The sequence below is a fragment of the Mchenga conophoros genome, linkage group LG1 (assembly GCF_057382185.1).
Source record: "Mchenga conophoros isolate Kocher_MC1m ecotype Shallow Benthic linkage group LG1, M_conophoros_male_GT1.1, whole genome shotgun sequence".
NCBI lineage: Eukaryota > Metazoa > Chordata > Actinopteri > Cichliformes > Cichlidae > Mchenga > Mchenga conophoros.
The window spans coordinates 31,928,279-32,216,636 of record NC_140526.1 but is presented as its reverse complement, the minus strand read 5'-3'; the positions used below and the strand labels follow the sequence as shown (position 1 = coordinate 32,216,636).

At 40.3% G+C, this 288,358-nt stretch overlaps 8 protein-coding genes across 37 annotated transcripts; 4 read left to right on the top strand and 4 right to left on the bottom strand.

Annotated features, from left to right (window-relative positions):
* Window positions 1-40,541: 40,541 nt before the first annotated feature.
* LOC146583648 (uncharacterized) lies at window positions 40,542-52,072 on the bottom strand. Of its 2 annotated transcripts, none has more exons than XM_085275660.1 (4): window positions 51,957-52,072; window positions 47,115-47,839; window positions 44,809-44,985; window positions 40,542-42,301 (listed from the first exon to the last, which is right to left on the bottom strand). In XM_085275660.1, exons 2-4 carry the CDS (start codon window positions 47,818-47,820, stop codon window positions 42,192-42,194), a joined length of 993 nt encoding a protein of 330 aa, XP_085131786.1. In that variant the 5' UTR covers window positions 47,821-47,839; window positions 51,957-52,072; the 3' UTR covers window positions 40,542-42,191. The 2 variants fall into 2 exon arrangements, with proteins under 2 accessions (XP_085131786.1, XP_085131793.1); XM_085275667.1 differs by having other exon boundaries at window positions 47,115-47,825; window positions 51,957-52,020.
* A 42,153-nt stretch (window positions 52,073-94,225) lies between these two features.
* fibinb (fin bud initiation factor b) lies at window positions 94,226-97,153 on the top strand. The gene has a single exon (XM_085275654.1). The coding sequence runs from the start codon at window positions 94,638-94,640 to the stop codon at window positions 95,256-95,258; it is 621 nt and encodes a 206-aa protein (XP_085131780.1). The 5' UTR covers window positions 94,226-94,637; the 3' UTR covers window positions 95,259-97,153.
* Window positions 97,154-100,190: 3,037 nt separating this feature from the next.
* On the top strand, window positions 100,191-120,037 carry bbox1 (butyrobetaine (gamma), 2-oxoglutarate dioxygenase (gamma-butyrobetaine hydroxylase) 1). Of its 3 annotated transcripts, none has more exons than XM_085275642.1 (8): window positions 100,191-100,279; window positions 103,845-104,302; window positions 105,881-105,995; window positions 115,885-116,083; window positions 117,612-117,717; window positions 117,880-118,076; window positions 118,735-118,901; window positions 119,712-120,037. In XM_085275642.1, exons 2-8 carry the CDS (start codon window positions 103,901-103,903, stop codon window positions 119,870-119,872), a joined length of 1,347 nt encoding a protein of 448 aa, XP_085131768.1. In that variant the 5' UTR covers window positions 100,191-100,279; window positions 103,845-103,900; the 3' UTR covers window positions 119,873-120,037. The 3 variants fall into 3 exon arrangements, with proteins under 3 accessions (XP_085131768.1, XP_085131753.1, XP_085131760.1); XM_085275627.1 differs by lacking the exon at window positions 100,191-100,279 and adding an exon at window positions 102,286-102,386; XM_085275634.1 differs by lacking the exon at window positions 100,191-100,279 and adding an exon at window positions 102,353-102,473.
* Window positions 120,038-122,696: 2,659 nt separating this feature from the next.
* Window positions 122,697-177,842, bottom strand: madd (MAP-kinase activating death domain). Of its 24 annotated transcripts, none has more exons than XM_085275471.1 (38): window positions 177,499-177,841; window positions 169,237-169,483; window positions 167,464-168,108; window positions 159,766-160,069; window positions 158,635-158,766; window positions 158,379-158,492; window positions 158,147-158,227; window positions 155,887-155,943; window positions 154,994-155,166; window positions 154,635-154,870; window positions 154,387-154,543; window positions 154,152-154,255; window positions 153,862-154,067; window positions 153,380-153,633; window positions 153,000-153,139; window positions 151,022-151,123; window positions 150,635-150,676; window positions 149,232-149,291; window positions 145,781-145,889; window positions 145,459-145,645; window positions 144,458-144,608; window positions 143,940-144,143; window positions 142,509-142,559; window positions 141,105-141,208; window positions 140,799-140,882; window positions 139,745-139,903; window positions 139,273-139,393; window positions 136,950-137,012; window positions 135,932-136,052; window positions 135,646-135,751; window positions 135,412-135,522; window positions 135,220-135,327; window positions 134,058-134,222; window positions 133,861-133,933; window positions 133,430-133,536; window positions 128,647-128,716; window positions 126,102-126,148; window positions 122,697-125,010 (listed from the first exon to the last, which is right to left on the bottom strand). In XM_085275471.1, exons 2-38 carry the CDS (start codon window positions 169,293-169,295, stop codon window positions 124,897-124,899), a joined length of 5,121 nt encoding a protein of 1,706 aa, XP_085131597.1. In that variant the 5' UTR covers window positions 169,296-169,483; window positions 177,499-177,841; the 3' UTR covers window positions 122,697-124,896. The 24 variants fall into 24 exon arrangements, with proteins under 24 accessions (XP_085131597.1, XP_085131606.1, XP_085131670.1 ...); XM_085275480.1 differs by having other exon boundaries at window positions 140,802-140,882; XM_085275544.1 differs by having other exon boundaries at window positions 153,497-153,633.
* Window positions 177,843-180,970: 3,128 nt separating this feature from the next.
* Window positions 180,971-192,251, bottom strand: nr1h3 (nuclear receptor subfamily 1, group H, member 3). Of its 4 annotated transcripts, XM_085275450.1 has the most exons (12): window positions 192,075-192,250; window positions 191,246-191,345; window positions 189,536-189,752; window positions 187,473-187,555; window positions 186,347-186,589; window positions 185,565-185,831; window positions 185,198-185,403; window positions 184,887-185,066; window positions 183,912-184,011; window positions 183,369-183,482; window positions 183,027-183,121; window positions 180,971-182,675 (listed from the first exon to the last, which is right to left on the bottom strand). In XM_085275450.1, exons 4-12 carry the CDS (start codon window positions 187,513-187,515, stop codon window positions 182,529-182,531), a joined length of 1,395 nt encoding a protein of 464 aa, XP_085131576.1. In that variant the 5' UTR covers window positions 187,516-187,555; window positions 189,536-189,752; window positions 191,246-191,345; window positions 192,075-192,250; the 3' UTR covers window positions 180,971-182,528. The 4 variants fall into 4 exon arrangements, with proteins under 4 accessions (XP_085131576.1, XP_085131586.1, XP_085131581.1 ...); XM_085275460.1 differs by lacking the exon at window positions 189,536-189,752 and having other exon boundaries at window positions 192,075-192,251; XM_085275455.1 differs by lacking the exon at window positions 191,246-191,345.
* Window positions 192,252-194,408: 2,157 nt separating this feature from the next.
* Window positions 194,409-198,123, top strand: arl14ep (ADP-ribosylation factor-like 14 effector protein). The gene is made up of 5 exons (XM_085275442.1): window positions 194,409-194,602; window positions 195,928-196,123; window positions 196,210-196,335; window positions 196,687-196,727; window positions 197,708-198,123. Exons 1-5 carry the CDS (start codon window positions 194,532-194,534, stop codon window positions 197,934-197,936), a joined length of 663 nt encoding a protein of 220 aa, XP_085131568.1. The 5' UTR covers window positions 194,409-194,531; the 3' UTR covers window positions 197,937-198,123.
* An 8,639-nt stretch (window positions 198,124-206,762) lies between these two features.
* LOC146583642 (gonadotropin subunit beta-1-like) lies at window positions 206,763-209,650 on the bottom strand. Its single transcript, XM_085275431.1, has 3 exons — window positions 209,467-209,650; window positions 207,991-208,174; window positions 206,763-207,042 (listed from the first exon to the last, which is right to left on the bottom strand). Exons 2-3 carry the CDS (start codon window positions 208,147-208,149, stop codon window positions 206,851-206,853), a joined length of 351 nt encoding a protein of 116 aa, XP_085131557.1. The 5' UTR covers window positions 208,150-208,174; window positions 209,467-209,650; the 3' UTR covers window positions 206,763-206,850.
* Window positions 209,651-224,448: 14,798 nt separating this feature from the next.
* kcna4 (potassium voltage-gated channel, shaker-related subfamily, member 4) lies at window positions 224,449-279,600 on the top strand. Its single transcript, XM_085275408.1, has 3 exons — window positions 224,449-224,484; window positions 224,718-228,697; window positions 273,193-279,600. The coding sequence occupies exon 2, from the start codon at window positions 225,379-225,381 to the stop codon at window positions 227,467-227,469; it is 2,091 nt and encodes a 696-aa protein (XP_085131534.1). The 5' UTR covers window positions 224,449-224,484; window positions 224,718-225,378; the 3' UTR covers window positions 227,470-228,697; window positions 273,193-279,600.
* Window positions 279,601-288,358: the final 8,758 nt, after the last annotated feature.

Here is a 288,358-nt window from a genome sequence, read left to right as displayed (position 1 = left end):
TTCCTTTACTCCTGCTGGACTCTGTTCCCTCACCCCCAACGTATTACAGGATAACTGAAGTTTAGGGAATGTGAAAGTGAGAAAATTGCATGTGAAAGAGATTTGCAATAGATAACGTGTTTATAATATTATCAAAGAGCCCCGCTGCCACTGAAAAAGGAGCTGCAGGAGCTTCGAATGCTGATAATTTCAAAGTGAAGCAAAGAGAGGAGATTGGGGAAAGAATAGCTACTCTGGTTCAAACTGAGTCGACAAAGTCGATAATGCTTTACTGGGGTAGGGCACCAAAGAGGAAAAGAAGGTAACTACAGTGAAGTGAACTTTCTTCTTTGAGATCTGGGCGAAGTTGTTAAATCTATAGCTGTCACACTTGATGTCCGTATTGATTTATGAAGTTGGCACACGGAAAGGACTGGCAGCTTCAAGGGATCTCACTGTTTAGCTATGCAAAGCTTGCTTTTAATCCCACAGCAGGCGCTTCCTGCTTTGTGTGCAGTCCTGGCTCTGCACACTAGAGTAGCATAATGTCTAATGATTGGAATATTGAACTACACATAACTAGAAATAACAAGAAAGTTTCCAGCTCTAAAGGAACCTCTCTAGGGTTGGCTTTTCTCACACAGGGGGAACGGAATATGTCTGGGCAAGTAGTAAATCACAGCCATATTTGTTGTTCAGATGAGCTGCTTTTGAAGGAGTGTTTTTGTGATGCACCGAGATGAAAAATAAATACAGTTAGTACCTTCAAGCCACAACTGGGCAGACCAAAGATAATACAAATTTCAGGAAAATAAAGACATAATAAGACCTTGTGCAAAATACAAATGAAAATCCAGGTGCGAAATTGACATGAAACTGCTTCAAGGTCATTTCTCCCCATTTTGCCAAACATTGTTTCAAACTCCCAATCATCTCTAAACTTGCCACAAGCACTCTTTTTTTCCTGATGTACTTCCATTAATATTTTTACCCTGTCCGGGCTAGTATAACAGTTTTATTATCTGCCTCAATTTCAGTTTTCCCATTCCTGTTAGTCCTTGAGTTAAAAGGCGCGTTGGGGAGATGGACCTTCAGGCCAACATTATGTGCAGCAGTGTGTGATAAACACCCACTTCTGCCTAGCAGCATAATTTTACCTTCAAAATAGAATACACACATCTCCTGTTGTCACTGTTGCCAGATAAGGGCTCTACATATTAACACTCACTGGTATAGATATGACAGCTTTGTGTGCTCACACGGACACGTTGGCACCATGATGGCTACCCTGGAGGGTTCATTATGACTTTCTGTACATTATGTATATTATTCATGTTTCAGGGATACTTTAATCTCTCTGAGCAACGGCGAATCCTGTCACTTCTCTCCTGAGTTCAGTTCTGTGTAGGACTCTGAAGTCAGTGAACGTTTCATATTAAAATTATATTAAATTTAGCATGAGACTAACTTACTGTAGCTTTGGGCAGAGTTGTCAGGTTCATCCAACTAAGAGAAATGCAGTCTAATGCAAAGTCTCAAATAGATCTTAATATTATGGAGGGAAAATATTCTGTATTCGTTTGTTTAATGTGATCATGTGATCATCTGAAGTATAAAGTTTGTGGTGCTGTTGAGTTGTAGTGTGTTACACTGACAACTCAACAGCTCAACACTGACTTGGTCATATACACAATGGTGGACAAAAGATTACACCCACTTCTCTGTTAAATGCAACACTGTGGCCATAAAAGAGAATCTGCACCTCAGTCCATTCAGTTATGTCTGTAATATTAGACTGCACTCACTTTGACCATATAAATTTGCAAGTGTGTGTTTGTATATGAACAGTACTGTGTGAAGGTCTTTAGCTACCCCTCATTACTTCATACTTTGCCAGGAAAATGGGATATAGATTTACTGATTTTGTCATGGACTGGGTCTGAAGACCCGGGGCTCATGTATTTTTTGTATGTGTTTATTTTTCCGTATGTTGTGTTTTAGGTGGTTTTCTTTCCTTTTTGTCCTCCTTCTCCCTGTGTGCTCCCGGTTGTTTTGGGTCGCTGAGGGGACTGAGACCCGGAAGTGTCCCCGCACTGGAGGCTGCCGCGCCTGCCGCTCGTTATCCTTCACCAGCTGCAGCTGATGGCCTCATCAAGAGCGTCCTATTTAGGAAGGTGGCGGAGCTCCAGTCAGCGTGGGATTATACTATAACAAACCTGTAAAGCACCGCCGTTGATGAGTATTTATGTGAACGACATCGCTACTGTGGGTTTCCTGCTGAGCTGTGTGTGTTTTATGTCACCAGGAGTCGGGAGCGAGGAGTTTTGGAGTCGTCACTCTTTCACTGTTTATGGACACGTGCACTGTGTGGGATTCACAGCAGAATCGCCACGAGAGCCACAGTGCTGGATTTGTGCATAGTTGTTGTTGTTGTCCACTCACTATAAATAAATGCACTGTCCTTCACTATAAGAGTCTAGCGTTTGGGCCCTACTTTCCTCAACTCCACGGTCTGCCATCGCTGACCGCGACAGCATACTTGCAATGTATATAAGGCAAAAACAGAGTTTGTTCAATTCTAAGAATGTTTAAAGTTAATTGGTATGACTGCCTTTATTCATCAACACAGTCGGAACTCTTTTAGGCAAGCTCTATTGTTATTTCTTTAAGTAGTTCTCCAGGCTTCCTGCAGTATTGCAAGATATTATCACAATATTATTGATACTTTGTTTCTATCATCTAAGTTGAGAAAAATGTCTGAACCTTTTTGCGTTGACTGTCAGGTCTATTTTATTTGTAGCTTATAGAACATTTAAACAACAGAAGCTGACCCTGAGTCCTTGCAGGTCTCCAAGAAAAAGCCCTGTTTCAAAATACAAAGGAAGATGAAAGATGTTTTTGCTGTGTTAACACATTATTGTGGAAAGCAAAAATCTCAGTGATTTAGTTGTCATTGAAATATATTCAAAGTCGTCTCAGAAATCATGACACACTGTTCTCCACTACATAAGCTGCCTTTATAAGTTAAAAATATTGGTGCTGATATCAGAAGTATCAGAGTTCTTCTGATATCAGCACCGATACAAAAGTTCTTCTTTTGTTGCCTTTTGTTTGGGTCTTTGTCAAGTTGATCCCATACTGGTCCGGGCTTTGGGACCACTCCATGACTGATAGTGTTCTATTGTGTGTTTTCCTATGCCGGTATGCTTCTGCTGCACTGGCAGGGTGTGTGGCAGATAGTTGTAGACACTCATTGTTGTATCGCTCTCCTGACCTCCTCTGTACATACAGTCTTAAATAAAAACATTCAGATTTGGATTTATCACACTGGACAGAAAATCACGCTCTGCCACTGATTTTCTGTCCAGTTCATATGTAATTTGTTTGTTTCACGTCCTTAATAATGGCTTCTAGACAGTCACCCTTCCACTAGGACCATTTCTGATTAGGCTTCAGTGAATGCAGATGGATTGACTGAATTAGCAGATTCATCTCTTGATGTCCCGTGTCAGGTCTCTGCTGGATCTCCTAAGGACATGACTTTCAGATACTGTTCATCTGCTGTAGATAGTTTTTAGGTTTGCCACTTCTTCATTTGTCCTGCACTTGTCCAGTTTTCTCAGAATTTTTAAGGACAAACTGCACACCATGGTGACCTTGTTGGTGCAAAAATACTATTTTATGTCCATCAACTTGCATTATCTTTGGCATTTTTCATAGATACAACTAGAGAAATGGGAAGAAAAGATGTGCTTTTGGATGCTAGCAACTAAGTGCCTAAAAAAAAGCTGTACGACTCACTGGCTCATTCCTTGAGTTTGTTGGATTATTTCCTCCTTGAATGATTTATAGGTCAGTATTAAGTTTGTAACAAAAAAAACTACACAATCAGTACTGTAGTTGTAGTTGTAATGTATTCCTATGTTTTTTTTTACATCACACAGTCCATAAAAAAACAATCAAATGATTTGACAAAGGCATACATTGCAGAGGATGCTGACCTGAGCTACAGTTTTGAAGGTTACAGGAAAAAAATAATTTCCCATTGAAGTTTGGTGTGTCATTTTGAGAATGTAACAATATCTGGAGGACTATAACACAAACAACCTAAAAGGTAGAAAGTTACTCTTTTTGGTTTCTGAATATATTTTCCCACATATTCCACCCACGTAGCTGGCTCCTTATACAGTACAACCAAGCTGCTAAGAGCATTTTCACAGAGCGGCCTATCATAAAATGGAGATGTGCAAATAATTGAGGATGATGAGGGACCGAGACTACTTACAGACTGCAAGATTAACAATGTGGTGCATGCAGGCAGCACTATCGAATATTTCACAGCCTTTACCAACAAGGTAAAAACAATCAATAAATCATATCCAGCAATACATGATTTGTTGTTTGTACCAATTGTGTTTACCCTGTGGATGTGTTTATGTGGACAACATTAACTAAAACCTATTGGAGAAAAATGCTGAATCTGAAGCTGTCAGGATTGTAAATTCCTCAGAAAAGCATTTTTATATTGGATTATTTTAAAGTAGTTTGCATTTATTACAGCAGGAGAAACTCAAATAACTAAACAAATAAACAGCTGTATATATACATACAAAGGGTGGCTATTTTGAAGAATCTAAAAACATTTTATGTTTTATAATATGTTTTGAGTTATTTCACACTTTTTTGTTTACTACATAATGGCATGTGTGCTCATTCATAGTTCTAATGCCTTCAGTAAGAATCTACAATGTAAATAGTCACAATAATAAAGAAAAATCATTAAATGAGAAGTTATGTCCAAAACTTCTGCCTCTATATATTTTTTTCTCCCTTTTCCCCCTTTTTTTTCCCACACATGTGGCAATCCATAGTATATTCTGTTGAGTACTTGTGCTTTGCTTCCTAGTCTATATCAGGCAGGTTTTCTAAAGCTATGCTCCACACAGGTAAAGCTGGAAGGAAAATGCTGCTTGAAGGTCAGTGTAGTTGCACCCACAGACACCTACTTCATTATGACAGCCTTACCGGTTAGTGATGCAGGATGCAGACATCCTGAATCCTAAGTTCAGATTTATGAAACAAATCACAATGCCGTGCCGTCTCATCAAAGCCAAAATGCCTTCTCTTTGATTGCCTGAGTGATTTCTGTTACACCTTCCTCCATAAACACTTGTAACTCATGTGTTGTGTTGTGTGCTATCTAAGTGTCTGTATTTTTATTCCAGTGCTGCGATGAAGGCTAAACATTATTAAATGTTCAGTGTGCATAGGCTTTTTTCTCATTTGCAGTTGTCATTGCCCTTGACTCCAAAGAGCCCCGCTGCGCACAGAGTATGAAAAAACGCAAGCCTTTGTTTATAAAGTACTCTTATTTCCTTCATGTCTTCCCACCCCAAAAGCATCTATCAACATTCATTTATTTCTTTATAGCTAAAACGACTCCCAATGATTCTTTGAGATAGGTAATCAGTTGGTTAAAAAAAAGAAAAAAATGAAAAGATTTTCTCCTACTATTGGCGTTAGGTTATCATTGTGTGGCCGTGTATCAGTGAGTGCAAATAGATTTGAAAACCTCTGCCCGGTTACAACACAAAAGTAAGTTGTAAAATTGCAAAAGCAGACATGACTTGAACTAGAATGGATTATGCACAGGTCTTCCAGCAAGTTTGGAGGTTCTGGAAGCTGATTTTCACACCCCAGAATAAATGCAAATGAAGTGCAAACCACTGGCTGCCTTGAAGCTGTGGTTTAAAAAAAACATCTCAAATCTATACATGATGGATTGTTATGCAAAGAGGTGAACAGTAAGGTAAAGTACATCTGACTTGTAGCAGATAGGTTCTATAGTTCTTCTACTCTGCAATAAAATCATCAGTCATCAGTTTTTACTGAGCACCGTTGTTCCTGGTAAATTGCAAAATACAAAATAAAATAAAATAAATGGCAAACTCATGATCTCATGATCACATTATTTGTTACATCATACCCAGCAGTTATGAAATTAATGATTCATGCAGTTCAGTTAAAGTACTTTGAAACTGATAAATTATGAACATAAAATAACACTGTAAAGGTAAAATCCAAGAGACAAACACTAAAGCCATTCAAAAAGAACAAAGAAAACTATCTAAGCAAAGTCAACTTCCAGTTTGTTAGATGAGCAAGAGTAAAGAAAGGAATAATATCACTGTTGAAATAATAAAGTGTGAAAAAAGTGCATTACCTCAGATGATACACCATGAATCCTTTGTTTCATTACCTTCGCAGACTGTTGGTTGGCTGCAATGTGTACAGATTAAACACACAGTCATTACTTCAGCTGTTTTATTCTGGCGTCCTGGTTGACACCTGTTAGCACGTCTCTGTTTGTCCTCTCATACCTGACTGTGAGATATGCCGTGTAGTGCTCGGTATTATATATATTAAACTGATGTACAAAGGCAGAGCTGTGTAATAACTTTGCCACCTTATCTCACTGTAGGAGCCTATAAACCAAACTGAAGAAGAATGTTTATAGGAAACACTGAAAGGATGGAACCTTTTTGTTTTGCAATTTACTTCAGCAAATGAACTTTACATGCTCACAAACGTTTTCTCCACAAGAACAAGAACAACATTTCCACTATGAAGTTTGAGTTAGACAAAAGTATTGGATAAAATTCATATGCATGGAGATTCATATAAAATTGTAACTAGTCACTGTGTCAATCTTGTGTAGAAAAAAAGACTATATGCATGCTTGAGGGCCCTCAGATACCACCAGTGTTTCTCCAAACTTGTCAACAGAATTCTGGATAAAAACATGACCTTTTGTCCCTTCTGGAGTTTCATCCAACTCATCCAAGACGGACCCATTTAAATCAGTAAATGCAGAGCATGTTTGCTGGTGCTGACATGACCACAATTTAGCTTACAGCGTTTATGAAATGATTTGTTGTCAAGGATGCAATAGCGAGCGCTAGCCAAAGGCTGGGATATGCTGAAGTCACAATAAAATGTCATTTTTTTTAGACAGTTGGGCTCCCTTGCTGTTTGATGTATTGGCTGTAAAAGGTAAACTAATGGGATATCTGTTAGGGGAGCCCAGAATCTATTTATGTACGTGCGCTGCCAATGTTCAGTGCCAATGCTGCGTGTGGGTCCTAGCAAAGCAAAAAATAATGGGGCAGAGGCTGGGTGGATGACTGGGTGCTTTATATCAACAAGGGAGACTACAGTTTGCATTCTGTAATGGGCCTGGTTGCATGTGATCTGTAACCTTAGTTTCCTTAACAACAGCATTACATGAGCATATTTTACTAACTTAAATCACATATGAGTTGCAATTTGCAGACTCTGTTGAAATAAAATTAGAATGCATGAATGGCAGGTGCGTAAATGGTACCATGCAGAGCTTTTGATTTTCACTAGCACTCACAGGAAATTTTGTTTCCCTTTACAATAGAGTGCCATGTTCTGTTTGGTTTGGTTTTTTTAATATAACACATGATCTAACACATTGCAATACATTTTTATGGCAGTGCTTTCATGCGCCAACAAGCCAAGTTAGAGGGAAGAAAAGCATGTTCCTACAAAAGTGAAAGTGAAAAATACAACATTCAGTGTTTTACAAAGAAAAATCACAGCCTCAAGAATGTATATAGACACAAGAAAACAACCAGATTCCAGTTATTAAAAGTTTTAACTGATTCAGTTTACATCTCACTTAAAAAGTTGATGTTTCTTCAATGAACAAGCAATTAAATTTCATCCACAGTGTGTGCTGCAGCTATTATGAAAAATAAACTCACAGTTCTCCAAAATCTTTGTTTAAAAGGCCGTGAGGCAACAACGGTCTCGCGGAGGCATGTTACTTTAATCTTTTCTTGCTGTAAGCCCAGCTGACAAATACTGTAGTACATATGTTTTGTTTTTTACTTTGATTCATGGTTGCTATGGAAATAAAGGTTCTTGGATCTCGGAGAAAGTGAGCACAATCTAGTGGGAGCAGGTTGCATGTTGACAGCAGAGTACCACTGGCTGATTTAGAATAGCACACAAAGAGCTGGATACAGATTCAGAATGGTAAGCATGCGTTGCTGCTATGCTGGCATACACAAGGTGCACAAGAGATGTTGTCTTCTCTGGTCCTCTGAGACAAACACAGACTAGCAGAATGCATCTTTGGCAAAAGGCAGCATATAAGACACATGAGGATCATGAGCGCATACAGAATGTATATGTGGAGAATCACCCTATCGAATATTCTACAATACTCTATACACGTTTCTGTAAAGCCTGGTATACTGAAAACTTGGGAACGGAAACTCAGGTTCAAACTACTTGTGTTGGTTCGTTGTTTGTGCAGCTGTGTGATCCCTGACTCCTGCAGTACACATGCCTGAAATGTCCTTGGCCAAAATACTGAGCTCCAAAACTGCACCCCAAAATATAAGTGTGGTATGTCTATTTCAGTGTGTCTACATATATATTACAAGCTCAGATCCAGAAAATCAAAATTAAATTTCATGTTTTTCCTCTTCTGGTGTGTAACGGCCTTACTAAACTTTGTTAATACACTTCATCAGAATAGTTGTACTCTACTTGTATTGTTATTAACCTGTCAATAGGAAAGTGCAGGTTTTATTTTCTGTATTAGCGTTTTAGTCTTCCTGGACTTTTGGAGAGGTCATAGGAGTCTGACCATCCAGTCAGCAGGAGTTTTATGGACTTTCAAAAGACTTGCTGCCTGTTTCCCTGTGGGATCATGTGCATGTTAGTGTAGGAAAACTGGGGGTTCTTGTATAACCAAAGTGAGAGCTTTTATACTTGTGTAGGTGTATTTTGACATTTGTTGCCATGATACCAGGTCTCTCTTGGAAATGAGATTTTTAAATCTCAATGAGATTTTACCTGGATAAATAAAGGACTGAAAACTAAAAGAGCAGAGTGTTCACAGTAGTGATGTGCAATTGCACTAAAGCTAGTGCACCTGAATGTCATACTAGGGAGGTAAATACAAGTGGGGAGCAAGCAAATCAGAAACCCAGGGCACTGCAACACTACAAGTCTTAATTAGAAAGAGTTTATTTCCAGGCCAGAAAGGAAGAATAACAAATGTATGTATGAAATGTTCTTTGTGCACTGAAATCCCCCACAGCCCAGCAATGCCATTTTCCTTAAAAAAAAAAAAAAAAAAAAAAAAAAAAGGCAGGACAAATGTTCCTAGTGTTTGACAACAGGGGTCCAATTTCTCTTTGGAGCAGGGACTAGACTTGTAGTCAAGACCGCCTAAACCAAGACAATACCAAAGACTAGAGGGTATCAAGACCAGGACCAAGACAGATCGAGTGAAGACCAAGACAAAGTCAGGACAAGACTAAGACAAAAAAAGCCTTTCAGCTGCAGCCGGATGCTGCTTCGTTTACGGGTGTCAGGCATATTTATGTGTTTGTGATGCACTCGCACAGCCCTCCTCACCGCTGTCTACGTCTCACTCACTGAGATGACAGACGCAGCGCTCCACTTGACTGTCGCGTCTCTCACCCTCTGTTTTTCACATAATGATATTATCCTATATCCTCGCATGTGATTAGCCACAATATGGAGGGATTGGAGCATAGCTGAGCCACTGTGTGAGAGCTGAGCAGCAAAAAGAAATTAAGGGGGGAGCTGGCTCTCGCTCAATGGGAGTCGACTCTGATTCATTACAAAGCACGGCTCTTAGAGCTGATGCTTTTGCGCATGAAAACGTTACATTGTGTGTCGTGGATACTGTTTACTCCAAATCTCCCAAATACCATGTCGATCTGAGACAGCAAGACCACGTAAAAGTGGTCTTGAGACATCCAACTCTAGCGGGGACCACACCAGCCTAGTACCAGGAGGACAAGGGGGACGCCTCCCATCACAGCCCAGCTTACACTCTGCACTTTAGTCTGTCGCTTGCTACCACAGCGTCTTCCCTCGTGGCATCGCCCTGCAAGCAGATAAATACTGGCCAGAACCATCATCCGGGAAGCTGGCCTGGCTAATTGCTATGAAGACCCTCCAACATAGTTGCACCTGGTAAACAACAGTTGAGACACTACTAACAAATGCACCTCTGCCCTGCTGTCAATCACGCGCATTGTCTCTTGCCATTACCGTTCCTACTGTCCAAACTGGGTCGCCGCATTACGCCTCTGACGATCGGGCAGCACAATCGCGCCAGCGCCTGGCTTCTCTGCATTTCTCTTTATATCTGGGCCTCCTGCAATGCTCAGCCAGCTTCCTTTTAAATGGGCCCTTTCACCAGCTGATAGGCCACCTCAGGACACACCCACACCTCAGCAGGTGATTACTATCAGCCAATTTGTCCCATGGCCAGCCAGTCCACAGTGGATTAAAACAATGTCATATGAAAACACTTAAAAAAAAAAAAACAAAAAAAACATGCAATAAACATCAGAATAAAATCATGCAAATAAAACAAACACAAATCAGAATAAAACCAATTATAAAAGAAATAAAAATTTCCACTATGTGTCACAACACAGATTTCCTTTTTGATCTGATACCCAGTAAAATTCAGGCTGGTATCTGATACTTAAGAATTATCATACAAGGAGAGGAAAAAAAAAAAAACAAAAAAAACAAAAACAAAACACCCTGGAGTCCATGCCTGTATTTCAAAAAGTTCAATTAACAAGCATTCAAAACAATGTGACTGAAAATGGAGCTTAAACATTTTACACATACATGTTATCCAACTTCCTGTTATCTAAAGCTTGTGTAAAATATTTGAGTTGCATTTTTATTTTCTACAGCCTACAATATTTGTTTTACAGCAAGTATGCTGTATACAGTATTTTAAAGATACCTAACCGATATAATCCACTTTAAATACTTACCCTACAACATTGTTACATCCCCACGAAGAGGTCTAGGGGTGTGAGTGGGATCGGTAACAGAACAGAATGAGAAGGAAAGCAGACCGAGTTGTTTAGCATATAATGTTTTTATTGCAAATAATCCTAACACAAAGAGTTGGCAACACCTCTTTATCAATAAGGCCAAAAAGAAAAGAAGAGGTTGAAAACAACAAAGGAAACAACTACCAAACAAACAAAAAACTCCACACCACAAAAAGGCACTTTCAAAGGCTCACCGGCCCAACTACTCACTTAACACCACGGGAAGGACAAACACACACCGAGACCATTCCACCACCTACAAAGACAGAGTAGAGTCACAGGAACAAACCACCCACATCACACAGTCTTCCCCAGCCTATATAATCTCAGAGAGGTGATTGCTGACTGGGTCAAGATGCCAAACAAGGGTAATGAACAACAGGTGCGTCCTGGAGAGAGGGCAAACAGGGGTGGGAGGGGCAAGAGAGGAGGAGGCAGAGAGAGAATGACACCACACCCACACGAGTAATTTCAAGAGGAGGCCCTGCTAGGGCCATAACACCTTACCTGAGTAAATCTAGGCCAATTAAATTGATATGAGGTGATTTTAGGGACACACATCTCACAGGGACACACTCAGCAGCTGCGGAGCAGAAGCCAGGGGGGGTTGCAGTGACGCGCCCGTGAGCTCCGCCGGCAGCCAGCTGTGCCAGAGTGACCGAGCCCCAGGCCACCCCATCCCCGAAGTGGCCCGAACGAGCCCCAGGCTCCAGGCCCCGATAAGCAGCCACCAAGGAGTGAGCCGGTGTGTACCTGGACGCCCATCCCCGGACACAAAGAACCACCAACGCACCGATGTCTGAGGGCTTCTGCCACTGGCAGGGGGAGTGGTGGGGGGAAATAGGCCTCCATACCTTGAATATCAAATCTTGTTGTCTTTGTTTGGCCCTGTCTGCTTTTTTCCTGTGGCTGGTAACAGAGTTGTGGCTTTGTCAACCTACACTTTCCCATTGCTTCAGTGATCAGGGTTTGTAGTTGGGGTCAACCTTCTCATATGTGGTTTAGCAAACTCCTTTGAGAGCATAGTGACAATGACCAGTCATACAGTGGTGATACCGTTGTTAAATTCAGGGTGCCGAGCAGTGAAAAAGGTGTATTCAGGGTGGCAATGTCAAATACAGCACCATGGGCCACCTTTATGTTTTACACTTTGAGGTGTAGTAGAGTAGGTCCCCACAATCTGATTCATAGTATCTACATCTTCTTTGGTCTTGTCGTAGAATCTGATAAATTATGTTTATCCACTTTCTGTTTTTTTCATCAACAGCCACCGATTCTTTCTGACATAGCTGCCATATTTGATGGGCTTGTTTAACATGTGATGTAGAAATTTGAACCTACCACTAAATGGCACAAGCTGTTCGTTTATTGTAAAACTATCACTGGTCCATAAAATTCCTTACAGTTACAGTTGATGAGAATCAAAAGTTCCCATGAAATGCCATAGTAAATGAATGTGGGTAATTTTTGACCCATTTATGGAAGTTTGAGGTAGTATTACAAAAATGACATTTTGCAAAATGTATAAAGTGTAACTTAAGAATTTAAACTGCATGATTTTAAAAACAGATATTTTTAAGGAATAGCTGGAACATGAAATTATAACAACTCCATTAATTAGATATTGCAAGCAGTGGCGGTCCTAGCCTGTTTGGCACCCTGGATGAATACTCCCTCTGGCGCCACCCTCACCCCCCCACCCCGCCCCCCACACACACATAAAACATATTAAGGACTGTACATTGACATAAAAATGTTCAATTCAATTTTATTTATATAGCGCCAAATCACAACAAAGGTCGCCTCAAGGTGCTTCATAGATACAGAGAAAAACCCAACAATCATATGACCCCCTATGAGAAAGCACTTTGGCGATAGTGGGAAGGAAAAACTCCCTTATAACAGGAAGAAACCTCCGGCATAACCAGGTTCAGGGAGGGGCGGCCATCTGCTGCGACCGGTTGGGGTGAGAGAAGGAAGAAGTTGTCGGAACAATACTGAATTTCACCAGAGAAACACACACACACACATATATGAAGAGAGAGAGAGTATGTAAACGGCTACCAAACAGCCATCATAATTTGTCATACAATGAGAACAGGAAGAAGCAACAATTGACAATGACTAATTAATATTAAAATCTGTAACACAATGAATTGTTTGGAGTTTAGTCTGTTACTGTTACTATTTCTTCTTGGAGCAACTGTAACCCACATAATTTCCTTAGGGATTAATAAAGTATTCTGATTTTGATTGTTTCAGGATGACCTGCCATTATCCAATGACACATCTGCTTACCTGTATCATTTGTTCGTTTCTCTTACTCTTCTTTTCTATTTTTTCTAAACTGAGCACCTGATGGCTTTGAACTTTCTTGTCCATCTTACATTGGTTTTAATTTTGCACTCCAGTATGAACACCCATCCCCCAACCCAAGGATCACCACAACATAACCTAATAGACCTACACCTTACTTCACAGATTCACTTTGTCTAGGATTTATTTCTGGGATTAAGCACAACCCAGGATTCAAATCATGAATAGATAATGGGCTTGGATTTACAACATTATGAATGAAATGTGCTCTATTTGGAAGCAGCCGGTCCCCCTCCCCCATCGACGGGTTGTGTGTGAGACTTTAAATCATCAAACTGTAAAATATACATTTTAAATTGTTATTGATGCCTTTACCCCGAATCCTAAAGCGTATATTTATTTTCTTACTGTTCTTATATTTATTGTTTGTTTACTTGCACTGCTGTAACTGGAGCCTCGTCGTCTCATCTCTCTATATACTGGACTGTATGTAGCGGAGATAACAATAAAGTTTACTTTGACTTCAGCAGTGAGCAGGCGCACCGAGGGCTCTTGCTCTCAATTTATAGAATTTCGAAAAAACATCAGTGCATAAGTCTGTATCATAATGGGTTGATCTGATATCCTCGTGTTGGTGTTGTTCCCAGATCATCATACTAAATGTTGTTCCAGGATCAACATTGCAAGTGACCAATCAGAATGTTGTGACGTCATACTTTTGCAACTTCGGGAAAAACCGGCATAAAACAAAAAACTGTACTTAAGCTGCATGAAACCGCCTCTGTCCGCCGATCAACGGACCCTGACCCTAACCCTAACCGTAACCCTTTAATAAACAGTAAGCAGAATTGATATTGTCCTTGCAACATTGGAATTTCATAAATGCACGAATGGCTTGGTCCGCAAAGGAATAACGTCACAACAATGTGATTGGTCACTTGCAATGTTGAACCTGGAACAACATTTTCATGATTTCATGATCATGCCATTCCCAATATGCTCTGGCATGATGTCGGAGCAGCATGAGTACGAGTAATTTTTATTTTTATTTTTTTCCGATGCCCGTGATGCCGCCCCCACCACGATGCTGCCCCGGGCAACCGCGCGTGTCGCCCGTATCAAAAACCGCTACTGATTGCAAGAAAACAACCCCACTGGGTCATTTTTGACCCACTTATGCATCTAAGGGTTAATCCGCTGCCACTGCACTGAATAAGTGGAAGCAAATGGGTGGATAGACTGATGAAAATGAAGGCAATACACTGTAAAATGTCCATTCCCTTTTGGAAATTACCCTGAACTTCATTATATACTTGTGTGGACTTTCACCCAGAAAAGAGTGGAAACCACTGATGCAGAAGAACAGTTCCTGTTACTCTGGTTTGGCAAAAAATGATCTTTATCTTCTGCACTTCATCAAACCCACTACATTTACAGCCTGAGTTTTTAATCATTTATTTAAAACTGAGGCAATCGTGCTTAACTGTGGGCCTTTTAGGATATTTTAGTTCAGTGTTTGAATTCAGCATGAAAAATCTTGTCTTATCAAGCTAATTTCTAGTTGCAGCAGGCAGCATGAAAAAGCATCTAACTATAGTGAACGTACGTTAGCATTTAGCAGATAATGAGCCAAAAAAATGAATCGCTAAACAAAGACTGAATTAGCATTAGATCCTGCAGAGTGTAGATATAGATGTAGAGTTGTGTGACATTTACCCAACATATAATGTTTTACAGTTTATAACAGATACGTATTGCCTATTTACCATTACTAATGCCGTTCTTATTTCAAATTAGAAACTAGCTAAGATACTAAGCTAACATTTTTAGCAGCTAATCAGACCAAAGAATACTGAACTTACGTCATTTAGCTGCTTGCTAAATGACTCCAAATGACTGCTAATGTTGCTCCATGTGTTTAGAGTTTGTTTTGAGCTTCTTATGTTTGCAAAGGGCAGCAGGTCAGAAGAAAGCTGCTTAAAGAGAGAGCAAAGGGAGCTACAATTGCCTGTTTCAGACAGTCTAAAAATTGAGGGACTGCAGCAAAGCTCACTAAAGTCTTGTTTTTGGCAGCAACTTTCTCAAAGATGTGTAGCAAATGCACTTTTTGTGAGTTTCTATCGCTCCCTTTGGCTTTTCTACAAGCCTTTAGTTTTCACACAATGAACAATCAAATATAGCCTTGTTTATCAGTCTTCCTGTTGAATATCACAGCCAACCAGGTTTTAATTTAGTTCAGCTGAGAGGCATGTAATTAATTCGCCATAAGCAGTAATGAGCTGCATTGTAATGTACCATGTAATCACATCCTGTCTAAAGAAAAACGGCTTTGGTATTTGCCTGTGTCTCCAGATATACCTGACTTAAGTATTCTTCACACCCGAATAGCACCAAAGCTCCCACTTGTAAGTCCATGAAAGACACTGCTCTGTCTCCTCCTTTTATTACCTGCACAGAGTGGGAAGAAAAAAGAAGCAAAAAACTGGCAAAGGACTATCATACTCTGCATTGCAGGCCCCAAATAACTTTCATAGTCTTCGGTGCATTAGGCTGTGGCAGATTTTAATCAGCTTTTCACCTCAGCTATAGCATGATATGCACCGCGGGAGCAGTGGGACCTAGAGACACACAGTGACACAGAGGATCTTCGATTGGCAGTGAAAGGGGCTAATAATGCACGACATCAATTATCAATGGAGGCATGAGCACTGTTAACTATGCGTCACAGAAAAACCACAAGAGCACTTCAAAGTGCGTATTTATTTCGCCACATGCGGGGCAGAGGGTTTTAAAGGACACCAAATCATGCTCGTCACACGATTTGTCTTTGAAACCTGAGCTCTGCAGCCTGGATACAACAGTGTGATTTTCAAAATAAAACAATCAAACACTAATTACCTGCAACAGCTCATGTGAAATTCCCACTGCTGGTGATATGCGGCCACACTAGGGGCCATCATGCTCATCTCATGGTGTCAGCAATTGCTGCAGTGGCTGCTTTGCAATCAGCTCAGACTGTCGCGTGTACAGTACAGGCATTTCCCGCACAGCGCCGGCTTTCAGCACTCACATGATAAATGCTGGCACGAGTCTGCTTGTCTCACAAAGAACAATCACAAAGCATTTTGAGCCACAGTAAAAGCTGTGCAAGTTCTGCAGGAGTGAGAAAAGGCAGCTTCTGCTTGGTGTTGCTCTGACTTTGAGGAAATCGGCCCTTTCCAATTTCATAGATATATTAATCTGTGGTTGTGTTTTGTTTTTTTAACTAAAAGATGCAACACCACCCTTCTTGATTCTTTAACCTCTGGTTTTGTCTTGCTTTCCTCATCCTCATACTGTACGTTACATTTACAGTGGGGCAAAAAAGTATTTAGTCAGCCACCGATTGTGCAAGTTCCCCACTTAAAATGATGACAGAGGTCAGTAATTTGCACCAGAGGTACACTTCAACTGTGAGAGACAGAATGTGAAAAAAAAATCCATGAATTCACATGGTAGGATTTGTAAAGAATTTATTCGTAAATCAGGGTGGAAAATAAGTATTTGGTCACCTCAAACAAGGAAAATCTCTGGCTCTCACAGACCTGTAACATCTTCTGTAAGAAGCTTTTCTGTCCCCCACTCGTTACCTGTATGAATGGCACCTGTTTGAACTCATCATCTGTATAAAAGACACCTGTCCACAGCCTCAAACAGTCAGACTCCAAACTCCGCCATGGCCAAGACCAAAGAGCTTTCGAAGGACACCAGGAAAAGTATTGTAGACCTGCACCAGACTGGGAAGAGTGAATCTACAATAGGCAAGCAGCTTGGTGTGAAAAAATCAACTGTGGGAGCAATCATCAGAAAATGGAAGACATACAAGACCACTGATAATCTCCCTCGATCTGGGGCTCCACGCAAGATCTCATCCCGTGGGGTCAAAATGATCATGAGAACGGTGAGCAAAGATCCCAGAACCACACGGGGGGACCTGGTGAATGACCTGCAGAGAGCTGGGACCAAAGTAACAAAGGTCACCATCAGTAACACACTACAACGGCAGGGAATCAAATCCCGCAGTGCCAGACGTGTTCCGCTGCTGAAGCCAGTGCATGTCCAGGCCCGTCTGAAGTTTGCCAGAGAGCACATGGATGATACAGCAGAGGATTGGGAGAATGTCATGTGGTCAGATGAAACCAAAGTAGAACATTTTGGTATAAACTCAACTCGTCGTGTTTGGAGGAAGAAGAATACTGAGTTGCATCCCAAGAACACCATACCTACTGTGAAGCATGGGGGTGGAAACATCATGCTATGGGGCTGTTTTTCTGCCAAGGGGACAGGACGACTGATCCGTGTTAAGGACAGAATGAATGGGGCCATGTATCGTGAGATTTTGAGCCAAAACCTCCTTCCATCAGTGAGAACTTTGAAGATGAAACGAGGCTGGGTCTTCCAACATGACAATGATCCAAAACACACCGCCCGGGCAACAAAGGAGTGGCTCCGTAAGAAGCATTTGAAAGTCCTGGAGTGGCCTAGCCAGTCTCCAGACCTCAACCCCATAGAAAATCTGTGGCGGGAGTTGAAAGTCCGTGTTGCTCGGCGACAGCCCCAAAACATCACTGCTCTCGAGAAGATCTGCATGGAGGAATGGGCCAAAATACCAGCTACTGTGTGTGCAAACCTGGTAAAGACCTATAGTAAACGTTTGACCTCTGTTATTGCCAACAAAGGGTATGTTACAAAGTATTGAGTTGTATTTTTGTTATTGACCAAATACTTATTTTCCACCCTGATTAACGAATAAATTCTTTACAAATCCTACCATGTGGATTCATGGATCTTTTTTTCACATTCTGTCTCTCACAGTTGAAGTGTACCTCTGGTGCAAATTACTGACCTCTGTCATCATTTTAGGTGGGGGAACTTGCACAATCGGTGGCTGACTAAATACTTTTTTGCCCCACTGTATATTAACATTGCTGCAGATTCTCTGGGCTCAGTTACTCCAGTTATTTTATCCAGTGGAATATGGGACAAAAATCACTGCTTTTTGCTAGAACTGCCACTATCAGTTCATTTGCTGAAAGGTATTCACACAGTGTTGATCTTTGACACACAAATCCAGTTTGCAGGGGGATCCACAGAAAACTGTCTTAGAAGTGCTGACCTTTGAGGGGAAAGAGAATATAAAATTAAGGACTTTAAATTAGCTGTGTATACTAAATATTTACGGACCTATCTGCCAGACTTTAAGCTTCCACGCAAAAGAGATGTAGGATGGGGACATATGAGGAATGATGCTAATGGTATCCATGCAGTAGATATATTCCCCTGTATTAACTTACTGTCGTGTTGATGACTGGATAATTAGTCGGTATGTGACCTTCAGTTTCCAGAAGCTCTTACTTCACAAGATTGAAAAAAATGCATCCCTCTCTCCTGGGATGAAAATATATTTGAAACCAAAGCACCAAATTAACTCATTCACTGCCATTGACGTCTATAGCCGTCAATGGCAGTGAATGAGTCAATGGGTTTAACTCATTCACTGCCAATGGCTGGCAGTGAATGAGTTAATAATATACAAAAGGAAAAGTTAGAAAGGTCCCTGATGCTTTAAAAGTGGGTATTTGGTATTTATTCACAGTAGCTTCCACGCAGTCAATGACCTGCTTTAATTATATGTTTTCATTTGGAGCAGTCTCAAAGTGAAAACAGACTGATTGATGCAGTTTTGACTGTAATTTTTTATTATTTTTTTTGTGAAATCACATTAGAGCCGAAAGCACCGAAGTCTCAATGTCATAAAGTTTCCGAGCACAACTAATTAAAACTAAAAAATGTTTGCAACAGTCAGAAAAGTGTGTCAGCTGAAAGTTATTTGCATTAAAATATATTTATACCTTTTCCCATACATGTCCTACTTAGGCACAGGATCATGTACTTCATGATTAACAAAGTTACGCTCCCAAAAATATCAGTGACTAATATGGTCTCCTCCGCATATTGTTTTTACCAAGTTTCACTGTAAACACATTCCATTTCATCTTCCCTGCCTTTGTTATAATAATATTATTTATTTATTTTTGTGAATTTTTATACTCATGACTAAAAAACAGCAAACCAGAGATGCTGTGAGATTTTATCCACACGGCTCAAACTGGCAGCAGCTCGGCTGGACACAACACTTGTGTAAAGCACAATGTATCCTTTTAATAACTAAACTCCATGGCTGGCTGCTCTGGCGTGAATGTAGACATCCTGCATGATAATGGTGATAATGAACTGGGAGCATGCGGAGACTCGGCTCGGCATACACTTCGCTGCAGCAGTCTGGCATATGGCTTGAGATTTCCATACCTCCTTAACATTTGTTGACCTTGATTTGAGCTAGCCTGACTCCCATACATAATTAGTACCTGTTAATTTCTACATTCCTCCCCAGCCATCTAAAGTCAGATGCCAAGTGGGAAGTGGCAAGTGCCTAACCAGGCTCCCTCTGCTTCAGCTGTCTGAAGAGTAGCGGAGGGGTGTAGTCGCCAGCCTTGTTGCTGACCGGCGAGACAGCTGGTGGCTTTCCCGCTGACTCACTTAGCTGATCGATAGCTAATTCCCTTAAATAATCAAGGGACCCCTGCAATGGGAATGGGAGGTGCGATAATTGATTACTTTTGCTCTACATTTTCCCCAATGAGTTCGCTCTCTACGATACGTTGCCACATTTTTCATTGAGCTGTTCAGCGGGATGCTGAGGTATGCGCCTTCCATGCATCACATTTGATTAGGGCAAATTCAAAGATATACTTCCACTTTGCAACGAAATTTACTTTGGTGCAAATCTGACCCGGCAACTGCTTGGTTTGCTCTATTTGAGTTTGTTTTTAAGACACAATAGAAATATAGTAAAGGCACCAGGCTTCAGATCAGTGTGTGTGGTCTCTTATTCTGAACAAATCTACAGATTGAATTTGAAGGTACCACACAAACAACCTGGATTCAATTTAGAATATTTTGCAAATAATGTACTTAAAGTTTGTTAAAAGGTTTTGTGTATACATTACAGTAGCTCAGATGTGGGATTCAGCTGTGCTGCTGAGTAGAGGACTTGAAGATGAAGAGGACTGGGGGTGAATTTTTTTTGCTTGCCTTGCAGTTCTTATGCCTCAGATCTTCTGTCAGCCTGTTTGTGTGTGTGTGTGTGTGTGTGTGTGTGTGTGTGTGTGTGTGTGTGTGTGTGTGTGTGTGTGTGTGTGTGTGTGCAAGCATGTGTGATCTATGCTGGGAGGGCTAGAATAGAGGGTGAAGCAGAGAAATAACATTTTACTGTTGAAGAGGTACTTTGAGTGGCACAAAGCATCTGTTGTTTTATTCTGTATTCTGCTGGCTGCTTATCTGCCGAAACCACAAACATTGTCAGGAGGACCAGGCATAAAAGAAGAAAAGTGCATAAGCACAGAGCCAGCAGCGAGTCAACACAATGAAGAGCTACAATCTCACAAGTGAACTTACATTGATTAATTTCAAGGTGCAAATTAGTTGGTTCAACACATTTTCAGTGGCAGGGGATGCCTGCAGCCTCTGTCTTGCACCCCGTTTGGAAAAAGAAAGGTTGCTTTTATCTCCTGTTTAAAATGTATTTGGACTCAATGATGTGTCATCAAAAATGTACATGTATCAACGGATTTTGACACAAGAAAAAAAAAAGAAAAAATAAGCCCGACCTCACTGGGAAACAACAAACGCAGCTTAAACAGTGTTAAAACGCTTGCTGTTTATATCAGTGACTTCTCATAGACGTGTGAATGCAAGTGAATGTAAAATGTAAAATACTGGTGATCACCACTGCCATGAGTGCAAGAGTTTTACCTCCTGTGAGTTTACTAATGCAAATAAGCTTGATAAACAAGATGATATTCTTGCATGTGATGGTACATCCGTAGAGTCATGACTGTATGCAGGCCTGTGAAAAAGTACATCCTGTGATTTAAGTGGGTACATCAAGTTGTTGTTCAGAGCAATAACCTGAAGTAATTGTTCTCTGTGTGACTTTATCAGACTCTCACATTGTTGTGGAGGAATTTTGATGCACTCCTCTTTACAATATTGCTTCAGTTCATTGTGGTTTGAAGGCATTAATTTATGCACAGCTCTCTTAAGGTTCAGGTTAAGGTCTAGGTCATTGCAACACCTTGATTCTTGTCTTTTTCAGTCATTCTGTTGTACATATGTTGCCGTGCATGGTATCTTTGTCCTGCCATGTCCATCTTAAGCCACAGTTTAGCTGTCAAAAAGGCTAAAAATCTTTAGTGTACAGAGCAGTCGATGGCTGACTCAATGACGTCAACGTGTTGAAGAGGTATGGTCCCAAACTATTTCCAAAACAAGCTCAAATCATCACCATCAACCAGCTGGTACATGGTTTGCATGAAGCATGGTTCTGTTCATTGTGGCCAGACATCTCCACTTTGTCTGTCCAAGGGACATTGTACCAAAAGTTTTGCTCAGATGCAACCTTCCAATACTAAGCCATATTTGCATGTTCTTTTTAGAGAGTGTTCTGCCCTCCCAGAGAGAATAGGCTTTTTTTTCTTGGCAACCCTTCCAAAAAAGTCATGCCTGTCCAGTCTTTTTCTAATGGTACTGTCATGAGCTTTCACGTTTAACATGTTAACTGAGGCCTGAGATGTCGCTCCTGTGGTGGGTTGGGGGGTGTGCAATTTCACTGAGCATTACTTGGTCTGACCTTGAGGTGAATTTACTGGGATAGCCACTCCTGGAACAACTGTGTGAACACATATCTGAATGCTCCAGATTAGCAAATTTCCAAAACTCCTGTTTTTGTAGAGGTGCTCACACTTGCTGATGATCAGTTAGACCTGTACATTTGATTAACAGCACCTGGCTGCTAATGTGGAAAAATATATGTTATGTGATGTATTTTAGACTGACAATCTGTTTATTCTTGTTTAGATGTGTGGATGTGTAATGCAAACAATTCCTTTGGGAAAAAAAAGTCCTATATTGCAGTAGATCTTGGACACTTTACGATATCACAGAATTTTCATTTTAAGAAGATGGAGCTTGTGCAGTTGTCTTTTGTACCTTTTTACCTTTCAGAAATTGTCAGATGTTCAAATGGTTCATGGTTATCAGAGACCTGTTTTCACATTAGATTACATTCTCTTAGTTAAATGTCCTATTATTGCTCACTGTTGTATGATAACTGTATAGATAATGTAGATGTAATAGTAAAATCTATGCACTTTAAATAGCCTGTTTTTTTAATCTGAATGAATCTATGAATCCCAATAAGTTCAAACAAATGGGGAAATTGTTTCATTTTATTACATTTGTATCTTTTTTTAATCTTTTTATTGTTGTTGTTTATGAGGTTAAAACAACATTTAAATCTATCCATCCATCCATCTTCATCCGCTTTATCCGAGGCCGGGTCGCGGGGGCAGCAGCCTAAGCAAAGAGGCCCAGACCTCCCTCTCCCCAGCCACCTCCTCCAGCTTATCCGGGGGAACACCAAGGCGTTCCCAGACCATCCGAGAGATATAATCTCTCCAGCGGGTCTGCCCCGGGGCCTCCTCCCGGTGGGACATACCCGGAACACCTCACCAAGGAGGCGCCCAGGAGGCATCCTTGTCAGATGCCCGAACCACCTCAGCTGGCTCCTTTCGATGTGGAGCAGCAGCGGCTCTACTCTGAGCCCCTCCCGGATGGCCGAACTTCTCACCCTATCTCTAAGGGAGAGGCCAGCCACCCTCCGGAGGAAGCTCATTTCTGCCGCTTGTATCCTCGATCTCGTTCTTTCCGTCACTACCCACAGCTCGTGGCCATAGGTGAGGGTAGGGACGTAGATCGACCGGTAAATTGAGAGCTTCGCTTTTACACTCAGTTCCCTCTTCACCACGACGAACCGGTACAGTGTCTGCATCACTGCAGCTGCAGCCCGAATCCATCTGTCAATCTCCAGCTCCCTTCTCCCATCACTCGCGAACAAGACCCCGAGATACTTGAACTCCTCCACTTGGGGCAGGAACTCATCCCCGACCTGGAGTGGGCACTCCACCCTTTTCCGGCTGAGAATCATGGCCTCAGATTTGGAGGTGCTGATCCTCATTTCCGCTGCTTCACACTCGGCTGCGAACCGTTCCAGTGCGAGCTGGAGGCCCTCACCCGATGAAGCCAACAGAGATGAGATTCTGAGGCCACCAAAATGAAAGCCCTCCACCACTTGGCTGCGCCTAGAAATCCTGTCCATAAAAATTATGAACAGAACCGGTGACAAAGCGCCCGGTAACCCCATCCCGGGCAGGGTAAACTGTTCCCTCGATGTTCTCTTCATAAGGGTCTTCTGAATCGCTCTTTGTCTGGTCCCTCACCCAGGACCATTTTGCCATGGGAGACCCTACCAGGGGGCTAAAGCCCCCAGACAACATAGCCCCTGGGATCCCTGGGACACACAAACCCCTCCACCACGATAAGGTAGCAATTCACGGAGAATCTACTTATTAAAAAATTTTTAGAAATGAGAAATAATAACAATAACTATTCACGTTCTTTAAAAAAATAACAGACAGCTGTTACAGCTCAATAAATGGACTGGACATTTTCTCATAACTGAGATTGTAATGAAATAAGGTTATCTGTGGTCATATCCTTCCAGAAAGGCTGATCGCATACAACAAACTAAACATGGTGGATGATAATTATTCATCTATTTTTTATTATCTATAAAATTTGATTTTAAACCCTTTTAAATTAATTCTGTAGCTGGATTTCATTTAATGTGTTGCAAATTGGTATTTTTTCAATGTTTATATTTCCGAAATGCACCTTTTCCAGTTGATTTGAGAATAACTCAGACAGCTAGAAAAGAATTAGTCTTGATTGGCTCTCCTAGCAGTAGAATTACTTTCTCTAATCTGCACGTTTTGCAGCATTTGAGCTGGAATGCCTCAAAAACAGCAGGTTTGCCCCAATTTAAATACACCGAGCTGCTGCTGTCGACCTGTGACCACTCTGCCTGTGAATATGCTGCCTTAAAATCCATCCAATTAAATGCTGTATTAATTCACTTGTCTTTGTTCATTAGCAGTTTACTTGCTGACATCCTGACTCTACATATCACCATATCTCTAATATCCTTATTTCTCTCTTGCAAAGTAAATATGCAGTAATAGACATAGAGTCAAAGAGGTTATTTTGTGTCAAGTGCATTTTTTATATATATATTTAAACCAATATAAAGGTGGCTATTTGTTTTCTTCCTTATTTTAAAAAGCACATAAAGTGACTGTGATGAGACACCACCATGACCACTGTGCTGTTTTATGTGAGATTACCACCTGTTTTCTCAAGCCTCCCTGAAATGATCTTCTGTAAACAATCCTACGATTTCTTCCAGATTGTTGTTGGCAGTTGAGTTAAAGATCTTTAGCGAGTAAAATCCAAGCAATAATGATGCAAATATTGGACATTTAAGTCCACGGCGCAAACATCTGCCCACAAAAAAAACACAAGCTGCTCGGAAGAACATCGTAGTCTAAAATTTGCCATTTTTCAAGTTATTCTGAAAAAGCACAAGAGACTGCAGTGAAACTGCAAGCTTACTTTGTTTTATGGGCAAGCTTTACTCAGATTGTTTAAAACATGTGGACACATCGTTTGGGATGATCATTTTAGGATGACGCGGCAAACTAATCAGTAACTATTTAACTATGCAAAGGGCCATCATTATAATATACCCATCGTTCTTTGGCCTGTCAAACTATACTATACCTAATATTGTGCCTCTCTTTTTTAGCTGTCTTTCTGTTTAGATCAGTTCCAAAGGGACATAAAAACAATGATCCACTTATTTAGTATAAAAGATAGAAAGCGTAGTGACCCGTGCCAAGTTATCCTTTTTAAGAGATCAAACTCTTACTTAAAGTACCTGCTGAAACCTCTTTCAGCTAGCCATTGACCCCATTAATATTCCATTCTGTGAAATCTGACCCAACCTTTTGCTGAAAGCAGGTAATAACTAGCATAATGATGCACTGACAGCCTGGAAACGAGAAGCCTTTCCCAACATCACCTATTTTTATAAGCGACAGACTGTTAGGGCTTGATATCTTTGGCTTAGCGATGCTATGATAATGGGGCCTTACAGCTTTTAACTAGAGTTTAACACATTTATTGCTGTACCTTTAATGACAGTGTTGGCTAGCTCTTCCTGTAGAACAGTCATCCATGCATATCTCAACCAATATAACCCCCCCCAATAAAATTATGAATTATCTTACATAAATAGGCTGTTGGTTTTCTTATTCATTTCCAGTATTACCAGCAATATAATCATCTGGGAATTTACCCAGGTTTATTTATTTAGACAGAGATCTTGACCCCTCCCCCAATGTTCAGCACAAAGTCACGCCGATGTTTGCATGTCTTAGTTCTGTCAGTGTTAGTTACGTTTCCTGTTTTGCTGTGATAGCCTCTTGTCTCGTGCATGTTTTTTTGAGTTTAACTCCTCTTGTCTTATTATTCCTGATTTGCAACTACTGTGTTTTCCACCTCTTTCCTCTTTCCTCACTCATTACCTGGATGTAAATATTGTTTCAGTCTCTCTTTGGCCCTTATTCCCACTTGTGTGTCTTGAAAGTTCCATTCAGTAATTTCTTAGTTAGCAAATTCCTGGTATCTTCCTAGTTTAAGTTCTTTTATATTTTCGATCCCTCCCCCGAGTCTCGGAATAAAGCTGTATTTTGAGTTCAGTGCCAGTTTGCAGTCCTGCATATTGGGTCCTAATCTTTCCAGCCACATCATAACATATGTCAGGATGATGGTTCAACAAAAAGTCAGTTACTCTTTTGGTCACCACCTTTCAAAAATAATTTCTTTTAACTTGTAGACCCTGAGCACATCGATATATATTGAGTTACAGTATGTTTTTTGAGTTGATATTTTCTCTTTTATTTATTGTTTTTTGTCATTTATACCAGTTCCCACACTCACATAATCCCCAGCACAACCACACCCGTATGTAGCCTCAGAAGGTCAATTCACCCTGAATAATGTGTATCTTCCTAAGCCTCTTTGCTCCATGAGGGCCATAAGCCATTGATGATTCCCCACGAGCGCACATGGCTCTGGGCAATCTTTTCCATGCATGTCAGTTTCTCTACGTTTCTGTGTCACTCTACCTGTGCCATGTGTTCTTGCGGTCCTCTCTTTGTCTTTCCCAATGGATTCCAGGTCAGAGCTTGTCTAGTGATGTTATTTGTAGGCTTCCTTAGAAACCCCATTTCCTACTCAGGGACTGTACTGGTTCCTTTATTCTTGTGTAGAGTTGTAAAGAGTCTTGGACATTGTTTTGGGGGGTTTTCTGGCTGGGAAGTGTTAGCTCTATCCCAACCCCTTAACCTGTATAGCTTGGATGTCTCAACCAGGGGCTTATGCACTCGCTGTCATAGCTTTCTGGATCATTAGAGCAATTAGGCCACCACACCACAACAAGGGGTGGACTGAGGGGTAGGCATAATATGTTTATGTCTAACATGAGTGTTAGGTCAGAGGTAGTCATTTATATAAGATTTATGACATAAACAGATGTATTAATCAACGTATTTCTAAAAATAACTCATTCCTGGAGCTTTATTATTATTCATTATGTTATTGTTACAGCAATAACTGGCAACAGAGCAGAAAACACTACATTGCTGTACAGATATACTTTTGGTACTCTGTTGTATTACGTCAGCCACAATTCTTACTCCAGCTGTTCTACGGATGCTGTCAATGAAATTCAACTTCTCCTCTGTATTGGATTGTACTGACCCTCATTTTATTTATATTTACCATTTTTTTGTGTGATAAATTTGCAGGAAGTGTTTGGTTTTATTAAAAAAAATGCAGAAAGGCAGTTCACTGGTGACAGACAATAACAGAAAACTTCTCATGCAAAGGCTTTATTGCCAAGATTTAGCATCTGAAATGATTAAATTAGGTACCTTATGAGCAGTCACAGTGAGCTGCTTGTTGTTCCTTCGCCCTTGATGTTTATCTGAGACTCCACTACAATTTTAATCTTGCATTCACAGGAGGAAAAATACTGTCTCTGCGATATAGGCTTATTTGTTGTGTGCTTGCCTACTCACAGTAAATGTAAGTTTAATGTCAGTAAGGCTCAGTGAAGTGAAGGCTAAGTGAAAGTCAAGCGTTTCTGTACCTAGCGGCAGTGCCTGTATATTGTCCAAAAATGTATTGGCTTTGAATACCACCGCACTGTTCCAACAATTCCCAGGCGTCTTAGTTTGCATAAGTGAAATAAAAATCCTTCTTGTTTTTCACGGTGCTCCTCAATATTCATTGCCTGTATGGGCAAATATCACTCCCCTGTCTCATCTCTATATTTGGAAACGCTCTCGTATTTGTTTAAAGGCAGAGGCTGACCTTTCAGATCCACCCCAGTGACCCAACAGCAGTGGCAACCGGTGTGGAAAGATCACTGACAGACAGTACCCTGTTAGACACATGGGTAATGTATAAGCTACAGAGAGCAACCGACCTGTGCAGGAAGACAGCGACAGAGGCAGAATGTTAACCTGCTGTTTGGCCTCATTTCTCTCTGTGTGTCATAAGCTGTTGAGTTAGTTTTCATATACACCCCAGGAATCTCTTTCATAGCTCAACATTGTGAGGAGTAGATGTACCTTTAAAATGCAAAACAACGCTTTCACATACGCACATGCATGCATACAGTATGTCGTTGTAACATACATCTGGGGATATTATACTAACAATGATAATTCCCCATTGATTTGCCTTAAACATGGTTTGCCAGAATAGACACAAGTACTTTTTTTTTTTTACTCATAATCAGATATTTTTCATAATAACAGCAGTTTGCTCATCAGCATGCTCACCGTATTATCATCAGTGATTGTACATAACATCAGGTCTGAGGTCTGCACTATTAAGGAAGATTTTTTTCTTATCCAGCTAATTTCAGGGCTGACGATAGGTTTTCGGATATGTCGCCTGGTAACTTATTCTGCAAAGCTCACCTGCTCTGTAGCAGGAAATAACACCTGCTTTGAAATAATGATCTACCGATCAATCACTTAATCAAAATAGCATCACCATTAATGAAAAATCTCTGTGACCTCTGTGCAACCTGGGTTGAAAAGGTTTTAAATAATGCGAAAAGAAAGGAAAAGAAGATAGATAGATAGATAGATAGATAGATAGATAGATAGATAGATAGATAGATAGATAGATAGATAGATAGATAGATAGATAGATAGATAGATAGATAGATAGATAGATACTGTACTTGTTGACCTCATCCTTTCTGTTTTTATATTTAATGCTTACCCTTGAACACTTTTTCCCTGTGCCTGTTAAACATCACTGATTCTGAAGCTCAGGAAATAAAAAAAGTCCTTTAAACAATAATTTTATGAAATACTCGATTATAATCCATCCTCTGTCTTAATGACAGAGTTGTGATATTGATTCAAGTCTGTTAACTCATACAGTCTGCATTTTACCTGCATTTTGCTGGCTTTCTTTCTTTCTTAGTTTCAAATGTATTAATACATCATCTCTTACTGACGAAAGCCTCTAGAGCATAGGTGTCAAACTCTGGCCCGCGGGCCAAATTTGGCCCGCAGCCTAATTACATTTGGCCCACGAAGCCATACCAAATTACTATTAGAGCTGGCCTACTGGTATTATACAGCTAATATATATATTGTTTAGTATTAAGCTTTGCTTGTTCCATATTCAGTTTTCCAGCAAAACTTATTTGAGTCCATAAGAAAAGATTCATTCTTATATCTGGAGGAAGATTTTTTTTTTTCAATAAATATTAATGTTAGCCCGCGACTTTGTTCCAGTTTTGAATTTTGGCCCACTGTGTATTTGAGTTTGACACCCCTGCTCTAGAGTGTGTGTTTTTAATACTATATTACTGTACGGTGCTTTTCCTCTGACACACTCACACTGCTGCTTTGCCCTTTGCAGCTGTGTTGCTTTCAGTCTGTATTCTGTGTTTAATGTTTTCATATTTTTCCTATAACATTGTTTCATCTTTCTTTGAAGCTGCTCTGCTGCAAGTACACTTATCAATAATTCTTTCATGTGAACATGCTCATACCAAGATCGGGAATGCTGATTACCAGCTTTATGTGACCAGTTATCCTGATTGCCAAAGTTAGGGTAAGTGAATCTTGATCTGCTAGTAAATAATAGATCAAAATTCCCATTAGCTTGTTCAAATAAGTGTTGCATAATGTTTGTGTGCTTTGCTTGTTGCTAAATAACAGATTTGCGGGGACTTGTGTTAAAGAGCAAAACCTTTTATGGCGGATACATGTACTGCTCTCAACTCACACATATCGTTTCTGCACCACATGAATGCCAACATATAAAATATTCCCATTGCTATGCCAGGTTTGCGGGAGGATTTTTGGCACAACAACTGAAAACACACCAACACCACCAGGATTGGCTCCCTACGACTTTGTCCTCTTCTCCCAAATAAAACTCAAGTTGGAAGGTTGATGCTTTGATGAAAGGGAAGGAAATTCAGCAAAATTGCATAAGTGCAGTCACAAGGAACATAGAACACAGGAAGCAGTTATAAGGAGACAGTGATCAAAATATAATCGGGCAAGATTGTTGCTTTTTATGAGTTTTTCTGATTTTTTTATGATTGCAGCTCAGCTCTAAACACAGAAGATGGAATCAGCATTGCAGTGACTTTACTTAAGTAAAATTTTATTTGTATAGCACCTTTCAAGATAAAAATCACAAAGTGCTTCACAGAAGCTAAAACATAAAAACAAACTTAGTGTACAGTCTGTGTCAAAAAGAATCCCATTTCAAAAGGCTGTTTTTAAAGTCCCGTATTTTTTTGGACTATAATGCGCATTAAGACAAGTCAAAGTTCAACTCATTCACAATAACTTTCAACATTGTTCTGTTGTAACGCATAAAATACGGAACAATACACTCACTTTTTCAGTTCATTCCTCTCCCACAAATCCATCAAATTCTGATTTTGAATTCTCTTGCAACTGCTCCATCCCCATGTTCTACTGCGTGACTGATAGCCTCGAGTTTGAAATCCGCTTTGTAAGCATGTCTCTTAACAGGTGCCATTTTGGGGTCCTTATACACACACCATAATATTATGTTGAAGCACAGTATGTATTACTCCCCAAGACTCCTGACTGCGGTAGCCGTAAAGCTCCGACAATCCATCAAGCGATGCGGCTTCGTAGCTTACCAAAGTTGTACTAAAACATTTTGATAGATTTCTGAGCGCTGTGTAACACATGAAATCGGTTCGAGGTCAGTGAGCACAACTAGAATTCATACATAAGGTGCACCAGATTATAAGGCACACTGTTGATTTTTGAGAAAATTAAAGGATTTTAAGTGCGCCTTATAGTCTAAAAAATACGGTAATGGACAGAATCTTGCAACAAATTTTAAAATACATGGCTGAATATAAAGATTTATATACCAAACTTGATGATCACAAGTGCTCAATGTGTCCCCCTCTGGATGCACAGCATATATGCACAGGTTAGCCAAATGTCCTATAGTTTTGCAAGCATGTCTGGAGTCACTGAAGTTGTTATGCTACCAACCAGGGACCACATGAAAGTCACAAATCTGCTCCCTCTCTTGTTTGGATTGTTACTGGCGAATGGGTACAGAATTAAAGCACTTTGAAATCGGAGGATTCTTTTTGATACACCCTTTATTTCATATTGTCAACCTTATGGGGTAAAGGCATTTTCACCCCTCCCAGTTTACTTTTTGTTTTGTTTTTGTGACATGGACATATTAATGCTCATAGCATGTAGTGGTAAAACATATAGGAAGAAAAGGATAAATTATCAATTAATAAATGAAGTAGTGCAACATGATTATAAGTGCAAAGAACAAAACTGAAGCTGGAAGCACACATTTGTTTATTTCAATGAAAGTATTTCAAGGGCTAAGAATGAATTCATTTTTTTTAATCTTGCTCTCAAATCTTCCAAATGAAGATAACACTATATCCTGAGAGTGGCAGGTACTGTAGCTTCAGGTGTTTGAATATTTTGTCAGACTACAGTTTCAGCTGTTCCTTCTTTCTCCAGGATTTGTCTCTGAGGATTCATGAGGCAAGTTTGGCAACTCAGACGGAAACAACAGCTGCACATCAGTCTCCATATGCCACCTCTCCCTGCCATTCTTTCGAGCTACTAAATAAAACTGGGAATACGAAATCTGTTTGGATATGCTGATGCTCCAAATAATGGCATGCCTTCACCATCATGTGTGGTACACACGGATCTGTGTGGCTTATTATAAAGAAAGAAATAATAAACCTGTAATAGTTTCTTGCATATATGACATAAAAGTAAAACTAAAATTCAGATCCTGCTTACCTTTTCTGTGAGGACATGAAAAGTGAGTCAGTTTACTGTTTATGTAAGCATAAACAGTAAACTGACTCACTTTTCAAAGTAAATAACACACTTCCTGAATAGTGGTGAAACCAATGTCACTGCTGGAAGTGAGTAATTTCACATTGGCAGCAACTTACTGAAGTGGTGCATGTAAAGTTGCAAGGATGGTACAACAAGTCCTTTTGGAACATGTTTATGCTTCTCTCGCAAAGCGGGTAGGTTTTGAAAAGGCCACTGAATTATAGAGCCAGATATTTCCGTAATTTTCTGATCCATCTTTTCAAAAGCATCTTGCATCTCAAGCTATCAGAATATACAAGCCTTAGCTCATCTGTCCCCTCAGTGTTTAAATTTCAGCGGTGAATGTTTAAAAAATATCAAACATCACTATTTCAAGTCTTTTCACCTAAGAGTGGGAGGTAGTTAGACTTACTTAGGCTTACAAATATTACACTTGTTTCTCAACACAATTTTAAATGTATATTAATATTACTTAAACACATTGTTGGGTATTGTTTCTCGGACTTACGCAGCTTTGCACCCAACATGCCTGTCCATTTGTTTGCTATATGATCAGTGTGACCAAAACTTGGGGCAACAGCAGTTAGTCTGGGTACTCTTTATGTTACCCCATCATTTGAATCACAACATAGAGTACATATAGAAGTGCCTAAGCCACCGTTTGGACTGATCCTTCATTGGGGTTAGTGTAAATAATTAACAGGGTTCACCTCAGAAACATGACTTTTTATGAGAGGCAGACTTTTCAGTGTCAGCAGAAAAGCAGTGTAACAGGATAAATCCAAGAAACAGGAGAAGATAGAATATGATTATGCTAACTTCAGATAATCTATTTTGTATTCTCACTTCTGTGGATCAAAGCCACACTGAATGACTTCAGAGCTTGTTTGTTTTCCTGGCTTCAGGAACAGAGGTTTCATCCGCCTGTGCCAATGTTGGAATGTACACTATATAAGCAAAAGTGATAGGCCACACAGTCTCTTAATCTTTGAATTCGGGTGTTTTCGGTCCCATTGCCACAAGTGCCACGCTCCTAGTCATGCAGTCTGCCTTTACAAACATTTGTTTGCTGTAAAGAACTCAAAAATCTCTTCCCTCAAAGACATTCTACAATGAGCTGTCAGTGGTGATATTGTAAAGTGGAGGCATTTAGGAACCACAGGAAGTGGTTTCATGTGAGATACTTGAAAGTGGCCAATGTTCTGATGACTCAGTAACTGCAAACCTCCTCCAGCATTGCAACATCAGCACCACATCTGTATGCCAGGAGCTTCATGGCATGGGTATCCCTGGCCGAGCTGCTCCTACAGGTGTAATGAATAATGTAGCCTAGTATATGAAATAATTATTTAAAAGTAAGGTCATGAAATAAGTACAGTAATATCTCTTGTAAAATACTGTAGAAGTATTAGAACATAGAAATACTTGGTAAAGGTACATCAAAACTGTACTTCAGTACAGGATTTCAATTCAATTTTATTTATACAGTGCCAAATCACAACATAAATCACCTCAAGGTGCTTATATTCTAAGGTAGACCCTACAATAATACATACAGAAGAAAACCCAACAATTATATAAACCCTTTTGAGCAAGCACTTTGGTGACAGTGGGAAGCAAAAACTCCCTTTTAACAGGAAGAGACCTCTGGCAGAACCAGGCTCGGGGAGGGGCGGCCATCTGCTGTGACCAGTTGGGGTGATAAAGGGAAGACAGGATAAAGACATGCTGTGGAAGAGAGTCAGAGATTAATAACAAGTATGATTCAATGCAGAGAGGTCTATTAACACATAGTGAGTGAGAAAGGTGATGAAAGAAGAATGCATCATGGCAATCCCCCAGCAGCCTATGCCTATTGCAGCATAACTAAGGGAGGATTCAGGGTCACCAGCCCTAACTATATGCTTTAGCAAAAAGGAAAGGTTTAAGCCTAATCTTAAAAGTAGAGATAGTGTCTGTCTCCCGAATCCAAACTGGAAGCTGGTTCCATAGAAGAGGGGCCTGAAAACTGTGTGCAATAACCTCAGTTTTATCTGAATTAAGAAGCAGAAAATTAGAGGCCATCCAGGTTTATGTCTTTAAGACATTCCTGCAGTTTAACTAATTGGTGTGTGTTATCTGGCTTCATGGATAGATAGAGTTGGGTGTCATCAGCATAGCAGTGAAAATGTATGCTATGCTTTCTGGTGATACTGCCTAAGGGAAGCGTGTATGATGTAAACAGAATTGGTCCTAGCACTGAACCCTGTGGAACACCATAATTAAACTTAGTGTGTGAAGAGTACTCTCCATTTACACAAACAAACTAGAGTCTATTAGATAGATATGATACAAACCACTGCAGTGCAGTACCTGTAACACCTACAGAATGCTCTAATCGCTCTAATGGGATATTATGGTCAACAGTATTGAACGCTGCACTAACCTAAAACTGGTTAGGTTGCAGGATAAGCACAGAGATGAGTCCACTGTCAGAGGCCATAAGAAGATCATTTGTAACCTTCACTAAAGCTGTTTCTGTGCTGTGATGAGCTCTGAAACCTGACTGAAACGCTTCAAATAAGCCATTCCTCTGCAGATGATCTGTTAGCTGTTTTAAAACTACTGCTTCAAGAATTTTTGATATGAAAGGAAGGTTGGAGATTGGCCTATAATTAGCTAAGAGTGCTGGGTCTAGAGATGGCTTTTTAAGTAAAGGTTTAACTACTGCCGGCTTGAAAGCCTGTTGTGCATAGTCAATTATTAGAGATAGGTTCATCATATTTAAGATTGAAGCACTAATTAATGGTAGGACTTCTTTGAGCAGTCTTGTAGGAACTGAGTCCAAAAGACACGTTGATGATTTGGAGGAAGCAATTACTGAAGTTATCGCAGAAAGATCGGTTGGAAAAAAAGACTCTAAATGAATATCAATGGTACTGAAAGTAGCTCTAGATAATGTTACATCTGTGAGATGATTATGAGTATTGAAGTTGTCTCCCGTCTTAAGCCTTCTATGTGTCATCTTGACATTATCGCTTCTCATCTTTTTAAAGAAGTCTTTGAGACCATTGGCCCTTATGTTTTAACTATCAATAAGACCTCCTTCTTAGCTGGAAGTGTTCCACTTGATGTTAAACATGCTATTGTCCATCCACTTCTCAAAAAAAGTAACCTTGACGAACCGGTTCTTTCAAATTTTAGACCATTCCCACATAGCAAGCAGGGCTGGCCCAGATCTGGTATCAAGCCTGCACTGCTGGTTGACTTCTGGCATGATAAGACTTATGTCATCCAGATGTGCGCCAGGTCTGGCAATGACACCACTGTTTATGTCATGGCATGCCATATCTGGCCTGATTGTGGTTTGGTGTACACAGAAAACAGGTCTTCCCTGGCTCCGGGATCAAGCTGGCATTTCTGACTGATCGGAGTCATGGCAGGGTGTCTGTCAACCAGATGTGTACCAGGTCTGGCAATGATGGCACTATTTATCTTCCTATTTTCCTATTTTACTTAGAAGACCCAAATGCCATGTTGCAATACTATACTGCTATGGTAGCCAACGTTTCAAATGCAGGTTTGACAGGTTTGTGAGTGTACACTTTATCCAAAACCTATTGACAGTTTACTCATCTTTGCCAGTGGGTGGCTGTAGCTCAGGCAGTAGAGCAGGTCACCTACTGATCGGAAGTTTAGTAGTTCGATTCCTGGCTCCTCCAGTCTGAAAGTCTGTGTATGAATGTAGTTAGGAAGCACTCGGTATAGAGAAAGTGTGTGATTAGGTGAATGGTGGCCCAGATCAGGTTGGCCAGAGGTAATCCACACATGGGCCAGCAGAGGACCACCAGTGTGTCTTCAACTGGCCTTGTGCTGGCCCATGTGCTGGCCCATGTGTGGGACACCACTGGCAAACCAGATCTGGGCCACCAAAGGGCCGTCATTCTTTGCGGTATGTGGGCCATGTGTAAGCACATTGTGTGGGCCTGATCGGGGCCACACCAATTTTGCTATGTGGGTTATTAATTAATTAATTATTGTAAATTTAAATGTTATTAGGAAATGATCAGACAAGAGAGGACTTTCAGGAAACATTGTTGGATGTTCAGTTTCTATTCCATATGTTGAAGATCAAGATCTTCAACATATGTCCACAAAGTCAGTCCACAAAGTCTTGAGTCAGTCCTCTGTACTCCTTGTCGTCCCCATCAGTGATGAGGCCGACTATTGCAGAGTCATCAGAGAACTTCTGCAGGAAGCACTGGGTGGAATTGTGGGAGAAGTCTGCAGTGTAGATGGTGAAGAGGAACGGAGCCAGAACCGTTCCCTGTGGGGCCCCCGTACTGCAGACGACCCTGTCCGACACACAGCCCTGAGTCCTCACATACTGTGGTCGGTCGGTGAGGTAGTCCACTTCCGCAGGCACAAGCATTCTCCACTGCAACCACTGAACATCCAGGGTATGGACATTGAGGCTGTGGACAGCTACAGGTACCTTGGTGTTCATCTGAACAACAGACTGGACTGGACTCATAACTCAGACGCCCTCTACAGGAAAGGGCAGAGCAGGCTGTACCTGCTGCGGAGACTCAGGTCGTTTGGGGTGGAGGGCCCACTCCTGAAGACCTTCTATGACTCTGTGGTGGCTTCTGCTATCTTTTATGGTGTGGTCTGCTGGGGCGGCAGCATCTCTGCTGGGGACAGGAAGAGACTGAACAGGGTGATCCGAAGGGCCAGCTCTGTTCTAGGATGCCCTCTGGACCCAGTGGAGGTGGTGAGTGACAGGAGAATGGCGGCTAAGCTGTCATCCCTGTTGGACAACGTCTCCCACCCCATGCAGCAGACTGTGACAGCACTGAGCAGCTCCTTCAGTGGGAGACTGCGGCACCCACGGTGTGGGACGGAGAGATTTCGCAGGTCTTTCCTCCCCACTGCTGTCAGACTCCACAACAAAGACTTTAACTGAACAAACACACACATCCACACATGTGCAATAACACTAAGTGCAATAATCTTTTCTGGCATCGTTGTATCTTTACTCAGTTGTATATAGCATTCGTATTCTATTTTTATCTTATTGTATATTTTTATTCTATTTTATTCTACTGTATATAGTATATTATTTTATTCTATTCTGTACAGCTGTGTACTGTATTTATTCTTATTGTATTCTAATTTTTGCGTCATAACTTTTGCACTGTCCACTTCCTGCTGTGACAAAACAAATTTCCCACGTGTGGGACTAATAAAGGTTATCTTATCTTATCTTATCTTTAGCATCTACATGGATGTTAAAATCACCCACAATAATTATTTTATCTGAGCTGAACTCCTGGTCTGATTGGGGAGGGGACCAAAGAAAACTACATATACCGTATTTTCACGACCATAAGGCGCACTTAAAAGTCTTAGATTTTCTTCAAAAAGTACGCGCCCTATAGCGCAGTGCGCCCTGTGTGTTGTAAGGAGGACGTAGTAGAGAACACCATGAGAACGCTAAAGGGTGAAGTGTGGGCGTTGATCGTATATACCGGACAATCGCACATACCTGTCTAAAAGGACAGGTATGTGCATTATGTGGAACATCGTTGTTTTAACAACCCTGAAAATGGCAAAGAGACACGCTTATGAAGCACAGTTTAAACTGAAGGCCATCAGCTATGCGGAGGAACATGGAAATCGAGCAGCGGCGAGAGAATTTAAGATTAACGAATCGATGGTTCGCGAATGGAGGAAGCTAGAAAACAAGCTCCGGCAGGTCAAGAAAACGCAGCTGAGTTTCCGCGGACATAAGGCGAGGTGGCCCGAGTTGGAGGAAAGACTCGAGCGGTGGATCATCGAGCAAAGAACGAGCGGGAGAAGCATTTCGACGGTCACCATTCGGCTAAAAGCAGTTTTACTAGCTGAAGAGATGAACATTGAACATTTCCAAGGAGGTCCGTCTTGGTGCTTTCATTTTATGAAATGGTGCCATTTTTCCATCCGGACCAGGACTACGGTAGCGCAGCAACTTCCAGCGGATTATAAGGAAAAGCTGGCCATCTTCCGCTCCTACTGCAGCAAACACATCGGCGACAAAAACATCCAGCCCAGCCACATCACAAACATGGACGAGGTCCCGCTCACTTTTGACATCCCGGTGAGTCACACTGTGGAGAAGAAGGGGACCAGCACGGTAGCGATACGCACAACGGGGTATGAAAAGTCTTCTTTTACTGTTGTGCTTGGCTGCCATGCTAATGGACAGAAACTGCCGCCTATGGTGATTTTTAAGCGAAAGATTTTGCCTAAAGAGAAGTTTCCAGCAGGAATCATCATTAAGGCAAATGAAAAGGGCTGGATGGATGAGGAAATGATGAAAGAGTGGCTGAGGGAGGTGTATGTAAGGAGACCAGGTGGTTTTTTCCACGCATCACCATCGCTCTTAATCTGTGACTCTATGCGTGCCCATCTCACAGCCGATGTGAAAAAACTAGTGAAACAAATGAACTGTGAGCTTGCTGTCATTCCGGGAGGCCTGACAAAGGAACTCCAACCGCTGGACATCGGTGTGAACCGCCCGTTCAAAGTAAGGCTGCGAGCGGCCTGGGAGCGATGGATGACCGATGGAGACCACAGTTTCACCAAGAGTGGAAGGCAGCGCCGGGCGAGTTACGCCACAATTTGCCAATGGATTGTAGATGCTTGGGCTAACATGTCTGCTGGCACTGTTGTTCGAACTTTCGCAAAAGCCGGCATCATTTCCGAGGAGCCGCACGGCACGGAAAGTGACTCTGACAGTGAAGAAAGTGAACCTGGCATGTTTGATGGAGATTTAGCGCAGCTGTTCAATTCAGACACAGAGGATGAGGACTTCGATGGGTTTGATTGATGATAAAAATGTGAGTACCAAACTTTGTTTTGCTCCTGCTTTATTTTTAAATACGCACACTTGTATGCTTGTGTGTTGTTGATGATGACGATTACCGGTAATAGAAATGTGAGTAAGGTACCGAACTTAGGTTTGCTCCCGCTTTATTTTTAAATACGCATATGGTACTTGTATGCGCCCTATAATCCAGTGCGCCTTATGTGTGTGTTAAATACAGTAATGGCACACATAACTGAGACTGCGCCTTTTAGTACAGTGCGCCTTATGGTCGTGAAAATACGGTAAAACGACACTGTTTTGGCAAAGTTGCACGCCGATTCAATATTTATTTTAGTGACCTCTGATTGAAGTAGCTGGGTGTCATTACTGCCGACATGAATTATAATTTTACTCAGTTTACGTTTACCCTTAGCCAGCAGTTTTAAATTTCCCTCAGTGTCACCTGCTCTGGTCCCTGGAAGACAATTGATGGTTGCTGGTGTCTCTAGCTTCACGTCTCAGAACAGAATCACCAATTCCCAGAGTGTGATCCCCAGCAGGTGTGTCGCTGAGTGGGGAAAAGTGGTTAGACACATGAACAGGTTGGTGGTGTACCAGGGGCTTCTGTTTAGGACTATGCTTCCTCCTCACGGTCACCCAGCCATCCTGTTTTCCCGGCTTCTCAAGACAGTCTAGTGCAGCGGTCTCCAACCTTTTTTGCGCCACGGACCGGTTTATTCCCGACAATATTTTCACGGACCGGCCTTTAATGTGTCACGGATAAATACAACAAAATAAAACTAGTACCGGTACCGAAAAAAAAAAATTTATTCATAACGCACGTGAAAAGACCCAGGAAAACCGAGTAAACGATCAAAACGATAACAAAATAATGCTGAAAACCGATAAAAACCCTGAAAACCATACATTTCACACCTGAGCCTCAACTCTCCCCAAACAACTCACGGACCGGTACCGGTCCGAGGCCCGGGGGTTGGGGACCGCTGGTCTAGTGTACCACTACACTGCCTTCGGCTGCACCGGCAACAGGGGCCTGGCTAGCTAAGGGTTTTTCAAGGATGCAAAGCTGAGTGTCCAATTCAGAAGTGAAATTAATTAAATACTGAAAAGTCCCAGATCAAGACCTCAAGTGGTAGAGTGTATTGTTCACTAATCAGAGGGTAGTTCAATCACCCTACGCCTCCTGTCAACACTGAAGTGCTCTTGGACAAGATGCTGAACTGCAAATTGCTCCTGATAGAAGACAAGCACCTCACATGTCCTTGAATGCGGTCCATTAACCATTTACCACTAGAAATAAATATGATGTCTTTGTGAAATACAGAAGGAGTGAACACATATTTTCACCTTGGAAGTATGTAAATATTTGTATTTGGTCCTGACACATCTGCTCTGATTTTGTCTTTCCAACCCTGTGGTCAATGACTGTGCTAAATAACAATAACAGGACTTTAGCGTAATTCACCACTGGCGATTAACCTGTTGTAGAAGGCTCATCTGATAAGAAGGCACTGATTTGAGTTATTACAACAGGCCTGGCTTGTAGGTTAAACTCATTTCCTGCAAGTTAACTTGGAAAAAAAAAATTTCAGTTTAGCCACTAAAAAAAAATGGCCTCAATTTAGATAGCAATCATTTCATTTCATTTGAATTAATTTGGCTCAGCTGGAAGTAAAATTAACCTGTCTATACCACCCAAAGAAATGTGTACACATTCTTTATCAAGGACTTAGCCTCAGTTAATTGATTTGAGCACCCTGCCAAACAATCACATCCTAAACTGTTGCTATTAATTAAAAGAGACCGAGCAAGTTTTGTGATGAAAGAAGGATGCCCTTGTTGTCCAACATTCTTAATACTGACTCTTATGTCTGTGCGTGCATGGAATGACTTGTTTTATAATGAAAGCAAACACAATTTGTATGTCTTTTACACACATTTGAAGGCAATTATGCAAACTCATGAAACAGAGACAGTTTTGGGAAGGCTGTTTATTTAGTAAAGCATCATCCAGTTACGTATAATTTACAAGCAATCACAACCCATGTAGAATTCTCCAATAATCCAACTGCATTGCCTTGTTTAATACTGCAATGCTAAACTCGCTTCTCTGACTCAGGAAAAATGCTTCATGCACTGATTGATGTGTAAAATTAGAGAGGAAGGAAGCAGACCCAACATGTCTGCTGAACTAACCACAGTATATATGTATATATTTACATGTGTGTGTGTGTGTGTGTGTGTGTGTGTGTGTGTGTGTGTGTGTGTGTGTGACAGTTGTCTATTCACTATTAGGGCAAAGCTGAGGTACATATCAATCATAGAAAGGAAGCATATTGATTGAGTGTTGGTGTCACTCAGGTAATGATGAGTGAAAGGACTGAGTGAGCTGAAAGATATGTATATATCTGGATTTATTTTCTTTAAAAAAGCATGTGTGTTAACAGAACCAGTGTAGAAATAAGCAATATTGTTAGATTTTCTTGTACAGTTGCATTCAATACATACAGAATGGAGTTAATAGCTACCTATTGTCCAGCCACAGTGGAGCAGTTAAATAAGAGATGCTTTTTTCTGAAGCAAAATTATAGAAGAATAAAAATAATAATAATAATGACGCTAGCCTTTTTTCTAAATTTGCTGTGGTTATGCTGCAGGTAAACAGTATGTACCGATGTGCACACAGTCACTACGAGAAAGTCAAATCTGTGTTTGGACACCTGGAGGTCAGAAGATTTAAACGGTATATTATGTTGATATAGTTGTTGCTTCTGAGTAGTGCGTAGACCAAATACACAGCTCCCTTCCAGAATACCAAAATCTCAGCCTATGAATAACAACGCAGCACCCAGCCTCCCTCCCTCTCAGTCACTAGTGTGTAGAAAACAAACTGAAGTCTTTGGCTTTGACGCTTCAATTCTCTGACTCTGACTGCCAGTTGTGGAATATCTGAAAAGCACAGTTTGAATTTAACTGCTTATTGCCTACCTTATGCTGTAACAGCATGTGATTGGTGATATGGATAATGTTATTGTTCACCACGGCTTCTGAATTTTGTTGCAAAGGCCTCGATAGGCCAGCTGTGTCGTCTGCTATTTAGACGGCAGGACATCAGTGCTATTTTTTTTTTCAAACATTTTGCATCAGCTGGAACCTCGTTGTGCTTTGATGTGCTTTTATGCTAATGTTTCTGTTTTGCTGGTCATTAACTGAATTCTGTTGGTGCCATTCACACAAATATGTTTAAAAGTAGGGCAAAAACTTTTGATTTTGACATTGTTCACTGACTGCAAAGCAAATTCTTCATTAGGAAAGACTGTCTTTGATTCCCTTTGGCAACACACATAAATGGCTAACAGCTCATTTTGGCTTTCTCGGTGTACTCAGATGGATTGCCTTCAGTGATTCCTAGTTAAATACAGCAAATCTGATTAACGTAATACATAATCTGACATAAGTATCATCTGTGGCTGACAAGAGACCTACATAATTCACTTTGTAATTCCCATCCATAAATGCCACTCTCAGACCATCTTATTTACAAAAATCCACACATTAGACAGTAAGCTGTCTACTGAATGCCAATAATCATAGCTGGCAAACATTTTTTGAAAGGGAGTTCATGACTTTGTAGTTTCAACGGCGTCCTGGAAGGTTGGACATTTGGATGGTGTCCCCTTGTACTCCTGGGTTGTAGTAGGCACCAAACTTCAAGTCCATAGGCTCACTGCTGTCTAATCTGAGAACTGGAAAGTAGACAATATTAAATATTTATAGCATACACCTTGTCTTTTGCAAAAAGAAAAGTACTCTAATAAACTTGTTGAGGTGGAAGATTAAAGAGTAGACCACTGTCAGTGGTCCAATCCTATGTCTTTGACTCCTAGGTTTTCTGTTGTAATGCTTTTATTTCCAGCATAAGGTAACCAAGTACACAAAAAGGAGCAGTCTACTGATTTATTAACACACTACCATTACACAGTGGCTTTGACAGCAAAAACATACCCTAAAAGCAAAGAGCAAGAGCTCTCTTCTTGAGGCTCCATTTTGAAATAACCTTAACAAAAATCAATAACACAAAGCTCTTTTCCTGAATGTGCTGCTATTGTCCCTGCTGAATAATTGTTTTCCTCTGCACCTATAGGAAATCACTACACCTAACTCCGATTAATAAATAAGATAGATCGAAGGTAAGTGGACACACCTAAGACATAAATTACACTTAACCTGAAAATAACTGCATCACAGAGATAATGTCGCAAGCCCTTAAGGATCTGCTGTGAAAATATACTCAGTGTAGCAAGAAGGACAGGTAATAAATCCTAAACAATCTTATGTTGGGTTTATATTACTTGTGTTGTTTTCTGGAGTTGCTTTGCTTGTGCAAACGAAGAGTCTAAGAAGAGAAGGAGCGATTGTAAAGGCCAGGGCTAAAGTGACACTTGGGGCTATACCGCTTACTCAACTTGTGTTGTGTAAGCGATTCTAAAAGTCACCAGTTCCATTTTTTTTTAATCTCATGTACCCCCACAGACCTGTCAGACTGACTTGAAAACCCTTTCATCAATAACACATATAATGGTCAACTTTTGTTTTTTGGTGGACGGGTTGTTGCAATTTTGCTTTTGCTGGGGATTAAATGGTCTGACCTTGAGATGAGTTTGCTGGTCTGTCCACTCCTGGGTAGAATGTGGCAATGTGTTAACACATAAATTATCCACGTTTTTGTAGGTAAGACTACTTCGGTATTAAAAATGTCCCCTAGCTTTTGTTCAGTTATAGTTAGCTCTTTTAACCATTAGCTTGCTATTTTAAATCTGCTGTGTCATAAAACAGACGCTTGTTGTTATTAAAAACATTCCGATATTTGATACCTGTATGAGGCAATGTCACTGACATCAATGACAACACTGAGATCAGTTGAGCACTTGATGTTTCTATCACTGAAATAAATCCCGGGGAAGAAAAACACTGTGTTTGCAAGTTCAAAAACGCTTCTTCAGCCTGAGACTCTCTGGCTCACATGTACAATTGATGACAGTTTACCACACACAGATACAAACACTACATGCAGAACACAACTCTTGCTCCTCGCTTCCAGCGAGGGGTAGCAGTACTAGCAAGGTTATTGGATGATAACAGCCATAGAGGAACAACCACACAGACCCACAGTGTCTGGCTACCTCTTGCCTCTCGCGAGCTCTTTTAATCATTCATTTCTGCACATGAAGCTTGTGGGCTTGTTTGCATTAAGCGCATAATTTACATACATGGGCTGCAAGTAGGCAGTCATATCACGTCACTTTACTGGTGAACTGCCAAGCAGTTTATCAAGTGCTCTACACTCTTCGAGTTATACTGCGCAATACTGAGCGACTGCATTACCAAAGAGGTTTTCTTCCTTTCCATTTTGTAACTCTGCCTTTGTTACCAGGGGAGTTTCTTTTAACAATGTTGGGTGTTGTCAAGAGTATATGTTTTTCAGTTGCCACCCTGTTTCTCTTACATTGTCGTGGGTGTATGGCTTAAGATGGAATGTGACTCATCTGGAAAGTGCAGGTACATTTTCAAGCCGGCCTTCACTAGATGCACTTTGCCAGCTAATCGCCCGTGTAGTCATGAGTCCCACGTGCATATCTGTGTGCACTTTAATGAATTTAACTGGAGATGAAGGAAGGTTATGTACGAGGGCGTGTAGGGGAACTGTGACAACAAAGTGCTGTTTCCCTCTAAGTTCATGGCAGGAAAGCAACAGATTAGAAACTATCATAGTACATGATCCTATTTTGCATGGTGAGGTTACCTTATTATGGGAGGGTTGCCTTATTAAAACAGGATTAGTTATGCACTTGTGTGTGTGTGTGTGTGTGTGTGTGTGTGTGTGTGTGTGTGTGTGTGTGTGTGTGTGTGTGTGTGTGAAAGGGAGAGAGAGTAAGAGAGAGCAGCACCTCTCTCTTTTGTCACTATGTTAAACAGCCAACTTTTTTTTCTTTTTGTAAAGGGGACTGCGGCACTATCCAGCAGCCAGTTACCTTAAATACGAGGGGATAAGTGAGTTATAGTGGCTCATTATGAAGCACTGACAAAGGCATATTTAGCACAGTTTTATCTCAGCACTACATTTCTCGGCATAATTTAATAGTCTGCTGCCAGACGTTTTATTAAATATGAGAGTCTTTCGATAGCTATCAAGTCGGCAGCCCTGATTAAAGCGAACGATCTGTTACTTTATAGCGCGAAGGAACACACATACCTGGCTCGGAAGGATACTCCTCAACCAGCTTCCTGTGAGAGAAGGCCTTCTGTTGTTTCTTCTTCAGGATTACAAAGGCCACCAGTCCCACAAATGTCACAGCCACGGCTGTTCCCAGCACTGCTCCCCAGGCGTTGTGTCGTTTACTGATCTGGGGATCTGTTGCGAAACCTTCGTCTGAGGAGTGAAGGGTTGTGGGGGTGGGAGAGAGTCACAGATAATTTGTCAACAAGAAATTATTTACATCGTTTGGCATCATAATTGTCGACTAATTATGGCTAAAATGTGTTTTTCAAATTGCGTTCAGAGCCGTAACGCATTGCATGGTGATACATCACAATTATTCAGAATTGTATAATTTACGCTGTGATAATTAATGCAATTAACATGCCAAATTCATGATCATTTCTGGAATACATTTGAATATTTTAAGGCAGCAGGTTGTGATCGTAATCTAAATGTGGTGAAATTTGGCTGAATACTTCATGAATAGCATTCAAGTTGTCATTAAATTATATATAACAACTGTTTAAATGGAAACTGTGAAACAATAACTAGCCTATTGACTTTTTGTTGTTGTTGTTGTTTTTTCAAAAAAAATTGGGTTTTATTTGTATATGACATAAATGTTTGCTGCTCTTCTATTTTAATGTATGTGTCCAAGGCAACAGCAGTGGAAAATAATTGTTTTTGAAAGTGATAGAGTCGTCTTCAACATCCTTTGACAGAGAAATACTCGAGTGGTATTTTGTCAGGGCTCACACATAAATAATTCAGTGACTTCGTTCATCTAGAAACGGCTCAATTGACAGACTTGCTAGGATCAATTTACCCGTAATCCAAGGCAGGCTGAACCACAAGACTTGTTTCATTAAGTGTTTTTCTATTCTTGTCATCTTTAGCAGCAAGTTTTTTTGTTTTTTTTTTTACTTTAAAGTAAACATAATGAAACGTATGTGGAAATAAAGATTTTAGCAATTGTTGCTCCTGCTGGGAAATTATTTTTAAGTTAGCTCGCAACCTTTTAAGGTTGGCAAACAAATTGAACTGCAAGTTATCAGTTTTTTCTTAAATTTTCTCTCATGTCATCTCATGATGACAAAAATGTACAAACACAGGCAAATAAAGTTAGTCTAAAATTGTGTAGAGAGTTGTTCACAGTTTTACTGAATGGACGGTATCGTAGATCAACGACTACGAACTGGACTGCTCTGAAATTTGGCACAGATACACGTCGTGTTCTCTTTAGGATGAATCTGGAAACCTTGAAAAAGCTCAGTATTTTTCTAGGATATCCTTAAAAGCTACCCATGTCATCCACCCCATTATTAGGTAATTCCCACAGGCATTTCCCACACAGAGTTACTAACAGGTCTGTATGGATTGTAGCTGAGTAAGTGAGGTGATTAGCTAATTGTCAGTTAGTGTCAGAGAAAGCTAAGGTGCCTTGTGGGATCTTACATATAGACTGTTTATCTGTACTCTGTGCTTTTCTACAGTTTCTGTGCACATGCTGTTCCTGTCATGATAACTATGGAGCTTTTTTTTATCATTTTGTGCTGCCCACAATTTCACATCTGTTTTCCTGCTGCCTATTGCCATCATCTGTTAGTGTTATGTCCTACTGTCCCATCTGTCCACGAGCTGTGTCATTTTAATCCCCACTGCACCAGCTCTGCAAAGGTTTTGTTTTTTGTACTGTGGTCTTCTATTAGCTTACGCACTGATTAAGAAATATAAATTTCCTTTCCAGTCTTATCTTCCTGATCTGGTGGTCAACACCAAAGTCCAGTCTCACGCCCTTGCACAAGTATCTCTGACCTCAGTCCCTCGCTTTCTCTTTCAAGTTTTTTCCCCCCTAAAACAGGGTTTCATTGTTCGGCTGAGAAGGTGGTTGTAATAGACTCCTTTGCTCATAGCAGCCACCTCGATAGGACTTGAAACCCAATCCAACCTTTGCTTTTAAAAAAAAGGTGTATTTGTCCTCTTCCAGTGGGAAAATAGATGCTGGCAAATATGGCCCAGGAAAGGGATGTAAAAAAGCAATTTGTTAAACATATGACATGATAATATTTTCCTCATGAGCACCGAGCATATATAGAGGTCATCGCTAAGTAGTTTTAAATCCTCCTTTGCCGCCTCATGGATCTTATTCTGATGCCTCAACCCGCATTAATTAAGTCAAGTCAAAATCTTCTAAAACTTTCACACAGACAGCATATTCTCCGACTGTCCATCTGCCTTTTGCCTTCAGGATCAGACACACAAATGTGGACCAGATTCTGTTACGCAGACTGCACCAGTACCTGTATCGGAGCTGCCCGCTAAGCCCGCGCTTTTGTCAGTCTTGTTGACCTTCTCAGGCGTGTTTGGAGCAGCAGCAGTTGTAGTCTCCGGGACATCGGGAAGAAACACCGTTGTAGGTGAAGATGTGGTGGTTGTCGCGTTCATCCCTGGCACCGCTTTTGTGGTCAGAGTTGTTGTGCTGGTTGTTGTGTGCTCTTCTGTAGTGTTGGTCTCTGGAACTGAGGTTTGTGACTCTAAATCTGTGCGATTAGAGTAATCTGGGAAGCTGGTGGAGTTTCGCGGGGTCAGCGTTTTATTAAATTCCCCTTCAGTTTCCGTCATGTTGATCTGGCTTGTGTTTGTGGGATCTGTGGTTGTGGTCGGCGGCAGCTCGGTTAGCTCGATCGTACCGTTTTGAACTTCAGGACTCAGGGTCGTGGTGGTAACATTCTGATCCTCCCATTTCTCATTTCCACTGTTTTCCTCTTCTCCTGAATATGGTACCATTGAGCCAGATGCTGTCCCACTGTAGTCATTATTTGACTCTGTAACATCAGCTCCCTCATCATTTCCTTTAGTAACCGTAGCATTCTCACTTCCTTGTGGAATTTTGCCTCGTGCACGCAACCAACTCTTATCAATCGTTCTCCCTGGAGAGTCTGTTGTATATTGGAGTGATGCCAGGTGGAATGCTTGGACAAGCAGGAGAAGGAGCAGAAGTCTCATTTTCCCTTTTGTTGTTACTCTGAAACACATGAAAAAACATACGCATTATTTGACTTCTTTAAATACAAATTGTTAATTTAAAAACATAAATGATAAAATAATAATAATAATCGTCTGTAACGATTGTAGCATATGTATGTATATATGTCTGTACAAGAAAGCTAATCAGAGATTATTCTTAACAGGATGTTAAGGGCCTTTGGAGTTAGCCACAACTAACTATGTCAGCTTAATTGAAAGTATCCTTAGTAACTACTCAGTAACTCAAATACCATATGATATGACAACCTGCCCGTGGCAATAAGGAGGAGGCTGAACAGAATTTGTTAGTGTCTGGAAAAAGTATTAGTCAATAAGAAATGTCATTGGATGAGCTGTATTGACAGGCTGTCTTAAGGAAAGCCCAGTCTGCTGTTGTTGTCCAAAAACAATGAAGACAACTTCAATATTTCTACATTTGGTTGAGAGTATACCTTAATACTGACACTAACTTCAGCTCACTCCATCATGTGATGTCACTGCCAAGCTCAGTGGTTTGTTTGTTTGTTTGGTTGGTTGTTTGTTTGGTTGGTTGTTTGTTTGGTTGTTTGTTTGGTTGGTTGTTTGGTTGTTTGTTTGGTTGGTTGTTTGGTTGTTTGGTTGTTTTTTGAGGGCTGCATAACTTCTTTTAGAAGACTCATTTTGTTCATCTATTTTTGGAATTTTTATTTTCATTTTGTCGCAGATTTATTCATCGAGGTCACCTTCGTGCGAGTTGCTTCTTTAAGGTCATCTTCCTCACTTCTTTGAAAGCTGCTGATTGCACCACGTGCCCGTGACCACCTCCAGCAGATAAATATCCATCGTCAAGAAACATTGAAACCCGACTTTTAAAGTTAAAGTTACTTTGCAATCTGCTTTTTACACGATCAAAACTCAGCTGCAACATTTATCCATTTTGCATTGTAAAATTTCCCAAAAGGGCATCAAAGCTAACGATAGCCGAGCAAACCTGCCCCTCTAAAAAGAGTGTGGATGTGATATTAACATTAATATACCATGGGCTATTTTTATAATTAGAAAAAGATGCATGACATTTACATTGCATTGTTCCTAACCTAACCAGTGATAATTTTAATTAATATTGTGGATTATAACAATTACAAGTCCTCGTTTTCCCAGTTCTACACTTGTACTTTACCAGAGTTTTGTTAAATTGCACATTGACAGACATGTTCCCGACGGGCTGTTTATTTTTGTTGCTTTAATGTGGTTTTTTTTTTTTTTCTTCAAAACATAGGGAGATTGGAGGTTAGGCACAAAATGAATTTTTGATTCAAATAAAAGCTAAAGGATGAAAAACAGCTTTTCTGTTATTTCCTTCCCCCCCTGTTTTCTTTGAGCGTCTGAAAAGTCTGTTTACCACCTGCTGAGTATAAGCACCATCAGGAAGGACCCACAGGTGCTAAATGTGTGTTCATCACAGCCTTCAAAGTCCGCCTGGCCACACTGGAAGACTCAAAAACAACAAAACATCTCCAGCCTGATTTTTTTTCTTCCCCGCATTTTCCAAAATGCAACCAAAACACCTGCTTGAGGGGTGAAGGTCAGCTTCACTGACATGAGTCATAATAAAAATCCTTGAATTCCACGCCACCACCTGACTTTCAGAGAGCTGCTCAACGGACACATTCGGGAGCTTGTTGGCAAATTTCTAAGCAGTCATCCCCTACGATGTCTGCATAGCCCCGACACAATCTCTGGTGAGATCTGTGGCTTTTTGACAGTGTGAATTGTGCGAGTGCCCTGTGAGCTATGTGTTCTCCCCTCGGCTTCACTCCAGTACACAAATGACTGCAAATCCCTACAGGGCACTCTTGCTGTGAGTCACTTTGTTGATCAGTTGCTTTGTTCTAAATTCATGCTTGTTATAATCAGCACGAGAGGCTCAGTGTACAGTGTGTAACATTGGCGCCTGGAGCAACAGAGGCTTCACTTGCAAATCTGGGAATTTCACATTTCCGGTTTTACCTGTTTTGACATGTTCAACAAAGGTGCTAAAAACATCAAGGAAGTACTTTGTTTTTAGCTCATCGGGATTGATAATCTGGCAAAAAGGAAAACCCAAGCGTGTATATTCGTTATGTTTTGAATACAGTTTGTATTTCCTTGAAACTGCTGATGTTAGCTTTAAAATAGCACTGCTCAGTTGTTTTGACTGACAACTCACAATCAGCCAGGGATTGTTCAATCGCTGGTTAGCTTTTCGACAAGCTTGTTATCATCCGACGACTTTGTTTTCGTGCTGGTCTTTTTTTGTTTTCCGAGAAACAAATGGGCGGGGGGGGGGACGTGTGTGTTTTGCTTTTTCAGCCTGCCGCAGGATCAATCGGGCTCGTTCGTGTTCGCCGATCGTGCAACACACACAAAAAAATGTTTCAGTCCAGCAGCAGAATGGCGGGAACAAGTTCGAGCTCATAACACTGCAGCGGTGGAAAATAACAAAGTGGCGCTTTTAAGTGACACACTAATGCACCTCCTGCCTCTCCCGTCGCTTGATGGATTTTGGAATACTGTGTGAACTTTTCATCCTTCCTCTTTCTCCCCACATTTCCCGTCTCGCGTCTTCACAGTACACCATCAATTTTAAGACAACAGCTCTCAACTGAGCACTCTGTGGAGGATAAAAGTCTAATTACGCTGCAGGCATCTTGAGAAGCTCGTGTAAAGGAAACCAGTTAATCTGGAACCAGTTTTACAAGCAGCTCAGCAGCGTCACTGTTGTGTTTTGTTGTTTGATTGTTCAATGTTCAAATGAGCACACAATCAGCATGGAAGTAGTTTCTCTATAATGCAAAGACCAGAGTATTATTGGTGATTGTCAACTCGCTTTAAAAACACATAGAAAAACATTGTGCAGCTGACCTGTTCAGACACAGACTCTACCACCATCTTTGGATGGCACATGTGGGCTGTGCAATTTCAAACCAGCTATGCCCACTTTGATCCTGTGACACAGTGCATAGCTATGAACAACAACTACTCTGAACCATTAAGAAAAAAAGAAATTACAGCAGCGAGCTGCGCCCAGAGAATATTTTGACCCGCCAACTAGTCTTCGCGCAGCAGCAAGTTCACGGCAACGGGGAGAGAATTTTGCTTCTGACCCTTCGCACTCAGAGAAGCCATCTGTTGAAAAGAGCTCCCACTATGCCAGTCTGTCAGAGCGCAAGCTATCATCTCAACAGCTCAGTCAGCCGTGCCTTCATCAACATCACACAGACACACTCACGCAGGCTGAAAGGGACGCTAATGTGATTCCTGTAAACACCTGGCGACAGCGTATCCTTCTTAATTATCTGACATTTTAGCTGTCTGAAGTTATTATCACCCCTCAATATACTGTAATTTATTTTACATTCATGTGGAACGCAACCTCTGCGTACAGCAGAAGTTTCAAGCTGTGTTTCTACTCCTGGTTAAGAGCAGTTGAACTCTTAACCAACTCTCAGCCCTACCCAACAGTGTATGAAGAAAAGAAAATTCTCTTTGTTGACTCTGCTTATTAATGCATTTGTGTGGTTAGGCCATATTTTGATTGATTTTTTTTAATCTTAAAGTGTGCGTACTGTGGATTAAAAGATCTCAATAGTTCATCCATCCCAGTTTTTAAATGTACAAAACATCGCTCTAAGGCTCTTAACTGTAAAAACTGGCAACCACTTATTCCCCTGCCTAGGTTATATAAAGTCTTAAAGTATGTATGTCACTCGTTGTGACGTTGTGGCACCTAGCAACCAACTTGTTTTCTTACTTTCATGTTGAAAACAAAAGCTCTTCAGTTTTTGAATCTTCTATTTTTACACTTTCAAAATAAGAAGCAGTGACAAAACCTGCGGGGTACGGCCAATTGTTAAGTGTAACTGTAAATGTTACAGCTACCAAATCAAATATCATCAAACACAATGCCGCTGTGAAAACAAAAAGTGGAATGAAGATAGGGGGTTTGTGAATATTCATAAAAAAATAACAGTAAATATGGTCCTGAAAAGCATATTCCCGACAGCTTTTAGCCTCACACGTTTGCTGTGAATTGGAAAGACAAAAATATAAAAAAATAAATAAATAAATAAAACCCTCCCTCAGTAAATCCTTACCTTATTCTTAGGCTATATCAGATGAGAACAGGTGCACAGGCAACAAAATCTCTTCACTCAGCTGCCAACATGTGAGAGTGAATCAGCAGTCGGCTTGGAGAGAGAAGGAAGAGAAGGAGGGAGGGAGGAGGGCCCGACAGAGTGGCATTCAGGGAAGAACCTGTTCAACCTGCTTCTTCACCTGCCAGCAGCAGAAACACGCCCTGAACCGCATCCAGTTGCATGCCGTGAAAAGGCCATGAAGGACGGGGATGAAAATGAATTGGTGTACGAGTAAAGAGGGTTGGGGGAATGTCAATTTGCTACCACCTCATTATTTCATGTTGCCATCTAAATAAGTTGATTATATTAATTTTTGGTTGCCAGGTTTCCAGGTTGCCAGGTTAGATCTGTGAATTCCCCCCCAGTGGGCGGAGCATTTTGCCAAAGGTCCTCGGAGCCTTTTTTTTTTCCTCCTGCTGCGGTCGTCATGGTAACAGAAAAGAGGCTGGTAAGCTCGGGTTTCATCCATGCTTTTGTCTCTGGTCTATATCAGGCTACCAGGTGACGTGTGACTTTGTGAACTCGCAGGTACCGTGCGTCAAATGAGCCAGGATTGCTTTTTTGTCTCGTTCCTCGATTAAGTGAGTCATGCAGAGGCTGAATTCATTTAGTGCGAACGAGCGAGGCTGGTGAAGTGGCACTCAAAGCTGGCGTGTTTTGGTGAGTTAAGAAGAGGGAGTGGCTGTGCTTGCTTTGCTAATGAAATTGAAAACTACAGGTTTCCATCAAATAGTCTGAAAGCCCATCCAGTTCTCCAAAAGAGTACGCCCAATCAGCATGAGCATTATACAGAATACCTGGCAGCCATTAATAGTCCAAAATCAAGTGCTTTAAGGTGGTTATTTTTACAGCTTCAGCCACTGCAGACTCGCCTCAGTCAAGCAGCTACACAACACAACTAACCTTCAACAGGTCATGTCAAAAATCTCTTTGAAATATGAATAAAACGAGATGAAAAAAGCAGCAGAGCTGTCTGTTCAGGTCTCGGTTATTACTTCCTGCCTGTTTTACATGTTATAAGCCGGTAATCAAACACATTAACTTTCGTAAAAAGTACTCATGTGTTTTGCTATCATAACCACGTGGGTTTATTTATCATCTTGCACTGAAGATGCCATTGTTTAGCTGCTGATATACTGCCATAGATGAGGTTTAACAGTGGCCCACTGTTCCGAGCACACAGAGTTCCTCACAGACAGCTTGTCGCTGCCACCTCATGTGGCCTGCCAGTGTTTGAAGCTAATGGGATCATGTAGCCTCATCAGGGATGTGAATAATAGAAATGCCTAAATCTTGAACGGAGGATAAACAGCCTTCAAACTTGAGTGCAAAACAAAAGTGTGCAAAAGTCATGAAAGGTTAAAGGAAAAGCAAGTTAGGGTGCTATGAAACCTGGAGAATGCATTATGAAGAAGGGTGCATTTGTGACTACTGACGTTTAATGCCAAGTTTCACCCACTGCCCAAAAGATCTGTAGCTTTATGGATAGATAAAAGCACTGTAGCAAAGTCTCTGTTTCTTTGATCTTAGGCAGTAGAATTTAGACAATAAGAACAGCAAACAGTCATACCAGTTTTCAGAATTACAATAAGGGAGGAATGCAAATAATCATACATGCAATTCTTCCTGTGAAAGCTCATAACTGGAGCTGCTTGGAGAGAAATGCCCTCAGTATCTAGCTCTCAGACATTTGCATCGCAAATAGATAAGCCTGTATGTGCAGGATTGGGCCATTTGACTCACGTGACTGTGCTATCGCATAGACAAACCTTGGCACAGAGAGGCAACACATAGAAAACAAAAATAATATCTAATGTGTTTTAACATCGAGTTAAAAACACAATCTGAAGAAAAAAAGAGGCATTGGCATTAACTAGATTCAAATGTAGCATAGATTCACACATTTTTTCACTCATTTCTGTGATATGTGACATACAGTCAGCCGACACTTTGTCAGTACCGGGTTGGACCCTCCTGTGCCCTCAGACCTGCCTTAATTCTTCATGGCACAGGTTCAACAGGGTGCTGGAAACATTCCTCTGAGATTTCGCTCCATGTTGGCATGATAGCATCACACAGTTGCTCCAGATTTGTCAACTGCACATCCATGATGGAAATATCCTGTTCCATCGCATCCCAAAGATGCTCTATTGGATTGAGATCAGGTGACTGTACACTGAATACACTGAACTCACTGGCACATTCAAGAAACCATGACTCGAGCTTTGTGACATGGCATGTAGCCTGCTAGAAGCAGCCATCAGAAGAAGGGTACACTGTGGGATGATAAAGGGATGGACAGAGTCCACAGCAATACTCGGGTAGGCTGTAGCATTTAAATGATGCTCAAGTGAGCCAAAGTGGGCCTCCACACCATTATGGCACATCCACAAGCCTGAAGCACTGATAGAGGGCTTAGATTTGACCCTACCATTTTAATATTCCAGCAAAAATTCGGCAGACCAAACAGCATTCATCCAATCTGCTACAGCAGTGATGTTCTGGTGCTGTAACCCATCTGTGCATTTTTCTCCTATTTTGAATATTAACAAGTGGTCATTTGGGTTACTGTTGCTTTACTATTTGCCCAAAGCAATCTGACCATTCTCCATTGACCTCTTAATTAAACCACGAAGGCATTTTCTGTAACCCTAGAAAGTCCTGGTAGATCATCAGTTTTAGAAATAGAAATGTGCATTTGGCATAAAAAAAAGTACCAATGCCACATTCAACGTCACTTAAATCACCTTTCTTCCCTATTTTGATGCTCAGTTTGAACATCAGCAGGTTGTTTTGACCATGTCTGCATGTACCTAATGAAGTGGTGAGTCTGTATCTGATGGATAATATAATTTGGAGTCACTTGCAAGTTCCAAAAATAGCATGTTAAAGTTCAAGCTGATTCTTGAAATTGAGTCTCAACTGGATGAAGAAGTAACTGTATTACTCTGGCTCGCACATGGACAAACACTAACACAATCCTGCTCGGTGTGATAATAGCAGAAGCATAAAAAACTACTCCCAGGGCTGTGCAGGAGAGCTGATCTAATTAGCATTGCTTTGTAAATATTGCTTCATGTCTGTTGGTGCTCCACACTGTCTATCAAATTATAATTGATCAGATATGTGCAAAAAACGGAGGGAAGGGCGATCGCAAGCAGCAGATGTCAGTGTGACACATTCTTTCCTCAGGTGTCAAGGGAAGTTCTTCGCTTTGGCATAAAAAAAAATACTATCAAATGTTGTGACACCACATAAAATAGTCTTAAATGTTGAATCAATGTGATTTAGCTTGTTATTTGTTCTTTTTATTAAAATCTGATAAACTTCAACACTGCATCACAACACTCACCTCAAGGCTCTTTATATTATAAAGTAAAGAATCTACAATAATACAGAGAAAACCCCAACAATCCTTTTAGTAAGTACTTGGCGACAGCGGGAAGGAAAAACTCCCATTTAACAGGAAGAAGCCTCCAGTAGCACCAGGCTCAGGGATGGGGCAGCCATCTCCCATGACTGGTTGGGAGTGAGTAGACAGATGTCAAAGAGAGGTAGAGATGAATAATAACTAAAGATTAAATGAAGAGTGGTGTACAAGCACATATAAATACATTTATACATTGGACTGTACCATGTCTCTTATCCCAAAGGATGGAGTGCCTGCCTGGATAAGTGAAACAGAGTATAGGGGCTCCTATTTCTGGATGATTCAGCCAGCTCTTATCTCGCTGTAGATACATCTAGTTATATAAATTAAGCTAGAATTCTTCTTCATTAAAAGTCTTGTCAAATACCTCCATAGCAGAATGAGTAATGAGGGCGGCGAAAGGATTTTCAACTTTAATTCGAATAAATCTGGCACTTTCATGTATTCATTCATATGTATGGCTCATTCATGTACCAGATTCTCCTAACATAGACCACTGAATATATTCATTCAACCAGGCTTCAGTGCAGGCCCCACATGTTTCTGCATACGTTCCGGTCCGTATTGAATAGGGAAATGTGTTGCCATTTGTCATCGTAATATATGCTGCAGAGCACACATCGTTTGATGGCAAAAAAATCAAAGACTGAATGTAAATTTACAGTTATGTACAGCACACTGACAGCCCAAGTACCCAGAAATTCATAAATGTGGAAATTTAGATGAGGCTCCCTGAAATATATCTCCCAGACTCAAGATAGACAAAAGCGCTGCAGACATAAAAACAGTGAAATCGCCCAACAACAGCAACATGCTCACTTTGAGAATCCAGAGATATAATTTCCCAGTGTCGGATTAATAATTTAGTTACATAAAGATGTGCTCGCAGCGGTATCGTGTGAATTATCTATCAGCAGTATTAGGACGTAGGAAAATAAGCCTTAATATGTGAACACGGACGAGCTTGTTCAGAGATCTGAGGCTGCTTTTGCTGTACTGGAGAGACTCATTCAGGGAAATGGCTGCAAGAGGGGTATAACAGCCAAACTACCATAATGGGTCTGCACTTATCTGAGTCTTTGAAGCATCCTTCGAGCTATTATTGCATTTGAGGTTAATTCGCTTTGATTAGGCAGGCAGAAAAACAGATCAAACCCTGGGTGTTTGTCAGTGTCTAGTTTCAGATTAGCTTTGCTGAAAAGATGTGTTCATTTTTTTCACTTTTACGATTCATTGCTGTTTATTTTCACACGTGTGCTTCTGAGTTAAAGTTTCACGCGTGTAGTTTAAACGATAGTCTTGTTTCCAGTAAGTTCTCCGAAATGGCGCTCTCAGATCCGCCTGTTAAGCATTAGATTTGATGAGTGTTTTCCCTGTGTGCTAAAGATTCTGTGGCTCAGTCTGAACAAAAACACTTTGCAACTCTTTGGAGAGGCATAATGAAAAAGCCAAACTGTGCACGCTCTCACTTATTTCCTCAGTTGATTATAAAAAGCGCATAATTTCCACCAAGTCGAATTCTGCGCGGCTTCCTCATGAGGATTTTATGGTTTTCGACTCTGTCTTCATGAAAATGAAATTTTTACAGTAAATTGCCTTCTATGTGAGCTAAACAAAGGACATGTAATCACAATATATGTTTGTGGTGTTGCAGTAACTGCTGCCTGGCACCTTCCTGCTACATCGATGAGTCCTCACATTGCTTCTGGTTTTGGTTAGCCTTTAAAACAAATGCCGGAAAGCTGTTTTTTCCAGACGGATCCGGAGTCTATGCCCAACTATTATATTGCAGTGAACTCACAAAAGGCATTAATGATACCCTCTTAAAACCCACAACCAGCAAGTGATTTGTGTTGTGCGAGTGTGAGTGCAGGGCTGCATTTGTGCAGCACTGGGGATACCTCGCTGTCAGACTTGAATTATCTCCTTCAGGTTTGTGTCTGGCAGAAAACAGTAAGACCCAGAAGGCAAGGAGGGAAAGCTGAATGGCTCTGCCTTGACATCTTTTAGGTTTACACCTAGATATACACCATGCACAGTCTAACGTTTCCTATTTTTATACCACCTCAGGAATAGCTGTATTCCACTATATTGTGAATTCAACACATGTGAGCCTCGCGGCCTTCATTAGGGAGTCGGGCCCAAAATACACTGGCTGAATAATGAACAGCCAATAAAGGCTTTATGGGCCTATTTTGGAGTTTTCTGGATCTCTTTTCTTCCTCGCAACTATCTTTAACAACAGAAAAGCAGCTCACAAGCTTTCTGTGATTGTCAGGATGTCAATAAAAAGTGCATTTTAATAGTGCCAGTGAAATGCGGTGAGGAGGCAGAAGAGTACAGCATGTGCTGTAATCCTTCATGCAAAAATCTGGTAATATAAAACAAGGTCACTGCGACATACAGACATTCTCGACTCCTCAAATATAATTTCCTTAATGTGTGCAAAATGTCTCCTAAGATAAATTACCATGTTGGATAATATAATTTTTTCTTCAAATTGCAGAGCTGGCTGCGTGTTCTTCTCCCTTGTTTTCTGTTGAAGTGCTGTGTTTGTGGGCAAGTGCACACCTCAGGTGGCACAAGAATAATCTGGTTTATTAATGGACGTTGAGAGACTCAGTTACAGGGTGTCGAAGGTACATGTAAACAGCCAAGCTGGAATGCAGCCAATTGCAAGGTTATTCTCTGCGTGGAGCCAAAGGACAGCTTTGTATAAGCATCAATTATTCAAGCTAAAAAATACAAATGAAACGATTGCTTAAACACCTCAGCCCAATCTTATTTTCAAACCGGAACTGAATCTACAGCTTCATTTACGTTTTTTTGTTACTAAACATGCTTCATACATATTATATAATGGCAATTTAAAGGTTCTGTTGTATATCAATAAGTCTTGCAAACACATGTTTACAGCTCAGTTGTTGATTCTGTTCTGCGTTTCTCTCTTGTCGTTTTAGATCAGTCACTCCCACCTCCCCTTCTGCACCAGACACATCTTCTGATCTTCTCCGCCTCTCCACTCACCTGCTTCCACTTCACTAATTAGTCACCTCAGTAAATAAAGCTGGCTCACAATACTTCCTCTGTCAGTTCGGATTTTTTTGCACTGTAACTTCGCAGCACTCCATCGCCTGTTTTATCGCTGCCTAGCTTTTGCTTTCTACCTGTAAACCTGAAACCCTGCCCTGACCGGCTGTCTTGTAAGTGAACCCAGTAAACTACTGGTCCAGTCTTACTTTTCTCTGTGTGTCAGGCAGTTAGGTTATTTTGTCCATAGCCAGTAGGTGTCGTCCTAAATGGCAGTTTTTAACCAAGAGTTTATTTATAATATGATAATAGTAAGAAGCTAGATATTCCTAACACTAAAAACAAATCGTGGCAAGGAAGATTCCCTTGTAAGAAAAGGAACCCTTGCGATTGCTTTGTGTATTGCTTTGAAGTCTTGATTTTATATTTATTTAGTTGTTTAGCATTTTAGCATTACCATCTTTACTTTTTGATCCCAGAAGTAACCTTGTTTGCGTGAGCACTTGGAGTGTTAAGTTATGAGCTAATGTTAGCAAAACTGGTTAGCATGCACAAACTGTATAAGTGTGATGCACAGACACAGATCTTATCTTATCTACTGATAAGTGCTGTGTAACGAACTACAACAGAGACTTCTTCAACAGGTTGTACCACACAGCAAGTTGTATTACTTGTAGCCTAACTTGATTAAAAATGTTCCCCAAAAAAGTACTGACTTGAAGTAGCTTAGCCTAGCAAACAGCTAGTGCAAGGGTAGCCATTTAATTTCCCCAAGGCGCCATATGAGAAACTGGGACTGTTATGGAGGGCTAAACCAATGAACTCTATAGTGTTCAATATTAATTCTATCTCTTTGTTGCAGCCGTCCGCAATAGTCCCAGTTTTTCATGTGGTTCCCTGGGAAAATTAAGTGCCCACCCCCAGGGGGAGGCTCAGCCTCAAATCATAATGTCATGCATACAGTGCCTTGCAATTAACATTAATGGAATATGCTTTTAAATGTAGTCAACGCTTCTCACATTTTCATACCTCATTTCTATGGGCTCAAAATGTGGTCATAAATATTTTGTACTTGTAAATCAGGATTTGTATGTGTAAAAAAGATTTGTATGTGTAAAAAAAAAAATTGTGTGTGCGTAAAAAAGATTTGTACTTGTTCTCTGATTGGATTGTTACATTTGTGATTGACATGACATTGACCGATCAGATGAAAGGAAGAAAAATAGGGTCAAAATTCGTACTTGTAACTTGCAGGGGGGTTTTTTTTGGCTAAGTCCACACACAAAGCTTTTTTACTCACGCACAAATCTTTTTTACACATACAAATCTTTTTTACGCACACACAAAAAAATTTTACCTTCAAAAGCAAACTAATTAGTTGGATGACCTATTGTAGTGAATAATTTATACTGAATAGCCAATGATTCCAATATAAAAGACCAGTTTTAGGTGTATTAAGTTTGAGTTTAAGTTTTAGTTATCTAATCCGAAGCAAAGGCTTGGTCAAGATGACCAGAATTTAGCAAAAATAAATTAACGAACAATTTTCAGCCAAGCAGACAAAAGGACAAACATGCCCGACATTGTTTCCATTTCTTAACCACACAAAGGCAGTCCACCAACTCATCAAGCACTATTCAGTACAGATATGGAAAATCACCCTGTCACTCCACTTTACAAGACCTAAGCTGGTAAGAGTTTTTTTGGCCACCTGGTTTTTCCTGCTCTTGTATCGCTCTCCATGTTCCTCACTTCTTCTTTGCCCCAACAATCACACACAAATATAAAAATGTAATTTTATAAAAAAAAAATATTATAAGAGCAGGTTAAGGATCTACATTTAATAACAGTAGAAAACAATGCTTAGTTATGTGACGTTATCATCAGTGAATGTAGGCAAAACAAAAGCAGTCTTGACTTCATAGCTTTTTTTTGACTACGCGTCCACTCTGAGCTTTTTCTTTTTGCTCCCTCTCGATTTGCTGTCTAACAAACGAAAATAATAAAGTACATCAGCTCATTGCCAAAACACATGGTGTTTTTTTTTAATTTTATTTCAATGAAGTAACCTGCTTTGACAGGTTAACTCATTGATTTTTCAATGAGTCAGTTCAATATTTAGTTTAAAATGCGATCAGTGTCTTACCAGTTTGTCAGACATAAGTTTTTAAGTAAATCAATTTCAATTTTCCTAAATTAGTGTAGTGAAGAATTTTAAACCTTTTTATGGAACGTGTAATTTGCAAAAAATACCACCCTCACTTCCTAAGAGGTAAATTACTTGTTGTACAAGGCTACTTGCTGTAAACATATTATTTTATTTTAATATCCTTAGCCGAAAGCAGTGAGTTTTGGCTATGGAACTATAGTCTTTGGCACTTCTGCAGTGGCAACCTTTTATTTTATTTATTTATTTATTTATTTTTTGTATGTTTGTTTTTCATCAGCCTTGAAGATTTCTGCTTGAGGCAAACCCAGCTCATGCAGATAGAACAAAAAAAGAGGGGTTGGGCAGAAAAAAAAGGAAAGAGGAAAGCTGACATATATATGAAGGTATATATACCTTTCAGTACTAATTATAAAACAGATTTCTCAGTATACGTTGTGCTGATCTGGTTAGTACTGCAAAGGCAACGCTAAGTGAGCACTGAGGGCTCAATAATAATTTTTGTTTAAATTACGAGTGAGCGGCAGGCGTCGTGTTTAACCCTCTCCAGGCAGACGTTGCATATTTGCAACAGTTAAGAACAAACAACCTGATTACCCCACATACATATTTTATGAGTTTCTTTACTCAGAAGTACCACTGCAGGACTTGGTTGTGCATTAGCAACAAAAAACTTAATTTGGGCCTGAGAGGGTTAAATATATGACATCATATAAGCAGAGTAGATTAGCGTGAGGGCAATCAGTGCAGGGCAGCAACCACAAAGAAGAGCACAAACCACAGGCGAGAGTTAATAACCTACAAAGGGAATGCAATAAGCAACAGCCACATATAGTAAAAATATATGACATAATCAGTAAAAAAAAAAGCAGGTTTTAAAATAGATTTTAAGATAAAGATGTGCATTTCTCTGATCTCCAACAGGTTATTCCACACCTAATGGGCTTGCTTATAGCAAAGGCAATTTAGTTTTAAGGTTTATGACCAAGATCTGAGACCTGTTGAGAGCAACTGTTTTCTATACATTTAGAGAAAGGAAGTACTGCTATGGATGACAGCATTTATAATGAAAGAACTTACTCATTGATTGGTTATCAGGTGACTGCACCAGGTCACTGATTTGTCATTAATACACCTACACCTGCCATTTTGTGATGGACACTAATAAACCTTTTTTTTCTTGCTGTTTGATACAATTGTGTTTCATGGCAACAGTAAAATGTCACAATCTGCTCACAGTCCAGTTTTTTTTCCTCTGCTTCTTCCACCCACCAGAGTCCTTCAGCCTTTTCATCTCATTCTCATCCCAGGATGTCAAACACTGTCGGTTTGTCAGATTCCGTTGGCATCGCCTGATACGTACAAGATGTCATTTGCCATCAGTGCCTTGACGCAGCGGACACAGCGGTGTTGGGTGCCTAGAGATAATAGTCCTGTTTAAAAGGGTAACAATGAGGCAGTATGGGTGGTGGTTGCGTTCCCCGTTTGTCTGCAGTATGCGTCACCATTTTGGAGCGCTGGATTTAGCATCTACTTCACCGACACATTCTCATCCCCGGCCATAAAATGATTCTATTTTGTCATATACCGTCTGCATCTCGTGTAGCTCACAGCGTGTTAGTTGGCACTGGTCTCTTAATGCATTCACTTTGCTCCCACTCCAAGTGACACTATATAGGGCACATTTCTGAGGAGCCAGTGGCTTGGACAAAATGACAATATTTGATGGCTCAAGAATGAAAACAGACTCATTCTGCACCCACTCAACTTTCTGCCACTCCTTATCCGGGCCATCCTGTCTGTTTGAGTCACTCTTGCGCAAGTCCTTTATATGTTATTGTCTGACAACCAGCAGGGTAAGCTAATTTGCAATAACAACAATAATAATAAGACTTCAGCACTCCTTATATTTCCCTGATCTTGTCTGCATTTGCGTCCTTTATGCTTTACTGTCACCGATTTAGAGTCCACTGATCCAAGTGTTTAGTGAGACTTTTAAAAGCAATTCTCACATGGGCACTAAGGAATAGATGAATGCCTTTTAATAATTCAGGAAAGATATTATGAAAAAGGTCAAGTAAGCAACTCTAATTCTCATGTGTGTTGCCTTAAATACTGTTTTACGTACTACATGAAACGTGCACTGTTCATGTTTATTTATAGGCATGTCCTGTGACAGGTGCCGGTATTGGTTCCTTCCAGCTGATGACTTAATACAAAATGAGCTACAATGGTAAAGCTTACATCTCTTTCTTCCAGTAAAACACGTTGTTGTTGAGTCTGTAGGGATTGTTGGCTGCAGGTCTTATTCAGTGTGATTTGTTTTGTTTTGTTTGGGTTTTTTGGCATGGAAGGAAAGGTCGTGAATAGATTTAATTTAGCGCCATAACTGCATTAACCCGCCAAATCTCCGTTAGCGAGTTAGCGCCGTTAGCACGTTAACGTGTTAGCACTGTCCAGCCCCACACGCACGCGATCCACGCTAACTCACTAACGTTAATGCGGTTATGCTGTTAACATCATTTTAACGAGATTAACGCTGACAGCACTAATTTAATTATATACGCAGCTTGGATTTTGGGGTTGTTTTAAACTGGAAACATAGCAAAATTGTCTTAGTTTGTATACTGAAAGCAGACAAGTACTTGTGGAAAATGTAGTTCGGGGGGCAGTCAGACTTAACTGCAATTTTAATGGGCTGTAAAAATGCAACAATGAGGTAAGAGAGTCTAAATAGCTAGAAAAGCATGATAATTCTCAGTGGGCACGTTACAAGTAATATCTCTATAGTAATCCAGTGCTGATGTGATGTTTGTGTTTCTTTTTGCACTTTTAGTCCACTTAAAGAACGAAATTCCAACTTAACATACGTGGCTGAGTGTGAGAGGAAGCAGGACTAATGGGAAACAAATAGCACACGATGACATGCTTTCCTTCATGCTCTTTGGGTCAGATCAGTGCATTGTAGATGAGTAGAGATACTGGATACCAAAACAATGACTAAGTAATTCCATATTTTGATATGCTAAAAAATAAAGCAACCCTCTCAGCCAAACATGACACACCTTTATGAAGTCATGATATTTATACTGAAATTCATCATAAAAGCACCCGTATTATAATCAGATGTGTTTGTTTATCATTTCTTTTTTAGGACACTGATAAATTTGAATAAGCAAACTATTGTTGAATTGTTTTTCTTAGCACTATTTTTAAAGGACACTCTTCTCAAGCATCCTTTATTGAACCATCATTCACAAGATAAGGTATCAGGAAGACATCCAAGGCAGTTAAAAGATACTTTTTAAAAAAATCCATCCTGAAAACAATCTGATGTTCAAAAGCAAAGAACTGAAATGATTTCTGTCATGTTTATGGGCTTCATGTGACATAAGAGAGCCTGAAATATCAGATTAAAGCAGCATAACACAGAATCCAGCAGCTTCCAGATTATTTACACATGAAAAAGAGAGTGTTGAGCCAAGAATGGAAAGTCTTTAGGTACTATGATAATATTATCCAGTTATTACTTCTGTATATCCTCTACTACCTCGTGCTTTTGTTTGATCCAATGTATGGGCTGTTGTGCTCACAGTACAAACTTGAATCCATCTTCAAGGTTACCACTTTATTCTGGTTTGTTTTGGCATGCCACTTAATTAAATCATTAGTGCACTACACTGAAGTGCTACATTTAACCCCTGTTTGTAAGACTGTAATGAAATGACCCTAAAACTGCAAACTTAACCAAGGTTACTGAACACCCATCATAAGAGATGAGCCTCCATGAAACCTTTAGTCCTTCTATTCTTGGTTTGCAGATAATAAATAACTGCTGTAAAAAGAATGGGGGAAACAAAGAGCAGCCCAAACTTTTGTTATATCTGGTGTTTTTATGCATGTAATTAATTCCTGCTACCGTCTTCCTGCAGCAGTGATAAGATATTGATGATGTGTTGTCGACCACTAGATGTCAGCATCAACCAGCAACTTCACCTGTGATCACATGCAGTAGATCCCCGACAGTGACAGACTGACCTCTCCTCTTGCCCAGTGCTTTGCTCGGGCTGTCGTCTTGACAGTAACCTAGAACAGTTTGAAACACTGCTTGAAGCAGCACCTTGAAATATTACTAGCCTTTAGATGAGTCCAGAAAGGGATTCAATTTCCCAAGATAGGCAGGTGTAGAAAGCAGCCAAGAGAAGTAGTAAAGCCAAATACACAAAGAACACATTACCAAAGTATCGTGAACCATTGACGAGTGTTTGTATAATGTCAGAAAGTGTTTTGCTCCCATAATGTGTGTTGGTGCAGCTAAGCTAAACAAACTTTCATCAAATGTTGAATCCTTTGACTTTTTTACTGGAGGCATTTATGAAACTGCAACAATCAGATCAAACAATGGTAGCAACATTTTTCACGCAACATCAGCATGGAAAAAAATGGCGTTAATAAAAATGTTCCTTGAAAAGATAAGATTAAAATTCTTGATTTTAATCTTATCGAGTCAGACTGTCAGTGAACCGATGCAGCCGGAGTTTACGCAACCAGAGGAGCGGCTCTCCTGGAGCTTTCAGTTCACGGCCTGGTGTGAGGAGTGGCTGTGTTCACAAACCTGCAACTAGAGCACTGACCGCAAAACAAAGGGTCAGACTAACCTTTATATGCTGTTCTAGAAGGAAGGCAAGAAATGCTAACGTGTTGCATAAGTTTACTTTTATACCGATATTTTTTTGTATTGTTTTTCTGGCATTTCATTTTCTTATTTATTTTACTGTCTACTTACCATTTGTATACAGCACTTTGTGACCGCTCGTCTGTGAAAGGCGCTTCATAAATAACCATTACTTACTAACTGTCAATCAGTTCAAAGTTTAGAAATTAAGTAAACACTTCTGAAATAACATGTGTTGAACAAGTCAGATCACTTTTATACAGATTTGTTGTATTTTTTATTTGTGACCACTTCTCTGTTAAAGGTGCTTATAAATAGACGTACGTACTTACATTCGGTTTAAAGTGAAAGTTCAAAGTTTAAAATTAAGTGAACTCTCATGCCACTTATATCCACTCTTGATGAATGAATTATTCAATTTGAAAACCTTTTGAGGGCCTAATGCAGAGAGAGGCACAAAGAGAGAAATGCATTATAGCACGAAACCGAAATATCACTAGGGCTGCAATTCATGTTTAAACCTTAAATAGGCTTAAATACAACAACTGTAGCATTGTTAAAATGTTTGCTTCAAACACATTGAAATACATTTATAATCAAATATTTCTGCAGCCGCTTCATAAGTATATCAAATAACGTCTACGGTCAACAATCCCACTGCTGTGTGATAAGAAAGGCTCTGTTTGTTGGGGTTGGAGACAACAGAGCTCAGTGTAGAAATTCCATGAATGACTCCAAGAAAATTACAATGTGTTCATTTTACCCCAATGACCTGCAAAGTCCCACTTCCCCATTTAATAAAACACATTTGACATACTGTAAGGTGGGACAGGATGCCTGCAGCGTGAGGTTTTGAAATATCACTGCTTTGTGTGTTTCTGCAGCTAAAACTGATCTAAATCGGTTTTGAAGGTTCTTAAACTCTTATAATCTATTTTCAAGCTGACTGTTCTCCGGTTATTTATACCTCAAAATAGCTCTTATGGTATATCTTGTCATTTTTTTTCAAATGTTAATCATTTTAATGCTACATCTTGCATCCATCAGATCCATTTCATATGCTTTTACAATGTTTCACTGACAAATTAGGAATAAAGCATCACTGTGTTGCTTAAATGGAAGATTAACTACAACTTAAAATACATCTGGCATCTTCAGTGTTGCTGCTCAGTCCTCCTCGGACCAAAACAGAAGAATTAAGTTCTTCACCAGCAATGACATCACCATCCAGTCATGAGCTAAAACATCTGCCGCCCTAAAATCCAGACTCGCAGAGACAGTGAGACAGATAGGGGAAGCAGGCACAGAAAATGGGATAATACATCACAGGCGAGCTCCTTTTGACCTATGAGAAAATATCTTGAAAGACGCACTAAGAAAAATTCATTCGGCTGAATTCCATTGTTCCTTTGACATTTTGTGGACGTTCAGTGTGTCCAATCTGTGCTGGAAATGGTTTACTTGGATGAAGTCCTTGATGTAATCCGTGAGATTTTTCACTCTTTTCACACACGTCACTGTCTGTTCTTCTCTGTGCAATAAAGCATTTAAAGTCAAGCAGAATAAACCATTTTTCTTCCCTGTAGGTGTCAAATAAGTATAAACAACTTGCAATCCATTATTGTGACTTTTTTCTTTTGCTTTTATCGTCTTAAGAACTCCTGCTTTTTCTTCTTCTTTTTTGTGGTCAGTATGTGTGCACTGTTTTCTATGAGATGAGACTGTTTGTCTTGGCTACACAACTCCTTGGAAAGCCTGACTTCTTTATTCTCACATTTGTTTGGCTCACAAAAAGGGAAAACTCTGATGCAACGTTATATTGTAACACATCAGGTATGTGATAATTGCTGTTTGTTTGTTCGCCTTCTTGTCTCTCAACAAGATTATAGGCCAAAACTCGCGCTCTGAATTTCACTACACTTGGCTTAGATGTGCGGCATACATGGGCAACACACAGGAAGCCATTAAATGTTGAGATGGTGCTGCTGGATCGCATTCGTTTAAACTACCTTGGCACTGGCCCATGGCAGAGGAAGCGCTCTCCAAGTGCCCTTTGATTTCAGCACATGCGACGCAGAGAAAAGTGCCAAATGCGATCTCTATTAGAGTGTCTGTGTGGACCAAAGCACGTTTCCTACTAATAAGAAGAAACGAGCTTGTCACCAGTTGAAAAACACTGCACCAACTTAAAACGTAAGAGGTATAAAAGCACTTACGCAGGTGGAAACAACGAATCACAGTTGAATTCATTTGTGGTGAAACAAAGTTACATATGAAACCTAACATTATGAAAATGCTACGAGCAGTGAAATCAGTAATATCTAGCAACGTCAGGATTCGGCCAAATGCAGATGAAGCTGGCACGACCTGTTTTTAATGAAAATTTTAATCCAAAAAATATACATGCAACCCAAAGTAGACCTTGAAGGAAAATGGATAAAATACATATAGTGTGTGACAGCTAAAAAGAATCTAGTTTTAGCTCTTTTTTTAAATGTAATAATCAGTTGAATGTGTTTTTAAAATAAAATAAAAACACTTTAATATTTAACCAGACTGTTAAAGCATTCTGTGGTTCAGGATGTTTGCCCACATTAAAATTGACTTCTCTGGGTAATGGGAAAATCTTCTACTTGCCTCCCAGCAGCATTAGAGATGTTCATGATTTTTTTTTTTTTTAAACCTACATCAGCATGTTAATAAGTGTTATAAGCCAGAGAGGATTAACTCTTTTGCCAGTTTTTTGGAGATTTACAGTGATGTGGAACAAAAAAGGCCACTGGCTAACCTCCTTGCAGTCTTTGATCTTCTTCTACAAAACCTCAGTGTTCATGTCAAGGGATATTTGCACACTGATTAGCTCATTCTCCATAAATGTTCTTTTGACTGGCCAGGTTATAACCTAATGTGCCTAGGAAATGTCTCAGCGGCTCAGTTTCATTTGAGAATCTGGAGTCACTCTGACTTACGGTGACAAATGGAAAGAGTTGCATATGCGGCACCTCTTCATTGTGGTAGAACAGAACTGGAAAAGCTTTGTTTCATGACACCAAAACCACACGCATACTTACCTCATACGCTCCTTTTTATTCTTGCATTGGAAACTATGGTCTCTGCTGTGTGTCACCAAAATATATCAAGGTTAAAAAGGTGTTTTTCTTTTATATATTTATTTTTTCAATATCATAGAAATAACCACCTCTGGCAAAACAGACATAGGAAAAAGAACTAAATCCATGACCAAAGTCAGAAACCACAATATCAATAAAGTAAAACATACTATATAAAATGGTAACTTCCAAAGTATATAAAAGAACCGTTAAAATAAAAAAAATAAGATTGCTCGAATGACCGTTCCATATAACTTGCTTCATTAAGCTGTGGGCACAGTGTGAACGTTCTGACAAAACTCTGGGGAGCTGCAACACAGATGTTAAAGTCAGAGTTTAACACTAAATGGCCAAAAGCCCAGGTGGAACTAAAATATAGGAAATAATATTAATGTATGAGGTAGGTTTTTTTTCATCCCATACCAATCTTATGTAACTAGATTAAACAATAGTCAGCACTTAGGATGTAATAATTCATGTATAAGCTGTAGCTTAGTGCTGAGAGTAATAGCCATTACCTACGATGGAACCTGATCATTTGGCTTGTTTTTTTTGTTCTAATAGACTTTTAGCTCACAGAAAAGCTTCAGTTCCAATATGTTGGTGCATTTCCTTACACGACATTTCTACTGAATTAAGCTCAGAATTTTGACTTTGCCATTAAGATCCTTATTTCTCCCACCATTCTTTTGTTGATGGACTTTTCTCTGATTGTTTTTTTTCCTCCAGAATTTGCTGGTTTAATTGAAAATTCATTGATATTTTTAGTAATAGCAAACATTCTAACCCGGATGCAGAAAAACTGCCCCAAGCCATGACATAACCACCACCGTGTTTTGCAAATAGGATCAGATTCATATGCTTAAATGCAGCTTCCTCTTTTCTCTCCACATCATGCTTCTCTTTTAACAAAGATAACATTGTTTTTTTTTTTTCATCAATCGTTTGTTCAGAAGCTTGTCCACATGATCTTTGGCAAACTGCAGCACAGTTGTTTTTGGAGAGCAGAGCAATGGGTTGCAACGATGAAAATTACATTTGCCAATGTGAACGAGCCTTTAGTTGTCCAGAGGTTTCACAGCGCCTTTGTGACCTCACAGATTATTACATTTGTTGATCTTGAAGCAATATTTATTGGGTGATCTGTCCTTGGGGAGAGAAACAATTTTCTTGAGTTTCTTCCATTTGTACACAGTTTTCCTGACTGTGGATTGGCAAAGTCCAAAGAAAAGATTGTTGTCTAAACTCTGTCAGCCTGATGAGGATCAGCAACTCTTTTGTTTTTGTCAAAGTCCTAACAGATAAAGAGAGTACATATTGTGATACACTTTCTAAATCATGGGTTGTGAAGATCATACTTGTTTTTAAATAAAAAACACATCTCATTGTTGGTGGGATAAAAACCCAAATCTGTTTTTACCTTCATATTTTTTGCTAACCCTAGAGACTTATATTTTCCCTCACTGGATCATTAACTGAGTTCTCTTTATCTACTTTTAGTCATCTTAAGGGTTTTTTTACGGCATATTCAGGCTGGAATATGGCAGGAGAAAAAGGTTCACAAACCTTTTTCCTGCAACTGTTTTTATTGGACACACTAGCCCTATACAATAAATAACGTCTTTATCATCAGCTAACTAATTCAGCAAAGTAATGGCTTAATTAGTTGCTCAAGAGCTGATGAAATCTCCTAATGACTAGTACAGGCAGTCAGACTGGAGGCAAGGAATGCAGTTCCTGTTTTTGCCATCTGCTGAGATTAAATATGCATACTGTTGAAAAATGGATGGAAAAGAATTTTGAAGGTAAATAGATAAGTTGGTTTAACATGCATGTAAAGTAATTAAGGAGTGCGGGCTAAAGTAACTGGCCTAATATTAATAACGTCTCAAATGGCAATGGAATATCAGAAAACACCTCCTGTACTCATTTTAGGGCTGTCATTTGAAGCACGTCTTCCAAAGCTTAATTTATATTCTAAAGGGAAAAAGTACACTGTGAGCATTAATAGTGTCATTCACAGGCAGACAGTGGCGCAAATGGATTCATTCCTGTGGCCTGGCGCTCAGGCAGACAGTCAGGATACTCACAGAGCCCCAGCCACCATTCATGTAGCAGCACGATCCAAAGATTACCGCACTGGCTCAGCTGTCTTGCCAACTACCACACAAACTGCTTACAGCATGTGGAAAGCATGCACCCACACTAAAGTAGGGGTCCATGGGGCATGAGTTTCAAGGGGGACTCAACAACTCCTTTGTGCGGTGAAAGTTTTAAAAGTCTGCTCACAGCACAAGCAGCTCTAATCAGCAGCAGCGTTTTATCAGCAGCTCAGCAATGATCCCCACTCACACCTGCTGAAGTGCATCTTAAAAAGATCCGGGCCCTTTCTAAATGTCCTCTGACCTTTACAGAAGCACTTTTTTGTTAACCACAAAAGAAATCTAGAGGGGAATATGCAGAGGTAATTTATAAAGGTATCTTCTCTTAATCTTTCCAATCACGCCTAATGATTCTTTGACTGTAATTTTCAGGATTTATAACAATTAGCACCACAAACTGCAAACGCACTCCTTCGAGTTAAATAGTCAGAGGTACAAAAGCTAAGTTTAAGCTCTTCACGCAGACTCCCACCATCTGTGACCTTTTCCTGAGGCTAATAAGTCTTCTTGTGTAATTACATGCCGTGAAACCTTGCACCAAGGCAGTAAAAGCATAAGCTTCATTAAGGCGCACTCATGGTTTCTATTAGATTTTTCAACGCTAACTTCACTTTTACCTCCTTTTTTCTAAAACTGACCAAACAATAATTCCTTTGAATATATCCAGGGGTGTGCTTTTTGACACCTGTGTGGGAGACTACCCGTCATTTTTGCCATGGCTCTCTGCAAAGAAATTCTGTTTAATACATAAATGTATTATTTACTTAATTATTTTATTTTTTAAGGGGTTTATGTCATTTCTCACCAGCATGTGTATTTGTTATCATTTAGTCAGTGTGCAATCAATCTATAAGGCAGGCTTTATTTATGCAGCACCTTTCATACAGGTTGGTGCAGTTCAAAGTGCTCCAAAGATGACAGACAAGCTGATAATAAGACAGAACACAGAATAACGAAGTAATAAAAACAGCTTAAAGACAGATCCAATAAGATAAGGAGAAAAATATCATAAAATGAAATGGAACAATTTTACATCATAACTAAACTAAAGGTAAATGTATATATTACAATAAAAGAATTTTTCAAAAAACTGAAACCATAAACTCAGGCAGAATGAATCTTTAAAAAACATCCTTTTTCCTAACATTAGTGTTATAGTTGGCGGTGGACTGGATTGTAACTAAAACCGAGTGCTGTTAAAGCTCTGGAGAGGTAATAAATAAGAAGACTGCTTTTAAATCTGTCATTGTTACCATGGTGAAGAATAACAATTCATGTCTCTGTAAGAACAATAGCAAAGTCCAGAGGCCAGGCTTACAGTTCAGCACCTGTTGGCACCTTGACCCTGCAGCATGGCTGTACAAAGCTCATAAAATCTAAACTACAGCGCTGCTTCGTGAGGTCACTGCCTGAAATCGGAAGGACACAGTCTGGTACAATCCCTGTCAGAGCAGAGCAGGATCAAGTATCAAGCAAACATGGAAAATAACCTCCCCGAGGTGAGAGGAACATGCACGGTTCAGGAGGTTGAAAAATACCAACCAGACGTTGTTCAGCTGTCCTGCAAACCCTGTCCACTCACGATGTGAACAGCTATGTTGAGACACTCCAATGCAGGTATTGATGGGAAACCCCAGCCGGCTGGGTGGAGTTTACATGTTCCCTCTGTGCCTGAGTGGTGTTCTCTCCTGACACTTCCTCCCACAGTCCAACAACATGCATATTAGGTTAAGTTGTGGTTCTAAATTAGCTGTGAGTTTGAGCATGAATAGCTGTCTGTCTTAACGTGTAAGCCGTGCAACAGACTGATGAGCTGTCGAGGGTGTAACCCGCCTCTCGCCCTCTTTGACAGCTGGGATAAACTCCAGCCACACTGATGCCAAGCAGAAGAACAGTATTAATAACCAGGTGCATTTTTATTGGACGCTTTGTCACTTTAGGATCCAAATATTCTCTTATGCCCATTCAGGAACACTTTGTCTCCGTGCCTAAAGTCATCAGCTCCATAGCTAATGCAAAGACAATAAAGTTCAACTGCACATATGGAGAAGAAATTGAAAAAAAAACTATCAAGAGGGAATTTCCCATTACCTCAAACAGTAAATGTTTATGTTGTATGTCTTATGAAACTGGATTTCTCATGGAAGGGGCCCCGTTTCCATTCCCTTTCAATGCTTGTCTCAGTAAATAAATAATAGCATGAGATAAAGCACAAACATGTTGAAGCTTTTATTTACAGTTTTTTCTGATTGCCTAAGCACATTTTTTGTAACTATTGGCTAATTTTGCAAAACTCTTCACACAAATAAGAAAACCTGTCACCCAATAATCAAAACATTGTAGTTCTCTTGCAAAAGCAAACACAGCTAGATTAACTCTTCACACCTTCGTAAAAATGGTGTTTCCGTATCAAACAGTACACACAAGCCATCATCTACTAAGCACACAATGCGCCAACTGCACACTGATGGTATGAATACAAAACACATCTGGCTTTTGCTTTCTCTGTGCACAAGGTAGGCTATGTCAGTTTGAGCTCATACTTCTGTCATAGATCCATAAGCATAGAGGGATCCAAACTTCAAGTACTGGTGTTTATTCAAACACATCAAAACAAACACAAGTGTTTATTTCCAAGTATAGGATTATTTGCAATCGCCATAATGACTATATGGGTTACTTGGTCTGCAGTGAACATGCTTCCTCTGCCCCCAGCATCTGGTCATCTAGCAATTCTGTAAAGTAACAATTTCAGTATTTTTACATCAATGGTATTGGTGTGTTTCTCATTGGCATATGGCAGTGCTACAAATCTTTGTGCGAAGTGACTGTACTCACCGATTCTCATTTCAAGATGTCCTTATGGTACTTGCTACAGTGTAGCGGCTCGAGTTAGGCTGGACCTGTTGGCCAGCTACCCTCAGGGTCATTCCACGGTTGATGACATGGTCCACTATTGTAGCTCTGATGTCATCAGCAATTCTATTTCTTACTCTTCCTACCCTTCCTCTCCCCCCTCCTCATCTTCCTCTCCCCCCTCCTCGTCTTCCTCTTGCTCCTCCTTGTCCTTGTCGTCCTCTTCGTCCTACTTCTTCACCTCCACGTCCTCTTCTTCGGCCTCCTCTACTTCTCACTCTTTCTGCTCCCTCCATTGTACTCCGCACACACAGCTTACCTGGATTATAGTGCTTAGGCTGATTGCAAAGTGAACTAATTATCTAAAAAAGTTTTGACATGTGAAAGTGTGCCAGACAGTTGGCAAATTAGTGTTAATGATAGCCATACATGTGTATACTTTTGCTAGGAGTGTGTTGGAAATTTGGTAATTGAGTGTTGTGCAGTGAATTGTGCCTACAGTTTTGCAAAGTGTGTGTTACAAAATTGCAAACTGAGTGCAAAGCAGTTTTTGTGCTTTTGGTTTTGCACACTCAGTGAGTGGTTTTGCTATAAGTCTGAATAGTTTTAGAGATTGTGCTACAGGAATCACAGTTAGGGTTTAAGCATTCAGAAAAAACTGTAATTTTGTATGCACATGGCAGGTCTTAAATAATGATAATTATAGCATAAAAAAGAAAAAGAAAAACTCTTTTTCTGAAAAATGAAGAATGAATGAAGAAATCTTCAGTTGGCCCACCTTTGATCTGTGTTACTAGTTAATGGGTCTTATAGCAGTAGGTCAAATGGCAAGTGAATTTCATTTTACAGAGATCAAATCTAACCTTCACAACTTCCAGTTATTTCCAAGTGACCGAGTCCATTTTGTTGGTTCAGGCATCATTAACCTATATCTACAGCAGCTGCTGTGCTAACAGCTTGAGTGTGTGCATTTTTACAGTATGTGCTTAAATAAAAAAAAACTGTAAAAGAGCTGCAGGCTAGATGTGGAATGCAGATGCTTCCTTCTGCACTACAGAAAGCTGCTCTGTAGCAGTTTCTTATGCTACAGTTGCAGCTAGCTTCTTAATCTCAAGCCAAAGAGTGACACACCTCTTTATTGATCTAAAAAGTGGACTTTTTACTCATCTACAAACATGGTTTGTATTCAAAACCCAAGAAAATTGTCACCGGTGTATGTAATTTTTTTATATATATATATTTTTTTTTTTTTTGATAGCCGTACTGTAGATGTGGAGCTCTTAATGCCTTTCCCCATCACAGCCTCAGATTTACAGCCAGTCTGCTATGCAATATTGCGTGAGTCATTTCCGTTAGTGTCCGAGCAATTATATGGTTCATATCAACTCTCCTAACACACAGCCAGGCTGATTCACTGCGGCTGAATGAATCACGTCTCATTTAAACCAATTCTTATTCGAATCTGCAAAAATTTCAAACTGTGCTTTTGTTTAGATTCTGACATCTCTTCATTTTCGCCTAATGCATCATGAAAAATGTCCATCTGCCCAGCAAGCTGGATTAATCCTATTGTTTGCAAAGATGGGTGACTGGTGTTCAAAATCAGTCACTTCCAATCAGTGCTTTATACTAATCTGCATGAGTGTACGGATCAAATTCAGTGTGACAATGGGACTGATTTCATTCTGAAGCATCGCTCAGTTTCTCTTTCATTTCTCGTCTTTCCTCTTACTGTAAGCACATACAGTAGAGTTTCATTTGGGTTTGGGGGGTTTTTTACAGCAAAATGGGTTTGTTTGTCATCACCGCTGTGTATTCCATAACTCATGCAAACATACATGCATGCTTGGCCATTGTTTAAAAGATGACTCAACACTACTATGTGGTTTTTCTGCATTTCTACCCAGATTTCTCCCAAATTGGAACAGCCAGTTCCCCGAGCACTGCGGTCTTCCTTACTGCTAACTCCTACAGTGAGCCCGGTGGAAAAGTTGGTATCCCAACAGTTATATTCAGTTGGCTTACTGCAACTGTAACAGTTTGTCTTTCTTTTTAATTTTTTTTTGTTTTTTTATCAGTTGCTTGGAAATTTGGGGAGCAATACAGAGAAGAAATCGTATGAATCACTTGGCTTTTTTAAGACTGCTATGATTTAATATCAACGAGAAGGTCATTTGGTCAATGGAGTTTTGACACAAGGTCACTCTAGAAAAGATGGCCAACATTCGAGGGACTTCAACCCCCTTATAATTTTAGTGATAATCAAATTTGCAATTCATCACAAACCAGCTGACCTACCTAGCACCTTTGAGATCCCCCAGCGTCTGAATCCTGGGGGCAGTTAACCAAGTAATGTGACCTTGGCTGAGCCTGGAAAAAACACATGACTAAAAGAAATGATTTTACTTTCATTTCCTAACCTCTCAGGGCAGGTTGAAGAAATTACTCTAAGTCCTGTTACAAAGTTTGCTGCTCTGGCATGTTTACTCACTTTCTGTACAGTGAGCATAGGGTATCAGAGAAGGCAAGTCAACCCAAATAATTTCAAAGCAACTGCATTTTATACCACAAATGACTAAAAGGGAGGCAGAGTGTAGCTGCTAAGGTCTGATAGATGGTTTATAATACAATGACGCGATAAGATCAAAGAGTCTAAACTCTAAGGGATTGGAGACGGTCCTGACACTGTTTGATCACTGAATTCTAAAGTGTATTTAACAGGGTGTGTATTTCCATTCTTTAAAAAAAAGAGGTTCAAAGAACAAAGAATAGAGTGTCTATCTTGATGTTCTCCATCAGGCAGAGGCCATCACATTTTGAGTGGGAGGAAGCACTGCAGATGTTAACTGAAATGTTCTCAGGTTAAACACAGAAGACTTCTTTGGGAAATGATGATGACACACTATGCTATAAACCTAGTGCTGTTCTGCCAGCAGCTAGTGGAGAGTGCTGAAATTATAGTTTTTAAAGCACATTCACTCACGCAAAGATTCAGGCCTCAAGGATTTGTCTTTTCACTCCAGCTGACATTTTAAACTCAAGGCAGTTTGGGGACATGCTGCTGAATATGCTGCTGTCCTTCATATGTTCTTACACTCTCACAAGGAAATAAAGAACAAAGGCAGCATAAGGTTGTGTATTGTATTTGTCAGTGGAGTGTTTTTTGTTAATTGATTTGTAAGTCATTGAGTGAAATAAGTATTTGATCCCCTGTAACCATGTAACAGGCAGAATTCTGGCTCACACAGACTGTGCCCAAGTGCCACACAGATAACAAATAATCAGTCAAATACAAATATTCCTGATCTCAACTCTTTATGTTTGTAAAGCACACCTGTCCACAGATCCAACCTCCCCACCACTATAGGCAAGACCAAAGAGCTGTCAAAGGACGTCAGGGACAAGACTTAGACATGCACGAAGCTGGAATGGGTTACAAGACCATCAGCAAGAATTCTGGTGAGAAGGTAACAACTGCTGGTGCAATCGATTGGAAATGGGAAAAAATATAAAATGACCATCAGTCAGCATTTGGTCTGGAGCTCTGTGCAAGCTCTTATCTCACAGGGTGAGGATTATCATGAGAAAGGTGGAGGGTCTGCGCAAAACTACATAGAAGGAGTTGTTAATCATCTGAAGACAGCTGGGACCAGTCACCAGGAACAACACTGGTAACACAACACAACAGATTAAAGTTTTGCAGTGTTCTTAAGGTCCTACATCTCAAAAAGGCACATGCACAAGACCATCGTAAGTGTGCTAATTAACATCTAAGCAGACACCATCCCCACACTTAGGCATGGAGGTGAAAACATTACGGTTTAGGGCTGTTTTTATGCCAACAGTACAGAACAAGTTCACTGCGTTGGAAAGGTCCATGTATAGTACTATAACATCTTGGATGAGAACGTCCTTACATGAGTCAGAACACTTTAGATGAGTCAGATGGGTCTTCTGACATGTCAGTGACCTCAAATATACTGCCAAGGAAACAAAGGGAGTGGTTAAAGAAGAAGCACATTAAGGTCATGGAGTAGCCTAGCCAGTCTTTAGACCTCGATCTTATAGAAAATCTGTGGGCAGAGCCGACATTTAAGTTGCCAGGCAACAGCCAAGAAACCTAAAGGGTTTAATTTAGAATCACCAGTTAACCTAACTCTAATACCTGCATGATTTTTGATTGTGGGAGGAAACCAGAATACCCAGAACCCACTGCAAACTAGCCAGATTGTGGATTTGAACCAAGGAACAGCACTAACCACCACACCACGAGCTATCAATCCAGGCTGAACAAAAGTAGGAAAGTTATGATTACAAGGCTTGATGTAGAATTTTCTGTACGTTTTTGTCCTTGATGGGTTAAACCACAATAAATAGCTATAGCATACACGTGGTGTGTATGCAGTTGTCTGCCTCTTCTGACTCCAGTGATTTTCCTGCGGTTTGAAATCTCGTGTGATCTTGTGAATTTTGTGAGTCCAGCAACTAACCACTCTTACTAGATTGTATCAGCTCATCTCAACAAGAACAAATTAAATTCTTGAATTTAATACAGATTCTACACGATTTAATTACGTTCACCATAGAAACATGAAATTATTTTATTTTGTTACTTAGACTTTTGTAAATGTTTCCTTTTTTTGATTGTGGCCCAAATACATATTTCCCCACTTTATATATTTAAGATGGGAAACAGTTTCAGACTTTGCTGAAAACGTTTGCAATTCTCTTTTAAATGTGTGTTCCAGTACCTTGAAAAGATTGCCAATAATTTATAATAAAAAAAAATAAAAAACTACAAATATGTTGTGCTCAGCTGTACAAAAAGATAAGCCAGTGTGAGCTTTTATTGTGCAGCCTCTTTCACCTGGCAGAAGGCTACACACACAAACAAATAAATAATATATAGAGCCAGTACTTTTACAACAAAAGCAGCAGTCCAGTCATCATCAATGCTGCCTAATACTTGATAAAAGCACCTGCCTGTCCACCTTTAGCGCAGAATAGTGAGTGCCATTTGTTTGCTACCATCACTGGCATAATGAATATAATGCAAGATTAATGCTATTGAATTTTCAGGGGATGTATTTCACAGCTTCTAGATATATTTGTTGTGCCTGAAAAACTGCGGTATATCCCCGTCTTCAATTCAATGAGGAGCCGCACACTGACAGTAAAATCTCTGCTGACTCCACAGATGCTAACCCGCAGTGTGGAATAAAGGCTCTATATCTGCAGAAGTCTGACACGATTATTAATAAACAATAACTTTTAACCCTCAGTGACAGGCAGAGTCATCACACACCACAAAACGACTGCAAACACTTATACAACTGACGTCAGTTTCGAGCACACACGCTTCAAAAGCGAATGAGAAACTGCCCTAGAAACTTTTGCAACATTAAACCTTTGCCAGTCCTGCCGGTGAGCATAAAACCGCTACCAGGAACTTCGGCTCTTAACACTAACTGTTTTCATCAGCACTTCATCATAAAAATGAGCAGAAGTTACTGGCTTCCTTCTATGTTTATGTTTCCAAATTTCCTGTGCTGTGAACCAAGCAGTGCATTATTTATGCTTCCCAAGTTCATATCCCACAGAGTCCCTGAAGTCATTATCCATCGAATGAGACGTGCACCAAATGACGCCACCCCTGACTGCGTATGCAAGGTATTATCGTTTTATGATCATAGTTCTCCTGGCGTTACAGCCTGCGGGCATGAAACAGAAAGACGTCACATCTCAGGTCTCACGGATATTTTGATATATTGCCTTTATGATTATTCAACTATTTTTACTACCTTTGCATATATTCATATTGGACACACGTTTGTGTTTCGTTTGTTGATAGAGCAAATTTGTCTATATGTGAGAGATTTGTTCAAAGAAATGTGGAGAAATGTTACCTTTAGAATAATAAGAATTAATAGCTAAAGCGAGGATGATGATTATGACACTATCTCAAAGGGAATTTACCTAGAAAGGGTTTTTTTCTAATGCAAAGTCTCTGCAAAGGTCTATTCAGTCACTTTTGGATCTTTTATAGCAGTAACTGTGTGGTGAAATAGCTCAAGTCACCGCTGGAAAGAGTACAAGGAGCATTAAGCTGTGTTCACTCAGAGGAAGGCATGACGCAGGATTCCTCTGACAGCGGCCAAGATTCAAAATCTCTTAATCAAAGGGGGTTGTGGAGTTTGTGCTCTGAAATGCTCCGATATTTATTTCATGGCTCTGTTAATTCAGCAGATTTATCTTGAAATTATGGTGAAATTTACTTGTCTGATTAAATTTAGAGTACAATTTAGAGTTTGTTATGCACGGTGGAAAAAAAAATCAAAAGCATTCATTTTCCATTCATTTGGCTGCTTGGTTTCATTTTCTTTTTTTTTAGCAGGGTTTCTCTGGTATATACGTCATAAGAAAAACCACCCAGCATCACCCGGCAGATAAAGCAGGCTGCTCTGCTGAAGTGTGGATTGGGATGTAATGAAAATGCAAATGAAATTAATTATTTTTGTAATAACTGTTCGTCATGTAACCGAAGATAAGGTACAAATTATGTGTTATGTCTTGTAATTGACTTTAAATTGGTTTTGTTTCTGGACTTGGAAAATTAGTAAGTGGTGCAAAACAAAACGAATAGCACAAAAAAATAAAACATGTCATCTGAAAACTGATATCTAAAAAAAAAATGTCATGGAACAATGTCTTTTATTGGAGGCTTGGGGGATGCTGACTGCCAAACCGATGTTAATACCTCAATATTTACAGATTGTTCAATTTGACATTGAAACTGACACAAGAAGAAGAATGCTGTTTCACAGCATACACTCAAAAAAGATAACTCTTTGAATGAACATAAAAAACACATGGAAAGAATTTCCACATAATTAAATTGCTTTATTTTAGCATGATGCAATTCTGTTATTACTACTTAATGTACTTGATTTGGACTAACGTGATTAATTAATGATGAATCAACTGTTTTACTACAGTAGAGTCCAACTTAATTTAATTGCGACAAAAATGCGTAATCGCAATAGAAAGCCATTTAATAATGTGGAAATCCTTTCCATGATTATTTTAAGTTCATTTAAAAAGTGTTGTTTTTTAAGAGTGTTCAACAACGTCTAGAGTCTGGTTAACATAAAATGTTAATGGATTTATATTAACTTCCACTCCATCCATCCTCTTATCTTTACCAGGGTAGCAGGGAGGCTGGGCCCTATCCCAGATGTGATAAGGTGGGAGTCAGAGTACTGGACAGGTCGGCAGTCTGTCACAGAGAGACCATATGCACTCATGTTCACAGGTATTGTAGAAACACCAATTGACCTAACCCTAATTACTGCATGACCTTTAACTGTGGCAGGAAACCAGGGCACAGGGACCATGACATTATATATATAGATTATATGGATAGATAGATGAAATGTACTTGATTGGCATACATTTAGTTTATTCCAAAGATGTCGTCTTTAATGATTAATTATTTGGATATATATTTATATATGTTCCAGCTGCATTTTACTCAAAATCAAAGAAAATCAAATCCATCACTACAACCTTTTTGGTTGACGATCTTTCACCTTCAGAAGTGCCTTACTTACTTTTTCGTGATATAGTTTGAAACATTCCTTTGAAAATTTGTTCCATATTGGCATTATATGCTGTGGTTGTCTTGCTGCAAATCCATGATGTGAATCTCCCGTTCAAGGCCTTACAGGTCGTTTCAGTCTGATTGGTTCGTGGTCATAAGTTTTTTGTCTTGCTGAATACACCGTGATAGGAATTTTTAAAGTTATGGTCCAAATTAGCAACAGAAAGGATAATGAAACAGTTTGTGCTTTAGACCACATGTCACAGTGACTTCTATTTTACATGTACAGTACATTGTGGAAACTCACCAAAACTCATTGGCTGACATAGAGCCTGGTTGTGTCAGCCTTCTTGGCTGGTATCTAGCAACTTCTCTGATTGCCTAGCGAGCAATCAAGAGACAGGGAATAGTAAATAATTGAATTGGTATTTTTACATTTTTATTTATCTGGATATACTATAGCAGATTTTGGTGCAATTCGAGAGAGCCATGTAAGCTGGTCCCCCTGCTTTCAAACTACATGCTAAGCTAACCAGCTGCTCAGTGAAGCTTCATCATTGTTACAAGCATGAGAACGGGATTCATTTTCTTATCTACGTCACTGCCAGAAAGCAATTTTACCCAGACTTCCAAAATGTTTTGATTTAATACTAAGCTACCTACTGCGAGTGAAAAGAAACATCTTTATTTACTTGTGTTAAAAAACAAACTGTGCTACTTTGTGCTCAGACTGAGGTCAATGATCCCAAGGAGCATGAAGTCCAGTGACTGTTTGACTGCCCGTTTTATTTGGAGTGAATCATTTTTGGCATCAAATAGTTTGCCAGTGACTGTTATATGGCACTTGGAAAAGAAATCACCACAAACAGAAACCTTCATGTTTATCTGGAAATACTGAAATCTGAAGGCATTTAATTTCTTATTAGTCTCCACAGAAATAATGACGAAACACCCAGCGTCCTAAATCCAGCTGTTTTCTGGCGTGAAAGACCAGTTCACACGAGGTTCAGTGTGGTTAAGTACTCCCTGTTTCTAAAAGATCAATCAAGCCACACATGTGCATGAACATAGTGCCAGTACAAGTCTGTGCTTTGCTGCCTATTAGTCACAACTGTCTTCGTTTTACATAGTGAGTCAAAGGATATGAGCCAGCCTGAAAAGCAACAGCTGCAGCCTGCCAATGGCTGCAGGGAAGAAGACCGTGATTTGAAACAGACAAGAGCTTGGAAACTTTTTAGGCAAAAGCACTCGTGGGCTATAATTTTTTTAAGACTTCAAATAAACATCCAAATATCTGACATCAAGAAAAATGACCGTGAAAAGCAGGAAGAAACACTTTTCATCCTGTGAATCTTAAAGTGCTTCAGAAGTTCCACATTGATTTTAGGTTGGTAAGAATTTCAGTGAGTCCAGGTATCAGAATGCTAAAGACAACGTTACATTACAGAAATCAAAATACATTCAACAAATGGAAATGGCACCACATCATGCAAGAGGAACCTTCACAGATGTCAGATACATCCTATTACCAATCACAAATCGTGTTAGGACTAATTATGTTGTGCTCAAAATTAATGAACACCAAAACAAAATGACATACCGAGAAGCATCTTATTTTAATCCTGCACATACCTCAGAGACACTAATTAATGTAATCTTCCTCTGTCCGTCTGTCTGTCTGCCTGTCTGCCTGTACATTTTTTGCCCGTGGGTAGGGTTCAGCCTCATCTCTTTGCTCGTGTGGACAGAGCTTAAAAACATCACTGAGGATGGCATCAAAAGCAAATCCATGTTAGCCTTTCTCTCGCACACAAACAGCGCAATTCACAGCAAAAAGAATGCATTACATATATTATGGAATTTAGCAAAGAAAAACTGAATTACCAGCCATTTTGAGATGTCTTTTGTAATGACACAGACACTGAGTGTGCAGAGAAACAAATTTGTTCTCGGGCCATTATCTCAGACTGAGAAGAAATAACTTCATTAGGGTTGGAGACGGAAGGTGCAACGAGGCTGCTGGAGCAGGAAGTGACAAGGGGAAAAGGGAGAGGAAAGGAAAGAAAAAAGGAAGAACAAATAAATTGGAGTGAAATAAATTAGGCGAGAATAAAGTTAATGCAAACAGCAGTTACAAAAACAGCAAAAGTTACCCAACAAATGAGAATTGCTGATGTATTCTCTGTCCAACTCAATAAGAGCAAAGACAGTATGCATATATATCTTTGGCTTACTACTAATTACAGAAAACCCCAAGTGTGAATGGTTGTCTCTATGTTTTAGTCCTTAGATAGACTGCTGATCTGTTCTGTCCTTTTACCCTGTGACAGCTGAGAAAGGCCCATCTTCCACACTTCTACTCCTAATATACCAAGTGGTTATGAAGATGGATGGATGGGCAAAAAGAAAACATGGGACTGATGGGCAAGTTATATACTCAACAAGTATTTAGTCGTAAACCAAAGTTGACTTAGAGATGAGGGAACGTGTTTTTGGAACCAATGAATAAAACAAATCCATAACAACCATTCAGCTTACGTCCTGCACCGATTCTAAATCTAAGATCAGTTTACAGATCTTAGACCTCAGAAAAAAGTGGTCTGTAACCAGGGATGGGCAACGTGTTACTGTAATCTGATTACTTTTTTCAAGTAACAAGTAAAGTAAGGGATTAATGTTGCAAAAAAGTAATGTTGCTTTCGCGTAAGCACGCTGTGTTACAAAACCTTTATTTTGTTTGTGAGAGTGTCTCATGACAGTGACGTATGAGCGTGCAAAGTCTGTCGCAGCAACAGACGTATGGAAAACATCAATGGATAGTATGGAGTGCGGGAGAGAGTACGACCATGCAGCGTTTAAAGCTTGGAAGTACTTGCATTACTTGTTTGATTCCGTAAAATGTGACAAAAACATTAGCGTCCGCTGTACACTCTGTGTGGGAAGAAAACTTCTTTCTACAGCAAAAAATTAAACTTCAAATCTGAGCAAGCGCCCGGCATGGGAATGTGAAATTCACAGAGAAACAACTGGATCCCCCCACTGACACGACCGCTGCGACACTGGGCAAACCTCCACCGGTCCCACTCCTGCTAAACAGCTGAAAATAGTTTTGGTTTTTTTTTGCTGTGTTTTACTTGCAGTTATTTGAAAGAGTGAGTGTAAACACAAAAGATCTTTTTATTTTATATGCAATTTGTAAAAAGAGACTTGATGAAATATGCAGAAAAAAATAGAATCGGGCTGGAAGGTCTATTATTGCTTTATTACGTATACAGGTTGTATCTCTATGTTTAAAAAGTAATAAAGTTACTTTTGAAAGTTAATTTTGAAAATAAGTCATCAGTAAGGTAACTGGATAACTTTCTTGGAGAAGTAATCAGTAATTAGTAATTAATTACTATTTTCAAGTAACTTGACCAACGCTGCCTGCAACAGGTGAGTGTTCCCAGTCTTTTCAGGCCATGTCATGATACAGCAACTTGTCAGGCCAAACCTACATTATATTCTGTGTTATTGGTTTTCTGTCCTTTAATGGGGGCTTGAATGTACAAAATAAACACCATGTTGTATTTAATAAGACTTCAAACTAGTGATTCAAGCCATAATCACATCAGACAAATCAGAGGACCCCAAATAGTCATTTTCCTATATGCACCCCATATATAACTGTACTGCTTTTTTTTTATTACCAAAGGAATCACTCCTGCCAGCCACTAGGCACAAAGCAGTTTTACTGCAGTGGATTCACTTTTCCAATCCAGAAGATAGATCCATCAGTTACATATATAGTCTCTTGGAGACAGGAGAGCTGCAGGTTGTGTGTCTATTTTCAAATTCTGGCTTGTTAAATTTTTTACTCAATTTCTGCCAGTTGCAACTTTACCAAAAACAAAATAGTCAGGGCTTCAATCTATTAGTGAAGTTTGGGAACCTTGAATCTTTCCCCCACATTAGTGGCATTACGACCTGTTGCTGTTAAAAATTTCATAGAGATCCCAGACCAATGTGCTGGACAGAAAGATAATCCACCGAACTGTGGAGGGTTCACAAAAACAGCAGTTTGGTTGCATTTTACAGTCTCTGCATTTACAGTTGTTGCCTTTCTGAAATGTCTAACTGCTTCTGTCTGAATCTCTCTGCCAACACATCTGTTCATATGGAAATAAAGATCATGACATGTTCTGCATATTGTAAAAACATGTGTCTGGTGTGCATGTTGGACAGAGTCCAAAGAATCCATTAAACCCATGTAAAAGACTGGGCTGGCAAACGTTTTACAGCTGTACGGTGACATAACATCACACTTACCGTGTGCATTAGCTCCGTCTCACCAGAACAGAGGGAGCCCAAAAAGCGCAAAGTGATAGGACTGTCGACTTTACAGATACTCGGGACTTTTTGCTTTACAGATACTGAGTTTGAGGCTTCTTAGACAAGGCCATGCATCTTCAAGCTCAGCTGTCTCCCTGCTGTACTATCTAAATCCTCCATGGCCCACTATCTGTCAGAAAACACAATAGATTTGCTGACTAGCAGAAACAGCTGATAATGAAAAAGGATAAGAATGAATATTGGAATTACCCTTTGTGGAATGTTTTACAGAGACTGAGTTGCTGCACAAACAGACCTTTTAAAGGCCCCATAATGTATGATATGAGTGCCACCATCCTGTAGTCACTGGATATGTTGGGTCATTATTTCTCTGGCTCGTGGATATACAAGCCAAAGACAGAAGAATGCCACGGGGTTCCGTTTCTGGATATAATTTGAAACAAACTATGGCATAAGGGCTCAAAGTAAGCAAGGTTGTAACAAGTGCAGCCAAGAACAATTTCATGGGAGACTTTCAGTTGTGTCTAATTGGAGGAGACTAAGTATGGCAGAATTTCGTTGCAGCATTATACACAATTTTTAAACAAGTGAGCTACTGTGTGAAAAGGTTTAGGTCAGGAGCTGCATGAATGGTCCAAATGTGTGTTGTGCTCAGATCAAATGCTGGAAAAATGTGCCACAGTTTAAGACAAGACCTTTTGCCAGATGTTTAAATTGTTCAGATGTCTGATATCAGAATTACCACAAATTCGCCAGGCTGCATTTCCTGCATTTTACCTGCAATTTTATGTACCTGTATTTTATTTGTGTTTTTACAAGATTCAAATACCTACCTAAAGATATCATAGCATCCATTTGTGGTCAAAGGAAGATCAGTCAGATGACCCACATTTGAAAGGATTTATTTTAGCATGAGAATAGAGTTAGATTTGGCTTCTAGGCTCCACATTCACCACAAACAGGTTATAAAGAGAAACTAAGAGTCTGGAGGGGCTAAAAAGCAGATAACCTCCTTAACCGTCATGTGGATCCTGGGTTAAAACGTCAGGCAAAGATGCAGGACAGAAGCAGCACTGACAGGTCAGAGAGAAAGAAGAGAAATTTTGTAGATTAAATAAACCACAAATTGCGGAGGATGCGTTTGATATATGATGTGAGGCATTTTAAGTTTATTTCTGCCTCAATTATCACATTGACTTGTCTTCATGATATAAAGCATAAGATCCATCCATCCATCCATCCATCCATCCATTCGCTTCCGCTTATCCTTTTCAGGGTTGCGGGGGGCGCTGGAGCCTATCCCAGCTGTCATAGGGCGAGAGGCGGGGTACACCCTGGACAGGTCACCAGTCTGTCGCAGGGCCAACACACAGGGACAGACAACCATTTGCGCTCACATTCATACCTAGTGACAATTTGGATTATCCAGTTAATTAATTAATTAACCTGTTCCCATTAATGGTGGCACGGTGGTTAGCACTGTTGCCGCACAGCAAGATGGTCCTGAGTTCAATTCCAACATCAGGCCGGGGTCTTTCTGTGTGGAGTTTGCATGTTCTCCCCGTGTTTGCGTGGGTTCCCTCCGGGTACTCCAGCTTCCTCCCACCGTCCAAAAACATGCAGTTAGTGGGGATAGGTTAATTAAAGCATAAGATATGAAATAAAAAATGTTGAGCAAAAGTCTTGAGCCACCCTTTGTTTCAGGTTTTCTGAAGATTGTTCAAAGTCTTTCTTTGGACACTGGCTGGTTTTTCACTCATTCCTAGTCCAGACCTTGTACCTGACCTATGAATCATTCAAGCAAGTTGGCAAAGAAAAAAAGTTCATCTTTAGGCACTTTGTTACTAGAAGCCTGTAGCAAAAACACATACGTTCTTCCAATTTGTAGTTTGTTATCGTTGGCATTTTTAATAGATTTAACTCAGTTTGACAGACCTAAAATAGTACTTTTTCCAAAAAGCTGATTCCTAAATAGCCAATTTTTGACACATTGCATGCATGCTATGCAATGTGTCCCCCGAAAAATCTGAGAAGAAGCTGGCCTGAAAAAAAATATCCATAGCAGATGAACATTAACTCAAAGTCATGTCCTTAAGAGACAGGGAAAAAACTCCAAAGAAAACCTGACACAGGACCTGAGAGATGCTTCTGGCCCTTCAGTGGATCCATCTGCTTTTTACTGAAGTGTCATCAGAAGTGGTCTCAGTGGAACGGTGGCTGTCCAGAAGCCATTCTTAAGAAAGTAAAACAGGGAGAGAAAGCTAAGGTGCCATCTGGAAAGCATCTGATTGTCACTGCTTTGTTTTCAGCATGGCAAAAATCCCAAACACACTGCCAATGCACTAAAAGTATACCTGGATAGAAAAATACAGAATGGATTTCAACATTATTGAAGCATTGTGGAATCGTCTTGACAAAAAACAGAACAAAAGGCAGAAACATCCAAAGAAGAGCTTTGAATGACCTTCAAGAATCCCGGAGAACTATTCCTGAAGACTACATAAAGAAACTATTTGCCTAAGAGAGTTCTGGCTGTGTTAAAGAATAAAGTTGGTACCAAATAAAGCACCTAGAGGCAACTTTTGTTGTGAGTTGTTGCTATCTAAATAATGATTTTATAAATTGAACCAAATACTGATTTCAAAGATTTTTAGAATTCTACAAACTCTGTTTTTGCCTCATAAAATTTCCATTTATGTTTGCAAAGTTTCAACAAATTTCTAATAGGATACCTCAGTGCTTTTTTCACAATATTGTAACTTAGTAAATATATACTTTTATAATAAAAAAAGGAGTGGACAAAAGATTGCCAACCAACCTGATTAGTTAGATTAGTTTAATCAATGGAGATTTGTATAGACTTTAACTGTGCAGCAAGCAAGCAAGCTGTTCCTTTTTAGCAGAGAGCTTGCAAAAAGGGAAGTTAAAACAATTCAGTCATTGTCTAACTCGTCTACCTATTTTCCCTTATCAGACATATACTTTATATTACACATACCTACCCACAAACCCGAGGTCTTTGCCAAATTGGAAGGTGAACGCACGCAAAGCTACTGGTCTGGACGGGATTCCCGGCCGCGTCCTCAGGTCATGCGCGGCTCAGCTGGCTGGAGTGTTCACGCACATCTTCAACCTTTCCCTCTCTCTGTCTGTAGTCCCAGCCTGCTTCAAAATGGCCACCATCGTCCCTGTACCCAAATCCTCCACCATCTCCTCATTGAACGACTGGCGACCTGTAGCCCTGACCCCCATCGTAAGCAAATGCTTCGAGAAGCTGGTCAGGGACTTCATCTGCTCTGCACTACCCGACTCACTGGACCCTCTACAGTTTGCATACCGCCACAACAGGTCCACTGATGATGCCATAGCCCTGACACTACACACTGCCCTGTCACACCTGGAGAAGAGAGACACGTATGTGAGGATGCTGTTTGTAGATTACAGCTCAGCATTCAATACCATCGTTCCCTCGAAGCTGGACAGGAAACTGCAGGATCTAGGACTGAGCAGCTCCCTCTGCAGCTGGATCCTTAGCTTCCTGTCTGACAGACGCCAAGTGGTCAGACTGGGCAGCATCACCTCATCCCCCATCACACTGAACACTGGTGCTCCACAGGGGTGTGTACTGAGCCCTCTCCTGTACTCACTCTACACCTACGACTGCACAGCCACTAACAGCTCCAACATCATTGTGAAGTTTGCGGACGACACTACAGTGGTGGGTCTTATCACCAACGGTGATGAGACGGCTTACAGGGAGGAGGTCAGCGCCCTGACCCACTGGTGTCAAGACAACCATCTCACCCTCAACGTCGCAAAGACAAAGGAGTTGATAGTGGACTTCCGGAGGTGCAGAGAAGTACACACCCCCATCACCATCAACGGCGCTGCTGTGGAGAGAGTGAGCAGCTTCCGGTTCCTTGGCGTACACCTGGCTGAGGATCTTACGTGGTCAGTACACACAAACAAAACAGTGAAGAAGGCGCAGCAGCGCCTCTTCTTTCTCAGGAGACTGAAAAGATTCGGCATGAGCCCCCGCATCCTCAGGACCTTCTATCACTGTGCCATTGAGAGCATCCTCACTGGATGCATCACCACCTGGTATGGCAACAGCACTGCCTACAACTGCAAAGCTCTCCAGCGAGTAGTGCGGTGCTCTGAACGGATAATTGGAGGTGAGCTTCCCTCCCTCCAAGATATCTACAGGAAGCGGTGCCTGAGGAAAGCGGGGAGGATCATCAAGGACTCCAGTCACCCCAGCCATAAACTGTTCAGACTGCTTCCATCAGGAAGGAGGTTCTGCAGCATCCGGTCCCGTACCAGCAGACTGAGAGACAGCTTCTTCCACCAGGCCATCAGACTGCTGAACACTTCATAGACACCTCAGCTTCACTACTGGAACTTTAACATTATGCACTCCATACTGTACAGTAACGCCACTGTTTTGCACATATTCAACTCTGTATATTTTATATATTTTATTATTATTATTATTATTATTATTTTATTTTATTTTTTTACTATTTAATTTGTAAAAATGTGTATACACACACACACACACACACACACACACACACACACACACACACGTAGGAAAATATTTAGTATACACATCCAGAAATGCATACACTATTATATATTGTACATATATTTATTAGTTTCAGGTTGGCCATTCTTGTATTTTGCTCGTTTGTGTTGTTGTGTTTGCACATCTCTGTTGCTTGTGGGGCTCGCACACAAGAATTTCACTCGCATGTGCTGGCCAGTGTGCCTGCACATGTGATGTGACAATAAAAAGTGATTTGATGTGATTTGATTTGAAATTGCTCAGTGTCGCTTTTGTCTTTGAGCCATCTGCTCCTGTTCTGCCTGCTGTGTCACATCTGCCATCCAGCTCCTTTTTGCACTTTTTCCTTTCTTCTGAACCATGATCAAACGCCCATAATTTAATTTGCTCTGCTCTTGATGATATTCATTTTTACCTACAGGAACTTAGGTAAGAAAGAAGTCAATCCAATAACCACCCATAACATGGTCTCCAATAACCCGGTGCCATTTTCTTTAAAATAAGCCTTATTTGCAATCATAGGAAACACTCCGAGCCTGATTGCTGAATCACCCCGAGTCAAGCTCAGTTTGGGAAGCAGCTTGCCAAGCTGGGATCTAATCCCAGTTCGGTCAATTTAACTTAAAGTTGGAGGCACTTTATCACAAACAAGGTTGTTAAATGCTGTTATGTATTGTTAAATTCAATTTTCATTCAATATCCACAATAAAGTGGAGAAAAACAGACTGCAGCAGCTCATGCTGCAGAGAACTGGGAGGACAGAAATATCTGGCTTGTGTTTTGTGTCGCAGCTGTGGTGCTGAAAGAGGGAGGTCACTAAAACCTCCTCACTGTTTTTTTCCCCACTTTTTTTTATTAGATTGTCCTATGTGAGTAGGTGGCTTTTTCACCTCTTGAAAATGATTTAATGCAGATGCATGCCACAAAAGGCTTTGAACCAAAACAGCATCACACCCTGAGCCCATAATGTGACTTCATTTTCCATTTCTTTTCTTCCTGACACCATAGAGAAAGCCCTTCTGCAGAATGATGTCACAGGATGGGCGCTGTTAAGCGTCTCAAGGCCTGTCTGGTCTTTGACAGCACATTGAGTTGACACTGCAGGTTTTCTCATAAAAGTGAAGGTTGCACTTACTGCTGTCACGACCCAGATGCAATGAGCAGCAGAGAGGATGGAAATAGCTTTGCACTAACACATTCAAACCTAAAACAAAAGCAGTAGTGGCAAATCTGTAAGTAAGCGGGCACTGTATTGTTAAAATAGGGTATTCTGAGTAGGGTGGAGGCTAAATGATGATTGCTGGAGAGTAACACAGAATGCCCAAACACCCATAAACAGCTGAGCCCACTGTTAGCTAAAAAAAAAATAAAAAATACAGGACATTAGTGGGAGCATTGACAGTCAGAAGCTGTCACAGTGTCTTATTCATGCTGGTGTGGGGGGATACAATTTATAATGGAAAACCTGGAAGCAAGAACTGGGTGGGAGAAAACATCAAATTCTCTCTTTTCTCAGTTCCTCGTGTCAGCGAGGGTAGATCCAGACAGGATGAGGAGTGAGGTATTTGTCCACATCATAAATCTGACTGATTCACATTGCAGACCTTGGTTTATGTAAGGCTTATGTAACAAAGTCATTGACTTTCCTTTTTTATAAATATATTTCTCACAATGTTTTTATTCAACCAACCGAAAAAGAAATAAACATTTTAACATTGTGTTTACCGAACAAAACGTGTCATTCTCGAGCTAAATTCATGCAAGTCCCAACCCCGAATAATCACTCATGTGGCGAAGAACAAAATTCCTCTGAGGTTGGTGATGGTGTAACGTTCACTGTTTCAACAGGAAAGATATCCACACGCTGAGCGGAATTGTGGGTTTGACAAATTAGATCACTCTTGAGATGTTGCTCTTTGAGATATAGAATTACATATAAAAACAAAATTATATATATATTATAAACTATAAACATATTTCACAGCTGTGGTTTAATTCACAATCAGTAGTTACGAGCATGAGAATTGTAAAAATCAAAACAAATTACATGTCAAAGCTAAACAAAGTTTTCTTTCCTCATTCACTATCTTGTGCATTTTCACTCCCTTAGCTTGAACTAGACTCGGCCTGTCATTTGACACCAGTAAGTGACCCAAAGACAGGTGGCTACTGTGTTAAAGCCTGCTTAGCAAACATGTTTTTACACTCCTTGGATTCGACTTCTCTATGTCCCGCCAGCGCTACAGATCTGAGTTTTTTACATTAATGTGGACTGCATTAGCCAAATACAGTACATTTCTAGTCTTATCATCCTCTTAGAGGGCTTTAAACTACAAGCCACATTTAACCCGGTCACACAAGTCTCTTTTTATAGAGCAGCAATCCTATCACACACACTGGCTGATGGATCAGCGGCATATTGTGGGGGTTCAGTATCTTACCCGAGGCCACATTTTGGTTCAAAGAGTCAAGGATCAAACCACCCTACTATATTAAACAAATAATGCAATATTTGGCAGAAGCAAAGTGAAGGTTAAAATGGTTTTCTTTTACAATGAAGATTCTACATTATCAGGTTGGTGGAAGAAGTACAACCCAAGTCCAAAAAAGTTCACGCCGTGCAAAATGTAAATACAAACTGATTGCAAATCTTATAAAACTGTGTTTTATTCATTGTAGAACACAGAAAACACATCAAATGTTTGAACTGAGAAAATGTGCCATTTTAAGAAAATAATGAACTAATATTTGAATTTGATGGCAGGAGCACATCTCAAAAAGGTTGGGACAGGGCAGTGCTTACCACTCGGTAGCATCCCATCTACTTTTAACAACAGTTTGGGAGGAAGTCAAAGGCCTTCATTATTGTATTTTGTGTTTTATGATGTGGCATTGTTTGTTTTTTTTCAATCGGTGAAAGGTGTGGACAATAGGCAAACCATTTCAGCACCTGGACACTCCTCAGACAAAGTCATGGTGTTGTAGTAGATGTATCACTGTCTTGCTGAAATGTGCTTTCTCTGAAAAAGACATCTGGATGGGAGCATATGTAAAATTCTAAATCTAAAACTGGTCTTTCACTGATGGTGCATTTCCAGATGTGCAAGAAGAAGATATGAACACATGCAGGTTTTTGAACTGAGTGCTGATAGCAAGCTAGTTGGTCCCTCTCCTCTTTAGTTCAGGAGCTACAGTATCTGTTTTCCCAAAAACACTTTCAAATTTGTCTGACACCAGGACAATGTCAGTCCTTTTTAAATGAGCTTTGGCCCAGAGAAGACAGCAACATATTTACATTTAGCTTAATTTGCTTTAGTGGATAGTAGGACGAACAAAGACAAAGACTTATGGAAGTGTTTGACTTACATTTTACACACCATCCCAGATTTTCTGAAATGCTGTTGTTTGGGAAATGGAAATAGCATACTATAAAAAGAAAAAAAACTTAAGTCATCTATCAATTTTCTTAACTTCTAACTTTAAAATGGCATTTCCACTATTGTTTGCAAACTGCAGAACTTGAGTAAAAGTCCACAGCAGCAGACCATTATCTCACCATTAACCCTAGCAAATCAATAATGATGCCTAAACCCTTAAGGACCGTTTTAATGTAGCGTATTTATGGGGAACAAATTGCAGGAACCTTGGATAGCATTGGGTCTATAACAGTTTATGACATAATTTATGAGAATATTTAATGTTTTGCATATAAAAAAGTAACTAGTAACCATGTCTCACAGTCCAGAGAAATAAAACATCAGACAACACAAAAAACGAGATTAAAAACTGAAAAAAGCTATACCAGCGTCTCCACATAGACTTGAGCCAATGCACTATTCTGCCATGAAATGCAGTGACTTGGATGTAAGGTGTAAGAAAACAATCCTGCAAACTGTAATGAAATCAGATACGTTTTTCCTGTTCTACATACATACGTAATGCTGTTTGTGTCCACGTCATCTTTATATTATGCAATACTACCACAGAAATTATATGTCTGCCACACTTCACGTCAGGTATTAAAAAACAGATTTTATAAAACCAGGCCACTACCTGGTTATATTCACTATAATTATAGGGCCGATTGCATTTCATGTTTACATGTGGTCTTGTGTAGCCTATATTTCTCGGTAGGGTAATAACTTGTTGAACCTTTTCTGCCAGCTGGTCACGGTTATGTGAATTCACACAAACTTGGTCTTTCTTGGTTTCGATGGGGCTTTAACAGCTTTGGCCTTGCTGGTAGCAGCCTGGTGCAGACTGAATGCAGCCTTTTAAGTGACGGAGGGGCTGTAATTTGAGAGTAGCACAGAGGTATTATTAGCCAAAAACCGAAGCGCGGCACTTGAGACTTCCAGATGTTGCGTTTGAGGCACCAGACTAAAGCCGGGAGTACAACTGCTGAAACAAACTTTCATACATCGCCTTCGTGCTCGCCGACAGTGATGGGAGTTGGCAGGCTCCGTTAAAGGACGCGAGGTGGAAAACAACTTACGCCACTTCATCTGCTCGGACCCAGAAGAATATCAGAGAGGGTTGCGAGAAAGTTTCAACCAACTGCGCACTTTGGACTTTAAAACTAACTGAAATGTTTGTGGTTTTCTGCCGGTTTGGGATTTAATAGACAACCGGGCTCATATTTTTTCGAATACATCATTTTTAAACTTATTTATTTCCTATTTGTGAGTATATTTGGGACAAGTGGGCATCATGGCTGTTTTTCACTTGCTCCTCTTTGCCGGGTTATCACTGTCGGTGTATGGAGGCTTTTACCAGGGACCTTTACATCCGGAGATGTCTAATGGTACTTTCCATCATTATTTCGTGCCGGACGGCGACTACGAGGACAACGACGACCCGGAGAAGTGCCAGATGCTTTTTAAAATGAAAGACGAGCGAAAGTGCAGCCTCGGCGAGGACCAGGACGCCGTCATACGGGATGATTTCACTATCATCAAGAGGCAGATCGAGGACTCTGCCAGGGTGCTGGAGGGGATCGGGAAAAGCATCTCGTACGACCTGGACGGAGAGGACAGCTACGGGAAGTATTTGCGGAGGGAGACAACCCAGATAAACGAGGCGTTTACAAACTCGGAGAAATCTCTGCTGGAGCTCGAGGTGAAATTCAAACAGAGCCAGGAGAGTGAGCTGAAGGAGGAGCACCGGCTCAATGACGACTTTCTTAACATGATAGTGCACACGCGGGACGTCCTGAAGGAGACGTTGGACATTTCTCTGGGCCTGAAGGACAAGCACGAGCTCCTGTCTTTGATCATCCGCAGCCACGGCACGAGACTGAGCAGACTGAAGAACGAGTACCTCAAGTTCTGAGTGAAAATAGTCCCTAATCATCTCATTAATGCAGCACCACATTTTTCTTTTATTATTATTATTGTTGTTATTATTATTATAATAGTTGCGCTTGACCAAGAGACAGAGGCAGAGAGAAAATTACATACCAGGGGCATAAAGCCAGAGCATAAAGGATCAGTTCTCCTGAACTAACAAATATTTTCCTCACTAAAATGTTCTGTAGATGAAGATAATTTTGGGTGCGTGTGCCCCGTTTATTTGTATTTGTATTTTTAACATATCTCTAAAGATTTCAAGCCAACAAATTAATAAATAAAAAAAATTTAAAAAGTGCAATATCATAATTGGCATTGCAAAATCTCAGGGAGGAAACAAATGTGTTTTAGGGGGGAACTTTGACTCTTTTTTTTTTCTTTTTCTGTTTTTTTTTTATGTTGGCTTCATATTCCAATTAAGTCGGTTCGAAACTAAAAACGCAGTATGGGGGACATTAACTTAGCACTGCATACACTGCAGTAATGGTAGAATTTCTTTTTGAAGGAATATAAAAAAAAAGAACCTACCCTAACCTAAAATGTAGCTATCTCCATTTGTAAGGTACAGATAGAGTTAATCTGTTCTTCTTATTATTATTATTTTAGAAAAAGTCTTTTGGACTGTCTCTGGCATAGTAAAGCTTTTGTTAAAATAAACAAGAAATATGAGTAGGAAACAATCTTTAAATATTCTTATGAAAAAAGGAACAATCTTTTTCATCTTATGCAACATAATCCAACAATACTGTGATACCATTTCTGGGGGCGGGGGGACAGTTAAGACATTCCTAAATTTGGTCTATTTCTCTCAGAATCATCCAAATACCAAACAAATCAAAGTGCTTCATCCAACTGATGTAAAAACATGATGTAAAAAAATTCCAGTAACACAATCCAGGTTTAGTTAAAGCATCCAGATATTAATAGGATAAACAGCATGGTGACAATTCTGTGTGCACTGTTGTACTTTGATAACTTTGTATACTCTATCCTTACAATACAAAATGTTAGTAGAATATCTAAAATGATTCAATATGAAGTAATGTTTTACAGTAGATAATACATCGCCTTAATGTTACTCCAATACTGTCTCTCTGCAAGTGAGTGTACCAGAAATGTCTCTTTTTGTCTTTTTATTGGTTAGTGATCTGCGTTTACCTGTCACGGCTTTCTGCATGTGTGTATGTGTGGGGTTATGCGTGTGAAACAATGGCTTTGTATAGGAGTCAGCCAATCACAAGAGTGACAAAAGGAAAAATCCTTTTTCAAAACACAGGTCTTAGTTTGAGTTTTCCAACACTCGTTCGGTTCTCTCTCAGAGTGAGTTTTGGAGCAGAATCCTTACCCTGCGCTCAATGCCATCTATTTGGTTTGACTTTGACACCAAAATTTAAATAGATTAGCAGCAACATTACAAGGTTATGTGTTTATGTCGCTCTTAGTTTGTGCTTCAGACGAGTGTTTCTGGCAAAACCAAAAATAATGTTTACATATGTATCTGATGTATGTTTTTGTTTATAGGCTAGCAGACTTTGCACAATTCTTTGCTGTCGCGATGCTAAAGGTTGTGACATGGTTAAAAATGCAAAGCCTCCTGTAGTCTTTGAAAATGTACAGTGTTTTTAGAGGTAAGTAAATACTGTGAGTGCCAATATCTTTATTACTGAACATCTATTATGTATTCATTGTTTATATAAATAGAGCAGCAAAAAAAATCTATTCTTGTATATCTTTAAGATATGTGGCCAGATGTAATACTTTGATGGATAAGACTGCAGGCAGCACTAGTAGACTTCTGTGTCAAATACTAATCTGTAAAACAACATACTTAATGGATTGCGTCGAGTCTTCTTAAATAAAGAAGTTGTGTTTGAAGTACAGTGTTGCTGCAACAGCTGGTCCTTTGAGCACTGGGTCCCTCCCATTGTTGTTGTTTTCTTCTAGTAGTTACTGACATGAAAGTGAGCTTACACCATTCATTATGTCGCAGGGGATCCCCATGGATCCCCATCCAGGAGGTCCTGAGAGTTTGTGGTGTTTAGCACACCCCACAATGTTGCTGTAGCAGTATAACAATGGGGGAATGCACAATATATTGCCACGTGCTTCAAAACAAAGTCGCCTTCCATGTTTGCTTTACAAGGTTTTGAAGTCTGCTGTGAATTATACACACAGGCAATGCCCCCTAATTATGGATGCTTTGAAGGAAGAAGCTGCTTGCTGGCATTTACAAGAAACAGACATGTAAGGATGTTGTGTAGCTGGTGTTTTAAGCAGTGTGGTGGACCTTACAGACAACTTTGTTTGTTCCTGAGTTCTATTTCAGTAAGCTGAAAATCTTTTTTTCCCTTTGGCCCTTTAAGACCACACATAAGGTTGAATAAAGAGGGTGAGGCTTTGAGTTGGAGAAACTGAGAAATCATGAGTCAATAATATTGATTCAAAACCATATTTAAAAGTGCCAGCTTGTGCGCATTATGTAACACTGGAAAGTACAGCTTTACTTGAAGATACTTTGAGTCGACCGATTAGGATGAAGCCAACATTAAAAAGAAGACACAGTATAGGCCCAGCAGCAAACATAAAAGCTGGGAACACTATAGCTTACTCTGTGTTTCCACAAGAGGGTAAAAACTTTGGGTTTTTTTAGCTAAAGTAAAATGATTATTAGCAGCATGCAGAGCAAAAAAAGACACTGACACTGAATCCTTGTTCTCTAAAGCCACTGACCCCAACCATTGACAGGCTACGTCAGGGTTTCCAGCAGGTTTTCCTGCTTTCCCCAATGTGTACATGCAAAATAGATTGAAAAAGCCAAACTTTTAAATTCCAATTATAAAAGTAAATATCTGCAGTGATTCATGAAACCTGGGAAGCAAGCTACCAGAAGTATTTGTTAGCTTAAAATTAGGTAGCTAAAAAGATAGCTCAGCTGAATGTTGTGAATTAAATCACTATCTAAAAGTACCAAATCGATAGCTAAAATTAATGGATAAATGATGGAAAATATGCTGCTGAATATCAGATAAATTGTTAGTTAGGAAAATAATAAAACATTTCTAGCCAAATTTATTTTAACCAAATAGTTAACTTTAAATATCAATGAATTAAGAATCCACATTGTTGATGCAAAATTAATAAGGACATTAAGTTATGTCTAACCAGTGTTCTGTTTCCAAATGTTATATATGAATACCAGGTTTACTCAAATGAGCCAAACACAGGCTGCTCAAATGTATGGAAAGGATTTTCTTCTTTCAGTTGCACTTTTAGGGGTTGCCACAGTGAATCATCTGCCTCCATCTCACCTTGTCGCTAGCATCTTCTTCTGTCACAGCAACCATCTGCAAGTCCTCCTGCACTACATCCATGAATCTTCTCTATTGTAGTAGTTCAATCAAATTAACACACTAAACCATGAAGAGTTTTATCAATAAACAGGGAAGTGAAGCTCATCTGACAGGCATGTGTGAGTATGCACACCAAAAAGGCTAGGAATCACTCAGTGGCCAAGTTAGTAGGTACACTTTGTTAGTACCAGATTGGACCCCTTTTGCCTTCAGAACTGTTTAAATTCTTCGTGTAACAGATTCACAAATGTGCTGTAATCGTTCCTCTGAGATTCTGGTTCTTATTCAAATGACACCCTCACACAGTTACAGCTTACATCAACAATACAAATGTCCTGTTGCACCACATCCAAAAGGTGCTTTATTAGACCAAGATCTTGTGACTGTAGAGGCCATTTGAGCACACTGAACTCACTGTCATGTTCAAGAAACCAGTTTGATCTGGGCTTTGTGACATGGTGCATTATCCTGCTGGAAGCAGCCATCAGAAGATCGATACACCGAGCCCATAAAGGAATGAACATGGTCAGCAAATGCTGTGTGCCAAGAAATATCCCCTACGCCATTACAGCAGCAGCAGCATCCTGAACCATAATACAAGTTAGAATAGATCCAGGCTTTCATGGTGTTTTACAGCAAATCCTGACCCCTCATCCAAATCACAACAGAAATCAAGCCTCATCAGACCAAGTAATGCTTTTCCAGTCGTCTAAAGGAGTGGCACGCAGTGTGGTCTTCTGGTGCTGTAACCCATTTGCTTCAGGGTTTTGTATTAAAGATGCTCTTCTGCTTCTGTTCTGTTTTTAACAAGTGGTTATTTGAGTTACTGCTCCCTCCCTATTAGCTCAAAGCAAGCTGGTCATTCTCCTCTGATCTCTGGTACTAACAAGGCATTTCTTCACCAGCAATTGGTGCATTCTGGATATTTTTTCTGTTCCAGGCCATTTTCTGTAAACCATAGAAATGGTTGCACAGCAAAATCCCAGCAGATCAGCAGTTTCTGAAATATTTAGACTAGCCAGTCTGGCACTATCAACCACATCACATTCAAAGTAATTTAAATCACCTTTCTTTCGCATTCTGAGGCTCGGTTTGAACTTTAGCATGTAGTGTTGATGCCACGTAATTGGCTGACTACATGTTCCTTTAATGAGTAAATGAACAGGTGTACCTAACAAAGTGGCTAGTGAGTGATAGCAGAGCTGCTTTAACTACCATTCTTACTGGTAAGTCATCATTTCACCTTTGGTTTTATATGAATTGCAGTGTTACATAATGAACAGTGTTCAGCTGTGGCTGGGCACTTTGTCCATTTGGTTCAATCATTTCAGAAACATTGTGAGACAGATTTAACAGCATATGTAACACAGAGAGTATACTTGAACCAGTTGCACAAAGTCCAGTGCCTTTGGGTGACTGAGTAGAAATTATCTCTTACCCTTTGAAACGCACATCTATTAAACTGTAAACTAGGTGACCATGTGTCTGACAATGTGTCTCTTCCTGGGTTAATCATTTCAAAATGATGCTTTTCAAAATAAAACTCTGGCATTAGCAGGTGCCACTTGGATTAAAACTTACACTCCTCCTCTGCTGTGTGCTGGTCATCCTCATCTGAAACCTACAAAGAAGGCATCAAAACTGAGGGGAAAAGGTATGAATGGACACAAAAGTTCTGTGCGTTATCCACTCATGTCTTTATCACTTTTACAGTTTTCAATATGCGTTTTTGTTTGTTTGTTTTTTTGATTACTTCCCAACCATTGGTCTAAAAGAAAAAAGTAGCAAGTGGACACACTTTCAAAGCTGAAAGAAACAGTTTATATTCGGACCTTCATTCCAGATAAATGTAAAAGATTTATTGATATCAGAATGATAAATATTTGATCTAGTGCCTCCACTGGCATCCTCAAAAGCACAGAGACATATAAACTTAGAATTTATGTAATTTCTATGGACATTTATAGGCTCTGGGGATTGGCTGTCATCCATTCACTTTTCTCTAGACTGAAGTATAAATACATAACAGATATTGGATGGCTTCCCATCAACTTTTGTACTCATTTTTTTACTCCTCAGGAGACTTTGGGGATTACAGGACTTTTTTCTTATGTGCTGCCATCAAGCTAACATGGTTCAGACTGAAATTTGTTGACAAGCAGTAGAAGCAGATGAGATTTATGAAAGGAAATGTGTTGTAATTTTTCAGCAGAATTTGATTTACAGCAGTCATTTTTAGGGTCCTTCATACTGTAAAGTGCAGGCCTGGTATCTGCCTAATAGTAGCACAATATAATCAACACTTTGTTTATAACCGTTAAGGTTCTGTATGAAGCCCACTGAATTGTGTTATTTATTTTATTTTATTTTTTTGGGAAATGAAAAAATATACCTCAGTGAGGCACCATGAAAAATGTCTGAACCTTATTGTGTTGACTGTCACGTCTATTTCAATTATAACCAATACCACATTTAAATAGCAGAAGCTGACCCACAGTGCTTTAAAGACAAGGCACATTCTCATTCCAGGTCTCCAAAAAAAAACCCGTTTTAAAATACATGAAAAGCTGAAAGTGAAAGGTCTAAATGCTGGTGCAGATCTGCCTCATTTACTTTAAAATGGGGGATTGTGGCACTGGCCATTTTTCTTCAAGTGCTCCTTTAAGTTTCGTTCCCAAGTTAAACAAACAACGCTGTTCCCAGCATTTGTCTCAAACCAATGAGCTTTAGGCAGAGAGGGCATATTTCGCACATATTGGCTTCCTATTAAATCCAGAATCAAATTTGAACTCTTATCACATACAAGGCCCCGTTTTATCATATCACCTCAATAGAGCACTTCGCTTCCAGAGTTCTGGTTTACTTGTGGGTACCTAGGATACATAATAGCAGAATGGGAGGCAGAGCTTGAAGTGCACTGAGTGTTTCTTCTTTACTCACCTTTTTCATTGACTGTGTGTTTATACACCACTCTACATTTAATCATCAGTTGTTATTATACCCAGGCATCTCTTCCACGGCATGTCTTTTGTCCTGTCTTTCTTCCCTCACCCTCAGTCGGTCATACCAGATGTCTTCCCCTCCCTGAGCCTGGTTCTGTGGAGGTTTCTTCCTATTAAAAGGGAGTTTTTCCTTCCCAATGTTGCCAAAGTGTTCGTTCATACGGAGTTGCCTGACTGTTGGAGTTTTTTCTGTGTTATTATAGGGTCTTTATCTTTTAATATTTGACTGCAGGGTAAACACAGATATAATTAATAACTTTTATTACGGCTCTTTGTATGTTAGCTAACTGGATTGAATGCGGTACACCAAACAAATAGGACTGTAATTCATTTTCGTAATTACACCTGCGGATAACGTGCAACGATAACCTAGTGGACCTCCAAAACGCGCACATGTTTGCCCCTAACCACCCAAAGGCGCTTATCACACTGAAACTGTGACCCACCTACTATTAGAATTAAAATAACGGTGTTAGATTAACTGGTAGCTGTGTAGCGTGTGTCTGCTGTACTTTCCCACTACTGTTTCTAAAAACACATCCACCCTGTCCTTATCAGATTGTATCGTGGCTGTATTATGGCTGGGATAAGAAAGTAGAGCAAAGTTTACGCGCGTGTAGTGATTGTGTCTTCCTGTTCAATACTGCCGCCGATCAACCTTTCACCTACTTTCTCTGGCACGCTGACACCCGGCGGTTGTGTTGTGACGTCCGCAGTGCTCGTGGGAACAACACACCGACCGTCATCTAATTGATCCAGGTAAATTCTGTTGATGGCGAAAAGGCGGACTTTTTTTTCTTCTTCCTGCCACTTTAATAGACAAACTTGACACAGGAGTCCTGCTGGGTAAGCGGCTCCACTGTTTAGTCTCGCTATTAGCTTTGAAGCTGAATTCAGGATGTCGTTGTGCCGGATGAACGAGTGCGTTGACAGAAACTAGCCTGCTAACAGTCGAGGGTTAGCTCGTTCTTCAAACACAGCGGCTACCGGCTAAATGCTGTCATTTTAGACCTTACGGAGTTAGACCGAGGATAAGTCACTCTGTCAGTAGCTGTTCACCAACTCATTTCTGATTCAGTCAATGTATGTTGTATGCTTGTCAAAACCAGCTGTCAGTGCCACAGCCCTGATCAACAACAGTAGAATCGGGAAGCTTGAAGTCAGCAGTATTAAAGAAATAGAAGCTAATCTCGCACTGAGTTATATATAAATAAACTGTAACAAAACAAGCACCCACAGCTGTCAAATGAGGGGGGTACGAATCAAAGGGCTAAACCTAACCCTGTTCAGCACAGACAGTTACATCCCCGAAATGTTTTACAGCTATTGTTTGAATCTGTGAAAGTGGAATGATGCATTAGTTAGTTGGGTGGCAAAATTACCCAGCTGTCTTTTATTTTTTAAAGCGCATTCCGAACATTTCACACTTATAAGTTCCTAACTGTGAGTTTGCTGTCTCCAGTCGGTTTTTTGTGGTTGGTGGTCAGACATTAGAGGTGGGCGGATCAGGCCAAATATCGATTGTATCGATACCAAAGCTGGTATTGGTATCAGATTGATACTAACACAATAGGATTGATACTTTGTTTCCATCCAAGTTCAGCATGTAACCCACTGAATTGTCATTGTCTAAATCATTTTTTAAATGAAAAATGTCTAAACCATGTTGTCTGTTTTGTTTATAGCCTATAACACGTTTAAACAACAGAAGCTGACCCAGAGTGCTTTAAAGACAGTCTAAACCCAAATTTAAAATACATGAAAAGCTGAAAGCTGTGTTTTGTTGTATTAACTCATTACTGTGGAAAATACAAATCACAGTTATTTACTGGTCAATGAAATCTTAAAAGAATTTCAAAATTAATGATTGTTTATCTCATAAATCATAACGAGCTGCTCTCCCCTACATAAACTGGCTTTATAGCTTAACGGTATCTGTATTGTATCGGCACACCACCGATGAAACGGTGAAGGTTAATATGTGAATATCATCATCATATTCAATTTCAGATTGCTAATGTATCTTGTGCATGCAAACTGTTCAGCATTTCGGTCAAAAGAAAAATTGTGTGGTTTCTAAACTGCAGCTTTGTCTTATCAACACAGTCAGCAGAGTGTAGCATAGCAACAAACCACATTTCCAAAAGCTGCATGGAAACGAGAAAAAAAAATCTTGCTTTTTAATATTGTCTAAAGTCACTAACTTTTTCTCTGCAGAGTGTTAGCCCTTTCCAATCTGGCGATAAAGCTACCGGGGGCAAAACCCTTCAGAAATGTGGATGAGCACTGTTGCACGTTCGGCCCTGCCTGCTCTGCAGAGGAGCACCTCTCTGACCCGCCAGGCTCTGAGGGCTTGTCGTAGGCTGGGGCCAACCGCTGCTCCTCTACCTCCTTGCCTGATTTCATTACATCTTCGTTGGCGGCACACACTGGAGTCAGCCTCCCTTCCTGCCTCTCGCCACCTAGTGAGGCATGTCCGAGCTCTGGACGATGACAGGCAGATGGAGGTGGAGTGGGAGGATGGAGGCCACAGTCTGTACCCATTCACCTGGCTGAGAGACAACTGCCAGTGTCCACTGTGTACCCTGCAATCTGCTCAAGCCCGAACGCTCTTGCTGGCCGATCTCGATATTCACACAGGAGTAGATGTTGTGGAGGTCACCAATGACAACAAGGTGGGCTGCTGCCAAACTTGGCTTGTGGTTTTCAGAGTTCCACACAGACACACAAGATGGATGTTTTATGTTTAGAGAAAAGGATGAAAGTTAAAATTATGACTCAAGTTGGCTGCGAGTGGATTTCCAGAGCTACTCTCTGGTTCAACAGTAATTTCTCTCCAGTCATGTAGTTGTACTTGCACATTATTTTGAAATACCACTTCTTTTGCGCTCCTTATAACTTTCACCTGTAAGATCAACAGCAGATGAGTTGGTCCTCTTTTAAGTTAATCAGTATCCAAAATAATATCCAAAAGCTCACTTAAACTCAAGGATGAACTGATTAGATTTTGGTGGTCAAAGGTCACTGGTGTTATCTCACAATTTCTTTCTTTCTTTATTTTTTGGCCATAGCGTAAGATCTTTTCACCAAATATCAAACAGGATAAAAGGTCAACTTAACTGATATTATAATGTTCTGCACGTTCTTGCCCATTATTCAGAACATTAACTCGGAAACAGAAGGAGGAGATGTGATTAGATTTCAGGTTGGTGTGATACTTAATGTTAAGTTCCTTTAGCCTTTACTGCATACATCATGAGTCAGCACAGATGTGCATGAAAGCTGCACCTTGGCTAGTTTGCTGGGCGTACAGGCACTAGGCAGGGATTCTAATTTTGACTGTTCTTTAGGGGAAAAAGTGGTGTCACCTTAGGCCCTGGAAAATATATAGTGATTACTTGCTTTTATCTGATGTTTTCAGGCCAAACAAATAAGTAAACATGAATTCAGCAGAAGAACTGATATTTCAAATGTTTTACAAAGATTCAAACATGACATCTCCACAACTCTATTCTCGTTGCTCTGCTTTAAGCAGTTTGTTTGGGTGCGCTTGTGTCGTTGTCGTGTTTAAAATTTTAAATGCATCTCATTATACTTGGTTGTCATGAAACTTGTTCCAGTTCGGGAATGACATTTACACTTTGCTTATTGTTACTGAGAAACTGCCTGGTGATGAACTGAGGAGGTCGATGAGGTCAGACAGTCTAATTTTGGCGCATTCAGCCTGACCTTTAAGTCCTCCAAAGAAATCTCCCCAGTGAACTGTGTCCTTCAGAGGATCCAGGCCCTGAAGTAGGACACGGCTATAAACAGATTCCTTTGACGTGACAGCACTGCCAAGCTACCGTGTGCATCCTGTTTCCTGTGCCAAGATATACTGGATAGCCATTATGCATTATAGCAAACACGCGTCTTTAAAAATACCAAAAGGTTTGAGGACGTGGTTGGATTGGCTAAAAGCCTCCACAGGTATTTGGAAAGAAGGGAGTAAGTTTTGTTTTTTTGTTTTTTTAACCTTATGAAGCAAAAAAAAAAAACCAACGCCTTCAAAGATCAGTGTTCAAACCCATCTTTTTTTCTATCCTAGTCATGTGTTACTAACAAGACAATACCCTCTAAATAAACATGGATTGTTCATTTGACACAAACTTTACTTCAGTTGATTAGCAATCACTACAAAATATTAGGTGAACACTTAAAAAGAAAAAGAGCACTTTGACAAACCAGTTCAATAAGCTTTCATCTCTCCACAGGTCTCCATCGTATGGTCCGACCAGCACATCAGTGTCTTTGATGCAGAGTGGCTGAAGAAACGCTGCTTCTCTCCTGCTGCCCGACAGGCAATGCAGGAAGAGCTTTTCCTCAATAGTGAGTCCAGCTTTCATAATTTTCACTCAATTTAAAGTCTGTACTTTTAGGATGTCATGTACTTGATAGGAGCAGCGGCCTCGCCCTCTATCCAGGATTTCCTGTGCCGAGCTGTGCTGTGATCTTTTGAATTGCATGCGTTTCATCATGGGCTAAGCTTTGTCACCTGAAAGAAGGTAGAAGGTATTATCAGATTGCAACAGTGTGTGCCAAAAATCTTTCCACCAAGAGAATGTTTTATGTACATTTGGGGAGTTTCATTTAATATCTCTGCTTTAGTTTGTGATGTTCTTGTAAAGTAGAATTTACTCTTATTTTTGATCTTCTACTGTATTGTATTTACTTATGTGGAGTTTAACTGAGAAGGCCACAAAATGAAACCATTAAATTGGTGACAAAAAGGGCTGCCGTTATTGGGGCTGCTGTAGTCTTAAACCAGTGATTACTTTCTAATTATTGTTGATGTAATGGTAAAATAGATTATCTTTAAAGGAGGCCATAAATCACGCCGCAGCTGTCTCAAAATTAACAGGATGAACAAACACTGTCATGAATAACTGCATTTTCAAAGCAGTATCTGAAAACGGCAATTTATCAGCTTGCCGAGCAGCAGGTGTTACCAGCTTGCACGTAAACGGTAAAGCAGCAAGTCCAACGAAGCTCGTCACGGATCACATTTTCCATACTGTGACCACAGAACCTCATATTTCACATTAGATGCGACTCACAGTCCGAACGGGAAGAATAGAAGTTAAGTGCAGCCGGTTTTATTTCAGCACACGGTGATTCATTTGACTTCTTTTTTTTCTTTTTTTTGTCCAACACAGAAAAGTTCAGTCAGCGATGAGTTCGTATCAAACTCTGAGTAATGCATTCACAGTAATTTACTGCAAAATACAAGATGATTTAATTTTCGTCTTTCAACGCAGGCACGTTGGAAGTGGGTAATTATGTATCCTCCTGTGTGGACGGTGTAAATGAAACATTTTCTGCTTTAGCGCTGTTGGACATAAACTGAGTAATTTCTGTAGGCCTATTCCACTGTGTCACAATTATATTCGGAAGCTGTTTGTGCGTATCCCTGTAGTCTGTTAATGAGACTGTCAAGGTTGCTCAGTTGAAATAAATTTCTTGCTGGGATTACTGTAGAGTTAGAACAATTGCAGACTGGTATTTCATACTTCATGTAGTTGTTGTTTTTGTTCCATCGTCGCTTTTTAGTTTAAAGTGTTTTCCAATCAGTTGTATCTGACAATAGTGTGTCTGAACTAGACGGGTTTATCTGCAGGGAAATATATGAATGAATGTGTAGTAGAAAATGTAATAGCACTTGGCATGCGACGTGAATACAGTCACTGTGAGCGCCGCTTGACTGTGTAGCTGCTAAAATGAAAATTCGTGTAAATTCCGAGCTTTTCCCAGGGAACAAAAAGATGCCCCCGATTTAAACTCGTCTTTGCAAACATTGTTTGTTTTTTTTCGCTTTGTAACATTACAATACTTTTTTTTTAAAGACTAGAAGAAAACTCATTTTACAGTATATTTACAATGGCCCAGGACGCTTTACAGTCTGCCAGACAAGCAGAGGAGAAAGTTCAGCTGTGGAACAAGGTAGCAGCACTTCAGTGGAGCGGGGGATGGACTGTAGTTGGTTTGTGTACACACACGTGGTCCTGAAGGATCCACAGGGCTGAGCGGCTCCTGCTCTGTTCCAGACTGATTAAGGGTCTGTACGTGTGTGTCTTGTGTTGCAGAACTCCTCTATTCATGTGGAGGTGTAAGTAGATCGCCCTCATAGCAATTTACAGACAGTCATTTTGTTGTTTTAGGGTTGTTTTTTTTTTCAGAAGCGCTCAGCTCAGAGCCAGGAGCGCTCCTGGAAGGTGCTGCTAAGATCATGCATCAAAACACAATAAAAGATGACGTACACACACACACACACACACACACGCACTCACTGGGTTTAATTATTTCCTCCTGAGCGCCAGCATGAAATTCCTCGAACTGAAAAATACCGGAAAGGTCTACATTCTCAAAAGATGGATGATGCACAGCGTTCACCTCTGAGGTTTTTTCTCGTATTCTCACTCACTTACTTGTTTGTGGCTAAAGTGAAGCCCACCGTTTGAATTTCTGTGTGCTTTTTCATGCAGCGCTCCTCGATTTTACAGGCCCAAGTGGGCTTGTGAAAGCGAAAGTGTAGCACACTTGAGACGCAGTGAGGTCAATGTGATAATTTGAGCTTTGGGGTTTTTATTCATCATGTTTTAAAACTTCACTTTTTGTCTAAAGTAGGGCTTTTTTCTTGCTTTCTTTTACTATTTGTGCCTTTCAAATCACAAGTGTGTAGCTCACCAGAAAGCTATTGGTGAAATGCTATTAGACATCAATCGGGGACAGTTATTCAGTGATACAGATGAGTATCACTGATAAATGCCTTTTTTGCCTTTTGTTTTGTCTACAGCAGGGACAAAGTGCTTAACCATGTGTCGCACTGCATCCGCCATATTTCACAGGGAATGTTGTATGCATCGGATCGTGAGCCTTTCCAAGCCTCCTCCGTACTTTTCCCTTCTCCTTGTTCTGGTACAGACTGATCTGTCTCATCTGTCCAAAGAATGCTGTTCCAGAGCTGGGCTGACTTTTGGTTTTAAACAGAATTCCTTGGCTGATTTCGATAAAATTTTATCTTTACGATGGAAATGACTCTGTGATCATCTACCAGTGCTGTTTTTGTTGTGGAAGTCCAGGTGAGTCTGCACGTTAAGCCCGTATTCTTCATAACTTTACCTGGAAAAAATAAAATAACAAAGATTGTGTCAGTTCCAAAAATGTATAAACTTAAATATATTAGATAGGTCTGTAATATGTCAGAATTTCAAATTTATTATCCTGATAAATACACTCAGTAAAAATCTAAGCTAATGTGAAACGCTGTAAGGAAGTGGGCTGTGTTTAAGAGGAAAAAAAAAAGCTGACGTCAGTGTAACCGAGTCTCACGCAGACCCCTGTCTGTCTGTACCATATGGAAAATGAATTCAGACTGAGGGTCAAGAACGCAGCAGCATGTTCTTAGCAAATACAAGCTCACCGTTGTAGTTCCTTCCTTTCAGAACAAACGAATCCCTGAGCCTGCAGATAACGTGCGACCACAGATTTAAACTCACGCTGCTCGGTTTCTGCGAGTGGGGATTTCTTATAAACTCCACTGTACCTTTTTATTTTAAACTGTTGTGGTTCTTACTGCCTTATATGCTTTCATGTTTTACTGCATTTGTGCAGAAATTGTTTGATTACTTGATATTTAAAAAGAACTTATCTAAAATTGAGATTTGATATAATGACCAAGAGTCCACCGCGAGTTAAAAAAGCTTTGATGTGTGACGTGGATCTATGAACGTCAGTGCTTTCTTGTTGTTCGATCCACTGCTTTCCCAATCAGGATTATTCCTCGAGCAAAGCCTGGACAGGAAGTACCAACTGGATTTGAGATTTTATGCTTTATTGCAGCATTACAAGTTTAAATGAGTGTTGTTAGTTCAAGTCTGTTGCGTTAGAAATGCTGCTGTAAATAAACATAGCTGTGAAATCATTCCTGCTCATACATATTAGAAAATATTACAGCAGATGTGTTGGCATGCGCAGACACTGAGCTCAACGCACAGTCGGCACGGAATGACGCATTTAATAGACTTAGCTATTCTGTGTGGATCGAGTATTTACATCTCCTTTGTAGATATGTTCGGGACTTTTGGAATACACTCATGCCATTATCTTGCTGGCACTATGAACCCTTTACATCGTTTAAAGGAGAGTGACGATGTCGCAGTGCTCTCGGGAACACTAAAAGCATATGTCACTCACATCCTTATCTGCAATGAGTCTTCCTTTCATAATAAATCTGTCAGTGATTTACTTAAAGCCTGCCAGATGCTTTCAGTATTTGAGCCATGTAATCATCTCGGGCCTCCCACTTGGAGCTTGTCATGTTTATTTAGCCGGGGTTGATTTCATGACTAATTTTATGTCACTGGTATTTAAAAGGCAGAAATGAAACAGGTTAAGTGGGTAAAAATAAGCCTGAATACGTGGCTTTGAGCTTTTTTCCTCACACTTATCCACCACTTCACATATGTAGTCTCTTCTTTTTCTAAATTGCAGTTATGAGTATTCTCTAATTTAGCCAACTGTTCATCCTCAACTGGGGCATAATGGCATGTCATTACTCTTGTAACAAGTTGAGTCTTTAAATGCGATTTCGCAGAATATCAGGATCAGGTTTTATTAGTAAAAGCGCACTTTCTTCTTTGAAGCACATCCATTCACATTCAGAGTGATTTTGAATATCAAAACAGTGCTTCACTGATAGATGGCAAAGTCACAACAAAAGATTTATGCCTGTGTTTACAGTAATCGTTGGTCCCCTGGTTTATTGTTAATCATATTTCATAAAAGAGCAGGGTTTATTTTACAATCATTTTGCAATTTTTCTTCAGTTGCACAGCGTTTTCTTTCCATAGTCATAGCTCCTTCAACACATGCATCACTCAATACTCCTGCTGTTGATCAGTTTAGATAAAAATGAAACACAAAGTATGTTTAAAATCTGAAGCAATACATGAAGTAGTATACTGGACTTTTTTTTAATTTTGAAAAAGGTTTCTTTTCGCTTTTACAGCTGTCCTTTCTCTGGCCTGCCAAAAAAACGTCCTAGTAACTTATCACAGCCAAAAAAGTATTTCTGCTGTCAAAAGTCTGACAAAAGCTGACCTAAACAGAAAAAGGGGGAAATATTTCCCTACAGTACGTACTGCACCAGACTGACTCTTTCATAGTACTTGCTAATACATTTTAAAAACATCCACAGAGATACTCCCTAACAGACTTGAAAACCTGTAATGTCGTCTTGTCAAATTGAAATCCGTTGCTGCTCGATTTTGTACCGATTCCACTAACTAGAGAATTCCAGGCTAAAATGAAACTGTCCAAAGGTATCAGGGAAATGATCATTTTCGCATCAGTGCAGCCATAAAGTCCAGAAGTTCAGGTTCAGTTTCTCTTTCTGGGAGATACATTGATAAAAATGTCTAAATATATGCAGTTTGCACACATGTGTTGGCACCCATGTCCTGTACACAGATACTAGTTTTGTTTTGTTTTTTCGATCAACCTGGTTGCCTTTTTCAGTTATCCTTTTCCCTTCTAAAGAGAAAATGTGTCAGTTTTCTTTGCTCTCCGTAGCATTAAAAATGTATTTTTTGCCCTAATTTCCTGCTTTTAATATTTACATTATAAATCAATTAGCATTCCATTTGAATTGGACATATATCGTAAACGTACTGACTGACTGGTGGATTTTTCTTCATTAAGTCTGCTGATGGATTTCATAGCAGCTGATTTGTCAGTTCCCAGTTTCAATGATGTTTTTCCCCTTTGCCATCTGGTCTGAGTTTAGCCTTCTGTGTCATCAGTCGACCGAGCGGCTTCCCTGGAAACAGCCGTGGAAGTCCAACAGCGGAAAAACACGTACGTTCTTCCAAACTGGATCATCACTTCACACGCCGTTTACAGTTTCAGCACAACCAACTTTCCAAACACATGCGCTCTCACAGGCTGTATTACCAACCTCACATGAGAAACTGGTGTATACTTTAATTTGTCATAAATGGCTTTTATTTATTTACTGTGTACTCTGCAATAATGGAGTCTTGAGGGGTTTAGCACTTCAGACTTGTCAGAAATACGATTGGTTCACCAAGCCTTTCATATATCAGGTGTCTCTTTCAAGCGACCTCAAAATTGGCCCCCTTTCAACAGATTTCACCATTTTTCACCCGCAACACAGTTTATTTCTCACGGTGTATTCCTATAATTCCTCACGGATCAGTTATATTTGGGTTAAATCCCTTTTCTTTGTCATCTCATTTGAAATTTCAACACCTTTGCATCAGACTCCACGGGAAGCTTAATGACTATAATGATTGGATTTTTCATTTCTTTGGCAAGGCGGACGTCCCGCTTGGCACTTGAAATAATGCTGAAAGAGTTGCGTATAAGTTTCCAAAAAAAGACATGATTTTGACAAACTAGCACAGTGTTCAGTTGAGTTTCGGGAAACTAAATTTGCAGATGGAGAAAGTTTGGATTAGCGTGCGGAGGGGACTGCTGCTCCTCGGTGAGAAAACACTGCTCACACTGTGTCTTCCAAAGTGGTAATGCACAAGTTGGCTGCTCCGTAATCCGCGTCTGTTTCATTAATAAAGGTGTGTTTGTTGCACTAGTGGAAAGGTGGCGTGATGGTCTTGCAGTGCCATTGATAAACGCACACTCCGGTACATATGCTAGGAAAATGCAAATGTGCTTGGTAATTGTTGAGTAGAATATGACTGCACATTTCTTTCCAGGTGTCTTCTTAGAAAAGGATTATATTGGAACATTAAATAGTTTAAAACATTGATAAAAGCCAGTAGTGACCGTTTCTGCTCTTTCTTCTTTACATGAAAAGCTTCTTTTAGTCCTTCGTAGAGAGACAAAGCAAAATCTATTGGGACAAAAAAACTAAAACAAAACTGATTTGACTGATTGTAGATCTTTAACCAATAAGAGTACAAAGGATCCCACCATAGTTTGTATTGATGCACCACTAAAATCACATAAAAAGTACAGATAGCGGGGTCATTTTTCCACTTTAAAAAAAACAAAAACAAAGGAGATTGCATATATTCAGTAAAACTTCTAAAATCTGCTTTCAGTATAAACAGCAGTTTGCTGATCTGAGCTCTGTGATAAAACTTAACCAAGTCAAAACAAAAGCTCTGGATAACTGCAGTGATTCAAGTAGAGCTTTGAAGGCGCTCCCAGTTGCAGAGGAGAGCGACCCTGGGCCTGCGAGCTTAAATCACACAGCCCAGCGAGAGCAGAGCCAAACTGCCATGAGCTGCCTGACGACCACGGGAACCACGGCTTCAGGTTTCCTCATCTGGAAAAGCCACTGTAGCAGACCAGGACTGGGGGGGTGGGGGCACAGTGGAGGGGATTATGCACATATCTTGTCAGGCTGTCGGAGGGTGTCCCTTCAAGCACATGGCAGCACAGTCCTGTGTGTGAAACCCACAGTGATTTTACACAAATGAACACAGTGCAGACTCGAGGCTGCCTCAGTTTGACACTGCTCTGCTCTGTTTTATTATTTTTTTCTTTTGCATACTGATATTTAAAAAACACACACATGCTAATTCTGACACCGGACCACCGGTAACCACAGCTGGAAACTATGCAAAAGAGAGTGATGGTTCTTATTGCCTGTGTGGATGCTTTTCCAAAAGAATACTCAAAAAAAAATTGGTGATTAAGAGCTTTGAGTGGTTTGTACTTACAGGACAAGAATATTGTGTACTGGACTTGATCTGCCCAGGTTTACTGCTGCAGGACACTGAGCTTGTGTTCACTTCATTAATAGAACTACAGCATTGACTTCACTAAGATTTGATTTTGGTCACCCCCACCTCCTACAAATCTGTCTCTTTAGCTACCAGCACTCCTCAGTGTTCACCAGCATCTTGGCAGCTGTGTTTTTTAACTGTTAAGTGCAGAGCAGGTAGAAAAAAACTTGGTGCTTTATTGCCAAAAACCCACTTCCAGCTGCTTGGGAAAACAAGCTACGAGAGCAGTGAAAAGGAGAGGCTCCAATAAGCTGAGGCAAGCTGACGACTGAAAATTGTCTGACATCGTTCATATTCACATGCTGCTTTTAATCCATTGTTGATGCAGAGAAGCAGCTTTAAATCAAAGAATATCTTTTGAATAGAACTGCACTGTGAGTGTAACAGCAGCTGCAGAGAAACAGGTTAGCAAAAGCTGTTCGGGTGAAAAAAAAACTTATTTTGTTTCATAATGTGTGATCAGTGTGACGGGGGAAGATCCTCCTTTATGATTCCTCCCAGGCAAGATTTGTGATTAGCCTTGCCGGTTAAAAACAAGCTAATGTTAGGTGCTGATTACTTGATTAGAAAGCAGATACTCTGCAAAGTTCTCGTCTTTTGTTCAACCCAGCAGCCACGCTGTGAATTCCCCTGATAGCGGCGAACGTGATGCGTTTCCACAATGAGATCGGAGCTGAACTAGAGCCAGGACTGCTCAGCTGATGTATACGCACACTGCAGCTAACGCTGTAGCCCCTTTGTCACGAGTGACACCCTAAACTGCAGAGCTGAAACGCCGCAATGCCTGTACAAGACAGTTCCAGTTTCACAAGAGTAATTGTAACACTGGGGCTTGACCTTTGCCCCAGTTTCTCGTTCCCCATCTCTGTTGCCCACCGCCCTCTTGACAAGTTTTAACAAGCAGCAGGTTCCTGACCCTTTGAATTGTGCAGCCAGAAACTGATTGTTTGTGACAACAGCCTGGAGGGAGGTCTGCAAGTCACGATCGCTGTGTTTCTGACTGATGCTGCATCTCTGCCTCAGCGGCTCTGAAACTCCGCATCACCAGTTAAAGTCTTTTTGTCATACCTCTAAATCTTTGTGGCCTTCAGAGCAAACAGTCGCATTTTGTTTTGCGGTTTGAAACACTTTAGATGATGATAAATTATGCATTAGGTTCAGCGCGCTCGCCCTGTGTGTCCATCTCCTGCAAGCCTTAGCCTTGTAATCTGCTTATGATGCAGCCATTTGGAAAGTTGTTTGGAAGTCGGTGGACAAAGGAAAAAAAGACACGAAAAGGAGCCACAAACATCAGACAGGTACAAAATCTCCTCAGTTTAAACCTTCCTCTTCCTCCTCCCCCCACAAATGCACTTAGCAGCTGTTTCGTTGGAAGTCACTGGAGGGAGGCTCCACGGAAAAAGAAGTCGAGCCAGTTGGGTGGAGAGCAGTGGGAGGATTTTGGGGGGGTTTTCTCCACACTTCTGTCTGTCTGATGGAGACGTGCTGATTTTTCTCAGCAAGCTATTCTTCTTCAAGCGCACACACGATGGCATGCAGTGGAGATCTGCAGCGTTTCTAGATTTAATTGGAACTAATAAGCAGGGGGCAGTAATGGACTTTAAATGAATTGTTTCCTTTTTTGCAATAAAACAAACATCACATCAGTCATACTGTTAGCTGCTACTTAATATTGTTGTTGTTTTTTAAACAAAGGAAATCCAACTACTCATTGTGTTTCATTTGATAATAAAAAGTGTTTGTGGTCATATTTCCATGTTGACTTGATTTCATTCACCTGCAGCATATACCAGGATGAGAAGAGGATTGGGGGGGGGGGGGGGCTTTGGAAGGTCAAATGTGTGCTGATGGAAAGTCTGAGAGAGCAGACGTGCCCTATATCTGATTGCAGCTGAAGTCAACAGGCTCAGATTAATTCTTTGAATTTTTACGCCTTTTATTGGAGGAGGGCGGCGGCGGAGGAGAAGAGCTCGGAGGAAAGAAGTGAGATGACTTGCAGGGACTGGTTCAACCACCTGAGGATCCACCTTGGGGGGCACGCAGCTCGGAACGTTTTGTGGTGTGGGCCCTTGCCACCCAGTTTATTGGCTTGACCTCCTTCAGAGAGTGCAAAGATCTCCAAATATCTACAGGTTATATAAAACTGTCTGTGCAACCTGCAGTCTCTCAGTCAGCTAGAAGCCAACTCGGGTTTATACCAGCACGCTGACAAAGAAGGACAAAACAAGAGTGTAACATCTGATAAAATGCTTTGCTGCAGAGCACTCCTGCCCTCGCTGTACAGCATTTGTTTGTGTAACGGAGCCGTTATGGCACAGAGGCTGTTGCTTTAGAATGCTTTGTGTTCCTGTGTCGCACAACCAGCTTTAATTCTTGACAGACAGAAACCAGAAATAAACACGTACATAAGAAGTGAACTTTCTGCCGTGTCCGCTTCCTCGTTTCAGGGCGTTATTATTGGGACTCGACACTGCGCATTCCCTCAGCAGACTTTGACGAAGTCCTCCGTGACGATAAGGCCGCGCTCACTTGGCTCCTGGCCCTGCGTCGTGTTGGCATGGTCTACCTGAAGGGGGCTCCTGCAGAGCAGGGCCAAGTGGCCAGACTGGCTGAGAGGATTGGCTATCTCAGGCTGACATTTTACGGGTAAGACTCTGTGATCTTCCTCCATTTTTGCTCCAGTGATCCTCAGCCAAGCCATTGTTTAATAATCTGACTCCCCTCTAAATCCCGAGCTGTTGAATTTTCCACCGATCATATATTAGCTGGAGCAGAGCCCCGGAGTGTTATTAGTAAGAATTTAAATACAAAAGACCCTTAAAAAAATGCATGTCTTTTTCCAGTGAATCAGAAAGAGCTCGATATTGTGCTGAAAGAAGGGCTCAGATTCTGACTTTGGTACATTAACGAAATATGTCTGGGGCCTGGATCTCCTCCATGCCTGCTTCATGCCCTGGGGGACGGGGTTATGGCTCTCTACATCCTCTTGCAGACCATTACATGTGGAAACCATTTGAATACAAGCGTGCTGATCCACACAGGTGTGCACACGGGTGTGTTCACTGTTCGTAGACTTAAATTACACCTTTCTTTGCTGCTACTTCAAAGCACATTGTGCGCTGTCTGTCCTGCGTGCTGCACAACAACATTGAATATTTAGTATTTACTGCTGTTTACACTTAGCTAGATTAATGCGATGGTGTTGTGTTTAGTATGTTGCTTTGGTTTTTTTTTTGCTTGTTTTCTATTCTTTCTCTCTCAACAGGTGATCCAGGAGATTTTTTTTCCCTTTCTCACTGTCCCTCTCCCCTTCTGTTTTTCTTTTCCTTCCTCTTTCTTTCTCCCTTTCCTATCCCTCACTCATATCCGTCTGTAGCAACTGAAAATAAAATAAAATAAATAATAAAAACAAAGGTCAATCAAATGGACCAATACAGCAATGCCACGATGATCCATTTGGCAAAGTAAATCCATTGGGTATCCTTGTTGGTCTTCAGACAACAATTCTGACGGCTAAAGAACCAAATGGGACAGGCAAAAAAACGAAATATGTCCAATAGTGAATAATCCATAGCTTTGATTCATTTCGGTTTCATGGAGGAGCTTAGCGAACGGCCGTCGGGGCCCCTTTCACCACACCAGAGTTCATCATTTTGACTTATTGCTGTGCTGATTACTTGAGGACAGAGACGGGGAAAACAACCTAAAAGCATTCCAGCTTTTTTTTTTTTTTTTTTTAAGCCAGAGGAATTACCTGGTGCACTCAGTCAGAACAGAGGTTTGGAGCGTAAAGCTTTGCCTCTGCCAGCAGATGAGCTCATGCCACTGGAAGTAAAAGAGTCTGCAGACTAAAGCTGAAGGCCTGCCATCACAGAAACGAGACAGTTTTACGACCCCCGCATCATCCGAACGAGACATGCAAACAGAACATGGAAGATAACTTTACCTCATTAGTGCTCGACTCTTGCTGCATCTCAATGAAGTGCCTGCTTAAGAGGCCACAGGCTGAGCATTCCTGTGAAGCTGCCTGCTTTCCCCCCTCAGGGAACCCTCCGAACTTCATCTGATCTCGTCCTTTTTCCTCCACGCGGCCTAATTGTCGCCGCTGATCTTCTAAAGCTAAAGTTAAATAATTAAAGTGGAGTATATTAATGAATGTTATCTTTGTCCTCAGGCACACATGGCAGGTCCAGGACAAACCCATGGCAAACAATGTAGCCTACACTTCAGGAAAGCTCAGTCTGCATACAGACTACCCGGCGTTACACTTTGCACCTGGAGTGAGTAAAATCTTACTTGTACGCTCTGTTTGGAAGATGAAATAACAGCAGACCGATATGGTATCGCTCCTGAGTTATGGCTGCGTTCGGCTTTTACGTTGTCAGAGTTGTAAAACGAGCATTTGTGGAGCATGTGTGTGTGTCTGTGTCGGGCTGGCGTAGGTGCAGTTTCTACATTGCATCAACCAGGCTAAGGAAGGAGGGGAGAGCGAAGTGGTGGACGGCTTCCACATGGCTGAGCAGCTGCAGAGAGAAGACCCAGAGGCCTTCCAGACGCTCACCTCGCTGCGCGTGGACTTCACCGACACCGGGACAGATTACTGCGACTTCATGCTGCAGTCCAAGAACTGCATCATTGAGTAAGTGGAGATGATCAGGCAGATCATCAGTTTGTGCTTTCTTTGAGGTTTTTTCCCCGGCACACACACACATTTACTCATTTTATATAAAGCAGAGATTCAGACTTTTAGAGAAACTACACAGTGACATTTCTGTACACTTATATACGCTTAGGTGTGTATTTTTGTCATTTGAAATGGGACACTGCCATCTGCTGTTCACAGTGATTATGTTCACACATGAGCTGTGCAGATCATAAGAGCGTAGCTTCGTATTAATTGTATGCTAATTAGATGTTCAGTCACATGTGTCTGTTCAAGTGTAACTGAAAAAAGCTGGATTTATGTCAAATTAGTCAATGTGCGGTAACTACTGTCACAATGATAAGGTGGGAGTAGAGAGCAAAGATGAATGAGTAGAAAAATGATCTGCAGTGAATTTCATAATCAGTTGCTGGAGTTACATCTAAGATATTAAACTGACTAATTCAATTTAGTTGTGCTGTTAGACTCAGTGAATTGGTAGTGAGTTGCATGCTTCCTTAATACATGACTAAAATGCCTAATCATGAAATGCTTTCTAATTCATTCTTGTGGAGCATCTAATGGACTGGTTGTCTCATCTCTAAAAGTCCCGATTCACTTTAGTTTGACTTTGAGCTTTGTCCTCTCGGTGCAGCGTCGACGCAGACGGGCAAGTCGTGAAGATCAACTACAATAACGCCACCCGAGACTCGGTGCTGGACCTGCCCGTACATCAGGTCCAACCCTTCTACAGAGCACTGAAGGCCTACGTGGACATCATGAACCGACCGGAGAACGTGGTCACCTATAGGATGGAGCCAGGTCAGCGTGCACCTCTTTCCATTAAAAATGAGAAGAATAGGAAAATGTGTGTGTAAAAGGCCCCCATCCATGCTCCTGTATACCAAACAGTGTGTGTTAGTGGAAGAACGAAATGAAAATAAGTGAGAGGTGCGAGGAAAGAGAGTGCAAATAAAATGGATGCAGAGAGGGAGGTGGGCGCAGTCTGCAGGATAATGCTTGTGTTAAACAGAAAACGAACTGTGACGGCGATGGGCAACAACAGCTTTGTCCTCGTCAGGGTCGCGATGACATGTGACGTGTCAGTGCCGCTGCTGCAGAGAAAAGCAAACGGCCAGAGTGTAATGCAACACCCTCTGAAAAAACAGTGTGCTAAGAGTCTGCAGCATCAGGTAGCAGAGATGAACTTATTTAAAGGACTTTCAGAGTGGGGCTCGAAGGCACAGTGGTGTTAGCAGAGAGGCAGTTTTTTGACAGCATTCCTCAGGCTTCCATCCTGATGACCTGACTTTAAAGCTGCTTTTGTCTTGTGCTGAATTTTGCCCACAGCACAATGAGACTTTGGCTCATGCTGTTTGATGTGGTAGTGCCAGCTTTGGGAAGTTAGGACTGTCGTCCAGCGGTTTCCGAGACTGCGATGTCAGAGGTTTCAGATTTTATTTGAAGCATAATGACGCCTGTGAGCTATTATAAGCTGTTCTGCAGCCAACTCTGACCTCTCTGAACGAGGTGGGGCAAATAAGAAAATGAAAGTCTGTGCTGAAGTAAATCTAGGATCAATGACGTGCCCCACAGCTTCACATCTGATCTCTGGTGGTGGTTCTATTTCAGGTGACATCGTAACCTTTGATAACTGGCGTCTGCTTCACGGCCGAAAGAGCTACATCAGCAGGGTGGAGAGGCTCCGGCACCTCGAGGGTTGTTACCTGGACTGGGACGAAGTCATGTCCCGTCTCCGGATTCTCCGCAAGGCAGTCCACGAGGACTTGTGAGCTCCAGACGTACGGCCATGTTGAAATAAGTAGCTTTAGATCCTTTGGAGAAGAAGTCAAGCTGAACGTATGTTTTAAAAATGCTGAGAGGGCAGAGTGCAAACGTGTTGACCTACCAGGCAACAGGTCAAGAGCTGAATTGCTGCCTCTGTAATCAAACTGTTAAACTATAAATGTTTGTTTATATATATATATATATATATAGATATATATAGATATAGATATAGATCTATAGATATAGATCTATATATATAGATCTATATCTATATATAGATCGATATATATCTATATATAGATCGATATATATCTATATATATATCTATATATATCGATATATATATATATCTATATATATCGATATATATATATATATCTATATATATCGATATATATATATATATCTATATATATCGAGATATATATATATATCTATATATATCGATATATATATATATATCTATATATATCGATATATATATATATATCTATATATATATCTATATATATATCTATAGATATATAGATAGATATATATATATATATATATCTAGGCATTCCAGTATCCAGCTGTGGGGCATTGAGTCATAGGCCTTCTTGTAATCAATCCAGGCAGTGCACAGCCACTGGTTGCCTGGATATATATATATATATATATATATATATATATATATATATATATATATATATATATATGTATGTATTAGTGATTTACAAAAATCTGCAAAGGTTACAGGATTACTGGAGCTCTGCAGATGTGTCGCACTGTGCAACGCAACAATGCAAGAATTAAGAGAAACACCTTACTCCTAAATTTAAAGGTGCTTTAAAGCTGACAAAGGTTTTTATAAATGAGTTTTTACATGCTTAACTATGAGATTTTATTTTCTGTCCTGGTACTTCTTAATTTATACATTTTCTACACTAATTTACCATTGCCCATTCTCTGGTGGAAATATTTGGCTCAGCAAGCCCCGTTTCTGAAATCTCTCACTTGTTCTGTCTGAAGACGACGATTCACGAGTCTGAAATCAAACTTATTGTTCATTATATTATTGTGTACAAGGAACAGGGAGTAGTTTCAGGTGGAACCTGTTTGAATCCAAGTTTCTTTTCTTCCCCTTTTCAGTTTTTCACTACCTGCAACAGTATCTTTCTACCTCTACTGTTTGATCCTGTGCCGGTGTGAAGGATGTGCTGTCCTTCACTTTGCTTTCATTTCTGTAGAGTTGCAGTTTCTGAATTGCCTTATGCTACAGCACAGCGGCTGTGCTAGCTGTGGCCTTATGAAATACCAGCAGCAGCTCAGTTATACTTCTGCCGCTGTCCAGGGTTATTTCTACATCTGGTGACTTGAAAATTAATTTTTCTGCTTCTGATGGTAAATAAACTTTAAAACTCATCGAAAATCATGTTGCTTTTTTTTTCTGTTGACTGTGTGAAATTTCAGCGAGACATCATTGAGATGCCCAGCATCAGTAAATGGAATGTCACTTACATTAACCAGACTTCATCAGGTACACCTATTCAGCTACTTGTTAGTGCAAATAGCTAATCAGCCAGTCACATACTCAGTGCATGTAGGTGTGCAGACATGGTCAAGATGACCTGTTGCAGTTCAAACTGAGCATGAGAATGATAGGAAAAAGGTGATTTAAGTGACTTTGAATGTGGCATGGTTGTTGTTGGTCTGAGCAGCCATTTCTAGGGTTTACAGAGGATGGTTGTAAAAACAGAAAATATCCAGTAAGCAGCAGTTCTCTGGATGAAAATGTCTTGTTGATGACAGAAGAAAAGTGTGCTTGAACAAGCACACTTTATAACCAAAGAATGCATAAAACAGCACTGAAGACCACACCAGGTACCAATTCTGTCAGCTGACAGGAAACTGGCACCACTTGAAGACTGGGAAAGAGTTGCAATATTCAACATTGATGAGAAGCTGACAAATCTGCAGCAACTGAGTGATGCCATCAGGTCAACATGAACCAGAATCTCTAATGAGCGTTTCCAGCACCTTGTTGATTCTGTGAAGAATGAAAGCAGCTCTGAAGACATAAGGGGGGGTTCAGCCCTGTAGTAGTAAGCTGTACCTAGCAAATTGTCCAGTGAGTATACTCTTGCTTTTCTCCTTTATTCACAAACACAGAGCTTTGGTTCCTGTCTTTGAGCACCTTCTATCCCACACGCTCCAGTGGATGTATCAGGAGCACTATGGGGTTCAGTGTCTTGACTAAGCACCTTTTGATACAGCCTTTAGGAGCTGAAGGTCAAACCACTAACCCTCCAAATTGGTGGACCCACTTTACCTCCTGAGCCACAGCTGTCATGGCAACCACCACTCTGATTAGGTTACTTTGAGCAGCAGCTCTTTAGTTCTTTTTGTGATGGCTATAAACCGATCGAGTCCCCATAAGCAGTTTGAGCTTTATTCAGTAGCTGCCCCGCTCACCCACTGCTGTTAGTGGAAACAGATCTGTACTGTGATGAGACATGCGTACAGGTGATGGCTCGTTCTCTGGCAGCAAAGATGGGTGCTTAAAATGTTTTGCATTCTCCTGCAGACTTCATGCTGGCATTTATGTGGCGTTTGCATCTTTGTTACTCAGCCACTGTTTGCAGCTATGGTGGACCCATCACACGCACAACGTAGAAGAAAAATCAATCATGATCAAGGTATGGATGGAAACACTTCTTTTGATGAAAGCCTAAGGTCTTCATTTGCTTCCGTAAAACAGTGTGAACTTATTTTTTTAAGAAAACTTTTCAGGAACTAGCACCACCTGTTGCCACTTCCCTTGTTTGCAGGATGACGAGCACACAGAGCTTCGTTTGGGACATCTTTATTATATTGCCAAAGCTGTACATATTTTATAAATACTTTTTGAATACTGGAATACTTACACCATCCATCTCATGTCATTTTTCCTTCTCTTTACAGCTATCAGATTTCACAGCAACAGAGATGAGTTGTAATAATCCAGTTTAAAAAAAAAAAGTTAACTCAAGCAGAAAATTCTCAGATCAGTTTTGCAGATGCTTCAGATCAAGTTCTGTCATTTATTAACAGCATCTTCTCCACATTCAGATTTCCTTTTGCACAGTTAAATTCCTTAAAAATACAAGCATGTCAGGATCAAAATAACATCTTCCAGCCTTACAGCTGTACTGATATATTGCTGATCTAGAGAAAAGTGTTCACCACATTCACACACGCGAACCACAAAAAACCCAAAAAAAACCCACGCACTCTCACTGTGAAAGTAAACGAGCCAGCGATGGGACCAGACACGACAAAGACTCAATCGTCTCCTTGGAGATCAGGTGACCACAGATGGCATCTTCAGCGCGTCTGAAGGGTCAGTCACAGGAGGAAGAACTGCTGCTGTGGGTTTGGTGGCTTATTTCTCATTTCTCCACACCCCATCAGTCGATTATGCAGCTCCTACACTGGTTTCGGCTTCTCTAGTGAATATTTGTGTTTTCAGTTGCGCAGGAATAATTCCAGCACGGATGTTACACTGTTACTAAAAATGCCTTCTTTTCCCCACTACTTTTTATTGGGGTTTCATTAAGTACCAGCGTGTAACTCCAGTGTTTGTACCACAGATATGGAAATATCTACAATTATGTCTCTAGATTATCACCCACCACTGAATGTTTTAATGACTTACATACTTGTATTTATGGTCAAGTGAAAGAAAAAAGTTTTGAAACATCCGTTGTTCAAAGTGGGCACACAAACAGCTCACATGTGTACCATCAAAGACATTTTGCACTGCCTTTAGTAGCTCATTATCCATGCAGCCTTTGCCTACAATTAAAAGCTGTAAGAAGACGGTGACATTTACCCCGGCATCCCCGCCGCCTGCTGTGACATCGCTGATTGGGGTGGGGTTTGTTAGCACCCACAGAGAGCGACACAGCAGCAGTCCTTTGCACCGATTGACCTGTGATCACCTTTTAAAACTAAATGCTCGTGTCACACTGAAGTCGTAATATTCAATCGATCGATGTGTACTATAGAAAACAAACTCGTTCTTACATTCGTCACCCTGTGAAAGCCAGTTCACTCGAGAAAACCTGGCTCTGGCAATGGCTAACTACTTTTTAAGTATTGCACATCTAGCAAATTAACAGTTGTAACATTTTGTTTTCCAGAAATGTACAGTCAATATATGTATATATTAAATAAATACTATATATAGAAATATATATATAATATTTATTTGTCATCCTTATAGTAACATGCAATTGATAACAGCAGACCACAGACGAGAAATTTTACAGTAGAACTAGAACAGTAATTGAGCCGGGTGGGCCGGGCTAGAGTACACATCTGAGAACACTCACAGTATTTTAGGGTTCAAACACCATAACGAAGCATTTACATGCGGTGCTCTGGTGCAGTATACAGTAGCATTTTCAGCATGGAACATCCCGCACTACACGACAGTCTCTGGTTGTTGGACCAACTGGGACAGACTGGACCTTTACAGTAACCACATATCACAGAATACGTCATACAGTCATATGGAGACGGGCAGGAAGCTACGCTGTACGTCGAGGCTGTGCGCGGGACCTGCAAGCACTCAGTGCCTCGGGGTTTGGGGGGTGATGGGGTAGTGGAGCCCTCACATCACATACGAGTAAAAACTGTTGGGTCCTGCTAGCAGGAACAAGGAGCAAAACATTCACCGGGAGCAGAGGAGCTCTGGGGGGAGCAACTTTTCCAGAGTAATGAAGCGGGCAAACATTTAGCTAGTTTGGGAAGAACATCTGGGCAACAGTGGTGAAGAGCTGGAAGTATTTACATGACATCACAGACCAAACATGTCTACACAATTGGATCTAAAAAGGGTCTCGGGTTTGTATATACACAGGAGGGGAGCGCGGGAGTTGTGTGCTTAGAGTGAAGTTGGGGATTGTCGAGTCTGGTTTTAGGAGCCGAGATGCCATTTTCAAGTAGAGAGAGGCACGCCAGGGATGAGGGAGAGAGGGAAGGGGAGGAGAGTGTGGGGTGTAGACTAGCTAGGAAGGGGTCTCGGTGACAGCATCTTGGGTTTTCCTTCCGCCTCCTTCCCCTTGACTGCCGCCACGTACGAGAAAAGGCAGAGGACCGAGTAACAGATCTGATGTGCCTGCAGAGGAGGAACAAACACGAGGAAGTGAGAGGGAACCACCTGCGTGCAGTTATTAATAATACAATGAACAAAGCTGGATAAGAGGCTCCTCTCGGTCTATATACTGTGGGGTATTTCAAGGCACTCTGTCAATCATTTGCCACTAATGATGGTATGATGCGCTTTTTACAAATGCTTCAGTTTTATTTGCGCTACGGGAGCTGGCATCATGACACACGTTCCTGCCACTGGCTGGAAACCACTAATCAGCGTAGCAACTTAATGAGCAGTTTAAAAAAAAGAGAAGTACAAAATCACAAATCTTTAAATGTCCCTGCACTTCTTTAATAGGAAGCACTATTTGACCTTTAACCTGAAGGCTCATCATCCTATGGTCTTACTTGAGTTGGGAAATGTGTCACTTTTTGACACATTATTGAGAAATGTCATCGTGGGGTTTTACAACTGCTAAAATGTCCTCATTTTCTGAGCAAAAAAGAAGCTACAGCACTGCAGTGTGGTGGTTTGGCAAGAAGCAGCGTTGAGCCACAGATACATGGAAGCGGGCATCTTTAAACGTTATATAACCTCAGGTGATGTCACTCTGCTGTTTACCTCTTGAACAGTGGTTAAAATGCAATTTTCTTGTGTTAAAAGAACCTGTCTAATACTATAAAATTAAGAAAAAATCCAATCAACACAGAGGTCAGGTCAGGTCTTTCACTTGTGTCAGCATACTGTCGAAATGAAATGAAAACCAAAGGCATTTTCAGACCAGAGCTCTACAGACGCCCAGTGCCCACTGGGGAGCTCGCCCCGAGAACTACGTTTACCTTCGGGGCTTTTTCCTGTTTGCATTTGCACCACCAGAGCGCACACGGATATTCTCCAGCCCACAAAAAATCTTCTATAAACTTTGAGAGTTCCTGCTTCATGTGGTGCAGACGCACAGAAAAAAGTCAGTTCTTTGACTCCAAGAGTTCAAAGAACTATGAAATGAACTCTGGTCTGAAAGCACACATTTCTGCTGTGTCCATCTTGTCACTGGCATTCAGCAGTCACATAGCTGTATATATTCATGATTTCAGACAAAGGAAGAGAGGACTCACCATCGGGGTCTTGTACTTGTGGATCACCACTTCTTTAGTTTCAGGAACTACGCCGGTGCAAGAGACAAAACAGAGAATTCAAAGGCAGCAGAAACCTCAATGAGTTCATATTTGAGAGCTTTTGGGAGGGGGCGGGGGTGTGGTTATAGGGTTGGACTTTCAACAAGGTGTAAAATGAGATGTGGGCCAAGAAAAGTTCACCATAAAGGTCAATTAAAGATCAGATTGAGGGGCAGAAGGGGCTGTCTACTTTTAGCTTAGATAAAATTCAATTGTGAAATCCTGCTCATGTTGCGTTTCCTTATTGTGACTAATGAACTGATCAAATGTTCTCTTTGTCTTCAAATAAGAAAGCAAAATGTTAAATTTCAGCTTGGATTGGTTGGTGAGACGTTCATGGCCCACATGATGAACAAATACGAGCACAAATGTCATAACAAGAGAGTTTGCGACCAAGAAGGCCGCAAAGTTAATATATGAAAAAACAAACAATAAAAAGGACGACCTCCCCAAGCCCTTCCAGCCAGTGAACTCAAAGTTAAACATCACAGAAGAGTCGATACAAGAGGCCAAAATCCTTCGACCCGGGACCACGTCGCTGTCCACGGGTCAGGCTGACTTTTCATTAGTAACTGAACCCATAGCAGAGATGGAAAGGCTGAGATCTGGACAGGTGAAAGGGCTGAGAAATCCTCAACCCCCACAAACTAACTGTCCCACCTAAGATCTCCGCTTGCTGAGATACAGATGGTCAGAGAGTGATGACCACGTGAGTGATGGAGTCTGGGGTGATCTCCGAAATGAATCCGAAGCAAGTGATGGAAGAAGCAGAGGAAAAATTAGCGGTACAGAAAAGGGGAAAGAGGAAGGGGGGAAGAAAAAAAAAAAATCTATGAAAAGGACGGAGTGAGGAAATATTCTGCACAGGTTTAGTTTCAATAAGAAAGGAGAAAGGTGACGACACTTTACCTGCTGGAGAATGAAGGTTTTCATAGTGGCAAAGATGAGGGCAACATTACAAAAGCAGCACAGAGACACAACAGTAACCCAGCCAGGCGCTCGACGTCTGAGCAAGTTTAAGAGTTACAGCTACTGCTCACCATTCAGTCAGACATTTGCATTTTCCATGAAACTTAACAGGAACCCACTAACTGTGTGACGCATCTCAGGTCGGACAGAATCCTCATACTTGAGCTGTACTTTCAGCTGCTCCCTGAAGTAGGGGGTCGCACAGCGGATGGATCAGTGTGACTGATTTGGCACAGATTTTAGACCAGATGCCCTTCGTGACGCAACCCTCCCATTCATCTGGCACTACGAGTACCTAGCTTGTGACCCCCTGAGGCTGGGTCTGTGTCTCCTCCGTAGGCAAATGTGTTAGCCACTACACCATCCTACTAATGAGACTAAATGTCTTCCTCTTCATGTATCAGGCACGATGCAGTATCGACCGCTTTTAAAGACATTCAGACTCTGCTGCTCTCTTCCCTCAGGCTGACTCAACATGGAACAGTTTAAACCAGGCCAAAAAAATACATGGTTTAAGATCTAAAAAAGGTTACAGTCTTATTGAAAAGGTGGCAGCTCAAATTCTAGTAACAACTTATCTAACTCAGGGCTAGAACACATCACTGCTGTCATGGAGGACAGGCTGCCATTTAGCTACGAGGGGACTAGTGTTACTTGAGAGATTTAGATCTATTTATGGCTTTTGTCAACAAATGAAAACCATAATATGAGCAAAATGCCCTTAATGCTTACATATTTCCAAGCATTATGAGCTTTGATTATGTCGTTTCTGGAAAATCAGTTAATATGATGCTTTTATTTCTAATATTTGTATGGCACCTTTAAAGGGGACCCTGTCCTTATTTTCTGCTGAGTTTGTGTGTGTCTACATGTTAATACTACAGTGGTGGATTCTCATTTGAAAAATGTGCAATATTTTAAATATATAGAACCAAAATCAGAGCATTCAGACTAGTTTGAGAGCAAATATCTTTATACTGTGAGCAGAGCCACTCTACTGCCACGCTGTCCAAAGCTGCTGTTGGTGGGTAGCAGCGAATCACAGAAAGCTGGCTTAAAGTTAAATAGGAAGAGTGCAAAAATGAGACTAAACTGCTTGCACCATAATCTAGTATAAGATCAATGAGGATTACTAATTACTCCAACATAAAAATTGAATTGGAAACAAGCAGAACAGGTCCCCTTTAATTCACACATCTACACAAACTGGCATAGCTATTTATGATACACGTTTCAGCCTTCCTTCTCTACACTGCGCACACCATTTCTCACAAACTTTGGCTTTTTATTACCTTGCTCTAAACCTCAACACTTGCATATGACTAAGCGCAAACCACACCCTCGAAATAATGCATGACGCACTTAATCGCCTGCAGACGTCAGTGTCTCAATGCTCCAGAGGAGGGCGGCTATCCAATTTAGTGAACCCTTATTAGCTTTCATCAATACATTTGCCGTGAAGCTGAGTTACTGCCGTGCCGAGTACAGGCCTAGAATCAATAGATGGTGTAATTACCAAATTCCTCCAGGACAAAGACTCCCTTCACTGTATTGCACTTTTTAATGTGACTCAGCTCTATGAAAACCTAAAAACAAACAAAAAACAAAACAAAACAAGACAGAACATTATTAACTCAACAACACTGGATGGTGAACACGTCATATTTAAAGAATTAGCCATGTTTAAACTTGTTTTATTCAGTGTGAAAGGTCAAAATAAAAGGCTACACATGGAATGCAAGCTTTGAACGGCTAAGAAAGGAAAAGAAAAAGCACACTATGAGAAATTTTCCATGATCAAACGCATACATGGGCAATGAGGAGAAGCTCAACGCTGATTCAACGTGGCTCATCAATGAAATGAATCAGAACTGGGACAGTTTTGTCATGTTTGGTGTAAACAGCATAGATACTTTTAAAAAAAAATCTTTTCTTTATGCTCAAAGATGCAATATGGCCCATATGATGCATACATGGAAGTTCCATATAAAATGTAGACAAGGACACAAAATTAGAGTTGCCATACAGCTACAACAGGAAAGAAAAGAGGTAGAGAAAACAAAAGGAACCGAATAAGATGTAACTGCTAATAAGCAAACACAGCAGAGGTTGTGTACCTTCCGCTCCTTGCAGGGGGAGAGAGCATGGGAGAGAAATGGTTTGGATTATTATCGGACAGAAGAGCACAAACACTCGACGACACTCTGAGAGGGCACTGTCCACAGGAGCCTCGTACAGATTCAAATCAAAAATCCAGCTAAGTGGTTACAAGAGCCAATATGATTTGAAGGAAAAAAAAATCCATCACCAGAGGACTCAGCCCACAAAAAACTACTAGGAAATAGGAAAGAAAAAAAAGAAGACAACAAAAAAAAAGAAAAGAAAAAAAAAGAGAAGACTAGAGGTTTGACTAGGGTATTAAGAACTGGATTCACCTCTGTTTTCCTGGACTTTAAACATCTCAGTTCCCCCCCAGAGCCCTCCATGCCTCCTCCTCCAGCAACAAGGGCTGGCACCAACGCCACTTGCTCACACAGCAGAACAAATAAATGAGGGTAGTTACTGATGGACAATAAATCCCACTATGTGCAGGATGCCTCCTCTGATACATCTCACTGCAGAGGGACCCAACAAGGCGGACGCTCACTACACTGCTTAGTTTTCAGTTAGTCTTCTTGACCCCAACATGATCTATGAGGACGTTTATTGAGCTGATGCAAATACTGTGCATGGAAATTTTTAATTCATCATGTTGTATTTGGGATTAGTAATAGTGGTCTGTTGAAATATGACAGAGCTACTGGAATTATATATTACTAGTTTGATATTATTTGTCACATTAGGTGGGGAAAAAAACAAACTATGAAAGTAGACATGATTGTTAGTTTTGACAATGGACTGTATTTAAAAGATGGAAGAAGCCTTTAGGCTTTAAAATACCAAGATGGTCATTTTGATTTCCTGGCATTTCAAAAATCATGTGGCTCTGTCTAAAAACAAAAACAAAAAAACTTCAAAACTATCATCTGATATTCCACAAGTTTTCCAAAAATGGAGTTACTCAGCATATAGGGAATTTTTTTTCCACAATGTACTGAATCATATGAGGGCAGTATATATATATTAAAAACTACCACTTATACCTAGAATCTGAGTAATTTTGAACCCCACAGCTCAATATTAGCACACCTGGCTGTGTAGCAAAACAAAGTTTACACACATTTTGATGTGAAAGCTGCTACACCATGAGCCAAAGCTAGCTAGATGTGATTGATAGATAAAAATCCTTCTAAACACATGCACACTGAAGAAGATGAATAATTACTGCAGGACTGAACGGGTCGTTGATGGGATGTTGAGCAGAGGTGCTGCAAGTCAGAGCGGGGTAGTGTACGACTGTGCAGAGTGTGGAGAACAGGTTATTGAAAGGGTTTCAGGCCTGAGAAGGAGAGTTGGGGGGGTGAAGGGTGGCAGACCGATGTGGAGCAGTGTGGACGATGGAGGTGGTTAACTAGGTTCTAGTTTTAAACCTGCAGTCTTTCTAATGGCCACCAGGGGTTGTTTCCTCTGGCTGCAAAACCAACTGAATATGTAAAAGTTAAGTGGAAAACAGTCCCATTTCTCACTTGATCTATGATCTTATATATTTTCTGATTACTTTATTGTCTCAATTGTTCGTTTCAGTTCTTATTTAACACAAAATTAAAAGCATTTTGCCAATTAGTGTCCCATAAAGTATTAAAGCAGGCTATTATTTAAGGTGCCTGTCAGTTCCTTGGTTGGATCTACTTGTCATGTCTGGTTTCAAAGAAATCAAGATGACAAGGGCCAAAATGTTCAAGTCGACACTTCATAAACAGGGTCTACAATATCACCGTGGCTATATCCGTCTTTAATATACAGTCTATGATTGCTGACCAGCCAAACATTTACACACATGTATATATCTACAGTCAATAGTTTGCATACACTAGGTTGTTTCTTTATTTTTGGTTATTATCCACATTTTATCTCTACTGTGATTTGTGAATAGTTACTGTAGAGTTATTCACTGACCAACAGTAAGTTGAGCTCGTTTTGCTGTAGTACTGCGCTGTCCACCAAATATGTGTATCTTGGGTATACCTTACTTTTCTACTACATAATTGTTTAAGATAAATCAATAGTAGCTCACTGAGAGAAAAACTAAATTATAATATTTTTTCTTGTTTAGACTGAATTTTAAGACATTTACATTTTCCAAAACACTTGGGAGTTTCAAAGAGTTTAATTTTGTGTAATTTTGCATCAGATTTTTATTAAATTCAGTTCATGAGAAATATGCATGCCCTCACTATGCCCAAAATTTTGACTGGTATTGTATTGGGCACCATCATGAATTAAAACTAAATAGAACAAAGTTCCTCATTTTGAGTACTGATATCCGGTCGTTAAGTCTGACATCACTAGCCGTGTCTGGGTCTAAACTCCGCTGCAGGTCCATATATCAAACGATCACTATGGCATTACTGAGAGTTGAAAAACTGTCTAAAGTCTTTCATCTTTAATAAAATGATCAGCGTTCTGCTCTACCAGGTGTAACAATTGAGTTTAACATCCAGGCATCCATGAAAACGGAATTTATGACATTTAACGGAGTTAGAAGTTAGCAGGAAGTTAGCTCGCTAGCTTCTATCTAAATACAATATAGCATGTCCTGACTGCGGGGTTTTGGAAACAAATTAAAACGTACAGCTCTGTTATCACTTCCAGCATAAATGAAGACAGAAAACTAAACAGCAGTGACGTTTGTAGGGTTACTGAAGTTTGGCTAGCTGGTATATAATGATGTGCTACGTGACCACTAGCGACACAGCTATGTTAGCATAATATAAACAAGCTAACTTTTTTTCCACTCTATAAAAGTTAACGTGAGTGTTCTCGGTGGTCAGGAACAAATGTAATCGCATGGCAGGATGCTGTAAAAGGACCAAACTTCAGCCAGGAGAACAACTGAGATAATCCATCCACAATACGAGGTTAGTCATTCATATACTGCTGCATGGGCTGGGCTGTAGTTACATCCTAAGGTTTTAAAAACTGAGCTTAAATAAATTATTAGCGGCAATAAAAGCCGAGGGAGGTCAACAGGGATCACTGACTGTTTTAGGAGCTTTTTGAGATTAAATAGAAGAAAATACATAACATTAAACATGTTAACAACACAAAAGCCATATTAAACGCAGACTACTTTAGACCCGGAAGTAGGATTCGTCGCGTCATCACTGAACAACCGGATACAGTACTATCCCAAAAACTTGGGTTTGGGCATTTTGCTTCTAATTAATCACAACATCCAAAATATAACAAGGTACAATTAAGTCTTTTGCATAATACTGCAGTGCATGTAATTAAAATGGGAGAAATTTATGCGGTAACAGAAAAATTATATTTCAGTTTTTGGGGGGTGGAAAGTGGGTCCAATGACACGTCTCTGCAGTGTGATGGACCGTCCAAATTACCCAGAACACCACTGCTGCAGAATTTTCTAAAAGGAAAAAACAAAAACAAAAAAACGTAGGACCTCGGGTGAACTGATGCCAGTTTAAAGATAGTGGGTATCTAACAATGAACACTTCTACCCCTAATTTGTATTATTCAGCATAGTTCAATCAGAGCTACACATTTTAAATGAACCTGTGGAAACAAAGCACCCAACTATCACTACTGCTCAGACATGAAGACAACACATGAAGATGTTCAAGGGGTCCAAACTTAAAATCAAAGGTTGCTATAAAATAGCCAATTATTAATGAAAAGTCTTTTCTCAAGGTCATCCGTCTTACCACTGTGGAACGTCACTCTTACACACACACGAACAGATTAACATCTCCTCCCACACAGTAACTCAACATGAAATCCGAGCACCACAGATGTCGAAAGAAACTTGTGTGGAAGGATGGGTTCATTTTTTGGCAAAGACATGCACACAATCTCTCTCTCCCTCTCACACACACACACACACACACAGAAACGGGGGGGGGCCAAATCCAAAAAAAGCAAAAGCACAAACAGGAATTCTTCCTCTATGGGAAAAACAGGTATGAGTAGATGCCAATCAAATGTGTTGTAAGGATTTTCTTAGTGATAGAGGAAGACGTCACACGATGAAAGGAAATGATTCAGAGGCAAACACGAGAGACGAGCGGAGAGGGTGGACAGAAGGACGATGAAGTCTGAACCATCATGAGTGATTCTACATTGTCATGCCCTTCTGTGAGATGAGACGCAGTTTCTTTGCAGTAGAACTGGTCTCTTACCTGGCTGTGCATGAATTTAAGGTTGATTCCCTCCAGTGTGACCTGCAGTAGTCCACCTTCACCAGTCTTCATGTCCTGGACGGGGAACTCGCCGCCCAGTTCGGGACCTGAAGGATGGACACAGGAACAGGAATGTCTGAAAGCTTGTCACATGTTCTTCTTACCTTAAACAACCTGGAAGTACTTGGAAATTTCAAATCTGCAGCAGTGCTTTATTAAACTTTAGGTCTGTCCATGTTTTGTGTTATTATCAACATATCTATATCTATGCAATACTGACTGCTCTAAAATATTTAATTAATCAAAATAAAATACTATTTTGTACTACTCAACAATCAAACTGTCAAAAGAAACAATGTCCATGTTAAAGAGAATAATGAATGAAATAAGATGCAAAAAGGAGCCTGTGGTTGCTCTAACTCACTCCATACCTGGTTTAATGCTTTGCTGTCTTGCTGCAGCCCTTTCCATACTGTCTTTAACACAGTAGTAGAGTTCACGACACTGGAAAGCAATCAGAAAGTTATTCGATTTTAGAATCTTCTTAAGAGATGCAGACACATCTCTTAAGAAGATGATGTGTCTGCATCATTTAATACAAGAGATGCAGACACAAGAAGCCTCTGACCTTTTTGGTATAGAACTTATTCAGCTGCGTCTCTTGGCCGTTGCGTCTCCAGAGACACAGCACCTTGGTCTTGGGGCAGTAGGTCATGTTGATGAGTTTCTCGTACCACCAGCGTTCATAAACGGTACCGATGTTGCTGCGCAGGACTATGCAATCATCGCAAACCTGGAACAATAAAGCACAAGTAAAATAAGCACACTATTTCTATGTTCAGGAAAGTTTCAGACACTCTGAGACCATTTGATATTTTAGAAAAATATCCTTTGCTACAACCTTTGCGTTATGCTACAGGCACACTGGTGAAAACAGTGGTTTAAGACCACAACATGACCTAAAATTACTGCGACTGTGTAATGAGCTTCCAATCTCCATCCATCCATCCTCATCCGCTTTGTCCGGGGCCGGGTCGCAGGGGCAGCAGCCTAAGCAAAGAGGCCCAGACCTCCCTCTCCCCAGCCACCTCCTCCAGCTTATCCGGGGGAATACCAAGGCGTTCACAGGCCAGCCGAGAGATATAATCTCTCGAGCGTGTCCTGGGTCTGCCCCGGGGCCTCCTCCCGGTGGGACATGCCTGGAACACCTCACCCAGGAGGCGCCCAGGGGGCATCCTTGTCAGATGCCCGAACCACCTCAGCTGGCTCCTTTCGATGTGGAGCAGCAGCGGCTCTACTCTGAGCCCCTCCCGGATGGCCGAACTTCTCACCCTATCTCTAAGGGAGAGGCCAGCCACCCTTCGGAGGAAGCTCATTTCTGCCGCTTGTATCCGCGATCTCGTTCTTTCGGTCACTACCCACAGCTCGTGGCCATAGGTGAGGGTAGGGACGTAGATCGACCGGTAAATTGAGAGCTTCGCTTTTACACTCAGCTCCCTCTTCACCACAACGGACCGGTGCAGCGTCCGCATTACTGCGGAGCTTCCAATCACATCTATGAAATGGTTACGTCAAAGACAGGGACTAAGTCTGCAACCAACAATGGTTGCAACTTTAGTGCGCCAATTTGGCGGTTACATGCTCAACCTGTGAGCAAAAAGTTGTAACTAGTAATCAATCTGACAAACCACAAATTCTTCCTAGTCACAAGCAGAATGCCCTCTTATTTTTACTCTAATGTGACCAAGTCATTAGGGAGACAGTACACATAAAATGCAGACTTTGCATACCTCCATGAAAAAGATGTCTCCTGTAGTATCAGTGCCAGCATGAACAACAAATGTTTGTTTCTTGATGTGACGGCTTCCGCTGGGCCTGATGGACAGCTCTCGGCCGTTCTGCAAATGTAGTTCAGCACATATTTCATCAAAACAATGAACTGAAGTTTAACTGGGTGAAATAAAACGAATACAAATTTTTACCATTTGAGCCAGTTTGTCAAGTATCTCGTTGATCTCTTGGCTATACGTGAGGCCGATGTGGGACTTGCCCATCAGGCGCCTCACTTTCTTCCTGATGTCATTTTTGCTCACCTACATGAAAACAAACAAACACAAACCTCAAAGGCTGACATATTCACAGGGAAACAAAAATTTGTGTATATTAACAAACAGTTTTACTGTGCTTTGAATGAACTGACAAAAAGCACTCCATACTTTCATCATTAGCATGTATGCAATCATGTTGTGCAGCAGGGTGGCCAAAAGTCTGTCTTCATCATCCTCCAGGCGCTTGCGGTCATGTTCTCCCAGTGACAGGTATCTGTGTCGACATGCAACACAGAAGAACTTATTCACAGTCCACAATGAGTTCCATGGAGTAGATATGAAAACGGTGATGCAACATAGTGAAAAAACCAAGACCAAGAGAAAAAAAAAAAAAAAGCATATGAAAATTAACATAAATCACACTGGCTGAACTAAAACAATGGCCAAGTGGAACCTTTCAATCATCTCCTGAGGTCCTTGGTCCATGCCCATGCCCTCACGCTCCAACATAACAGCATCTAAGAAGGCATCCTCCCAGAACTGCACCTGGTCCCAAAGTGTGGAGCGCTCCTTACCTAGAAACATCAAGAAGACAGATGAAGCTCCCCAAAATTTGAAAAGCTTCTGTCTGCACCTTGGCTGGTAACATATTAACACAAACTACACCACATGCAGCCACCAAGCTCTTTCAAAGATTTGCATACATTTCTATAACAGGAGAAAATATGCGTGTATCGGGGTCTGATACATGCTGGTCGTTAACACATCTTACACACAATAAGGTTTACTGGAACATTTGGATGAGCATAATTAAGCGCACATCAAAACAGGTCAAATGAAAACTAAACCAAAATGGTTTGGTTAAAACACACACACACACACACACACACACACACACACACACACACACAGCAGGTACAGTGTTGTCTGCTGCAGCTTTTGAGTGCGGTTTTTGTAACCTTTCCAAAATAACAAGTTAGTGGAGCTTTTTCCCCCCTTTAGCCTCAAATTAGTTGCTTTCACTTTCCATTACATCATTTTTTCTCACCCCTATTACAATGTGGTAATTGGTCACTAGGAATCTTGACATTTAACAGTATCACTCATCAGCTGGTTGCTTGAGTGTGTTCAGCTGGTAATTACATCTCTACCAGCACTTAAAGGTAACACTCATTCAGTGTGCAAACCCATGAAATGTTAGGCTGTTAGGTTAAAATAAAAGTTAGAGGGAAAATGTTTGTGAACAGAAAAATCAAAGAAACATTAACTAAAAGCTCCTAGTTTAACTGTGATCTTCCTGTGAGACATCTTCCTATTGCTTACATGCTCTACCCCTCTGTATGTTTAACACAGATGTGCAAGGAAAAAAGAAAACCCCACGGAGATTAAACACAGAGCTAGCTGGGGTGAACCGTGGATACGCTCCACAAACACAAAGGAATTAAAGGGCAAAGGCAAGAGATCAGCCCTACTTAGTGAAAAGGTTTCCATGGCAGCATCCTCTAGTTGATCCCAAACGGAGCTCTTATCACGGCCTGGAAGAATTCCCCATGAGGAGCAGCAGGAGGGAAAAAAAGCAGCAAAAGCAGGAGGGGGTTAGGCGAAGAGGTGAGTAGGTTTAATGGCAACAACAAAAGCGGAGCGGGTCGAAACCCACACGAGACGAACAAAAACAAGGAGAAATGGACAAAGCAAGCCCAGATATTCACAGATCTAGAACTTGGCTGGCTTGTTATTTTATAACAGCACTCAAGGAGATGAGCCACTATCTTACGTTCTTACTTTAGTTTGACATTCTGTTTTGTTACACAGAGTCACAGTTAGATACCATTTTTTCTGGTGTTCTAAATTACAGTCATTCAGAAAAAGTCACAGACAAGTGCCACCTTCAGCAAAGAAAATTAGTCATTTGCACAGGTTAGGAAGGAGTGACAAATTAAAGGAAAAACCTGGCAGAGAATAAAGCATTTCTATCTTAATAATGGGAGTGATCAAAGATGACAATTGTTCCAGCTATAAGGCCTTGTGGGAGGGGCTTCACAATTAGAAATATCTGTATACGCTTTTATATAAAGTCACCAAAAATTGTAACCAAATGTATATCTATGGAGATGTTGGACTCCATTGAGTCCAAAGTCAACAGCACTCTGAACCACCATGATGAAAGCATCAAATGAGGGAATGTTTTTTGGAGGAGTGATGTCTGAGCCTTCAGTGGCGTTCCAGACACTTGAAGAATCAATGGAGAACACTGAAACTGTTATACTGGCATGTAGTGGGCTACTACTATTATTACAATTATCTTCACAGTTTATTTTATTTTTTAGACAAAACAAAACAGCTTTTAACCTTTAGCTGTAGTTTACTGGTTTGTAGCATTTAACATTACATAATCCTGGACTGGTTTGTGGCCACTGTTTGGGAGGGATGGTTGTGTTGTGTGTCTGGAGTGGGTTTTGGGTCTCTGCGTCCATCCCGTGGCGAGTGGGAGCAGAAACAATGGTGTTGCGTTTATATTTTTGTTCAGTGTATGTTTATCATATTTTTTTAGCTGGTGGAAACAACACAGCAAGAACACCTTGAGTGACGTGAGGTTTTGAAATAGGAATCAGCTGTCATATTGTTCTCTTTTCTTAAACCCTCGTAAATTCACCTACACCACTGTGGAAAATGCCACAAGGTCGAGGCAGGAGGTGGGAGATGATTTTTGGACTCTTTTACCACAATCGTGTTTTCCGTCTTTCACAAAGAGATATTTCATCCTGTTCATACAATTTTGACTTTTTTATGACCGTGCACATGTAACAGAGTCATAAATCACATTGTTATAATTACACAAAATGTGTTCTAAACCCCCAAACTGCTCCTTTTATACCTGACTTTTAGGACCTCCAAGCCTGTAGTTGTGTTCATTATCAGTTAGAGCCCCTCCTCATTCTTTTCTTCTTCTTCTTCTTTGGTGCAATACTATAAATACAGCGTACCCCTTTTGCCTCTCCCCTTTTTCTACAATTCCCCTGTGGGAGAGGTGGGTGTCATTTCTTTCCAACACCTTAAAAACACACATAATTCATATTTAGCCACCCTAATGTTTATGATTGCGATGTTAGTTCAGTTATTGTCATTATTAAGCCTGTTTTTGTAAGATGTGATAAGTGTGTAGTATGTGTGTATCATAAATGTGTTTTAGGCGCCATAAATGCTAGCATGAATATATACTCCTTGCTAGCTTGGGAGCTGTGGTGGGTTGAGCTAACCCTCTTCCCCACTGTTTGTATTTGGTCTAGGAGCTGGAGTGGGCAAATTATTTACTTGGAGGTCTTTCTTTCTTTTACCTTTTTTATCAGGTATGTCGGATTTCATGTTGTTGTTTTTGTTTTATCTTATGTCAAATATGTTGTGTGTAAATGCATATTTTATGTTTAATGTAAAAATAAATGCCAGCCCTTTTTCTACAATTCCCCTGTGGGAGGAATTGTAGAAATTAAAAAAAAAAAAAAACATTACATAATCCTAAATCATCACATGTCTGACTTCTGCTTTGCTCTATTATAAGCAACTCCCAAATTAGTGAAAGTTCACTGTGATTACATTAACTGGCAAACCAAATTAGGAAGTTGCGTAAGTTAAAGTAAGTAAGGGGTAACTGAAAGTGCTTCCGTCTTTACTTTAGTGGAAGGACCAATTTTAAGTTGTTAGTACAGCAACAAAGAACAGAAAGCAAGTTTTTACCAAGCATCAGCTGTTGGAGCAAACCGTAAGAGAAAGCCTTAGAACAAGAGAGCAGGAGCCTACCCAGCAGGCCTTCGAAAAGGTAAATTCTCATACTGGTGTCCTCGATGGGCTGTGCAGGCAGCCCCTTTGCCAAGGCAGGTAAATGATCTTTTACACCAGGTTTCAGAGTATGGGTCTTCCCCTTTGGAAAAAAGACAAAGTGAATCAGAAGTTATTACAATAACCCCAAATATGTTCGCAAATGTGCAAATATAGAAAACTAGCTTAAATTCATTTAAATACGTTGACACCACTTGGGCTTTAACGCAACACGAACACTGAATTGCTGGAAGATGTAGGTTTCCTTAGTTTAATCTTAGTTAAAGAAACAAAAACTATTTTCCACTTCAACTTTTTCAAGTTTTAACCTCTACTGGTTGTGACTGAACTTCAACTGAACCTTGAAATCCCACCAAGGCCCAGTACCTTTTGTGAAGCTTTCACTTATTTTAACTTGTGAAGTCATAAACAAAGCAGTGAGTCCTTTACTTACAAACACTGAGCTGGTGGCTGGGTTGGTTTCAATCTCGCTGTCAGAAAGAGTCCCCCTGGACTGAGTTAAATGAGGGGCGGTTCTCCCGCCAAGGCCATCGCCTGCTGTGCTGCTCAGATCACTGTCAGCTCCGAGAGTCTCTCCAGAGCTATTGCTTATCTACAAAGTAAGAACCAAGGTGTAAGAACAATACAGAAGTGGGGAAGGTTTATTCTTGGGAGTATTTAGTTACTAAAAAACATTAAAAAAAGAAAAAAAAGAAAAAAGCACAATCACGCAAAATAAATTAAACAGTTATGCAACATATTCCTCATCTTAACCCAGCACTACACCAGTTTTAAAAACCACCTTAATCAGATATACCTTGAAATTATGTTTTTTTTTTCCTGTGTACTTTTATCAACCTCTCACATTGTGGAAGAAGTTTGGCCACAACACACTTCTTTACTCTGATACTGCTGTTTCTGTTCATTGAGGTTTATGTGCATTTCTTCTATGCACAGCTCTGATAAAGACCAACCACATCATTTCAATCATAGTGAGGTCTGGGCTTCAACTGGTCCATTGCAACATCTTAATTCTTTTCTTTTTCAGCTGCTCTGCTGTAGATTCACTGCTGTGCTTGGGATCATTGTCCTACTGCCCTACAAGCTTTAGCTGGAGAACCAATAGCCTCAGATTTGACTCCATGATATTCAGTGACTGTGAGGTGCCCATTTTCATTCTTCTTAACATCACTGTATGATGACTACATGTTTTTAAATGGTTGCACTCTTTGAGAATGACATCTGCATCATTTTTATATAATTACTTTTGTTCATGGAGAGGCTGAAAACTCATCATCTAAGGACATTTGGCATTTTCAGTCTTCACTAAATCTATAGCCTAGCAACAGCAACGTCACAGCTCTCAGAGGACTGGTTTGTTTTATTACAGCTAACAATATGCTAACACATACCACCCACATTTCTTGCTTCTTTTTTTTTTTTTAATTACTTTGTAGGTGGAATAAACCGAAATTTAGTGACTAATATCTGAGTTGGCCATGCCCTACCACTGTGCTGGCCTCTGAGTCCTGGCTGGTGCTCCTTGTCAGGATTGGTGGCTCTGAGCTTGCTACAGATTCAGTGTCACTCTTCTGTAACCCAAAAGAAAAAAAAAAAACAAAAAACAATACATTGGTATTTTTATATGTAATGGTATTTTCAAGGGAAACAACATCAAAACTTGAATACTACAAGAATTACAGGCTCTATAAGACTGGGGAATTAGATTGAACTATTAAGCTTTTATATTTTAAACCTAGTTTAATCTTCTCTATGCTTCACACATGTTTTCGCACAGTGCTGCATATACAAACCTGAGATCCAGATGTTACACTCAGGCCACTATCAGCACTGATTTGGGACTTCTTCTCCTCTGCATCTGTCACCTGGGGGCGCTGCTGCTTTGCTCCTTCTGACCCTGCAAAATAGGCATGATTATAAGCACATTTTCATGAAGACAACTACGCTGCCTTCTTACCTTATTCAGAGCCGCCTCACTCAAAGCCAGCACAGCACAGCGACACTGACGCTACATCCATCTGAAGTGCCAAAGCCTCAATTTAAACATTGCATTGCACTTGTGCACAGCAAAGCATACAGTATAACACTAGCTTATCAAAGTTTGGTATCAAAGACTTGGTGCCTTAACCTCATTCTAGCTGAAAAATACTGTAAGAAGAAAAATTAATAATTCCTGCATCTTAAAAAAAAAAAAGTTCTAATTATTTTATTTTTATCTTTCCATATAAAATACTGGTGTTATAATGAAAAAAAAAAAACAAAAAAAAAAAAACAGCTTAAGTTGTTCAAGACCAGACAGAGAAAAGACAGAAGGGGCAAGCAGAGTGCAGTAAAATTGGGAAAAAGTTACAAATGAAAACAAAACTGCCAGAGCGTGTGACATTAAGTCTCAGTCAATGCTGCAAATGTGGCCCAAGTTACACCAAAAACAGACACAGGCAGTTAGGCATGCAGACAAACTGATGGACGGTAAAGGAGACATTTTCTGTTTCAAGTGTGATTTGCAATTTGTTCCATCACCTCCGCAGGTGCAGATGGTGACGAGTACATCCTGACCCTTCCTTGTTCCTTTTTCATTCCCCCCCCCCCCCCCCCCCCGTGATTTTGTGACGTTTAACTTTTCTAACATTTCATAAGGCTTTTAAGTGTACCTGTGAAATATTGGCTGCAAACACACAGTTTACAGCAAGCCACTTGAAACTGGAAAGAATACAGTTAAAAGAGGAGGACAGGGCAGCAGGTATTCATCTCTGTTCATCATAATGCATGTTTGCAAGGAAAAAGAAACACACTGGTAAAACAAAATGACATATTGAAATTCCCCCTTTTTTTTTTTTAAAATGTCAATTAAGTTCCACAAGATTTTGGAAACAGTCTCTATTAAACACAGCAGGCATTTTTGAAAATAAAATGCTTTCTTTTCCCTAAAAGTATTGTATTTGTGTAAAATGCTTTAGCCTTAATTATTTTATAGAAAAAACAGCCTGATACACATTTTATTTGTAAGAGTAAAATCAAGACCTGTGTAACTATATTTCTTGGGTTATTCTCCTTCATTTCTTTTTTATTTATTCATGTATAAAAGATCCTGGTAAGTTTGAAAAGGTAGACAGAAGGCAGCAGGAAAAAAAGGTCAGCAGCTGAACACCCTAATCCTTTTTTGTTGGGTTTTTTTGGGTGTGTGAAAAGTCTCTTACTCTGTTGTTTTTCCATAGCTTTTTGCTTATCCTGGTGCTTGCTCCACAATTCTACCCAAGATGCATTGCAAGCAAGGAGAGAAAGACAGAGAGAGAGTCAGAGAGCTGGTTGAAAAGGCATGTATGGTGGATGAGCATCAAAATCAAAAGCAAAACAAAGTAAGCATTGAGAATCTGTCAATATTGACGGAAGGTATTTTGTAATGTTTGCATGTAGCTCTGCTTTAATCTGGAACATTTTAAAAAATAGAAAAAGAACTTTTTTTTTTTACATTGAATCCATCATGTGTAACAGCTACTAAGGGAACATTACAACACACCCGTAGTTCCTGGCACAAAGTCCTGGAGAGCCACACAGTGACGTCAGAATGAGCTTTTGCTCTAATTACAGGCCACTGATTTGCATTTATTGCATTTGTCTGGCTCTCCAGAGCACAAGTAAGACAGCAAGAGAGAGAGATCAGGAGATAGAAAGAGAGCGAGAGAGGGAGAGAGATGGATGATTTGGAAAAGAGCATGGGATGAGGTTGAGAGGCCGATTAGCCAGCATGTGAAATGGAGCAGTTGCAGAAGCCAGGATGCAAGTCTCACAGCTTTCTGTAGAATTGAAGGTGCAGCTTCTAACAAGAAAAGAAGGGGGTATGGGTAGGAGAGGCGTCAGGGTGGTTTAGCTGAGAAAGTCCCCTGTATACAGACCCAGAATAACTTTTGGAAATTGAAATCCTGAAGAGATTATTAAAGATTTTTCCACTTACTTCCATCTGGACCAATAGAAAAGCTTCTTAGGTGACATTTGCATTCTTACTGGGACTGTTTACTGGGGAGTGATTCTTCCACCCACCATGCTGAGAGCAAAGGGAGCTGCTATTTTCTACAGCACGCCTTGCAGAAAACCTGCAGTGAGGGTAGTCTCGACTACTGATGCGCATACCTCTGGTTTCCCTCATCCACTACTGCAGATTTACGTATTGGAAGACCAAAACAATGACATGCATTCAAGGTGCCGAGAGGCTAACGACAGAACTCTGGGAAGGAGGCAAACAGGGGCACAGATGTTTAAGGGAAGGGAGACAAGCACACGCAGTCCAGGCTGAAAGACAGGGATATATTCCAGACACTTTGCAAGGCTTTCATCATGTCTGCAACCAAGGCCTCATTCTGAATTTGAATTTCGAAAATCATCTAAGCAGAACATTATTGTTATTATTGTTGTTTTGGTTTTTTAGTTTGGCTGCCCACTCTTGCGATTATTTTTAGTCAAAATGTGTGGAATATTATTACCCTGCAAGAATCTGAGTCTGGAACAAGTGAGGGGATCTTTCTTTGAGACGGCTGGAGGAGGGGAGGGAGACTGGTATTAAGGGTGATGAGCTTGTAGGGGGAGGGGATTTTTACAGTGCACATGCAACCGGGCTGGAGTGGTGTACACACCAATCGAGGCAATAAAGTTCTCCTCATTCAGACTCCGGGTATCAAAATGGCGGGCTCCTTTGCCCGTTGTGTGGTGTGGCAGCTGCAGGTGGGGAATATTCAGAAGGCCCTGAGGTCTGGCAGTCTCCATACGACCAGAAGGACTCTCTTTACTCCCTGGGCTGCCAGCACTGTCTGTGGGGCTTCGCTTGCGCTTTTCTGGGTCTACCGAGTTACGGAAATTAAGGGGCCAAAAACAGAGGTCATCAAAAATACACAAAAACAAAAGAGGCGGTGGGTTAAACTGGGAATCAATTAAAAGTAAGAAAAATCACACTTTTAGTGCTTCGAAGTCTAACATGCAACACAAAGCTTAATATAAACAGTGCAAAGACGGACAAGTGTTAGTAGCACAGGCTCGCTGCCGTTACACTCCTCAGCACAAAGAATCTTAAACAAGCTGAGAAAAGTAAAAGTAAATAAATAAATCCTCTAACTCACTCATTTCCACTCCTCCGTGTTAAAAGCATGAGGCATACCTTTGGTTTGATAATGTGTACGTGCTATTTCCAGCAGGCTGAATACACTGGCCATTCCCCCGAGGCCTGCATTAGTGTAGGAGTGCTCCAGACTGGAAACGGTGCACTTCAAGATGTCCAACATGCCTTTGTACACCTTCCTGTTCACCTCCTGGAAACAAAACACAGTAACATGGTTTCTACTGAAAAACTGAATAGAAAAATACAAATAACACTACAAGCTTCCATCGTCAAAGACTATCATTTCAAAACCTTAAACAAGTCTCAGTTATTAAAGGCAAACAATACTTTGAACAAGTCCCAGATTGAAACACTTCATATATAATATATAATCTCATGGAATTATTATTCCAATAGTTATATTCTGAAAATTAAAAAAAATCCTCGAAGTTCACTGTTCTTCTAAGTGTTTATACACCATAAAAACATTCAGGATAAGTTGCTCTCGAAAATCTTGTGTGATGGAAGCAGCTGCAGGAAGCCAACGGTGGGACCATCACTCAAACTCAAAGAGTACCAACCAGGGATGGGTGGAGAGGGCAGAAAGGATACCATAATGTTATACATTAATGTATGTATACATTATGGGGGGCTAGGACTCTTATTGAAAAGCTGTTCTTTTGTCACTTTTTGCAGTGATTATGTTTCAAACGAAATAACGACCGCTAGTGAAAAAGGAGAAGAAAACCTACAGCCAAGCACTTTTAACAGATAAGTGCTTTAACATGCTGCAGAGTGGTGGAACTGTGGTTAGCTTTATTTTGTTGCATCTGTATATGCAAAAGCCTGGCAGGTTGATATCAAACACAGCAGAGCCTTAGAATACTGTTTCAGAACTTCCTTCTATATTGTTCTGGCTCAATACTGGACCAATTCCAAATGTTTTTGTCCAGATTAATCATTTAGACTAAACAAAATGAGAAAATATAGCCCAGGTTTAAAAATACTCCTGGTACAGGCAAGCGCTGTCATGGAATAATGAATAAGAACAAAGATCTCACCACATCCCGAATGATCTCCTGCCTGGCGTCTTCCTCCGACTGGACGGCTCTGTTCAGCTTACTCAGCACAAACACACGAAGCTGCTCGTTCTCCAACAGGCGGCGCACCTTTTTCATATTGAGCCAGCCCACTCCCTGACCATCCAGAACACTCTGCACTACTTCCTTAAGGAACTGCTGGTTCTCACTGAATGGACATAACACAGGTTCAGTCACACTAAACAGCAATTACACAACAATTAAAATGCATCCAATCTAAAGCCTTTAGCTTAACAAATACAAAAGAATTAAGAAATACTTTTAATCTAAAATCGTTTACTACCTTGTGTTGTTTACCCGGCCCTGAGGAGAGGGCGATTCTCTTTTCACAGTCGGACTGTGTTTGATCACTGAAGACTTCTGGTCAACAAGTGCTCGAGGTGCGCGTGCGCCTGGAAGAACAACCACGATAATTATGTTTCTAATACATCACAAAATAATAACACACATAAACTACAAACTACTAGCTCGCTACACAGAGGAGCACTGGATTAGACTCACACAGAGGCACTTGCTAACCAGGAATTGTAATCCGGGGGGGCTTTCAAATCAGATTTTTATAAGATTCAACATCAGATAGGAAAGAAAGCAGTTTACATCACTTTGTGAAGAGGACAAACACTGAAGGTTATCTACTGCTGAACACACAAATTACTGGCGTTGCTAGAGTCTATTATTACAACAGGAGAAGTGAAGGACAAATCAAACAGGGACATGGTGCAGACACTCTTCTTCTCTTGCTCTCTACACACAAACACACACAGGAGTCCTAATGGTGCTCTTGGTGGTGGCATCACACATTAGCAGAATAGTGATTTGAGGTCAGTGGGAGGACAGTGTGTAGCAAAACTACATCAGTGATAACATGCATGAAGGAAAATAAAGACGTGAGTGGATGGATACCACAATGCAGTAGATGTTAGGACTGTGGAAATCATTTCATCATTGTAGTATAAAATGATCAAAAAATGATTCAAGTCCAAGTATTGCAATTTCCATCCATTTTAAACCTTTACCTAACTGTGTGTAAGAAACCTAAACGCTGTTACACATTCAGCCATTTCAGACAAAATAACTTCCACTGATCTGATATTTTATTATTGTTTTTCTATTCCAGCTACACCGTGTTGACTCAAACTACACATTTCAAAGAGCCTTTCCTAATAGAACCCGCTCCTTCTACGACTCACCCTGTATGTGCCGGCGTTCATGCTAAATACTAATGTGCGGCACACCTGTTCGGTTATGTCAGTTAACAATTCCAGTAAAAATTTTCCAGTAAAAATTATTCAAACACAACACTGACCAAAAAAAAAAAAAAAAAAAGCATTAAATGGAGCTTTTTCACTATAAATGTAACATAGAAATAACAAGAAATAGGCATAAGTGGAGGAAGCCTGACATTGTGTTCAGTCTGGTGGCCCAGTTCTAAAATTGGTCAAAGGTTCCTTTCATTTGCTGACAGAGCATGCTGGTTCCGACACAGAAACTCTGCTTTGACTCATCTGCAACTAAAATGGCCAGTCATGCTGTAGCAGCAATAACCAACAATATGAAAGGATGCTGTCCATTATAACCACACATACAAACATAACACGCGGGAGCGCATCAAGCTTCAGCAGTTTTTAAGACTGGGCTGGGTGAGGAGCATCCCCCAAAAAGAAGGGGATGGAAATCTTTCTTTTTCCTTTCATCACAAGCTTGTTTACTTCCACTTTTATATGGCAGTGGAGATCTATTGTTTATTTCTGTTGTTGAAGTTTTATTGGAGATCAATGCTGCGACTGCACAAGAAGAATTTTTCAGCATGCTTTAGTCTGAAAACCAATAACTCATAGCTGTAATTTCGGTTTTCCTTATGATTTATTGTGGAAGGGATGGCAACTGAAGCAGCACTTGAAACACGGGGAATTTTCAAGTATGATGAATGTTGCAGCAGGAAGAGGGTGGAGACTGTATGGACTCTGTCCACTATGAATATGAACAGATAAGTCTGAGGCCAAATGAAAAGAAGCTTGTTGGAAACTCAGCTTCTCTATCCAGAGACTCAACTTTCATAATTTTTTGTTTGTGGCTTCTTAAAGAAGCTAGAAAACAGGGGTAAAATGCTCGGAAGACCTGAGTTGAAAAATAAACTGGAAGTGAGATCAATCTGCATACCAGTCTGAAGCCTGGAAATAATATACAACTGTAAAAGCAGGTCAGGGTACAATGATTGGTCAGATTTTTGCACTGACTGAGCCAGGTGGAATAACAAATTCTGTCAATAAATCAGAAACACTGATTCATCATGATACAAATGAAATAAATCTGTAAAAATATAACAGGCATAATTTTAAGATATGATTTATAGTTAAGATATTATTTGTGGATCAGGTGACAGAGTTGGTTGCCCCACCATTATCAAAGGAATCAGTGGGTTCTCATTCCTAGCATTAGTTTCAATGTCTCCCCCTGCGATGCACCTCCCTGTCTATTCCTGGGAAGCTTTTCTCATTACACATATTCTGATTGGCTGGTGACTGCAAAGTACAGCCTGCATATAGCTCTACTGCACAGTCATTATTCAAACACCTCTTCTTGTTTCGATATGTTTTATAGGGTAGCCAGCTCATCCATCCATAGGCAGGTGTGCTTAGCCAACTTCTCCATCACCAGGCACTAACTGCCTTTTTGCTTCACCTCACCCTGAACATGAGTCTTCACCATAGGCTGGGACATCCCACCATTTAGCTATGCAGTAAGGTAGTTTCTTTGTACAGTTTAGTATGCCAGCTAACACATGCTGTCCTTTTTGTCAGTACTGTACTTTGATTTGTTCTGTTGTTGGTCTGTCTGACAGAGTGGCCACAGACCATTTGTACCATATGCTCTGCACTTTGCCTGCACTCATCAGAGGGAGGCAAAAGTGGCCTCCCTCTGATGAGATCTCTGTAGGCAGACGGGCCATCCTTTGAGAGCCAGCAGACTGCAAACATGCTAACCCTGCTGGACAATAAATTCCACTTTACCTGCCCACAGCCAGCATGCCAACAGATGATGGAGTTCCATCCGGGCCGACTATACCTTGGCCCAATGTAGTAACAGAAACCACCAGATCAATTTTAAAAAATTAAGAAATTGTCCCAGGCCACCAGCATGGCAAAAACAATGTTTCCTCCAGGCCGCTGCTTTCAAAGCAGAGCTATTTGAGAACGTGGCCCCTAAAACTGACCCAAATATGAGGTAGGAGACTAATGTGACTATGGACATTTGCATGCAACAGTCTCAAGTCCTGTAATGTGCTCTTGTATAATACTACTGGTGTTCCCAGAGCTATGGTCAAAGTTCCAGTAGCTCTATTCAGGAAGCGTGCTGCAGCTGAGGTGTAAAACAACCTACACATGTGATGTATTTCTTACATCCTTTTATCCGTCTTGTGTTTCATTTGCTTCTCTGGGCTTAATAGTTTTATAACATATTGCTCTCATTTCCCTGCGATTGCTGAAAATATCCTCATTTGTTTTAACATTTTGTGATATTGCTAGTGAAATAGATGAGGTTAAACATACTGTGGCATGAACAGTTAGTCTGAGAAAGAACAGTCACTATGAATGGCAGTGCGATAAGACAACACTGGACCTTTAATGACAAACACAGTGACTGAAATGGAGAGAGACACGAGGAATGCTGGGAGATGTAATTGACTGGCTTGGAGAAGCATGCAGCTCACGCGATAAAAGGGCAGAACCCACCTTCTCCGCTCCCCGGGCCGGCCTCTGTAATTATCTCCATTAGAGAATTTAGCCCAAATACTGCACACAAAACCCAGAATTAGTGCCGCGAAAAGGTGGACAGAGAGAGGGACACCGGCCCAGACACAACCAGTCTGAACATCAACCCATAATACAACACACATGCACACTCAACATGGCGTCAAACAATAGAAAAAAAAATATTGAAGGAAAAAAAAAAAAAAAAAAAGGGTAGACAGAAAAGAGAAATACACAGTATGTACTGATGATGGTGTTGACCCTGAAAATGTTGGATAAAATGAACAATGCCAGCAAGATGTTCAACATTTACAACCCAAGTAAGAGCAGAGTATAGCTCATACTTTGTTGTGCACACATCAGTAGCCTGAACCACATGAATAATGCTGAACAGTTCAACATAGACAGTGTAAATCTAGTGCAATGGACTGAGTCCCTTCTTTTTGAACATGTGCATGAAGGAATTTATCACTAAGTGATTATCTTGTTTCAAGAATTAAAAACAAACCAAAATAGAAAGCAGTAAAATACTCAAATCTAAAATCATATTTGTTAAATAGTTCATTAAATCAAAAAGAAAACGCCACCAAACAAGCAAACAACACAAAAGTTTAAGAGACAAGCGGCCAGTGGGAGATAAACAGATCATTCAAAGACTTAAATGTTACTCCATTATATATATATAAGGACTTGACATTTTTCCTCTAGCGGTAATGATGAGCAGATGCCACACCAATTACAGATTATAGTCAAAAATCTTTTGACTGTAAATGTGTGCGTCACAGTGCATCAAGAAGACTCCCAACAGGCACACAAAGAGGGATGGCAAAGAAACAAAGGGGAAGGTAGGGGTTTAGATCTGTGGTGTTATAAGTGTGTCTTAGTCTAAGAAAAAGAGGTATAAAGATAAGCAGAGGTCACTTCAAGGTTAAAGAAATGCCTATTCAAGAGGTTACAAACTATCACACCAGACATAACATACCCGGGCTTTCAGGGGAATCTGGACAAAGACAAAACACATCAAAATCAAAGGAACAGAACATTTTCTATGGCAGCTATTCCACATGGTGTGGAGCTATTGAGTTAGTTTATCATGCTTTACCTTTTTTGTTTTTTTTTTATATTATTTTGTTTTTCTCTCAGCTAAAGTGAAAATCCAGCCTAAACAGAATTCATTATAGAATTTCAATTTGCTCATCTCTGCAAAAACAACCTGCACAAGACCATGAAAATAATGTGAACTCTGTTTCTGAGTGGATTTTCTGACTTGAGAGAAATTTATTTATTTCATACATCCTCAATATTCTCCTTTAAATAGTGCCATATATGTTTGCCAATCCAAAAGGAGGAAAGTCAGGCTACAAAAAAAAGCAAATTCTACAAACCTGCTTGCTCCACTTCCTCCTCAATATCAAAATTAAAATATTCTTTTTACCCCAAAACGAATTAGAAAAAGAAAAGAAAGGCAGAGAAGGAAAGTAAATTAATCAGTCAATAACATAAAAAATAAAAGTAAAAAAAATAAAAAAATAAAAAACTTAAATTGAATTAGAATAGCATGTAATTTAAAGCATCCAAAATTGTATAATTGAGTAAATGAAGCCAGTGATGAACAAAAAATGTATCAAAATCATTTTTTCCCCCCCACGATTCCTATTTTTAGGTCTTTTCATATCCCCACAAAATATATTACAATTTTTTTTAATCACCGCTGAAACCACGCTGAACAGATAAGTATACTGAACAACTAAGTGTTCACATAAGCCACCTACCCTTTAGACTGGGGAACGGTGTTGATTTCTCCCTTGCTGCCTTATTAGGAAGGGCAAGATTGGACAAGCTGAAACTTGTGCCGTGGTTCTTGTAGAGATTGCCTGTAAAAGGAGTGATGAGAAAAATCAAATACTGCTTTGTGTTTGAATTCCTCCTCCAACATGTTTATTAGGGGTGCAACGATACACAAAATTCACGGTTCGGTTCGATACTTTGGTGTCACGGTTCGATATTTTTTCGATACAAAAAAAAAATGTTCATGCCTTTTTAATTTGTCATTTATTAAAATTATAAATATATATTTTAACTCAAAAGTACAGTTTTTAAATTTAATGTTGCTGAAACAACAAAGTAATAAAAATAAATAAATCTGATTGAGAAATCACTCATCTTTGGAAAAGAGTTTATTACAGAGGAATGGCTCTTTCCAAAATAAAAGCTATACTATACGCTTCTTCTGGGCTATACTCTTGGCAGCATATTAAACAGCACATGATCCTCCTTATGGGGACCTGATATAACGGCTGTCTAAATGACTCGGGTAAAGTTTGTAGCATGCGTGCTTGTTGTTTTTGTCTACTTCCACTTGCACTAGGATGATGTCGGAGTAAATGTGCAGTCATATTCGTTGTGTTCCCACTAGTGCTGTCAGCGTTAATCTCGTTGAAATGACATTAAAGCCACAACACAGCAAATCTCCGTTAACGAGCTACCGCGGATCGCCCCGTGCATAGGGCTGGACGGCCAACACGTTAACGAGCTAACTGCGCTAACACACTAGTTCCCACCAATGTAATTGAGCATTGCGTGGCACATCCAACATACTGTTTTACTTTAGTCCATGACGCGCTTACCTTCAGGGTCATACGTCACATGAAAACCAAAATGGTTCCAAACGCCAGATCTAAATGAGGGTGGGGGAGGTTCAATTTGCCATGTTGCAAGGAGAGCTTAACTTCTGTCTCGCTAGCTTGCCCTGCGCTCAGTGAATCTGCGTTCGACTACTCCGCCTAGGCTGCACTGTTGAGCGCAGATCCACTGAGTGCTCAACACAGACAGCATCATCAGAAGGAAAGTTGATAAAATAAATTAAAAATTTTGAATTGTTCGATACATATGCGTACCGAACCGAAAGCACTGTACGAGTATCGTTGCACCCCTAATGTTTATATCTGTGTTTATGCAGACCCATATCATATGCATATACAGTACACACATTAAATATACTGTCTTTGCTATTACATCATCATTTCATCTTGTTTTTAAGCCTCCATAGCATTTCATCACCAAAGGCTGTGACATACCCTGCCTTCTTCAAAATGTTGGTATAACTTTTTATGACATATATAAATGCCATATCTCAATATCAATACTATAGCGACACCATATGTTTACATTCCCTACTGAGCACAACAACAACACAAGCAGTGTGTTGGTTGTGATGGACAAGCGGTTTTATTTTTAGGTCCAGGGAAAATGGTGCAAACGCTACTTTTGTGCTTACATTTGACTTCTGCTGTATATAATGCTGTCACTATTATTGCACTATAATGCTGCTGCTAATAGAAGGTTTTTTCCCGTTTATTGACATAAACATCAAAAATGTCCTTGAAATGTAATGATTTAATTTTGAGACTATATTGCAAAAACTCTGTTTAACATCGCTGACTCTTATCATTAAGTTTGGTAAAACATGTTTACTCTCAAAACAAGCCTTGGGTAAAACGAGGAAACTTGAACTTAAAAAGTAAAACCAAAAGCAAATATGTAAATAAAGTATGTCACATAATAACAGATTTCATATAGAAACAAAATCTCCTAATTTAACTCATCTCATCAACCTTATCTGGTCTTTCTGGCACTGCTGGCAACATGTTCTTCATCTTAGCATACAGTTGCTTTTTCTCCATATTCAGATCAATCACATTATATTGCCTCAGGTTAGCCGACAATACAATAATATTTAAATGTTCTTACTGGCGAAGGACATGAGTCCTCCAAATCCATCGTTGCTATTGTTGGAAATGGTGGAGTTTGGTGAACTGTTACGTGAGTCTCCCTCCCCATCGGACTCTCCTGGGAGCCTAAGGCTACTGGGGCGTAAAGGACGCTGTGCCCTACGGAAATAAAATGGTGAAAAGACATTACAGTGCATCGTCGACACGGGAAAATATACATACACCACTGGTAACCCTCCAGCATTCACACTGTATAACATAACACCACCAAAGATTCAAGACCATGAATGAAGAGAGTATTCTGACATGCTAGGTTTGGAAAGAGATCATTGCATGGTCAGAGAGCCCATTTGAATGAAGATAATGCATTCATTCAAGCGATGAACAAGCTTAACACACTTGTTGCCATTGAGGTTCTGGTTGAATCGAGGGGTGTATGATTCCACTTGCTCTTCTGCATCAGGGTCATCCTCTGAGGGGAAGCCATACTGAGGCTCAAAGTATGGGTTGTCATACTCTTGCTTTTTGTTGGCTTGCTCCACCAGACCAGCATCAGCTGCAGGTCTGAGGAACGGCTGATTGGCCAATCCCGGCACGGGGTTCTGTAAAGCAGCGCTTGCTGATGCCTCAATTTCAGGTACTTCCCCTTGCTCCTAAAAAAACACATGAAAACACATAAGAAGGGAATTTTGTAAATGTTCCTCAATGTGCACAACTATCATGCTGAAAAAGATGCACACTCAACAGATAAAGACAGTTTGTACACACTTATCATAAACAAAAGGAGATTTAGTTCATCAAAAAATAAAGAAGAGAAGGTTAAAGAGGACCAATCTACACAAGTCTATTTAATCTTGAAATGAATTAGAAAGATCACATACATGGTTGACCCCCTGGATGATTGTGCTGGGGCTTGAGCTTGCAGTTGTGCTAGAGCTTGAGCGAAGAGGCTGTCCATCAGAAGGCTCAGCAGGTCCGTCCCCACTGGGTGGGCCTTCAGGGCCATGCCCTTCCCTGAAGTCATGGTAGTCTTGAAACTCAACCTCACTAGCATCTCCCAGTGCTGCATGGGTAGGCGGGTCCAAGCCTGAGACAATAAAGTTAAATTTTACAACAGAGGAAATGCTATGAATGTGGTCAAAGTGGATCATTGGGCAAAATAACCACATACTTGGTGTGTCTCCCTGGATGTCACCTTGAATCATCTCACTCACTAGGTCTCCAAGTGAGGAATAGGATGAGCTGGAGTCGTCGTAAGCCTCACTGTCACTGCCGCTGCAACATATTGAATTTATCACAACCGACAGCAATCAAAGTGAAAATATGCTAGTATATGGCAGAATTAAACAAAAACCCAGATAGTAGACTGAACTGGATTAAACAGAAAGACCTTGGTTTAATCCTACCTGTCTGTGGGGTCAGACTCATTGCCTTCATCCTCCAGCGGGCCAGCCATAGCCTCAACCAGTTGGGAGCTTCCATCATATACTCTGTAGACCACTGGCTGCAGCTGATGTGCATACCACTTGGGCTTGTCTCCAATTAAGGAGGGGTCAAACACATCTAAAGAGAGATATTCAAACGAGTTCAACACAAATTCTGTAATGCATACTCACATAAAAGACAACCTATTATGATCTTTAATGAGTCTTACTGTTATGGATTCTCTGAAAGGCAAGGTTTGTGGGATTGAGAGCCCACTCTCCATAGAACTCTACGGCCTGGGTGTGAGAAAGCTTGTCTGCAAAGGTAGAGCGTCTTGGCCGAGATGCAAGAAAAGACGTCGACTGAAAAGCAACCACTGGCCGCGGGAAGAGGCGCAGAGTGCGAGTGTGCATCTGGAACCCCTGAAGAACATTTGGAGAGTTGAAAAACCGTACCATGGCCACCCTGCAAGACAAAGAAGTTTTAATTAATTTTTTTTATTTAATTTTATTTATTAAGATCAGTGTGACTTCCGTGTTAACGGAAGCTCAGACAGATGCTGATAAACCCTGACAGTTCAATTCTTGCCTGGTAGCTACATCCACAGAATCGACATCATTGCCATAAATTAGAGGGTTGAATTCGGTGGATGACGGCGAAGCTTTATCTCGTCCAGGTGGGAGCAGGGGCATCTCCTGACCTTCCTGAAACTTCTCCAGGTTGAGAATTGGTTGGGTGTTCAAACTCATGCTGGTCAAAGCCTAGAACAGGTACCGGTGACATTAATTACAAACACAGCAGTGGCTCTGAATACAAAAACACAGCATTGTGATAGACCACACCCACATTTGGCATCAACATTTAGTTGGAATATAAATTTCTTTACTTAAATTGGACAGACTGGCAGGCAGAATTGAAATAAAAGGGGATTTGATTGTTGAGCCAATGGCTCTTATAGGTAGCAATTCTGCTGCTTAGCATTGTGCTAATATTAGATTATTTACCAGAGTCCCACGCCATTACATTACTTCAAGCAGCTAAAGGATGAGGTTTCCATATGTTGATGCCTGCAGTGGGTGTGTCACTTTGGAGTAGGAGGAGCAGAGGAGGGAGTAAGTTTGCTTTGAGGGGACTGCTGCAGACTCAAGAGTCAATGTTTAGCTTAGCATAATGGAACATTTAGTTGCTGCGTCTGGATGAATGTTAACTTTGTCAAAGTGATCAGCTTCATCATACAGGATCGTGTTTTCATTACGAGAATACTCACTGATGCCAAGATTAGATGCACGCACATTCAGTCATGCTCAAGCCAGAGCTAAGCAGTGTATCAAAACACTGGTTTGCAACATTCTGTGACGCTGTTATGCATTTTTGGTCTTGAAAATAGGAAACAAGTAGAAGTGACAAGCAAAATAATGTGAGACAGAGAAGATATCCGTGCAGGGGGCATGGCACATTCCACAGGAGGAGAAATAAGTAACCTTATTCTCAGAGGAGAAGATCTGCTTTTGGGTGATCACGGTCAACCTAACCAGACACTAGGAAGGGGATAAGAGAGATGCGAGGAGAATCACATGAAGGCCTGGGATGACAACTTTGTGACTGACACTGGAACAGCACATGACGGAAGGGTCACCACCGTAGCCCTTTTCTTTTCTTTGTCTCCTTTCAACAGCAGTTCCCTATTTATTAGATTTTTTTTGCTGACAGGAAATAAAAATATTTGTAATTTAAACAGATCTAAAAATCACGAGGGAAAAGGTTCCTCTTGATTTTTTTTGTGCAACATCAGACAGGCTTTGCTCTTTTATCATTTCCATTTTCAATTCTACTTTTTACTGAAGAAAGGAGATAAGAAAATATACATTTGTGCACGCTTTGAAAAAGTGATGAACAGCCTGGAGAGTAAGACTGAGTGACAGTGACATGTGACAAAGTCAGAGCAAGAGAGACAGAAAGATGAAAAATGGAAATGCTTTTATGTTTGATGTGAAAGACAAACAGAAAAACAAAAACAGAGGAAAAACAATAACATGACCAAATAATAGAGTTCACCTACAAAATCCAGCCACTACAAGATACATGAAGGACATCCATGGTGACCAGCTGGGACAAACCAGTGGTTACAATGGAGTGGTAATGACACACAGAAAACTGCAGATCTTTTCACAAATAAATAAAATACTTGCACAATAAAGCACCTGTAGCAAAATGTAAGCAGTATATAAACTTCTAGTCCTTAAGAAAAGTCAGGTAAGTTGTAATAATACAACCAGCCTTGCAAAAGTACACAAAAAATTATTGGCTGTTATAACCAGTTTATCTCAGTAACTCAACGGTCAAGTGCAAGTATTTTCAGAGACTGTAGCATCAGTAGCACTCTGCTATGGCATCAAAGTCTTCAGATAATCACTCCAACCATATTCAGTGACATTTTCTCCACTGCTCATATTAACACTGTGAACTTGTTTCCGGATATACAACAGCTATACTGAGCCTTGCACACTCCTACAAGTACACACAAGCAGCTCGGTCACACGCCCGCACACAGGGAAAGGGATGCTAACCACACACAGCTAACAGACTGGCTCTGATTCAAGGTAGAATGAACTAAATGAATGTGCAAAGACTTTAACTGGATCTTTGAAAAAGCTGTGGTCTGTGTTTGCTTCATGAATGCAAGGGTGGCACAACAGTTCTGATGAACACCATCATATTTAAAATGAAATATCAACATCAGATTACAGACTGCAGATTGCCTACAGACTCAAATTTATTAATTTAAATTTAAAAAAAGGTTATTTTTGCAAAAATATTATGATTATTATCATTATTATGATTAGTTTTGGTTACATTTTCAATGACTTTACTGATTATGATCTGATATTTCCTACAAAACAACTATTGCTGTTCATACCTCATATTAAACATATGATTACAAAGTGAATAATAGGTAGTCAGTATCTTTTGTAAATAAATATCTTTTGGAATATTAATAGTGTAGCTGTTCAACTAGGAGAGATAAAAAAGTAAAGTCAAAATGTAATAACATAAATTAGAAAATAAGGATGCATGGTATTCTGAATATCAGCAGCTAATGCCATCTAAGAATTAGCCATAGCAAACATTTCCTGGCTAATGAGCACACTAAGTAAACACATATTGGTAGCTTAAATATTTTTAATTATTTTAAATAAATATATTTAATTACATTAAAGACGTGAGCGGATTTTGTGACATGTGCTGTATTTCCATGAATCAGAACCAGATTCTGATGTTAGATAATCAGGTTAGAGGCCAAGTTAGTTGCTACCAGTAATACTAAGTATTTATTTTGGGTAGCAGCGACCTAGCATCTGATTTTACCTCCAAAAGCTAGAGCATGCACAGAAAACAGAGGGAAAAAGAAAAATTTGTTTATGTTAGTGCACTACAAAACCAGTTTCAAATGCCCCCACACTCATCTACAGTACATACAACTTTGATGAAGAAGGAAGCCCCTACTCTTCACATTGCTGAAAGACAAGTTTTACATTCAATGGGATTAACTAGCAATCATGGGATTAAACTTTAACGGTCCAGAGAAGTACCCGGGTTCCAGAAATTTCTCTGTGAAATGCTCATGTGTATGCTAGTCTCACTGTATTTGGGGCAAATATATGGCTGCCACAGTTGAGCAGAATCAGACAAATTTATAGTCATAACAATTTAAGAGGAATCAAAACAAATCGCATACATTACCTGTTTTAGATGTTTCTTAAGCTCGCCTGCTTCAGGCTCTGGAAGAGGTGGTAGAAGCTCTGCATTGGTAGGTGCTATAACCTGAAGGCAAACATAGCAGTCTTAATTTTTGCAATGTATTTGAGCTTTTTAAAAACAAATTTTTTGTGCAAGTCAATAAACATTAGGTAAATGAACCACAATATAATAAAATAGAAAATCCAAGATGAGAAGGAGCTCTTGTTATACAGACCTTGCTGCTGTCAAGGTCAACAAGCCAAATATCGTCTGGCATTTTGAAGTCTGATTTGTAGAGGAAGAAGCTGGCTGGTACACCTATAATGTAGGGAGTAGGAGCAAGAAGGAGCTGCCAAAGGAAGAAAAATGTTCATTTAAGCAAAGCTGTTATTAAATGAAAAGACACCTTTTTTTTTTTTTTTAAATGTACACATACACAGAGAAATGACTTATTTATTTAACGTGTATCTGTTACAAACACTAAGTTTCACCTGTTCAGCAGAGGCCATACATGTTGGCAGTAAGGGAATGACTGGGAACATGTACTCCAGTGGGTAAATCATGGCCACAAAGGCCATGACGCTCATAGACAAAGCATTATAATCTCGGGACTGAAGAATGACCTGGGAAAAACACAAAAACAAAACAAAAACATACAACATGCAGAAGATTAATAAAGTGAGCGTTACAATGCAACAAATTTTGTATTTAGTTGGTTCTCACCACCCTGATACGTTTCCACCACTTGACGGTTTTTGATGTATGATTTGACTCTGATTTTGAAGCCATGTTCCATTCTTTGTTCATAATTTAAAGCCATAAAAAATCATTTTCGTTATATACATATGGATATTTAACAGCAATAAAATCTCAGCAAGAGCGGCAAGAAATCTCTGAGTGGCAGAATACATATCAAAATAGAATACCTTAAGAACCCCATATCTGCTAGACACAGGGTGACAGAAAAGTAGAGAAAAAAGTCCAACATAATGGTCTTTAAACAGTATGACTCAATCTGAGAAGCGTAGGTTTGATTTGGTTGCAAATGAGCCCATGTATCAGTGTCAACGTATGCACAGAGTAACACTACATCAAAATCAATTAAACAAAGAATCCTATTACATCTACACTAATGACTCTAGTGTTAAAAATACAAGATGACAGAGTCTTTCCTCTCTATCATAAACTATTAACACTCTTCTTTTTACCCACTGTGCTCTGTCCACACGGCTTCAGTGAGCTAACAGCAGAAAATGTGGACATTTCAGGACATTTCTAACAATGTCCTGAAATGTCATTGGGAAAGAAAAAACAAAAAAGACAAAACTCGTAGACATGCAGCTGCACTCCAGAGGAAACCACTGAACAATCAGACTAAATATAGCCTTGCTTGTACCTTTCACTTCTAAAATCGGCATGATCTTTAATAAAATCCCAAGGGTAATTTGACCGCAGCTTAAAAAGAAAAAAAAAAAAAAAAAAAAAAAGAAAGAAAAAAGAAAAGAAAAATACGGAAAAAAAAAATCCACATCCTTCTTCTTGTCCTTTAGTATATATGCACAAAACACAAAAGAATATAAAGAGACTGGACCAAGAGGAAGAACACCTGTGCCTGTCCTTACTTTGTGCTCCAGCAGGACACAGCTGAGGACCTGAAGACAGGCATCCACACCCAACAGCTCTAGGGGCAGGTGCAGCGGGAAATCGACCATGGAGAAGCGAGAGCTATCAGGTAGGGCAAAGGTGAGTGGCCTTTTGAGCTCATGGGGCAGCACTTCCACATCCACACGTCTCTGACCCGCCACTGGCACTGGTGAACGCAGCAACCGGTACACCCAGGATTCGATCTCCCGCAGGTCGGCCAGCAGCTGGCTGCCTTTCTCTTCCACCGACAACGCACCGGTAAACACACGCCACATGGTGTCCCTGGGAAGGACATTAATGTACATTTAAAGGTTTTTAGATTTTTCAATGAAGTGTGCGTTGTGACACAACATTCAAGAAAAAGACTGAGACAAACATTAAAATGCATGAACTGATGGTATTTCACTTTTCAGGGGAGGAAAAACAATCTGTTTGGGCAGTAAGGAAAAATAATAATATAGTTTTGTTCAAAACGACATATTACGTGACAGTGTGTATACTTACTGAAAAGCTTAACAAATTTCTGTGACAAGCAGATAACGCTAATACTAGGGGTGCAACGTTACTCGTATCGATATTGAACCGTTCGATGCAGTGCTTTCGGTTCGGTACGCATATGTATCGAACAATACAAAATTTGTAATTTATTTTATCAACTTTCCTTCTGACGATGCTGTCGGTGTTGAGCGCTCAGTGAATCTGCGTTCGACTACTCCGACTAGGCTGCACTGATCCACTGAGTGTTCAACACAGACAGCATCATCAGAAGGAAGAGCGCAGGGCAAGCTAGCAAGATAGAAGTTAAGCTCTCCTTGCAACATGGCAAATTGAACCTCCCCCACCCTCATTCAGATCTGGCATTTGGAACTATTTTGGTTTTCATGTGACGTATGACCCTGAAGGTAAGCGGGTCATGGACTAAAGTAAAACAGTATGTTGGATGTGCCACGCAATGCTCAATTACATGGGTAGGAACCAGTGTGTTAGCGCAGTTAGCTCGTTAACGGAGATTTGCCGTGTTGTGGCGTTAACGTCATTTCAACGAGATTAACGCTGACAGCACTAGTGGGAACACAACGAATATGACTGCACATTTACGCCGACATCATCCTAGTGCAAAGACAAGTGGAAGCAGACAAAAACAACAAGCATGCATGCTACAAACTTTACCCGAGTCATTTAGACAGCCGTTAGCACATGATTCTCCTTATGGGGACCTGATATGTTTAATATTGTGGCGAGCTCAGACAAGGAGGAGACGGAGGTGTCGTTTGGTCTTGCTTCCCGTGAGCTAGCCAGGGAGCACAGCCGTTTATTGACATCTGCAGAAGAACACTGCAGCTAGCTAACTGCTCAGCGCGGCAACTGCACAGCAACAACAACAACAACAACAACAACAACACACAGAGCGCCCTCTGACCCCGGAAGGACACACCGTCGCAGCGAGAGGGCGTCACCCGTCACTATGGCAACATAAACAAAACATAACTGTACAAACAGAACTCCGAACAGCCCTGACCCGCTACATAGCCCCCTACTTAAGGGGTCAGTCGTCCCCGACGACCCCATTGCCCCACACAAAGTCCTGCAAATGTCTAGGTGCCTTCTTTTGGCGCACCGGCCGGTCAAGTCCGGCGGGGGAAAAGTCACTCGGGTCAGAACATGGGGTGCCACCATCATCCCACTTCTGACACCAATGTGGCGACCTCAGACAACGAGGAGACGGAGGTGTCGTTTGGTCTTGCTTCCCGTGAGCTAGCCAGGGAGCACAGCCGTTTATTGACATCTGCAGAAGAACACTGCCGCTAGCTAACTGCTCAGCGCGGCAACCGCACAGCAACAACAACAACACACAGGGCGCCCTCTGACCCCGGAAGGACACACCGTCGCAGCGAGAGGGCGTCACCCGTCACTATGGCAACATAAACAAAACATAACTGTACAAACAGAACCCCGAACAGCCCTGACCCGCTACAATATGCTGTTGAGAATATAGCCCAGAAGAAGCGCATAGTATAGCTTTTATTTTGGAAAGAGCCATTTCTCTGTAATAAACTCTTTTCCAAAGATGAGTGATTCCTCAATCAGATACAGGTGTTACCGCGCCAGATCCGCGGCCCCGAACCGTAGTAAGGAAACCTCTGGCAGTTATTTGAAGGTTCCGTAACTGACTAGCCGGCAACAGCTTACTATACAGGTCAACTCCGCTAGCAAAAAGATCGAAGGAGGCGTAGGAAACTGCTTCACCGAACTTTATTTCTTCTCTAAGGCACGAACACCGCGTACAGTGGGCTGAAACAGTTTACTCACAGCGAGCATCGCCGACACAACTCTGGCTGTCGAGGGAGTTATTATATTCCTTTTCTTTTATTTTCGTCTCTTCTGTAGCTAACCGTTACTTTTTCCCCTTCTCCGCTCTCTCTCTTCTCTCACACACACACACACACACACACACACACACCCCGAATACATTTCCCATCAGGCTTCATCCTTAAAGGGCCATGCCTGTAACACAGGGCTTGCAAAATCGCTAGCGATTTTTCCAGTCGGGCTACCAAAATCTATCTCTGCCCTGCCCATCGGGCTATTGTAGGAAGGAAAAATATATGTCAATGCTTTTGCATTCTTTCGGAAATGTCGCTGGGTAATTATGTCATTGGCATCGGTGAGCCACTGTCAATATGTGACATATTGAAATCGCGTTTGAATTTGCGCTTGTTTTTTGCTTTCACTTTGCAATCGCGCGAACTGTGTATAGAGAGCGACAGTACTGATTGGTGAGTGATGATAATTTGCGCACCAATTCCCCTGACATCGACTTATCAATCGTTAGCTTACTATGCAAATATGACAAGTGAAATCTCCCGCAGCAAGCTTAAACATATGAGAGGTTGATCGCGCAGAGAATCGCTGACCGTTGTGTGTGTGTGTGTGTGTGTATAAAAGCAGCAGGATATATATTTTAGTTCTGCTGAGCCAAATAAGAGAGGTCAGGGTGAAGATGTGACAGCCAAAGAAAAGCTTACCACAAAACGGAAAAGTTAGGACAAATCAGACTATAAGACAAAAAGAAAGTGCAGCTTTATGGTTTCATGGACAAAAGAATTTCTGTGGCTGCAATATGACGAGCTATATTACCGGGGCTGCACATAAGTGGTCCGCAGGTGCGCATTCGCTGTCAAAAAAAAAAAAAAAAAAACGCGCACAAGATATGAAGTTGCAACGCGTGTTTGCAAACATAAGATTTTCTGGAGGAGGACAGACATTTGTTTAAAACTCTTAAAGATGTCGAAGAAGCTCCTTTAAGCAATTACTTTGGTGTTGCTCTACCTCCAAAGAAATGTCAGGTGAGCTGGCTTCAAACAAATGATGAACGCACAGAGATGTGGTGCAGAATGTGCCGTGAAAATCCCACTCTAGCGGACAAAAACAGTGCTTTTTATACACAGTTCTTACAAGTTCATAGAAATTTCTGTTCAATTAGAACCAAGTATTTGAGTTGATGATTGTAATTTTTATACAATGTTGTAATTTGTTTTTCAACAATTTTTTGATTAATGTTTTGTTTCCTTTACAATATTATACTTTAATGTATAATATTGTAAAGGAAACAAAGCAGGAAACAAAACATCAATCAAAAAATTGCTCTCTTTTTTATTCGGGCTACTTACATTTATTTTGGGCTACCAAAAACTGAAGAGTCCCTGCCCGAAGGGCTACCAGGGATTTTGAAATTTTGAGAGCCCTGAGATATATTTATTTTTTTAATTACTTTTGTTTCAGCAACATTAAATTTAAAAACTGTACTTTTGAGTTAAAATATATATTTATAATTTTAATAAATGACAAATTAAAAAGGCATGAACATTTTTTTTTGTATCGAAAAAATTTCGAACCGTGACACCAAAGTACCGAACCGAACCGTGAATTTTGTGTATCGTTGCACCCCTAGCTAATACATATATTGATAGATGTCCAGGGCAATTTTAAAGTTAAAAACAGAGTTGATGGGTTTTTTATTTTTGTTGTTGTTGTTTTGTTTTTCCCCTTGCTGTTGTTCATTTATTTTATTATTTACTTTGTATCTGTAATTTTCTTTTCTTTTATCTCTTCTTCCCTCTCTGGCTGGGTTTTAGTTACACTGTTCTGGATGGGTGGGTGGGGCACGACTGTTTGTTAATATTGCCGTAATTGTTGTTGGAAGCAATTCTTTGTTCAATAAAAAGACCTCGATCCAAAAAAAAAAAAAAAAAAAAAAAAACAGTTGATGAAATCATCAGGTCATTTTATTACTGCAGACAGCCACAAAGAAACCTGAACAAATAACCAGTGAAATCCCTAATGTGATGAGCAAATGAGACAAATGCACAAGAGGCTCTTAAGTAGTTGGCGCTATAGTAATGTGAAAACCCACTACTCTATGCACGCAGTGCTACTACCCTTTCTAAAGTGCATACTTATATGTGTGTGTGTGGTAAAGAGTGAGGGAGGTAAATCATTAGCCGTTTGGATCTCTCCCACCAACTGCAGCTGTTACCCACGGGCAGGCAGAGACCTCAATCTGTCAGAGCCGCCATAGCAGAAAATGCTCGCAGTCATTATGTGATGACTCTACTTCTTTGTCACTGCAACACCACATTTCAATCAACCATGTCAAAGGGGGAAAAGAGAGATTCTCAGGTCTGTTCAGCCTTCGGCTTTTTAAGCTTGTCAGAGAAGCCATAGTTCTATATTACTGATAAGTGGAGTCAGAGCGACATTTTATCAAAGAAAAAAAGGCCAAGGTATGAGCTTAACTGGGTGCTAGACGTTCCAACAGTGCCTTTTAAAGAAGACGGGAAAAGCTGCGCTAGTTTAACAGCTATAAATAACAATCATTCGATGAATAAGCTCTTGTGAAGTGACAGCCTAATTAGCACTTTGTCAATCAAAATTTGCAATCTATTAACTCACCCATGGCAACAGAAAAACCCAAAGAGCACCGAAAAATACTGCCACATCACGCCACCGCATCAAATACAGGGTACAGCTGTGAGTACTCTGCAGCTTAAATTAAAAATGAATTAATTAGCCTTCAAGCTTAATTAAGAAAATCGAAACATGATCAGCAATTTGTGTTAAGTCTAATAGGCAGAACAGAACGATAAATCCCCTTTTATCATATTATTGGATATATTGGGGGTATCCAATTGAGACCTTTTTTTCTTTTCACTCTCTGGGTTATATTTTCACCTTGGCGTGGATGATTGTGGCCAAAATGATTCCCATAATTATTTTGATCATTATTGAGATGACAATTACATTACACTCCTTCCACATCTATGTGCAACATTCATGCTATTCTACTAAAGTCTGCATCAAAATGAAACTGGTCTTCCATATCTGCCTAAATTCAGCGCCTCTGAAGAAAAATCAACAAATATAAATAAAAAACCTGTACCAAAACTTAACACAAATTAAATGAATAAAGTACTGTTTTCCCTTTTACTCTGTGCTGTATTATTAATAATTAAAATATCTTGTGAGCTGTGAGATCCCTCTACATTCCCCTGATATCACTACTTTGGAAGAATAATTGTGTTTCCACTATGTTCACCCTTCTGCTGGAGTTTTTGTTACTCACTTGTGTTTTTTTGGCCACATGGAATGTGATTGCTGAGTTGATCATGGACAGTTCATGTTAACAACCACTGCATTGTTTTTCTTGCCGTCCATTCATTAATTATACTGCATTTAGAGGTGTGTTTTCAGGCAGCTGAATGAGTTAGTTGTTTCTTTGCTATCTAGACTAGAACAGGATTTAGGACAGAACAGGTACCAATAACAATATTTGGTGTAAAATTCCAATACATGAGTCAATACCTCTTGTCCTTCAGGCACAGGAAATGAACAGATTTCCCTAGCATTTCTTATGTATAGAGTCCTTACTAACATAACTTGATAATGCAGGAAAAAAACATAAGCTACATTTTGAAATTTTCATTTATTGGCTTAACAATGGCCAATAATACTGGCCGGCCAATATACTGATCAAGGTGTAGTGCAGACCCAACTATAGAGCACTCTTTGCATATGTATTTTTGGTTGACATGTATTTCCAAACAACAGCTGATGATCTGCCTAAAGGGAAAAAGGTCTTCACCTTCTTGTTCTTGATTTTTATTGCATATCTGTCTTAATATGCAGTGTTACTTGTCCTGACTAGTCCAGGAAACTTCAAGCTACACAGTGTAGGGAAGAGCTGTGGTTGGCACATGCAGCCAGGGGGTCAAGAGCTGATTAAGGGGTCACTTCATTTGCTTTCACTTGGTGTTTAATATTTCCTGATTATGTTCATTTAACTGTGGGAAGCAAAAGACCATGAAGTCTGTACAGCCCTATTTTCTCCTTTTATACAACAGATAGACTTTGTGAAATATTTGCTGCTCTGAAAACTTTTTTATACAGTTTATTATAGTAATTTAGCCAAGTGGGCAGTGTCATATTATTTGTTCAGTATAGTGCACTCAAACTCAATTGTTTACCTTCCTCTCAGCATTGTCTGCAGGACATGAGGAAGAGTGCATGTCACACTTGAGCAGATGGTGATGAAGTGGTGTCCTAACAATAAATTGCTTAGTAGTTTGTGAAAACAGCGACCCTTCATTTTCCCAAAAACCCACTATCTGTCAAGCTTGGGTGTACACACAAAATGATTCATTAGAATTATGTAACAATTGTTATTCTTCCTGAAATAATATTTAATGTAAAACAAACCACTCAAAACAAAGTTGATTTAAATGCACTGTGGACATTTTGTTTGGCATTATTTGTCATTGAGGTGGAGCTTGAAAGCATAAAGCATACTGTGAGAACAAGACACACGCCACAGATGGCCTGCAAAACTGTGCGGCACCACAGACAAAGGCTCCTGTATAATTGTGAAACACAAACATACAGCTAACAGGTGGACAACGGAAGAAGCAGACGGGAGTAGAAACAAAGGAGTGGGCACTGCAGAAAACATCAGCAGGAACACTGACAAAACAAGTTTTCTCCAACTTTTCTAGCCTTTAGAATTGAATGTGAAATAATAAGCTGTGTGAATGGTTATTAATGTGCATCAAATGCACAGACATTATTTAAAAGCTTGCACAAGAAATTCAAGTGAGTTGAATTCAACTGAAACTGTGCTTTAAAAGAGCGCTAATTGCTCTTTTTACATAAACTACAGGTGGGTATGAACAGATGTATCATCTGCCAACTGCTGTCTCTGGAGACTGAAGTATGTTACAGTCAACAAAAGAAAACTTTGAAGGGAATAAACAATGTACTGATTAATATGGATGCTAAAATCCTTTAAAATGAATCCACTCTGGTCTCTGCTTATGAGATCTTGTCATCTAACTTGGTATTTGCCCCTAAGGCTGGCACAATGAGAATGCTCATACAAAAATAAGTGTTTAGTGGGTGTTTAATGGTTTCATGTGCTTAGCAATTACACAGCAATCAACAAGTGGATTCTGGTGTTTCTATACTACACAACTTATTTTGACAGGATGGGTTCTTGGCAAAGACCTACTTCAAAATAATCTGTGTGTTATTTATTTGGCTAACAAAGCTTTTAAAGAAAGATTAAGACTATAAAACCTGTTTGTGAGTGAAGAAGCATTAGTGCATGAAATCTGAAACCTCACCTCTGGGTGGCACGAGGAAGCCCCGCCCGTTGTGTTAGCCTTTGACTGCAGCAGTCCACTAACCTCTTGAGAATATATAGGCATTCCCTAAAGGTGGAGAAGAAGGGGTAATGGCTGAGTATGCACAGAGAGGTCAGTGTGCTGTTGCGGTTCCTGGCCGCCACCTTAGCAGCACTCCGTTTGTGCTGTGGGGACTTGCCGGCATTTTGCTCAGCACCTTGCTGTCCACCCTCTTCTCCAGAAGCAGGCGGAGGTACTGACTCTGCATTCTTGGGTGGAGAAACCACACGGTGTGGAACTCCACCTCCACCACTATCAGACCCTTCGCTTGTGGTCTCTGTTGCCCGTTCTGCTGTCTCAGCGTGACTGCTCTTCTCTCCTCGAGTACGATGATGTCCTCGCTGAAAGGAGCGGTAGAAGTTGACACAGATTCCGTAGCGAGTAATTCCTGAGTCCTTGTCAGTCAGGGTGAAAACAAAAGAGGAGTCATCGCGAAGGCTGACCCTGCGCTGGCGTATACTCAGGCAGCCCTCCGGTTGGCAGAAGAAAACCACGTCTGGTGGGAGTGGAAAGTCTTGGTGGTCCTCTAGTGGGTAGCGTCGGAGAAGCTGAGGGGTCTGGGCCACACTGTCACTAGTAGGTTGCCTGGAGGTTAAATGGCAAACATTTGTCAGCAGTGCCCAGAATTATTGCTTAATGTGTTCTTTGAGCACATTACAACTAATACCTGATGCAACTGCAACTGAGTTCCTATCACATGTTAAGAGGGGAGCTTCAAATCCCTTACATGAAACATCAAAATATCAAATCAAGACATTAGTGTATTTATGTGTCAAATGTGAGCGACAGCAAATATGAGAAAAGAATGTAAAAGACAGACTTCTGTGCTCTCACTGTTACCTGCTTTCTGTTCAGACCCCGTTTCTTTTCTTTTTTCTTTTTTTCTTTTTTTAAACGACAGCCAATTTGAATAAAGCTGGCTTAAGGGGAAGAGGGAAATATGCTAAAACAGCTTGTTTCAGACAGTGGAGGAACTGAGGGGCTGCACCAACGCCCACTACAAGATACATTAAGATTATTTTTAAATTGTGAAATAACCAAAGCTAATCTAGCAGAGTATCTGAGGTGTAACAGGTTCCCTTTAATATGAAAGACATAAAAGGAAAGACAAATTTCATAAAGGAAGAAATGGAAACCACAGAGTTCAAACAAAAACATTGAACAAAGCCTCGATAGTATTTCTGTGGTTACAGAAGCAAATGTGTAACCAATTTAGCATTTCAAACTGAAGTGTTTGAACTGTTTGGAAATCTGTGCAGAGGAAGTATGAGGCAACAACCATTCCATCCAATAACAAATCTGAAATTGTTCTTAAACACTTAAATCACCAACCGCTCAAATAAACAGACACAGTGACTGAGAGTCCCCTCTGATTTCACTGTATTATGTCAATACTTTTTTTTGGCTCAGTCACTATGTTTGAAACAATATACTACTTTTCTTCATTTTTCATAAGGGTTGAGCTGTTGTATAAACACCAAAGCAAAAACATAAGCTGTGAAATCATCAGATTTCAAGGTTGCAGTTTTCCAAAAACCTTCAAACACTTGCAAGGATGCATTCAAAAGTGCTGAGAATTTTCAACAGAGTAAAAATAGAAGATGATATAAAAACCAAGAGGTCTACTTTGTATGCCTATTATATGTCAAGACACTAAAGAAAAAAGTATTAAGGTTAAAGGGTAGTGGGTGCCATGTCTGCCTAAGGGCTTACCTTGCTCCAACCACTACCAAGTAGTCGAGAAGGCGGGGGCACATTTTCTTTTTCTCCATGTTGGACTGACCATGTCCTGTATGTCACAGCATCCAGGATATACGTCGCCTCTTGAGTTAAGGGTACCTCTCCATCACAAGTGAGAAAGCTCAGGTGTATACTTGAAATGCAGCTCCTTTACTATCATTATGATGATTCCAAAAAAAAAAAAAAAAACCCATAAAAGAAGAAGAAGACTGGGTCCAATCTGTAACACACAAAGAAGAAGAAAATATATATTATTGTATGTTTTTATGACCACAATATAATAAGCTTGTGTCTGCACAATGAAAGCACCTGGTGCACACACTGGATATCACCAAACAGCAGCGTAATTTTTCAGAGTAACAAAATGGGGTCAGATTGGGTTTTATGATGTATAGTTGTGACTTTTCAGTAAATGTCAAACTATAATAAAGTATAAATCCACTCAGCTCTGCAGCATTCTCCACTTTTCCTCTATGTACAATATATATACTACCTTTGTCCACAACACCAACTCTTCACAAGGCTTTTAACCCCACACAACAGCAGAAGTTTCACATGGAGGTGGTTTTAAGATGGAATAAAGCATTTGGAGCCTTTTCAGCTAAAGAGCAGACAAAGAACTGTATTGTTCTGTCCTTGTGGTATTCGAACAAATAACAAATTATAATTTGTTATAAAATTAAACTTATAATATCAGAAATGCTTTCTGATATTACCAAATTTCACAAGACATCATACTACTATAAACAAAGAAACAAAATACAAAAAAAAGGTGTGTGGATGTGTTTATAGGGTATATGTTGGACATTAAGACGACATAGGAAGAAGAACCACAAAAACCTATAAACAGAATTGTTGGAGATTAAAACTTATAATTTTGGGTTAAATTTACATAGACATAACTAAAGAATCACTCTAAACATATTACAAAATATTACTTGCTGCACTTTAGAGTTGACAATAATGCGTTGCCTGGTTGTTTTTGTTGGAGGGTAAGGAGAGGTAAGTAAGCAGCTTAGGGGCCTTGGTGGAATGAGCACACTTCACAGCTTGGACTTTGTCCAGCAAACTAAACCAGCACCTCTACAGATGGCTATTAAACACCAGGAAGCCACTTGTAGCTCCAGTCTAGTTCCCTTATCGTGACAACAGACAACTTAACATTCATATTAAGGCAACATACAGTGCATGACTACAGTTTAGCGGGCATTCCCTGACACAATAACAACACCATCTCAAAATATTAGTTGAGTTGCTTTTGTGAGAATAAATTTAACATGAGCAGCTTTACAAACAGGTGCACAAGCTCTGGATCTCCTCTTGTAAAGTAATGACAAAGCACTGGCCACTAAATACAAAAAAAAACAAGTCTGGGCCAGGATTATGTTAAGCTCAACTCTTAAGACTTTTCTGAAAAACAATTTAACATCCCCACAGCCATGGCATTTCATGCTATTTTCAGCAATAATTTATGCAGCTATATGATCTGCTTTTTAGAGGAACTCACTCATGTTCTATAACTTACAAAATCTGTGTATTTATTTCTTTGTCTCACAAATCCTCCTACATTAGGATCAGGAGTTCAGCAACCAGCCTTGGCACACAGCTACATCTCAGGCCCCTGACAGCTCTTATCAATAGTTATCATGATGATGTCATCACATCGCCTTGCAATCACCTAACGACAAGCTCAGATAACCTTTTTTAAAATGCCTTGCAAAAGCACTGAATCATTTGTGTTTCACAACAGTAACATTAATTTATATTCACTTCGCTTATGCATCATACAGTATAACGCCATCATGTTGCCTTGCAACCACCAAGCAATGAACACATATTTGTCTAACTTGTTATAACCATCATTTTACAATCATTTGAATTTTACAACCAACACCACAAACTGGTCAAACTATACTGTAGCATGGGCATGTACTAGTTAAACAAATAACAGCACTGCCAAACATGTTAGTAGTTATGACACAATCAGGACAACCCTCATGGGAAGCACTTGCAGGTGTAACCAATGAACTGGAAGCCCACAAGAAAGAAAAGAACAGCAGTGAGATCCCCTTAAAACCACAAGACACAAATTGACAATTTCAGTCCCATGCTCAACTTTTCGACTTGTAACTTTTCAGTGTGAATATAATCAGAGCAAAACCAACATGCTGACATTCAATTCAAAGACTATAATGTGGCTGCAGTAAAACTACAGTCTGAAGTATCTCTCTTTCCTCCCAAAACCATCAAACATTACAGAATTACTGCTCTGCTTTTTGTTTTTCTGGAATAAGCAGCAAAATCTGAAGCTTAAAACACCTCAGAGGAAAACACCATAACTGCTAATGTTCACATCAGCTAATTGCACAAAACAAAACCACAGTAACGTGATCTACTTGAGCTATCATGCGATGCCAAACAGCGTTTACTCTAAAACTAACAAATACTACAGGAGGCCATGCTACTGAAACCCCACCCTGAAACACAAACACTCAGGACCCAGAGCAGTTTCTCACTGTCACTTAAAGGCTGTTATCCAGCTGAAGGAGCTTTAATTTAGTCAGTGGTTCATACTGCATCATTGATGCATTCCCACTGAAAAGCTAAGACCAGGATTCTTTTCTAAAAGCTTAAGATAATCTTACAATGACCACACCTCTATCAGTGCAATTACTGCAAAAAAGATTCAAACTTCACATTAATAAAAAAAAAAAAAAAGACCTGATTCATAAGGACTGAAGGATGAATTACTGAAGTCTAACAAACAGCAAAACTTGTGCACATCTATGAAAATATGCCAATTTCACTGCAGTTCCAGGAGTTGCTTTTGAATTAAACAACATGACCGCATCTACTCCATCACACAGACATATGAGAAGCAGTATATCCTATGTCTGACAGAACCCGTGTTGCTTTGTTCTTTTCCCATGTCATTTGGACTAGTTACATGTTATAGTAGGGCTGCTCAATTAATCGAATTTTAATCACGATTACGATCTGGGCTTTCAACGATCATTAAAAATGACTGAGCCGATTATTAGCCCCTCCCTAATTTATCCGCGACACCTTAAAGGCCGGTCCGTGAAAATATTGTCGGGCATAAACCGGTCCGTGGCGCAAAAAAGGTTGGAGACCGCTGATTAAGAGGACCCGAGGGAAGCTCGGAAAGCTAAGCAGAAGTTATTTGGAGAGTGACTGCCGTTGGTTGAAAAGAGAGTTTAAAAAAAAAAAAAAAACTTCAGTGGTGTTGCACACTATTTTATATTATTTTTTAAAGTCATTGTTAACCCTTTAAAGCCGGTCAGAGCTGCATGCTCCGTTTTGCGTAACTATTTTTAAATCCCTGTAGAACCTGAACCGTGTAAGCTAGCGCAATAATTTGTTTTGCATATGAAACCGGAGGAGTTGTACTTACATCTCATACCATCAGCTTGTCCTCGGTCATGGTTTCGTTCCACATATAGCTTTGCAAAAATTGCATAAAAAGCGCTTGCAGGAACAAAAACATAATATTCCAGAAACACGCTTTGCCGTTCCTATCAGCTGTTCGTAACACTTCCCACAGTGAAATGATGCACATGCTGTTTTCTTTGCAAATTTGCATCATAGGATTGTTTTTTGTTTTTCCTGCAATATATAAAAATTGCTGTATCTCCAAAATAAAACTATGAAGACACTCAAAATAAATTTCCTGTGGTGGGAAACTATTTTTTTGCAACTTTATTGTATTTAAAGTTTTGAGGGATAAACCTCTTAAATTTCTCCAAGTAGAAATATATGTAAACAAAACAAAAGCGATTTTCAATTTTTTTTTGTAGTTTATTGCACTTTTTTGCAATTTATGTAATTACTATGGACTTAATGCATACATATTATTAAAATATGGGCTATAACAGTTGTATTGATGTATAGCAACTTGAAATGCTCCCACAAATGGCACTACAGCATGTAAAAAAAATAATATAAGCTCTGGTGGACTTGGTTCTATAGTAGGTCTTAAAGGGTTAAATAAATATCGTCAAATAATCGTGATCTCAATTTCAGTGAAAATAATCGTGATTATCATTTTTGCCATAATCGAGCAGCCCTATGTTATAGACTCAGTAGCTTTAACTGTAGAAAACACTTCTGACCTAATTTGACTCTTTCTTCAAACAGGAAGCCCGCAGTCCCCCTAAAGACTCATTTACACTTCCAGTTCTGTTTTCATGCTCAACACAATATTAGAAAGAGCTGTCAGAAACTACATCTATTACACTAGAAAAAAAGGTTTCGCTCTATGAACATTAAAATTGCAGCGACCTTCAGTGAAGTGACACCACACAGAATGCTTAAAATGAATCTGCACCAAATATAAATAAATCCTGATATGAATATCGTGTTTCGATATGTGCGCTTGTGTGGTAGAAACAGAACAGACACACAACGATAACAGGGCAGACAAATGGACTGCATGTAAATCATGAGTGGGACACGATAGTCACACATTCTGACAAAGGTGGTCATTAACCCCCTCAGCCACAGAACTACCAGTGCGTGACACAGCTGTGTCCAGCGGACATTATTACAGAAGGCTTCAAACACATTATAGGTGTAATTATGTATAATAGCTCCACTTCTGAGCAGAGAAGCTGCTCACAGAGGGACATGAACCATTAGAATTAAAGTATTCTTGATGCATGCTAAAATGTTCTAATGTTTTTATTTTTATATTTTTATTTTACGTCAATTTGGAATTGAGTGAATGTTTAACACATTTCACTGAAACTGCAGTATTAAAACACTGATTCTTAAGCTACCACAGATACATAATACCTTCTTATGGTTTTGGGAAGCTTGACAGTGTTTAATGTGAACTTTCACCACACTGTTAAATCCAAGAGTATCTGATGTGAGGAGCCACACAAAGATGCAGTTCAAACAGGCCTGCCAAGTGGGATGACACATCTTAGGAAGTCAGCTTAATGTTCACACTCATCACACTTGGTAAAGTTATTCAAATACCCTAAAAGCCTGGCAGCTTTTTACTGACTTTTGCACACTGATGTACAAGAAGGAAAAGTAAACTGTCACTTAACATTAATGGGTAAATGAGCTCTGAAACGGCGGTTTAAAATAAAAAAAAAATAATCTCTTCAGCTCAAGCTTTAAAAGATAAATAAAATACATGGAACAACTTCTACAAGGTTGGATAGCGGCAACAGCATAAACCTTGTCACAGCAAAGAAAAACTACAAAATGGACAATTCAACAGGCCTATAGAGAATACAATGTAACAATTATCTCATGAAACCATCAGGAAAATGAACCTATACACAGGTCTGGCAGCCTGAAAGCTTCCTGGTACCAAGCCAAAATGGCTGTTTTATGAAGCAGTAGCGCTGCAGGCAGACTCATCCAGCACAGAGATACTGGCTCACAACATTATTTTTAGATAAGGATGGCAGGACTGTGCCACTTCACTGATTGTCTTTAATTACCGAGTGTGGTACTGATCCCCTTTTCCTATCTCTAAAAACCGGGAATAAAGAATTGTCACAACATTACAACAATCTTCAAAGGCTAAATAATGATGTACATTAACACAACAGATGAACCTCTTCAGAGTGGTCTGCAGGCAAGCAGTCACTTGTTATGTAAGCATGGAGAGGAGACAGATATGATTCATGGGCCTCCAACATGGTTAACATTTACTGCCAGTCACAGTAAACAGCAGTAAGTACAAACAGAGAATGCTACTGAAATCGATGAGGTCAGCAAGGCCGCATAAACAAGTAAGGGATAATGTGTAGATTAAGAAAGTATTATTCTTAGGAGGCGCATCTGTAACCGGAAGGTCGCCGGTTCGATCCCTGGGCTCTCTGTCCTGGTCGTTGTGTCCTTGGGCAAGGCACTTTACCCTACCGCCTACTGGTGTTGGCCAGAGGGGCCGATGGCGCGATATGGCAGCCTCGCTTCTGTCAGTCTGCCCCAGGGCAGCTGTGGCTACAACCGTAGCTGCCTCCACCAGTGTGTGAATGCGAGAGTACAATAGTGGCATTGTAAAGCGCTTTGGGTGCCTTGAAAAACGCTATATAAATCCAATCCATTATTATTATTATTCAATGAGTTATCACTTTTAAATTATCATTTTATTGAACCAATGGTACAGTGTTTAACAACTGGACCAGTATTGATATATTTTGGTCCCCTGCCGCTCATAACCTACAAGGAACGAGTGCTGCAACTTTAAAATGATTTATAGAAGTTCGTAATATATGCTTGGTGACTGGCCATGTTTCTACATCTTGAAATTGTGGTCACAAAATGAAATAACCAACACGTTTATGGTGTTCAGTTATCTGTTTGACTGTAGAAAACTAACTATGTGCTAATAATTTGCATTGCAAGGTGTGACGAAGACTGGCTTCATTTGAATCAGGTTCCAGGTACCTTTTTTTTTGATAAAATGGCAAAGCTGAGTTCAATGTGCATTAAATCAAAAAAAAAACAAAAACAAGGACACTCATGCCTTGTTTTGATTTAACAACAAGTTACATACCAATATGTTTGTTTCACAATATCTTATAAAGCTTAATTTCGTTATCACCCAGATAACCCCCCAGCCTAAAAGCTCCAGTGTATAATAAATTATATTTGTCCTCAGAAACCATTTGTGATTGGCCTATTTTTACATTTCTCCCCAGAGGCTTTGAGATTCAAATCAAATTTTACCCCATCATCAATCAAGAGGATATAGTCAAAGATCTGTAGCTAGTCTGTAATGCATTGGGTGAATTACATGTGACTGGGACACACTCCTTTCTCTGATAAAGTTCTGGTAAATGGAAAAGACAACCACTTATTGATTGGATCTAGTGTATGGACATTGATTGCACTGTTTAACTCACACTTTAACACAATTTCACATGCAAATAATCTTGTCATTATTAAGAATGAAGGCTAGCTATTCAGTTATGTTAAAAGTTTATTCCTGAAGGTTTAGAAATCCACCCAAAACAAATATGCCCAATGCTGACAGGAGACTTCGGGGATCTTTTTGCCGTTCACCTCAGCACCTCAAAGACAGACGGAAGGTGCCTGATTCCCTGAGCCAATCCATACCTGTCACCAGCAAGAAATATTGGCCTGCCTGTGGGACCACAATCAATCAATCAATGTCCTTCATTTGCAATGCCTTTTACCACAGTCATTCGCCCAAACGCTGAAATGTTGACATAACCAGAAACATCATATTAACACACGTTCACTGATTGTATTGCAAAAGCACAAAATAATCACGTGTCCTTAAAATTTTGGTTTAATATGATAGCTATTTTAACGGTGAAATCTACATAAAGCCTGGGTTTATTATCTCATTCACCTAAATGTCGTCATATCAATAAAGACATGCATGACAGCAAATAAAAAAGACCGTGTATAGTTATCCATTGAACATTATGTTCCAGTCACCCTCAAATCATCTTTATTAAAATATGTTGACGTATATCTTAAATTTCTGTACATATTAACATACTAAGTATCCACATGAAAAAAAAATACTTTCTCTTTCTTCGATGACGAAACCGTGCTAATGTTTTCACACGTTAACGTTAGTGCCCAACGTTTATGTCGCAAGCTAATGTGAACATTGTGTCAAATTATCCAACTGTTAAGCAATGCTTCAGGCGTGATGACGGACTTCACAATGGCACACTATTTCAACAGAAAACCGTCACGGGTTGCGATTGCAGAGCACAAATCCCGCATGACTAGCCTGTCTGGGTGTGTAGTCTAAATTTTACTGGAACAAGTTGAGATTAGCCATGGTGAGGACGTATGCCAAGAGGAAGGTAACATTAACAAACAGCACTTAGAAGAAATGTGATAAGGCAATGTCAGCGCCTCCCAGCTCAGATACAACCGTCCTTGGTGCACGGTGGTAGTGCTGTCATTTTTTTTATATTATATATATGGATAAATATTTCAAACAGGCTGTCTGGCTTTGATTCGTCCTAAACATTAACGCCAAGGAAGCATCTTCTCACCCCTCCTCTGCTAGCCGTATGCTTTCCTACGTCACGAGTGGATTAGCTAGCAAGCTAGCTAGCGAGCTGCCTAGCTACCACCAGTACGTTAGTCTCATACACATTACACCTGTCAAACGTAACAAACGCAATGACACAGTTGAGAACACACGACACATATGCGCTGAATGCGTTCACAGAGGACAGGCGTTAATAGGAATAACCTTACCTACGTTAGCCGGTTAGCCGCTAATGCTCGCTGCCAAGCCAGCCAGCTGCCGATGACGGCCTGGATGGTGGGCGCTCTCCTCGGTCACGGCGGAGAGGCAGCGATGTTTGTCAGAATTCAGTCCTTCTTTTATCATTGAAAACATCGAGCGCGGACAACCGCTGAAAAGGTTAGCCACTCCGTTTGAGTGTCCCGGAACATAATAAATTATGCGAAATATGTGTCCGCCTGCCTGCTCAGTGAAACGTGTGGCTCGGTCAGTTACAACCTGCCTTCACAACATCCTCCTCCTCCTCCCCATCATCATCAGCAGCACTAGAAGCCTGCAGGGAGTTCCGCATACTGAGAGGCCGACCTAACGGAAGCGACAAAACAAAACGGACAAAACCCACCTAATGCTCCCAACTGGGGATCGTCACCATTGGTTCACTCTAAAAATCTATTTGTACCATTTTCCTGCGTTTTATCGCGCAGCAGGAACGCCGGGAGCCATTTGGGTCCCCGTATTTATTTTTTGATAAGCCTACCACCCTTACATTATTTATAATTAACTAAAGTTAAAAGGACCAAAAAGCTAACAAAAAGTGACTAAAAATAATCCAAATAAATTTTAACTGTATGAATTTTAGTAGGCTACTTGGTTTAACGCAATGATAAAGAAATTTAAGATAAGATAAGATAAGATAGAACTTTATTAATCCCTCGGGTGGGTTCCTCTGGGAAATTCGATTTCCAAAAAAGCACAGCACCGACAGAAGTTACAGAGTTATACACACACACATATATATAAATACAGAGACAATATAAATAAAATATACGAAGGGGATAAATAGAATAAATAGGAATAAAAATAAAAATACAAGTGAATTGCACATTTCAAGTATTGAGTCTATTGCACCGTTGACTATTTACAAAAGTATTGCACAAAAGGTATTGCACAGTGAGGTGAAGAGGCACTACAGCTTAGTTGTTCCCTCCTTTGTCCTCCTGTTTCCCCTCCCTCTCCCCTCCAGAGAGGAGTTAAACAGTCTGATGGCGTGTGGGACAAAGGAGTTTTTAAGTCTGTTAGTTCTTGTCTTTGGGAGAAGCAACCTGTCACTGAACAGACTCTTCTGGTTGTTAATGGCCGTGTGCAGAGGATGCCTGGCATTGTCCATAATGTCCATCAGTTTCTTTAATGTCCTTTTCTCTGCCACTGTCACCAGAGTGTCCAGCTTCATGCCGACCACAGAGCTAGCCCTCCTGATCAGTTTCTCCAGCCTGGATGAGTCCTTCTTTGCTGTGCTGCTCCCCCAGCACACCACAGCATAGAAAAGTACTCCAGCAACCACCGACTGGTAAAAGTTTTTTTAAGTGAAATATGTGCCACATATCCCCAAAAGTTTCTTCAATCAGCCAACCTGATGACAGAGTACTTCATGCTGACTCTAGAGCAGTAGTGTTGAATAATCTGTCAGTAACCCGGGGCAATTAAAATGTCTCCAGATCATTCAAAAAGTGGAATTTGCATTTCAAAGCTCTCGCTTTGAACACTCAGCATGTGTTGCTGAGAATGAAAATGAAACGGTACATGTTGAACATCTCTATCAAAGATAGCATTAACCAAATTAATGGCTGGGTACATTCAGAGAGAAAAAAGTTATGAGGTCAGCAACATAAAAAGGCTTGAAGATCTGCTGAAGACAAACCAGAACTGCACTGAACGAGTCTCATCAACCTCTCAATCCATTACAATTTATTCCTTGTAAAACAGCAAATGTGTGGATGAGCTAAGAACCTGAGATATCGGCAGCATTACCACAATATACATATACACAAAAATAACTATTGCTCTTTGATTACAGTACGCACACTAGAAAATAATAATAAAGGTAATCATATTCCCTCTGTGAACCGAAATGGTATACAACCAAGGGATATTAATAGTAATATTACAGAAGCTATTTTTAGGTCCTGCAAGCATCAAACCAAAACCCAACATACAAAAATTCACATTTTGTTAAAAAGGGACCTAAAGGAAAGTTTTGCATAAGCATTTCACCGGTTTGGTTACACGCTCCTGCATCCGTTCTTGTCTTAACCTGCTCATTATTTTTTTAATAAATAAAACACTATATCAGAGATTGATTATATGGATATCAACAAAATCCAAATCTATAACTAAATTTTAAGGATTGACATAGTACATGGTCAAAAATGCCAGGACACCACCATCTTTTCTGTGCCTACAGAATGAAAAAAAAATTGTCATAGCTAAAGTTTGTTTCCTGATGTTAGCTGCTGTTCCATTCTTCTTCTGGCAGGAACAAACCCTTATGGATGGTCTTTTGTTAGACGTTTCCCACAAGCAACTACTAAGTAAGAAAATCCGGTCACTAGGTTTTCCACAGCTATTCTAACATCTTAAGAGCACCCCACTGTAAGGAATGTGGCTGGACAAGCATTTGCATTTATTCAGCCAACCATTAAGTAACGTTTACTGTTTTTATCATTTTACACATTTTCTTAATGTTAGGCTGTGTGAGACATTTTAAAATCAGTTTTCATCCAGCTTGGTCAAAGATGCATGAACCAGGCTAAAGGATTGTATCATTAGATCATTTAATCCGCATGGTGAAACATAAAAGTCAAGTTGTCATAGAGGACACGTCATAGACGATGTCAAAGGCAAATACAAACTAGGGAGTTAATTCACCAATTAATTATTGTCATCACTAATTTTTTTTTAAACCACTAGAGTTGTCATTAATTTAGTATATCAATATATCATTTTCACACAAGACATCCTTACATGTCACAGGCAGGAAAGCAAAAAAAATTAAATTAAAAATAAAGTGGAAAATAATATTGTCAGTTTCGGGGTTCCCGATGCTGTGCATGGTGGTTCACAGGAACACTTTAATAAACAAAGCCAATTTTATTAAAAGCATGAGCTGAACATGGGAGAGATAATCAGTTTAAGCTAATATTATACAATACAGACATGTTGGTCAATATGGCGATAAAGTTTAAAAAAAAAAAAAAAGGGGTCAGTTTGGTTACACAATCCAAGCATAACAACCAAAAATTCAAATAATTAAACATCAAGTCCACCAGCAAGTGCTTTTGGACAAAAATCTAATGTGCAATAAAGTGAATTTTGAAGAGTCTACTTGTGCCTGTGTGACATTTGTGTAGCAGGTGTAGATAATGTCCCATTTAACCAGCACGTTAGCCGTCTGATGGAATTTATTAGCTAAAAGGTCCCCAAAAACATGATTCTGGACGACCTCCCGGCTGAAATAATAGAAGTTGTTTGTTAGGACAGAGCAAACTGCATTTTACATCTACAGTTATTGAGAAATCCAACCTTGACATCTTGTAATGGCTACAGAGGTAATTAAATTACTGTAAAACAGACTGCAAAGCCATTAAACTGTCCCAATTTTCAGCCGTCTTCACTCAACATAGGAAGAGAAAACAGACTTCACAATTATTGGCAGTCCTTTATCATCCATTATGCAGCATTTCAGTGTTACACCGCACAGGACAAGGCATGGAAAACACAGCAATAAGAAAAACATATATATCTCTCTAGTAAAGTAGTTCTTTCCTGTTGATTCCTGCTCCCTGTTAATAAAGATTTTGGTACATGTTTTTAGTGAGGTTTCCCAAAATCTGACCGGTTAAAGCTGTTGATGTTGAGTACCCATTCAAGGAAGATACTCACACTATTACAGACCTTTAGATCAAGTTAGCTTTCTAACTAGAAATTCAGCTTGACATTTATTGTCCTCCGTATTAGTTACATAGTAGATTATCAAAAATAAAATGTCACAAAACGTCTCCTTTTCTGCTCAAACATTTGACACACTTTTAAATGCTAGAGCGAAATCACAAAAGTACATTTCACTTACACAGTTACAAAGATGGTGTTAATCAAGCCAATACTTTTCATTTATTTGTGAATGCAACTTTGACAGAAAAGGGGCTTTCTCACTGGGGAAAACAAAAAAAGGCTCAGAGACATGGTAGATTGACTTTGCCAAACTGAAATTTCATCTTTCCTTACATCTTAAAGACAATACCGCCTGTATTTCAGGGTACCATTGCACTGAGTGATAAAACAAAACAAAACACACCATTTCCTGTGAAGGGCCCAGCCTACTAGTCACCTGCAGAGTTGTACTTTCTTGTGCGTTAGCATGTGATTGTACAATCTTGAGGATAAGCTTTGCATTTTTTATTTTTAATGTAAACAAATATACAATTTACACTAACTGTAATGGGCTTCTACAAACGACCAAAAAGGTCCCTTATTCATCTGGAAAAACTAAAGTAAATCTATTAAACTAATAGATATTAAAGAAGCCTCCAGTTCTCAGAGGTCTACTTCACATTACCTGAGCAACTACACCAGCCTTTAACTTTTGTACTTACTCCAAAGGGAACAAAAATCTATTTGCTGCCATATTAAAATGCATATTACGTATCAACCAAATGGCCTATATTTTAACCTAATGTCAATAAAGTGAAAAGCTGTCGTGGGTCTGATTATGCCCATCTTTTCCCCGTTCTATTGCACAAATGCAAATATCACCATTTTAACTGAATGTGTGACTGTAATCCTGACGTTTGAAAGAGCCACAGCCAAGACCTGCTCAGTTCCTGTTGATTATTATTGTTAGAGGAAAAGGATAAAAACCGCACTAGAGATTGACAAAACGTTCAACAAATATTAAATCAGAGATAACTGGCTAAAGAGCCGAATGCTGGTATTTAACCACAATCATGTCAGTATCTACATGGAAGAAAAGAAAAAAAAAAAAAAAAAAAGCAAGGTTCAAAGAAAAGTAGGCGTTCATGTTCCTCTTAGGAACACAAAGCCATATAGCAGTCTGAGAGCAAAGGGCAGCGTTGCTCTCCTTTCCCCATGAAAAAGAAAACAACCAGTCCTTGACAAGATCGTCAGAAAGGAGTCAGTGATCTTGCTGGATGCAATGTCTGTCTCAGGCTTAACAAAGCCACGGAGTGTGACATCAGGTTTGCAGTCACTCATTGACGTCCCAGATTTCAGATAGTAGTGGGGGAAGCTTCTTGTCCTGGAGGCGAAGGGCAAAAACCTGCTCCGAGTGGACGCTGCTTAGTGTACGAAGGCTCACCAGCTTCATCAGCATGCGGGGGAACATCAAGTGATCCTAAGGAAGTTCATTTAAAAATAAATGAATAGTTTCCAAAGCGCCTTTCAAACACAATCACTTCACAATATGTGTGTGAAAACACACAAATACCTATTATCAACTCAGCTGATAATGTATAATTGTTGCTGTTTTTAGATAACAATATGTGGTCTACATTTGATTCCTTTCACCACTCAGCTTTATCTAGCACACAACTGCTCTTCTAACAGTTCAAACCCCCTACAAGTCTCAACAATACAATATGACCTTAGTCATGACCTAATGTGCTTGTTGTGATGATGACAGCCTGATTATACTGATGTTCAGTCTGTAACAAAAGAAAAAGCTACAGATATATCTGGTGCTTACATTTGGTCTCTTAATCATGATATAAGAGCGCAGTGCATCCACATAGGGCTGTTGCAGCCGCTCCACCAGATCATGATCTTGCACATTTGGCCGATCTGAAAGCAAATATACACACACACACACACACACACACACACACACACACACATTAATCTCTCCTGTTTGTTTATGGAGAAAAAAAAGAAGATCTATTTTGGTAAAATGCAAAGAAAGCCTTCTGAGGGGAAAAATGCTCAATCTGCAAATGCAACCAGTTCATTTCTCCCAAAGAACTAAAAAGGGAAGGATTAGTTCTCAAAGCATTTTCACTATGAGAAGGGTGTGTAGCTTATAAATTCTGACCCGCAGAAAAGATGTTGATAGCAATGAGCAGAGCATATTCGGCCTCGTCCAGGTGCAGGTCATTCATTCCTTTTGAAAACTCAAAGATGGGGTTGATGAACTCAAACTGAAGCCCTGAGGAGGTAAGAGTGGAGAGAGGAGGGAGGAAATGAAATGTCATGTTACAAATAGAAACGCACTGCAGCTGCACACTGTGGATTTGAGCATTTTCACAGTAAGGGAACATATGAAAACATATTTTCTATACATCTCTGTAATCTTTGACTTTCTGCTAGAAGGCACACGATACAACCATTAAAGCATTAGATGCAATTAAAGCAGAGTTTTTAATCATTACTGATGGGACTGGTGCAATAAGGTGAATGCAGGGACTGGCGTACATGTGCTGAATTTTGTATATATTATTTCTCCTTTTTAACACTATAAGTACTGCACTTAAATTTTTGTCATCATAAAAACATTTTCATTCTGACAGATGAAATGCACACACTGTGGTTAAGTAATAAAAACAATTATTTGGTAGGTAGAAATGAACAAATGAACCTGCTTTGGCGAAATCCTCCTTATTGTAACTGAAGTCCTTCAGAAATGTAATGCTGTCAATGGCAGGATTGTATCGCCGAGACGTCTCAAGCAGCATAATCTGAGAAAGACAAAAAAACCCATATTTTTTTGTCTTTCAACTACACCAGCCTTTAACTTTTGTACTTACTCAAAAGGGAACACAAACTATTTGTTACAATGAAAATGTAATAGTCAGTTTGTACACTACAGATTCACAGTTATTAATCAAAAGCAGAAGCAAATTTGCTCAGAATATGTATCTTATGAGTCATTATTTGCTCTTCTTTTTAAACTAAATTTCCTTTGTTAAGTATTTTGGGTTTTCTCATCATAAGCAATGTTAAAGTATACTGTAGTCATCCTTGGATACTATTAATTGTTTTCACTACAGAGCTTTCCTTTCAGAAATATACTGATCATATTACTATTTCCGAGCACTGGGCTCTGTTGAGGGTTTGTTACTGCCACAGAAAAACAAATACTAGATCAGAAGGCTTATAAGACCGTCGGCTGCAACAATTTCTAATAACACTGAAAACAGCTGAACCGAAAGATCAGCAGAATTTTTTTTCTGACGTGTTTGATTCTCACTGGAGTAACTTGGAGTTTGCTTGCTTGATACTTAACAGTTAAGATTTGAGACTTGCACTTGTGTTTACTCCCACCTCTGAATCACAGAGTACTTGCCAAAATGAAATGAAAATGCTAAAGTATTTTTAGTATGTTTAGAGTTTGGTTGTGGATTATTCACAGAGGCAAGACAACAAGGTAGCTATTCTTAGAGGGGCCGAGTTAAAAATCAAGCAATGGACAGCCAATCCAAAGAAAATGGGCTCATAATGAGGCATCTTAAATCTTTTCATAAAAGGGCCAGTAAAAGATAGAAACCATTCCCCCCCCTCTAGTTAGTGTAATGGGTACAATTTAACAAAAGTCACATTTCTAGCAACAGACCTCAATAGTAGATGTCTTCAGTAGAGCAATCTGGTCTTCTCTTGTGAGCTCAAGGAAACCAGGAAGCTGCTTAGCAAAATCCACAATCTCTTGGACTGACATGATTGCCAGCTCAGTGAAGTGAGCGAACCGCTGCTGCCGCACTTCTCGATTCTGCAAATCCTGACTCTGTGGCCAAGGCTGGAATACATTAACAGTAAATATACAGTAGTGAGATAAATCTGACTCTGAGACAAACCCGCCTCAGCATTTGAGACACTGTCTCTATAGCTGCTGCCATTTCAGCTCCAACTCCCCTCTGAAGCACTTACCGTCACTTTTGGTCGGTCAAGGAAAGACCTCTTGTTGCATTGCTTCTGCATAGCCACCAGCTTCTGAATCATCTCCTGCTGCTGTGGATCCAGTGTGGCTGCTTCCTGAGGAGGGGTGGGTGTGACCACCGTGGACGTGCGGGCCGTTTCCTCCTCCTGCTGCTTCTTCAGCTTTTTCAGTCTAATTTGCTCCTCAGAAAGCACACCTACAGGTCAAAAGAGGATGCACATCCTAAAGCTCAAGCTAATTAAAGAGTTTCTTTTCATTGTCACGACTTGCACTCTGGCTAGAAACCCACATGCCAACATTGCATGTGGGTTTGCAAGTTTTCTTCATCTCTGATTCATTTGGCGTACAGACACTCACACTGCTCCAGCATCCCCGCCTCCCGACACTTGCGCAGGCGGCACTGCTGGCACTTGCGGCGCATGTACATGTCCATTTCGCAACGACCATTGTTTTTGCAGGAGTACTGGGCACTTTTAATGACGCTGCGCCGAAAGAAGCCCTTGCAGCCCTCACAGCTCAACACGTTGTAGTGGAAACCAGAGGCCTTGTCGCCACAGACACTGCACACCTCGTTGCCCAGCATCTTTGGAGCAGGCCCCTTCTTTCTTTTCACTGGCTGACCATCTACACACAAATGAAAGAGATATGACACCAATGTGAACTCAAGAAAATGATCTGGGTTTAGTTAAGATAGTTTCTCAGAAGCAGTCTGTTATATATGCTCCTTTCAAGAAACAATGGTTACTTCTAGGTCTTGTATCTAAACCAAAATAGAACAGAATAAACACACTCAACGTTACTGACTCATCATAAAGGTCAAACTATAGAATAAGCATGTCTAACATCAAGAGATCAGAAGGAAATAATACTGGTTATACTGGTCTGTGGAAGTTGTCACTCCACTTGCAGTACAAACAGCCATAACTGAGATGGGCAAGTTTAGTCATGCCTTTTTCTAATTTTTGTATTTAACAACTAGGTCCTGTTTTCCACTCAACTATTTACAATAGTGACAAATACAAAGACACTGTTTTCCTACCCTCCAATTCTTAATAACCAACTCACAGAAGAGCATTGTTTTCATTTAAAAACAATGTATTTAATGCAGATTTGCTGAAACAAACTTTTAAAACATGCACCTGTGCTTGCAGATGTGTCACCTGCAGCTGGATCCAGCTTAATGTCATTTGGTTCTACTGGCAGAGGGCTGCTCATCTCAGCCAGCGAGGGGCCATTATGAGGGGGGACGGGGAAATCGTCTGGGTGGGAGAGGTCAGTCAGTGACAGCAGGCCATCATGCTTCATTGTGGTACTTCCACTGCTTTCCTCAACCATGCAGTCCAGCTGCAGCTCAGAGGCCCCATCAAACACCTTACTCTCATCTGAGAGAGACGAGACAAACACAGCGAAAACAATAATCATCGTCCAAGGCCGTTCAACTCGTCTTTATCTTTATTTTGACAGTTGTCTGACATAAACAGCCATGTTCACAAAAACATATACAACATGATGCAGCAATCACAGATTCAACGGTAAATTATGAGCTGGTGAGAAAGGGCCAATGTATTCTGCGCTGGGTTTAAAAGGGCATGTTGGACCATTTGCTACGGGAGAGGATAAAGGAAGCTAACAGCACTTCCTAAGCCAAAAGCTTTTCACTTGAACTGCAAACTCTGGGTGTGTCTGAGATGTCACAACTAAAAAGTTCTGAAATCAATGTGTCTCTGCCCCTTTCTCGCTGTCACTCGAGTTATTTTTGATCTAACACTAGCTTGGACGTTTTTATTGCAATTAAAATAACTTAATTACACATCACCTGTCTTTTGGCAGCTCATCTCCATATGTGACACACATGTGTATGAGGTGAGAGCAGGGAAAGGAGAGACTATTACAACTGTAAATGGTTGAGGTATGCAGCAAAAACTTCCATAGTAAGCTTAAATAAGACTACCGGTAGTTAAAATAAAAGATAAGCCACATAAATAGATAAATTACTTATTATTTCACTAAATTATTTTAGTATTATTTGTTGAGAAATGCACAAACTGCATTTATTATAAAGTAGGATATTTCTTTTAGGGCTCTCTCCCCACTAAAATAAAAAGATAATACAATATAAAAAACATCTTTTATACCCACTCTTGGAATGTAGAGCAAGTACTTCATATACTTCATGGCATAATCTAACAATGACACGTATTGGAAGAATTGGCTCCTGCTCAGGTAAATCTCTCACTTTGGACTGACAGAGATCGTTCCTCTTACCATGACCAACATCTGGGATATCAGTCACAGACAGCGTGGACATCTTCTGCACAGCAGCTTGTCATTACGAAATCAACACGTACCTGCGAAATGAAAACAACAGGACATTATGCTAAAAGTTACTATCACTACAAAATCCTCTGAAGCAAAGTTTTTCCTTGGATCCTACCCGTAAATATGGGTAAGATCCCCCTTGGACTGACAAAGACAGCTTAAGGGTCTCAATGCAGGTTAAAAGCAAAAAAAAGACAGTTTAGTCTGTTCTGATGACAGACTTTAATTTCAGGAAATGTATTGTCTTCTTTAAATATACAGTCTGCACAACCCATGTAGTCAGCTGTTGTGGCTACAAAGCATTTCTAAAAAGAGAGTTTCACAGACAACATGTTAGCCACCACCTGAGACATACTCAAGTGTGGGTGACTCTGGTAGAGCTATGCCACAGAGTTACAAAACAGTCAAGTGTGAGAAACACACTTAGTTCTCTTGAAACCTCTTGGTTGGGTGTGTAATTAAGAAAATAAGGATGTGGTTTGAAGATATCGATGACAAGTGGATTATTATGCTGTTACGCAGCATAACACAGTTCTTAGAAAGAATTAAAATAGATCAAGGCTTGTAGTTCTGGCCACTCGGAGCCTGGCTATAAAGATGTGCATACAGCAAAGCCAACTGGATGTAAAAGCAGAAATGAAAGCATGTCATGTGCCACATATGGATACATTTCAGGAAACTGAATCAGCAGGAGGCTATTTGGCTGTTCTTAACCAGCCTACAAGAAACAAGCAAGTTTGGAAATGAGGGCCGAGTTATTTTTGTGACAAATAAAAACGATAATGTTCAAACTTTCTGACATCTTTGTCACACGGCATGATAGAGAACTGTATTCTGTCTGCACATCTAATGCAGTTCATTATTCAAACCTACAATTAAAAAAATTATTATAATCCTTTTTTGGAAATGTTTTTAAAGCAACTACGGTCACTCTTGGTTCACTTCAGAGGCTGTAGCTGATGACAATTTGAACTTTACTGCCTTACATTTAGGGATGCTTCTGATATTTAGTCTACCCCCCCAACACAAATGTAGTGCATAAACTAACCAATTAGTAAACAATGAATTACTCGACAACTTAAACTACTTTATTTGATGTAATATGCTCAGTGACTGGAATAAAGACTGTAAAGGTCTACTATAGCCAGAAAGTGATGAGCATAAAAGACATAGGCATCAAATTTATGGAAACTCATGGTATGCCAATTGGTGCAGGTCCTTTCTGTGGCATTGCAACCTCAAAAACTGGTTACTCTGCAAAGCACCTGCTTCATAAATGGTGATAAGGACTCGGCAACCACTCCTGCAAGATTTCATAACATAAAAAAAACTCACATACAGGTAGGTGTTCTAGTTGGTATAACTATGTAGTAACATCCGTACTTATCAGTGTAACAGTAGTACTTTTCCATACAAGTATCATAAAGCCTTTCTGTGCATTTTAAAGTTCCCCATGTTTCCAACAAGATAAAGAAAGACAGAGAAAAGAGAATGAAACTGTGAATATATGTGACTGAAATTACATAACTCTGCTGGGGTTATGCCAGTTCAAAAATTAAAGGGAAAGCCGGTAATAAAATGAAACAAAGAACACAGCTACTATGGCAGTAATGTTCCTAGTCTCACTGATAAGCTTTTACATACCCAATGAAACCAGTAAAATCTTATTGTTCCTAACAGTTAAGCTAAACGATAATGAACACAAAACTTCTGTTGGCATAAAGAGGCTTTGGTAACATTTCCATGATAGCATTTGTGATTGTTACACCATGTTGGCTAATGGCACTAAACTGAGGCTATGTATGAATAATATCAAGTTTGCCTTTCAAAGCATGCTGGCAATTTCTAACATTTACTTTTTGGAACTTAACAGTTTCCTCACTGAAAATGCAGCTTTGGTTTGATGATAAAGAAAAACAAGGTCAACGACACTTTGACTCAAAGCTCTTATCAGCTAGAATTGAACTGCGAGACCGACTGTGACAGGCACAGCGGTGGAATGACCTTACCTCAGAATCTGGTGTCTTATTTATCGCCTATCCATCTTTCCCATTAGAGTCCACAACCTCAGCCTGCTGATATCTCTGCGGTGATGCTAAGGACTAGCTCGCCTGATGATCCTTAAAAGGATGCCAAAACCCCTGTGACTTGTTGGGCAGAAGTTTAATGACTTGATATCTCGAAGAGGGCAAGTACGAAAGAAGACAAGTCCCTTTCTACAATGCCCTATGGGAGACAGGAGGGAAAACACACAGAGAGACGGGGAGGAGGGAGGGAGGTGAAAGAGGGAACACCATAGGTTACTATTGGTCATTTGCACAGCTCTTAAATCCACACAGGGTTGTGGTGTTCGATTCTTTTTCTCCAAGTATTAGAGCCACCCATTTTCAATCTTTACAAGGTTCTTACTCCATTTTTCTCCAGTTCTGTCAAAACATAGCATCTACTTGTCCTCTCTGTCACCACTCTAAACCTTCCTCACAAAAATGCCACACAGCTTATTAGAAAAAAATATTTTCTAACATATAACAGTGAATTATCACTCATCCATATATTTTCTTCCACTTATCCAATTCAGGATCATTTCATTAAGGACAAAAAAGCCTAACCTGGGGGTTTGAGGTTTGAAACGAATGATATTCAGAATATGTTGATTATGATGTATTATTCTGGTCATACAAGTCTAAGCTTAGTTGATTTACTAGTTAAAATGTACGATGATCGAGGGCATCGTGGTCTCCTGCATGAATTAACAGTCTTTTGCTGTAACAATTCCTATCTGCATGTGACCTTAAGTCATCCCTGCTCTCGTCTCGCAGATAAAGTCCAATGTCCCCTGCAACTTATCAGTCAGTCACCTTTGACCATGTTTTCACAGACTGTTGGAAATTAAATGAGAGCACCAACAAACAAACACAAAAGAAAGAAAGAATTGATGCAAATCTAAAATCGCCCATCAATAATAACTTAAATGCAGTTCTTATAATGATTTGTACCTGGTTTGGTCATCATAATCTTTTATAGTTGATGATCAATCTAGAGTCAGTATTATAAAATACAGAGAAAAAAAACAAAAAAAAAAAAAAACAGAGAAAGGACCTGTTCTCCATTTACACTCCAGCAAGTCAAACATCAGTCTGCTCTTTAATAAACAATTTGAGGCCAAATAAAATCGATGGGCGTCAAAATTAGGCTTTTATAAAAAACTTGTGAGATTATTTAGCAACTAGCATTTTTGCATGTGCCAGTCAGATAACTAAATAGTAGAAATTTAGAAAACAAATTGTTCATTTGGTCATATTTAAGTTTAAAACCCCTAATAAAAATGTCCGTGTTCATTATGGGCTTTCTGAGTCTTCAGTGATTGTGAACTGGTAAGTAATATGCAAACAAAGCTGCTGAGAAAGATTCAAATTACTGCGCGTGTCAGCAGCCAGAGTGGCGGGGAAGACTGAATGTGAGAAAACACAGCGTGAGAAGGTGCGAATCCAGTGTCCGAAGACAGCATGACTACAACTGGGAAACATCGCTTTCTCAGAGTAACAACGGATGCAACTCTCTACGGTGAAGCAGAAATGGATTACTGCACTCAGCAACATCTTGGTGTGAAAGGAAAGAGTCAGTGCTTTCAGGGATCACAGATTCCACAACCAATCAATGTTCCCAGACAAACACACGCACACAATGTGGTGGAAGGAGAATAGAAGAAGTGTATTCACTTGCAGATCCACCCAGATGTTTTCACTTCTTTAGCCTCCATACTTCTCTTCTGAGTAATCTTTGGTGGAGCCGTGTTGGGAATTAAGTCAGGTCACCGAACTAAAAGATATGATAAAGATATGATAAAGATATGATCCACCCCGCTGAGATAGCAGGTGCAACAGATGTCACCTCTGCACACAGCACTTGTCAGGAAAAACAAGTGAAACCACCTCTACGGGTGGGGCAGGTGCATCAAAGGGTTTTCACACTGAAAACAAGCACATATGAGGGAGTAAACAGCCTGCCTGGCTTGTCAAGCTAAAGTAGCTTTAGTAGTAGTACCATTAGTTTTTTGTTTTTTCGCCCTTTGCAACCATAGTAGGAGCACTTGAAAGCGCAAGTGAAAACTCTTAACACGTATGACAAGTATTGTTTTGACAGTACCGGTATACTGTGATGTGGCCGTTTTGACCGCAGATTTGCTGCTAACATTAGCTTAGTTAGTTAGTTAGTTAACTAAGCTTAATGCCACTTAAGTAGTAACAAACAAACGCACACAGCTAGCCTCAAGTTTGGCTTGTAAACATCAGCCAGCTTACATCGACATACGTTAAACGGTAAACATGCCATCAACACTGCTATTCAAGCAAAACAACCAGGTGTTTAGGTGAGATTAGCTTCTTGGTCGAGCCGCACAAGGCCAGTATCGTTAACGTTAGCCGAGAAGCCCCGCACACCAAACGAACTTCCTATAAACAAGTTTAACTTAGCTAGCTTGGCTAAGTTAACGTCTCTGGGTCAATAAAAACGTTCAGAAATGACACAGAGCTGCGTTTTTAGACTCACCGAGGACTTAAGGACTTTGGGGCTGCTTGTTAGTTGGGCTACTGCGTCCGTGTGCGATTCCTGGCAAGGGCTTTAACAACATACGCTAACATGTTAGCTCGCTAGCCAGCGTCGTTCTATCATGTGATCCAGCGGCCCCGGGGAGCTCCGGCTGCGGCTGTCGCAGCAGGAAGCAGGTTTCATCAGGCAGAGGGGGCCGGGGCCGGGGGCTTCTCTATTCCGGATTTGGTCTTGCAGGAGCGGAAAGCCGCAGCACATTTATCGGCCACAGGGCCCACTTGTTTAGAATTATAGCCTTTTAGAACACAGACTTTTTAAAATATATATACATTTAATTGAGGCCCTATTTATTTATTTACATACAGAAAAAAAAGTCGTTTAAATTATACTTAAATAATATTCAGTCTCCCCTTTTTCCTTTTTCATTTTTTTTTGTGCTTTAGGAATTTATTCATGATTTCATAATCAACTAAAATGAAATGAAATTGTTGAATTTGGACCCTCTATATGACACCGATAAATTATTGTAATAATGTAAGATGCGCCTTGGTTGATGATGCTGCAAACTGTGAGAAATTTACAGGGAACCTAATAACAGAAGGACTGCAGCAAGTGTGAACGGGGAGGTTTATAACATGGTAATAAGCTCTGATATGACGTATGGTTTGGAGATGGTAGTGCTCACAAAAAGACAGGAGGCCGAGCTGAAGGTGTTCAGATTTTCACTGGGAGTGACCAGAATGGATGAGATTAGAAATGAGAGGGACAGCTCAGGTTGAGCAGTTTGGAGAGAAAGTTAGAGAGGCAAGGCTGAGATGGTTTTGATATATCAGAGGAGGTATGGTGGAAATGTTGGACAAAGGATGCTGAATATGAAGCTACCGGGCAGAATTGAAAGAAGAAACCACAATGAAGATTCATGGATTTAGTGAAAGAGGACATCAGAAAGTTGGTGTGACAGAGGAGGATAGATAGAGGGTGAGATGGAGGCAGATGACCTCTAAAGGGAGCAGCTGAAGGGTAGAGAAGAAGATGAATTTGTAGAGGGAACCTGGTGTTTGTATTGGTTGCTGCTGTAATTTATAGTCCATCTTTATACCGTATGTACCTGCTTATACATGTGTAAGACTCTGAGAAAATATGGGGTCTATTCCTGTACATTTTACAGAAATTGAATGGATCACAGACTTTATACATACTTCTATTTTCCCTTTCTTATTACACTTTCTTTTCCATAATCCAACACAAAGTCTCATGACCCTCCATTTTTCCCATAATAAATCTGTAATAGGACACAAGGCTGAACACGAGCGTGAAAGCCATGCCCGATGTTTTCTATACCAGTTTTCTATACTCATTTTATTTGTGATTGCCTATGGGCCCCACCTGCTGGGACTGTGAAGGTCATATCACACCAGTAAAATAACCCACAAGTCCCCTAGCTGAAGTGATCAAGTATTCAGCATCCATCTCAGTACACCAGGCTTTATTTCTGGTCCACTGAACTTTTAAATGAGCACCCATCTTTGGGGGATTTTTGCTTTGTAACCCTACTTAAATAGCCCTGTATTCTAGTTTCCCTTTATTGTCGCCCTTCTGTATGCACAGTGTATACAGCGTATGTAGACAGTGTTCAGAGTTACAACATGCCCAATAAAGTCACTGCGCCTGCTCAGCTCAATTCCACTGTTATACTTTGACTTATAAGTAACACTTATTTGTTCAATTTGGTAATCAAAAACACCCATATCACTCGTAAGTCATTGCAGGGCAAAGTCATTTCAATTTTTTGGTTAACATGGTAACCAACATGGCTGAGGAGGACACATAGTGGATGGGTCAGACTTTTGGAATAAGAGGTCATTCATCAGCTTGTTCCGCTAGTCTGTAAGCACGGCTGTTATTAAAAATTGCAAAACAAATGGAAATGTGTTGTTAAGGATATTCTGCACTCGCTGTCAACAGTTCTAGTGTGTGTGGTGAATTCATTGATTCACTTCTGCATCTACAGAAAATGTTTTTGATGTTTGTCCCGTTAGTCTCCTGCGTTGTGTCTGCAATCTAAGACAGATAATTTTGCACTTTTCAAGCTGTGACTATATTTTTCTGAGTGATATATGCATGTGTGTTTTCTATTTTTATTGTATTTTATTTTATTTAGAATATCAACGTAACTTGAGCCGAATGACTGCCTGTCAAAGTTTGTTTCCCATTTCATTCATATTGTGCATAAATCAATAATGTTCATGACTGTTTTCCAGTGTTTTACATGTATGTGAATATCACGAACCGCCGCCAGAGGGCAGACTCTTCCAATGGGAAACAGGAAGCTTAAGCAGAAATACAGTAGTTTGGCCGAAGAAGACGGCGAAAGGAAGTTTGTAAACTGCTGTTGTTTTGTTTTTTCATTCGTATTGTCATATAGTTTAGACAAAAAGAAGAAAAAAGAGAGTCACTATGCCCGTTATATGTGCGGCAACAGGATGCAACAATAAGTTTGTCAAAGGGTCGGAAATAAGATTTTACAGGTAAGCTTTCTGTGCAGCGGAGGAGCTAAAGTTTCTCTTTAGCTTGCAACGGTATTGTTGCACAGCGTTGGTGTGTGTTTTCAGTCGCTTTAAGATGGCCTCAAGATTGAATGCAACATTAAAAGGTTTGGACATTAGCTTCAAGAAAAGCTGCCGTGATTTAGCTTAGCATTAGCTCCACAGAGCTAGCTAACGTTAAACGTGAGGGTGCTGACATTATACACCGCACCACGACGCCACACAGGTACAACGTAATGGCTTTTTCTGGGCAAGTTACTTCACCGCTTTCCTGATTTTTCAAGCTTCGTTTTCTTGAAGGAAGAGTATCTACTTAAAGCTAGTTGCTTATGGTTACGGCTTATGTACATGTACACGGTGTTGATATGTTAATGAAGCCCACCAATAAACCTATTTAACAAATTCCGGTTGCACATAAGGCTTTCAGAAGTGAATAGAAGGTAAGTTGACAATAATTTGGTAGCTTGATAAAATGTTACTGTAATAAATGTAGTCACTCGTTGATGCCTCGGTCAGTATCTGCTTTTAAGCAAAGATATAGTTTACAGATTTGTAAAACATAATCTGGAATTTCCTTGCATGTAAAACAAGTCCATGTAGACCAGAGTTTTGAGGTTTTGGCCGTTCACCAAAGGAAAGTTATCTTATCATTTAATTTATTCAAATGAACGATTGGTTGACAGGCGGGCTGGAAAGATTAGCAAAAGTACCCCCACAAAACTTGAAAGATCCAAAATATACAGCATGAAAAGCTCAGCCAGTGACTGCAGTGGAGACTTAGGGCTCATTGTTTCTAACATTCGTTTTCAGTTCAGCTCTTTGTATGTTAGAACTTCCACTCCTCTCCGTGGCTGACAGACCAACAACGGCACAAACAAGAGTTTGTTTGTGCTGTTGGGTGGCTGTAACTCAGGTGGTAGAGCAGGTTACCTATTGATCGGAAGGTTGGTGGTTCGATTCCTGGCTTCCCATAGTCTGCATGCCAAATATCCTTGGGCAAGATACTAACCCCAAATTGCTCTCCGATGCATCCATCGGAGTATGAATGTGTGTGAATGTTAGTTAAAAAAAGCACTTAGACAAATGTGCTTGTCTGGCATCCCCAGACTACCAAATTACCTTTGCTGAACCATAATTTCTTTACATCTTTGGTTAATCACCAAATATTCATTTTAAGCCAGGATGTGTTGGATTAACATTCACACTTTGAGAGCAACTCAGGGTTCAGTATCTTGCTTAGGAATACTAGGGCATGCAGACTGGAGCATCCAGGGTTTGGAGCATCTCTTCTCTTTCTTGTGTGTCAGGTTTCCTCTTAGCAAGCCTCAACTCGCCAGCAAATGGGTGCACAGCCTTGGGATGAAGAACTTCATCCCAACTGCCAACACTTGCCTCTGTTCGGAGCACTTTAGGCCAGACTGCTTCAGAGACTACAATGGCAAACAGTTTCTCCGAGAGGATGCGGTGCCCACCATATTCACCCAAGGACAGGATTCCTCAAAGGTGCGGTCTCACAACAGGATCATGCTTATTCTAAACAGGTGACTCTGCTTTCTTTGTTTGAGGTGATAACGCTGTAAATTCCACAGATTGAACTGCGTAAAAGAGGAGTAATCCTGAAGGAGACAAATGTCGCAAATCAGATGACGACACAAGCGGACAGAGACAGAGCAAAAGAAGCTGCTCTTCGCAGAGACAAAAGAGGAGGAATGAGGGTGAGTGTCTCTTTTACTATTGTGTATACTGTGGGAGGGTAATGTGTGCTCACTTTTTTACCCCTCAAGAATTATTTTTAAAAGTCTAAAATGCAAAAATAATAATAAAGTGTCATGACTGTTGCATAAATGCAACAAAGCCATGATGTTTTGATATAACATCAGAGGTATTAGAATATTAACCAGAAGCCATTGACTGGATCATTTGAAATAAAGCAGTTTCTTTGTTGTCATTAAACCACGAATCTCTTTCCCCAGTTGTCTCTATGTGTAATATAAAGTGTATTATTTATTTTAGGCCTAATTTATCTCTGCATGAGCTATATTTCTTTGTTATTGTTATTGTTGCAGGGTGGACGAGGTGGCCGTGGAGCGAAACAGCTGTCAGACAGGTGAGAGATGCTTGCTGTACATCCACAAAAATGCATTCTAAAGCATGAAACCTTTATTGTGCTTACACCTACCACTACCACACACGTTTTGGAAATGCTTGCTGATCCAGTTTGGTGTTGCTGCTAATGCTCTTGTGTGTTTGCATGTTTGCAAGGCGAAACATCACAGCTAGGCTCACATCCTGTTTTCTTTGTTTGTTTTTTGTCATGGTTCTTCTTCCCATTGTTGTGGCTTCTCTTGGTGAATAATATTATTAAAATTGGGCTAAAAGTCAAGCCTGGACAGGGATCAGTTTTAGTTTTAAAATAAAAATGTTCCCTGTGTGGATGCAGGCATACAGTATCTCCACTGACTTTGTTGGTAGAAGCATTTGTTTGTGCTTAACACTAAGTTCTTTTTGTCATGAATCCTTTTTTTACTGTCTTGCACTTAGTTTGCTAATTAGATGTGAACATAAATTATGCCTGCGTGGATAACATTCTCCTTTTCTGGCTTAAGTGATTGTGCCCTTATGCAGACTGTTGGAGAAGAAACACATTAACAAAAAAAACCCCAACAAAAACTTAAATTAAGACCATCTGCTGGTGACATTCCTCAGATTTCCGTTCTCATTTGCCAGAGTGTGTATTGATGAGCCACTACAGTGACCATCAGAACGATGAAAAAATATTGCCATAAACAGTTTATTTTGCGACAGCACAAAACAAACGATAGCGTAAAATGAAACGATAGACGTTTTTATATCATCTGATATATATCGTTATATCGAACAGCCCTATTTTTAAGTATTATTAACATTGTCAGACATAAGCATTAAATTGGGTTCATAAAGAGGTGGTTTACATTCAGTTATGACCTTCTTACGTGACAGTTTCAGAATGAAATTTAAAAAAAATGATCAAAACTATCAGAAGAGAAAAGCTTTAAAGAAAACCAGATGCAACTGTTCTATAAGACATTGTCTGTTTGAATCACGCAGGCAGAATGTTGGAGCCAAAAACAAAGTGTACGACAACAAAGGGCGACTGCTCTCCAATGGCAAGGACTTGTGTGACTGTTTGGATGTGGACTGCATGGGCTGCTTCTACCCGTGCCCTGAATGTGGATCTCGCAGGTGTGGCATTGAGTGCCGCTGTGACAGGAAGTGGCTTTACGAGCAGATGGAAGTGGAAGGTGGCGAAATCATCCGGAACAAGTTCGCCATTTAGTTTTCAGATATGCTTTTCTTTCTCTCTGATTTCATATCCAAATCAGGCTGATGGACCATTCAAGACTATGATGCACTCTTTAAGAAATAATCCACAATATTTATCAAGTTTTACAAACCTAACAGGAGAAGAAAACTCTTTTTTTTTTTTTTCTCTCTTCTTTAAATAAAGATTTTTTTTCTCAATATTTAATGTCTGTGCTGTTGATATAGTGTAGCATGTTATTTTTAAAAAGGACTTTTCTGTAGTATTATCAGCAGTTTGGTTTGTAAATGGGGAAAACATATGGAGTGTAATGTATACATTGTATAGTTTGTATAGATGATTGGAGCATGAAGTCAGTAACATATTCATCAGGGAATGGGATGGTGACATAGTATCATCCAAACACTAACAGGGTTTTAAAGTTAATCATAAAGTTAAGGTGACCAATTTATTATATATTAAAACACTGCCTAAATAATAATAATAATAAAAAAAAAAAAAGGGAACACCCAGTCATCGCCCAGGGCGTCTTGTCTTAATACCTGTCGGGCACACAACATTTCATTTAAACATTTCACTGTCACCAAAGCAGGGGAAATGAAAACTGGTTTATGATTCTTAAGTGGACGAATCGATGTCCCTGAATTTTAATTGACTTTGAGTTATACTGTTCCCTATAATTGTTCCCTTAATTCTTTTTTTAATTTAGTGGTGTGGATTTATTTTATTTGTGCGGGATGAGTACAGAAAAACATTAAAAATGTCAGCCTCTGGAAGTGTGCAGTGTAGAGGATTACATAGTGACCTAACAAATAAATGGTCGCTGGTTCAATTCCAGAACACAACTCTCCTTTTGGGTTGTGTCAGGGAGGGCTACTGGTATTAAAAACTGCTGAACTACCCTTATCACAAGAGGTCTGCTGAATGTAGCTCTGTGGGTGTGTATATATACGATCACATTGCAGCAACTTAATGCATTATTAAAGACTGCAAAAATGACCTGCTGAGGTTCAACGCAGTGCTTATGCAATACAATACTACAAATTTGGGTATAAATCCAATATCAAGTGAATACACAGCCAGTATTGCTGATACAGATACTGATATTTTTAACCTATAAAAGCAGCGTATGTAGGGGAGAGCAGCGGGTCGTGATTAATGAGATGAATCATTACGTCCCACAATATTTAGTTAAAATGAAAGAATACACATTTCAGCTTTTCGTGTCTTTTGAAACTGTTTTTTGGAGACCTGGAATGTAAATGTGCCTGTCTCTAAGTCACTGTCTGTTGTTTAAATGTGCTATAGGTAGGCTACAAATAAAATAGATGTGACAGTCAACACAAAAAGGTTCAGCCATTTTTCATAGCATATGTCTGAGGTATATTTAAATAAAACATTTCCAACACAATTCAGTGGGCTTCATACTCGACAGTATCACTTCTATCATCCTTTCATCGTTTTGATACCAGACTGCTTTATGTTTGACAAGCTGTTAAGACATTTATCGACAGAAACATGAAAATAGATGAAAAGCATTAATAACAAAGTAAATAAAGCCAGTGACCTGTTTTAAAATCACAGAATAGTGTGATGACAAATGAAATTCATGAGCGGAGCTCCTCATCCCCGTGAGTTAGACTGACAGATAATTTCTCAGAGGTTTGAATGTCAGGACTTTGCTCTCATTGTATATCTGATCCGCGCTCATTCAAAGGCGGCGCTGAAATGGGAACTAATCCTTCCTACATGTATTCCCACCTTTTTGACACAGAGTCTGAATTATTTATATTACAGAGAGCACTTTGGCATTAGCTTAAAGGCTGTTTAACGACAAATCGTTCGTTTTTAAGTACACGTTTTATCAGTTATCCAGCTAGTAAATGATTACCCTTGAAAATGTGATTCATGCTAAGTTCCACAATGATCTTTTTGCCTGATTATCACAGACTGGACACACTTCAGCAGCAGTCTTTTCACTCCCTTCTTCGTACTGACCTAAGGCCATAGACAACAGCATGACACAGCAGTTCATCGTGCCGGCTGGCAAGAGAATTGCAGAACTCCTCAGACAGTAATGTCTCATTTGTACACATCCCGCTGTCCTTGAGCTCAGCTGTAGGTCAAGAGTCATGCAGCCCAGGGTAGCTTCGCCTCCATACCCTCTTCTTATTACCACAGATTGAGCAATGGCAGCAAAGGCTGAAAACTATGAACTTTAAAGAACTGCAACGGTGGATATTTTACTTTTTAAAGGGCATGCTAATAAAATGCAAGTCCTTTTTTTTACTGTACATATTTTTTGGAGAGGAGGGTGCAGTCATCTCACTGCAGGCTGTGTTATGAAATGGAGGCATGCTGCCCTTCTTTATTTACCAGCACCACTGTCTTTATTTATAATGCTGTTAAAGGTGTACGTGTGAATGAATCTTATTAATATTTATAAAAACATGAGAATAGACAGTTGATGCAAACATCGTTCATCACAGCCCGTGAAGCTTTGTTGTCTGATTTAAATTCAAGTTGAACTATTTTCCCCATGCAGTACAGTTTGTTATGCAGCGACTCAGAACACTGAGGACGCTCCAGATACGGGTCTTCAAAGGACACCTGTATGCTCTCTCGTCATCGCTGCCGGTGTCGTTATGTTTGATGTTGGAATCGATATCAGAGCACTTTGTTAAAGAAGCAGTTTCCTTTTCATTTAGAACAAGTTTCCTGTTTAATGAGCTCTTGAGAATGAATATTTTCCGCTCGTAATATATGCTGTCAAGTCATGTTTTGCTGTTGTTGTTTTTGCCTTACAGCAGTGTGGATCTAGTGATGGCAATGTCTGTTGGCTGGTTCATTACATGGATTCAGACTTGAAGCTTGTCAAGTGTGTGGTAGATTGGCACAGTATTTGTTAGAAACACAAACACACCCATGTATGCACTGCAGTTGTAATCAGTAATCCCGACCCCCTTTCATCTGGTGCTGTGATCAGTTCCAACCACTTCAACTCAATTTAGTTGTACTTATATAACACCAAATTACAACAACAGTCGCCTCAAGGTGCTTTATTTTATAAGGTAATGATGCTACAATGGTACAGAGAAATTTCTACAGTCAGATTACCTCTATGAGCAAGCACTTGGCAACAGTGGGAAGGAAAAACACAATTTTAACAGGAAAAAACCTTCAGCAGAACCAGGCTCAGGGAGGTGCGGCAATCTGCTGCACGTGGTTGGGGGGGGAGGGGAGGTAGACAGCACCAAAGATGCTCTTTTAGAGAGCCAGGTTTAATTATAACTAATGATTAAATCCAGATTGGTGAAGAAGAAACACTCTATTGCAATCTAACTCATTAGTCAGGTCACTTTACTTTTAATATTAATTAAAAGTGATTACAATTTTACACACTACAGCCAGGTTAGCACTGTCAAAATGAGCATTTTTCAAAAGGTCTTTTAGTACTAGTGCAAGTACCACTAGCCTGACTAAGTTTTATCTGTCACATCAGCGCTCTTAGCAGATTAAATCATATCAGTTCAACTGGATGCTACACAAAAACCTGACACAATTACTGGAAAGCACAATAAAACAGTTTACTGGAGAAACTTCCTAAAGTACTCTAAAGTCCAGAAAATAGAGTAATCTGCAGAGTCCGACCTCAGCGTCTTTAACAGCTGTTAGCATTAACACACACAAACATAAACTTCTAAAAATGGTTTGCCCTGTTTTCTTACAAAATTCTTCATCCAAATAAATAAATAAATTCATCATAGCCCGAGACGTAGCCATCCACTACATCACTGCGTCCATTTCCTCCCTCGAGCAAAGAAAGCCATATGACACCTCATCCGTAAACTTGATAAAATGTCTATTGCAATACTGGCTGCGGCGGTCATCAGTGAGGACGGAGCACAAACCTCCAGGGGGCTACTGGATAAAAACAAGCCACCGTTAAAGGACACCGGTGACCAGAACGGACGGAAATCTGTCAGCAGATATGCAGCCTGCAGTGTTCACAGCGAACTGGAGATGTGAGCCAAGTGAGTTGGAGGCTGGAAGTAAATCCATGAACATTGCTGTGAGACGACCAAAGGTCTGTTGGGACGTTGACAGAGAAAATGGAGTAACGGGGCTGTCACATCTTTCGCTCCTGTAAACTAACAGCTTCTTTTATTTTTCAGTAGAAAGAAAATTCATTGACAATTAATCCATGCTTTGAGCTCAGTAGCATTCTAAGATTTTCAAATAATGTTTCTAGCTACTTGTATTACCAGCTGATGACAGAATTACATACAAAGGGAAGCATAACTAAAATTAAGCTTCCAGCTTAAAACTTAAGAGCATGCACCTATGTCAAACACCCAAATGATCTCTTTTGGCTCTGTTCAATGCAGAGGCGTGGCATGTCTACCCTGAGCACCTTCCAAGTGATCGAGATCCTCATTATAGCTTTTAGGCAGCACGCAGGCATCTTTCAGTAGAAGCTCATTTATGCAGTTTGTATCTAGGATCTAATTCTTTGTTTAATACCCCACACCTCTGTCCATTAGCGAAGTTAGAAATTGCTGTTGATATCCGTAGAGGTCAAACCAACATGTCTTTTGCAGGAATTGTCTTATTAATCCCCCCACCCTCAACCAGTTATGGCACATGGCTGCCCCTCCCTGAGGTTTCTTCCTGCTAAAAGGGAGTTTTTCCTTCCCACTGTCATTGAAGTGTTTGCTCATTGGGGGTCGTCTGATTGTTGGGGTTTCTCTGTATTATTGTAGGGTCTTTACCTTACAATAATAAGCATCTTGAGGCGATTTTATATAAATAAAATAGAATTGAACTGAATTAAGCAAAACATCAAACAGTAGCTTTAACCTTTTGAAGTGGAGAAATGTTGTTTTCCTATATTTGCCCAATGCTTTCTCCTAATTGGAAGGCATCTATTTATTTAATCATAAGTTCAGAAGCCAGATAAGATGAGCTGTCCAGCCAGCTCTTCCGGTTCTCCTCTCAGTTGGCATGCCTCTGAGACCTCCAAGTTTGCCTGAATCATCTCAGCTGACACCTTTCAGTGCAAAGAAGCCTCTTCAAGGATGAGACCAGCTACTTTATGGAGTGAACTATAAGTGACTTCGTTCTTTTGGTCTAGATCTAGATGCAAAGGTGAAATGTAACTTAGACCTGATCTTGGGTCCACTGTCCTTTCGGTTGTTAACATGCAACATGTTTGGTTATCAAGCTAAGAACCCTGGCTTCAAACCTGGTCCAGGTGGTTTCATACTCAGGTAGAGACCGCACCAGTTTGTGGTGAAGGTCATGGTCAGATGAAATGAAGACTCTTGTCCATCCACTGAAAACATAGTGGACTGTGCTGAGGATGTGGATATAGCTCTTGCATTGTATGGTTTGTTTAAAAATCCTCCTTCAGGCTGCTTGTATGGGAACAGAAAAGGTCCGTTTGTTGTGATGTGGTCAGCACTAAAAAGGCTGCCGCCTCACACCTGTGGGCCATGCTCCATCTCTCTACATGCCAGCGTGGACTCTACTGCCTGCAGCTTAGGTCAGTTTTGCCTGTAGGCTTGATTATTACTCCATCTTAGCTCCTCTTAGTCTCTGACTCAAAACAACAAACTGAAAATTGTTGGTCCAAACAAGATCCTGAACTTCAGCAAGCTGCTGTTGTACAAGTGCAACAATACTTTATGTAATCATTGCCCATGGATTTCTGTTCTGACCTCTTTTGCTATCATTGATTTTCTCGCTTGTGAAGGCACTTTAGCTTTGACTTTTGAGCTACAAGCCGTGGAAATATTGATATCCACTGAATACAAGTTTCTTGAGCAGCACACTTTTAGAATCACTCACAAACTTTATGGCAAGCGTCTTTTCATCACCCACTCCACAGCACCCACAGTTGTGATATACATTAAATAAAAATTGAATTAAAATGTGCAGTATTATCATGCAATTGTAACACAACTTACCTACATCTTTTTCTCCCTAACAAGACCGACAAATGCTTTACTTCCTTTCAGGATTCCAGTGGAATCCCTCACACGGATGGGATCCATCCATCCATCCATCCATCCATCCATCCATCTGTTCTCTTCTGCTTTTCCTTGTCAGGGTCACAGGGGTGCGGGCTGGAGCCTATCCCAGCTACCATAGGGCAGGAGGTGGGGTACACCCTGGAGAAGTTGCCAGCTGGATGCAGGGCTAACACAGAGAGACAGACAACAGTTTGCACCACATTCACACCTATGGGAAGTTTGGAATCACCAACTGACCTAACCCTTTGGACCTTTGGGAGGAAGCCGGAGTACCCATGGTTATTAAAGTTAACAAGTAAAATTAAAAACTAAAACTATACTGGACGTCTACAAGACTGAGTGCACTGCTTTCAATGCATCACACTGCTCTGCATCGCTTCCTGCTGTTTCAACCCCTCCATCACCTCAACATCCATCAGTAAGACTCCAGGGAGATATCTACTTATCACTGCCCAAATCACAACAGCAGTCGCCCCAGGGCACTTTATACTGTAGAATAAAGACCCCACAATAATACAGAGAAAACCCCAACAATCAAATGACTCCCTATGAGTGAGCACTTGGTGACAGTGGGAAGGAAAAACTCCCTTTTGAAGGGAGGAAACCTTCAGCAGAACCAGGCTCAAGGAAGTGCAGGCATCTGACTGGATAGGGGTGATGGGAGGGACAAACATGAGTTATGTGACTGAATTGTGGCCTTTTGTTATGCTGTAGCTACCTAAGATGTGCCATACCTCAAAAATATTAAACATAGATATATCTCTGTGTTGAGAGACCCATTCCTGGGCACTGGAGGAAGATTTTCACAGACTGAAAGGCTAACTTTCACACATGCTGATGTGTAATGAACAAAATCTCATTAGGAACCTGATCCAGACTGGAGATTCAGAGTGTCAGGATAACTTGTCCTTTGTTGCTTTGAATGTAACAACTTTTAATTTAATCTATCTCTTCTGAACCTTGAGACCTAATTAAAGGAATACTTTACATTTATGGAGTACCCAATTAATTAGAAATATCGTGTTAGATACGGTTGGAACAAATTATTGATAGACTGATAGAGCAATGCATTAAACAACAAATGATCTCAGCAGTTAAGCTTACCATAATCACTACTTGATCAATCCTCACTGTGGTAGTTATCAAAAGAATAGGGGCAAAGTGGAAAAAAAATCACAGAGAGGAAATGGTGGGCAGGAAATGACACATTATTAGAAAATAATAATATTGTTAATGCACACGCACACACACAGTGACACCACAACCTGCAGTGACGCAGATAAGACATAGCAGTGCCTCAGCAGGTAGAGTGGGTCGTCTTCTAGGGCTAACAGAAAGGTCGGTGGTTTGGTCACTGCAGTCTCCTCCAGTCCAGACGCTGATGATACTGAACCTTAAAATGTAAGAGCGTGAATGTATGTGTGTGCATGATCATTTACTTAACAGATGTATGTAAGGCCTGTAGTAGAAAAGCATTTTGATTTCTCAGTCAGAGTAGAATAATGCAACATAAGTGCTGGTCTATTTACTTAATTCCTGATCTTTGCCTTAGTGGCATTTTTTTTTTATTGGTCTTGTCAGTGTCGCAGATTGTCATGATCCATTATACGTGATTGTCTCACAAAACACTGAGACTGCAGAATCACTGTATCATGATCACATCATTTTTTGTGCAAAAAGCATCACTATAGTGTTGCGTTGCCTCTTATTGCATTCCAGCCCCTGAAAAGGAAAAAAAATATACACTTTAGTTCAACAATTAAACCGTGTTTTGTTGTTTTTTTTCACCAACAAACCCACATGCTAAAGCTGTTAATGAATGAGTTGCTGTCCACAATGCAGGAGGATAAAGCCGGTGTGTTGCCAGGTAACAGCACTGTAGGTAGTTAACAGCTTGTCATATTAATGAGTGAGTTGTTGCTAGCAGCAGCCTCAGGTTTGTCTCTGGCCTTATAATAAGATTTTATGCTAACAGTCTGTAGAGTCAGAAGATGCACCTGCATTGGGCTAAAAATAAGTCTGTTCCAAACTTTATCGTAACAGACTTTTTCAGACTTCAGGGCGCGAAGGGCTCATTTATTCTTCTTCTCATTTCTCTGCAAAGGTGTCCATTAATTTTGCCTTTTTCTTTTGTCCCAAATTTTGAAAAGTCCTTAGTTTGGATCAGAGGAGAAAAAACAAAGCTTGCAGGTGCATACTCTGTTTTATATTCATTTTTTAATCTATATATGTTTTGAGGCCTCCTCACACCCAAGCATACAATATTAGATCTGTATCTTTAGCTGGCTTATAGTTTCCACCACTTTAACAGCTCTGAGGAGGTTTTCTGCTCACTAGGCTGTGTTGAGTTGAGTAGAGAGACACCAATTTGCAGGCACTTTGCAGGGGGAGGGGGGGGGGAGTTCAATATGCTGCAAACTCTATATTTTCATTTCCACCTGTCAAAAGAGGAGAAGTGTTCTGTTTTCTTTGCAAGATTATATCCTGTTCTCAGCAGGGAAACCTGACTCGCAGGATTATTGACTTTCAGGGGTCAGTCACCCCGCTCAAAACAAAAAGGGAAACTGTTGGGTGGTTGCTTTTCTAGCTGACTCTACAGGTCTGCTGCATCTACACAGTTTCTTCTGCTGTGACTTATGACACTATAAGACTGAAGCGCGCCACTAATAATGCAAGTGGTCTAATAACGACTATTGATACCTGTGTTCTGGTGTGACCACAATTACCTACACGTATAAAGAGAATAACTTTTAAGGGAGGGGTTGCATTTATAAAAAATTGTAATAAAACAGATTGAAACAGAAAGGCTTGTATCACTGGTTTATTTCAGAGGGAAGAGGTGCAAAGAAGATAACTGTTAAGCGCAGGATGAATACTGGGGTTCTTTAAAAGGGCTAACAGCTGGGTATGTATCCAGACAAGGTCCCGCAGTCTGTGTTTGCATTGCATGCAGTGCACTCACACTTCCTGGCCACAGGGTAGATGAAACCCCGTGGACATTGCTCTGTGTATTTCACCTCGTAGGACCACTCTCCGTTGCAGGTTTTCTGTTTGGGCCCGTCGTCAGTATGAACATAGTTGGGATCCTACCAGCAGAGCAGAGGGATCAGACACATGGATATAAACACAGTCAGTTCCATTTCTTTAAAGGGATTTCATTCCAACTTCATGAATCTGACAGCTTTTGACTTTTGCTGCCACTATTTAAGATTATTTAGCTTGTGAGACATTTAAAAACTCAAAAGTACAAGATTTTAATCGGCTTTGCAAACATTTTAATAAATAAACTAATACCGGACTACAACCCTTTCAAAAGGGTCACTTGTGGTATCTTTTGATGTTAGAGGTCAATTTTAAATTTTCATTTTCTATATACTTGTACAAAGTTTGTATAATTTTGATGGTCATTGAATGTGTGCTTTAACCCTAAAGCTTGTATTATGTAATGATCTCTCATTATAGTATTTTTCTTTCTTTTCTGTTTTTATGGAGCAGTAGTATGTAGAGAGGGAAAACAGGTGGAGGGCCAGGGAATGACACAAGAGATGGCTTGGTGAGGATCAAATGTGTGCCCCTGCAGTAGCCTTTAAGAGGTCTGCTATAAAGTTGTAAATGTGATTTATCTTTAAAGAAAACTTATAGCAATACATAATCTTACTGAACACTATAAAATTTTCAGATTGCAACTATTATTGTCACCCCCAGCCACTCAGACTGGATGACTGCGAGGCTGGTTCTCGGTTCTGGAGGTTCCTTGTTGTTAAAAGGGAGTTTTTCCTTCCCACTGTCACCTAGCGCTTGCTCATGGGAGGTTATGTGATTGGGCTTTTCTCCGTAGTGCCTTCACCTTACAATAAAACACATTTAAGTGACAGCTGTGGTGATTTGTATAAATCAAATCGAAATGAATGATTTCCTCAGGAGCACTGAGCTCAGCTTAACACATCACGTCTAAGCAGAATAAACGCACATGTCTCACCGGGAAAAACAGTGCACAAGTAGCACAAGTTAGAGGAGAGCGAGTCACTCTTCACCTTTTGGAAACACTGTCCTTCACAAATGGTGGTGTCGACGAACTCGGTGGTGCCGCAGGTGTCCACAGGGAGGCTGATGTTCTTTGGGCGACAGCCGGAGCTGCAGTCTTGCTCCGCCCCCGCCAGCGCCAGCACTGCTGCCATGACAACCAGCTGCATCCTCTGCCGGATGCACTACACGCTGCTGCCACAAGAGGTGATCGGGTATCAAATGAGGCGCTTTGAGACAATGTCAGAAGTTTAGTGTTGATTAAAACGCGGCTGTGTCATTATACATGATTATATTATGGAGATGTGGATTAATGGCGTTATTTCCTCTACAGAAGAGTAATGTATACACTCAAATGTGCTGGTGTGCATTTACAGGAGTGGTGGCTGATTTAGTGTGCTGTAAAACAAAATGTATTCTGAAATGAAAAGCGGGAAATAATAGTCGAGATTATTTTTTATTTTATTTTTCAGAGTTGGATCTTATTTAACTGCACATTTTTATTCATCTTGTAGACTAGATCCTAAAAGAGTGGTTCACTTAAATTAAAGCATCCAGCCATGTAAATATAGTCATAGCTTCTGTCTTTTCAGATTAAAAGACATCCATCTCTGAAATGTCTGTCTTCATCTCAAGGTAAAACGATAAATATTGTAAAACACGATTAAAACATGCATTCTTAATGGTATTAAAAAGATTACATTTCCAAAGCTCAGCACATTACTCAAGAACAATAGCATGTCTTTCTGCAGAGGAGCATTCCTGACTGCAAACAGATGACCTTTAATCTAATAAAATACAGATAAAGCATGATTAGCTCAAGGCTCAGTGAGTTTTTCCACATCTCACACTGATATGTCATTTAAAGTATGCGGAAAAAGGGAAAGAAATATAAAATATATTTTGAAAAGCTTCCAAAGTTTCCAAAGCTAATAATAAATTTCCACTTTGAAAAACGTTTTTTAAATGCTAAGGCAATTATGGTTCGAGAAAGCTCAGAAGCAGTGCTTTAAATTAAATTATCAAATTAAATTTGGAAAATTTGACCTAAAACTACTATAGATACAAATGAATAACTGCAATAAAAATAAAAATAAAAAAACAAAGGAAAATTGTGGTTTAGCATGAAAACGATGAAAAGATGACAACCTATATCTTTTATTAAAGCCAGATAGAAAATGAATTCTATTATTAAACAGCCTAACAAAGATGATAAACGGATGATGCACAGAATTTAATAAACCTCTTCTAATTAACCCCTTTCATGCACACGGCTGTTTCTTCAAACTAAACCCTTAAATGACATCATTTAAACTCTTTGATATGTAATATCACAAATTTTTTTTTCTGTTAAACCTCTTTCTAGAGGAAGAACTCAATCTGCCACGTCCCCACAACTATGCTATAACCTCATTCTGTCTTTAACAGCAGATCCGTGACAACGTCTTCAGCAGCTTTCTTGTCATCTACATGAACAGGAAACATACCTGTAGAGCTCTGCTGATGCTTTGAACCTCTGCTGAGAGTCCTGTCCCTTCGTTCGCTCTCTAAACACCTGTAACAGCTTTCAACCTGCAGCTGTCTTTATTGCTTAAATAGCACCGCTCACAAATCTGTTTAATCCTATCAGCCTTGGCCAGGGCGATAGTTTTCCTACCTGTTTATACATAACAAGCAAATCCTCGTGTCTTTCCTTAAACACTGCAGGGACGTCCCATGGCTCGAGGCCTTTCCTCCTACAAACGAGGAGGAGTGGGGCGGTATCTTCAGAAATCTTGTTTAGGTTATGTGAGTGAAAGGCGCAGATGGACACCAGAATTATAAAAATAAAACTGCCCCCACAGTGAGATGGCAAACATAGATATGAGATGCACTAATTAATTTGTGTGCTCCATCTCCATTACTCCATTGTGTCATTTCTTCTTTTTCCACTGTGTCAACAGCGCTGGCACATATTGTTGTATTTATAGATTTATTAGACCACCTGCCATGAAAACAAGAAAACACAAACAATTTAGAGATCTGTCAAAAACTTGTTTAAAACGATAAATTATATTTGTTATTTGTGAGCCAAATAACAAACTGAATTCATGTTTTTATACCCAAATTTGAGGCGGCACGCCGGACTTCTCTGAGGAGTCAGGAATTAATCGAGCGTTACATTCAACCAGGAAAACTATATTTTCTGTTTACGAGTGTAAATAAATAACTGATTTGACATCTTAATCCAAAAATAAAATAATCTTGTTTATTTATTTATTTTATTAAACAGTAAATTTGAAAATTCTTGGGGAAAAAAATTAGCATTAAAAATATAAAGTGCTTGAGCACACGGGTGGATTAACCATTACAGAAACTTACAGAAACCAGTACTTACCAGCAATGTTAACTTAGGGCAGCATACGCTTTACACTCGATGATGGTCTCTTAAATTTATTAAGCACTGTGTGTACAGGCCAGCTATTATCCAATATGTAACATACAAGTAAAAGTAAGTAAAGTATTTTTCTTGTCATGATCTGAACAACGATATGTCACTGTCTGTGAATACAGGAAGTCTAATCAGCAAAAAATATTTGCTCTAAATGAATTGCTATTTTAGGACTGTTCCTGTTCCTTCACATCATTTTATCTCAATGAGGTAAAATTTCATTTTCTCTTGGACCCAGTGATAGAAGGCACATTAAAGAAACAGCACTTCCACAATGAGCTGATTTCTTTCAGGTAAAAAGGTTTATTGTCTGTCTGGTGTAGCAGACATTCTGACTCACAGCAGACACTCATTAGTGTATTAAAGAAGGCTGCATTATCTCAGGGGAAAGCCATTGCTGTTGGTAAGTGTCCTGTATGTGTTAGCTCAAGGCAGATACTTAAAAAAGTAAACTCCTAAAAACAAATGAATTTGTTTCGTTGATTTGCATAAAAACATGGAGGAGGACTATATTGTGGTGCTCAGTGCCTAGAATTACTGTTAATGTGAGATGTTTTATTATAAAAGGATAATTTGAATGCATATGGCATAGCTGAGCAACTGCTACAGAAACACTCTTGCATCCCTCGCCTCTGTGATCATCTTCATCCAGATGTACATCTTCAGAGCCCTGTGTTGTCCTTGGTTACATTATGCTTGTTAAAATTTAAAAGATTTGATTTTTTGGTTGTTTTTTTGTGCATTATTAGGATCCACATTAGCATCAGTGTTAGTTACTCTTGATGATGTCCTCCATTCATACGTACGCATAGAATCAACATTCACAAACACATGAACATAAGTAAAAAAAGCAAATCTTTACAGATATTATTTTGATTCATAAATAAATCTTATTTCCTCTATAATGTCATCTCATCCATTTTCTTAAATGCTTCTATACTATTCAAGGTTTCAGGGGTAACTGGAGCCTATCTCAGCTTAATAAATCTTGAAACTGCTCCTACTTTAAATGAATCTTATAATTTTATGTTGACCATTTCGTGACAGCATTCTATATAGTACATTATACATTTATTCCAAGTCACGTTTATAATATATTCCTTATTAAAATAGAATATTCTGACTGATGTTTAGCGGTTCGCCAGTCCAGGTTACATTGCATTGCAGCGTGCAACATGCAGTTTTATTCTGTACTACTTGTGCACCTATGTGAAAAATAGTTTCCACGGGACTACCTACAGTAAGCACACAACGTCAGCAGCTTGTAGATCCACATTCAAGTAATCTTAAGTGATCATTTTCTGTATGACTTTATCTGTCTTTCACATTGTTAGGAAGGAATTTTGGCCAACTGTTCTTTACAGCACTGCTTCAGTTCATTGATATTTGTGGGCATTCGTTTAAGCTCATCTCTATCCAGTCTCATCTGTCCAAAGGATATTGTTTCTGAACTCTTTAGTTTGTTCAGATGCAGCTTTGCAAACCAAACTGTGCTGCCACGCCCTTATCAGAGAGAAGAGGTGTTCCCCTGGTAACCATTTCAAACAAGCCATACTTGTTCAGTCTTTTTCTAAATGTGCGGCCATGACCTTTAACAGTTAACATGCTAACTGAGACCTGTAGAGTCTGATATGTAGCTCATGGGTTTTAGCATTTTCTCTGAGCATTGTACTTTCTGACCAGGGGGTGAATTTTCTTGGATATTATGTTAACACATCTGTAAATCCGATCAGTAAAGAGCAAAAACTTCACTGCTCACCTATGTATTACAATAAAGTTTAACTTTGAGGCATGTATGAAAAAAAGTGGATTTCAATGGAGAAGTAGGCAGGAAGTCAGTTTCTTTCTAAAGATGATATGCCATACACCATGATCTGACCCAGGGAGGAAGTGTGGTTTCACATAAATATAGACAGATAACTAGACAGCAGTGATGTCTGTGAGGTTAGTGAAGTTGGGGTAGCTTGCATAAAATGGCGTGCTACCTGGTGGCTAGCTGCAGAGCTGTGGTTGGGATAATATAAACATGTGTCCTTTTTTTAATGTGAGGTTCCCTGATGGGAAGAGCCAGATGCAATCCTTTTGCAGGAATGTGATTGAAATAGAATATCTGAGAGGATCCATTCACATTCACACAAGGTTAGTTATTAACATGCCGCTGTGTGTTTGGATGACTCGCTATGAAAGATTCCTGATCCTAAGCCTCATTTACCGATTTAAATCTTAGAGTGACTCTTCCCTGAAGCATTCAAAAATTTGCGATTTGGCACCGTGAGCCCGTGGGCTGTAGGTACATCGTAAGGTTTTAAAAACTGAGTTTAAAACCGAGCTGCAAATTTTATTTTAATAATAAAAAGCCATAGAGGCAGATTATGACCACTGATTGTTTTAGGGGTTGTTTATATTAAATAAAATATTTAAAAAATGTTGTTAAAAACAACATTCTTAATAAACGTAGCAGGATCTATGACTTAGAAGCAGTATTGTAATGTAATCACCTAACAAGTGGATCCAACTCTTTGAGTAAGTATAAGTATTTTTGCACTCGGGTACAGCTTTAGATTTTATAGAGCACATACAGATTCCAAGATTCTGTGAATCTTCGAGAAATTCAGTGTTCTGCTGCTGCACTCGGTAAAAGTTAGCACTGCACCACAATCTGGACAAGCTGCAGTGACAGTAGAATTTAACTACCTGGGCAGCAGCCATCACAATTCACCCAACTGCTGCTCCGTCTGCCCTTGCAGCCACTAGGGAATCAGGTTTCCCGGGCATCCTGCTAAAGTGCCGTACCTGCTTAATAAGGCTGCAAGGACTTTTATTGAGTCAACCCCATCCTCTGCGGTGCTACTTCTTTTTAGGAAATTTTGGCAGAAATGCATCATGTTTTTTGTGCATTTTGCCCTGAATGAACACTAGGCAGATTTGATTAATCTTATATTTAGAGCAAAACGGATCATTAGTCATTTTCTGAGAAAAAAATGGTACAACAGATGGTAGTTCCTCTTAAAAAAAAGCACATCTGCTCTGAAAATTGATTAATTAATTGCGGTGCTGAAATTATATCATCCATTCATGCATTCTGTCGATATGCTGGCTATCTGGATAGAGAAGGTAAGACTTTGAAATTCATGTCTGCATCACAGTCTGAAAATCAGCCCATATGCTCTGCAGCAAGCTAAAAGAAAACACCAGCAAAGAATTGCTGAAATTAGCAGGATGTTTCCAAGAGAAAACACCTTTTTTCCCTTCCTACAGCCATGAGAAGAAGTCCTGCCCTGTCACATCAGGGTCCACTGGGAATCAATTGGGCAATGATGAACTGTTCCCGGGCCCGTGATGATATTCTGCTTCATAACTCGAAGCACTGCTATATAAAATGGGCTCCTTTGGGTGTAAAAGCTCATAGCTCTAGATGAAGCCACATATAAAACAGCTCCAAGTCATACATCTTGCTGACATCACAGATTTCATCCATGGGTCATTGGTTTTAAGCTTAGGAACAGAGTCCCATTGCTTTCTCTCTTTTCTTTTTATCAGTGCAGCATAAACACTGCCATAACCGCATCAACACCCTGCACAAACATGCTCAGTCACACCTCGCCCCTGTCCTCTGCTGCTCCGTCTGCTAATGCATGAAACACAAGCAGACTTCTTTAAACTCGTTTTGTCGCATGCAAACCCCCCTAAAAAAAACAACAACAACAAAAAAGACTCAGCAGTGCCCTGAACGCACTGCATCACCCCACACTCACGCTCTCTCCCGCCTTCCACCTGGTCTAAACAAACGCCTCCACAGCACTGCCAAGGACAAGACTTTTGTTTGGTGACTGCGCTGGATATTTCTGCGTGCAGGTCGAGTGTGGAAGTAGGTGGTAGGTGTGCTTATGTGTATCGACCGCTGATGATTCTTTGCTGACTTCTGTTGTCTACCTTTTCTCCTTTACATTTTAATATTCAGTCTCATTTCATTATTTGACTTATTTTAAGCAAATGTAAATGTGTTCTTTTATTGGTTATAAAGTCCTTAAAAACAGCTAAAGATGTAAAATACTGCTCAACAAAAAATTAAAGGAACACTCGGAAAGCAAATCAGATACAAATGGGGAAAAAATCATGCTGATATCCCTGCTGTGATGGACTGAGTAATGTGTTAAGAAGAAAAGAATGGCACACGATTTGATGGAAATTACAATCATCCAGCTATAGTGGGCTGAATTCAAAGACACCCACAAAGTCAATATTAAAAATGATGCAGCAGGTTAGTCCAGTTTGCCAAAATATTACAACTCAGAATGGTGCTTTATTTTATCTATTTTATCAACTTTCCTTCTGACGATGCTATCTGTGTTGAGAGCTCAGTGGATCTGCGCTGGACAGTGCAGATCCACTGAGCGCAGCGCAAGCTAGCAAGACAGAAGCTAAGCTCCTTGCAACATGGCAAATTGAACCTCCCCCACCCTCATTCAGATCTGGCGTTTGGAACTATTTTGGTCTTCATGTGAAGTATGACCCTGAAGGTAAGCGCGTCATGGACAAAAGTAAAACAGTATGTCGGATGTGCCACGCAATGCTCAATTACATTGGTGGGAACTAGTGTGTTAGCGCAGTTTGCTCGTTAACGTGTTGACACCGTCCAGCCCTATGCACGGGGCGATCCGTGGTAGCTCGTTAACGGAGATTGGCCGTGTTGTGGCGTTAAAGTCATTTCAGATTAACGCTGACAGCACTAGTGGGAACACAATGAATATGACTGCACATTTACGCCGACATCATCCTAGTGCAAAGACAAGTGGAAGCAGACAAAAACAACAAGCACGCATGCTACAAAAACTTTACCCGAGTCATTTAGACAGCCGTTAGCACATGATTCTCCTTATGGGGACCTGCTATGTTTAATATGCTGCTGAGAATATAGCTCAGAAGAAGCGTATAGTATAGCTTTTATTTTGGAAAGAGCCATTTCTCTGTAATAAACTCTCTTTTCCAAAGATGAGTGATTCCTCGATCATCCATCCATCCATCCATCTTCATCTGCTTTATCCGAGGCCGGGCCGCAGGGGCAGCAGCCTAAGCAAAGAGGCCCAGACCTCCCTCTCCCCAGCCACCTCCTCCAGCTTATCCGGGGGAATACCAAGGCGTTCCCAGGCCAGCCGAGAGATATAATCTCTCCAGCGTGTCCTGGGTCTGCCCCGGGGCCTCCTCCCGGTGGGACATGCCTGGAACACCTCACCCAGGAGGCGCCCAGGGGGCATCCTTGTCAGATGCCCGAACCACCTCAGCTGGCTCCTTTCGATGTGGAGCAGCAGCGGCTCTACTCTGAGCCCCTCCCGGATGGCCGAACTTCTCACCCTATCTCTAAGGGAGAGGCCAGCCACCCTTCGGAGGAAGCTCATTTCTGCCGCTTGTATCCGCGATCTCGTTCTTTCGGTCACTACCCACAGCTCGTGGCCATAGGTGAGGGTAGGGACGTAGATCGACCGGTAAATTGAGAGCTTCGCTTTTACACTCAGCTCCCTCTTCACCATGACGGACCGGTGCAGCGTCTGCATTACTGCAGCTGCAGCCCCAATCCGTCTGTCGATCTCCGGCTCCCTTCTCCCATCACTCGCGAACAAGACCCCGAGATACTTGAACTCCTCCACTTGGGGCAGGAACTCATCCCCGACCTGGAGTGGGCACTCCACCCTAAGACTCTTATGAAAAGGATACCGAGGGAACAGTTTACCCTGCCCGGGATAGGGTTACCGGGGCCCCGCCCTGGAGCCAGACCCGGGGAGGGTCCCCGAGGGCGAGCGTCTGGTGGCCGGGCCTTAGCCCATGGGGCCCGGCCGGGCACAGCCCGAAGAGGAGACATGGGCCCATCCTCCCGCAGGCCCACCACCCGCAGGAGGCGCCATAGGGGTCGGGCGCATTGTGTGTCGGGTGGCGGCCAGGAGCGGAGGCCCTGGCGGACTGACCCCCGGCTGCCAAGACTGGCAATAGGGATTTCTCGATCAGATAGATTTATTTTTTTATTACTTTGTTGTTTCAGCAACAATAAATTTAAAAACTGTACTTTTGAGTTAATATATATTTATAATTTTAATAAATGACAAATTAAAAAAGCATGAACATTTTTTGTATCGAAAAAATATTGAACCGTGACACCAAAGTGTCGAACCGAACCGAACCGTGAATTTTGTGTATCGTTGCACCCCTAATAGATAGATAGATTGTCAATTAAGCAGATATAAGGCCTGGAGTTGATTCGAGGTGTGGTGCTTGCATTTGGAAGATCTTGCTGTGAGCAGACAACATGCGGTGAAAGGAGCTCTCCATGCAGGTGAAACAAGCCATCCTTAAACTGCAAAAACTGGAAAAATCCATCAGAGAAATTGCTGCAATATTAGGAGTGACAAAATCTACAGGTAAACTGGTGAACTCAGCAATGCAAAAAGACCTGGACGTCCACGGAAGACAACAGTGGTGGATGATCGCAGCGTCATTTCCCCCTTCACAACAGACAACACTCTCCGGGAGGTAGACGCATCAATATCCAAGTGTACCATAAAGAGAAGACTGCATGAAAGTAAAGAGGGTTCACTGCAAGGTGCAAACTAGTCATAACCCTCAAGAATAGAAAGGCTAGACTAGACTATGCTAAAAAAAAGCCGACACAGTTCTAGAAAAAACATTCTTTGAACAGATGAAACCAAGATCAACCTCTACCAGAATGATGGCAAGAAAAAAGTATGATGACGGTGTGAAACTGCCCAACACATACCACATCATCTGTAAAACACAGTGGAGGCAGTGTGATGACTTGGGCGTGCATGGTTGGCTGTGGCACTGGGACACTAGTGTTTGTTGATGATATGACACAGGACCAAAGCAGCCGAATTAATTCTGAGGTGTTCAGAGACAGTGTCCGCGCAAATCCAGCTAAATGCAGTCAAGTTGATTAGGCGGCATTTAATAATATAGATGGACAATGACCGCAAACATACAGCCAAAGCAACCCAGCTGTTTATTAAAACAAAGAAGTGGAATATTCTTTATTCTGATCTGATCTTAACCCAACTGAGCATGAATTTCACTTGTTGAAGACTAAACTTTCGACAGAAAGGGTCACGGCTAAGGGGATGAGCTGTGTGGAGAAAATAAATGAGGATCCAAGCACAGGCACTCACTGAGATGTGAAGGTGGTTTATTGTAAAATAAAGCACAAGGTGAAAAATGGCAAAACGGAACAAAAACTAATCATAGTGGGTCAAACTAAACTACTAAATAGCAAACATGAACACGAACATGTAGGAGGATGAACGGTGGCATAAGAAGGTGGACGGCAGGGAAAAACACACGGAGATTCGCAGTAGATTCACAGACAAACCAGCAACTAGTACACACAGAAGAACACAAGGAGATTACACACAGGTGGGGAACACAGCTGGAAGTAATTGACAAGACGAGGCAGAGGAAGCAAAACTGAATACACTCACATGAGACACGGACCTTCACAATAAAACAGGAAACAAGAAACAATTCACAAGGACGCTGACTTGACGCTGAACTAAACCTGCGCTAAACACAAGACACAAAACCTAGGAACTAAACCCTTAAGCAGAATAAACTGAAGCAGACTAAATAATAATAATAATAATCATCAAAGCCCAACAAGAGATCAAGAATATAACCCATCCATCCATCCGCTTCCGCTTATCCTTTTCAGGGTCGTGGGGGCGCTGGAGCCTATCCCAGCTGTCATAGGGCGAGAGGCGGGGTACACCCTGGACAGGTCGCCAGTCTGTCATAGGGCCAACACATACGGACAGACAACCATTCACACCTAGTGGCAATTTGGAAGAATATAACCCAAAATACAAAATCAAACTAAAGCACAAGCAACTCAAAATGCTGGGTCAAAATGACCCAGAACCATGACAGAAAGGACCACAAACAAACAACAACTAAAAACCCTGCAGAAAAGGGGCTGGCCGAGTATTAAAATAGAGGAAACCCCAGCATCTGGTGATGTCTATGAGTTCAAGGCTTCAGGCTGTCATTACCAGCAAACCAACTATTACAAATGAACCTTTTATTTTCAGTTCTTTGATTTGTCCAATTATTTTTGAGCCCCTGACATCAAAAGATTGTCTTAAAAATTGCTGCATTTTTCTGCAACGTTTTTGTTCAAGCCACTGAATTAAAGCTGAAAGTCTGCACATCAACTGCATCTGAGTTGTTTCATTTAAAATTCACTGCGTTAATGAACCAAAACCCAAAGAACCAAAATTAGAAAAAAAGTTGTCTGTCCAAATATTTACGGACCTAACTGTATGTTAAACCTCTTAAATTAAAGCTGAAAATCTGGGCTTGAATAATGTGTTGTTTGTTTGATTTAAAGCGCACAGTGCTGGTGTACAGAAGCAAAATTACAAAATATGCATCACTGTCCAAAAACATACCGAGATATCTATGATACAGCGCTGAGTTTTATTACATACGGACAAGCTGTAAAGGTTATCATTGCTTCCTGTACTGCATTTTAAAGTTAAGTAAGTAAAGTTGTAATTCTGCATGATGGCTTTGAAAAAAACAGAAACAAATATTGATTGTGTCTCATGCATAGAGAGTTTGACATTTCCCTCGTCTTTTTATGAATTTGGAGTGCTGGATGTTTTTCAGCGGGTATGCTTTGTGAGAGGCAGAAGGGTTTTTGATGAGCTCTGGCACTGGTTCAAAGTGCAACTAAACTTGTGTTTAATAAGGCACCTTGCATCCCCACTCTATCACCTCTTATTATTACTGACCTCACAACTCCCTCTGGTGCTGACTGAGGTGGATACTCGGTGAATAAGAGCAGGGGTTGAGGGGAGCATGATGTCTCCGTGTGCGGTGGGTGGAAAGAGCTTACATGTGGTACAGACTAGAAAAGACCTCCACTTAAGTCTTAGTTAAGTATCTGAGAAGTACAGAGAAGGAGAGAAGACTGTGAAGATGAGGCTCTTTAGAGAAGCAGTGAGTGAGATTTGCACTGTCAGCAGCATTGATTACTTCACAAGCACAAGCATACACATTGGGTTTTACATTTCGTTTCATATTCTCTGGTATCAAAATGTAGCACAATGGCCGTATGAAAGAGTTAAGAAGGAGACTGCACAAGCAACCAAAAATATCCCAACAGGAATATTAGAAGTAGAGATTTGGTAAATACCTTAGAGGATTATTAGGATTCCTCAGAGGAATATTGTATCTGGAATAACAGGCTGTCCGTGTCCTAATTAGTGCTTTTGTTTCAGATGTATACTTTGAATCAAATGGACTGAACTCAATGGGCTATAGCTACTGATTGCTTTGTAGCCCAGCAGTATGCCTGCAGCAGTACCTGCAGAAAAACTAATTATGTGTGCAATCAAACCTGGGAGGTTTCAAAGGTGCAGTGAGTAAGACCTGAGTGCAAAATGATCCACATAAATCTGCGGCAGCAATAGGGTGAATAATCGATAACACTGACTCAACAGTTACCTCACCAGGTGCTGTGATGTCTGGTATTTAAAGTTACGGCAGTTGTTATCCCAAAAGACGTGTCTATGGACACCTTTGACCCGTTAACAGACGGCTGACAGCACAAACAAGCTGAAAGTATTGCCAAGCAATGATGAAATTACAGAATATGATATGTTTGTGAACTGCATTTGTCCTCTACTTGTTTTGGTCAGTTGCATCCTTGAGCACACTAATCATCACATTGCCTATTGTGTGTTTCATGCACCAAATCTGTCTTCTTTTGCTTGGAGTATCATCATTTTCACAAAGTCTTACAGCCGTATGCAAATAAGAGCTAATGTGGCCACATTAATGAAAAATCCTTGTGGTATTCATTATACCCACTTGTCTGTGGTTTTCAGTACTCATTACTCAAAAAAGTAATGCATTCCTAATCGCCTAGTCAATAGTAATGCATTGTTTGACTAATTAATACCCTAACACAGTAATTTGTTAGCCTGCTTGTTGTATTGAACTCTCCATTCTTTCTCCTGCAGGCTAGTTTCGGCTGAGAAGATGACCTCTAATTACACAGTATATGAATTGTTGTGCAGTCGCTTTAAAGAATATATAACAAATTAGACAAGAAAGGTCCTGAAATATTTTGTCTTTCTGTCTTTCTTGGCAGGGTTACTGTTTACACTGTTGACACTATGTCAACACTGCTAGTGCTAGTTTCAATCAGGTTTGTGTCTGGACTTTGAGCAGCTCATTGCATCACCTTGTTTTTTTTTATTTTTCAGCCATTCTGTTGCAGATTTGCTGTTGAGATTGGGATCATTGTCCTGCTTTGGGCTGATATTGGTCAAGCTTTGGCTGTCGGATGGCTTCACATTAGACTCTAGAATGCTTTAACAAACAAAGTTCATAGTTGACTAGGTGACCAAATCTACTGTTGTGAACTTTAACGTTTAATAATGCACAAATTTAAATGATTCAGACCAACAAAGAGCCAAAACCTGCTGTTTGTACAGAGGTGCTCACACTTGCTCATGACTGGTTAATCCAGTGCATTTGATGAGCAGCATATTGCTACTATTGACCACCTTAATTCCTATGGAAGCATTAAGGGTGTGTGTAGTTTTTCACTGGACTGCATAGACTCCTGTGAATGCGTTCTCATGACTGTATATTGACCAGACTCTGGTGATTAATGAGATACATCCCAGTTACATGCAAACAATTTTATCCCTTGAACTATGTTTTAAATTTTTTTTTATCACTTATGACAAGCCTTACTGATGTAAACAAACTTTGAAAAAGCAATAAGAAAGTGTTTTCTGCGTAAACTTCAAAGACTCCAGCTCTATAAATCAATTTAAGAGTGAGCATGTTTGAAATTTTCTTTCTTTTAGTTTAGAAGTTAGCACTTGTTTGGCTGCACATGTAGATTTGATTCATGTCTTACTTGATGTTTCTGTACACTGCAGTGTTTTATACTGCCCAGGATTAATTACAACTATGGCAGACAAGAACATTGGATTATGTCACGCTGTTGAAGCTCAGTAACAAAATAACTTATTGAGACCAAGAAAAAAGTTGACCCCAAGTTGCTTTCTGATGCATCTGTTCGAAGGTGAAGGGAAGTCATGCTCGGTGCTGTCAGGAGATGAGGTAGAGGAGGGGCAGACATTATGGTTTTTAAGTTGCAGGACTTGATTTCCCTACAACAAACTGCAGTAACGGATCATCTGGTACTCTAGAGTTACATGTGAATTATCTACTCATCTACACAGGCCTTCCACGATCTCGGCAGAATGAGGCCAACAGAGCACATGGTTTTTTTTTTTAATGACATCTTTATGGCCACATAGGAAGGTTGACTGAAAGGTTTTGTTTGGGGTTTTTTTGGCAGATATTATGTTTCTGTTGCTAAAAATCAAATTGTTTTCTAAATTTGAGAGTGTTAACTGGGTTGAAATTGGCTCTTTTTTTTTTAGCATGGAATATGAAACAGGTCAATGTGGCCATAAACGCCAAGACAGGTGGTTCCCTGTTTACATCAAACAGAAAATAGGCACTACCAAAACATCAGAGCCACGCCAGCCAGAGAAAGGTGGAGCATTAACATCAAAAACATTCTTCTGCATATCCATGTTGATGGCATGACTCAGATAACATAGGATGGAAATGTACTTCCCTAGTTATAGTGAATTCAATAAGTCAAGACAGATTCATCAAAAGTAGGCAGTCCATCAAAGCGACAAATGATATATTAATACATAAATTATTTTGAAAACAACAATTTGTTGCAATGTGTTTCTTTCAACCACAGTGGTTAAAAATCTCAGTATCAAAACAATTTCTTGTTTGGGCCTCAGGAGGAAGAAAAACATCAAGATCATTTCTTACTTTGAACGACTGCCTAATCTTAGCCTCCTAAGACCCAAACTCTTCCACTGCATGCATTTTTAACTTCTCTTAGATATTTGGGCATATTGGGGCCCGATAAATGTATAAACAAAGAAAAAAATGGTTTTTTTTACCTTATTTTTGTTTTAATGAAAAATCAGAGCCACATATGAGGATATTCGTTTAAAATTTTGATAGAACAGTAGCAGTATAATGTCCTCGTAAGTGGATATCAGGCCGTTGAAAAACAAAATTTAGTGTTTTGGTCTAAATCACCCAAAATGTGATGTCCACATATGTGGACGCCAGGTCCTAGGGGGTTAAAGAATCTGTCTTGACTTATTTAACTGGCTATAAATGGGACCCAGTATATCTGAGTCCTGAAGGTATCATGCCATGAATGAACACCTATTTACTGTTCAAAGTAGGGTTCAAACTGGATTCTCAATGGCATGTCCTCCACTGAGCGTTCACCTTCCTGCTCTGTCTGGTCCTCCTCCACCTCATCACCGGACAGCACAAAGTCTGACTCCCCTTCTACAATTCTGAGTAAAGTCCTTTCTGCCTCAATCTTTCCTTTGCTTCTTGAAGTGTGGATATAGGTTGAAAACAGGAATGAGTAAGTCCTCCTGTCCACTACACAGAACACTGTCTGTGTAATGGACAGTATTCACAGTTCTTTGCATTTTCCACAGTTTGTCATGTTACAGCCTTATTCCCAAATTCATTTCTCACCTCAAAACTCTACATGCGATACCCCATAATGACCAAATGAAAAAAAGTTTGCTTGAAATTCTTGCAAATTTAGTAAAAATAATTATATGAGCAAGGGCCATCATTTTGAAAAGAAAGCCCATGTGGAAACTTGAAACCCTGAGATGTCTCCTTGACAGTACAGTAAGACTCAAATAGATTGCATGAATTGTGCTCGTGGAGGTCTCAGACTCGTGTCCCCCCAACAGAGGACAAGAATGAATCGCTGGGTCATAGGAGGTTAATGAACACTTTGCATTCTGTTTCGAGTGCTCTCCTAATCAAATATCAGAGGGAGGGCAGGCACAGCGAACATGAATTATTGGTTTTTGTGGCCTCTGTGAACATTTTTTTTGTTGTTGCATGAGCTAACCTTTTTTCCTGTGATAATATTAACAAAAACAATGTTAAACGATTGTTAGGTGAAGTGAAATTGTATGAAAAGTATTTCCAGTGCTTTAAATTCACACTTTTTAAAGTTACAATATATGGACGTATGTAAATAAGTGATGTATGCATTTTCTGATTTAATATGAGAAAATAAACAACAACAACAGCAAAAACACCGATTAATTTTTTTAGGAAAGTGGTTGGTGACTGCAAAATGCATAGTTAAAATATTATGTTAATGCATTACTTTTTTTAATGGTGGGGAGACACAAACACACCGGTTGCTACCCAGCAGTGACAATGAAGGGCAGATGAAGCTCGGGTGAGAGACTGCAGCACGGTGCGCAGTGACCGGCTGCAGCCACTGGGGGAGGACCGAGCACCGCCTGCACGAGCTGCGGTACACGAGCGACTTTCTCACTGAGACTCTCCATCATCACACAGAGACACACACACACACACACACACAATGGGAGGGATCCAGGAGTATAGGTAGGGATACGGCGGCAGACAGACAGATGTGCGATGCTCAGACTTAAACCATGAAGCCATTCCCCCTCGCCCGTGCGAAGGTAAACTTTTACCCACCCTCGTATCTTGTCTTCGTGTGGAGCTGTCATTGATGCCAACTCGCTACGCGCACACCTGCTACTTCCTCCTCTTCTTCTCATTCTTTTTTTCTCCTCTGGAGGGGGTAACATTATTGCTCTCGGCATACCAGAAGCGATGCAGCAGAAACGGAGGCTGAAGTGGCGATAGATCCTGTTGAATTGAGACAAGACGTCGAGACGCAGCCAAAAAAAGTGTCCTCTCCAGAGTGCGTCAGAGCACGGATGTGTGTACTGGATGTGGATATGGTCGCTGCGTGGATACAGCGAGGGATTTTGCGGCGTTACCCTCCAAAATCATAACGGGGATTTGAGCGAGAGTGAACAACTGCATCCTCACCTAGCCTCCTTCCCCTGCTTCCTCCATCAGATTGGTTTGTGAAGAGGGGGGGCGGGGGAGGGGGGGGGGACTGAGGCGATGTCGTTTTGGCCCCCTTTCAGATGTAAGTATGGATGTTAGAATAAAGGGAGGATACTTTAATGCGTAAATTGTATTGTAACCATAAATGTCTTCCATATTCCTTTGTGTTCACTCCATAGTAATAATGATGGTGATGATAATAACAATGATGTATTTTGATTGTGTATTCGATAAAACAACACACATCGATATGAAGGTTTTGGTTTTATTTGCCTAAACCAACTGCTGTTTCCTCCTCTCTTCTTGTTCTCGCAGCTCCTGAGAGCGTCAGATGAATAAAGTCATTCAAATTCACCGGAGCTGTATAAAATAACGGAGATCTCTCTTCCTCTCTCTCTCTTTTTTAAACTCGTCCTAAAATGGCAACCATGAGTGACCAGGGAGGATCAAAAGACGCATTCGGGCGCAAGCCCGCCTCGCGGAGAAATTAACCACCTGATGGGCACCGGAGGAACCGAGGAGAGACTGTTTAGGTGTCGCTTGTTGACTTGGTGATTTACAATGCTGAGCAAATAAGGGGCGCTGCAAGTTTGACCGAGCGTCTGCGTAACAGGCTATGCCACCGGCCTTTACATCTGATCTTTTTCCTTCTTTCTTCTTCTTCTTCTTTTTTTTTGGATATGGTAATGATGTCATGAAATACCGGAGGAGGGGGGGCTGTACCTAAACTGGAAGAGATGGCAATCAGTATCATGTAAGTAGGATACATGGGATTCGCTCAGCATGGACCCATCTGAGGTGTGTTTGCTATTCTGACTTTCTCGCATTCACGACTGATTGGTCGAGAGGCTTCATGCCTCATTTTGTCTCCCTGCGCGCGCTGAGCTGCAACTTTTGTCCTCTGGTCTGCGTCCACATCACAGCGCGCGAGCGCTTACTGTAAGCGTCCGCGGACCGAAGCGCTCACTGACTTAAAATGGAGTTTGCCATGGTGGGCGCGGACGGTGGGTGCAACAGCCACCTGCCTTACGGATATGCCCAGGCTCGCGCGCGGGAGAGGGAGCGCGAGAGGGAGCGCCAGGCTGCCCACACCAGAGCGGCGGCCGCAGCGGCTGCTGCCGAAGGTGGAACGTGCACGGAGGGAGGTGGAGGAGGAGGTAGCTGCGGTGGCGTCGGAGGGTCCACCTCCAACACCTCCTCGAGCGCTCATCTCCTTAACAACCGCCAGCATCAGTCTCGCGCCGCCTCCTCAGCGAACGCCAACATCAGCAGCGGCGGTACCGCCTCGCGCCCCTCCCCCTCCTCCTTCACCTCCACCACCACCACCTCCACCTCCTCCTCGCAGCAGAACCAGCAGGAGCCCGAGCAGCAGCAGAGATTTGTCCGAGAGCGGAAAAAGCAGCGCGGCGTCGGACGCTGGAGACGGAACCGGGGCACTCTCGGTGGGGACCTGCGCCACTCCGAGCTGGCTCTGCTCGGATCCGAGGAGGACATCATGATAGAGGAGGAAGAGGCCGAAGGAGCCGAGGAAGAGGAGGAGGGGGAGGGGGGCGGGGGCGACCGGGGGAGCAAAAGGTCGAGTTTTTTGTGCAACATGGATGATGAGGAGGAGACCGTGTCGATCACCGACAGGCGGCCCCAGTCCGGATACGAAAACGTTTACAGCGAGTGCGGCTGCTGCGAGAGAGTTGTCATCAACGTGTCGGGTCTGAAGTTTGAAACTCAGCTCAAGACGCTCACTCAGTTCCCGGACACGCTCCTGGGAGATCCGGACAAGAGGATCAGGTACTTCGACCCGCTGAGGAACGAATACTTCTTCGACCGGAACCGACCGAGTTTTGACGCCATTCTTTACTACTACCAGTCAGGCGGGCGCTTAAAAAGACCAGTCAACGTCCCATTTGACATATTTTCCGAGGAGGTCAAGTTTTATGAACTCGGGGAGGAGGCGATACTAAAGTTTCGGGAGGATGAGGGCTTCGTCAAAGAGGAGGAGAAACCTCTGCCGGAGGATGAGTTCAAGCGCCAGATTTGGCTGCTCTTTGAGTATCCGGAGAGCTCGAGCCCTGCCAGGGGGATCGCGGTCGTGTCCGTCCTTGTTATTGTCATTTCTATTGTGATTTTCTGCCTGGAGACGCTGCCGGAGTTCAGGGATGACAAAGAGTATCTACAGCCACGAAACAACTCCTCTCAAGCCGATCACGGATTTACTCCTTTTAACGACCCTTTTTTCGTCGTGGAAACGGTCTGCATCATCTGGTTCTCGTTTGAGATTATAGTTCGCTTCTTTGCCAGTCCGAGCAAAACTCTCTTCTTTAAAAACATTATGAACTCCATAGACATTGTTTCCATTTTGCCTTATTTCATTACTCTCGGCACGGACCTGGCGCAGCATCAGGGCAACGGACAGCACGCGATGAGTTTCGCCATCCTGAGAATAATCCGCCTTGTCAGGGTGTTTCGCATCTTCAAGCTGTCCAGGCACTCTAAGGGGCTGCAGATCCTGGGTCACACCCTGCGTGCCAGCATGAGGGAGCTGGCCCTCCTCATTTTCTTCCTGGTCATAGGTGTCATCCTGTTCTCCAGCGCGGTGTACTTCGCCGAGGCGGACGAACCCACCTCGCAGTTTACGAGCATCCCGGACGCGTTTTGGTGGGCTGTAGTGACCATGACCACAGTGGGTTACGGAGACATGAAGCCCATCACTGTGGGTGGGAAGATAGTGGGCTCCCTCTGCGCGATCGCGGGCGTGTTAACCATTGCGCTCCCGGTCCCGGTCATAGTGTCCAACTTCAACTACTTTTATCACAGGGAGACCGATAACGAGGACCAGTCGCCGGTGGTGGAGAGCATGCCCCCGGGCTGCCCGTACTTCCCTGACTTTCTAAGAAAATTCAAAGGCTCGCCCTCTGGCTCCTCGCTCGGTGACAAAGCGGAGTATATGGAAATGGAGGAGGGGGTGACGGAGTCGCTTTGCGGGCTGGACAAGAGCCCCAGTAAAGGAAACGGCACAGACATAAGCAGAAAAAACAGTACTAACTCAAAATCCATTCAGACTGACGTGTGATTACAATTAGAGTTTATTATTATTAATTATTTTTCCTGAAGAAGAAGAACACGCCCTATAAAGATAATTTTGAGCATCATTTCTGCCCAACAGCAGGTGACCCCCTCCCGCCCTCACATCCCCAACACAAGTTTGAAACACGCCTCAGACACACACACACACACACACACACACACACACACACACACACACACACACACACACACACGCACATTCATGCCACTGATTGGCAGGTTGTGATGCTTCTCTCTCTTTCTCCTGTTTTTAACCATCGCGCACTTCTCTAACAGCAGCCTTTCCCCCAAACCATCTTCACCACACACCAGTCTATTTGTTCATCTAAGCTGTGCGGGCTTCCAAATCTGACATCAAATTGAAATTCTAGTAAAGACAGGCTATGCATTCGCACTTTATGAGTTTCATCTGTCAATAACAGATATAGGGATGATCGTTTTTGCTGTTATGCAATAAAGTTCAAAATCTGTTTGCACTAATGTAGATTTTTTTTTTTTTGCGCTGGGTTTTGACAGATTTGTATTCAGAGACAGAAGCTGTAGGCCATGAAAGTGGCGCGTATTTAGTAATCCTCTGACCACTTCGCTAAAGAATGTTTGAACAACTTCCTCACAGAGAGCAGACTAAGGATATTAATAATCCCCTTTATATGCTGCCAGTAAAACTAAAGAAAAAAGAAAAAATTGGAAACGAAAATACGGATAAGTCTTTTGTAACTGTTCCAGTATTTAACATTAAAGAAAAGCTAACTGATAAGACAGCATTTAGTAAACCAGGGCTACAGTTATTTCTATGACACCTACACAACTATGTTTTTCCACAACAGGCCAAAAGAAAAAAAAAAAGCCTTCTATTGCTGACCCACTGCGAGAGCTAAGCACAGGAATCACCAGTTTATAAAATGGCTGGAGAAATGACTCGCCCCAGGTTTTGTATGGACATGCTTGTTGGAAACTCGGCGACAGCAGTTTCCCCCAGTTTCATTTAAACCACCTCAAAATGACAATATCCCTTTACAAGGAGGCAGATGGAAAGTTAAAGCAAAAATGACTCATCGTGGAAACTCATTGGAAGGGAGCTTGCGAGCAATTTTCTCTCCTGTCTGCTGGACTTCGTGCACAATTCCTTCCCCCCCCCACCCCGCCTCACCCCCCAAGAGGACTGCGATTATCTGCGAGCTCGGAGGATCGTCATGATGTGGATGTCTTCCAAGGTATGTGGCCCACAGCTTGTGTGTGAAAATTATTATTTGTTTTAAAAAAACAACCTTGTAATGATCAAAACAGCGCCAGTCACATGTTTTTAATGGAAAATATATGCCACTAAACAAGGTCCCATCTCGAGAAAAACACTTTCATTCCGAGCACGACACCCTCACTTTTATTTTCAAACACTCCCGTGTTACTTTGACAACAGAACCACGCGTGAATGCGCGTGCGTAAAGCCCTGTAGACGCTGGAGGAATGTGGCGCACATTTTTCCAGTCTTCATGTGGCCAGTTGATGTTTCTGCTGTACAACATTTAAGCTGTGTTCAAGTGTCATATGCAAAACCAATAACTGCAAAACTAATAAGGTGACATAAGTCAGATTGCTGTGATTTTGTGCCAAATATTTGGAAAGATCTAACACCAGGAATTGTGTTTCTGCAAAACTAAATTCTAAGTATGATGGCAAAGTGCTGCAGAATTTACTCCCTGCTTTGCTGCACATCAAAAGATCATTTTACTTGTTTACTTGTTCTGTTTTGTTATATACTGAACTGCTGCTTTTATAATTCCAAATGCTTTAGTTAAAGATTTTTAAATCGCAGTTTTTGCTTTTCAGATGAGGAAAAAAACAAGAAACAAGTTCCTCACTTGAATGTGCGGGTGCTTGTGTGTGTGCGTGCTTGTGTGTGTGTGTCTGGCACTAGATGGATGTTTTTACAACCATCTGCTGAAGGAGGAAAGTTTCTCTGAGTGCTTACACTAAATCTTAGTTTAGGACATGGATGCACAAGCAGGACTGTGTGACATCAAATAGTCTGAGAGCCAGTCAAAGTTAAATATGCCATTTACACAAGTGGGATGTGGAAACTAAAAGCTTCCAATGCACAAGAAATAAGTCAAACTTAGAGAAGTAAGAGGCATCCTGTGCCAAGCAGTTGAACTTTTCAAATAAGCAATCAAAGCAGAGTACTACAAGTTTTAAAGCACATCTTTGTGTTTAAAATTTGAAGTGATTTAACGCATATTTATACATTAGGCACATTAGGCCTTTATTTCCAATAGAGAAGTAGTGCAGTAAGAACAACAAACAAAAAAAACTGTTTAAACTCTAAAAACTGTGTTGCATGCTGGGAAAAGTCAAGAAAACAAAAGTTGATTGTCTCAAGACTTTTCAGTCTTCTGAATACTTACAGAATGCATCAAAAGGTGCTATGACATCAACGTTCAGTTCCCATCTTAAGTCAAATCTAAATGCGTCTGTATTCATAAAATCGAACCAGACACCTCGCCACTCACTGTCATTGCTTCTCAGCGTTTCTCTGCACGCTAACACTGCATCAGCATGTGATAATTTATCTCACGGAGCGCTTTCTATCCTCAGAGGAACTCTTCACGCGAGATATTCTCAACACCTGCACCCACAGCATCACAGCACACTCTTGGCACAGGGCCATCGCCTCTTGATACCTCACACTTTGCACTTACATAATGTGGCTTATGGCAAGAGGCAAAATCCAAAACATTTTTTATGCAAATTGTGTGGGTCAGGCATATTTTAAGGCTTGTAGCTGCTGAGTTGACTGCAACAGCGTGTGTCATCCTGAGCCATGGAAGCTCAGCGACTCGTACTGTTCATAGAGTGCTTTTGCCACGTACTGGGGGAGTCTTTGTAGTGCAGATTTAAACCATATGGCTGGGCCATGTGACCAAGTGAGAGTTATTTATGGTTGTTTTTCAAAAGGTATTGCTTTATTTACCACTTTTTATTGTACCAAAGAACATAAAAGGGAGGAGCACATAATGTCAGATTTGGTTATGTAAGAACAGGAAGTACAGATGAGGTGAGGTTATCAACTCAAAGTTTTCCATTTTTGGCAATCAGAGACTAGTTTGAGTAATCTCATCTGCATCAGATTTTTCCAGTGTCAAGATTTTGTTATTGCTTCTGTTATACAGGGGTGAGTTTTGCTTTTCTTATCCATTATATGAATAGATGGATTTTAAAGTTAATTATTTGACTGAATCCAACAGCTTTACTGATGATAGAACTAATAATAGCCCAACACGTGTAAGAGGTGCTAATACAGCCATACTACTATACCACTGCCTGTTGCTTGTTGATAAATGTTGTCTACATTGCTCCTGTGTACTACACTGTACAAACAACAGTGAACCGCAGCGTTTCAGTCTAGTGGTCACATTTTTGCTATACAGAGCCAAAGCCGGGCAAACGCACATGGCTGCCAAGTAGGATCTCTGAATCTTGCTCACTTTTTGAAGTTCATTACAAATGTGCTTGTTGATGTGCAGCTCTAAAACACAAAGGATGAGGTGGTTTATGCAACCTTAATGTTGCATAACCTAATGTAATAGTTTGGACTCAAACGATTACTTTATTGGAGATTATGTATCTGAATTTCAGGAGCAGGACCACGCCTCCAATCACGCTCCTTCCACCTGCCATCTATATGGGTTCCCCTAGTTCTGCAATCTGTTCATTCTCGTGTAGGTGCCCCACCCTCCCTCCCTTCTTCTTCTCCATTCTTCAACTTCTTCACTCCTATTTAGTACATGAGGATCTGCCAGGCTGCCAAACCGCAGCTCAATTCATGTCAAAGTTCTGTCTATGGCTTTCACGGTCATTACGCCATCTCGTGAGCATTAGTGGTTGTCTGTCTCTCTGTGATAGTATGGTGACCTGTCCAGTGTGCTTCTTAAACCTTTCTGCTCACACATACAGGAGAACTGAGCGAGGGCTATGTTCCTATTTAGAAATAGTCTGGTTTTTAAGATGGAATTCTCTTATATGTTTTATGCGTTAGAAAATTATTGTTTTTTTGGTGCTGCTAGAGCTGACGTGGTTAAGCTAGCAACCCACGTACCAAATGAGCTGCAGGGGCCGGGGTTCGAGTCTTCTCCGATCGTTTCCTGCGTGTCATTGCCCCTGCTTTCTCCGCTCTTCCTTGTCTACTGCCCCTCCTCTCCATCCACAAATGTTTGCACCCAATAGTTTTCAGAAACAATGAAAACATTGCAAATGCATTTAGGTATGGTGTGTGGCCTTTCTTCTGTGGGAAATCTAACCCAGTGGTTAGCTCGTCCATGAGGTCTGTGTAGGTTTTCAGTCATCCAGCCCATGGTTAAGAATAATCGATTGGTACTCAGTCTTTTGTTTTTTTTTGGAATAGCTGTCACACGGGTTTCTGTTTTAAATGATCTGTTGATTTTAGCTCCTCACACCTTTGAGTCCATTGTCTACATTTTATGTGAGAGTTGACTCCTCTGTGCTGAAACAACCTGCTCTGCATAACAGAAGCCAAATTGTGCTGACAACCATAGGTCAAAGTCACGGCTGACCCCTGTGACAAATGGCTCATTTAGCTGTTTGGAAAATGACTTCTACCTGCAGCCAAGACATCCATCCATTTTCTACATCAGCTTATACCCACTCAGGGTCACAGAGGGCTGGAGTCTATCCCAGAATACACTGGGCAAGAGGCAGGGAACATATCAAAGATAGTCAATGACAGACCGATAAAACATATTCAGACTGAGCGCTTGACAGTCTACTTACAATGAAGACCAAACTATGTTCAGTGACAAAGCAAATATTACATATATTTATATTTAAATTATGTTTATTTATTTAAATATATTTAATTGTTCCTCTTTTAATCGTATAATAAATAGGCATAAACGTTCAAAAAATATTTACTGACCATAAATGTGATTTATCTTTTCCATCTCCATTTTCTATTCTTGGACTCTACTAGAGAAGTTTGAATTTCAGGATGTTAAGTTTCAGGACCTAATCTGCAGTGACTCAGTCTTTTACTTTGAAAACTTATCAGATACTCTATATTAGCAGTAAAGCATGTCAAGTGGAATAAAAACCATTGAGTAGTGGGTAGTATCAAGCCCTTCAGATCACCTGCGTATGAAACAAAATATTTTAGTGTGAATAGCAGGTGGGCGGGGTATCTTTCTGTGACATCACGAAGTTCTAGGAGTAGAAAAAAAACAGTGTTTAGAGCAGCCTGAAACCTGAGCTTTCAGCTTATATGATGCTATTTTAATACCTTAACGACCTTATAACACCTAATATGTTACTAAGCAATGATGTTATTATGACTTATAATTGGCATATAACCTACAAACGAATGTTTATTCTGGGAACAGTAGCTTGATTACACGGCCATTCAAACTACGTGTCCTGAATTTATGTAATGCCTTTGGCACAGAAGAAGACCGTGAAACAGATGCAGCCAAGTTTCTCTGATTGTGAGTATGACATCAGAAATTATGGAAATGAATAAAGTAGGAACTGATGGTGAAATTTAATATCTGCTTAATATTTGGTTGTACTGTAATAGCTCAGTACAGAGGCTTTTGTTTTTGCATTTATAAAAGAAAGTTTGTTTTTAGTAGTTGATTCGACCTCGGCTTAGCCTGAAGGTGGGTGGAACTATGCTGGGGGCTACATGAAACTGCAATACTTAGCGTGGCATGCAATGATTTTACTAGTCGGCACTAGTCTCAGACCTCATTTCACTTCAGTTTTATATTTGTGCATTGCTGGCATCCAAGCTTTAAGTTGTCTTCATTTGTTTCCCCTTGTTGCCAGTGCAAAGCTGCCTTTTCTCACCAGTTCACTCCACTTGCCGATCAAGGGAATGGACCTGCCATGATTTTGTTATGTGTCGCTAACACGTTTGAGTGCTCGTATTTTCATGCTTCGTGGCCACAGTGGTCAAAAAGTCATCTTTTCCTGTAATGTGATTACCAACAAGCGACCTAAACAAGTCCTTTTTATGTTTTCTATTTGTCACTTATGTGAGAATGGTGACTTCTGTGTGAAGAAGTGCATTCCCTTAGCATCACCGTGTAAAGTGGGATGCCCTGGTAGAGATGGGAAGCTGTCAAAAAAATAATATCTACTTGCCCACACAATCACTTGAGGACATGTCTTATCAGCCAAAATAAGTGAAACAAACCGTGATGTGTACAATTTTCAGTGTATGTCATTTCCTTTAAAAAAGGTAACCAAATATTTGGAATTTGAAGAGTAAAAGCTCTTATTCTTCTCACAGTTTCCACATTATCCACATGCACATTTCTTTTTTTAAATAAATGCAATGACTTTGTGAAAAAAAATCATTAATGTGTCAAAATATCGTAGACCGGAACAACACAATAGTGACCTCTTGTTTGAGAAAGGAATCCTTAATTTGCTGTTTTAAGTAATTATGGGAAATAATCTTCTCATAGACCAGCCATCATGCCTCAATGATAAAATCTTTTCCGTTGAAGTATCCAGAGCAACAAGAAGAGAAAACAAGCAAACAACAGAGTGGAATTTCATGAGGCTGGAATGCTTCTCCATTCATCTGTCTTGCCAATACATTAATCAGGCCTGATAAAACTCTGTCAGCCGGCTGTGTTGCCAACGTGCACAATAGACGATCCCAGCTGTTGTCACTGTGCGAGTATTTGTGATAATTGTTGTTCTTTTGTTGAAAAAAGAATTCAATCTATGTTCCTGTAAAATCATTAGTAAATAGTTCAAAAAATGCAGGAGTGATTAATCACTTTAAACTCAGGAAGGCTGTTAACAAGGTATTGCTGAGCTGCCGTCCAAATCAATTGGTCAGAGAAAATTGAGAGACAGACAGCTGACAGAGAAAGGATTAGAAAAGAAGTGCTCTGTTAATCAAGCAAAGAAGCCTGATTAGCATTTCTGGGTTAGTTTACCTGCTGTTAAGAACACCTCCCCCAAACAAACCTTATCCAGTCATAGCCTAACAACCAGGGATGGCAGTAATGCGCTACTGTAATCTGATTACTTTTTTCAAGTAACGAGTAAAGTAAGGGATTACTATTGCAAAAAAGTAATTAGATTACTGTTACTTTCTGGTAAGCATGCTGCGTAACTGCGTTACTAAACCGCGATTTTGTTTGTGATAGTGTCTCGTGACAATGAAGTACGAGCGTGCGACGCCTGTGGCAGCAGACGTGTGCAGATCAACAATGGATAATATGGAGTGCGGGAGAGAGTACGACCATGCAGCGTTTAAAGGATGAACGTACTTAATTACTTTAAGTTTGATTCCGTAAAAAGTGACAAAAACATTAGCGTCTGCTGTACACTCTGCGTGGGAGGAAAACTTCTTTCTACATTGAAAAATGAAACTTCAACTTTGAGCAAGCACCTAGCAAGCCGCCACGGGAATGTAAAATTCACAGAGAAAACCCCGGATCCCCCCATTGACAGGATCACTGTGGCATCGGCCCACCACTCCTGCTAAACATGTGAAAATAGATTTAAGAGTGACAGGACTCAGTGCAGCTGAGTCTTTGATTTTATTTATTTTTTGCTGTGTTTTACTTGCATCTATTTGAACGTGAATGTAAACACAAAAATATTTTATTTTATATGCTGGAGTATACAGAAAATAGGTTTAAATGTTAAACAAATTTCTTCAAGTCAAAGACCGTTATATATAATTTAATTTTTGCTTGATGCAATGTGCATAAAATTAAAACATTAAAACTAATAAAACAAGTTTTAAAAACAGACCTTTTCATTTGATTCAATTTTATATGATGGATTATGCAGAAAAAGTAGAATAGGGCTGAAAGGTCTATTGCTTTATTATATTTTCAGAGTGATGATGTCTATGGTGATGGTATCCCAGAGAGTAAAAACAAAACAAAACAAATCTTAATTATTGAAACAGTTTTTATATGAATAACAAGTTAGTTTGCCCAACTAACTTTAACCCAGTGGTGTCAACCATACATCACATGATCTGGCAAACGGTCAAATTGAGCCCAGTGGACAGCTTTACAAATGGTGGGTATGTTCTGGCATGATTTCTGAATGATCCTTACAGGTTCGTGTTGAGTCATTATGAATGGATCAAAATTATACCCTTCTTAGTGAAAAAGATTACATGCGGTGTTCCGTATCACACCAAGGCCGGAGTCACGGTAGGTGGAAAACGGTGTTGGGAGACCAGGATAAAGTTACTGTGCATATGTGCAATAATAATAAGCACTCACAGTTATTTTCTGGCTTCAAAGTGACTTTGGTGTATCAACATGGTGATAAAATGCCAATAACACGAAATCAGTCTGCTATCAGTTTTTGATTTAATGGGGTCAAGTTGGCAATTCCATGCAGTCTGTTTGTGATACTGTGGCTATGAACTGGGATAAATTGCTGAAAAGCACAAACCTGCTGCTGTTTGTTGTTAATCTGCTGCAGTCTATATAAAGAGTAATTCAAATAAATTACTTACATTCATAGTGTAGCCAGAACCTCATAGATTTAATAAAGAAATTCATAGTATAGTGATGCAGTCGCTGCAGGTTGGGGTTTTTTACTGAAAATGACACAGGCACCCAGAAACTCTGCTTTTATATATAGGAATATAACCAGAATACAACCAGGCTGAGTCACAGTAGTGGTTGCACAGGGGTTGAGGTTGTTGTGCTCGCAACCTCTGGGAAACCAGATGGTTGCTGCAACTCCTTGCACTCTGCCTCCAACTGGAGGGAGGTTGCTGTATATTTTTATTGTACTGTGTGTACTTGTGAGCTATTCAGCATCATTTGTAATCAAAGTACAGTTTTGGATAACATCTCCGATTATTCATTATCTTTTATTGCAAATGGACGGTTCAATAAAGAATGCACTTGATTTTAATTGTTAGACCGACTTGAGATGAAGCTTATGAAATACTTTTACAGCCCAGCAAGCTGTAAAAGCAACTTTTGCAATAACAACAGTATTTGTGCTGCGGTTTTGCTTTTAGTCAGAAAAATCCAGAGTATTGCTAATCTTTACTTATCAGAGCATATTGTTTAAAAGATTAAACAATTAATGGTTAATATGGCATCGCTATCACTGTAAACTACCTTTATTTTTATTTAACGTGATAAACAACAATTTGAACAGGTTTGACTCGCTAATTGATCCATGTCAACATCCTAATTGCTCCAGCCCATCATGCATTTGACAAAGACAGTTGGGTTCCTCCAGTTTTCCATGTATCCGCTGTATTCACAGCCCCATTGGACAGGAGCAGTTAATAAAACACACCTGGGATTACATCTCTATTGTAAGTTTAAACCAGCTTGTGGTTTCCGTGTAGCAGTTACATAATGTCCTTCTATTGAAGAATAGCAACCTGATTCTCTGCACCCTCCACTGTATACCCTCTTTCCAACTGGCTGCATTAATCTGACAGCATCTCTGGCTTTATTGTTACTTCACTCTAGACGTGAAGATTGTATTGCTAATTACTCATATGCTTCCGTATTGGATTTCGCCGCCCACAGTTTATGTTATTGCCTTACAGTTATTAAAAATGGTGCTTGTTGCATGTTCAGCATTTAAAAGAAAAAAAAAAGCTGGTTTGTTTTTATTTTTGCTTTTGTTTTGTCCTATAAAGAGGACATTCAGTCCTCTTCATAGTACCTTATTATCCTAACAGAGCACTTTGTGCTCAGACTACAGGCTTACTTTTGATTCCAGTTTTCAGTAGTTTTCAGTCCCCTCTGTTATGGAACCAGCTAACAGTTTTGATTCAGGTGGCAGATATTAAGTGCCGATATTGATTTTTGATTAAGCTTATATTTAGAGCTGGACCAGATGACCCCGAAACCTCCGTTAGTTATGGTATAATACAGCAGTCCCCAACCTTTTTTGCACCACGGACTGCTTTAATGTCAGACAATATTTTCACTGACCGACCTTTAAGGTGTTGCGGATAAATACAACCTCCTGGAGGACACGGCGGGTCTGGGCCCGCACTGGGCAGGATGGCTGCTGTGTTTGCTTTGGATTACTTCTCACCCCCCACCCAACCCTGTGCCTTGTCACGTGCTCCATAATGTTGTGCTGTGGACATTTATGTGTTTTTTGTGCAGAGGAGTTTTTTTGTTTCCTGTTCTCATGCTGTCCTCCCAGCAGCCCAGCATGAGTAGAGGTCTCTTTTTATCCTCTTGTACTTTCCCATTGTAGTGTATATTTCAGTGTTTTTCTGTAACGCTACCGATCTCCGACCTGTATCCCCATGTGATGTCTGTGTTGTGTGTGCAAGGTCGGGGGGGGGGTGGGGGTCCCAATTCACTGCAGGGCAACCTGCATGTGGCGAATAAAGCCTTGATTGATTGATTGATTGATTGATTGATTGATTGATAAATTATTAAGCTCTGGCTCTTTCTCCCATGTCTCTCTTTTGTCTTGTCTTCCTCCGCTCACCCCCAGATGGTCGCGGCACCTGACTGTCCCTCCCTGAGTCTGATTCCGCTGGAGGTTTCTTCCTGTTAAAAGGGAGTTTTTCCTTCCCACTGTCGCCAATTCCTCATAGGGTGCAATCTGATTGTTGGGGTTTCTTTCTATATTGTAGGGTCTTTACTTTGCAATATAAAATTCTAACTTCATTTTGTTCGAATGCAGAGTTTATTTAGTTTCTAAAAAAATGGATTAATATTTCAGTATTTAAATGGCCAGTTTACCTGTAGTGTACACAGAGGTATGAGGGGTCAAAGTGTTGATGAAGTTTGCTGTCACACACAGTCAATCTGGGGCAACAGAGGATTACAGATTTGTTATGGCATTGGGAAAGGTAAGCATTTCAAAGATTTGTCATATCAAGTTGAGGCTTTTTTCACCCCTCATTTTCCAGAGTGGTACCTAAAACCCCACAGCGCTGCAGCTTTTTGTGAACAAGCTTCAGATTTGATTAAATAGAGCAGCTGCTCAACCATAAAAAAAAAAAGTTTTCTCTCCTGCTCCCTGTGAAGATGAGCTGGCGAACAGAGGATGGGTGCCCTGCTGGTCCTGTAAACGTTTGAGAGGCTGCAGATGCTGTTTATCAACTGTGGAAATCTAGAAACAGACATCAGCATGTGCCAGAAAATCACTGAAGGGCAAGCCTGACAAATAGTCAAATATGCACTTTTAGATTGTATTGTAAACCGTACGTGGGTAATTTAAGTTTCATTTATATTTGGAAACAGAAATAGTGTTTGGATGGTCGCAATCTGAGAACTCTTAGGCTATAATCTAATAACTTAGCCTTTAGAGGAAGCAGTAATTCTTCGTGTTCTTTGTGTCATCACTGTTTAAAAATACTAATAAATCAAAAAGTGCTAATAAAAAGCCTACTCTGCCGTCAGATGACTTCGAGATTGGATTTCTGTACTTCTTAGGCTCTCAACTTTTGAAACTAAAAATGTGGCCACTGCTACACAAACTACAACTGTCAAGCAGAACGCTTGTTAAAAATGTTCCTTTAGATCAGATAATAGAGACTCTGGTTTTTATGTCTAGCTGTTTATTAGTTTCCATGAATTACAATTAGTTTTATCATTAATATTCAAAGATAAAGAATTTTAAGCTGTACATTGAAAATCTATTTAGGTACAAATGCACAAATGCAACCCCCTAGGGCTAATTATTGGACCAAAAGATAACTACATGTACCTCTCTGAAGTCCAAAAAAGGTAGATTTATTTTCCCAAACAGTTAAGAAAAATTACCAATATCAGAAGACAGTATGCTTGGACGCATTGGAAATGAAATGGGGTAAAATATACATTTTACACTTCTATTTCAAGGTTTTTGTTTTTTTTTAATTTAATGTAGCTATTTGAAAAGCATTTAATTCCCCCTTTCATTCTGTATGTTTTTCTGCATATCAGTGCCACAAATGTCAGGTATTTAAAGATACATTTTCACCCTTTTTAATCAGTCACTTTTTGTACAGTTGCATTAAAGTACAAAAATTGTCAGCAGAGTTACGACGCTGATGAAGATCAAGACTGGAAATGACAAGAGTACAAATACGTACTGCCTGCCAAGTGCGCGCAGCAGTGCTTGTGTAATGCCGCAGTGACAAGCCATTATACCCTAAAGGTGCAATAAGGCTCTTTATTTTCTGAGGCTACAACTGTGAGATCAGCCACAAAAGGTGATACACAATGTAGAGAACAGCAGATAATGTTCATATCATTTTTATCACCATATAAAGTCAGTATTATCTACAGAAAGGCTGTCCAAGAGTAAAACATAATTAACTTTTTCAAATGCTCTTTGAAGTTGCAATTTTTTTTGTTCATATTTATAAGATAAGGGACTTGGTTGAAGTCCTGACCATATACAGAGCTGCGGCTGTCTTTGAAATCAGTTACAAGAAACAAACCCAGGGAAACCCGAGCATCTCATTAGGCCAGATGTCTCTGTGTTCTCTGTTACTAAAGAGGTACAAGTACTGCCAAAGTGGACTTATCTCACTGTTATTTGCTCCAAGCATGTCAGCACTGAAATGGACAAACATATATGCCAAATACTGGTTTTAGGCTTGAAATCGTACATACATGTCATTATAATTAGACTAGATTAGACTAAAATCATTGCTGCAATTACTAAACATAAGACTCTGTCTGTCTTATGCCAGTGCATTTGCTTGTCAGGAAGAAAGTATTGATTCATTGGACTTTTCTCTGTGTTTCATACATTTAGCGGCGGTCAGAAGTGCAATTAAAGTGTGCTGTCGAAACTGTTTGGTCTAAATGCTACAAGCTACTCGCGATTAGATAACAGACAAATTCTCCTTGAGTGGACTTGAGTGGATAGGACAAACAAAACCTGATGACAAGGTGGTGTTAGGGTCAGGCAGTGCATCATGTTAATACAATGTCAGTGTCTACATTTCATTAGATTAGAGTGGAAATGAGATGACACTTGTAGTTACATATATATATATATATATATATATATATATATATATATACACACATATATATTGCAGGGTGCATTTAAATTTCGCTACCCTTTTAACGCAGTGAAGACACTGCAGTTGTAGCCCACAGCATAAACTGATCCTGAAGCTTTGTATTAAGTGTTTCTGAAGCATCACGCAGCCCCAACATTAGCAACATAACATGTTAAAACAAATATCATAGTAGCTTTTCATGCAGACCTAATCGTGTTAAAGCAGCAGTGTGGAGGAGTGTTTCTTAATATTTCTGGAGACTAAGCCTGCTGGACCTTATGTATTTAATTTAATGATAGGCAATATTATATGAAAACCAAAAGAGCTACATGCTCTCCATTATTGATTCAAATTACTGTGTGCAATGTGCGTGCTGGATTGATGTGCAACTTTCTAGCCTCTTTTAGATAATTGATTTATCCACAAAAGCTGCAAATTGTCTACATGGCTCTATTGCTCTCATCAATCACTTTTACTGCAATCAAGCAACAGATAGCAGCAAGGCAAAGTTAAAAACAGACCGAGGAAGAAAGTCAAAGACTCAAAGAGGGCAAAGGATAGGAAATAGCAGGCTTGAATTTATCAACTGAGCAGACACATGACTCCAGTGAGGGGATAGACGTGAAAGAAGGGGCAACTGCATGCCAGCCTTATCAGAGCTAATATTGTTGCAAATCACATATTTGTCAGCTTGTTTAATATACTTAAAGCATTTCCCAATAATCTGTTAATGCAGCTTTAAGTTAGTGTACCTAAAAAAGTGCTTGGATTGAAGGGGCTAGAAAAGACACAGACATTCAGACATGGACATAGCACAACTCTCTTCATGCCGATCAATCAGATGAAGAGCCAACTTTAAGTAGTTATCAAAAGAGCGCTTCATTACCGCAACAAAACTAGGGGCAAGCAAGGTACAACCAAACACATTTTGCTTTTGATAAATGAAGAAATGTTTTTGCTAGATTATATATATTTTGAACAATCAACACAGACATCCCCTACTACTACCAAAAAAAAAAGGAACACATTTTGATGATTTAAAGGGAATTCGTTTGAACAGTTCTAGCTGTATTTAAAAATATGTGACTGTGTGTGTGTGGCTTAGTCTAATCCATATATATGCATCCATCCACATTTTCCAAGGCTCTTTAGACTAAGTCACATCTTTAACAATACTTTAATATGCATTTTATTTTTTACTCTTGAAGCGCTTTACCTCACATTGGTAGTCATTTACCAATTAACCTGACATGTATGTCTTTGGGACTGTGGCAGGAAGCCAGAATACCCACAGGAAACCCACACATCCACACAGCCAGAGTATCACTCCACCCTAACCATTAAGCTATTTTCAGTAGTTTTGCACCTGGGGGTGCCTTAATTGTAGCACTATGTTACAGTTGACATAATGCTACAAAAAAATGTACATGCATGAATTTTAATTTGTATCAGTTGTCCAGCGTTTATTCCTCGTAATAGCACTGCATGTGTCTGATTGGATATCTGGTTTCACAGGGGAAAAAAATAACAATGACGATATAGAGGTCTTCAAAACTCATGTAATATTTTACACTTTGCATTGCAGGGTTGAAAGCAGAACATCTTCCAGTCGGGTGGTAAACTGACCAGAAGCACACCCTAAAAAAAAAGTGCCTCGTGCACTCCTAGCGAGAGTCGTTTTACATATACTGTACATTAATTGGAAAGCTGTGTGCTTTGTGGTTTGCTACAGCTTAGTGACTTGTCCTACAAAACGTGCATCTGCAGTTAGAAATCTCACTGCACCGAGCAGTAAATGTATTCATCACCCACAATATAACAGTCTAGAATACTAATAATCTCTCTACTGCTTTCCCCCGAAACCTGTTTGCATTTCTGCATTTTTCCTGCTCAGTCAGATACCAGCAGCTTTACAAAATGTCTCAGTGATTACATCTTACACTGTTTGATAGCACTGTCAATAAGTAGTTCATCACCATTATCTAACAGGCATTTCAGATTCAGAGAGTATCACCCACTTGCGGTGCTATTGAACAAAGACAGCTGAACTCAGGGCTCGAATTCAAACCGAAAGAGAGTTGTGCAGAACTGAATGCACACCTTTGATTCACATAGCTTTCTGACTAGTCCTGGATGGTGTAGCGACCACAAATGTTAAAAGGCAATAAGTAATATACAGTTATGTAAGTGTGCCACGTGTGCAGTCAACATCAATTACAGTCAGATGACCTCAAGTTTCACCCTGTGGTCAGTTTGTTCAGTGTGGACAATGAAAACACAAATCCCACATGAGCCTGGATCAGGGGGCGTCTCCTGTTCTATCGATCGCTATTATGTAAACTTCAGCCCGACTCTGTAACATTAAAGCGTTCTCGGCTTTTGTCCTGCCCGAGCAGCATTTGGATGTGTTGGAAAATGGCTGCCGTGACCGGACCTCTACAGACCTCGTCTCCCACTCGTTCTCTCTGCTCTCCTGCTTTGGAGTGACTAGATGCTTTTATGTGGAGTGACTAATGCTCGCTCTAAAGGGCCTGGGGTATATCTCATCGGGTGTGCATGAGTGCATTTTTGTGTATGTGCATGTGTGTGCGCTGTATGCGACCAATCCGCATGCCAGGACTTGACTTGCTTACATGAGGATGAGTCACTTTCATGGTCTGCAAAGACCAAGACCCCCCCACACACACACACGCACATCATCTTGATCCATGCAAATGATTTGATTTTTAAATGTTTATTGTATAGTATCAATTGGATTCGAGTTACAGTAAGTGAAGGAGGTTTGAGGTGCAGATTGGCACAAACAGTAATTTTCACTGTGTGAATATAAATGATTTCTGTGCCCAGTTATGCCAGATCAGATTCAAACAGACATTCAGTCGTCGTTAAACGCGGAAGATGTGTCCTTAACTTTTTAAAACTTCTACAGGTGTTCGGTACACAGATTCTGAAGAAAAATCCAGAAGCCAGAAATAAAACAGAACATTTACTAGTTTTTTGGGTTTTTTTTTTGTCTCTTTATGTTAAACTTTTAGTGGTACACAGTAAAATCATGTGCCAGCTTTAATGGCTGCTTTACACATACAAGTACATGTGGCATTCACATACTTTTATTTAAATAAAAGATCTGGGTACTTGTGGACTGCAGAGAACAATAGCTGGAGTTCATTTTGCTGTCTTTGGCTCTCTTCAGGACAAAGCCAATTTTTTTCACCCATCAGTGTCAGAATGAACATCTGTCAGCACCTAGATGAGCTCCTCACTCCTTTCCCCTCGTACAGTCCCTCTTTGCATGTGATTCAACATAATGTATTTAAATTATGTAGGTGGGATAGCGCAGCGGCTCAGTGCTCGCCACTATCATCCCACAGCAAGAAGGTCCTTGGTTTGGTTAGAGATAATGAACGCATGAATGGCTGATGTGGGTGTTTTACTTCAGCAGCAGAGCACAGTTGGTGATTGTATTCATGTTGGTTTTCAGGCCATGTGTTTTACCTGCAGCTGCCTTAAATCTTTGTAAAACGGGAAATTTTAAAACGCTTAAGACGTTTCACACTGATTTCATCATGTCCCGTGAGATTTCTCGGACTTCGTTTGCTTAAAACCTGAATTACAGTCCGCTGCATAGCTGAGGTTAAAGTAGAGTTTGAACAGAAACATCACGGTGCACTGTGTCCATCAGCTCTCTCTGCAGGCTTCAGTCAGTGTAAACAGAAAGAGAGCTGAAAGGATTTTATACAAAAGTTAATTCAAAGCAGCAGCCGGCCAACAAATGAATCACTGTAAGTGAAGTATCCAGCAGTCCATTTCTCTTCAAGAAATCATGTCTGCGTCCTGCTAATTAGTTTTCTCGGTAATGTGACAGGGATATAATTACAACGTGGATTATATTCATAGATTTTAGTTTTTTGTTTGCTTGCTTTTGTTTTGTTTTTCTTTGTTTTTCTTTCTTCTTTTTTTAGCCATTGCATGGTCACAGTTCCAATCCAAGTTGCATTTGAGGGATTCAAGTCCTAAGACCCTTACAGGATCGGCTGAAAAAACAAAAAAAGATTCAGGGCCTTTTGTTAAAGTTAGGAAAAGCTGTGGTTTCGTTTAGACATTGAAGCAAACTCTTAGACTTTTTCTGCTGTAAACCAAGATCTTAAAATCCCTTTCTCCTAACTCGAGTGAAGGGAATGAAGATTGAGATTTGGGGAATTAAACGTACATTTCTTTTTTTCTTGTTACATTGAGATTCAGGGCACTTTCACACCTACATGATAAAAAACCTACCAGTCCACAGCGAATTGGTCTGGGCTAGGAAATAGTCTCACACATAACATCAAATAAAACTGTTGTTTTTACATTTTAGTTTTAGTGTGAAATAAAACAAACTAGAAATAGTTTCGGGTTCATGCTAAGCTAAACTACTAGCTTCTTATTTACATCACAGGAATGACGGCACGATCATCACCATCAGTCATCGACCCTTCACAAGAACCGATGTTGTGTTGCAAAAGGAAACAGGGTAGAAAAAGAAAAGGAATTCTTTGTCAGGTAACATTTTACTGATCTGTTGTCAACTTGTTTGATATTTTAATTCCCAACATTTTCCCCATCGTCGACCACATCAGCTGAAAGCTTTAGAGAATTGGAAAACAAATAATCTGATAATTAAAGTGAGAAAAAAACCCTCTAGTGTGAGAATTCACTGGCTTTTAAACTGCAGTGAGTATTTCAGGGCTTTTGCGATGCTAGTTGGCAACGCGAGAAATGCAACGGCATTGCCATATTTTATTGTTTCACTGTTTTCTTGTGCTTTACGGTCTAAATGGTTTGTTAAGTGTTTATTAAAACTATTTACAGGCGAGCCGTCCTATTTAGAAAATGGTTTATTGTGAAACTTTATGTTTAAGATGATGACTGGTTGGGCAGCAGTTTAATTGACTGGTGCTTTCGGTTCTGCTTCCCTTTGGCTGCCATGTTGGCACAAACACACACACTCATTCTATCTTGTGCAGATATCTGTTGCATGCAATCTTGAGAGCTGCGTGATTAACCAAACTGCTTGACTGCTTCCCTCAGTGGCACATCGCAGCCTCCCTCCCTTGCTTCCCGTTCGCCTCTTTGATCACACACATTCTTACATACAACACACACCCTCCCACCGGCTTCCACAGTTTCTGTTTTCCTTTTGATTTCATTTACTGCAGCAGGTCGGTTTTAATTTATTTATGCTCCCTTACCTCTCATTCAGATAATTTGTTATCATGCCTTCCTGCTCCGTGTCGCTCTCTGCTGATCCTATCCAATTCGGCTTTAATTAGTGTGTTCTTGATGACTTCTTTTGAGGTGCCAACTCAGATTTTTTCCCCTTTTTTAAAAAAAACTATTCTCTGCTGATTCGTGTAAATGAATAACCTCAAGATCGGGTTTAGCGTGGGCCAGGGAATGATGCTTTATCGAGAATTCCCATTGAGTTTTAGGGAAATAGTTGTGGCCTTTTTGATTTGAAAGGAACAGGAAGCGTATAAAGCAGCTGTGCTGAAACGTTTTTTTCAGTGGTTCTCATTACATTTATTTGGGTTTTCTCTCACGGATCTGATATCAGTTAATGATATGTCAAGATGCCAAAGCTGCTAGAGCCATATTATCTTTAATAAATGGAAGCTGATTTTGCCAGGGCTATGGCATGTTGTTATTAGCATGACATGGAAATAATAATAATAATAAAATTTCTCCCAGCGGACAACTGTTTCCAGTTCTGGCTTCGCTCATACCACTGAGGGTGAAAACCGTCTTTATGTTCAAGGGACTTTGCAGTTTCATTTTCCTTGGGCCGCGTCCACGCAGCTATTTTGGAAGGCTTTAACTGACGTCTGTTGGATTATGCAGAGAAACCACGGCGTCCTCTTTTAGGATTTTTTGTTTTACTTCGCAGGCCACTAACAGTAAATCCTTTTTCCCTCCAGCCAACTCCTGGTTTTATGCAGTCATGGTTTTCTGCCTCTTCGTTAGATGCGAGACTCAGCAGTTGGCAGATTTAAAAGGCTACCATTGAACTGATGGAAAATTCCATTTAATTTTTACTGTTAACAAACAGTTGATTTGTTGATTTTTTCTTCTTTCCCCCTGCAGCCACAGAATCTATTTGTGTGGGCCTCTGTGCATGCTATCTGGTGCACAGAAAATACTGAAAATGTCTCCAAATTATTCAGAGTGAGTGAAGGTAGACTGCCAAGTATGAGAACAGGCAGCAGGTAACCACACAGAATAAGTTAAGAAGATGTTATATTCGTCCTGTCATTTTAGTATTATTCAAATGTCTCCGCAGGTCTATGTTTTTTATCTCAGCGCTGTCCCTGTAGATGTTATGCTGAGTTTTATAGCCTTTAACTGCCTAATTAAGTAAATCTGTGCAAATGATACTGCTTTTCCTTTCAGACCAGTTTTATGAAAAATCATATCTGTTACACGGCAGTATTTTCCATTTGCACTAAAATTCACCTCATTTTAATGTAACAGGATAAGTATTTTACACGTTAGTTGATAAGTAGCTTTTGTGCCACATTCAAATAAATGCAAAGCTTAAATTTAAATGAAATGAAAATTTGAAAATGAAAAAAATGCTCATTTCAACGACTGTGAGTGAAAAAAACTGGATTGAAAGCTCCGTTGTTTTAAAAGAAATGTAGTGACATCAATTCATCAAGAACAGATCAGCTGACCCCCAAACTAATAAATGCCGAAAAATTATCCATGAACAAATTAATTATTTGAGTGACCCACTGTATATACTTACATAAGAGTGCAAATCCAGCAGAAAATCCATTAGTGAAAGAATGACTAAATATGTGAACGCATGAATAAAGAATTAGTAAATGAGCAGAGTCGGCGCATGAAAGGAGGAAGGTGAATAATGGATGAATGAATGAATTAGTCAAGAAACACCCAGTGAATGGGTGATTGATTGAACGAGCAGTAAGTAGATAAAAAAATTGATGGATTACTTTGTGTGTGTGTGTGTGTGTGTGTGTGTGTGGGTCAGGCAGGATATGAGTTTATGAATGAAAGAAGAGTGAATGAACACATGGATGGGAATGAAAGTCAAGAGGAGTGGCAAAGACAGTAGCAGTGAATGAGTTAAATAGTGAGGGAGAGACTCGGTGTGTTTATTCATCAGATACTGTTCAAATCAATCGTTTCACAAGCACCATGAAAGTGTGAAAGTAACTAACAGGCTGTATTGCCGTTCAAATACTTAAATTGTAAAGTGTCAGACACACAGCGTACTTATAACTCATTGTACTTTACTCTGGTGTTGTGCATAAAGCTAGATTTAATGTTGATTTTCATTACATAAATATTTTATAGTCAAATTCTTCCTCCCAAACCCAGATCTTTCTAGACATGTTTCCTTTTTTCCCTCTTCTGGTACAGTGTGTCGGCATGGGGGGGAAGACATATTATTAGTTATCTCAGTGTTTGCCTCTGTGGGTTTCCTGTGAGCTAATTGGAGCCCTCCCATGTGTCCCAGTTGAAAAACTGCATGTTTTGCTGTTAAAAATAGGTACAGCATTTCCTGCTGTGCCAGGGATGGTATTTGTCTCACAAAAAAAAGAAAAAAAAACACATCGGTAGAGCTTGTTAATTTTAGTGGTAGCTGCAGCATCGGAAACTCATGCACACGCACAGGCAGAATACGCAAATGGCCAAAGAGCCTCATTCGAGTTGATGCAACAGTGGGGAAAATTAAGCTTGTTATCTTTTAAATGGGAAAAATAAAGTCTATGCCTGAATTTCTAAGTGAAGAACTGCATCAATGGTGGATTTATTGTGACGGAACCAGCTGCTCGTTGTAGAGCTTTACAATCTCCCAGTGCAACGTTTTCCACCACAGAGCGGTTGATTTTGGTTCCCTTTGCTTTTTCTTTCATTCTCTGCAAGCTACGTGTTAGTCAAGGAAAGCTCAATTGTGCAAAACATTTGTGCCAAATTTTCCACCAGAAGCACAGTTGTTATTGATCCTAACACTATTCTTGTGTAAGAAATGAGACATTTTTAAAGAAAAACATTACACTGTAGACATGGCAGTAAAAGTCTGAACACACAAGCTGTGCCTTTTATTTTAATGAATCAAATTAGTTGTAGACTTCAAGTAAAAGTTGATATTGCTGTGGGATATTTGCATGGTGGCAACGATTTTATTCGCAATCTAAATAATCCCACATTATTGCAACCATTACACCGGTTTCATTACAAAGCAATCTGCCAGGAATGTACACATACACATATTTCCTTAGCGAATGCAGAACGTAGCTAGATTATGTCAAATTACATCAAGTCAGTTAATTGTTTTTTTCCTGGAGTTTGTGTGTGTAAGCAGACTTCCTCTAAAACGTCTGTGTAGACAGACTCTCCCGTCCTTTTTGCCAAAATAATTCAATATTTGTGGAGATCTGGATCATTGATGTGTGCAGTTATAGTCACATTACACCTCACTAAGCACGAGACAGATATCCCATTTATAAGCTGGATTGTAATAGATGCGGGACCCAGAAAGCTTCAGACGTAAGTGGCAGGTACGATATCTCCAGATGAGACTGCCAGAAATTATTCAGTGTTGGCAGACATTTGTGCTTTTTTGTTTCTCCTTTGGTTTATTTGTTTATTTATTATGAAACGCTCTCCCCGAGCACACCGGGCTCTTCCCGTCAGACTTGATCAATTGGCTCCATGTAATGTTGTTCCAGGGCTGCATTGCCATACATTTGTTGAAAACGCTCTCTCGGAGGATGGGGTGGAGGGCACCATAAGTCATAAGCAAGAAACTTGTGTTTTGGATAAATGTAATCATTGTCATAGCAACAGGGGCTGGAATCTCTGATAGTAGCTATTTTTCTGTGGAAAACATTGTCCTTGTGTGTGTGTGTGTGTGTGTGTGTGTGTGTGTGTGTGTGTGCGCGTGCATGCCATGTGTTTGGGGTTTGGTTAAGTGCAACTGTTAAAAAGGAGAAAAAGACGTTTGCACTTTCTTTTCTTTCTTCTTCTTCTTTTTTTTTTCCAAGTCTCACCCACGGTTTGGAAAATGTGTGTTTTGGAGAAAAGAGTTTTCCAAACAGTTCACTGGCTGAGAAAACGACTCTAAAAATATATAATATGTGCATGTCTTTCTTATTTGACTCAATCTGCTGCATATTCTGGAGTGAAATTCAAGTGCTAAACAGCAAAGAGGAGCCTCATGATATCAGTAACAGTTCAGGGTCCTGGCTGTCGTGCTACATGCTGTTTTTAAGTGGCTCTCTGCAACAGCTGGGGAGCAGGGTTTAATCCACAGTGCGAGGCTGAATTATGCATTATACTGTGAATGCTACACCATGTCTATTTAAATGCAGTGCCTGTCCTGTCTTTTGGGTCTCCACTGCTTGTGCAGCTACTCGGCTATAGATGTCACATAAAGAGGAAGAGTGTGCTGGAGAAAACCAAAAATTATATGCAGATTTCTCTTTGTGCTTCAATTATGATTTTTAGTGGATATTTAAATTAATGTGCTGGAAGGCTAAAGGTTCTTGCTTTGTAAATCCAGATACACTGATATTGTTAGCTTTAAATAAAAACTTAAAAAAAATACTTTTAAATAGAGATGCTTGTGAAAACTCTTTGCTTGTTTAGCATTAATAAATAGGCCGGTGTTTACCTAAGTGAAAATATAAGCTCTTAAATAGCTTTGTGCCTAGAGATAAAGGTAATAAACTGAGGCAAATGAGACATAATGCATTTTTTGGAGTAATAAGTCATAATTATTGGGGAAAAAAAGTTGTTCCCAATGGGAAAAAATTCACCTCCATAATAAGGTTGATTAGTGGACGCTAATTAGGAGCATCATAAACACATATGGAACCTGTCTGATTTAAACCTGTAATGTTCTCTGTGTTATTGAAGTGCGCAGCAAGAAAAATCATTTTCAGGTGATTTTTAAGCACTTGCTGGGATATTCAGCCTACTAGCAGATTATTGAAAAAAAATGTCTCCACAGTCCCCAAAATTTCCTCCTAAGATCTGTAGGTAACTTTCGCAAGTTTTTCAAACTGCTAACACAAATGTGAACTACATGGGAGGCACTGCAGGACAGGTTTTTGCTGTCCAAAATGTATCTGAACGAGATTACAATTCACTAGCAACCGTATCTATGTACAGCTTATAATAAAAGATGTTAGGCTATAGTACTGTAATAGTAGACATGTTTGCTAACAACCTGACATGTGCCCTAGCAAATCCACGCTATTACTCATAAACAAACAATGTTGGCTTATAAAATGGAATAATCAAGGGGGGATAAAATCATGTGGTGATTTGAAACAGGTAGGATATGTCTGTAAACCCTCAAGCAGCATTTTCCAATAAAAATAAGCAGACAAACGTGCAAAATGCCTAAGGAAGGTGAAACCACAGCTGCACTGCCTTCAGTGCTACAGTACAGTTGTGGTTTGCTGGTCAAATGGTTAAAAAGCAAAAGTTCCTCTTGGTGCTGTTTAACTGTATATCTTCAGATGTTCGCAACCAATTTACTAAAGCCGGAAAGATATTCTATTGTAACTGTTTGAAAACTAAACTGCATAGTTTTAGACTTTGATATTTCAATTCTTTGTTCCTGTATAGCCTTCAATTATTTATTATAGCATGTATTTGCCATGTACTTCTGAGTTTAATGCACATAATTACATAGATGTTGGCTACAGCAGAGAGTTTTCACTGCTTTTATTAATCTTTGCATTATAACTTTCCTGTCTCTGCAACTGGCTGAAGGACCAATAACAGCAAGAGTGACAGACCAATTGGCTGTTGCACTGCCCCCTGGTGATAGTAAACAGCTACTGCATGTAGATGATAGTCAGCAAAGCTGTTTGTAGGCTGTGTGGAACCACTATTTCCCCCACTGCATGTCATCAAATTAAAACCCAAGTGGTTCAACCACCAACAATGGTCATTGAAAACATGCATTAATGTGGATAGTGTGTCAACTTTTTTTTTTTTTAAATCACTCAGATCTTTACACTTGTGTCCTCAAACAATAACTAGCCAAGCCACAGCTATAATAATAACATACAGGCTTCATTTATAGCTTATTTATATATCAAGATTTACAAGATTCACTTTCATCTCCCCCCTTTCAGCATCAAATGTCAGGGTCTAAGTTGAAGTAAGTTGTACTGTAACTTCGGTCTAATAAAAGGTAAAGGATCAGTAGAGTGCCCAGTGCTATAACTGGTACAGCAGCACCAGAGAGAGCACTGCCACTCTGGAGAAAAAGCTGTTATTCTGCCAATGTTAAAATTGCAAACCCCCATTATAGTCATGGCACAGTGGCCAGATAGTGCCCATTCAGGGCCGATGTGCTAAAATTGCTGCTTTTGAGAGCTCGACGACATCAGATGATACAACAATAGTGACTGGTGACTTGTGAACATGTGTTCATTCTTATATAAGAAACAATGGCTGACAAAGAGCCCAAGCACGCTGGCTTTAAGGGCCTCTAAAGAAAATCTATGTAGATAAATAACAAAAGAAAAGGAAGATTGCTTTTTTTTAAAAATACACATAATGGCGTTTTATAAGAATAATATGATTTGTGTATGTTTTTGTTGCCGAAATAGTGACGGCAGTTGGACACACCGCTCCCCTTCCTTTCTAAAGGGTAAAGATTCTGCTGTAACAGAATTACTACACTAAAGGATTCACTTTAGAGTCCAGGATTTAGTTTAATTACAGTCTGACGAGCTGGACCATAATCAATCCAGTCATCACACTTACCTTTATACCACTGCAATCATCCTCAGGTGTCTAATCAAGCAATATTCTAGTGCAGTGAAAAATGCCTTTTTTCAGCTGTCCTCATCAGCCGAGCCAGTCTTTTATTCTTGCCTGTTTCACCTTTTTTTCCTCCTGTTATTGAAGTCCAGATGTTTGAATCAGCTGCTTTGAGCAAGCGCCAGGCGATTCTTCCCTTTCTGCTTCCTTTGCAGAAGAAAATTATCACATTAATTTTTCCACTTTTCAGGATGTAAATCCAGGGAATGGTGCATTATGCACGCAGAGAAACAGAAGCATGAACCAAATAAAAGAGCGAGCTCCTGTGAATGCATACATGATGCTGTTGCCTTTTAAATAAAATCCCACACCATTCTGACACAACCACATATTTGAAAATATGCTTAAAGGGTAAATGCTTTCGTGTGAGGATAGAGGCATCTACAGTGTGCGCCACATAGTTTGTAATGGTGATACTGGAACCTTGTCTTTGTGCCTGTCCACTATAATTGTTAAAAACAGACTAACATCACTGTGAAACATGCAGATTACAGAATGCCATAAAGTTGTGCTGTGTACGAGGAGGGAAGGTGCAAATCGTTTTGAAATTGGTGGTCTACAACCCCAGAAAACTGCGATAAAAGGATGTGTTAGTCCCCATTGCACCAAAGGGAAACAAGAATGCTCAGTGATCTAGCCCTTTCAAGGCTGATCCCTTCAGGCCGCTGCTGCTGGATAGGCTTGACCTTGCCTTTGTGTGGAGGCAAGACTGCAACAACAAACAAGAAGTCTGCTGTTTGACGTACAGTCTTGATTCTGAGTTTCACAGGTGAAGAAGCAGGTCTTAGTAAAGGCAACGAGACACGAGGTATACTTATATACAGGAGTGACGTACTTTAAGACATCACTCCTGCTGGATGTAGTGATCACGAGCAGTACATGCTTAATCTCACGTAATTCTATGGGCAGTGCGCATTTGTTGTATAGATAATTTGCACAAAACAGAAGAGCAGCTGGTATATCTGTTCACAAACAAGCCAGCCAGTAATTTCAAATCTGATGTCCATAAAGTAGTTTTGTAGATGCATTTTTTATGAACAGCCTGAACTAACCTCTGTTTCCACTGATGACTTCACAATAAAAGCTACTCAGTGTAGTACTGAGTACTACAGTACTAAAGCAAGTGTACTTTAAATTAGAATGAGCAACAGCAACATGTGACATGGCTAGCTTGATTGAAATATATGCAAGGGCAAAATGTTTATAGGTATTAGGAATGGGGAAAAAACGACATATGGCATAGTATCTCATTTTTCTTCACAGTGGCGTTGTATCCAGGGACTAAAAGCATACTAAATACTAAAAGCCAGAGGACTCATTTTGCCTAATAGGAGGCAAGCTTTCTGCAAACAGTTGCAGTCTGACTTGAACTGACTGCAGTCACTCTCAGAGAGACTGTCAAAGGTTTGCAAATAACTGCTGTGCAATTTATAAATGGAGACATGCCAACATGTTGCCCTCAGTCTGAATGAGTCTGTCAATTTGCACAACTCAAGGGAACTCGACTCAACTGGCTGCCCGCTGGTTGTATTCTGGTTATATTCCTATAGAACAGGAAGGCTGCTGAACACAAATGAAATGTGAATTTCTGTCTATGCAGACAGCAACAGATGTGTGATTTTCAATGATTGACTATAGTTAATTGCTGTATTATCAGAAACCGATTGCATGTAATTGCCAGTTTGACCCCATCCATTCAGAGGCTGATAGCAGGCTGACTCTGTATTATGGCAACATTTATGGGAGGTTTTAGTGACAGTGTTATTTTCATTTTACAGCTAAAAGAAAAAAAACAAAACAGAAGTGAGATACCTTTTATCTTATTGGATAAAACTATTATTGACAACATTTAACTCATCTGCAGTTGCTAAAAGATGATAAAGCACAATAAATGTTACAAAACATTAAAACTTGCAAATCGTAGCGTGGGGTTCCTGGTGAATCCCACAATTTTATAATGTTCTTTATAAAACTAGCTTCTGAATACAACAAGCAGATGAACACATGCCTTTAGGTTCTTTTGGATATACGTTGATGCAGGTATTGTCTGAGAGTCTGTGAAGGAGTGGCGGCAAGTACAGCGGCTACAGAAAGAAGTACAGGTGTTAAAATAAGGGGCAGGGATAGCTCAGTAGGTAAAGTGGTCGCCCCATGATCGGAAGGTCGGCGGTTCGAATCCACTTAACGGCTACCCTGAGGTACCCCTGAGCAAGGTACCGTCCCTACACACTGCTCCCCGGGCGCCTGCTTAGTGGGCTGCCCACTGCTTCACTGAGTGAATGGGTCAATTGCAGAGAAAAACAAGTAATTTCCCCATGGGGATCAATAAAGTATCCATTATTATTATAAGTCAGAAGGTTGTGGAAAAAAACCAGTGAAGTCCAATCAGAATGGCTTGTTTGAAATGAGAGCAGGGGGAGATCAACAAAAGAAGAGCTCAAAGAGACTGAGGTGTTTTGTGAGGAGCTCAATTTCATGAAAGAAGCACAGTGTCTCAAGTGCAAATACAGTAGTTATGTGTGCAGAAAAATCCTTTTTTTTAAACCATGAAAGAGATTATAGGAAGAAAGAAACTATAAAACAGACAGCGGCTTGACTCGAATGTGATGGAGAAACTGCAGGATAATTGACTGTCCTCAGCTCACACAATGCAGGACCTGTTCCCAGCTGACACCATGGAGAGAAAAATTTAGCCCGTCAATCGATTCACACAGCACAGCAGAACTTCCAGACATTTTTTTTTTCTTTCAACACTGAATGGCTCATTTATGTATAATTATGGTGATAAGTGTCTGCTGTTATGATCAGAAACAGAGACTGTTGCCAAGAATGAGCCAAATGAGTGGAAAAATGGCATTCAGGGCAGTGAACGGCATTGTTATTATTAGTGCATCATTATTGACAGGAAGTACATAAATCACTGTTGAAAAAAAACGGACAATATAATAGTGCGCTTGTATTAAGGATGAATGTGAAGGTCACAGCATGATTATTCAGAAAAAATGAGAAAAAATTTGGGATTACACAGTCCAACAGTCGGGGTTATTACCGATTTATAATCCCCTTTCCCTAGATTAAAATACGGAAAACTCTGAGAGAATTATGTGTAAGTTAACATAATTTCTACTTAAAGAGGGGGATTTTTTGAAACAGAAGCTACCTTATATGGATGAAATGGTGGTGTGCTAGTTTACCCGCTAATGGAAGCTAGCTTGGTTAGAAAGCAGTGTGATTGCATGCAGACACGCATAATTTGTATTAAGTAATAGACTGAAAAAACAAGAACCAAAACTGAAGCACAAACTTGTGATATGGTTTGTGATATTTTCTGATATTTTAACATGTGGGAATTCACCTCCTTTTAGAGCCAGCCCCAAGTTGTCCCTAACTACAGTGTCACTTCCACGTTAGCTTTGGAGGATGCCACTTAAGTCTGAGGCTTGTTCTTTCCAAATCCCTAGACTAACCTGTGAAAAGTAAAAAATGTTAGAACCTTTGTTGGGTCAAATTATTGTATTATATGTACACATTTCTTAAAAGTAATGCTATTTGTTACTTAAAGTAATATGTTACACTACTCATTATATTCCTTTCTTGTTATGTAAAATGACCTTAAAGCATTGACACATAATAACAAGTTAACAATAAAAATCTGAGGCAACAGTTGCAGACACCAACACATATTTGTATTCTAATAAGGAAACACATACTTGCACATACATGCTTTCTTTTATCGCTATCAACACAAAGTAACCAGCCTAAAGAGACTTCAAAGCTGTCACCATGGTGATTCTACATTAGAGCCATTAACAAGTAGAAAGGGATGCTACATGCTGACAGCTCATCACTCCTTTGTTACCTGTTGAAGTTCAGGGTCTGGCTGCTGGGCTGGGGTCAGCATTCACTGAGCTTTAACATTTTTCTGGCTTTTTTGCTAGCTTTGTGTTAGCATGCTGCCAGTCTGGCAACTTGGGTAACCTCAAACAAACATACTAAACTTATAGATATATTACAGTTGTTTATATCAAAGTATAAAGGTCATATTATGGGAAGAAATGGTTTAAAAGTTCAGGTCCATCCATCCATCCATTCGCTTCCGCTTATCCTTTTCAGGGTCGCGGGGGGTGCTGGAGCCTATCCTAGCTGTCATAGGGCGAGAGGCGGGGTACACCCTGGACAGGTCGCCAGTCTGTCGCAGGGCCAACACACAGGGACAGACAACCATTCGCACTCACATTCATTCACACCTAGTGACAATTTGGATTATCCAATCAACCTATCCCCACAAGCTGCATGTCTTTGGACAGTGGGAGGAAGCCGGAGTACCCGGAGGGAACCCACGCAAACACGGAGAGAACATGCAAACTCCACACAGAAAGACCCCGGCCTGATGTTGGAATTGAACTCAGGACCTTCTTGCTGTGCGGCAACGGTGCTAACCACCGTGCCACCGTGCTGCCTTAAAAGTTCAGGTGAAACAGCAAAAATTACCTACCAATACATTTTTGTGTTGATGTAAACGGCCTGTATTTGTATAGCGATTTACTAGTCTCTAAGGACCCCAAAGCGCTTTACACATTCAGTCATCCACCCATTCACACACTGGTGATGGCAAGCTACATTGTAGCCACAGCCACCCTGGGGCCCACTGACAGAGGCGAGGCTGCCGGACACTGGCGCCACCGGGCCCTCTGACCACCACCAGTAGGCAACGGGTGAAGTGTCTTGCCCAAGGACACAACGACCGAGACTATCCAAACCGGGGCTCGAACCGGCAATCTTCTGATTACAAGGCGAACTCCCAACTCTTGAGCCACGATCGCCCCAGATGTACCCTACTTTGAGTTGAGACTGTATATTATTGCTATATGTTGTTATTTTTAATCCAAACCACAATTACAAAACTTTTTGGGGAGTTTATGAGACTCTAAATCATCAGTTTGACCCCCCCCCCCCCCCCAAAAGAAACAATAATACATTTTTAAGCAACAAAAATTGCAGAAAAACGTTGTATTTAGCGAAAATGATATGAATTAAATGTGTTAGTTTCAAATAATTATACATTTTTGGTATTTCAAGTTTCAGGCTTTACATGGATAAAAAATAAAAAATACATAACAATACACTCAATCATGAAAAAACTATTTAGATGTCGAAAGTTGCAGTGATAAAGACACACAGACAGGTGACAAATTAATACCTAAGAGCTACCATTTGGCACCAGCTTCAGTGCACTCTGACAGTGATTCAGTCTTCAGATATAATTGGACAGATGAAACACCATTTTTCTAAAACATAGCAATAAACATCCTCGTAAAGCCAATAGATCCTCAAGCGCCTTAGGTTTTTCCTTTTATTTGTCACAGGTCTTTGACTTACAGGAGACAAGGCTGATATGTGAAAACTGTGTCACCCTAGAACAGATTGACTGTTCCTGAACTGTGGCCTGCTGTGGATTACTGCTTCATTATTCATCCTTACAAATTGCCAAGTGGACTGTTGAATTAAGCTTAGTCAACCCAAACAGGTGAACGGGGCCAATGTGTGAATCACTGCACTCATAACGCTGAGCAGTTTCACAGATTCGTAATAACTATAATGTGTCTGATTATAACTACGAACCGACATACACAAGCGGGTCATCTTTGTTTGCATTTTCAGACTGGAGCAACTGGAGTGAACTGTAGGACTGTACAGCATACTCTAATGTGCAATGTAATCAACATTCACATCAAGGATGAGATTTCAACAGCAAAAAGATGGCCAATAAACATAAACCATGATCACAGAAGTAGAACAAGCCAGTGGACACAAAGTGCTCATGAAACAAAATCAACTACACACGCTCTGTCTTTGATTTTTGTCTTACCACCTGCACTGGACAACTTCGGTGCCGTTAAAGAAAGGGTCATTAACCTCAAGACTATAAGCACTTAAATCTCATCCAGAACAAAAAAGAGGCTCTTTAGTATGGATGAGTAAAGATCAAATGGAAAATATACCCTCCTTTCTGCACCAGAATACTGCTAGGAATGGATAAATCTGTCTGATGCATAAAAAAGTAGAAAAGTAGTCAACTGAAAAGGAAACAGTAAGAAGTGGTCCTTCTAGGACACAGCCACTTCTTGAGGGAAAGACTTGTAAAGGGGCTTTGATTTTTGTCTTGTTTCCTCTGAAGATTTTTATTTTAGGAAAAAGTCAGACTTTGTGTTTCATTTTACGTTTTACATTCCCAGCAAATGAAGTAGGAGAAAAAGCAACTCACTATTAACTTAATTTCAGGCTTCAGACTGACATCGCTCATTAATTTTCTTCTTCTAAAAAAGCAAAAGCAAATAAAGACTTCTGAGGAAGACGTCACTTAGGGCAGATGGGGGACGCTGTGGGAGACGTGACGGACAAATCAATTCAGCAGAATGACAGGGTGCAGTATTGTGGTCCAGCCATGGGAAGACTCAGTAAAAGAACAAAGAGAGCAAAACCACAATGGCAAAGGCATGGTAACCGTGTAAAATCTTTGTTGCAATCTATTTGCAGTGTCTTCTGGTTTCCACTGATTTTACACCAGTAAGCATAGTTTTCCTCTACCATGGTCTTGGGACAGCACAGGAGGTTCCTACTACTGACCACGTGCCCACCAAACCAGTGGGAAACACTGTACTGTGGATCCATTGTAGTTTCTATATTATTCAGTTTATACCTGTAAAAACAGTTATTAATTGTCAGTAAATATCCCTGACTACAACATCCCACATAGCAGACAGGTCTGGCCTGGATCTGGTGTCAAGCCGGCACTGCTGGCTGACTTTTGGCATGGTAAGTGGTATGTCATCGAGATGTAGGCCAGGCCTGGCGTAGATGGGACTATTTATGTGATGGCATGCCATATCAGGCCCGATTATGGTTTGGTTTATGTGGCCCAGGCTCATAGAAAACAGTTCTGTCCCAGATCCGGCATCAAGCTGGCACTTCTGACTGACAGGTGTCATGGCAGAGTGTATGTCAACCAGATGTGGGCCCGGTCTGGCAATGATGACACTATTTATGTTCCTATTTTAGTTAGAAGATCCAAATACCACGTTGCAATACTGTACTGCTATGGTAGCCAACGTTTCAAATGCAGGTTTGACCGGGTTGTGATTGTACACTTTATCCAAAGCCTAGTGAGGGTTTACCACTGTAAAGGCTGTAGCTCTGGAGGTAGAGCCAGTCATCTACTGATTGGAAGATTAGTGGTTCGATCCCTGGCTCCTTCAGTCACATCAAGTCACGTGTGAATGTGCATCCATGTAGTCAGGAAGCACTTTGAGTAATCCAGGAGAGTAGAACAGCGCTATATAAGAGTCAGTCCATTCACTGTCTCAACTGAGTTTCTTCATGTTACTTTTGCACTATTATGTTCTGGCACATGTTGTTATTACATGGCTTGATTAAGGTACACATTAGGCAGACATCTGGGGCCATAGCTGAAACTGTTCTGGGCCAGGACAGGGCCAGCAGTGTGTCCTCAAATGGCCTTGAGCGGGCCCATGTGTGGGCCACCTCTGGCAAACCAAATCTGGGCCACCAAAGGGCCGTCATTCTTTGCGGTATGTGGGCCAGATCCGGGCCATACCAGTTTTGCTTGTGGGATGTACAGTAGTCAGGTTTCACAAACCCACTCCTGTCCTCATGTGCAGAAAGCTGGGGGGTTGAGGGCAACAAGGACAAAATTATGAAATCACATCAAAGGGAAGCTCAGAATTTACTCTTGGTTTGTTGCTAACTAATGATCATTAATTAAGGCCAGGTTGGTACAACTACAGTTATTAGTTAGCATTGCAAAGAACCTGAGCCACAGGTTCACAATTAAACTGTGCATATACAGAAACAGAACTGTGCTTCTTTGATTTCTACAGCATGCATTTACCATGAATCGAGTGTGGGCGAACATGATTTCCACTCCCACAGTAAACCATACATGGATACATACAGTACTTTGATTACTCTTTGGCAGTGTCAGTAGGTAGGAAGAAGGCTGGGGTTGCATCTTTGTTGCTGATTTGGCAGTCCATGCAGGTAGGCGACTGGCACCTCCATGTGTAAGGAAGAAAGCACATGATAGTCTACTAGCTAGCCTTGCCAGACCAACAGAGGAGTTGGCATCAACAATGATGATGAATATTGCAGCAACCTAATTGAGAGAAAAATGGGACTCATTTTTGCTGGGTGAAAATTGTATTCAAGCTCGAGTCGAGAAGTGGTGAATTTAAGGTGATTGTAGAGATTCCTGTAGAGATTCCTGGCAGCTTTTACAACCGGAAATGTAACATCTTCGTTGAAATCTATTCACATGGCTGGAAATAAATAGAAAAAGATTCTTTTTTTTATGTTACAGATTATTTATTTTCTTTAAAGTAAAACAGATTTTCCTCTCCCCCTGTAGCAGAATTCAGGCTGTTGGCCTTGCTTGATAAATCTCACCTATGTGATAGTGGGGAGATAAACACGCTGTTCAGCAGAAGTTTTCAAACTAATTGCATGTTACTGGTGTATTGACTAACCTCTGAGAAAATACAATTAAGTTTCCATTCAAAGTTCCTGATCAATTTTTATCCAGCAGGGTTTAATTTAGCAAACTGTGTAGCCTGTGGGACTCTGTCTAGTCAGAGTAAGAAAATACATTCAGCGCCAATCAGATTGTGACCAGAAAGAATTAACTATTGAGCCTCGTAGAAAAAAAATCATGGGTAAAGTTAATTGAAAAAGTTGTCTAAGACAAGCTCAAAACATTTAAATCTATCAAAAGGACATTTTTTTGGTCACTTTGGGTAAGCATACAGCAACACAATAATGTTATGGCAAACTTGTTAGAAGACATCTGTTCATGTAACAACAGAGCAACATTTTGCACTTTTAGACTTATTTCTGGGAGCCTCAGAAATAATTCAAATACAGTCTTTTAGCTCCATTTTTAGTCTCATCGAACTCCTGAGCAAGAGTTATTTTACTATTTTAGAGGTCTAAATATAAAAAGAGTTAGAAAGACTTGACAATATTAAAACATAATATAACTTCTCTGTGGTTCTTAATACAACTGACCACCAAATGAGCAATACTATTTGGCACATCCCTAAAAAGAACATTGGGCTCAATTTAAGGACATTTTATTCAAACGTCATTTCAGTACTCAGTTTGTTTGTTTTTTTGTTTTTTTTAAACATTATGTTTATTGACTTTTATATTACAGAACAAGCAAAGAATAGTAGTACAGTTAACCTGAGATTTATATTAAAGAACATAGTCCCCAAAATAAACAAATATAAATTAAAAGAAACAACAATAATAATAATAAAAATAAATAAATAATAAAATAAAACAAAACCGATGCACAGCATGGTAAAACAAACAAAGCAAGACGCGAACGAAAAATAAAAACAACAAAAACAAAGAAACAGATAACAAAGAAAACAACAACAAAAAAAAACAAAAAAACAAACAAAAAGAAAACCACACACACACAAAGAAACCCAAAACTCAGCACCAAGTATCACTTTCTAAATTAATTCCCTTCATAATGTCTCAGAAACTCAGTTTCCTCTGATAATATAAGTAAGTCGTTCCAATACAATACATGATGCCATCTCCTTCACCCACATATGACTTGAGGGTGCATCCACTTTCTTCCAATACAAAGATATTAAGCGCCTAGCTTGCAGGAGGCCAAAGTCAATTATTTTAGCTGTCTGGTGCTAAAGTCACAGTTCTTTGGATATACAGTGGGGCAAAAAAGTATTTAGTCAGCCACCGATTGTGGAGGCTGCCCCACCTAAAATGATGACAGAGGTCAGTAATTTGCACCAGAGGTACACTTCAACTGTGAGAGACAGAATGTGAAAAAAAAATCCATGAATCCACATGGTAGGATTTGTAAAGAATTTATTCGTAAATCAGGGTGGAAAATAAGTATTTGGTCAATAATAAAAATACAACTCAATACTTTGTAACATAACCTTTGTTGGCAATAACAGAGGTCAAACGTTTACTATAGGTCTTTACCAGGTTTGCACACACAGTAGCTGGTATTTTGGCCCATTCCTCCATGCAGATCTTCTCGAGAGCAGTGATGTTTTGGGGCTGTCGCCGAGCAACACGGACTTTCAACTCCCGCCACAGATTTTCTATGGGGTTGAGGTCTGGAGACTGGCTAGGCCACTCCAGGACTTTCAAATGCTTCTTACGGAGCCACTCCTTTGTTGCCCGGGCGGTGTGTTTTGGATCATTGTCATGTTGGAAGACCCAGCCTCGTTTCATCTTCAAAGTTCTCACTGATGGAAGGAGGTTTTGGCTTTAAAATCTCACGATACATGGCCCCATTCATTCTGTCCTTAACACGGATCAGTCGTCCTGTCCCCTTGGCAGAAAAACAGCCCCATAGCATGATGTTTCCACCCCCATGCTTCACAGTAGGTATGGTGTTCTTGGGATGCAACTCAGTATTCTTCTTCCTCCAAACACGACGAGTTGAGTTTATACCAAAAAGTTCTACTTTGGTTTCATCTGACCACATGACATTCTCCCAATCCTCTGCTGTATCATCCATGTGCTCTCTGGCAAACTTCAGACGGGCCTGGACATGCACTGGCTTCAGCAGCGGAACACGTCTGGCACTGCGGGATTTGATTCCCTGCCGTTGTAGTGTGTTACTGATGGTGACCTTTGTTACTTTGGTCCCAGCTCTCTGCAGGTCATTCACCAGGTCCCCCCGTGTGGTTCTGGGATCTTTGCTCACCGTTCTCATGATCATTTTGACCCCACGGGATGAGATCTTGCGTGGAGCCCCAGATCGAGGGAGATTATCAGTGGTCTTGTATGTCTTCCATTTTCTGATGATTGCTCCCACAGTTGATTTTTTCACACCAAGCTGCTTGCCTATTGTAGATTCACTCTTCCCAGTCTGGTGCAGGTCTACAATACTTTTCCTGGTGTCCTTCGAAAGCTCTTTGGTCTTGGCCATGGCGGAGTTTGGAGTCTGACTGTTTGAGGCTGTGGACAGGTGTCTTTTATACAGATGATGAGTTCAAACAGGTGCCATTCATACAGGTGACGAGTGGGGGACAGAAAAGCTTCTTACAGAAGACGTTACAGGTCTGTGAGAGCCAGAGATTTTCCTTGTTTGAGGTGACCAAATACTTATTTTCCACCCTAATTTACGAATAAATTCTTTACAAATCCTACCATGTGAATTCATGGATTTTTTTTTCACATTCTGTCTCTCACAGTTGAAGTGTACCTCTGGTGCAAATTACTGACCTCTGTCATCATTTTAAGTGGGGGAACTTGCACAATCGGTGGCTGACTAAATACTTTTTTGCCCCACTGTATACCCAACACACACATTTTTGCTTCAACAGGTATATTTACTCCAACAATCTTAGATAAAGTTTGCGTGATTAATTTCCAGTACTGTTGTAATTTTGGACAGCTCCATACACAGTGGAGCAGAGTGCCCTTCTCGTCTAAACATTTACTGCAGCTATCTGGGATGACAGGCGACCAGCGATTCAGTTTGACTGGGGTTATATAAGTTCTCATCAACCACTTATATTGGAGGAGTTTCATCCTTGTATTAATTGATTGTCTTTGGGCTTTTAAACATGCAGTTTCCGAGTCCACCTCGTGTATCTCCTCTTGGATGTCAGCCCTCCATGCGTCCAACTTGTCAGTGGCAGATTCCCCATCATGTGTTAACAGAGCTGTATAAACTGAAGAGATATGACTTCTGCCCACTGGCTTTTTAAGTATGACATTCTCCAATTGTGATAATAGTGGCTCAGATACAATCTGTTTATATTTTGACATAATGAAATGTTTAACTTGTACATATTTTAAAAAATGTTTTTTGGGGATGCTGTATATTTGGCATAGCTGATCAAATGTAAGAAGGTTGCCATGCTTATAAAGATCTGCCACCTTCTGTACACCTTTATCTGCCCAGATTTTGAAACCCCAGTACTCAGTTTTTAAGTTTTGTTTAATTTTAATAGGACTCCGTCATTGTCCACTGTACCCAAGAAGGTGAAATTTTGATGTGCTCCATGATTCATCTTCTTTCCTGTCCTGTTTGTGTTTCTGGGATCTATGGATTTGACTGGACCCTTGAAAATATCAGAAAATGTTTTTTGATGGGGTTTTTTGGAATCAAGAGAAATTTTAATATATGACTAATGCTAACCTAGTCATAATATAATACCAAACCACTTTTGGGTTTCTAATCAAACATTCAGAACAGAATTGTAGTGGGTCAATTTTTCCGAAACGAGTTCTAGTTTGTAATTTAGTTGTGAATTGGGGGATATATTGCCAGCAGTTTCTATCATCAAGGGAAACAACATGGTATTTTTTATGCTTGGCAAGACAACTGACAGGCATCTACATCTGCTGTTGATAAGCGATTGTAGGCGTTTCATTAAGTCACTGTTGAAGTGCACATGTGAGAAATGCCTGCGGGGGCACTAGATAGAGGAGGCTGGTTTGGAGGTGGTACGATGTGACTGACGGGGATGAGACGATAATGACAGTTTTCATTTTGGGTAAACGGCTCTGTGCTTTTGTTCACACAAATTATGAAATTGTGCTTAATGTACCATGAGCACAGTTAAAATCTATACATGAAATTAAAAAAGTAATGAACAAAACAAAAAACAAAAACCCGGGCAACGCATAATAGGTTAAAGTCACGCATTTGTGTCGTAGAAGATTTAGTAGTCGTTCAAGCTCTAAAACAGTAGAGGAAATTTGAAATAAGGGACCACATAGTCTGGAGCTTCTTTAAAAGCTGCACAGAAAGCCTGGATTTAGAGAAAAAAAATACAAGTTTAGTATATTTAACTGTTATGTCCACTTTAACTCTTGCACACTGTGTGCTGTGTTGTGATATTGTTGGAAACTACTGAACAGAGTGACGGACAAATGACTGAAGCATTCAACTTCTCTCAATTTACGTGGCAGTTAACAACCACAAAAACAAAAAACATTACCAAGCTGACTTCAGGATTGCCAGGAACATTAATGCAACATCCACTTTTATATAATTAACAAGTGTTGCATAACATCAAGCTCAATCATTATTGAGTTTATCTGACAGGGAAGTGGGGGCATGTCTAATAAATTAAAAAGCTTGGGAGCCACCGTGTATAGCATTACACTGTTAACAAGACTTGGCATCTAAAGCCATGCTAGCGGCTCTGTGAGGTTGTACCTTGCCATATCAGAGCTTTGAGCTATAAATGCAAACATCATGCAGCGTGTTGACGGGGATGCTGTTTAACAGGATCTTCACCGTCTTTACTTAGCATGCTTAGATGCAAAAATGTGCTCGCAAGTGCGAAAACACAAACTGCAAGCAAGACTGATTAAGCGTTGGGCATGGAACATAAAAGTGATCAGAATTTTTCCTTAAGGAAATCAAGAATGGATGTAGAAAATTTTTATGTATTTGTATGTAAATATTGACATTTCTGCCTGGATCAATGTAGCAGAAAGGCCAACACTGCCATCCCCTAAAGACATGCGGCATACCTAAAAATACATTACAAATAAATCCTTTAAACACTCCCATACAGTACAGCACTGATTGGAACTGATCTACACAGTTACTGAGACACTTTATCATATTAACATATAAACTTGTTATCATATTAAAGATAGGGCCCTATGCAGACAATCTATTTCAAATGTATTTGTGTCAAATTGTGTTTCTAAGAAAGGAAGATGGCTCTAATTTTGACATTTTGGACTGTAAACCCTTCGTTCTGTCAGTAAGTCGTGGGGCTAAAAAATTAGATAAGAGGGTCTGTCACTATACGTCAGTGTCACAGAAGACAGAACCATCTAAACTTATAGATTGTTTGGCTGCTGGCTTGGAAGTAATTGAAGCTAACCCAGATTTCAGCTGCTTTTTCCATCTTCATGCTTTTTGTACTGTACATTGGTTATGTCATTCAAACACAGGTCAGTACTTTTGGACAATTAGTGACTGCTCATTCAGAAATAAAAACCCAAAACAGGGACGATTTTGTTCAGCTGCATTCAGTGAAAGTATTCTTGTTTAGAGTGAAGCAGAGTGTTGTGACATTAATGATATTTCCTGACCACTGCCTCCGTTTCTGTTCTAATTCACCGTGACAGTCTGTCATGGTGTAATGCGACTCGTTGTGTTACACATGTGCTTTCCAAACAGCACCTCACACTCTCAGACCAAGACACAAATAAACACAAAACACCTGAAGCTCGGCTTTTTCACGCAGCAGCCGACACATCTAATGAGAACCACAGAAAACGTTGATGGGACCGCTGGAGTTTGGGCTTCACAGAGCACATTCATAGACAAGTCTGCCTAAATGAACAGCATCAGATAAGCAGATGTGCAAGTTATGTTGGGTTTTTTTTTCTAACGGAAAGTGCTGACAGAGAGCTCAGTGACAGGGTTGAAATGAGCACAGTGTGTATTATGTCCCCGGCGTACATTGTGTTGCACGTACCGTCGATCCTGGCCTGAATATTTATAGTCTATCTGTGTTCATTTGTGTATGTTTATGTGTGTGTGTGTGTGCGCGTGAATCTGAAAGCCAGTGTGGATGTAAGAGCCCTGCAGGGGTGTGAGGCAAGAAGCAGCAAGAGGCAGAAAAAATCCCCGCTGCCTTTGGATTAGTGTCAGCAAACAGGAAGCCAGGCACCGTGCTCCATGTGCCTGTGCACTCTCTTAAAGCCAGTCCCTGTGGCATTATTTAGCTTTTTTTTCTCAAAGTGTCATATTTTTATGTCTAGGGTTTGGATCAAAACCCAGCTAAAGTTTTCTGATATTACCTTTAATGTCTTTTACAATCTTTCTTCACAGACTGTGTATAAAAGATAGATGTCGCCAATGTGATTTCACGTCGCCACTTGGCGGATCTATGAGATTAGTTAGCTGCCTGAATCTTTGGCTGATGTGGAAAGTAGAAATCAAATAATTGACATGTATTTTTGATGTTATGAACTGCAAAGCCAGTCACTTCTGATCATCAAAAGTAGGCATTTGACATTTTCACAGCTGAAAAGCGTCAAACTTGGCTACTCACAGCCTACTTCAGGACTTCTACATGACCTTTTTTCTCAGCTCTGTAGGTCACTACTTGTCTTTGATAGTTAAAGGATAACCAACAAGAATTGCTGTGCATCAGTCTGTTGATGTGGATCATTTGATCAGAGTGGCTTTAAAACTGCCCTTTGCGGCTTTGTACAGTTCTGATTCTGATTATTTAATGTTAAAAAAACAAACAAAACAAGTGTAACTAGGAATTTTAAATCTTGGGACTTTGTGAGATGTCTGGAAATATCACCACTCCATTTTTTCCCACTAAAAAGCAGTGCATACACCGTTTGTGGGTCACATCTGGTCTGTTGGTCTTTGTGAAAACATACAAATGCGCCCGTGACATCAGATAACCTGTGAAATCCTTTGCAAAGGACAAAGTGGTGTCTGTTTCCACCTTATAAACAACTCTGTTTCCTGGACAGCTTCCTTTGAAAAAATGAAACAAGTGACTTGCCTGCGAAGTTCCTGCTGCCGCTTTGATGATAATAGTTGCTCGTGACACCTAGACCGGAATATTTAGATGAAAGTTATAACAAAAACACTTTGGTGTCATAGAGAATATTCTCAAGGGAGCCAGAGCTCAAGCTCAATCTGTCATAATCACACATATATAGTTAAAAAGAAATTAAAAGGTGACGGTTGAGTTGACATTTTTGCACCTGTGGCAGATCCAGAGGAATTTTTTACCTTTATGTCAAAAAAAGAGAGAACTCTTTAATATTTAATCCCTGCCTCTTGATTTTTGCTACATTAATAAGACCAACTAGACCCATGATGCATGAGAACAGATTTATTTGCACAGATTTAACTGCCTGTGTAAAAAAAAACCAAAAACAAGAGTTATGAATGCATTTGTAGCAGGAGGCTGCACGGTTGATGTGCAATCTAGGTAGCAAGTAATGAGAAGGTGTTACGTCTCATTTCCCAACTTGATTCAACAGTAATAGTTCTTGCTGCTGATGTCCTCACCTATTTGCCCTCTTGAGGAATTTATTCCACTCCAAGATAAAGATGATGTTGTTCTGCCCGTGTGAAAAACCTTGCTGCTTTGCACATGCTGGCAGGAAGTCTCAAGCTAAAATAAATGAAACGGCTTCTTGATTCACAGCTGTGCATTAGTTAGTTGTTGCTATCAAAATGTAAGGGCAATAATAGAAGCTTTTTCCCCCCCAGACACTAGTATCTGTAGTCCTTCTCTGGCTGGTAGATCTCTGCAGTCACACCTTTGTCTCTCACGCTCATGTTTTTTTTAAACGAATAGCACTCAGTGCATCGTCTGTGACTGTAGGCGTCAAGACTGCAACCTCTCTCATCATGATAATAAGCGCTCCGTTTTAAGAATAACGAGGTCACGGGACACCGGTCTTGCACATAAAGGATCGTTGGACAGCAGTAGAGAATCTCACTGCGTGTCGGATATCGTGGTCATAGGTGTCATCATTTTTTTCAGTCAGTTTTATCAATCCAGAATCATTGATACTTGGTATTTTTATACTTGTCCTTTCTGTAAATACCTGAAAGAAATACACCGATTGTCAGCCGTGAGTTACTGTCCCTGATTATACTGTAGTAAGAAGGTGCTGGTCAGCTAAAGCTTAAAAGGCAAAAGGAGAGTGTATTAATTGATTTTTTTAAACAAACAACGTATTTTTTGTTCCAAAACAGTAAAATGACTCTTCAAAAACAGGTGAACTAACTGTTGAGTCATTTGGATTATTAGCTCTATCAGTCCCTCCCCTACAGTTTTATTAATATCCTTTCGAGCTTCAGGGCTGTAAAATTGTCTCCCACATAATGCTGTACCTGAGGGCTCTGTTTCTGGCAGTCTCTACTGGGCGCTCTCTACAAACACCATAATGATTTTAAATCCATTCCCAACAGAAAAGCTGCTGCTGGGCTCTTGCATCGTGAATAGGGATGGCTTCTGGGTACGCAGGTGGATTGTCGGATGTGAGCAGATTTGCGGTGGTGCTCTTGGCTTAGCCTTGAGCAACAGTGTCTCAATGTGGCACTAAAAATGGTCCTGCCTCCTATTGGCGAGCTCACAGCTGTGAGGCCAGTTACATGACAATATTCTCCCTAGATCTGTTTTAGTTTAGCAAATAAATAAATGGAATCTCTTGTTCTCATTTATAAAGTGTGGGTATTTTTTTTAACCATTATTTCCCACCACTGAGGTATTTAGTGTTTTCCAGGTATCTCCCCTTTAACATCGGTGGTTTATGTGTAATTCACAAACTGCAGACTGTCTCCTGGGCTGATGATTGTATTACTGAGAACTGTGTAGAATCACCCAGTAAAAGAAAGGTAGTATTATAGGGAATGATGAGACGCAATCAGTTCAGTTTCAATAGCATTTTCAAGCTTCAAAGCAAAGTTACACTCATGTTTGAATGATTTGAATGCATCTTTTATACTTAATGCTGGTATGTAAATAAATCTGAATGTAAATGATTGAGAACAGACGTTTCTATGACTGATTTTTTTTATTGTACTTGTGATACTGTTACACTTTGGGTATAATATAGGTGAGTACTGATGTTTGTTATAAATGCATATATTATACAAATTAATGCAAATGTTTGCACAAACAACACCTAATAACATTAATAATAACCACTCTGCACCTGCTGAGAAGTTGCTTTCCTTCATACATGATACGCTCCAAAGTTCCTTGCACAACAAATGGCTCATTCTAATATTGCACCAACCCATTAAGGGTGAAATGAAACTTAATTTATTGCTATGATATGTGCTCATAAAATATTATTTTTTTTAAACTGTCTTCACACAGTATATCATAATAACGCTTATAAACCTCGGCAGATCACAGCATGGGTCGCCTTGCCTAGTGTGGCAGTGCCGTGGACATCTCTGCTGACATATTCAGTGTGTGTTTCAGTGTTGTAGTAAGTTAGTCATGGTTCTCTTCAGCTTTAGGTTGCTCTACTCGTGCACAAACACACACACACAGCCGCTTTTATTTCAAGAATTGTGACACAGTGGCTTTTTAGTGCCAGAACGCAATACTGTAAATCGCAGACAGTGAATAATATTAATGACATTCACTGATCTCTTCTGAGTTCCCCTCTCAGGACAGTCTGACGCTCAGTATATTGAGTGCTCATGCTGACATTATTGAATCCTATATTTGCCCTCCTACCGTTACAGGTGCAGTGTACTGGAGCGCAAATATACCACAGGAGCCCCCCCAACAAACAAAACCTGGAATGTAAACAAGCACAGGTTTAGCTCCAAAGTCCTAATAAGGGAATTAGATTAAAAACAGTCAGTATGTTTGTTGTAATTGCCTTGTGCCTGCTGCAGCTATGATTGCATACAGAATGCCTTCAACTCCTGGGAGACTTTGTGGAAATCCTCAAATTATTGAGGTGGAGAATTATACAACAGCTGCTCCGTTTAAAGAGGACGCTTGTCTCTAATAGTGTGCATCTTAATAAGCACAAATAGCTGTGGCACAAAACAGTTCTATGAAATGTTTCACCCTACAGGGGGTAGCCAAAATAACAAACACTTCATGAGGAAGGAATTAAAATTTGAGTTTAATCAACATTAAAAACAGCTACAGAGGAGCTTTTGGTTTTTTTAATGCGGCGTATGTCCGTCATCACGCCGCTATAGGTTTCTGTCGGGCATGTGATCACAGTTTCTCTTTCGTAATTGGAGTTTACCTGTTTTTGGCATACACCTCTGTTATTTGTCTGATTTTAGACTAATTAAATACAATTTTTTTCCTGTTTTTTTTTTTTTTACTAAATGTACAATTTTGACAACCAAGCTGCTGCTTTGCGTTTATAACCTGGTATGACACTGACATCAGCTCTACTTTGGAGCAGCTGTTGTTATACTTGAGCAGAAACCAAAGATGACTGTTGATTGATGAAAAAACAGGAGCTGTCGCTGCCCTATCCCTACTGGAAACCCCCACACTAGTGATGCGCGAATGTTTACTGCTGTACATCAAATGGTCCAAGGAAGAAACTGAAGCAACTTACACCAGATTCTGATATTAAAATAAAAATGTTATATTTCATTTTACTTGTTTTTTCTCAATAAGAGATGCTTTCCCTTTATTTCAGAATATCTAATACAGTGCACTACATTGAACTACATGGAGCTGAGTGTAATGGGCAACAACAACAAAATAAAACTAGTATTAGTGGCATAATGTAAAAAAAACTTAGTAAAACACTACATTTTGGGTAATTATTCATTGCAATAAAAAGCATAAAATTAAATTAATGAGATGTAAGTGTTATTAATATTATTTATATATATGTATTATTGAAATTATTATTATTTTAGTGGTTGTGTAACACTCACACTATATGTATTTTTATCAATGAGTATGTCTACATTTTTATTTAAAAAATCAACATACCAGGTGTGGTCTTATTTAAGCTTTCCTGTATAAAATTCTGCATTTAAGAAAAATAATATAACACACACATATGTATGTATATATATATATATATATATATATATATATATATATATATATATATATATATATATATATATATATATATATACACACACACACACGCACGCACACACACACATATAATATATATATATATATATATATACACACACACACACACAGACAAGAAGAGAAGAGAGAGTAATATAATAAAAGGAAATCAGTTTTATCTGTTGGATGAAGACAGACCTTTTTGTTGAGACAACCAAGAATATCCATCCATCCATCAGGGGTCAGGTCGCGGGGGCATCAGCCTAAGCAGAGAAGCCCAAACCTCTCTCTCCTTACCCTAGCAAGGCGTTCTCAGGCCAGCCGAGAGATATAATCTCTCCGGCGTGTCCTGGATCTTCCCCGGGGCCTCCTCCCGGCGAGACATTTCCATACCTCACCCAGGAGGCACCCAGGAGCAATAACACTATCTACAGCTTTCACAAGTTGCATACTTTTAAAATGCTTAGCCTAAACCTTGACATTTGGACATACACGCAGACATGCACAAGTGTTATGATTGGCCACAGTTTTGCTGATGAAAGGCTTGATTTTTCATCTTCTCAGCGTACATAACCTTTGCCCTGTTTGAGCGAGCCCTGCCTGTTTTGCTAGCAGCAGGAATTGACGAGGTAACGTTTACAGTATGTAACTGAAAGTCAGAGGCGAGTCATGCGCTTGTGTGGATGGGACTTATCTGTGCGTCTCCTTCTCCAGCAGGATGATGTTATCAAAAGTTGTACACCCAAACAACAATGGGTGTGTCTAGTGCTGTGACATTAGGGCTTCCCCGGTTTGATGGGACGGTGCAGCATTAAAAAAACAAAAAACAAAACCACTGGTTATTTCACTCAGTGTAAATAAACTGTATCAGTTCAATAAATCAGAACCCCCTGTCATTGGATGAATATGATACTGGCAGACAGAGTAAACTGTTTTAAGTGCTTAAGCTACTGAAGGATAAATGAACGTAAGCATGTTAAGGGGTGTATAACAAATGGTTTATTTATGTAACTAAACCCCCATGTGGTCTTATACAAAGCTCAGACGTATCCCCTGCCAAAGTGCTTCAGAAGGAGCTGCTGCTTAATGACCCTGATGTTTATCTGTAGTGAGTGCATCTTGCCCAACTTTTGGGTGGGAAAGGAAAATATGCACAATATCAGCTTGGTGTTTGGGCAAATTGCTCCATCTTGAGGGTGCCGTTTCGTCAAGCATGATTATAGATTTCCTGTTTCTCTCTTTGTTGCAGCGCTGCCAGTTACAGGGAGAGGGAGTATCCCTGCACCCCGCCCGCATCTCTGGAAATCACAGAGAACAAGCAAAACGTTGTGACAGGTCATCTTGAGCACAAGCGGACACTGAAAAGCAACAACCGGATGACACTTGGCGTTTGGACAATTGGAGGAGAGAGCTGCTGTATGGTATCAGTAAACAAACCCTCGAAGGCTGAGACTGGAGTTAGCGTGTGAGTGAGTCGCGGCCCAAAATGATTGCCTTAATTACTACACATGTAAAGATGTATGAAGTGAAGATAACTAAGAAGACTTGTTCAAAAATACAGATGTTTTATTTACATGTGAAAAAAGTGTCTTGTAAGGAACAGATGTGAATATTTTAATATGATAGAGATAATGTTTGGTCGTAACGTCGACATGTTTTAGTTGGGTCGGCTTCGTAGGTGTCATAGGTTACTAAATGGTGAGTTTGCTCTGCTTCTGTGCGGCCAGCAGTATGACTTTTTAAAAAAAAAAAAGAAATCTCGTTTCATATTGTCAACCACACAAGGCTGGCCTGAGTTGCTCGCTTATCTGTTGGCAAAAAAAAAATTAAATAACGATCTACGACACATTGTGTCATAACACATGGAAATCCTCGTCCGGAAAGTGTATAGGGTTGGGAGAGAAATACGAGACATATATTGACTGGCTCAATGCAACACACTGAAATACATCAGAAGATTATCCTCTTACATTAAGATCCACTTACACTAAAGCAAAGATGTCAGGCACATAAACACCCATCATAAATATCAGCCACACTCACTTTCTATCACAGCAGACGAAACTCGCCGGGCTCTCACTGCTCGAGAATCATTGACGTAAAGACGAAATACCTTACGTTTCTTTTCTCCGATGCAAATTTAGAGCTGACCAGCTGCTTTGTTGATATGTTTTCACTTTGAATTTACCTGTATGCAAAAGTAACATGGACGTGTGTTCTATATTTTTTTAAACCTAGCCTTGATAATTACATTAACCAAAGGTGAAACCCTGAATTTACTGTATGTTGTGGACTTCTGGAAAATGTTGTGACATAGATGCACACTGAATAGGAAAAAAAATGTAAATACCAGACGTTTCTACTTGTGTGTCCTAAGATGTGTTTCGCAGATAGAGTAATTTGAGACTTTTCACTTTCTTTGACTGTTATGACCATCCACCATAATCCTCTGTGTTCAGTTTGTCCGTTTCACTTTCTTCATATTGTTGCGAATGCTGCTCCAACATTCTTCAGTGTACTTCTTTATTTCATTTGTTCCTTTTTCTTCTTTTGTCTTTTTAACAAAACTCCCATTGAAAATCCACTTACCTATTTATTTGGCATATTGAGACATGAGGTTACTGATGTCATTTGTGCAGCTTTGTGAGAGGGGCGCTGGCATTTGTTACCGCTCTTAGATCTGCAAAGTTGCCTGTGAATACAAGGATTAGAAATGTCCACTGACATGCCAGTAGTAGTAAATCATATCACATACATACATATATAAATATATTTTAATGAAGACATTGTTTTCCTTTAAAAAGCACCCTTTACATACACTATTTGCTTTAATGGCACATGAAAGCTTGTGTCCTTCATCTTATCTTCCAAGTTCTCATGTGTGCTCTTTTTCTGAAAATTCATATCTGTAATTACCTCAATATAGTGACCCTTACGAAAGATGTTTACTGAATGTTAAAAAATTTCCTTGGTGTCAAATTCTTTTCTTCTTCTTTTTTTTTTTTAAATCACCCTATAGCCACAATATTTTAAAAACAGATGTCAGTGGTTTATTTGGGGTACTCTTTATAGAAAAGATGTGGGGGTTTTTTCGTCAGTTTACTTTATCATTGTGAGGAGGGATACCAGCAGTTTAACCAAGAACACCAGTGCACAGTAGCAGAGGTTAGGGACTGTCACTTTAAAAAGTTGCATAACAACAAATGTGTGAAAGAAAGGAGGGGAAAAAGGTGATCCAAAAGGAGCAATCACACATCCAATTGTAGCTAAGGATGCACACACACACATATGTGATGCAGCATGTGACAGCAAACTGGTTTCATTTATCTACCTTTTATGATGAGATTGTAATTTGAAGATGTCAGACTGTGCGTTGGAGTTATTGCAATATAGTAAGAATGAAAATTAATAGTCAGTTGTAGCACATTTGTTAACTTCTGATAAAATCTGTGCTAGCATCATGCGAAACCATTGATCACTGTAGGCTAACGATGTGAAAGTCACACCCTTGGGCGTTGTGTCTGCGCTGAGCAGGGGGTTTCGCGTCATGGCTAAAACGTTGGCTGGACGAGGTGTTTATTTGCAGTTTATGCATCACAAACTGTTAAACTGTATTTTGGGGGCATAGCTTTAAGAAGCATTTGCAAGCAGTGACGCTACAATAAATATTTGAAATATTCGTGAAGTCCAGTTGTTCTTGATTGCGTCGTTGCTGGGATTCATGGTCCGTATCTTTGACCGGCTTTTTGCATGCTGCATCACATATACGTCCAATGTTAGTGTGTGCCGATTGTTATTGTCGACTCATATTGACAGAAACATGATTTTCTGTGATGTAAATTGGTTATTTTTTGCATTTGAAGCTGAACATTAGCTTACGGGGTGTTCAGATATCTGAGACGCAGCTATCCCAGATACTATCGCACCAACTGCCAGTGATGACCAGAAGCTGTGTGACACTGATATATTTATGAGGGACAAATTAATTAGCTACAGCTTGGTGTTACCACAAAAGCCAAAGAGTAATATTCCCACAGGTTAGTAGACAGAAAAAGAACATGATCAGCCTGCCAATTGATCCCGCAGGCCACCGCATTCAATCAAGCAGAGCAAATAAGCACCAAAGGAGGCTGGAGGAAATCTGGGCACTCTGTAACCCATTTCCTCAATCTATGAATTAAAATAATTTATTTGGTTAGACTTGACAATTGTGTCGAGCTGCACTGATGCACAGCACTGAGTTATATATGCTCTAAACTAAATACTCAGAAGGAAACCAAGAAAAATGTCACATACAAAGACAGAAGATTACCAAGGCGGAATTTCAGCCTTTGAAGCAGAAAATCATGGACGTGTACACTAAACAGAAAGGTCCTCAGATTATCCAGCCTCATCATCCAGGTCCTGTCGTGAGCAAACTTTGCACTGCTAGGCATTCCTAAGGACGCTAAAGTGACCTGCGGTAATAACTGCAGTGATAATTTGTTGTGATTCAGCGCGGCAAATGAGCAGATTTTACAAAGCTGCTGGGGAGGTTACCAACAGTTTGTGTGGGGACATTAGATAACACACAGGACGAGGTGAGAGGAGAACATTTTAATTACAATTGCCTTGGAGCTAGAAAACTCACCAACGCTACATGTAAAACATTTCTGAATGCCAGAGAGAGTAGCTCACACAACTGCTGACCAGAGTCGCTCAGATCAGTTTTGAACTCAACACATCAAAGAAAAGAACTAGACTCAAACAAAAGAAAACAATTGTTGGGACTGAGTTTTAGATTAATAAGACCTCTTACGTAAGCGCCCACATTGTGAGAAAGTGCTTTTCTGTCGAAGCTCACGTATTTCTGAGGCCTAAACACCTGCGAGACTCTTCCGTCTCTGTGCAACCGAGCAAGATTAAGTTTTAAGATGAATGCCTCCTTTAGTCAATAACAAAGGATTTACTCACTGAAAGAAATCACCGATTGGTTTCTAAAGCCAAGACAAACAAGACGGTTCAGATTTAGCTGAGAAAAAAGTTTCTTATGGTTTTTCAGCGTTGATCCAAAACAGTCGAAATTACATCCTCATGTTCAGCCAGCCTTTGAATTTAGTCCAGGTTTCAGTTTCTTCGTACATTTGGGCTCCACAATGACAGAGCATTTCACAGAGCATCACAGTTATTAAAAACCAACCCGAAAACCAAGACCCTGCTCAGTGAAACAAAAATGTCAGTTTTGCCTTTAAGACTGAATTTACTCTTCATACACTGAATTTGATTCAAATTTAAAACCCTCTTTTTGTCTCCAGATATCTTGAAAGGACAAACCGACTGAGCCTGATATCTTCACATTGCACCCGGAAAGCACTGCAGATGCTTCCATGCGGCTCGGTTTGGATATTACATCCCGCCGACACATACTGTACATAAATAAAAGCGCTGCATTATTATGAGGATAAAAGCCCGAGTGTTTATTGTAATATCCACAGCATTAGATAACAGCAGAAACTCGTTTTATGTCTTAATCTCCTTATAAACAAGGTGCCCTGTGAGGAGCGCTGCAGAACTGTTGAGCGGTGACGCAGTTTGCTTTTGCTGTGAAGTGTTTTCGTGCTGCAAATTCAATGAACGCAGTGTTTACCTGTCCGCATCCATATATTTAGAAACCGGTCTGAGATATGAGACAAATAAAACAAAAAAAGCTTTGCATAATTTGTTTGTGTCTGTTGGAAATACAGCTAATGTAAGCACAAAGGTCAGATTACTGGGTTTACAGCGAGGATGACCACATGACCACGAGTATTACGTTGGAATTGGAAGCACTTTTAGTAGTTAATACAGAAGCAACTATAACTGGTCATACATGTAACTCTACCACAAACCAGTGATATCCTTGCTGCGTTTCTCTAGACAGAGATTACAGGGCTCAACCATCTTTCATCAAAGTACGAGACATATGACTTTTTTTTATTAAGTGTGGACTTATCTCTTCGGTTGTTGATGGAAAACAGGTTCTAGCTTATCCAAATTCAGGCCATGATGCTTTTATCATATCCCAAAATGTCAGACTGAGAATCTGAGTTCTTCTGGATTCTGAGGGAATTGCACCAGTTAACAAATGACGAATGACTAAATAGTTGCAGCCCTAATGGAAAACAAGACAATTTTTTTGGAACATTGTGTAATTCCCCCCCTCGCTCTGTGATAAATGCTCTGTGTGTCATGTCTCAGTAAAACGCATTCGAACGCGTGAAATTAGACAAAACACAAGCAAACAAACTAAACGTTTCCATCAATTCCGCAACACGTTTGCAACATTTAGACAAAACCAAAAATGGGAAAATTGCCGTCATCGACAGGTCCGGCAGTAAATGTGCTGCAAATGCAGAAAACGCACTCTGATGCAAAGCGCCCGCTTCTTTATTCGGCCGTTGTCTATATTCCCAGCACGTTCTGTCCAGTTGCACGTGCGCACTGAATGTGGTGAAGATGATTGCTTCGTTTAATTGTGTTTCGTCTATTTGCATGTTTTGGTTAATTACAGAGCGTTAGCTTCTCTGGGCCTGCCGTAATCCTCGCATCCAAAGTATGATTCAAAAGCCCGCAGACGGTCATAAAGATGAAACGTGCTGTTTTTCGGGACGCGCCGAGCACAGAAAGATAATTAGTATGTGTCCTTTTACCTACAGTATGCAGACCAATTACTGTAGCCAATAATTTTGTCATGAACAGACTGCATGTGGGGCACTGCACAATTCCCCCCCAAAGCAAACCTTCACATTTACAGGCCAAGAAACAGTGAGCATGTGGGAGTATCACTTTCAAGCAAACGGGCATTCTTTATGCACAACATTTCTAATTTAGCACTTTGCAATTAGGTCAGAAACTCTTAACCTGTGAAACCGACGTGACAGTTGTTTCTGATCATTACTCCAGGAGAGAATTTGACAGGACAGAGGTTCAAAACCAGGATAATCAGGCGTCTATGCAAGCTGGTGCAGATTGGTCAGCTACAAGTAACGGCGGTCACAATCCAGCATATCTACTATTAGTCTCGATGATTCTCACGATCGCCTCACTCGCAGTGGAAACGCCGTCTACGTGCAGCCACGAGAGGTGTTTCTACATGCTTGCTGCTCTGCTGCTGCAGTGTGATGATGACAATGATGGCGATTCTGTTTTTTGTTTAGGGGGTTGAGTTTACAAAGGAGGGATAATCATCATTGATCAGTGCAGAGAAACTGGCAGTAGTTATTCATGAATATGTAAAATATTTCTACAGTTCAGGTGTTGAGAAATATCCATGTGAGTTTTGGCCAGCCTTGCTTTTATTCTGCATGATGCTTTGTTTTGAGAAATATGCATCCTAATCCAAGGTATGTTTGTATTCCTTTCCTGAGGGTGCGCCTCTCTTTCTCCTTCACTCTCTCTCTCTGTATCTTTGGAGCTTGTCACTTTCTGACCTTAATTGTCCTGTTTTGTTTTCCTCTTTGTTTTATTTATGATTTTTTTTTTTTTGATTAGTTTTTTTGGGGGTAAGCCTTCCAAATTCTGGATTTTCTACATTCATAACATTTTGTAGACAGCAATATGAGATGTGATTGAAATGGAATATGTGCAATGTTGATTAAAGAAAAATATAATATATTCAATAAAAATCCAGAAAACAGAAGTATGCTGCTCATCATTTTGCTGTCATAGACAAACCTCATCTGAAGGCGGGTCTACAGTAATCTTAGAAATCCTGCATGTTTGCTTGCAGGCTGACGCGTTTTCTTGCCTCTATAAATACTCAGTATGAATAGCTACTCTAGTCTAATCTTTAATCTTCATTACTTACAAATATAACAAGGCGTATTTCAGTCTTCTATCCTATACATTTTGGTGCACCCATAGAGCAGATGTACAAGCCTGTAACTGATGGCATGGATGGTGATGGACTTGATCTTCCTCAAAAGTACTTTAACCAGGACAGTGTGAAGAGAATCAGATTGGGGCCTTGTGAGTGTTTGCCCTTTCTCACACAGCAGGAGATGGTCTGTGAGTGCAAGTAATACTTTTTCTTTCTTTTTCTTTTGATTCAGCTTGGATGCAGGAGGCAGCACCTAATGCCCAGACAATTACCCGCTCTATGGGCTCAATCAGACATTATAGGACTTTGTACCAGGGAGCTGGCAGGTTAAGGACCATTTAATGTCCGTTCCAACTGACTCAGGCATTTGCGTCCTCGCAAGCAGCTGAGTGAATTTGAGGACTGCGGTGGATGTGCGATACAGCTACAGTTTTCTTATGCTGTGTGATTATGGAGAGAAATATGCCTCAAAAGCAAATGCGTACGATATAATCCAGAAGTGCTAAGATTTGCACAAAACTGGGCCATCTGGGCGTCAGCGCACAGGTGACAGAACAGCATAATTGTGTATCACTGTCGATCCTCTGGAGGGAATATATGCTAACTAATCTCTGTATATTTTGGGAAAAGAAGTGCAATATTATAACAATATTACCATTCTCTGATAATAGCAGGCTAATGTTAATGTTAAGCCTAATGACAAATGGGTGTAATAACAGTTTATTTAACCTATATATTAACCTTCAGGCTACAGTTTAATGCTTTTAATTATTAAATCTGTATTTCCTAGTAGAGGGGTGTTGAGCTGTTCTATCTATTATATGACGAAATGCCTGCTTTTAAAGCCCAGGTGTTCCACTTTTACACGTGAACGCAGCTCACATTTGTGGATCTGGAAGCTGGCAGCATGAAATTTGTCTTAAAACTCCACGTGGGCATGCAATGGGATCTGTGCGTATCAGGTAATCGGTACACATGCATTTAAGACTTTGTACGTGAGCAACAGGGATGGTGTGGGTACTTTTTCGAGCTTTGTAGATGTCATTGTCTTCCCATATGTGATTCTAAGTGAGCCAGATGGACTGAAGTGAAGTGGGCTCATTTTTTTGTGGTTAGGTAGCATTTCTTCAGCACCGCAGCAAAAAGCAGCGAGATTACAACACTGCAAGACATGAATATTAAACACTTAGAAACAGAAACCATTTACGTCAAACTTTAAACTATCCTGTCATTATGGGGGTTCTTTTGTTGTTGTTTTTTTAACTACACATTGTCATGCAATCGCCTACTTTGGCTAATCTGCTAACATCAGCACATCTCCCTCCCTGCCTGTTTTCTCACAGTGTTTTGTTTGCTGTTGGCTGAACTGCTGGGACATGTGTGCGCACATCACTCGTGCGGCTCAGTCAGAATCAGCTCTGTCAGCAGGGGCCGGGTATCACAGTGACAGAACATTTTCACCCACAGTGGCCGTTTACGGTGGTTGCTTTTGAAACTGGATGCCCGAGCCATTCGTGTTCAACGCTGCTTAAATATTTCAAATGGCTCCGTTGTGGTGCAATTACTAGACTCTTGGACAAACACCAGTTCATCCATCAAGCTGCTGATGGACGTGCTGCGGGCGGGTACGTGCTCGGCCTCCTCGCAGTGGTTGCGCTGGGATGGAAACTATTCGTTTCCAGTGCCTGTCAGGGGAAAATTTAACAAATGCTTGACATTATTTTGAATTTTTTTAATGCCCTACAAATGTTTGAGGAGCTAAGAGAGTTTGTCATTTGTTGTGGATGACAGCGACCCTGAAAGGTGGATGTATGACTGTGGGTTCAGCTCAAAGAGAGGAAAATTAGACCAGAGTCGAGGATATATATAGTAGCTCACCCTTTACAGCTGTTCCCGAAAAAACGAGACAAGGTCTACAGGAGGGTGCCTGCACACACACACACACACACACACACACACACACACACACACACACACACACACACACACACACACACACACAATGCAACTAACAAACATCCAGACCAACTCGTTCAGATGGCTGCCTCCTTGCTGTGAGTGAACCTGAAGAAGCGGTGATGCAGAATGTTTTATCCACTGTGTTTGCTCACTTTTTCTTTCTTGAACAAAGAGCTTGCAAAGGAAGCTCACTGCTGCACAGTTATACAGTTGGTTCCATTCATTTTATTTGCGTAGCACTCATAGCACAATAGAAGTTATCTCAAGGTGTAAGGTAAAGACAGAAAACAATCAATCCACTTTGTGCAAGTACTTGGCAGCAGTCGGGAGAAAAGGAAAAAAAAAACTCCCTTGAACTGGGAGAAAACCTCCAGCAGAACGAGGCTCAGTGAGGGGCAGCCATCTGCCACAGCCAGCTGAGGAATGAGGGGGGAAAGAGATGAGAGAAAAGAAGAGCAAAGAGAGCCCACAAACAGGACGAAGCACAAACTGTGGGGGAGAGAAGACTCAAAGTTACGACTGTATGTCGTAACTTTGAGTCATTTATAGCAGCATATAAATGCACGGGAGGTGAAACCCATGAGAGCAGAGGAGAAATACTCTGTGCATCATGGGAGATACCCCTACCTCCACCTGCCCGAGCAGGATAAATAAAGGGATGGTTCAGGGTCACCAGCTTCAGTGGTAACTTTAAGCTCGATAGGAAAATCAATGCTTAAAGCCTCATTTTGAACTCAATGAGGGTGTCTATCACCAGAGTCAAAACTGGGAGCTGGATCCACATGAAAAAGGCTCCCATTCTACCTTCTAAAACTTTGGCAACAACAAGTTAGCTTTTGGATAATGTGGTGCTGTGAGGTCTTTAAGGTATGCCTAAGTTTATAAAGAGTAACAAACAGGACTTTGAATTCAGTCCTAGATGTAGCATGATAGATCCCAGATGAGGCTATCACAGTCACATTTATATAAAAGGTGTATCCAAAAGAATTACCCGATTTAAAAAGGCAATTTTTAAAGCAATGTGCACAGGAGCTTGTAGTAAATTCTAAAATACATTGCATGTCCTTATATATATATATACAGTATCTATCTATATATCTATATATGTATCTATATATATATATCTATATATATCTATATCTATATATATATATATATCTATATATATATATATATATATATATATTAGGGGTGCAACGATATTCGTATCGATATTGAACCGTTCGATACAGTGCTTTCGGTTCAGTACGCATATGTATCGAACAATACAACATTTGTAATTTATTTTATCAATTTTCCTTCTGACGATGCTGTCTGTGTTGAGCGCTCAGTGAATCTGTGTTCGACTACTCCGCCTAGGCTGCACTGTCGAGCGCAGATCCACTGAGCGCTCAACACAGACAGCATAGTCAGAAGGAAGAGCGCAGGGCAAGCTAGCGAGACAGAAGTTAAGCTCTCCTTGCAACAGGCATTGAACCTCATTCAGATCTGGCGTTTGGAATTATTTTGGTTTTCATGTGACGTATGACCCTGAAGGTAAGCGAGTCATGGACTAAAGTAAAACAGTATGTTGGATGTGCCATGCAATGCTCAATTACATGGGTGGGAACTAGTGTGTTAGCGCAGTTAGCTCGTTAACGTGTTGGCCGTCTAGCCCCATGCACGGAGCGATCGGCGGTAGCTCGTTAACGGAGATTTGCCGTGTTGTGGCGTTAAGGTCATTTCAACGAGATTAACCTGAAAGCACTAGTGGGAACACAACGAATATGACTGCACATTTACGCCGACATCATCCTAGTGCAAAGACCAAAACAACAAGCATGCTACTAACTTTAGCCGAGTCATTTAGACAGCTGTTAGCACATGATTCTCCTTATGCTGCTGAGAATATAGCCCAGAAGAAGCGGATAGTATAGCTTTTATTTTGGAAAGAGCCATTTCTCTGTAATAAACTCTCTTTTCCAAAGATGAGTGATTCCTCAATCAGATACAGGGCTTGCAATATCGCTAGCCCGACGTCCCGGAGCTAGCGATTTTTTTCAGTCGGGCTACCAAAATCTATCTCTTCCCTGCCCGTCGGGCTATTGTAGGAAGGAAAAATATATGTCAATGCTTTTGCATTCTTTCAGAAATGTAGCTGGGTAATTATGTCATTGGCATCGGTGAGCCACTGTCAATATGTGACATATTGAAGTCGCGTTTGAATTTGCGCTTGTTTTTTTGCTTTCACTTTGCAATCGTGCGAACTGTGTATAGAGAGCGACAGCACTGATCTGTGAGTGATGATAATTTGTGCACCAATTCCTCTGACATCGTCTTATTAATCGTTAGCTTACTATGCAAACATGACAAGTGAAATCTCCCGCAGCAAGCTTAAACATGTGAGAGGTTGATCGCGCAGAGAATCGCTGAGCTTATGTGAGTGCGTGTGTAAAAGCATTTCAGTTCTGCTGAGCCAAATAAGACAGGTCGGGGTGAAGAAGTGACAGCCAAAGAAAAGCTTACCACAAAACGGAGAAGTTATGACAAATCAGACTATAAGGCAAAAAGAAAGTGCAGCTTTATGGTTTCATGGACAAAAGAATTTCTGTGGCTGCAATATGACGAGCTAAATAACCAGGGCTGCACATAAGTGGTCCGCAGGTGCGCATTCGCTGTCAAAATAAAAAACACGCACAAGGGTTAGGGTTAAATTTAAAAACTGTACTTTTGAGTTAAAATATATAATTTATAATTTTAATAATTTTATATAATTTTAATAAATGAGAAATTAAAAATGCATGAACATTTTTTTGTATCGAAAAAATATCGAACCGTGACACCAAAGTATCGAACCGAACCGAACCGTGAATTTTGTGTATCGTTGCACCCCTAATATATATATATATATATATATATATATATATATATATATATATATATATATATATATATAGCACTCGGAGCACTAGGTGCGGTGACTCCCAAGCTAGGCGAGTGGCTCCAGCAGATCCCGGGAATAACATCGGAGATCTCTGTCCAGAAGAGCGCAGTCCTGGGAACAGCTAAGATACTGCGCAGGACCCTCAAGCTCCCAGGCCTCTGGTAGAGGACCCGAGCTTGAAGGATAAACCCCCCGCAGGGGCGTGCTGGGTGTTTTTATATATATATATATATATATATATATATATATATATATTAGTGCTGTCAAAATTATCGCGTTAATTGTTAAGATCAACGCGAAATGTTTAATGCATTAAAAAAATTTAACGCTGATTTTGTTTTTTTATTAATTTCCTGTAATCTAAGACCTTTAAATTCATGAGCACCTCTGGAGGAGGGGGCAACAGTGTGCTATGCTGGCGTTTGGCCTGACAGAAATGATTAGAAGAAGAAGAAGAAGTGACACCATGCTACTATCTAGCTAACACTAGCTAACACACGCAAGCATGGACGAGGGCGGACTTTTGGGTGGAAAGTTTCTCTTTAAGAAGTTGCCTGATGGCTTGTTGGACAAAACGAGAGTAAGATGCACAATTTGCAATGCTGAATTCAAGTACCACAGAAGCAGTTCATCACTGGCGTATCACCTGAGAGCAAAACACCCAACTGAATCCAACTCTACGGGACCTCGCCAGTCTACGCTTCAGGAGTATGGTGCTTGTGGACGAATAACAAAAAATGTGAGAGAAAAGGTAACCAATTCCTTGGTTGTTTGGATAGCTAAAAACTGCCGACCAGTTAGCATAGTAGAAGATGATGGACTGAGAGAAGTCATTCGTGCTGCATCAGGAGATGAGTGTTACAATCTGCCCTCGAGAGGAACCATTGTGTCGAGACTGCACACTTTGTATGGGGACCAGAGGGCTCAGCAGTCCAGCAAGCTTGTGCAAGTAAGGAATGTCGCTCTCACCGGAGACCACTGGACTTCGGTGAACAACGATAATTACTTAAAATATAAAGAATAAAAAAATGTAATTGGAGCCAGGCTATTAATAAAGTAATTGAGATTAATCGCAATTAATAACAGAAAATTGTGAGATTAGTTAGTTAATTTTTTTTAATCTATTGACAGCACTAATATATATATATAGATATAGATATATATATCTATATATCTATATATATATATAGATATCTATATCTATATATATATATATATATATGTATACCACACACACACACATCAGTATATTTGTGTTACACAGCAGAAGCCTCCTGAACACAACTTGCAGAGTCAGAGTGGTGGCACAGCACTGTTTGGGCTTCACGCTCGACACGTCTCTCTTCCAGGAGAACCCATCTCTCAGAGCCGTAAGACGACACCTGACAGGGAACAATATATCAGCACATGGCAGAAGGTTGCTCTCATATGATCATGCCAGCGAATTTGGCGTTCACAATTTCCCCTCAGCACAGAAACCCAATACCACCTGCCTGCCTCATGCTTGTGGCCCCTGAAACCCAATCACCCAAATGGTACCTGCTTGCTCCTTTACAAACGCCGCTGCCGTCACCGTAGCTGAGGACGGAAAAGTTGTCAGCAACAATTGTTCTTGCTGCTATGGACAAACTGTTCTTTTACATCCAGAAAATGCCAGTCGGCCTTCTGCCAGACAAATACAGCGTGACTCAGGCCAGTGACCTCCCCAGGGGAACATTTACCAGCTTCTGCACTTAGATCCAGTGGCATTGACCTTGCACTTACTCCCCTGGCATAGTCCTTTCACTCTCAATTTATTAAATTTGGCATTCAATGACAATGTTCAATGTTGTCAGGGATAAATGTTGCATTTTACAGCGTTTCTGTATTTAGTTGTGCGTGACAGAGGTACATTTTTTGAGGCAAATAGTCTAAGAACAAGAAATAGATACAGAAAGATCTAGACAGATGTATGTGTCCGTGAGCCTATAGATTAATATAAAGTCCACAAATGCAGACATCCTGACTAACTACGGTGTAACCAATTTTCAGGGAGTTTGGGAGGAAAAACAGAGGTGGAAGACAGGCGAGCGGTGCAACCCCACTCAACCAACACACATCAAACCATCAGCGATTTCCATTGGATTTATCTCACAGCCCAACAGCTGCTTTGAAGTCGAGATGCTTAAGCAGCTTGTTAGGTTTCACGTCATTCGGCATACAAAGTGAGAGGAAAACACAGTTCAGGTTGTCAGGAGCAGTGTGGTTAATCTGCTTTACGTGTAAAGTCAATCCAAACGTGTTTCACAGCTCAAGGCGCTAAAATAAAGGGGACACTGTCTGGTTTCTCTTTATCCAGCATTTTAAAATGTAAAAGTTTATGAAAGTCAAAGGTCAAAGGCCCAGTGCTGCTCTGGGATCTGTGCTCAGTAGGACTGTCCTCTCACAGCATGTTAGAGTATCCTCTCTGCTGTCTCCAAGCCCGAGGAGAGTCTATTTCTATGTGGAGACAACAACAACAAAATGTTTTCTCTACTCATGTGGTGGAAGAGGTCAAAACAGGTGACTGGGACTGTATTTTTCACTGGAGGCCAGGCGGATCTCCTGAGTGGACCTGACCCGGTCGCACAGCCGGGTCGACACTAAGTGCCTCGTCGCTTCACCGTGTTTGTTAGCTCAATTCATTCTGCTTCAGGTTGCACAGGCTCCGCTGTAGTTTGCGCCCAAAACGATCGTGCCTGAAAAGCGAGAAGAAACGAGGCAGTGATGTCGCTGACATCTGAATTAGTCACGTGACCGGTCTCGCTCCGCTCGTCTGCAGGAGATCAATTGAAGTGTATTCCCCAAACTCTGGAGATGCTGGGAGCAGAGAAGTGGGTAGCAACTCCGGGGGAGAGAGAGGAAGAGAGGGGAGGATGGTTGCAGTGTTGAAAAGCACTCGGGTTAAATGTGTGTGTGAGAGAAGAGAAATTTCTGTTTGTTGTCATGGTAACAGGCAGTGTGGTCTGTAGCGAAAACATATCCCTAGCATAGAGGCTTGATCAGGATCCAGCGGCTCCTCGCTAAACAGCTCCCCTCCACCATTTTGAACGTGGGAACGCTGATCGTGTTGCAAATGCTTAATGATCCGTGATGCTCTGAATCATATGAAATGCACAGATCAGCCGAGCCGAAGGGAAACGGGGACAGTTTCATATGTGAAACTCAGCTGTAGTACTATCAGGGTCGATGCAGGCTTCATAAACGGGAGGTAAGTCACTGAATTGTTGAGGGGAGCGTGAGGAAGGCGTTTCCTTTTGTGCTGTGTGGGATTTCAATGCAACCATGCACGAAGGTGAGAGGACAAAAAATGTCAACAACAGTAACATTTACTGAAGGGTTGGTATCGAACTGTGACAAATCCCAAGTGCCTTGAAGAGTTAAGTATGATTATGGTGTTTGGTGGTAACATTTATAAATATTTGTACAAAAATGCCATCACTGGCAGTGTAACCTAAAAATATAACATTAAAACTACATACTTTGATTTCAACTCTAGAAATCTTTCTTAGGCCATTCAACAACTGACAGTGAATTTTAAAATATTCTTTAGGACTTTGGCAGTTCTAAGGACTGGCTGCTTGAGACCTGTTGGATCTGGATTCCTTAGAATTCAGACTTCCCCATGATGGATGGCAAACCTCTCCAGGGTGTATCCCACATTGCACCCTGTGACAG

Coding starts and splice junctions, on each gene's coding strand:
- bbox1 (XM_085275642.1), top strand. CDS start 103,901: ATGTGGATGAGCACTGTTGCACGTTCGGCCCTGCCTGCTCTGCAGAGG. Junction 117,718..117,879: donor CGTTACACTTTGCACCTGGA/GTGAGTAAAATC, acceptor GGGCTGGCGTAG/GTGCAGTTTCTACATTGCAT. Junction 118,902..119,711: donor CACCTATAGGATGGAGCCAG/GTCAGCGTGCAC, acceptor GTTCTATTTCAG/GTGACATCGTAACCTTTGAT.
- arl14ep (XM_085275442.1), top strand. CDS start 194,532: ATGCCCGTTATATGTGCGGCAACAGGATGCAACAATAAGTTTGTCAAA. Junction 196,336..196,686: donor ACAAAAGAGGAGGAATGAGG/GTGAGTGTCTCT, acceptor TTATTGTTGCAG/GGTGGACGAGGTGGCCGTGG. Junction 196,728..197,707: donor GCGAAACAGCTGTCAGACAG/GTGAGAGATGCT, acceptor TGAATCACGCAG/GCAGAATGTTGGAGCCAAAA.
- LOC146583648 (XM_085275660.1), bottom strand. CDS start 47,820: ATGAGACTTCTGCTCCTTCTCCTGCTTGTCCAAGCATTCCACCTGGCA. Junction 44,986..47,114: donor AGCGGGCAGCTCCGATACAG/GTACTGGTGCAG, acceptor TTCACTCCTCAG/ACGAAGGTTTCGCAACAGAT. Junction 42,302..44,808: donor GGAGTATCCTTCCGAGCCAG/GTATGTGTGTTC, acceptor TCTACTTTCCAG/TTCTCAGATTAGACAGCAGT.
- LOC146583642 (XM_085275431.1), bottom strand. CDS start 208,149: ATGCAGCTGGTTGTCATGGCAGCAGTGCTGGCGCTGGCGGGGGCGGAG. Junction 207,043..207,990: donor AAGGACAGTGTTTCCAAAAG/GTGAAGAGTGAC, acceptor CTCTGCTGGTAG/GATCCCAACTATGTTCATAC.
- nr1h3 (XM_085275460.1), bottom strand. CDS start 187,515: ATGTCCACGCTGTCTGTGACTGATATCCCAGATGTTGGTCATG. Junction 185,067..185,197: donor TTGACCGACCAAAAGTGACG/GTAAGTGCTTCA, acceptor AATGTATTCCAG/CCTTGGCCACAGAGTCAGGA. Junction 183,483..183,911: donor GGAGGATTTCGCCAAAGCAG/GTTCATTTGTTC, acceptor TTACCTCCTCAG/GGCTTCAGTTTGAGTTCATC.
- madd (XM_085275471.1), bottom strand. CDS start 169,295: ATGGAGAAAAAGAAAATGTGCCCCCGCCTTCTCGACTACTTGGTAGTG. Junction 153,634..153,861: donor TCATCCAGGGGGTCAACCAT/GTATGTGATCTT, acceptor GTGTTTTTTTAG/GAGCAAGGGGAAGTACCTGA. Junction 144,609..145,458: donor AGGAGATCATTCGGGATGTG/GTGAGATCTTTG, acceptor TTTTGTTTCCAG/GAGGTGAACAGGAAGGTGTA.
- fibinb (XM_085275654.1), top strand. CDS start 94,638: ATGGCTGTTTTTCACTTGCTCCTCTTTGCCGGGTTATCACTGTCGGTG.
- kcna4 (XM_085275408.1), top strand. CDS start 225,379: ATGGAGTTTGCCATGGTGGGCGCGGACGGTGGGTGCAACAGCCACCTG.